We start from the raw sequence: 235,346 nt of genomic DNA on the forward strand, positions 1-235,346 counted from the left end.
ACTATGTACAACCGGAGAGCTTATCACTGATTATATACCCTGGAAGGGTCCAGAGCTCACTCCCATCTCTACAGCAATAAGAAATATACTAGTGCTAGGTACTCCAGTTTCTTTAGGAAGCTTGGTGGTGCCTGTTCTCTGCTGGCCATGACTGTATACGTGGTGTAAAAGTTAGGCTGCGTGATATTAATAAGGCTGGTAGGGTTTCAGAATGACAGAGACCAGTGGCAGGACTTAATTCTCAGAGTCACAATGGACACAATTACAGCCATGGGCATCAAAGTCAGAGTAGAAATCGGACTGACTTAGGCCTACATGGATTTATGGTGATTTTAGGGGTAAGATAGATGGAGAACTGACCTGGGCATTGTTTGATTTGTGTAATAGAAAACTGAGAGCTGGAAAGCTGACATCAGTGCTATAGTGAAAAAATCACCCAGTTTCTAGAACTAAATGGGATTATAGACCTAGAGTTCATTTACTGATAGGGAGACCTGTCCCCATGAGGAAGAGTCTGTCAGTGCCACCATAGATATATATGATAAATGTCTTTTCTGATTCTTCCCTAAGGGGACCTTCGGTCATTTACCAGAGTAACTGTTCCAGAGGAAAGGGCAACTACTCAGGCTTTTCAAATCTGTTAGATATGAGGTTTGAGCTGGCACTGACACTGATATTGTGCTGTGCTGTGCTTAGTCATTCAGTTGTGTCCGACTCTTTGCAATCCCATGTACTGTAGCCCTCCAGGCTCCTCTGTCCATCGGGATTCTCCAGGCAAGAATACTGGAATGGGTTGCCATGCCCTCCTCCAGGGGATCTTTCCAACCCAGGGATCAAACCCAGGTCTCTCACATTTGCAGGTGGATTCTTACCATCTGAGCCACTAGGGAAGCCCGACACCGATATTAGGAGAACCAAAATGCTATCCTGGTCTTCTAGTTAGAGCATAAGTTACAGTAGCCAGATGATAAGCGGGGTATTAGCCCAAGTCCAATTCACAGTAGGACAATGAGTCAGCAGACTTGCCCTGTAATCTGTAGTTACTTTCCTAGTCCTTGAATATATAAATGGAGTAGGTGTCAATTGGAATAGATATCAGAACTCTTATATATGTTCCTTCCACTATGTAGATTAAGGACCATTATTTTTAGAACAGCCAAGTGGAAGTTCCAGAAACTGACCATTCCCACCCTCCCATTCAAGAATGTAAATTAGAAACAATGTCTCACCTGAGGAAAGATTGCAGTAATTAGTGCTACTATTGGACTGGAAGGATGTGGGGATGGTGGTACCCATCATATTCCCTTTCAGTGTTCACTTCTATATTCTCTCAAAACCATATGGATCATGGTTCTGGATGATGGTGAGTCCCCATTCATCCAGTCTGGTGACAGTCCCAGTAATGGCTAGTGGGCAGGATATGGTTATCTTTACAAAATCATATCAATTTATCCTCTGGCATTTGCCATGCAAGTATCGGTTAATAAAAGCTTTTCTTCCAGTCCACAGTAGGAAGTATCAAAATCTCTTTGTCTTTACATGACAGGAACAGCACTGAGTTGATGCCATATGGGAAACCAGACACGGAAAAAAAGCTGAAAGATGAATTTCTTGCCCTTCAAAGATTCCAAAATGCAGTAATTCCAAGAATGCCTTTCTGGAGATATCCTACATTACCAAACAACTTGTGAAGTCTCTTTTAAAGGTCTAGTGAGCTCAGTAAATACAAGAAAGTGTCTATTTACCTTTTTCTTCTTTGCCGTATTTGCTTTTTCCCTTCCTTCTTGCCTCCCTGGGACTGAATCCTCAATGAAGAATTAGCGGAAAGTTTTGCTTCATGTTGTTTTCTAGTAAATCTGAGTTAAGAAAATGGACCTCCACACACTCCAAGCGGTTGAACTTAGAAAGAGAAACATAAATATGTAGATAAGCAGAGGTAAGTTTTGAAAGACAGCTGCACTTCTCTGAATAGCCATATAGCATCTGAATAGCCATATAGCATCTGGTCATTTTAATTTACATTTGTCATTTAGTTTGTATCAGCAAGCCAGTGTCCATGAGCAATTATTTTAAGATTGCAAGTGCTAAATATTCTAATCTCTGCACCACAGTCCGAATATGATTGACATTCTGACTTGGAAAATATTTTTAAAAGACAGTCTTTACTGTCAATGATAAAGTTTGTGTTGTAGCATTAATTTGGCAATGGACTTGTGAAATGCTGGGTTTAATCCTCAAACCTTGAAGCACTGCATATATTGAAAGACTAGGAGCAAGTTCCTGGATTTTCATCAAAAGAGACAAGAACTAAAGTTGTCTTGGGAGTAACTTGAGCTCTGAGTTTCCCTGACTCTGGTTTAATGAAATTTTAGTGAGTTGACGTTCAGGCAGGGCACAGCTGAAGGCACTGCTTTTAATTTAACTCTTCATATTTCTAACCAAATATGTTGAATAATTTGATTTTTTGTTCAGTAACTACATTGTGTCACTATATTCCACGATATGCTACATAACACAGAATCTAGATGTGGGGGGGATGGTTCTCTCAGGAGGATGAAGGAAAACCTCCTTGCAGGTTCTAGGGGCAGGTTCGAGGCTGTTTGGTCAGAGCCTTCTGTGGTCCTAGGAATCCCAAGTGTGATCTAAAAGGGTGGGAGGTACTGGGTCTCAGTGGCATGGCCCTTGTCTTTTGACCTCACCCTACAGGGAAGGACATGAATGAAGGAAAGGTAGATGGAACCCTATAAAGTACAGGACTTGAGGCAGGGCCTGGGTCTAGGAGTGGAAGGGGAGCTTGGAATGATCAGGGAACAAAAAGATTGGTGAAGCTAGAAGGAGGTAAGCACGGGAAGCTATAATAAGTTGAGACTGATGATCTAAGCTTTGAAGACCATGAAAAGGCTTTCAGATTTTTGTTTTATCATATCTTGTTTGCCAGTCGACCTGCAATTAGGTCTGCAAAGCTTTAAGTGAGAGTTGATTGGGACCTTGAGACTTATCTGCAAAGCTTTTAGACAGAATATCTGAAAGAGGGGACTTGAGAGTTCAGCTGGTCTGTGATCAAATATAGGTAAAAGTAGACAAAAATATTCAGATGGAGCCAAGGTAATATCACAGCTCTGAGGAAGGAGCTTTTCTATAGTGTAACTCACTGCTGCATACCCCTGGGCCTGAAACTGTTCCAACTCATTTGGGCAGGAGCAAGAAGTATGCACACTTTGCTGTAAACCTGACAAACCTGCCTGTATATCCTTTGGCTCAGATGGTAAAGCATCTGCCTACAATGAGGGAGACCCGGGTTCAATCCCTGGGTCGGGAAGATCTCCTGGAGAAGGAAATGGCAACCCACTCCAGCATTCTTGCCTGGAGAATCCCATGGACGGAGGAGCCTGGTGGGCTACAGTCCATGGGGTCTCAAAGAGTCGGACACGACTGAGTGACTTCACTTTCACTTTCTTTTTCACTTACGAACACTCTAAGGTTCTTTACAAGAGTGCCCTTAGACACCTTTCTTTGCTCTCTACCTTCCTTTGTAACAAACTGAACTACAGTTTGTCTGATTCTCAAGTCTGTTTTGAAATACTAATTTCTGGCCTTTGGGTTATATATTAGCTATTTGTCTTGCCAGCTTTCAAATGTAAGATTTCCCTACTGAATTGTGACTTAACTGGCTCAATTGACCTCCTGACATCACATGGCAAACACCGTTCCAGTTCTGATCACTTGGAATCTAACTTCTATCCTAGCTAGATCAACTTCTGCTGCCAAGCAAGGAGAAATCGAGCATTTTGTTATGAACCACTGGATTCAGAGCACCTGTTTGTTCGCCCTGGCAAGAAGGCAATGTCTCTGCTTTTCTTTACTCCCTTGTTGTTTAGTCACTAAGTCATGTCCAGCTCTTTTGTGATCCTATGGACTGCAGCCCACCAGGCTCCTCTGTCCTTAGGCATGGGGACTATGACTACAGAAGGACAATTCAAAATCCTGAGGACAGATTTCTGCTGGGTCCATCCAGTCAGTGGAGGTTGAGATGCAGATTCAGACCCTGCTTTCATGGGTACTGAGTCTAACAACTGTTCTGAGCAGCTAAGCCTTTCCCTATTCACACATCCAGAGAAATTTAGAGGCAATTCAGTAGAACTTGCTGGGATTAAGTAGTCATAATGATTCATAAATATCCGGAGCTTTGGTTGAGAATTGGTGGGGAGTTGGGGTTGGTAATACTGTTGGGTGCACACTGATTGCAATTCTGACATACTACATTTTAGGAGATGTGGAGGGTGATAGCTTTAGAAGCCCAGCAGTCATTTCCCAGGAGGGAAGAGGAAGCAATGAAGGTCTACCCACAAGAACTGATAGACATTGATCAGCTGCCAGGAGAAAGAATTGACAGCTCTTAAGCTTTATGGGCTCTCTTGGGGGAAAGGATCCAAACTTCCACCACAGTTTAACCAGAGCCTCAAGAGTGGGTTATGCAATGAACTAGTTCGGGTTACTAGACTTGAACCTCCCAATATGAACAAGCTCTGTATAAGGCTAGAGATAGAACAGACCATGACTCCCTTTTTCTCTTGGATGATAACAGAACCATGCCTCAAGGTGCACACACATGTAAACACACTTGAGCCCCTGTGTTTGCCTGTCCACCTCTGTTTGCCAGCTCCCCCAAGCAGGGCATCTATATCCCTCCAAGACATTATGCTTATTTTTATGCAGATTGCATTATTCATGGTTTATTTCTAAAAATGGTACTTGTTTAGATTGTTTATTGCCCAAAAAGTATAGATTAAGTTTAAGGATTTTTTACTGGTAATGATATTCAGAAACACCTTCCTCTGGCAAGTGTACTCTTTTCTAAAGAGAAACCCTATGGGAGTGTTTTGCATATGATACTTGAACTATAAAGATCCCAGTGGGGCAATTCTTGGTAATAATGGCTAATGTTTAATAGTGGCACTTGGACTTCTGCCATTCGTGAAGCAGCAGAGTAGCTGAGAGCCTGGCTGTGAGTTATCTGCACCTGGATTCAAGTGTTCACTCTGTTATTTGCAGACTTTGAAGACTTGGGCAAGTTCTTTAGTCTCTCTGCCTTAAGTTTCTCATTGATGAAATGTGAGAGTTAATTTCTTCCTTTAGTGAGGATTAAAGAACATAATAGAAGTAAAGCCCTTAGCACATAGGAAGTGCTCAAATGCATGATATCAAGGTTTACTGGACTTTTTTTTTTTTCATCTCTGTCCTGACACTTATGAATGCTCTTTAAATATTTGCAGGACATTTCTTTTATGCAAAAATGTTAATTACTGAAGAATCATTTTTAAAAGCCTGTTTCATCTCTTGCATGGGGTTTCTTTTACCAGAAAAAACGCTTGCAAATGTAAAAATATTTCCATGTACTAGAAGTTAAATGTCTTGTTTTGCTAAGGGCCCCCAGAAAGGATACATGTGGTCTGGTGGCTAACTTGCACATAAACAATGAGCTATAGCTCACTTAATAATGGCATCTTTTCAGGGTTAACTAAACTTTCAGTTTCACTAAGAAGAACTGCATGAATCATTTTCTCCACTTCTCCCTAATCTGTGTGTATGTGCATGCACACATACAATTATACTACAGTGGTTAAAGTACAGTTTAATAATCTGAATTTAGATAAACTTAATTTACTGATCTCACTTTTATTTGGTATGCTTTAGTAGTTTTCATTATCAAAATACCCAAAGAAGCTAAAATTAGATTTCCTTCTGATTTTTACTCATTCTCTTATATTTCACTTGTTCTCTTATATTTCTTTATCTCTAGAATGATCAGGAGGCAATATAAGAAAGCTCTCAAGCAAAAAGGACACAAAGTCTTTCCTTGTCCGATGAAGTCAACAGTCCCAAAACACATTAATTTATCTTCCTCTCTCATTTGAGAGTTGCACAGGCAGTCCTCCTGTTGGAGTGCCAGAATTCCAGTGGTTTGTTTGTAGAAGTGAGTTATGTGGAACTCACAACGCATTCTCCATAGAAACCATATTATACATGGTGGTTAATTATATTTAACCCATAATACTTAGAAGTAAAATTCCAACAGAACTATATGATGTGGCCATTCAATGAGCAGTATTTTTACAGGGAAATATGTTCAGGGATCTAACTATGGATGCCAGGAATGGAGCCTCTTCAGTCCTTCCCATCCTCCATTTCTGAGCCTCTGTTGCCTAGGGAAAAGAATTTCCCTAGGAGATGATTGAAAGCAGGGTAATGAGGTGTGGAGCTGGAGGCTCTCGGAGTCTGGGGACCAGAGGATGATATGTTGTGAGAATTCTCCCTTGCTTAGCTTTGGAGTAGCTCCTGATGTACTTCCTTTCTTTTAAAAAACATTTTTATTTTATACTGAACTATAATTTATTAACAATGCTGTGTTAGTTCCAAGTGTACAGCAAAGTGATTCAGTTATACATACATATGTGTCTGTTCTTTTTCAAATTATTTTCCCATTTATGTTATTACAGAATATTTAGCAGAGTTCCCTATGCTGTACAATATGTCATTGCTGGTTATCTATTTTAAATAGAGTAGTGTGTATATGTCAGTCTCAGACTCCTAATTTATCCCCCTCCCCTTTCTTTCCCCTTCGGTAACCATGAGTTTGTTTTCTAAGTGTGTGAGTCTATGTTTTGTAAATAAGTTCATTTGTATCATTTTTTTAGATTCTGTCTATGTGTGTGCATGCTAAGTCACTTCAGTCATGTCCGACTCTTTGCAACGCTATGGACTATAGCCCGCCAGGCTACTCTATCCATGGGATTCTTCAGGCAAGAATACTGGAGTGGGTTGCCATGCCCTTTCCAGGGGATTGGCAGGTTCTTTACCACTAGTGCCATCTGGGAAGTGTTTTTTTTTTTTTTTTTTTTTAGATTCTACATGTAAGCAATATTATATGGTATTTGACTTTCTCTGTCTGACTTAGTATGATAATCTCTAGACTCATTCATTTTGCTGCAAATGAAATTATTTCATTCTTTTTAATGGCTGAGTGGTATTACATTGATATATACATACTACATCTTTTCTATCCCTTCCTCTGACAATGAACGTTTAGGTTGCTTCTCCCCACTCATTCCCATAACTGTCACCAGCTCAAAATAGCACGTGATACTCCTGGCCCACAGCACCCCGGCCAGCTGGAAATACATGTCCAAGGCTCCTAGGCACAGGTGGCCCTCAGATCCCACTGTGCCTGCACTCCATCCACCCCCAGTCCTCAGCCTGCGTGCCCCTCCTCTTTTCCTTGCTTTTGATCCACCAACCCCAATAATTGATCCTGTTCCTTCTCCCTCCACTGCCACAAACAACCTCTTTCTTCAAAGAAGGATTTCTCTCTTCTCATTTTGCATCAGAACAACGAGTCCCCTCTGCTTGCGTAGTCCTGAAACGAATACACAGAACACACGGAATCAGATACTCTATGGAGTTAGCAAAGAAACTCCCCCCTGACCTTATTCTCAGTATTTCAAGTAGGTTCTACAGGTTAAGGTCAAAACCCTAGTTAATGGTAAGTCCTCTTCTATCATATAAGGAATAGGTGCAAGATTTATCCATATTTCAAGAGGGGCCATGGATTTGGTATTTAGTGATAAACATATCATCAAGAAATGTAACTGATGGTTGGAAGTTTAACAGGGTAAAATGACAGTGTGACTAGCACCCCCTAGTGTTGAGGAGAAGCTGTGCGTAGATGGGAGGTGGCTGAGAGATGGGAGTGTTACAGAATTTCTCTTTGTTGGTGCTAAGGCTCTCAGTCATGTCTGACTCTTTATGGCCCAATGGACTATAGCCCACCAGGTTCCTCTGTCCATGGAATTTTCCAGGCAAGGATACTGGAGTGGGTTGTCATTTCCTACTCCAGGGGATCTTTGTGACCCTGGGATTGAACCCACGTCTCTTGTGTCTCCTGCATTGCAGGTGGGTTCTTCACCACTAGTACCACCCGGGAAGCTCCTCCTCTCTATTGTTTTGCTTTAAATCCACTTCTTCAGGAGCAGAATTCCAGGATGCTGGGTTCATCTGCCAAGAGACTTCTGGGTAAAGTGCTTAAGGCAATTCAAGAGAAGCATCCAGGGATGAAACCAAAACTAAGATGCCATCCCGGAGGTGAAAATCAAGTGGCCAGGAATGAGCTATAGACAGTAGCGAAGTTAGGCAGAAGCAAGAGATTCCTGGTGGAGCCTGGAGAGATTCCTGGCTGCTACCTGAGCAAACACTATAAGCATTTGTTTTTCTAGGACTCTCGAGCTTTTAAGGGAAGGAAATTTTTGAAGACCCTGGGTAAACTTGCATATCATTCCTCAAATCACCACCAATCTTGCCTTAGCTAAGGACGAGAGTGCTAAAGTAAGAGTGAGAAGGCTTCTGGAGGCAGAAGCATTCTGAAGACAGATATCTGAGTAGGTAAAATAAGCAGAAGTAAAAGTCACAAGCCTTAACAAGCAGGTATAGGGTAGAGTTAGTCATTGGTCGCCTAGATGCCCTTAAGTTTTTAGCAATTTTATTTTTTTATTTTTATTTTTTTTTGAGTTGAAAGGTTGAAGAATTTACTATTTACACGTATAAAGACTATAAAAAGACTATGAGACGAGCCACGGGCGGAGGCCCAGTCCAGAGGTTGACTCCGGCTCAGTCGGTGATGATGAGCTCGTCGACGCCCCAGTCTTCGTAGCTCCCGTCGGGTAGGTAGCGGCGAATGATGATGGGGATCTTCCGGGCCTTGAGCTCCTTCATGGCGATCAGTAAGGGATCTGTCTCCCCCTCCAGCTCCACCATCACAGGGGCGCACATCGCAATCTGAAGGGCTCGGGTGCCCAGCACACGGGCTCGCTCATACTTGGTCATATATGGTGTGGTGATTCGTTTCTGGTTGGCCTGCGGTCGCTCTCCAGAAGGGAGAATCTCAACGTTCTCCTGGCCCTCCTCCTCGGCATTCTCCAAGTCATCGAGCCCTTCATCCTCCTCCACGTCATCAAAGTCGTCTCCATCAAAATTGTCCTCGTTGTCTGACATGACGCCCGCACAGCAGCCACCGGGTTCCGCGACCCAGACCCGCGCGGAGACCGGCTAACAGCGTACCTCCGCCTTGCGCCAGTTTTTAGCAATTTTAGATGTCTCTTTGGCTTGCTTTTCTGACTCTAGCTCCTCTGTTTGTAGAAGTTGGTATTTGTCATCATGCTGAAACCATTCTACATACAGACAAGGTTTCATTTATTGTCCCAGCCCTGCCTCCTTTCTGTCCTGTGGAGTTTGGTGATATGAGGAGAATGGAGCCAGTCAGCTCCTGGACTCTCTTTCCTCCTGTCATTCATTTGAACACTTAATTTATGCCAGACACTTCATTATACACAGGGAATATACTAGTGAACACTAGTGAACTAGTGAACTGACACAAATCTTGCCCTTATGAAGTTCACGTTCTAGTGGAAGAGGCAGACAACAAACAGATTGCAAAAATATAATGTGACATATGATGCTAAACCCAGGAACAAGGATACAGTGGTTAAAACTGTACATAGGGTGGCCAAAGGGGTTGTTTTTGAGTAAAAATTTGAAGGAGATTAGTCTGGTAGGGCTATAATAAAAGGATACCACAGACTGGGTGGCTCAAATTGAGGACATTTGTTTTCACACAGGTCTGGAGGCTGGAAGTCTAACAGCAGGGTGTTGTTAGGGTTGGTTTCTGAGGAGACTCCTCTTTCCTGGCATGCATGTGACTCTGCCATTTACTAGCTGTATTTTTTGGAAAGTTGCTTTACTTCTTTGCGTTTTGGTTTCCTAATCAGTAAAATTGGAATAATAATCTACCTTGCAGAGGTATCGTGAGGACTAAATTAATAAAATGAAATGAAATTGGGAAAATTTATGGTCCATAGTAAACAGTATATAAATGTTTGCTCTTATTGTTATAAATGTTTGTCTTCCTGGCAACTATATACATTACAAACTAGCTAATCTCATTCCTCCAAATGTGTGCCTATCTCCTCTCCTATAAGGTTCAGGTGGGCTTATCAGGCTTTCATAGGCAGCAACACAAAGTCACAGATTGAAAGGTAAACTAAGTCCACTGGGAAAAGATAAGGGCCATTTGATGAGAACACTTGATTTGAATAACAAATCCATATAACCAAAGGTAGGCTTAAAGTTGGGGGTATAGAGTCAAAAGTTGGGAGTCAGAGGTGGGGAAGAGCATAGAGGAAGGAGAGTTCAGTATGACAGCATGCTAGAAACAAATGAGATGGTGTTCAGGATGGCTGCTGCAAAGCTTCATCCCACTCCCCTAGACTCCCCACCCAACCCCATCAGGAAAGCCTCATGAAAGGCCCTGGCCAGGGTCTAGGATAATTTTGCAGTGGGAGACTGATTTCCATTACAATTTTTTTCTGTCTCCATAAAACCCCCATCGTATTAAGTACTGTAGAAGAGGGAGCCAAGGTACCAATCAACAGGTGTCTAATATTTCTATGTGCCCTGGCTTCTCAGCCCAAGTTTTTAGGACTAGGAGATAATATTTAAGAGTAGGTAAAGATTTAGATTGACTCGGCTCAGCAAGGATTGATGGAAGGCAGGATGAATATGCAGAGATGGGAATAATTAGCTATCTTCTTCCATAGGATAGATAAAGATAGATAAATATGCTAAGGAAGACATATTTAAATTTTATGCAGGAATGAGTGGAGTAGATGTCTCATCTCTAGTATAGCCTCAATCCAATGGTCACTGGTGCCTTTGAAGGTATTTTATACATGTCCACTGTAGTCTGTGTCTTTTCTAGGTGCTGATCATTGGGGTGTTTCTAATAATCAGGAATTTGGGGTAAATAATAGTCTGGAAGCTATAAGAGTTATGGAATGGTATATGTTGGGTGGTGAAGCAATGCTGTGAATTACATGAGATTTTTGTGGCAATTAGAAACATTGACCAGCTAAATTATTTCTAAGAAGTGTTTACAGGCTAGCACAGAGGCACAATGACTTTTGCTTGTGTTTGTGGAGATTGAGGGACCATTTTGTAGAGCAGCTTCCTATTGCTTGTTTTTCTGTATAATAAAAAATATTGGCTGGTCTTTGTCTCTGATTCCTTGTAAGGAGCCTTTAAATCCTTGGAATTTCCCAAGTGAAAGGACTGTTGTCGTTATTCATGATAGGTCCCTCAGTAGTTTCAAGACCGGGGCTAGCAGTGCTGGAAAGACCCAACCATGTGATTAAGGTTTGGAGAGTTGAGTCACATTATATCAGCCTGTCCTCCCAATCTCTGTAGAGAGAAGAGGATTGAAGATTGAGTTCTATCATGTGGCCAATAATTCAATCAATCATACCCATGTAATGAAACCCCAATAAAAACTCTGGTCACCTGAAACTGTACAACTGAGCCTGCCAGATTGGTAATCATATATTTATGTGCTGTCAGGATGATGCATCCTGAAGACATGGAAGCGTCAGGTTTCCTCTAAGGACTCATTCTGGTGCTTATTCACTTCGTCAATCCCAATTTATACCCTTTATAGTAAAACTTTAATCACAAGTACAGGGCTTTCCTGAGTTCTGTGAGTCATTCCAATTAATTATGGTATTTCAAGGAGTACTAAGAAATTCCTGAAGGTTTGTAGCCAATTGGTCAGAAGTGTGGGTGGCCTGGGTTACAATACAAGTTTCTAGGTCAATACTAGGATATTTAAAGCCATACTATGAAGTTAAATATGAAAAATCTATATGACTGTATAGACCATTTTCAATGTAATTGAATCTTTTAATTTCTTAGTTCTAATGTTCTAGAATGAAAGTTTGGCTCAGCTAAGTCTATGAATTGTTCCTCTAACTTAGATAAGCATTTTTTATCCAATTAGCTGAAAGTTTTAGTGCCATGGGCCTGAGGTAAGGTAGCCAGGATTGGGGTAGAGGTGATGGAAATCTTCAATTTCCAGAAGAACCCACTCCTTTTCTTGAGGTGATCATTTATTTGGGTTGTTGTATAGTTAAACAGGGAAGGAACTTTTAAATTACCTGGTGAATTCTCAGGAATTTCCAGATATTTTTGACTGTTCTAGGGATCTGCTTAGTAATTTCTGAAAGACGACCAAGTGCCATGATAATGTGTCACAGTAGCTGGCCAAGCTGCATCATTTTGAGGGCATTCTTCCACTTTTCACTTGCCTTATGTGAATCAGGCTCTAGGCACTGGAAGGCATGGCATCATTGAGCCTCCCAGCAATAGATCTGGTCAGAAGGAGTGGGACATGGTCAGCCCCAGTAATTTTGATAGCGTGGCACTCATCATTTTTCTTATGTTGGAATTCATGGATAAGAACTGAAATTCCATGGCCCAGAGGCAACTGATCTCATTCCTTAGCAGAATTAACAAATGGCATCATTGTCCGCTTAATGGGGAGGGCCATCAAGCACATTGGCTAGCACTGTAAGAAGACCTACACAGTTCTAGATTACTGCTGACTCCTCTGCAGTTCATGCAATTCATGAGAGTAGGTATGTGATATATTTTCTCTCAAATATGAAGATAAGAATAAAGTAGATTCCATAAGTGCAAGTGAATTTCTCTGGGAGTGATGCTTGCAATATGCTGGTGTATGTATGATGCTAATGAACAAGGGTTTGGTACTATACTCCCATCCTTGCTAACTGCATGGAGAGTGCCATCTGTGGGAGTTAGAACTTTCAACCTTGTCTCTATCTTCTACTCCAGCTCTTCACTCATATGAGCAGTGGAAGACCAAGAAAACCAAGAAACTCAGGGAATTTTGTTCCAATATCACTCCCAATCGAAGGTTCTCAGAAATTGAGTCAGATGGGGCATCTTTGAGGGTTCACATATTCTGAGCACTATTGCAAACTGCATCCTGAAGTTGCCTAAACTGAAATAGACTGATGCTGGGCTACAAAATCCAGATGTGGCTAGATGAACAGAAGTGATCCAATTATAAAGGTTAACAGGCTAGAAAATGAAGGTCAGCAATGTATGGGAAGGGTAGAGGCAAGTGGAAGAAAGAAAATCTGGAGGAAACTTTTGATGCAGAGTCCACATGCTCATGGAGGCATTTTGTTTGGTGTCTGTGGCTGTTGATGCAGGTATGCTGGAATCAAAAGAGTCAGAGCAAAATGAATGTTCAGCTCCAGCATTATCAGTATCAAGTCTTTTCAATTCTACATCTTTATCAACTTGCGAATCTATCTGTCCCTCTCTCCTATGCAGTTTCTTCCTAAATTTTAGAGATTATATCTCTTAAATACTTAATCTATTTCTATGGTGACCAGAGTGATACATCTAAAATATGAATTTGACTTAAGCACCTTCAACTCATTTCCTACAGAATTAAATACTAATGTCAGATAGTATATAAGACTATTTATGATCTTGCCCTTTGCTTATTTCTCCATCCTCATCTCTCACCACTTCCCCCCTCTCTCTAGCCACAACGACCTATTGGTATTTCCTGGAACATACTATTCTATTACATTCCTTCATGACTTAGTTCCTCTGGATATTGTCTGGAATGTTCTACTCTTTTATACCTTATAAATTCCTACTAGTCCTCTAAGACTTTGACTCTGAATTCTTTTCTGATCTACCAAGGCAGAGTTGAACATTCTTTCTTTATAGGTATCTTCTATTTTAGCATCTACTGCACTGAGTTGCAATGATTTGAAAATGTTTCTAGAGAGCAGGGGCCATGACTAATAAATTTCTATGCCTTCAGAGCTTGGCACAGTGCCTGACACATAGTAGGATCTCAAATTATCTCTGGATAGGGAAGTGAAATGTTTTAAAAGCAGGAGGAACTTGTCAACGAGTTCATGTTGTTGATAATCTCTTGGATTCAAGATTTGATGTCTGAAGTATGTGATGTTGATTCCTTCATTTATGCAACAAGTATTTATTAAACATCTACCCTAAGCCTGGCATGGGAATACAATGATAAACAAAAATAGTTGTGTTCTTCACTGCTTTCAGGAGTTGAGGATTTATTGGGGGAAACTATTTTTCCTGTGGTCATGTATGGATGTGAGAGTTGGACTGTGAAGAAGGCTGAGCGCCGAAGAATTGATGCTTTTGAACTGTGGTGTTGGAGAAGACTCTTGAGAGTCCCTTGGACTGCAAGGAGATCCAGCCAGTCCATTCTGAAGGAGATCAGCCCTGGAATTTCTTTGGAGGGAATGATGCTAAAGCTGAAACTCCAATACTTTGGCCACCTCATGCGAAGAGTTGACTCATTGGAAAAGACTCTGATGCTGGGAGGGATTGGGGGCAGGAGGAGAAAGGGGACGACGGAGGATGAGATGGCTAGATGGCATCACTGACTCGATGGACGTGAGTTTGAGTGAACTCCGGGAGTTGGTGATGGACAGGGAGGCCTGGAGTGCTGCGATTCATGGGGTCGCAAAGAGTCGGACACGACTGAGCGACTGATCTGATCTGATCTGATCTGATTATAGCATTTGTATAAATTACTAAATAAAATAGAACATATCCTGGGTTTGGCCCATCATGTTAGCTGGAGATTTTTCTCTAACACAAGGTTTTCTGTAATATGGGATCAAAGACTTTGCCTGTTGGGCTACTTTGGCTTCATGAATTCTGCAAGTTTCTCTCTAGTTCTTCAACTTATAAAACTACAACAAATTGCACTTCTCCAGTGGTCTGGTGGTAAAGAATTTGCCTGTCAATGAAGGGGACACAGGTTCAATCCCTGGTCCAGGAAGATTTCACATGCTGCAGGGTAATGTACCACAACTACTTAGCCTGCACTCCAGAGCCCGTGAGTTGCAACTACTGAAGCCCAGGTGCTCTAGAGCTCATAATCCACAAAAAGAGAAGCCATCGTGATGAGAAGCCCATGCACAACAACAGAGTAGTCCCTACTCACTTCAACTAGAGAAAGCCTGCAGATAGCAACAAAGACTGAGCACGGCCAAAAATAAATAAATAAGCCCCAAATTTAAAAAACTAAAACAAATTAAAACACAACTTGTAAGACAAGGTGAACATCTTGTTTTAATCCAAGCAAAACTTTGTTTTCAGGAATATGTGGGCTTTATATCAGTGACTTTATAGTTTACCAAATGCTTTTGTATTTATAGTGGTAGTTGGTTTTGCTTATAGTCAAATCAAAGGAATATAGAGGAAGCAGTCAAAAATCAACAAAACAGGATCACTTTATTACATTGTAGGGACTACCTTTAGGCAATGAGATGTTATCAATATATATATCCAAGAAAATAAAGACTCTAGACCCCTGCTAAAAGCCAATATAAAACTCAAGCTTTTAATCCAGGCAGTGTTACTGGAGGAATGAAAGAAGCTGCCAGATCCTGACAGTTGAAAATAGAAAAAAAAAAAAAAAAAAGAAGTAGCTCCTATGAAAATCAGATATGAGAAAGTTCTAATAAACCCAAACCAGGTCCTACAGGGTCCTGTTATCTTGATATCCCCTGAGGGCTGGGTTTTGTCTCCTTCTCATTTCGGATTAGTACAAACAAGTGCTTATAAACAAGTACAAACTTGGGGTCAAAGTGACCAGTGATGTACAATTGGTTAGGTCCATTCAAAGGTATAAATGGCCAGAATTTCAGGGGTAAGAGTCTGTCTTAAATGTCACTTAAGACAGGGGTTTACCTTTCTTGAATTTGGCAATGCTCTTTTCCCTTCAGTCCCTCAACTGAAAATGATAACTAGGAATTGCTGCAGAACAAAGAAACTATTCTTTTTTTATAGGTAGCATGCTGCTGTGGCAGAGACACATGGCCACAAGGATTAAATTATAAGGCCCTCATTTTCATATATAAAAAGATTATAAACAAAGCACAAAGCAGAATAAAGTTGCAATTTCAGCTTGAATCCAAAGTAGTTGACAATCCCTAAATTGAAGCTACTTTGCTTAATTAGCAGTTTAAAAAAAATCATTTTATAAAAGTCATAGTATCCTGTACCAATTAGTCTATTAATACTTTCCCCCTTTCTGAGGGCCTCAGAGAAAAATAACAGTTTTCTTTATCACCTTTAAAAAATAAAAATCATAGGCCAGGCAGAGCTTTCAAGGTTCTTTCTAATATTAGGGAAAGAAGGAAGGAAACTTATAGTTCTTTCATACTTTGTTCCTGGATCTAAACAGAAACCTATTTTGCCCTTTTTGTACACTAGTTTTTCCAAAAAAGAAGTTTTGGCTTTGGCCTAAAACCCCTCTGGAACCAAACTCCTGTCCATTTAAATCCAACCCCAGGAAGGCTAGTATAGTGATACATTTCATCTACAAACTTCAGTGTAAAATAACTGGGTACAAAACGTTGGATATTTTTATCTCAACAGTAGCAAATATCTATGTACAAACGGGGATTGCTTTTCTCAAAACCGGACTCTCTCCATTTCCTAAATTCACTTTACCATTGTGGTTTGGTTATTTGTTTTTGATGGGCAGAGTTGCAGTTGGGATCATGGAAGGGAGTTCTTGCACTGGTTAGGTGGCCAGGCAAGTTAACCAAGGAGCTCATTCTGGCTCCAGAAAGGGAAGTAGGTCATCCCTACTTGCCAGAACTGGATCATTCCCACTCCCTGACACCGGGAGCGGATCATCCCTACTCCCAGAAACTGGGAGTGGATCATCCCCACTCCCCGCTGAAGAAGGAAGACAGTCACGGCCAAGCTCTCTGCCACCTGTGACTCTGGACTTGATTGTCCCCATAAGACCTTCAAAGGATCTGAATGTGACTGATTTCTTCATATCTCCAAGCTTCCTGCAGATGGCAGAGCCCATCGTGGACAGGGCAGCTGACGTCTTTTGTTTCACGTAGGCGTTGGAGACCTGAACGTCGTGCCAGCTCTTGGACAGATTCTGCCTCAGCCCCCCGAAGGCCGTAAGGGCCAACTTCTTCTTGAGCTCCACACAGCGTCTCTCTTTGGCTGCCAGCGCTTGGCGTAGCATTACAATTTCTGCCTCCAGTTTAGCGAGCTCACATTTGAGCTCCTTTTGCTCTGCCTCAGTGAGATCCTCTGGTTCGGCAGTCAAGTGGGATTCACAAAGGCCTGTAGAGGTCTCTGTCAAGGCGTCTGGCATAGACTGAGAAAGAAGATCTTCATTAAGAGAGTCCAGGTCCAGTTCTTGGTAGAGAGAGTCGAACTCGTGACCAGAAGAGAAACAGTCTTGGCCAGCAGAGTTGAAGTCTAGGCCCTCGGGGTCAGACTCTAGGGTGGGGTGGGACTCTAGGCAGGAAGGATCCATGTCTTGTCTGGTAGAACGGACACGTTGGCCAGTGAGTGAATGTCCTGGCTGCGGAGTAGATTTAGGGTCCACTTCCGGCTAGGGTTGGCGGGGTGGCTGGAGGGTAGGGTGGCTGGAGGGTAGGGTAGGTTGGGTTGGGGTTGTGGAGGTCGGACTTCCGGCCTAAAGGTGGTGGAGGGCGGAACTTCGACATCACAACGTCACTGTGAGGTAGGTACTGCAGCAGTTGTCAGGGAGAGGTATTTTCCCTCCTACCTCAGTAGGTGACTGGTTCTGGCCTTCAAACCAAATCTGACTCCGTGTACGGACCTCTTTCCATCAGAGCAGCCATTTTAAAAACTCTGAAAATCAGTTGAACTTTTTTCTACTAACAGATTTATAAGCCTCATACATGAAATAAATAAAAACCGTCGCAAAGTGGGACAGGGAGTCTAGAACTCCAATTGGTACCCTCCCAATTTTCCCTTCCCAAGTTCCCAAAGGGGCCTGAGAAACTTCTGGCACCACTTGTAAAGTGTATTTGAAGGGCCCTCAAAGCTCTTAAATTTAACATTGCCCCCATGGTATGAAGTATCAACAGTGCCAGAGGCTTGGGGTGGTGGAGCTTAGAAAATGAGCCTGACCAGTCACAACTGTCTGTTATTTTGAGGAAGGAAAGGGAGGGAGAATTAGTAAATTTATAATAGTTGTGTCAAGTTTAAGCTTAAGAAAAGCAAAGGTTACTGTATTATGAGAATTTAAGAGAGAAGAAATATGATATATGCAGATATATTCATGGGTTTTCAATTTCTTTTTTTTTTCTTTTCCAAGCATCCACTTACATTTCTGAGGGCACGTCTGTCCACATACACCGTTACCAGTTGTGGGAGGTGGTCCGCACAGAAAAGTAGTAGTAGTAGTAGTAGTAGTAGTAGTAGTAGTAGTTGAACAGGCTCTATCAGGGTGCCGATCTACTACTTCAATCAGAGCTGGTAACTTATAGAGTAGAAAAATCAGGACTTCAGTCCAGTGAGGGCAGGTGGTTAGGCATCACTTAGCTCATTACCTGGCTGCCCATTCCCAGGGAATAGCCTTGAGCAGGTCTTAGTTTCTAGTGAGTGGTTTTGTTGGATATTCTGGTAATTCTTACAAGCATGATCTTGTGGAAGGTGATACAATCCTCAGCAGGTTTCAGCAATTTGCCATACTCATGTCTATATAGCTACAGTGAAGCATCTAGCTGGGCATCCAAACCAACTACAAACCTTTGGCTTTATATTTAATAATCCTTTCATATAGCTCAGTAGTGTTTATTATTGGCTTACCTTGAAGCATGTGTCTCCCTAGATTGAAAAAAAATGAGGATTGCCCTTGTGGAAACATGAAGGCTGATAAGAGATTTTCCTATATGTATAAAGGCCTGAAAAGGGCAGTAAGGACTGTTTAAAAACTGTTATGTTCCAGAGGGTAGACTCTTCCTCCATTGCCTGCAGAGACACTAGTGGTTTCAGGAATGTTCTGACTCTGAATCAGTATTCTCCTTTCAAAACTGAAGGTGAAGGGCAAAGAAACCTCTGAATTAAGCTAAATAATGTGGAGCACACATTTGTCTATTCCAAGCTGAGATTCCAAATCACTGGATTTGAGCTTGCACTTGATTATCCTCTGAATTGTTGCAGCCACCAACCTCATTGCCTATTTTCTTATTTTTCTATTTCCTCACCCTTTAGTTTAGTGTATGAAATCTTTTGTTAAGTTTGATTCTTTTTGTAGAGTAATGATTTCTCTCATACAAAATTGACCTGACCTCTCTGAGCAACTTTGTTTCCAGATTCCAAATCAAAATATAGCCTCTGGAAGGGGGCCTCCTAACTAGTAGTAATGTTCTGACCTGAGTAGACCTGGAAAAATAGGTAACACAGTGAAATAATCCATTTTATTAGGCTTATGCATAACTACATACAAAAAACTCATGTATTTTGGAAACAGATCTTTCAAATGAAATTTCACTTGATTTATAGTGATTCTAAGAAACTATTTGAATAAGCTGTTTTTTTAAGATGTAAAATACTGAGCTACTGCCTCATGACTTTAGAAGCTGACATCTCTATATTAGATGATGAAATAATCTGTATTATACAGCAAGGCATACAAAACTGTTCATCTGAAACTGAAAGCTTTCTGATGCTATTATGCGCTAAAAGGGGCTTCCCTGATGGCTAAAATGATAAAGAACCTGCCTGCAATGTGGGAGAGCTGGGTTCAATCCTTGGGTCGGGAGGATCCCCTGAAGAGGGGAATGGCTACCCACTTCACTATTCTTGCCACTGCAGTATTCCTGCTTGGAGAATCCCATGGACAGAGGAGCCTGGCAGGCTACAGTCCATAGGGTTGCAAAGAGTCAGACACAACTAAAGTGACTCGGTATGCACACACATGTACTAAAACCAGCCAAAATATTTGATTCAGTAATTTCTGAAAAGAGATCTTGAAAGTTATTTTTATTTCTACAGTGGTTTGCTATCTTTTGTTGCCAAGGAACACATTATTGACCCATTTTTAGTTAAGAATAAAATTTGAATTATTTTTCTAGTAAGAGTGGTGGATTTATACTAATCCTTTGTAAAGGTAAGTGATACAACAAAATGATTGTTTTTCTTTTACTGTTTAGAAGCCTATATGTTATCTTTTAGAAATGAATTAGTAAAACTTGAATGTAAAAGCAGAGTGATACCACTCACCAGGTCTGGGTTTTTGGGGATGAAAGGAGCGAGATTGTATTAATTGATACTTGAGTCTAGAAATGGTTCGGGACTTGCACCAGTGTCAGCGATTTTCACTACTTCTTTTGTGGCACTGTGTTATAGGCTAAGTCACTTCAGTCGTGCCTGAATCTTTGTGACCCTGTGGACTATAGCCTTCCAGGCTCCCCTGTTCATGGGGTTCTCCAGGCAAGAATACTGGGGTGGGTTACTATTTCCTCCTCCAGGGGATCTTCCCCACCCAGGAACTGAACCCACATCTCTTAAATCTCCTGCATTGGCAGATGGGAAGTGCCACCTGGGAAACCCCTTTCATAACTACTTTTGTTATGAAAGGTCAATATAGAGCTTCCTGATTACATCAACTCTTGTAAAATAATCCACATTGGTGGTTAAGATTGCTTCTAAAGAAGTGATAATTCACCCTGTAGTCTGATTGTTTGCACTGCTAGATTTAACCATAGTGATTTCCCTAGGGCTTTATTTCTATGATGACAGAACTATAATACTATCATGAATATTTTGTTCATTTTAGCTGAATACCAAGAAAAATGTTCAAATATTTAATTGGGCCTTAAAATAAGACATATAGTTTAAAACCTAATCTAGTCAGAATGTTTCAAGAGTAGGAGGAGAAAATTGGTAGTTAGGCTTTTCTTGTGGAAAGCCATAATATTATATTTGATTTCAGTTTATAAGTTATTTTCATAACTATCTCAAATCACAGCCCAGCTTCATCAGTAATGTATGTAGTGAGTCACCCTCCCCATAGATATTCTCCAGCATGAACTGATTTATTTGCTGTGGTTTACAGCTGCTTGAGTTATTGGTAATAATCCTCACAGTTCAGCAGTTGAGTTGGTATTCATTTAGAACCAGGATGGCATTTCCTTTCAGTAGCCCCTCTACATGGACTAATTAACTAAAAAAATAATGAGGTATATTACAGAGTAGGATTTTCCTCTCTGAAGCCCAAACATACTCTCAGGAATTAAATAAGAGCTTATTTTACTTGGAGAGTTATTCACTCTCTTTGGTGGTATATATAATTGTAGCAAGAATCCCTGGAGGAATCAAATTAAAATTCAGAATCTGGTTGTATCTGAAGAACTAGTGTTCTCCCTCCTGCATTTTGCAATAGATGATATGTATGAGATGAAGTGGCTTATTAGGAGGACCTCAGAAGGAGAAGAAGAGGAATTGACAGGGAGATGGAAGGGTGAAAAGAAGGGAAGGGAAAATGATCAAGAGATATAGGAACTTCTCCAGTTAAAATAAATTAATTAATTAAAAAAAAAGATATAGGAACTTCCCTAGATTAAAAATGAATATTTTTCTTTTTGGAAATGTGAAGGCTATGTAAAGACCTACAAAGGGTAGTTGGACTTCCCTGGTGACTCAATAGTAAAGAATTCGCCTGTCAATGTAGGAGACTCAGATTCAGTCCTTGGGTTTGGAAGATCCCTTGGAGAAGGAAATGGCAACCCGTACCAGTATTCTTGCCTGGGAAATCCCATGGACAGAGGAGCCTGGCGGGTACAGTCCATGGGGTCACAATCAGATATGACTTAGTGACTAAACAACAACAAAGAGTAGTAAGGGCTCTTTAACCACTATTTTGTCCCAGAGAATGGACTTTTCTTTTGATGCTTGCAGAAACATTAGTGTTTTCAGGCATTTTCCCGGATTCTGAATGAGAAACTCTCCTCTTAATGCTGAAGATAAAAGGCAAAGAAACCCCAAAACTAAGCTAAATAAAGGGCAGTATGTGTCAGACTTTATTTTTGGGGGCTCCAAAATCACTGCAGATGCTGGTCGCAGCCATGAAATTCAAAGACGCTTACTCCTTGGAAGGAAAGTTATGACCAACCTAGAAGCATATTCAAAAGCAGAGACATTACTTTACCAACAAAGGTCCATCTAGTCAAGGCTATGGTTTTTCCTGTGGTCATGTATGGATTTGAGAGTTGGACTGTGAAGAAGGCTGAGCACTGAAGAATTGATGCTTTTGAACTGTGGTGTTGGAGAAGACTCTTGAGAGTCCCTTGGACTGCAGGGAGATCCAACCAGTCCATTCTAAAGGATATCAGTCCTGGGTGTTCTTTGGAAGGAATGATGCTAAAGCTGAAACTCCATTACTTTGGCCACCTCATGCGAAGAGTTGACTCATTGGAAAAGACTGCTGCTGGGAGGGATTGGGGGCAGGAGGAGAAGGGAACAACAGAGGATGAGATGGCTGGATGGCATCACTGACTCGATGGATGTGAGTTTGAGTGAACTCCGGGAGTTGGTGATGGACAGGGAGGCCTGGAGTGCTGCAATTCATGGGGTCGCAAAGAGTCGGACACGACTGAGTGACTGAACTGAACTGAACTGAACTGATGAGCAGACTTAAGGGGAATTTTCACAACAGAATATGTTCTCATTTGTTTTTTTTTTTCCCAGTTGGATGAAGAAAGTGTAGGGAACAAATTCTCCCTTTGCAGAATTTTTTATTTTATTTCTTCTTACATGAAGAAAGACAGTATGTTGATGATAAGTCCTGGGAGCGACAATAGGGAGTCATCCAAGAGAAGAATGTATGTGAAGCTGGTACATGAGCCAGAAAACACTTGGTTAGTTATGGGTTGAGAGAAATAGGTTGTCTGTGCTCTGCCAAAGAACCCAGGGTTTTTTTGTGTTTCTCTAGTCAGGATATAAAAACTAGGAGGATTCCTTAAAAAGGAAGCAGGGGATTATTGAAAGACATTTTGACACACTTGCTTCTCACTATCACCCTCTTCCCCAAGTAACACACTTCCTGAAGTACCTGCAGTTTCAACAAAGGCACAGACTGCTGTTAAAATGTGTATAAGGGACCCAGATTACTTGACACTTTAACTAAGCAGGAAAATTTGTCTGGAGGATGTTGAGATTTTGAGTACACCTTCCCTCAAGTGACTGGGCGCAGATTGGACATCTACAGAGAGAACAGATTAGAATCTCATGTAAAGGCTGGCCCTGAGCATAGAAGACTCCAAAAAGTAACTGGAAAGACTTGGCAGTGGAAGGTGTGCTTAAGTCCTGAAGCTTGGCCCTGAGGATTTAGAACTAGTGAAACATGGGGGCCAAAGCAGTTTGACTCACTTGTATCCATAGGCTGCAGGGGCCTGGGAACAATCAGGCTACTACCAATAGAAAATTCACAGTCTTTTAAAGGTTATGGCCATTGTGGTGAATTTGTCATAACACAAAAAGCCTAAGGCCTGGACTCTACTGCATAGTTGCCTAGCTATTGTCTTAAAACTGTCATGCCTTCTGTAGCAACAGCATAACTACTTTATTTCCTTGATTCTGAGACACAATCAATTGTGAGACACATCTTCATTTTAATGAGGTTTCTAGGAGGAAAAACCTGTATTAAATCCTGCTGATTAAATCATTCAATCCCAATTTTAGAAACATTAAAATGTCACAAAGTGTGAATATTAGAAGTGAAGAAATACAGTAGTAACAAAGCAAAGTATAAACATTAATGGCTGTGCTTGATTCTTCTATTGGAATTCCAAATGGACCTTCATTTGCACTGGTTCCTCTTCTCTTTTTGAAAGAAGGACAGAGGGAAATTAGCATTTATTAAATACCTGCTACAGTAGTAAAAATAATGGTGATATCTAATATTTATTGATTACTTACTATGTGCCAGGAATTGTTCTAAGTGCTTTCATATATGTTATTTCATTTAATCCTCATAATTTGAGAGAGAGAGATTAGAAATACTGTTAAACTCTGTGAAACTAGTTTCTCCATTTCTGCAGATCAAGAAACTGATAGACACAGAAAATAACTTGTAACATAGTTATTAAGTAGCAAATTTGAGGTATTAATCTGTAAACTGAAGGCTGCTTCACTTTTTAAACTCACATTTAATCTTTTCATTATCTTCTCAATTCTGAAAAATATTATGCACACAAAAGTATATATAATGTACATACTTCTAAAAATTATAAATATAACTATGTACTCACCACTCAACTAACAGTGTTTCCCGTGTTTTTGAAGCTTGATACATCATGTCCAACTCATTCTGTTTCCTCCCCCAGTTAACCTCTACTCCAAATTTTGGGGTGATCATTCCTTTTTTTCTTCATAAGTTCTTACCAACTTTGTGTCTATAAATAATGTATTATTTAGTTTTGCCAACTTTTGAACTTTATTTTTATTGAGGTATAATTGACATAACAGTTTAGGTGTACAACATAATGATTTGATATTTGTGTATTTGTTGATCCTTGAACAACATAGATTTGTACTGCACATGTCCACTTATACATGGATTTTTTTTCCCCAGTAAATACATACTGTAGTACTGCATGATCCACAGTTGGTTAAATTCATAGTTGTAGAACCATAGATACATAGGGCCAACTGTAAATTATATGTAGATTTTCAACTGTGTGGGGATTGGCATCCCTAACCTCCATGTTGTTCACAGATCAACTTTATTGTGAAATAATCACTATAATAAGTCTAGTTAACATCTGTCACCATTTTTGAATGTTATATAAATGGAATCATACCTTATGTATTCTTCTGTGACTTGTCCACGACTTTTAAGATTCATTCATTTTGGTGTTATTGCTATAATTTATCCATTTTCAGTGCTGTATAGCTGGATGGCATCACTGACTCGATGGACGTCTCAGTGAACTCCGGGAGTTGGTGATGGACAGGGAGGCCTGGTGTGCTGCGATTCATGGGGTCGCAAAGAGTCAGGCACGACTGAGCAACTGATCTGATCTGATGCCTATAACACAATGTATTTGAACATTCTATCTATGAAAGTTCTTTACCAAGATGCTGAGTGACTAGAAGGCGAGTTTTTCTGGTATACCACCCCAGATTAGAGGCCTGTCCTAAGTCTATTCCTGCATATACATTTAATATTTTCTTGCACACGTGACTGCATTTGTTCACAGTAGACTCTTCTTTCCTGAAATGCATCCTGAAACATATTTGAGGTGTTATCTTTCCATCCACATTTCTTTCACTTCCCATCATACACTTTATACTCCAGGGCTACATTATTGCAGTTCTGAAAACTTCAAGTTTACTGTATCCTTTTGCCTATAGGCCTTGGCACATGTCACTCTTTCTGCCTGGAATGATTATTTCCTGGCCAACTCTTGCCCACCTATCAGGAGTTGTCTGATTAGAGAAACCGTCTTCCACTACCTTCTGGTTTGGAGTTTCTCCTTGAATTAACAGAGGGGACTTCTGCTGTCATCTCAGGGTTTAGTCAGAATTGGTTTTCTGGAGTATCCAAAGTACTATTGAATAAAACTGTATAATTATACTTGGTGCCTATAAAGATTGTATGAAAGGTCTGTTTTGTATACTAGTAACTCTAATAAACAGGAAATATGGAAATTCCATTGTTAAAAAATGTCCTTAGGTTGGGGGTAGGGCACGAATCATATCCTTGTTGGTAAAAGAGAGATGGAAAAATACAGATTATTTTCATTTGCTTTCAGGTCTTTTGGCTAGATTCCAGAGAACTTTCTCCAAGAGCAACAAGATAAAACCCACTTTCTTTTCCAGGAGTTTTTTCCTGGCATGGAAAGAAAATCTCTCATTTGTTTCCCTCTTTGTGTTTTTCTGACACTAGCTGCTTATCTGTTGGACATCTCACCAAGAAGTACCTCAAAGGATGAGTGGAGATGGCAAGTAAAAAATCATACATTTGGTTATATATTTTAAAAGAAATAGCCTTTTGATTTTTGAATGGTTTTAGATTTACATTTTTTAAAAAAGGAGTTTATGCAGACCATTTTTATTTATAACATACATTTTAAAAATGTTTTTGTAATTAAAAGTTTTATTGGAGTATGGTTGATTCACAATGTTGTGTTAGTTTCAGGTGTATAGCAGAGTGAATCAGTTATACATTTACCCACTCTTTCTTAGATTTTTTTCCCCATGTAAACCATTACAGAGTAATGAGTAGAGTTCTCTGTGCTATACAATAGGTTCTTACTAGTTATCTATTTTATATATAGTATTTGGAGAAGGAAATGGCAGCCCACTCTAGTGTTCTTGCCTGGAGAATCCCAGGGACGGGGGAGCCTGGTGGCTGTTGTCTCTGGGGTCGCACAGAGTCAGACACGACTGAAGTGACTTAGCAGCAGCAGCAGCAGTATGTATGTGTCAACCCCAATCTCCCAAATTTATCCCTCTTCACCTTACCCCCTTGGTAACCATCAAGCTTGTTTTCTATCTATAACTCTATTTCTGGTTTGTAGATAAATTTATTTGTATCTTTTTTTTTTTTTTTTTAAATAGACTCCATGTATAAGCAATAGCATATGGTATTTGTCTTTCTCTGTCTGACTTCACTCAGTATGACAATATCTGGGTCTATCCATATTGTTGAAAATGGCATTATTTTGTTCTGTTTTATGTCTGAGTATTATTTAATTGTATATATGTACTATGTCTTCCTCTTCTTTTGTTTTTTTTTGCCGTTTTGTGCAGCATGCAAGATCTTAGTTCCCTGATCAGGGATCAAACCTGTTCCCCCTGCAGTGGAAGCACAGAGTCTTAATCACAGAACTGCCAGGGAAGTCCCTGTACCACATCTTCTTTATTCATTCCTCTGTTGATGGACATTTAGGTTGCTTCCATGTCCTGGCTATTCTTTTTGAACCATGATTTTCTCCAGATACATGCTCAAGAGTGGGATTATTGTGTCATATGATAGGTCTATTTTTGGTTTTTAAAGGACTCTCCATGCTGTTCTCCAGAGTGGCTGCACCAATTTACATTCCCACCAACAGTGCTAGAAGAGTTCCCCTTTCTTCACACCCTCTTCAGAATTTATTGTTTGTATATTTTTGATGATGATAATTCTGACTGGGGTGAGATGATACCTCATTATAGTTTTGACTAATTATTAGAGTTTCTCTAATAATTAGTGGTATTGACTATCTTTTCATGTGCTTTTTAGCCATCTATATGTCTTCTTTGAAGAAAGAAGATCTTCTATGCACTTTTAAATTGGGTTATTTGTTTTTTTAATATTGAGCTGCATAAGTTGTTTGTATATATATATTTTAGATTTACATTAAAGTTGCAGAAATAGTTCAGAGCATTCCTATATTCACTCACTCAGTTTTCTCTTATTAGTGTCTTACATTACTGTGCTATATTTGCCACATCCAAGGAACCAACATTGGCATATTTCTGTTAAGTAAATTCCACAATTTGAATCCTCTAATGAATCCCTGATGTCCATTTTCTATTCCAGAATTTCATCCACCATTTGTACCGCATTACATTTAGTCCTAGTGCCGTTTTAGCTTCCTTTGGCCTGTGACAGTTTCTTGGACTTAACTTGTTTTTGAAGAGATTGACAGTTTTGAGTAGTGTTAGTCGAGTATTTTGTAGAAGTCTATCAATTTAAGGTTGTCTGATGTTTGGGAGAGGATAACCACAAAGGAGAGTGTCATTCTCATCACATTATATCAAGGATACTATCAACATGACATCACTGAGTTTACATACTTTTTAATATTGAGTTAAATGACTGAGTGGTGAGAGCATCAGTATCAGAGTCTGAAGACTGAATTAGGATCATGATTCTGTCATTTATTAGTTCGTGACCTGGTAAAGTTGCTTAATCCCTCTGTTCCTTGTTTCCTTGTCTGTTAAGTGATAATAATGATAATATTTACTGTATTAAATTAGTAGATAATTTTTTACTGTATTAAATTGGATAATATTTACCATATTAAATTAGTAGATACATGAACAACACTTAGAGTAGTGTTTGGCACAGAGGAAGTAGGGTATTGAGAGGGTAACAGGCAGGAAGGCCGGGGGTCTCCAAATGGAGGAAATAGGCTGCAAGTGTCAGACATTTATTATCTCTCCCTTAAGCAGCAGGAGGAAACAAACAAGTGTCAGATTTTTTTCCTTCTCCATACAAAATTAAAAGGAAGTTTCTCTTAAAATTCTGTGTTGCCATGGCGACACCTGGTTCCACCTGAACTTAACTTTTCTTAAACCTTGAACTAACCAATGCATTTTTCTTACGGAAATGTTTTTATTAAGCTATGTTAATGAAACTGCGTATTTGCTTTGGAATTTGCCTTTCTTCAAAATGATTCCACCTAAGACTAACTTTTTTTCTTTTCTCAAACCTTGGGCTGATAATAGCTCAACAAACCAGTGTTCATATCAATTGTTTTATGGCTGGGGGATGACACACCTCATGCCATCCTATCTCAAAAATGCATATTGTGGGAGAGGGGTTTGGTGAAACTCCCTCAGCCTTGAGGTGTCTCTCTTATCTGATTAACAGCTTTCTAACAGACATAAAACATCCGGCTAAAGACTAGAAGGGGGACACTCTGCCCTCTTCTGACGTCTATGTCAGAAGCTTTGTCTGTCTCTTTTATACTTTAATAAAACTTTATTACACAAAAGCTCTGAGCAATCAAGCCTAGTCACTGGCCCCGGATTGAATCCTCCTCTGGAGGCCAAGAATCCTGGCATTTTTCATGGCTCAGCAACAACCTTTCAGTATCAGTTTTAACTATTTTTTGATATTATTGACTAACGTGAGATTTGTGTATTTCCATTAATGTGTCCTCTGGTCTCTCTCACTCTCAGAAATTAAATTATTGGTGCTCAGTGGTAAAACAAAAATCACAAATAACCTGGTTTTTAAACTTTGAACATGGGAAGATCTTTGTCTTTTTATTTCTTAGAGTTTTGAATTATCCCTAAAATATTGTACATTGCTTTAAAATTTGCATTGTCTGCCAACAAAAATACTTCACAGGGCACTCCTTTGAAAGATTTTTATTCTCATTTTGTTTGTATAATTTAGTTACTAAACTTGTGCTATGTTCATTCACAATTTGAAATTTTTCTTCAGAATACTGGTTCTTTTAGTCATTGATCCACTGATATATTTCTGTTTCCCAGGCCAGGAGTGCAGTTCTGATTAAAAATCTATGAAAAAGAGTTATTACTCTTTTCTTCCCTTTGGCCCAAGCAAAAGAATTACAGGGTTTATTTCAGCTTTTATTAGTATACAAATGAAGATTTATTTACCTTTTCACCACATAGTTAATGGTTGATCTGAATATCTCCAATAAGGGAAGTCAATTGCATTTACAAACTTGCATGTCCATTTTCTGATGCATTTTCCAATTTCCTATTTGAAATTCTCAGTGAGAATTAAACATATTTTTGAATTGAAATAATCCATGGGGTTGCAATCCATGGGGACATGACTTAGCGACTAAACAAGAATAGTTGATTTACAGTATTGTGTTAATTTCTGCTGTACAGCAAAGTGATTCAATCATACATTCTTTTTAAAATATTCTTTTCCATTATGGTTTATCACAGGAGACTGAATATAGTCCTCTGTGCTATACAGTAAGACGTTGTTGTTTATTCCCAAGTGATAATTTTGAAAACTGATGATGAATATTGAATATGTTCTTTTGATGTTAGAATTTTTGAAAATCCCATTGGAAACTTCACAGAATGTTTTATGCAAATTGAAATATGCATACTTTAAAATATTTTTGTCTAATACTTTATATTTTCCCTGGAAATGGTGTAATTCTGGCTGTTAGTCTCTTTTCTTTTTGCTTTATTTCTTGGTAATTTTGGCCAATAGAATAGAGGCATTTGTAGAGAATCTGTGTGTATGTGTCTGTGTGCGTATGTGTATGCATGCATGTGTGTGTGCAAGTGGGTGCTCAGGCATGGGCATGCTCCTGTGTTGGATCAAAAAAAAAGAATTTCTGTGTTTACTTATAGCAGCAGAGAAATTTTTCCTGAATACAATACCTACTAACTATTACTCACTTACTCTTTTAAGCACTTCACCTACTTTATCTTGTTTGATACTTACAATAATCCTGTGATATCAGTACTCTTATTTTTCCCATTTTTACAGATGAGAAATCTGAGACAGAGCGAGGTTGGATAACTTGCCCAAATTCACAGAGCTGATAAGTGGCAGAGCTGGAATTCAAACCTAGGTCTATCTGACTCCAAAGTTCAACCTCTTTACCATTTCATGTTACCTGGAACATCCGTATTATTTTTCTCTTGAGATATGGTATATATAACTCTCATAATTGGAGAGGGAAATGGCAACTTGCTCCAGTATTTTTGCCTGAGAAATCCTATGGACAGAGGAGCCTGGCAGGCTTTATAGTCTATGGGGTTGCAAAGACTCGGACATGATTGAAGCGACCGAGCATGCACACATGCACACACATATCCTTCCAGGCTTAATTTTAAAAATTGAGACATAACATATATAAAGTGGTCAAGTCTTGAGTGTATATCTCAAGATAATTGTACATATGGACACAACTATGTAACATCCCCCCAGATCAAGACATGGAGTATTTCTGACACTCTAGAAGACTATCTCATGCCCCTTTCCAGTCACAGCCATTCTTCCCACAGAGATAGTCACCAATCTGGCCTCTGTTAACATGAATTCTGCCTCTTCTTGAACAGTCTATAAATGGAATCATGTAATAAACACTTTTGTGTGTGTGTGACTTCTTTTATTTAAATTTACGTCAGATTTATTTATGTTGTTATGTGTTTATTTTGTTATGTCTTTTTTATAGCTATATATAATATCCATTTAAAGCTAACAATTCTTTCTAGCTGCAAAAGAAAAGTTTTCATTATACCCTGCCAGGCTTCTTTCCCTCTGTGCATATATGATTACTAGATTTGGATTATATATACATTTGTTTTATAACCTGTTATCTTCTCTTATCAGTTTATCATGAACGTTTTCCATGTCATTAAATATACATTCTTTTATTATGATTTTAAAATACTTTAAAAACATTTTTATTTTAAAAATTGTTTTTTTGTGTGTATGTGTGGTGATGGGAGAATATGTAAATCACTCACAAGACACAGAATTCAAAAGATACTAAAAGATATGCAATGGGAAATCTCCTATCCTTACCCTACCCTACCCTACCTGCTTCCCACCCCTACCCCAGGATCCTATGTGGCTATTTTCTTTCTTTTTTTAAAAACTTTTTACTTTATATTGTAGTATAGTTAATTAATAGTGTTATGCTAGTTTCAGGGGTACAGCAAAGTGATTCAGTTATACATACAGATGTATCTATTCTTTTTCAAATATGCCACAGAAGTTTTTCCCCTGGAGTGAAAGTTCTGAGCCACACATCAGGCTTCCCAGCCTGCGGGTCTGACAATAGGAGAAGAAGCCCCCAGAGAAGCTGGCTTTGAAGACCAGTGGAGTTTATTTACAGGAATTACACAGGACTGGGGGAAATAGAAACTTTGCCCTTGGAGGGCATGCACAAGGACCTGTGAGCACCAGGCCCCAGGGGAAAAAGCAGACTGGGCTAGACCTACCTGCTTGTATTGGAGAGTCTCCTGATAAGGCAGGGTCAGCTGTGGTTCACTGTAGGGACAAAGACACTGGCAGCAGTGGTTCTGCGATGTACTCTTTAGTGTGAGCCCTCCCAACAGCCTGTAGTCTCCAGTGCTGGAAAGCCTCAGACCAAGCAAGCAACTTGGAGGAATCACAGCTCCACTCATCAGAAGACAAGCAGACTAAAGTCTTATTGAGCATGGCCCTGCCCACCAGAGGGACAAGATCCAACTCTACCCACCACCAGTCCCTCCCATCAGGATGCCTGCACAAGTCTCTTAGCCTCATCCACCAGAGGGCACAGAGCACAAACATGAAGAATTACAATTCTTGTGGAACCAAAACCCCAATCACAGAAAGTTAGACAAAATGGAACAGCAGTGGAATGTATTCCAGATTAAGTGACAAGGTAAAACCCCAGAAGAACAACTATGTGAAGTGGAGATAGGCAACCTTCCAGAAAAAGAATTCAGAATAATGATAGTGAAGATGATCCAGGATCTCAGAAAAAGAATGGAGGCAAGGATCAAAAAGGTGAAAGAAATGTTTAACAGAGACCTAGAAGAACTAAAGAACAAACAGAGATGGACAATACAATGTATGAAATGAAAAATATTCTTGAAGGAATCAATAGCAGAATAATTGAGGTAAAAGAATGAATAAGTGACCTGATATATATAAAAATATATATATATAAATCAGAAAAACTTATAACAATTAACACTCCATCAGCAGAATGTAGGAGAGTTTATTTTCCTGTGTTCTCATTAACACTAGGTCATATCATTAGTCTGCAAATTTAATAGGGAAAAATTACATTTTACTGTTTAATTTATATTACTTTAATTACTAGTTGAACTTAAGAAAGATCTTCATTGGCCATCTGTGGCTTTGTTGTTTTGCAAAATTATCTCCCAGTTTGAGTACAAAATCTTTGCTCTCATTTGTGCCTTCAATACAAAAACCCTATTTTACCCTTTCCAGACAGTAAACTTTCAGTATTTTGTGATGATTTTGACATAGTTGCTTGACCACAGTTGGGGGAGGGGTTGTAGGAAGTCTAACTCCTTAACTGAATTTTCAACCTGTCTTCATGTTTTTAGTCCCATTTTCATTCCACCACCCTCCTTGTTCTACTTCCAGAGACAGCTGGTACTGCCACTTCTTAAACCTTTGGTAGTCATGCAATGTAACTTGCTTTGATTCTTAACTTTCTCCACTACCAGCTTAGGATTTGTCTTCCAAGCAAGTTACTACTCTTCCCTCTGCTTTCTTCATGTTTGTGGTGATTGTCTCCTCTCTCTCTTTGTCCTTATGGCTTGTGCCTTAAAAGTATGTAATTCCTTCTATTCTTATTTTGGTGAAATCATCGGAGGATGTGGAGTTTTAACAGAAGTCCAGAGTTGAATTTGTATCTTAAAGTTGAAAGTGTTTTACTGGACCTTGTTATATTGGTAAGTACTACAGATGTCTCATAGACTCAAAAGGGTTATAAAAGACAGCTGTATAGACCAGAAAACCTTGAAGTTTCCCATATCATTGTGAGGAAGACTCCTCTATTGATGAAAATTCTTTCCATAACCTCTTAGAATATCTTTGCATTGACATGCATAAAGGTACTAAACAGTTGGGTTGCTCATACAAAAACATTTATGAACTTGTTCATTTGCATACAATTTGATACATCAGACAGATACACATTTTTACATTCATAATTCAGGTTAAGCCTCCCAGGAATATAGCAAATTATTTAATAACTGATGATGCATGAGCATGGATAAACAGAATGGAAAGTGGCTGGAATAGGGTCCAGAAGACCTTCTGCTGTGCTGTTTATATGCTGAGTCATGAGATGATCTGCCACTGGGGATGTCAGTGAGGGAGAGGGGTGAGGAGAGGGGGACACTTTGAAGGCTCATTGCAACTGCTGTTTGCAAACTAGCATGGAAGTATTTTCATATTTTACAGTAGGTATTGTTATAATGGTATACATAACTAATTGTCAAACCTGAGCCTTTCTCTTTTACTTTAACCATGTTGTCCTTATGTGAATCATTCACTCTCTTTAGGATCCTTTAGATATTACTTTAGCCTATGTTGTCTATTACTGCCTTATTTTGTCACTCAGTGTTTTATCCAGCTCTGCAGATGATGTATCTTATCTGTTAGGCTCAAACTCTCACCAGTTCCTGAGTCAGCCCTGAAAATGGCAATCTAATCAACAATATCAGTAACCTAGTGTTTGCTTTCCAACAAGAGCCCAGCTTGTCTAGACAATCCCCTGTTGTAGTTTTCCCTCCATCCCCTAATTTTGGCTTTATTTGTAGGGTAAGTTTTGCTTCAGTTTTGCTCCCCAGTGTGCTTGGTACCTGATTTCTTTTTTTTGCATTACACAGGACTGGAAAAGGTCAGTTTTTATTCCAATCCCAAAGAAAGGCAATGCCAAAGAATGCTCAAACTACTGCACAATTGCACTCATCCCACATGCTAGTAAAGTAATGCTCAAAATTCTCCAAGCTAGGCTTCAACAATACGTGAACCATGAACTTCCAGATGTTCAAGCTGGCTTTAGAAAAGGAAGAGGAAGCAGGGATGAAATTGCCAACATCTGCTGGATCATAGAAAAAGCAAGAGAGTTCCAGAAAAACATCTACTTCTGCTTTATTGACTATGTCAAAGCCTCTGATTGTGGATCACAATAAACTGTGGACAATTCTTCAAGAGATGGGAATACCAGACCACCTAACCTGCCTCTTAAGAAACCTGTATACAAGTCAAGAAGCAAAAGTTAGAACTGGACATGGAACAACAGACTGGTTCCCAATAGGAAAAGGAGTATGTCAAGGCTGTATATTGTCTCCCTGCTTATTTAACGTACATGCAGAGTGCATCATGAGAAACACTGAGCTGGATGAAACACAAGCTGAAATCAAGATTGCTGGGAAAAATATCAATAACCCCAGATATGCAGATGACACCATCCTTATGACAGAAAGTGAAGAACTAAAGAGCCTCTTGATGAAAGTAAAAGAGGAGAGTGAAAAAGTTGGCTTAAAGCTCAACATTCAGAAAACTAAGATCATGGCATCCAGTCCCATCACTTCATGGCAAATAGATAGGGAAACAGTGGAAACAGTGACAGACTTTATTTTCTTGGGCTCCAAAATCACTGCAGATGGTGACTGCAGCCATGAAATTAAAAGACGCTTACTCCTTGGAAGGAAAGTTGTGACCAACCTAGACAGCATATTAAAAAGCAGAGATATTACTTTGTCAACAAAGGGCCATCTAGTCAAGGCTATGGTTTTTCCAGTAGTCATGTATGGATGTGAGAGTTGGACTATAAAGAAAGCTGAGCGCCGAAGAATTGGTGCTTTTGATCTGTGGTGTTGTAGATGACTCTTGAGAGTCCCTTGGACTGCAAGGAGATCCAACCAGTCCATCCTAAAGGAGGTTAGTCCTTGGTGTTCATTGGAAGGACTGAAGCTGAAGCTGAAACTCCAATACTTTGGCCACCTGATGTGAAGAGCAGACTCATTTGAAAAGACCCTGATGCTGGGAAAGACTGAGGGCAGGAGGAGAAGGAGATGACAACAGATGAGATGGTTGCATGGCATCACCGACTCCATGGACATGAGTTTGAGTGAACTCTGGGAGTTGGTGATTGACAGGGAGGCCTGGCGTCCTGTGGTTCATGGGGTCGCAAAGAGTCAGACACGACTGAGTAACTGAACTGAACTTCCTTTGACTCTCCCCCTCCCCTGTCACTTTCCTTAGTCTTGTTACAAATGAGTAGATATAGTCTGGGATCATGATGTAGTAACCTTTGTGGCTTTGAGAATACCTTCCATTTCCACTCTGCTCTGTACTCCTAGATTGTACTCCTTTGGTACTGACATTTGCCTAACTCATGGCCAAGAATTGCTGTGCCTTTTGGAAGCTGTGTTATAGGCTATGCAGCTGCTCCCACAGGACTATGTTTCATACCTTGGATTGAGGAAATTTACCATTCCAAAGAAAAACAAAATGGTGTTCTATTAGCAGCTGTGTAGGGAAGAATGGTCAACAGGTTAGCTATCAAACAACTTTTGGCATACTTTATCACATACTGGCATTGGAGATTCCCAGTTAAACAGACTCTCTGAAATATCTAATGATGAAACTCACAGTGAGCGTATGGCACCCAGGTACTCTGGACATCCAATTAGCTTTTTAGTTCTGCTCTCTTAACTGTGAGAAGACAACTAAAGAATATCAGAAATTTGAGGAAAGCTGTGTACACAAAAGGAAGCTATTAATACCAAAGCATGCAAACTAAGTAATAACTTAGAAAACAGAGACAATGTAGGAAGAAGGAAAATAGTTTAAAAATGATCATTAATATTTTCATAGAGATAAGATACTGTAATCTTGAAATAAGAGAACACTATAAAAGGAATATTTAAGGAATAAAAAAGAACTCTTGAAAACTAAAAATATGATTACCAAAATGATAAACTCAGTATAAAAATTAGGCAATGAAACGGAAAACATCTCTGAATGTAGAGCAGAAAACAAGGGAAATGAAAAATAAGAAAAGAAAACATTAATGTGTCATTCTAGCAGATTTAACAGCTGAACGTTAGGTTCCAAAAAAGAGAACTGCAAAAATGGAGGGCAGAAATTTGTCAGTAACTCAAGAAAATCCCCCAGAACTAAAGAAATCAGTTTCAATCTAATTTCATAAGGGACTTCATTGTGAATTTTCAGAACTCAAAGCAAATATTGGTGCAGAGAGAGAGAGAGAGAGGGAGGTGTGAAATACAAGAGGCTAGAAATCAGAATGACTTCAGATTTTTCACAAGCAACACTGGAATCTGGAAGGCAATGGAACAGTGCCTTCAAGATTTAACCCATAATTCTGTACCGAGCCAAATTATCAATCACCTGTGAAGATAGAATAAAGACATTTTAATACATGCAAGGTGTCATATTTTATTTATCATGCACCCTTTCCCAGAAAGTTACTGGAGGATATGCTCCACCAAAACAAGGAAGGGTAAAACATAGGGTACATGAAACAGGTGATACAAATGAGGTCAAGGAATTCCCAGGATTGATAATGACAGATGATCCCAGAATGAGAGTTATGTACCGAGGCATTGAAGTTAACTACCCCAGATTGGAACATCTCAGAAGGCTCTGGAAGATATAATTGATTACCTGATACATATGGATTTCTCAAGTCAGATTCACACTACTAGCAAAGTGCTAGAGATTAATTCAAACTTGGGAGACAAAATTAGGCCAGAGAGAAAGCCAACAGCGGATTCAGACATGGGAGATCGTGCAGAGTAGGAAGTATCAGCATAGTAGAGATACCACCTAATAATAGGAAAGTGAAGTCGCTCAGTTGTGTCCGACTGTTTGCGACCCCATGAACTGTAGCCTCCGTCCATGGGAGGACTGGCTTCTCCGTCCATGGGATTCTCCAGGCAGGAGATCTGGCGTGGGTTGCCATTTCCTTCTCCAGGGGAATCTTCCCAACCCAGGGATTGAACCCGGGTCTCCCGCCTTCCAGGAAGACGCTTTAACCACTGAGCCACCAGGGAAGCCCCATAATAATAGGAAAGGGATGCTTTTTCTCCAAGAGCCATGTATTCCACCTGGATCTTGGAAAAAGAACATCCCTTTCCTGACTGTGCAATTATTGGTATTTTATTCCTGTATAGCTTATTTCATCCTCACTTCTTCAGAAAGAAGTGGCCTTGAGAAATAAGTGACCACGAATATAACAATTATGGTTTTATTATTGCTTTCCATTAGGACCAAAACCTTCAAGCCCCTGGGCCTTAAGTCTTAGAATTGTGTCCCTTCTGTCTAGGTAGTTCCCCCCCAAAGACTCAGCTTTTCTAAAATATTGTGATAACAACTAGGGGCTTCCCAGGTGGCACAGTGGTAAAGAATCCATCTGCCAATGCAGGAGATGTAAGAGACCTGGGTTCCATCCCTGGGTTGGGAAGATCCCTGGAGTAGGAAATGGAAACCCACTCCAGTATTGTTGCCTGGAGAATCCCATAGACAGAGGAGCCTGACTGGCTATAGTCCATGGGATTGCAAAAGAGTCAGACATGACTGAACACACACATATTAGCAACTATGGGATTTATGTAACATGTGAACATCCAGATAGCAATATCTGCTTTGGTGACTCTAGGTAATGGAATCTCTACTGTAACTATCATTTAAAGAAGTAACAACTTACTAGTTTAGGTTGGCCTTGATCTTTTTCTGTGTCTGGTTCTCCAGGAGGTGATTTGCTCATTTTCTTGTATCACGAACTTCATACTAATACCACTATTTTTCAGTCCTTCCACCTGAACAACTACTACATTTAATACAGTGCCTTCAATAACTACATGAAAATTTATAGCCCTTTCTAAAAAAAGTTCTCTCTCAACCTCTCTCTGTCTCACTCTCTTGTGTGTTGCTCTGAGCTTTCCTACACAGGCAGGAGGGGTATTTGGATCCCCACTTTTTGAAAATAGAACAGATTCCAGGTTTTGAAAAAAGACTGTTTAGAGCATTGTCTTAGCCCAATTGAAACATATTAAAGGGTACAAATGTCATTTCCTCAAATGAACCGCTAGATGGTAGTGTGGACTCTTCTCATGATGGCCTCTTCAGCTATTCCAAGGTGAATTCAGATTTGTGTATTTGCACCCTTGTAATGTTTTATCTATTGATATTTCCCTGTCGATTCACAGAGCTTTATTCCTATCCTGAAGGAACTATTTCACATGATTTTGCAAGCAGGATACATTTTTTTATTTGATACCTCTTTTTCAATCTGTGTGGAAGAGAGATTTAGAAAAATAAATACTTATTGCTTCTGATATCCCCAAAAGGACCTCATTTTACATTCAGTATGTCTTTCTTTCCTATATTATTTTTATATGACTTTAAAGAGTTATTTTCTGTTATTTAATTATTTAACATTTAAAACTAAATTTCTTTCAGAACGGGGAGTCTATGTGGGCCATTTTTGTGAATATAAACCCCAAATCTGAAACATTTTTATATTTATTTTCTCCTGAGAAAGAAAATAACTACTCTATAAGATTTTTTTTCCTCCAGCTGTAGGAGCGTTTGCCAGATAATTTATGCATGTACTTGGAGCTTCTGAGGGAGATGAGCATGAAGACAAATGCTGTTTGTTGGGGTTTCAGGGTTAAACAGACTGAAAAATTGAGCCCTTCTTCAACCACACCTTCCTCATAGCTTAAGCTTGCAGAAAAAGAGAAAAAAACAGATGTCTATTCTTGAAACTTTCTTTCTATCCCCCTCTCCCTTCTCCTATTCAAGTTCTCCTTAAAAAAAATTAATTCAAGAGTGTAGAAAAGAGAGGAAAGGATAAGTGTGATGGTTAATTTTATATGTCAGATTGGTTGGGCCATGGTGCCCAGGTATTTGGTCAAACATTATTCTTGATGTTTTTGTTAGGGTATATTTTGGATGAGGTTAACATAGTAAAGTAGATTGTCCTCTACTTTAATGGGTGGGTGAGCCTTATCCAATCAGTTGAAAGTTTCAATAGACTTGACACCTTTCCTTCATCCTCCCCAAAGTAAAAAGGAATTCTGCCAGCAAACTGCCTTTGGGCTCAAACTGTAGCTCTTTCCTGAATCTTCAGCATGCTGGCCTACCCATCATATTTCAGACTTCCGAAGCCCCCTCGATCGTATGAGTCAATTCCTTAAAATCTCTCTCTTTCTCTGTATGTGTTATACATACATTCACAGCTACACATTCATCCATTTGGTTTGTTTCTCTGGAGAACTCTGACTAATACAAGAAGTAAAAGGATAAGTAAGAAAGATAGGGGACTTCAGAATGGTTAACGCAGCTTACAAATCAAAGATTCAATTAAAGCAAACAGAAATACAATTAGAACACTGCTATTCTGTCTTCTGTTCTTTTCTCACTATTTCCTATTTTCTAAAGCCTTGACAAATCCAGGGACTTTTCTGTTTCCTGTACCATTATATCCTCAGTGTTTACCACAACTTTTTCCATATTCAAGGCTCTTGGTAAGTATTTGTTGGTTGAATGAATGAATTAATTAATGGTTAAGATTCTTAATTGTAGAACAGGTAGGACTGAGTGCTCAAAGTCACAGGAGATGAAAATGTATGACAGGTTTAGAGAATAGTGGATCGTGCCATGTTGAAGGTGTTTGGGGATAAGGTAGCTAGAAGTGAATCTGGAAGGGTATTCTGCTAAGAATTGGGACTTTATCCTTGTGAGAAGCAAGGAACTATCAGGACATTTTAAGGATTATGTCCATGTTTGAACCTCAGAATGATTACCAGAATTTTCTGAAGTTTTAGCAAAGCTCTAAGGCTTTTATTTTTAATTTTTACTTTGGGTTAGATTGTCTTAAATACAAATGTATCCCCTTGCTTCTGCCTAATTTAAGTCTCCCTGGTTAAATTTTTGGCCACTGACACAAATTGATTAAAAAAAAAAACAAAAAACATGGGTCTTGGATTAATGTTGAATCCTGGAGTTATCACTTAAAGGCTTTATGATCTCGAGCAACTGGTTTACTGCTGAGCAGTATGATTTATTCAGCTTTAGATATAGGCATAATTCAGTGTTGAAATGTTGAAAGAATTTGCTTTTAGATTAGGAACAAGAAGAGTGTCTATCATCTGCTTTCTTTTAATATGGTACTGAAGGTTCTAGCCAGTGTGATATAGCAAGAAAAAAGAATAAAATGTATAAAGATTGGAAAATCAACAGATAAATTACTAGAATTAATAAGAAAGTTTAGCAAGCCTATTAGGCACAATATAAATATGCCAAAAAAAAATTACATTTCTATACAATAGCAACAAAAAGTATGCTTTAATAAAATTTACAATAAAATTAAGAAATGTTAAGTTCTGGAGCAAACCTAACAAGGTGTGTCCAAATAAGTTTTGGCATAAATTATAAAACATTACCAAAAGACATTAGAAAATACCTAAATGGAGAAATAAATCACATTCATGGATTAGAAGATGTGTTATTGTAAATATTTACCTTGTTCCAAGTGATCAGCAGATTCAGTGCAATTTCAATCAAAAGTCTCAACTGTTTATTCATTTATTTATAATTTAAAAAGACTTTATTTTACTTTTTATTTTGGCTAAATGGGTCTTGGTCGTGGTACACAATCTTTCTGTAGTTGCAGTGCCCAGGCTTCTCTTATTGTGGAGCACAGGCTCAAGAGTGCACAGACTCAGTAGTTGCAGTGCGTGGGCTTAGTTGCCCTGTAGAATGTGGGCTCTTAGTTCCCAACCAGGGATCGAACCTGTGTCTCCTGCATTCAAAGGCAGATTCTTAACTGGTGAACCATCAGGGAAGTCCCCCAATTGTGTATTTAAACCTGATGAATCAATTCTAAAATTCATGTGGAAATGCAAAGAACTATAAAAATACATGTCATTCTTGAAGAAGTATTAGATTGGGGGACCTGCTGTACCAAAATGCTATTAGATATCAAGACAGACAAATAGAGTAATGGGACAGAATAGAGGCATAAGAAACTGGTCCATGTAAATATGAAAACTTACAGTGTATATGAAACCTTACAGCAAATAAGTGAAGGAAAGAATGAATGTTTAAAGAAATGATACTGGGAAAATCGATTATCCACATGGCAAAAATAGGCTGTAGATGCATTCAGATTTCAACATGAAGAGCAAAATTATGAAATTGTTAGAAACAGTATAGAAAAATGTCTTAATGATGTGGATGACATGGAGTAGGGAAGGATTTCTTTAAAAAATACAGAAAGCATAAATCAAAAAAGGTGCATAAACTCAGCTATGTTAAAATTAAGAATTTCCCTTTACCAAAGACAGCACAAAGAGAAATTACTAATATAGGGCACTAATTGGAAGAAGACGTTGGCAACTGGTAAAACCGATAAAAAGTCAGTATCCAGGATATATACATAAGTTCTACATTTAAGTTAGAAAAAAGTTCATAAAGAAACAGGAAAAAGCTCAAAAAGCATTTCACAGAAACAGAAAGCTGCATAACAAATTAACCTATTAAAGAATGTTCTACCTCAGTAGTTAAGGAAATACAAATTAAAATCATAACATAGTACCGTGTCATTTTACCCATGAGACTTGCAAAAATAAAAAGGTAACAATAAGTAGTTTTGGTTAGAATGTGAAATAAGAGGAATACTTAGACTGTGGATGGGGATGTAAATTGGTATAACCCCTTTGAAATTAAAGAAAAGTAATATAATACCCCATGATTCATCAGTCCCACTCTTAAAGAGAAATTTTTGCACATTTGCCCTGGAAGACGTATAAAGAAAGTATAGGAATATTAACAGCAGTGCAGCTTGTAACAGTGAAAAGCAGAAAACACTTCAGATGTCTTTTGAAAATGATAAGCCTCATTATTCATGAACTAAGAGGAGGGATGGTCTTGACTATCCCACATGTTATGTAGATCATGAGCAGTGTCTGCTATACCATACAACAGGAAGATTCACAATAGCTCAAATTACTTCTTAAATCCAGGAAGTGTTAACATAGTCCATTATGTTCTTTTTTCCTTTCATTTAAAAAATAATTCATAGGTCTTTAGGGATAAAGAGTATGGTGTCAACAATTGGCTATGTGAGAGGAATAATTTGCCAAATTGAACATTGGTATTCTGGAAAGTCTAGAGGGAGAATATACAAGAAAATACTTTAAAAGACAATTTCAAGACCAACATTGAAATCAATTTTGGCTGTCTCTAATTTGTATACTTCAGTTCAGTTCAGTTCAGTGGCTCAGTCGTGTCCAACTCTTTGTGACCCCATGAATCGCCGCACGCCAGGCCTCCCTGTCCATCACCAACTCCCGGAGTTCACCCAGACTCACATCCATCGAGTCAGTGATGCCATTTGTATACTTACTTTGTATTAACTTTGAGACTGACTTACACACAGTAAAATGAAACCATATGAAGGGTGTGGTAAGTTGTTTCACAAAAGCAGAATGTCCTTTCCTCATAGTCTACTTGAGTAACTAATGAATATAACAGCTGTTGTAACAATAGTTCATACCCCATCCATCAACTCATAATGGTTTTATAATGAAGGCAAATGAGTTTTATTCCAGTACCAGACCAGAGTGACTATTTTCTCTCTGTAGCTCTCAGTTAGTAGCATATTTAACAGTGCCTCGAGAAAGCCAAAATTAACCAGTATCATTGGAATATTTGATTCTTACCCAAGGCAATGGCACCCCACTCCAGTACTCTTGCCTGGAAAATCCCATGGACAGAGGAGCCTGGTAGGCTGCAGTCCATAGGGTCTCGAAGAGTCGGATACGACTGAGCGCCTTCACTTTCACTTTTCACTTTCATGCATTGGAGAAGGAAATGGCAACCCACTCCAGTGTTCTTGCCTGGAGAATCCCAGGGACGGGGGAGCCTGGTGGGCTGCTGTCTATGGGGTCGCCAGAGTCAGACACAACTGAAGTGACTTACCAGTAGCAGCAGCATCCTTCCTCATCCATCACTCAGATAGGAATTGTTTGGTTTTTTTCCCAAATGAAAGTAAGAGGAGAGAGAAGGAAAAGGGTTGGGGAGGAAATCTAGTAGAGAAAAAGGAGACTTGGGACTGGGGAGGGAAGTAGTATTTCATATTCTAGGAAAAGAAAATGCTGCTGCTGACATTTTGGGTGGTCATGTTGCATAAAATGACCTCCAAGAAAACAATGAAAGATCGAAGAGTTCAGATAAACTTGACTTCTAGTCCTAGCTTTATTAGTCACTAAGCTGTGATGCCAAATATCATTGAGAAAATGCCTTAATCTTTCTAAGCCTTGGTTTCTTCATTTGTAAACTAGGCAGAGTAACAGAACCACTTTGCAGAATATGATAATGTATGTAAAGCATGTAGCCTAGCACATCGGTGGGTGCATAATCAACCTTAATTTGAAGGCCCTTGGGTTCATGAGCTCAGTGATCCATTTCATTTGTTGAAGTTTTCTTTATAAGTGTTTTTATAACAAGTCTTTAAAAAGAGTTTCCATACTGCCAACCTTATGCTAGGATTTAAGCTGCAATTTTGTGGCGACTAAATCTAGAAGATACAGTGATGAAATTGCTCTCTTACTGAAAACAGAATTAGGTAACAGTAAATCAAGCCCCTTATGATTATACAGTGGAAGTGAGAAATAGATTTAAGGGACTAGATCTGATAGACAGAATACCTGATGAACTATGGACGAAGGTTCGTGCTATTGTACAGGAGACAGGGATCAAGACCATCCCCATGGAAAAGAAATCCAAAAAAGCAAAATGGTTGTCTGGGGAGGCCTTACAAATAGCTGTGAAAAGAAGAGAAGCAAAAAGCAAAGGAGAAAAGGAAAGATATAAGCATCTGAATGCAGAGTTCCAAAGAACAGCAAGGAGAGATAAGAAAGCCTTCCTCAGAGATCAATGCAAAGAAATAGAGGAAAACAACAGAATGGGAAAGACTAGAGATATCTTCAAGAAAATCAGAGATACCAAGGGAACATTTCATGCAAAGATGGGCTCGATAAAGGACAGAAATGGTATGGACCTAACTGAAGCAGAAGATATTAAGAAGAGGTGGCAAGAATACACAGAAGAACTGTACAAAAAAGAGCTTCACGACCAAGATAATCACGATGGTGTGATTACTCACCTAGAGCCAGACATCCTGGAATGTGAAGTCAAGTGGGCCTTAGAAAGCATCACTACGAACAAAGCTAGTGGAGGTGATGGAATCCCAGTTGAGCTATTTCAAATCCTGAAAGATGATGCTGTGAAAGTGCTGCACTCAATATGCCAGCAAATTTGGAAAACTCAGCAGTGGCCACAGGACTGGCAGAGGTCAGTTTTCATTCCAATCCCAAAGAAAGTCAATGCCAAAGAATGCTCAAACTACCACACAATTGCACTCATCTCACACGCTAGTAAAGTAATGCTCAAAATTCTCCAAGCCAGGCTTCAGCAATTTGTGAAACGTGAACTTCCAGATGTTCAAGCTGGTTTTAGAAAAGGCAGAGGAACCAGAGATCAAATTGCCAACATCCGCTGGATCATGGAAAAAGCAAGAGAGTTCCAGAAAAACATCTATTTCTTCTTTATTGACTATGCCAAAGCCTTTCACGGTGTGGATCACAATAAACTGTGAAAAATTCTGAAAGAGATGGGAATACCAGACCACCTGACCTGCCTCTTGAGAAACCTGTATGCAGGTCAGGAAGCAACAGTTAGAGCTGAACTTGGAACAACAGACTGGTTCCAAATAGGAAAAGGAGTACGTCAAGGCTGTATATTGTCACCCTGCTTATTTAACTTCTATGCAGAGTACATCATGAGAAACGCTGGGCTGGAAGAAACACAAGCTGGAATCAAGATTGCCAGGAGAAATATCAAAATCCTCAGATATGCAGATGACACCACCCTTATGGCAGAAAGTGAAGAGGAACTAAAAAGCCTCTTGATGAAAGTGAAAGAGGAGAGTAAAAAAGTTGGCTTAAAGCTCAACATTCAGAAAACAAAGATCATGGCATCTGGTCCCATCACTTCATGGCAAATAGATGGGAAACAGTGGAAACAGTGGCTGACTTTATTTTTCTAGGCTCCAAAATCACTGCAGATGGTGACTGCAGCCATGAAATTAAAAGACGCTTACTCCTTGGAAGGAAAGTTATGACCAACCTAGATAGCATATTGAAAAGCAGAGATATTACTTTGCCAACAAAGGTCTGTCTAGTCAAGGCTATGGTTTTTCCAGTGGTCATGTATGGATGTGAGAGTTGGACTGTGAAGAAAGCTGAGTGCTGAAGAATTGATGCTTTTGAACTGTGGTGTTGGAGAAGACTCTTGAGAGTCCCTTGGACTGCAAGGAGATCCAACCAGTCCATTTTGAAGGAGATCAGCCCTGGGTGTTCTTTGGAAGGAATGATGCTAAAGCTGAAACTCCAATACTTTGGCCACCTCATGCGAAGAGTTGACTCATTGGAAAAGACCCTGATCTGGGAGGGATTGGGGGCAGGAGGAGAAGGGGACGACAGAGGATGAGATGGCTAGATGGCATCACTGACTCGATGGACGTGAGTTTGAGTGAACTCCGGGAGTTGGTGATGGACAGGGAGGCCTGGCGTGCTGCGATTCATGGGGTTGCAAAGAGTAGGACACGACTGAGCAACTGGAATGAACTGAACTGAACTGACTGAAAACAACTATGATGCAGATTATCTCTGTGAATAGTGCCTCTGAGCTGCAGAATTGAAACTTGTTTTGGTATCTACATGTGGGTACATCAACCATCTCAAACTATTCAAAATGAAGCACTTGTTCATTCATCTGTGAATCTGTTTCTCTTCAGGTTTTGCCATCTCAGTGCCTTTGTGCATCTCTGCTCAAGTCAGAAAACTGAATCATTTCCAAATCACTTCATCCTTCAGTTCTCAATCCAGTTCATCTCCAAGTGCTGTTTAAAATCTTTCAAATGTATCTTCAATCTGTGCACTAATTCCATTGTCTACTGCTGCTGCTGCTAAGTCGCTTCAGTCGTGTTTGACTTTGTGCCACCCCATAGACGGCAGCCCACCAGGCTCCGCCGTCCCTGGGATTCTCCAGGCAAGAATACTGGAGTGGGTTGACATTTCCTTCTCCAATGCATGAAAGTGAAAAGTGAAAGTGAAGTCGCTCAGTCGTGTCCGACTCTTAGCGACCCCACGGACTGCAGCCTACCATGCTCCTCCGTCCATGGGATTTTCCAGGCAAGAGTACTGGAGTGGGGTGCCATTGCCTTCTCTGCCATTGTCTACTGCCATCACCTTAAACCAAACATCATTTTAAAAACTTGGATTATTGTAATAGCTCTCCAAATAATCTCTCCACTTCTTTTCTTCCTTCCTTCCTTCCAATCCACTGAATCTCGTCATCTTGCTCGAAAGTTTGATGGATTCCCTTTGCACATAGAGTAAAAACCAAATTTTTAACATGACTTATAAAACCCTGAATGATATGTTCCATGCCTAACTTTTTAGCTTTATCCATCAATATTCACTCCCTTACCCCGTTAATGTGGGAACTGTTTTCCCAGTGTGAGTATTTTGCATCAGTAATATGGTACACTTGAGAAGACTTTACCAAGATCTAAAGAATTAATTTGTTGTTCCATCATGCAGTCCTGTCCAACTCTTTGTGACCCCATGGACTATAGCACACCAGACTTCCCTGTCCTTCACTATCTCCTGCAGTTAGATCAGACTCATATCCATTGAGTTGATGATGCCATCCAACCATCTCATCCTCTGTCACCCACTTCTCTTTTTGCCCTCAATCTTTCCTAGCATCACGGTCTTTTCCACTGAGTTGGCTCTTCAAGTCAGGTGGCCAAAGTATTGGAGCTTCAGCTTCAGCATCAGTCCTTCCAATGATTACTTGGGGTTGATTTCCTTTAGGATTGACTGGTTTGATCTCCTTGCAGTCCAAGGGACTCTCAAGAGTCTTCTCCAGCACCACAGTTAGAAAGCATCAATTCTTTGGCACTCAGCCTTCTTCATGGTCCAACTCTCACTTCCATACATGACTACTGGAAAAACAATAGGTTTGACTATATGGATCTTTGTTGGCAAAGTGATTAACAGATGTTTGAGAAGAGAATGACATAGGACAAAGAAGTTTGGCATATTCTCTGAAAGATGTGTTCTGACAAAAGTTTGCTATAATCCTGAAATGAAGATACAAATAAGAACAGAATAAAATTAACTTGTCCTAGTTATAGATCACTGTGTGTCCTAGAAGGAAGATTAAAAGAAAAAAGAACATGTCCTCATGGTATTACACCCCTTTATGGAAGATAAATTATGCATACATACAGTGCTAGGCAGAATACAGTCAACTTTGTCACTACAGTCAGAGTCATCCATAAGTCTTGAAAAGATAATAAGATGATGGAGACAACTGGATTTTGAAGGAAGCATGGGAAAGACATTGATAGAAAAGAATCAAGAAGATATATCAGATGTGAAAAAATAGACTGGTAGGAATGAATGTTTCAGGTAGAGGAGCAATAAGGAGTCTGCAGGAGAGAGGCATCCTTAGAAAACTAGCAGGTTTGGCCAAAGTGAGCCAACACCTGTTAAAGTTTAATATGAAAAAACAAAGGTGACTAATGCTAAATGTTAAATGTGTATGAGTTCCAAACTTTAATCTGAAAAGATAAATTGCTGAGCATCAGTCAAGTGGTTCTGAACTGGTGATGGAGTTGTGTTAAATCATCAATATCATGTAACTTAATCCTTTCTAGGAACAAAGGCACTTATATGACAGATGGTTACTGTTGCAAAGAGTTTAATCTACTGGAATCTTTTTAAAATGAGATATAATTGACATAAAATTATATTCGTTCTAAGTGTGCTTTATAATGATTTGATATTTGTTTATATTGTAAAATATAACAAATATATAATTATAAAATATTCTTCCAATCCAAGAAATTGGTATATCTTTCCATCTGTTTGTGTCTTCTTTGATTTATTTCATCAGCATCTTACAGTTTTTGGAGCACAGTTCTTTTGCCTTCTTCAGTTCAGTACAGTTTAGTTGCTCAGTCATGTCCAACTCTTTGCGACCCCATGGACTACAGCACACCAGGCATCCCTGTCCGTCACCAACTCCTGGAATCTACTCAAACTCATGTCCACTGAGTCAGTGATGCCATCCAACCATCTCATCCTCTGTCATCCCCTTATCCTCCTGCCTTCAATCTTTCCTAGCATCAGGGTCTTTTCAAATGAGTCAGTTCTTCACATCAAGTGGCCAAAGTATTGGAGTTTCAGCTTCAGCATCAGTCCTTCCAATGAACACCCAGGACTGATTTTCTTTAGGATGGACTGGTTGGATGTCCTTGCAGTCCAAGGAACTCTCAAGAGTCTTCTCCAATACCACAGTTCAAAAGCATCAATTCTTCAGCACTCAGCTTTCTTTATAGTCTAACTCTCACATCCATACAAGACTACTGGAAAAACCAAAGCTTTGACTAGACGGACCTTTGTTGATAAAGTAATGCCTGTGCTTTTTAACATGCTGTCTAGGTTGATCATGGCTTTTCTTTCAAGGAGCAAGCATCTTTAATTTCATGGCTGCATCTGCAGTAATTTTGGAGCCCAAGAAAATAAATTCTGTCACTGTTTCCCCATCTATTTGCCATGAAGTGATGGGACCAGATTCCATGATCTTAGTTTTTTGAATGTTGAGTTTTAAGCCAACTTTTTCCACTCTCCTCTTTCACTTTTATCAAGAGGTTCATTAGTTCTTCTTCACTTTCTGCCATAAGGGTGGTGTCATCTGCATATCTGAGATTATTGATAGTTCTCCTGGCAATCATGATTCCAGCTTGTGTTTCATCCAGCCCAGCGTTTCTCATGATGTATTCTGCATAGAAGTTAAATAAGCAGGGTGACAATATACAGCCTTGACGTACTCCTTTTCCTATTTGGAACCAGTCTGTTGTTCCATGTCCAGTTCTAACTGTTGCTTCCTGACCTGCATACAAGTTTCTCAAGAGGCAGGTTAGGTGGTCTGGTATTCCCATCTCTTTCAGAATTTTCCAGTTTCTTGTGATCCACACAGTCAAAGGCTTTGGCATAGTCAATAAAGCAGAAATAGATGTTTTTCTGGAGCTCTCTTGCTTTTTCCATGATCCAACAGATGTTGGCAATTGATGTCTGCCTTTTCTAAAACCAGCTTGAACATCTGAAAGTTCACAGTTCACGTACTGTTGAAGCCTGGCTTGGAGAATTTTGAGCATTACTTTGCTAGCATGTGAGATGAGTGCAAGTGTGCGGTAGTTTGAGCATTCTTTGGCATTGCTTTTATCCACCATCAAAACACAGGCATCTAAGTGACAAAAACCACCATACATTTGAATATTTTAATCAAATAACACTGACTATAGTGATGACAGAAAGTGTTTTTTAAAGGAAAATTAATCATGTAAAATAAGAAAACCAGGTTGGAAGTCTTAGGTTAAAATTATAATGCAAGTATGTGTTGGCTGTTTGATCTTGGGTTTAAGTCACTGAATACCTACTTTGTGCTGGCCACCATGATGGGCACTGGGAGTGCAAAAATGAAAAAGACACAATCTCTTCTCTGGAAAATTTTACTTAATTTTGAATCACCAAAAATATTAGAGAAATAACTTCCTCCACTTACTAGCATTGATGGATTAGGGTATGTGTACTTTCACTTAAGAATTTCACAATATTGAGTCATTTTATGACAAAATCACTCTGGTCTCATATGCTTTTGAAAAACACAGTTTATTTAAGAATATGAACAATGTAATGGATATATTTGGTTACTTAATAGTAATCATTTTAAGTATATTATACAGATACACATCATCAACATTTAGTGTTTTTCAGAGGAATGATATAGATTCTGTTTTTATTGTTGTTTTTATAGTTAAATTATTGACAAAGTAATGAAACAAAGATATATTGTTCTATAAGTTTTTGCCCTCATATAGTAATTCACAGCCTCTTTTATGTTGCACCAGCAGTTATAGTCAATATATCTCAACAACTTAAAAAGCCTACACTTTCAGAAAAAGTCTTATTTTGTAAGTATTTTGTCATTATGTTTATCATTTATTGTCAGTATTACACCTATGAAATATTACAGTAGAAATTGCAAAGGTTTTAAAATAAGCAAAAACTAGTAGTTGAGAAATGTTATTATATGATTGACTATAAACTTTAGTACCTTAGTAACAATAAAACACAAAGATGTTTAATGAAAAATATTGCCACCAGTAGGTTTATGTAAAATTCTACAGCATCAGGTAGAAAAAGCAGAGTAAATATATTGGCATGAGAGATCAGGTGATGTAGAAGTGAGGTCAGGGAGTACAAAAGGACACAGTTGGTCAAAAGAAAAGAGGAAGGAACAAGTCACACATTCCATAGTAAGCAGGGTCATTGGAAAATCAGACAATAAAAGGAATTGTGCATGTGAGAAGAAAGGATTAGAAAAAATTTTGTTTAAGGTGATGAATATATCAAAAGTCATGGGTTCCTGAAAGTCAGGGTCAGAAGGACATATGAGGGATAGCCAGTTATTGAAATTGTAATATTAATCCTGTGTCCCATGTAAGCTCTAGTAGGCTGAGGACTCCTGGCCCTTCCATAGCACTTGCAGTCCATGGTACTTGGATGCCTGAACATATGTTGTGGCTCAATGCTTTGAAAAAAAATTCTAGTTTGTTAGATATTCCTAATAATTTCAGTTTTATGTCTGAAATAAAATTTATTTTACTTTCTAATGTAAGAATGCCTTACTTAAAGTTAATGCAATCTATAAAAATTGGAATTTTAAAAATGAGAGATGAAATTATTCACTTTTAAATACTAGATTTAATTTTCTTAATTTTAAAATTATTCTTGCCTTTTCACATATTCATATTACCTGCTTAGCCATTTAGGCATATGAAATTTTGAGTATTTATAAACAATCTTGATGTTTTATTCTGGTTGTGAAATGGTCAATCTGTAGAGCTTCGAGTTGTCTTTTTATTAGTGCCTCTGTCTCTTTATATCTCATCTTTTTTGCAGTGGTAGCTATTTGGGCTACTCAACCCAAGATCTGCAGCTTTCCATCACATTAAGTTTGAGAGCTTAAATGTGATATTCTGTGAATTTGAATCCTCAGGGTGTTCCCCTCTTTTAATTAGAGCTAGTTGGTTATCCTTTACTCCTAGAAACACTCCAGGATTGCTCTTACATTCAAATGAAACACACTGGGAGGACGTCTCATGAAGGACAAAGAAGGTTTGTTCTGGCAACTGGTTTTCACATTTTTGTAGCTGAGGAAAACAAGAGAGAAAGTAACCAATATGTGAGTGGAAGTTCAGAGTCAACTTTACATCCCTGTGTTGAAAACTAAAACAGAATAATTATTCATAACTTGATATTTCTAGCAAGCCTGCTTACTGGATAGGGGATAGGAAGTGGGGAGGAAGTGAGCAGAGGGCCCAAGTAGGGGAATTTGATTTGATTCACTGATAGTATATTTTGAGAGACATAATGGCTTAGAATAAGTGGATCTTCATGCAGTAGTTCTGGATTCATACTTCTCTTTTTGCCATGTGATATCTCTGAGAACTAGACACTTTGCTTTATGTTTCAAGTCTCAAGTTTTTATTGCAGCCAGTTTTCTAGTTCAACCCCTAACTTACCCATAGATATGTGAGTGATATAAATGAGTATTATTTTAAGTTATCAAGTGGTTCGTTACACAGTGTATCTGACCAATACAATGACTTCATAAGAGAGAATTACTGTGAGAATTAAATAAGACAGTACTTAACCTTTAGCACACAACTTGGTATATATAATAAAGCTCATTAGGAGTCAGCTTGTATTGTTGAGTAATTATATATGCCAAACACTGTTATATAAACTTAGAAATGTTTTGTTAAGGGAGATGCATCCAGAGTTTACATTAGTACCTTGCATGGCTATACTGCTGTTGTTGTTCAGTCACCAAGTCGTGTCCAACTCTCTGTGATTTAATGAACTGCAGCACGCCAGGCTTCCCTGTCCTTCACTCTCTCCCTGAGTTTGCTCAGACTCATGTCCATTGAGTCAGTGATGCCATCCATTTTACCCTCTGTTGTCCCCTTCTTCTCCTGCCCTCTATCTTTTCTGGCATCAAGGTCTTTCCCAGGGTATTGGCTCTTCAAATCAGATGACCAAAGTATTAGAGCTTCAGCTTCAGCATCAATTCTTCTAATGAATATTCAGAGTTGATATCCTTTAGGATTGACTGATTTGATCACCTTGTCATCCAAGGAACTCTCAAGAGTCTTCTCCAGCACCACAGTTCGAAAGCATCAATTCTTTTGTGTTCAGCCTTCTTTATGGTCCAACTCTCCCATCTGTACATGACTAATGGAAAGGCCTTAGCTTTGGCTATATGGACCTTTGTAGGCAAAGTGATGTTTCTTTTTTTTAACAGACTATCTGGGTTTGTCATAGCTTTTCTTCCAAGGTACAAGTGTCGTTTAATTTCATAGCTGCAATCACCATCTACAGTGATTTTGGAGCCCAAGAAGATAAGTCTGTCACTGTTTTCATTTTATCCCCATCAATTTGCCATGAAGTCATGGGACCAATACCATGATCTTAGTTTTTTGAATGTTGAGTTTTAAGCCAGCTTTTTCACTCTTCTCTTTAACCTTCCTCAAGAGGCTGTTTAGTTCCTCTTTGCTTTCTGCCATTAGGGTGGTTGTCATCTGCATGTCTGAGGTTATTGATATTTCTCCTGGCAATCTTGATTCCATCCTGTGCTTCATTCAGCCCAGCATTTCACATGATGTACTCTGCATATAAGTTAAATAAGCAGGGTGACAATATAGAGCCTTGATGTACTTCTTTCCTTAGTTTGAACCAGTCCATTGTTCCATGGCTGGTTCTAACTGTTGCTTCTTGACCTGCATACAGGTTTCTCAGGAGGCAGGTCAGGTGGTCTGGTATTCCCATCTCTTTAAGAATACTCCACAGTTTGTTATGATCCACAGAGTCAAAGGCTTTAGCCTAGTCAATAAAGGCAAAAGATGATGTTTTCCTGGCATCCCCTTGCTTTTTATATGATCCAACAGATGTTGGCAATTTGATCTCTGGTTCCTCTGCCTTTTCTAAATCCAGCTTATACATCTTCAAGTTCTCAGTTCACATATTGTTGAGCATACCTTGCTGGCATGTGAAATAAGCACAATTGTGCAATAGTTTGAACATTCTTTGGCAGGGCCCTTCTTTGGGATTGGAATGAAAACTGACCTTTTCCAGTCCTATGGCCACTGTTGAGTTTTCCAAATTTGCTGGCATATTGAGTGCAGCACTTTCACAGCATCATCTTTTAGGATTTTAAATAGCTCTGCTGGAATCCTATCACCTCCACTGGCTTTGTTTGTAGTGATGCTTCCTAAGGCCTGCTTGACTTCATACTCCAGGATGTCTGGCTGTAGGTGAGTAATCACGCCATTGTGGTTATCTGGGTCATTAAGATCTTTTTTTTGTACAATTCTTCTATGTATTCTTGCCGCCTCTTCTTAGTATCTTCTGCTTCTGTTAGGCCCATACCTTTTCTGTCTTTTATTGTGTCCATCTTTGCATGAAATGTTCCCTTGGTATCTCTAATTTTCTTGAAGAGATCTCTAGTCTTTTCCATTCTATTGTTTTCCTCTATTTCTTTTCATTGTTCACTTATCATGACCAACATAACAGTTCTATTTACTAACTGAGGAAGACAGGGAAGTGAATCCTGTGATTAGAATGTAGGTTGTTATGCTATCTCTATATCTTGGCATATGGAAATGTTTATGAACCCACCTCTTTAGCAGTTTCAGACTATAAAATGACTTTTCAGTTGCCCAAGATAATGATATTTTACAAGGAAATACTGCCTGGAAGAAAACAGCAGTTCCTACAGCCAAATAGAAAGGATTTTATATCATTCTATTCAGCAGTGCTTCTCAAACTTTAATGAGTCTATGTACCTATGAGTACCTATGTACCCAGGAGTACTTATGAGTCTCCTGGAGATTTGTTAAAATGCTTATTTTGATTCAGTTGTGAGGGAGTCTGAAAGTCTACATTTCTAACAAGCTCCCAGGTAATGCTGCACTGCTGGCAGAGACCAGACTTTCAGTAGGAAGGCTACACATGCCAATTTTACTCCCTTCCCTATTTCAGAAGCAAGGTATTAATTGTAACTGATTTTGTTTTATTTACAATATTACAAACAAAACTTCTTCGAAGTACCGCCAACCCCCAAATCTGCACAGATGAGTAGAGTCAATCATGACAATTAGGTGCATGTTTCTGTTACCTCCACAGAGTGCTCCTTACTGTTGGCATGCAGCAAGAAGTCTTTGTCTTTTGTGGGGCTCAGGTTTACCATTAACTTCCGATGACTGCCACCACCATCTTGCAATTAAAACACACAAATTATAAAGTTAAGAATTGTAACTCATTTTAATTTAAATGAATTTAACACCCAGGAAAAGAGACCAAGATGTAAAATGACTATTTCATTCACCAACACATCTATTAGAAATATTTGTACCCAGATAAAACTAAAGAGTCATTGGACAGTAAGGTGTAATTCTAAGGCCCTTTAGGAGAGAAGTTAGTTTTCTTATATGCTTTCTAATAGTAGAATTGAGACTCTAATGGGTATTGCTCTCAGTGTCAGCTTCCGTGTCTGCATAGAAAGCCACTGATAGTTGTCTCCCAATATCTAACTCCTCTAGAATATTTCCAAGCCTGCCTTATGTAGCAATATGTCTTAGTTCTGACCAACATGAGGTGAATGGTACAACTTCCAGGTTGTGTTCTTAAAGGAAATAAAACTCATAGTTTGTCTTCCTCTGTCCTTCTGATAAGATATTTCATGGTGGCAAGGAATCTTGAATCATGTAGATGCTACAGAGCCACAAAGATGAAAGGAGCTTGGTCCCTGGGCAACATGTTGAACTGCCATTATGCCCTAGCTAAAACAGAAATAAAATTTGTGTAACTTAAGACACTGTTATTCTGAATCTCTGTTAAATGCAGCCAGTTTGTCCTAATTATTAAACTGCAAAATGGATGAGATGGAATAAGTCCTTTTAAAATCTAAAATCCAATATTTTTTACCATGAACTGGGTAGGAGAGAACCTTCTGAGACACCTTCCTTTCCCATGGAACATGTTTGGATTTGTCTTTACCCCTAAATTTAAGAATTCTAGCCCCAGAGCTACCCAGCTCCCCAAATTACCTGTTTCACTTGAGGGGAATTGGGAATCATAGTAACGGAGTAACACCTTGTCTGAAAGAGAATGCATAAAATCCCTTTAGTGAGATATAATTTTATCAAATGATTTCGGTTTCAACATATATAACATCAGAAAACATCCTCTTATTATGTGTCAATAAAAGCAAAACTTTTGTGGCTTTGAGAAAGGTCTTAAAAATGTATAAATATGCTCTGAGGATTTCTCCAACAATGTTGGTATTAAAATATTTAAAATGTTGTTCATAGCATTGGTATACTCTTTTGCTAAAATTACACTCTATTCTATGCTATGCTATGCTAAGTCACTTCAGTCGTGTCCGACTCTGTGTGACCCCATAGACGGCAGCCCACCAGGCTCCCCCATCCCTGGGATTCTCCAGGCAAGAATACTGGAGTGGGTTGACATTTCCTTCTTCAGTGCATGAAAGTGAAAAGTGAAAGTGAAATCGCTCAGTCGTGTCCGACTCTTCGCGACCCCATGGACTGCAGCCCACCAGGCTCCTCCTTCCATGGGATTTTCCTGGCAAGAGTACTGGAATGGGGTGCCATTGCCTTCTCTGGAATTACACTCTAGTGGTATTGATAAAACTGGAAAGACCTAGTAGATATTAATAATTTAATGACAGTAAATATGTGTGGTACTTCCTTCCATATTTCACAACAGATGCGACTTCTCAATATCATCATTCTTCCTTGATGAACCCTGAATAAGCTTCTGAATCCTCCCCAATACAGTGATATTCAAGCATCTATTGCCAGTGCATTGGAGTAAGCACATAGCATGAAATCTATTAGCCATATCTGAGTTAATCTATTGTTTACAGTTTGCTAAGTTTATTAACTTTTACTTTACTAGTCATCATTATATTATTATAGACAAAAGGAAATAGTCTACCTTTCTCTTGGTTGTCTATCAAGTCCTCCACATAGATCTCATAGCTTCCATCCTCCAAAACAAAAGTAATGAACTGATCGTTGTATGTACTCAGGGAAGCAGAATGTTCTGTAACAAGTAAAAATCTTGTCATTAAGAATTTAAAAATTTGTTTCCATGAAAAATCTTTTGGAAATTAAGAAACCTTCTAAATGTGTTGTGGTTTTTTTTTGTTTGTTTGTCTTTGCAATTTGAGTTGTACTTTGTCTATCACCGTTGAATAGATGAAAGTCTCAGGCACAAACTTAACATAGCTCAAAGGTTGAGCTACGTTATGGGATCGTAAGATGCTAACCATCTGCATGAAGGAGATCAAAGATGCTAGCCTCCTGTGTGAAGGCCATGGGAGGCCATATTAGTGTGCTTAAGGGGAGGGTTTGATGGGGAGAAAGAAACCGGAAAAGTGATAGATGTTGCCTGAAGAAAACTCTGCTTCTTAATTTATATGATCTAGGGAACTGTGGACAACAGGGGACTGTATTTTGATAGACATGGATAAGTGAATACCCATCTATAAAGATGGAGTTACTTGGAGACTTTCAACAATCCTGGAGGATGCAAGTGTGAGCCTCATTTTGTCTTCTGGCTAAAAAAACTGCAACACTTAAATCAGTACTCTCAATTTTTTTAATATATCAGCACATGCAAAAAATGATATTTCTGCAGCATGCTGGGGTAAACTGGGTCAGATTTAGAGACTACATATATAGGCCCTAGAGGAAAAAAAATTATATTTTATTTATAGTGTAAAATTATGCTAAAGAAAATAATATATAAAACATTAAGAACTTTAAATATTGAATTTATTCACATGTGTGTGATATAATTTAAAACAATCAACAATTATTTAAAATTTTTGAGTTGAAATTGTATTTGAAAATATAATAGCTCTTCCTTTTCTTTCATTGTCAAAATGTTGAAATTTGGAGAGATAATGTGTTTTTTTCCCCCCCAAAAAGGATAATATATTTTTCTCAGGAATTATGTAGATGAAATTCCAATCCATAGCAAGCATTTCAAAACAATAGTATAGTTCTGACTATAGAGTGCACAAGTACTGTTACAGCAGATACCCTGTACTACTTTGGATACCACTTAAAAAGGACAGAAGTTTCTGATATACATGAAATTGTAGAGTTGGGGCTGCTTCTTGCACCAGCACTTGCGAGGGTCCCATGTCCTGCCTCTCTTCTCACCCTCACATACCCCTGTGACCAATCTTACCTTTGATACTTGGAAGGCTAGTTGCTGCAGTGTATGGGACCATCGTTTTACCCAAGGTGAAGCCCTGCTCCACAGACTGTTGAAGGTGGTTCAGCTGCTCACAGGCAACTAATGCCAGATGCTCTTTGTACTTCTCAGCTGCAGGACGGGGGTGGGGATAGGAGTGGACTGTCAGTCCTCACTCAGTGCAGACCCCTTCCCATCACCCCTTTGAGGACTTCCAGTCAAGGCTGCTTGCTCACAGTGATGACTGACCCCAGGGCTTTGGTCATGCTATGGTCTGAAGGGATCAATACTTTCTACATACTTTTATCCCAATAGGACGCACTCATTGGAGTCCAGGCATTAAATGAAAGAAAAAACATTTAAAAATATTATAAAATATATTTATAATTTTGTATCCTCTATTTTTACTTAACATGATACAACCATTTCTTCCACACTATTAAAAACTTTATATGCCCTTCTGAAAATGACTAAAAAATAGTTTCTCATCCTTACTCTTTTCCAGAAGGAATTTGGGTGAGGAAGGAAATTACGTATCTTGATGTGATAAGTGAAGGCAAATCAACGCCCATCATTATGTTGAAAAATTATCAGGAAATGCATAGTTTCTCCTTACCTGTTGATGAATGCCTTTTGGTGGTTTCTTTCCTAAAGTAACAGACCTTTTTTTCTATTTTAAGGCCAGAGCGTAGCTGCATATAGTATATCTGACAAACTTCTTCAGCCTTCTGTTGGGATTCTAAGTAATTGAAAAAATCGTGATACCATTTCATTCCATCCTTCTTTATCCTTTTACAAACCCTGAGTGTAGCAGATCAAGAAAGCAACCACAGTCCACAGTATCTTATCACAAACCTTCAGGCCAGTTGTTTTTCAAAATTCAGAGTTTTTTTAGATTTTAAGATTGTCATGTAGAATACATATTGTCTATAACTAGCACACCCAGCAGGGACTAGGGGAGCACACCCAGCAGGGACTAGGGGAGCACCTCATAATAAAAAATTAATAACTTTATAGTGAGCACAGGAAAATATACATTAAGTGAAATAAAGACATCATGTTGGTTTAGGTCAGGATTTAACTGTTAATGCTGCTGCTGCTGCTAAGTCGCTTCAGTCGTGTCCGACTCTGTGCGACCCCGTGGTCGGCAGCCCACAAGGCTCCCCCATCCCTGGGATTCTCCAGGCAAGAACTGGAAATGAATTCAGGCCATATTTTGCTATCAAATGAGTTATGAAAAGTTTTAGGTCTTTAGAAAAAATTTTGGTTTAAAAACTGACATAAGAGTGTGTGGCTCTACATCCAACATATATATCAATCTTTGCCTAGCTGGCAGGGAGCTCTTTGGTTATATGAAATCTATAATCCTTTCTACTTATCTAGAATCTATTTTTAATAATTTTAGAGAGATGACTATAGTCTGTAAAGGTTATTAAGAATAGCTGACCCATCTAGTCAAGGCTATGGTTTTTCCAGTGGTCATGTATGGATGTGAGAGTTGGACTGTGAAGAAAGCTGAGCACTGACGAATTGATGCTTTTGAACTGTGGTGTTGGAGAAAACTCTCAAGAGTCCTTTGGACTGCAAGGAGATCCAACTAGTCCATTCTAAAGGACATCAGTCCTGGGTGTTCTTTGGAAGGAATGATGCTAAAGCTGAAACTCCAATACTTTGGCCACTTCATGTGAAGAGTTGACTCATTGGAAAAGACTCTGGTGCTGGGAGGGATTGGGGGCAGGAGGAGAAGGGGATGACAGAGGATGAGATGGCTGGATGGCATCACCGACTGGACGGACACGAGTTTGAGTGAACTCCGGGAGTTGGTGATGGACAGGGAGGCCTGGCATGCTGCAATTCATGGGGTCACAAAGAGTCGGACACAACTGAGTGACTGAACTGAACTGAACTGAACTGACCCAGGTCAGGGAGCTTTTTGACTATGTTTTCTTCTAGGAGTTTCATGGTTTCAGGTCTTACATTTAAGTCTTTAATTCACTGTGAGTTAATTTTTGTGAGTGGTGTAGATAGGGATTGTTTCATGCTTTTACATGTTATAATCCAGTTTTCCCAGCACCATTTATTGAAGAGACTGTTTTTATTCCATTGAGTATTCTTGGCTTCCTTGTCAAATATTAGTGTGTCTACAGTGGGCCAAGCACTGTGCATAATTTTCATTTAAACCTTCACAAATAATATTACAAGGTAGGTATTATTCATTTCATTTTACAAATGATGATTTGAAGTTCTTAGCAGTCATGATATTTGCCAAAGTTCTGATGAGAAGTTGTGACTCAAGTGTGTCTAATATCAAAGCTATACCTCCATCTACTCCATCTAAGAAAATGCTATATTGCAATTTTAGAGACTAACAAAACACAAACTGAAATTAAATCAGTTGAAGTAAAAAAAATCAGTTATTCATTAATTCTTATTTAATTTATCCAAATAAAAATTAAAATTTCAAATAAAAATTAAACTTGCCACTTGAAAATCATTTTAAAAAAAGCCTTTAAAAGTCAAATAGAAAAGAAAGTGATAACACCTAGGTGATAAGATGTCGATTTTCAAAATTATAGCCAATGGGTGGTTCCGGTTCCACCGCGGAGACACGTGAAGGTCGGTGAGTTGGTGTGGAGTTCGTCTCCACACGTGTGACCGCGTGGGATGGATTCCTCCTCGTCTTGCTCCGCGGCAGGTTTGGGCTCGGTAGACCCGCAGCTGCTTTCGACCTTTCATTGAGGTGGAGACACAGAAGCAGCGCTTCCAGCAGCTGGTGCACCAGATGACGGAACTTTGTTGGGAAAAGTGCATGGACAAGCCTGGGCCAAAGTTGGACAGTCGGGCTGAGGCCTGTTTTTGAACTGCGTTGAGCGCTTCATTGACACAAGCCAATTCATCTTGAATCGACTGGAACAGACGCAGAAATCCAAGCCAGTCTTCTCAGAAAGCCTTTCTGACTGACCTCAGCATTACCTCTTTGGAAAAGGAAGGTAGTTCAAGAGATGAAGAGCAGTTGATGGGGTAGTTGAAGAAAAGGCTATGGGGGAGTTGGCCCCCACCTTTGTCACTCTTGGGACATCCTGTCATCTGAGAATGAACAAAGACCAATTTTTGATGTGGGGGATTTGAGGGTCAGATGTATTTGGGGTTGTGTTTTTATAATGCTAATCTTGTGAAACAATTGACAGATGAATGAAAAACTCTACTAGATGCATATTACTGTTTGTGGGATGATGGTTTTCTTGTAGTCCCATTAACTGCTTCCTATAATTTTAATGGTGGAATTGCTCTATAATTTGATACTGGGACCGGATAGGTAATAATCTGTTATTTGTGTGGATTCATTTCAGATTTTGGGGGAGATCAGTATACATCTTTGTGTCTCTCAGAAATGGCAGCAGTAGGGGAAGAGTAATTTGGTACTCAACTGTAGGCCTCCTTATCCAGTGTTTAATTATCAGTGCTGGAAAAAAATATATTTCAACTTTCTAGATTCTCTGTCTCCCTTATACCATGATTCACTTAAATATCTATATGACATATGATCTCGAGCTAGTACAGGTTGCCTGAGAGTCTAGAGGCCTTTAGTTAAAGGAATCTAGCCAGTGAACGTAATTTTCATACTAAACTGCAACAAGGAAGAAGTTAACTTACCCTGTGTATCAGGGTTCAAAAAATTTTAATGATGTGCCTCAATGAAAAAAATTAAGATTTGGGCCAGTCAGAAACTAACAGCAGTATCAGGTCGAGGTGCATGCCTAATGTAAATCAGTGTAGTTTCCACTTATTGCATCTTTTAATGACTGAAATAAATGCTACAAGATTCAAAAAAAAATTATAGCCAATGAATTATCAAGAAATTTATACAATATAGCCAAATTCAATAATTGACAGTAATTCAGAAAATGAAAATAATTACTTGTGATTTTCAGATATATCCTATGATCTTTTTTTAAATTCTGTAGATTTGCCTTCCTAATATGATTATCAAAATTAAGTGGAATAAACTTTTGTTAGTTACTGGTTTGACTTTTCTATATCTTGCCTCCAATTCGGATGAACATCTACCTTTAGGTGTCTTCAACTGTTTGAACAGGGTAAGGCCATTTAATCGTACTCATTTGCCCTGGAAATTCCTAATATTCCTTTATAACTTTAGATATGTCAACTGTGGTATTTTACCTGTATTTAAGGCAAAGATAATTTACAAAGCTGTGCCAGAGTCAACCCTGAACTTGGCCTTCTGACAATAATTTAATACAATATGTTATAAATTGTATGTTTTGTGCTGATCTTAGCCTGTTAATAATAACCAATGTTGGATTTGGACTGGCCCTTAATGTTCTTATTATGATTGCAAAATGCCCTTCAGCAATAACCATCAGGAAATTGAAGAAATAAAGGTTAATTATTTGTTGTTGTTGTTTAGTCACTCAGTTGTGTCCGACTCTTTGTAACCCCATGGACTGCAGCACACCAGGCTTCCCTGTCCTTCACCATCTCCCAGAGTTTGTTCAAACTCAAGTCCATTGAGTCAGTGATGCCATTCAACCATCTCATCCTCTGTCATCCCCTTTTCTTCCTGCCTACAATCTTCCCCAGCATCAGGACCTTTTTCAGTGAGTCAGTTCTTCACATCAGGTGGCCAAAATCTTGGAGTTTCAGCTTCAGCATCAGTTCTTCCAATGAATATTCAGGGTTGATTTCCTTTAGGATTGACTGGTTTGATCTTCTTGCAGTCCAAGGGACTCTTAAGAGTCTCCTCCAACGTCACAGTTTAAAAGCATCAATTCTTTGGCACTCAGCCTTCCTTATGGTCTAATTCTCACATCCATACATGACTATTGGAAAACCCATAGCTCTGACTATAATTATAGGATTTGGAAATTACACTGCATATCTGGGACCACACAGAGAGGTCACAGGTAGAGAGAGTGCATGGGCCTGAGGTTCTGCTTTTTATTGGGATTGAGTGTGTGATCCTAGGATAGTGAGAGCTCACTGTTTATTGGTGAATTTAAAATATACAAGCAGGAATTTAAAGCATGGGAAGAGTAGGAAAAAAAAAAAAAAGCAAGTAGTCCAAACTGTCAGTTATGGAAATCAACCAAGATCTTCTGATCTTTATCTAGTTTTGTGACTGGCTGTGTATATTTGGGCTTCTCTGGTAGCTCAGTTGGTAAAGAATCTGACTGCAATGCAGGAGACCCCGGTTTGATTCCTGGGTCAGAAAGATCCACTGGGGAAGGAATAGGCTACCCACACCAGTATTCTTGGGCTTCCCTTATGGCTCAGCTGATAAAGAATCTGCCTGCAATGTGGGAGACCTGGGTTCGATCACTGGGTTGGGAAGATCCAACAGAGAAGGGAAAGGCTACCCACTCCAGTATTCTGGCCTGGAAAATTCCATGGACTATATGTGTGTTTATTTGAGATGATCATTTTTGAAGTAGGTGCCTCAGCAATCAAAGCTTAAGTCAGGCACTTGCATTACAAAATAGAAAAGCAAAATCCAACTGTCATGGCTTACACTATATTGTATCACATTGTCTTTTCTGAGTTAAAAGGCATAAGATGATACTCTAAACATGTTCATTCCTTATAAGCTTATCTTAATGAGTAGTGTCCCATAGGGCCATGCCAGGTATGTCCAATATTGGAAGTGGACTCTGTGGGGAGTAGGATATGGGTCTTGGGCAGTTAGAAGTGAAGGTCATAGTACTGAGGAAATATTGTGGATGTGAAAGAGGATTAGGGGCTGAAGATAGTAGTGTAGCAAGTAGCATCTAGTAAGACAAAATCTGGATATAATTCCTTGGGAGCTGACTGTGTTTGAAGTAATACTTTCAGTTCAGTTCAGTCACTCAGTCATGTCTGACTCTTTGCGACCCCATGAATCACAGCACGCCAGGCCTCCCTGTCCATCACCAACTCCTGGAGTTCACTCAAACTCATGTCCGTCCAGTCGGTGATGCCATCCAGCCATCTCATCCTCTGTCATCCCCTTCTCCTCCTGCCCCCAATCCCTCCCAGCATCAAGGTCTTTTCCAATGAGTCAACTCTTCCCATGAGGTGGCCAAAGTATTGGAGTTTCAACTTCAGCATCATTCCTTCCAAAGAACACCCAGGGCTGATCTCCTTTAGGATGGACTGGTTGGATCTCTTTGCAGTCCAAGGGACTCTCAAGAGTCTTCTCCAACACCACAGTTCAAAACCATCAATTCTTCGGCGCTTAGCTTTCTTCACAGTCCAACTTTCACATCCATACATGACCACTGGAAAAACTGTAGCCTTGACTAGACGGACCTTTGTTGGCAAAGTAATATCTCTGCTTTTCAATATGCTATCTAGGTTGGTCATAACTTTCCTTCCAAGGAGTAAGCGTCTTTTAATTTCATGGCTGCAATTGCCATCACCATCAGTGATTTTGGAGCCCAAAACAATAAAGTCTGCCACTGTTTCCACTGTTTCCCCATCTATTTGCCATGAAGTGATGGGACCAGATGCCATGATCTTTGTTTTCTGAATGTTGAGCTTTAAGTCAACTTTTTCACTCTCCTCTTTCATTTTCATCAAGAGGCTTTTTAGTTCCTCTTCACTTTCTGCCATAAGGGTGGTGTCATCTGCATATCTGAGGATTTTGATATTTCTCCCAGCAATCTTGATTCCAGCTTGTGCTTCTTCCAGCCCAGCGTTTCTCATGATGTACTCTGCATAGAAGTTAAATAAGCAGAGTGACAATATACAGCCTTGATGTACTCCTTTTCCTATTTGGAACCAGTCTGTTGTTCCATGTCCAGTTCTAACTGTTGCTTCCTGACCTGCATATAGGTTTCTCAAGAGGCAGGTCAGGTGGTCTGGTATTCCCATCTCTTTCAGAATTGTCCACAGTTTATTGTGATCCACACAGTCAAAGGCTTTGGCATAGTCAATAAAGCAGAAATAGATGTTTTTCTGGAGCTCTCTTGCTTTTTCCACGATCCAGCAGATGTTGGCAATTTGATCTCTGGTTCCTCTGCCTTTTCTAAAACCAGCTTGAACATCTGGAAGTTTGCGTTTCACATATTGCTGAAGCCTGGCTTGGAGAATTTTGAGCATTACTTTACTAGCATGTGAGATGAGTGCAATTGTGCAGTAGTTTGAACATTCTTTGACATTGCCTTTCTTTGGGACTGGAATGAAAACTGACCTTTGCCAGTCCTGTGGCCACTGCTGAGTTTTCCAAATTTGCTGGCATATTGAGTGCAGCACTTTCACAGCATCATCTTTCAGGATTTGAAACAGCTCAACTGGAATTCCATCACCTCCACTAGCTTTGTTCGTAGTGATGCTTTCTAAGGCCCACTTGACTTCACATTCCAGGATGGGAGAATTTGGAAGAAGGTATACTCTGATGTTTGAAGTAGCTGAAACTGGTATGAGGGTTGTGTTCTTGAGAGGAAAGCATAAAGCTGGCATGGCTATGAGAACTCTGTTGAAGAGAGTGTTCCATTAGGGTCAAAGCCTTTCAGACTTACTGTTGCCATTTCCTATGTCTCCATCCTGCTTGATATCCGAGGGCACTGTCTTTAAAGGCTTTTAAGTAAATTCTCATAACCTATAATTTTATCATAGCAACAGCATGATGAAATCCCTCAGGCATGTCATGGGAATGGGCCCAGAAATTTTTTTTTAATTCTGCTACAGAGAGAGCCAGACCATGGCTGACAGGAACTGCCGAAGTGAGTGACTTCATCTTTCTTTTTTCCCCCAAGCACTAATTTCACCAAAGGTCTCCCCTCACTGTTTACTATCTTTGACCTGTCTGTGATATTTGATCTGGGGACCACATCCTTTCTGAATCCTTCTTCCCTTACTGTTGTATCATCACTCCTCTTGGATTCTTTTTGTTTCCCTCTGATCACTCCATCTCTGTCTCTTTGTTGTTCTTCCTTCTCTGCTTCCTCCTAAAATGTTGGTCTTCCTAAAGGTTTTGTCCTTTGTCTTTCTTCTCAGTTTAGACTTTCAGGGCAATCTTGCTTGCTCCAATGACTTCAATCATCTTTTTATATGTTGATGATTCCCCAAACTGTAAGTAGACCTTTGGTCTCTCTCCCAAGCTTTGTATCTTTTGTTTTTTCTGCACAGAAATTTTGATGCCATGGGGCATTTTGACTTAAGTTCCCAAGAAAGGCAATGCCAAAGAATGCTCAAACTACCACACAATTGCACTCATCTCACACGCTAGTAAAGTAATGCTCAAAATTCTCCAAGCCAGGCTTCAGCAATACATGAACCGTGAACTTCCAGATGTTCAAGCTGGTTTTAGAAAAGGCAGAGGAACCAGAGACCAAATTGCCAACATCTGCTGGATCATGGAAAAAGCAAGAGAGTTCCAGAAAAACATTTATTTCTGCTTTATTGACTATGCCAAAGCCTTTGACTGTGTGGATCACAATAAACTGTGGAAAATTCTGAAAGAGATGGGAATACCAGACCACCTGACCTGCCTCTTGAGAAACCTATATGCAGGTCAGGAAGCAACAGTTAGAACTGGACATGGAACAACAGACTGGTTCCAAATAGGAAAAGGAGTACGTCAAGGCTGTATATTGTCACCCTGCTTATTTAACTTCTATGCAGAGTACATCATGAGAAACGCTAGGCTGGAAGAAGCACAAGCTGGAATCAAGATTGCTGGGAGAAATATCAAAATCCTCAGATATGCAGATGACACCACCCTTATGGCAGAAAGTGAAGAGGAACTAAAAAGCCTCTTGATGAAAGTGAAAGAGGAGAGTGAAAAAGTTGACTTAAAGCTCAACATTCAGAAAACAAAGATCATGGCATCTGGTCTCATCACTTCATGGCAAATAGATGGGGAAACGGTGGAAACAGTGTCAGACTTTGTTTTTTGGCACACCAAAATCACTGCAGATGGTGACTGCAGCCATGAAATTAAAAGACGCTTACTCCTTGGAAGAAAAGTTATGACCAACCTAGATAGCATATTGAAAAGCAGAGATATTACTTTGCCAACAAAGGTCTGTCTAGTCAAGGCTATGGTTTTTCCAGTGGTCATGTATGGATGTGAGAGTTGGACTGTGAAGAAAGCTGAGCACTGAAGAATTGATGGTTTTGAACTGTGGTGTTGGAGAAGACTCTTGAGAGTCCCTTGGACTGCACGGAGATCCAACCAGTCCATTCTGAAGGAGATCAGCCCTGGGATTTCTTTGGAAGGACTGATGCTGAAGCTTAAACTCCAATACTTTGGCTACCTCATGTGAAGAGTTGACTCATTGGAAAAGACTCTGCTGCTGGGAGGGATTGGGGGCAGGAGGAGAAGGGGACGACAGAGGATGAGATGGCTGGATGGCATCACTGACTCAATGGACATGAGTTTGAGTGAACTCCGGGAGTTGGTGATGGACAGGGAGGCCTGGCGTGTTGTGATTCATGGGGTCGCAAAGAGTTGGACACGACTGAGCAACTGAACTGAAAGCATCCCTATTTCTATCTATGTAGAACCTCCTGAATTCTGGATATCTTGACCCAGATGACCTACACCTACCCCAAATGCAAATACATTTACAATTAAAAAAAATAAACTTTTTCTTTCTCTACCCCCAATATATTCCTGAAGAATTCCCCATCTTTAAAAATAGTACTGCTCTCTGCCATTATCTGCCCAACTTTAAAATCAGAAAGCTGAGAATTATCCATTTCCCCGCCTATCTCCATTCTTCAATTTATTCAGTTTGTTATTAAGCCTTATTGATTTCATTTTCTGAATGTATCTGAATTTTAGTTTTTCCTTTGCATTCTGTCATCTTAGGTCAGGCCCTCATCATCAGTCCCCTAAGATGAATGCAGTAGACCTCTGACCAGTCTCTGTTTCTTCTCTTTCCTCTTTACTCTATCTTCACTACCACCAACATGATCTATCCAAAGTAAAAATGTCTTATTATTTCCCAATTAAACATTTTCAGTCGTTCCCTGCTATCCACAGGATAAAGTTAAAGCTCCTTCACTGTAACAGAAGATTATCTTATAGACAACTCCAAACTAAAGGGGGTGGTCCCTACTCTGTTCTGCCTCCAGCTATTGCCATGTAGGGATATGTGGGCCCAGTTGTTGCTAGATCTTCAAATTTCTCCTGAGAAGCCGTAATTCAGATTTTTATGCAAAATCTCCCAATTTTTATATGTTACCTCAATTGAAAAACAACAGTAACACTGTTCAGGCCAACTAAAATACTTCTGTTAGATGGATATGGGCCAAGGCTTCCTTATTGTGACTTCTGAATAGATCCATAACGACACTGGATTGTCAGGGCAGGGAAAGGATTAATGGGTATGAGGGAGAGGAGATAGTAGGGGAGAATGGGCTAACTCTAAGGAGTAGCTTCCTGGAAAGGAGATACATTTGGGGAGAGGCTTTCCTCTAGTTTCCTTCAGAACTCCTGAAGTTCTGTACTGTGTTGGCACTAGAGGTGAAATGCTCTGGTGCTGACCAGAACTCATGTGGGATCTGACTGTATGGATACTGGTAGAGGTTAAGTACTGAGTTTTGTGGCTTTTCCACTGTGTAAGATCCTGCTAGCCCAGGGAAGGAGAAGGTATTAAAATGGACTTTGTTGCTTGGGTACTCAGGGCAGTTTATTTACAAAAATAAGGTGTGACATTTCTTGCACCTTCAGTTTTGAGAAGCAGTTCATATCTGTCAGATACCACACATTTATCTGTTGAAATTTTAGCCAAGAGTGTTTAAATAATGACAATTTTAGTATTAAACTGAACCAGTTATTATTGGAAGGGAAAAATCTGCTAAGGAATGATAAAAATAATGTAATGTGACTTGGGGATAATCTTAATCATTGTTTCTCTAAATGGCATAAATAAGCTGTTGGGTCCATTGCACCCTTAAAGGATGGGTTACGTTTTCATTTTCCATTAATGCCAGTGACTCTGGTGTATATTCCCAGCCTGCTGCCTCATATCAGCATCTATAGAGAGCCCACATCTTCTAGGGTACAAAGAAAATGCATTCTTTATTAAGAGGGAATTTGGGGGCACAGAGTCACTTCTAATGAGTCACTGTTCCTGAAAGGAGCATTTTGACTCAGACATAAATAAAACAACTAACTTAGCTGTGATTTCCTGGCGATTCAGAAACCACAGCAGATTGGTCTTCCTACTTATAAGAGAGGAGCATTAATGGGCCAGAGCCTCAGGGAAGACAGAAATGATATTCTGTCTGACATTGTTTTCTCTTCTAGCCTTACATGTTCAGGGAAATGAAGAGGAGCACAAAAGACAAAGATATGGAGTCCCACTACCATTTTTCATTCTCTTTTTTCTCTCAGTACACCAGAGCTCTGTTAATTCTCTTGTGTTACTGCTCTCAAATGAAAAACATGAGTGTAAATTTGCATAATTCTTTCCTAGGATAGATAATTTTAAGAATCAAAGATGTTAATAATTCTTTCATCTTGAAGATATGGCTACTTTTTGATTTTATCTGCCCTTCGACTTATTTCAGACACTTTGAGTTTGCCACTAGATAAACTTGAGCATCATTTGGTCAGTTCTGCTTTATTTGGTGCCTGGATTATTCAAATACCTTCATTTGTTATTCTCTCCCTTATCTGAAGTCAAGAACAAAAACTTGATATACCAAAGGTCTTAAAAAATGTTTGTTGAATAAAAGTCAGTCAGTTTAAATTTTTGTTCGGTGATCTGGGAAAAGTTTTGGGATTCAGTGGCAGTAGGTTTGGGTAGAGAAGGAATTGATATGACAGGCTGTAATTATATTTATCACTATTAGCAAGTTTAAATCACCTAAGCCACTCCTGTTCTGTGATATATCAAATAAACAAAAGTTGGCCCTTTATAGTCTGATTTTACAACCAAAGCCTTCTCTATTATACACTTATGAGCCATCTTAGTAGTTTTTAATAAGTTTGCATGTATAAACATTGGAATAATAAAGATTTGGTAACAGATAAACAATAGTGTGTAAAACAATCAGAAAGACTTAAGTCCTTACTTCTCAACTTGGGAGATTTTACCAAGGCTTTGCCTGCTGAGCATTTCATCTTTGCTGGAGAAATTTTGGTGGTTGAATACTTCATTTTAGGCTTCATTTTTCAGGCTTCTGTTGAATTAAAGTATAATGTTAGTTCAATTGTCTCAACTTGAAAACAAACAGAAACAACTGTGGCTAACTCAATGTAAAATTGATAACAAAGCTACATAGAAAAATAATTCAGTAAAATTTGAATATAGTATTCTGTATACACACACACACACACACACACACACATACTAGAACTATTGTCAGAGGGTGAAAAGAATTCCAATCTTAAACTTTACTTTGTGGGCTTGTTGTTAGTGGAAATATTGGTTTTGAAATTCTGAGACTTTTTTGCTATACTATGGAATAGAACAATGTATTGGTGTTATAGGATTTTCACTGCAGGGAAAAGGAGATATAAATATAAAATAAAAATAGAAAAGAAAATCCCTCTAGTGCTAAATTTGAATTATCAATATCAATGTGCCTGTATCTTAGTTTCTAACTACCTTTTCCACTGAAGGGAACCAGGATTCTAGATCTGGGTTGGGAAATAATAGAAGTGAATACTGAGTATGTCATTGTGCCAGAAAGCAGTGAATCATTCAAAAACTAGTGAGATTGTGTCAAAAGGACATAGGAGTCCCCTTGAAGGGTCTCCTGCTGCACAAATTTGGCATAGTTTGAGCATCAGAAAAAATGATGGTAATTGACCATAAAGCATTTTATTAAAAAAAAAAAGCTGCAAGTCCATAACATTTCTTAAGAATGAATAAGATTTATTCATTATGGAAGGAATGATAGAATTAGAAAAATCACCATTTGCAGCCCCCAATTTAATATTTGATTCAGGCAAGGATCATCAATGATGCTGTTCCTTAATTATCAAGCTGGGTCATAGTACCATTTTGAAGGAACATGGAGTTGTCTTATAATTTGCCTAGGTCAGGAAGATTCCCTGGAGAAGGGAATGGCTACTCACTCCAGTATTCTTTCATAGAGAATTCCGTGGACAAAGGAGCCTAGTGGGCTACAGTCCGTGGGATCACAGAGTCAGACATGACTGTGTAACTAACGTTTTCACTTTCACTTTCATGTGTTCTTTCAGTAGGGTACTGCAACCAGGCTTCATGGTCAAGGTAAGGCACTGTTGCTGTGGTTTGTGGAGGGAGCAAGATTGCTCCTCCAGTCTTAAACTTTCTCTAATATTACCTGAAGTTCTATAATAGTTAATACTTCTTTTAGTAAGCATTGCTTTCTTTGTGCTAGATTTTAAAGAAATTGAGTCCAAATTATCCCAAGAGTGGTTATTATTTAAATCTCTTATAAACTTCATTAGGACCAGTTCTTCTAGCAGAGTAAAGGAGGAACATTGAGTTCCTGGGTTAGAGGACTCATTGGAAAATAAACTTCCTGCACCTTTACTTTTGTCCCTTGCCAAGTCCCCAGTAGGCTGAAATTCCAAATTTTCTTGTTTAAATGGAACTAGAATCTTACATAAAGCCATTCTATTTACAGCCTGTCTGATGAGCAAAATCCTTCAATGATAGCATAATTGAGATTCCCTATTCTGCCCCTAGAAATGAATGTATCATCCATGGGAGTAAATATTATCCTCAAAGAGCATGAGGGACTCGCATCAATCCTTACCTTCTTCTTCTGATTCTGCCACCTTTATTGATCAAGAACAGTTGAAGATAAGAAGCAGAGAAACTTAGACATCATTTACTGAGCACCCCACCCTCCCAACTCTAGTTGAGTAGGCTAGGACTGAAAGGTTAAGTGCCTCGCCCAGGTTCACAGAAGCAGAACCAGGACTAGAATCTAGTCTCGTGATTTCCATCTTTATGCCAGAGCTTCCTGACCCTGGCTATTCTCTTCTCCCTCCAAATGTAGAAAGAAAGTAAGCAGAAATGAGAATTCAGCTTCAAATGCTCAAGCAATTGTCCAAATTCTTTTAAATAATAAATTTCAGAATATGATATTTAATTTCTAACCATAATGTGGGATAGTGCATTTTGGTAGCTTTATTGTGTTAAATTTTAAATTGTACAGAAAATAGTTCAAATAGTACCCTGCACACAGTAGGTGTTCAGGTAATATTTTACTGATAACATGAAGATTACATTGCAGGATTTGTTTTTCTCTTTTATCCAAGAATCCTTATGTCCTAGAAAAAAGATCTCTTGGATAGACATTTTTAAAAGTTGTATTTTCAAATAAATCTGGGAAATATTTCAGTCTATATTCCACTTCTTGGAAAGTCAGAATTCATGTTAGCATAGTAAAGGTGCTAACATTCCCTCACTGTAGAATTTGGATACTTTTGTTTAACTAATTATTTTCAGTGATTATTTGATCTCAAATAATCTCCTCAACTCACTCTGTTAACATTCCCATGGTTAGTTTGAGAGAACACACTTGGAGGAACTCTGTTCTAAACCAGTATTAGCCTGCGGATTCATGTAAGATAGATAAGAAAATGAAATATAACATTTAAAATGGAGTCACGGACACAGAAAAGGTCAACTGCTTTTTAAGGAGCATGCAATAAGTCAAAAACAGGAAATATTTTCTAATCTTTGTCTGAAAGACAAAACATTTTCTTTAAACAACCTACAAATCTTTTACCTTAAAAAATACAATCACTTAAAAAAAATTTTACACTTAAAAATTTACTGTTTATTCTCTTATTTTAAAATCAGAAATATTAGAGTATGGCATTGTAAATGCTACTGGTTCTTTTGAGCTGCTCTTTCCAATAATATATGGCACATATTCTCGCATACTGGTTATGATACCCACCTAAGTTATAAATGTGAAGGGCTGGTCTCAAATGATGAGGCTTCCTGTTGTCCACACTTGGTAGTAGTTGATGCAGTTATATTCCAACTCCAGTTATATATACACACTCTTGGATTAGGCAACGTTGGGTGACAGCATTAGATGAATGAGGCAATCCTAACAGAGCCAGTTGAATGGGTTAGAATGGGTGGGAATGCATTCTCATTCCCACAACTAAATCCTAAACAAAGCTTTTTTTAGATTATTTTAGCCATAGCACTTTCAATGAGTTATACTCAGTTAATCATTAACTTTGATAAAACCTCTATCATTTGGACTCTACATACTGTTTGTTACTCACTGTAGAGCATATAAGGACCCAGATTATTTAATTGCCTTTCTCTTTCCTACAGAAAGTTGAGAACTTTTCAAGTAATCTTTTTCTGGTTATAAAAATGATATATGTACACTTAGAAAATGTGTAAATGACAGGAAAGCATGTATACTGTGGATCCTAACATTCTTTTTTTCAGTGAATAAGTACTATATATATATTTTAATAAAAAGTAGAATCATACTGCTAATGTTATTTTGTAAGCTTTTTCATTATACAGTTAACACGCATCATAAGCATAAACATGACATTTCTACATGTCAGAATAATTCTTTTTACAGGAAGCATTACAAATTGTCATTTAACAGACCGATTCCTGCATGCTGTTTTCTATTTCTCAAGGATTTTCTGTTCCTTATTGGTTCCTATTTGGAGAACGAGTAGAGCTGCACACAGTTCTCAGGACTGAAGTCATAGGATGAGACATGCAGTGACTCTTTGCAGCGTCAGCGACCTTGTATGTATTAGACTATCCATATTGTGGCTATTGATAAAATTTCATCCTGTGTAAGAGCTGAGTAATCATCTTCAGTTCAGTTCAGTTCAGTCGCTCAGTTGTGTCCAGCTCTCTGCGACCCCATTAATCACAGCACGCCAGGCCTCCTTGTCCATCACCAACTCCTGGAGTTCACTGAGACTCACGTCCATCGAGTCAGTGATGCCATCCAGCCATCTCATCCTTTGTTGTCCCCTTTTCCTCCTGTCCCCAATCCCTCCCAGGATCAGAGTCTTATCCAGTGAGTCAACTCTTCGCATGAGGTGGCCAAAGTACTAGAGTTTCAGCTTTAGCATCATTCCTTCCAAAGAACACCCAGGACTGATCTCCTTCAGAATGGACTGGTTGGATCTCCTTGCAGTCCAAGGGACTCTCAAGAGTCTTCTCCAACACCATACTTCAAAACCATCAATTCTTCGGCGCTCAGCTTTCTTCACAGTCCAACTCTCACATCCATACTAGAAAAACCATAGCCTTGACTAGATGGACCTTTGTTGGCAAAGTAATGTCTCTGCTTTTGAATATGCTATCTAGGTTGGTCATAACTTTCCTTCCAAGGAGTAAGCATCTTTTAATTTCATGGCTGCAGTCACCATCTGCAGTGATTTTGGAGCCCCCCAAAATAAAGCCTGATACTGTTTCCACTGTTTCCCCATCTATTTGCCATGAAGTGATGGGACCAGATGCCATGATCTTCGTTTTCTGAATGTTGAGCTTTAAGTCAACTTTTTCACTCTCCTCTTTCACTTTCATCAAGAGGCTTTTTAGTTCCTCTTTACTTTCTGCCATAAGGGTGGTGTCATCTGCATATCTGAGGTTATTGATATTTCTCCCAGCAATCTTGATTCCAGCTTGTGCTTCTTCCAGCCCAGCATTTCTCATGATGTACTCTGCATATAAGTTAAATAAGCAGGGTGACAATATAAAGCCTTGATGTACTCCTTTTCCTATTTGGAACCAGTCTGTTGTAAAGATATATAAGCCTGCATTTCTGCTAATAAAGCACCCTTGCTCCATCAGAGCTTGGGTCCCCGTGTCTGTCTTTCTTTCTCTCTCTCTCTCTCTCTTTCACTTTCTTATCGTCGACTCCGGACCACCAGGTTCCGGTCCATTAAAGGACCACAAGAACAAATATACATAATCATATAAATATACTATAAGCAATCTTGTATTGATTAATTCTTTGGCTGTTTCCAGTTTTTCCCTTTTCTTCTTTTCTGCTATAACCAGTGTTGTAACTGACAGGTCTATGTGTGTGTGTGTTTGTGTGTTGTGATTCTGGTAAGCCTTTGTAAGTTCATTGGTAGCATACATTCCTTGTAGCAAGATTTCTGGATCAAACTGTATAAGCATCTTATATTTTGATAGATATTATCCAACTGACTTCAAAAAGTTTGTACTGATTTATAATTTCAGCAATTCAAGTGTGTGCCCTTTCTCCATTGCCTTAGCATCAGGGGTCCAGTGGGGGTAGGGGAAGTCCTCACCTTTAAAATGTTTGCTTTCTAAAGAGTGGGAAATAGCTCATGTTTTGAATTTTGTTTCTTTAATTATTTAGTGAGATTTAACATTTTTTTTAAAAAATATATTTGTTGTCAGTGTCTATAAATTAATGACTTACGTGGACTCTTTGTAAATTAAGAGGTGAAATTGTTGTCTGTGAAAAAATTTCCCCAGTACCAATTATTACTTTATTAATTGCATTTAAATTTTTTTGACAAAAATTTTCAAGTATTATGTGGTAAATTTTTTAAAGATATTTAAAAACTTTATTTTTAATTGAAGGATAATTGCTTTACAGTGTTGCACTGGTTTTTAGCAAACATCAAGATAATCAACCGTAGGTTTACTCATGTTTGATTGATTTTTTGCCAATTTATTTATTTTTTAATTGAAGGATACTTGCTTTACAGAATTTTGTGGTTTTCTGTTAAACATCAACAAGAATCAGGCATAGGTACACCCATGTTACATGGTAAATTTTAATCAACTTTTCCTCCTATAACTTATGGATTTTGTGTCCTGCTTTGAAGATGCCCCCTCCTCAAAGATTATAAATTAATTTATCATGCCACTTTCTAAAAGTTTTATTCTTTACTACTTAATATTTCAATCTTTAATCACTTATTACGTCTAGTATAAAGAGTAATTTAGGGATTTTTTTTTTCCCCAAATGTTTATCCCAAACACCTTTGTAATCCAATTTAGATAAAGTGAGGCTTCATATGTTATGTGGGGAGTAGAATGCAGGGAGCTGCGAATATAATGGTAAGGAGTTTGAGTTTTACTCTGTAGCTAACAAGAATCTTTTTTAAGTTTTTTAAGCAAGTGAGAAATATCAAAGATGTGTTTTATGAATGTAATTTTATGGCTGTATGAAGGACTAGAAGAAAGGAAAGAACGGCAGTTAGGAGGCCAATTAAATAACCCAGGCAAAAAGCAGTGAGAATAGAGCTAGGGCAGTGTCAGTGAGACTAGTCAGGCAGGGATGAAGGTGATTAGTGCTTCAGGCATATTTCATAAGTCCTTGAATGTTGAATGAGAAAGGGCTCCAGAGATCCCTGGTCCTACTTCCATTGTCACATAGCTCTTCAGTGGCTGAGTCAGGATTAGAACCAAAGTTCATTCGCAGTTCAGTGTTGTATCTGCCACAGAGCCTCCATAGCTCTTTTTGGATGTGGGTATATCAGCTCTGGACAGGGGAAGGGAAGGCAAAGGGAAGTGAAATTGGTGCCAGTGGTCTGGTTAGGAAACTCATGTGAAGAGTTTCATTGACAGGAACAAGTAATGAGTAATATAGGGCAAATGGTATCTCAAATTTAAGGAACAATTATATGGAAATTTCAGCAGGGAGCTGGAGCTGGGTTGTGGGTTGAGAAGGCCAGACTTAGCCATGTGGATTTGTTCATTTGTGAAAGCATAACTGTTAATTATGTGGGAGCAAAGTGAGATTGGCTCAGCTGAGTGTGGAGCAGGAAGAGAAAGCTGTGTCTAGATGGAACTGTGGAGACTCTTACATTTAAGGGGTAAGAGAAGAAAAGGAGTTAGCAAAGAACATCAGAAAGAGAAGGAGAAAAAAAAAAAAAAAAAAACAGGTCATATTATGAAGGCTAAGAAAGCAGATCCTCTCAAAAAGGAACATTTGATGAGCAGTGCAGAGAACTAGCAGATTAGAGGCCTTGGAGAGAGTCCTTTAAACATGGTAGGAAACTGTAGTTTACTGCACAGTGTGAAGAAGAAAGGAGAAAGACTTTTAAAAAAGTATAGTAATGAAAGGGAAATGCAGAGAGAATGGTATCTTGACAGCAGCATGGAGAAGGGAGGATGCTGCTAACTAGTCAGGTGAAAAGTCTAGGGCAAGTTACGTGATGTCTCTAAAGCCTCAGTTTCCTCATAATAACACTTTTTCTTATAATATTTTGAACTCATGGGATTTTTATGAGAATTATATAAGGAGGTACATTTTAAGCACTTAGCATAATAGCTAGAACATAGTAAAACTTAACACATTATTATTATTTTTTATTAGAATATTAAACTCCTAGGTGTATTTCAATGTAGAGAGAAAGTAGTGAATGAGAAAGAGAAAACTGATATAGTTTTCTATATCAAAACTATATAAATAGTTTTCTATATCAAAGTCCCAGAGGAGACAGAAGAGAGAGGGGGAAAGAATACTAGTGGAAGGTCAGCTTTGAAAAGGAGGAGGCATATTTCTTTGTGTAGGAGAGGAGGAAAAGTGAGAGAATGGGGGAGATGTGAAATGTCAGGTCTAGGAACATGAACTTGAGGATCTTGTAAAATGGCTTGATTCTTGTTCATAAAGTAGGTTGTGAGAAGCTTTACAGCGATTAAGGGGAATATAAATATGCTTAAAAGACTTAACTAGGGAATGAGATAATGCTGTTCATGGATATCAAGCTTCATTTTTGGAAGATGAAAAAAATTTTGGAGCTGGATTATGATGGTTGCTCACTAATGTCAGTGTATTTCATGTACACTTAAAATGATTAAAATGAAGATCAGATGTATTATATTTATTGTTACATTTTAGCACAATTTCTAAAGGTTTTAAAAATGGGAGTGGGAGAAGTAAAAATACAGACGCTTGTTTTATATTATAAACAGGTGAATTCCAGTGTTCTTATCTTGGAGGTGGATATGTTCTGATGATAATGGTGGTCAGGATGAGGCTTTGTGAGTGATCTGTGCATTGCAAGCGGGTTCTTTACCACTTGAGCCACCAGCAAAGCCCTGTAGAGGACTGCTGCTGCTAAGTCGCTTCAGTCATGTCCGACTCTGTGCGACCCCATAGACGGCATCCCACTGGAAGGTTTGCCATTTCCTTCTCCAATGCATGAAAGTGAAAAGTGAAAGTGAAGTCACTCAGTCGTGCCCGACTCTTAGCGACCCCATGGACTGGAGCCTACCAGGCTCCTCCGTCCATGGGATTTTCTAGGCAAGAATACTGGAGTGGGGTGCCATTGCCTTCTCCGTGTAGAGGACTAAAGAATCATTAAAACAGGCAATGAAGTCAACTGAGGGTGATGATAGAGGAGGCAGCTCAAACAGAAAAGGATGTTGGGATCCCTGGTAAAAAGAATGGAAAGACATTAACATAAGTAGTTGGGCCCAGGGTTGAGGTTACCAAGGGCAGTGGAAAGTGAGAAATGTGCCGCTTCCTGTATTGGTGCTGGGAAATGGGCACACAATGAAAGAGAGTGGGTTTAAGAATAGTGGTGTCACCAGGGGAAAGCCTTGTGTTTTAGACAACACAAGGAAAGAGAAGGAACTTTTTAAGAAAGAAGGAGAAAGAAGAGGGTAAGAGTGTACGTGTAGTGGAGAGGAACATTCCAGAGGAAATGACATACATTTAAATCACTAAACCCTGGAGAAGGAAATCGCCACCCATTCCAGTATTCTTGCCTGGAGAATTCCATGGACAGAGGAGCCTGGCTGGCCTCAGTCAATAGGGTCACTGAGAGTCGGATACGACTGAGTGACTAACACTAAATCACAAAAAAGTAAAATAAAAACCTGAAATGAGATTTTAATCAAGGAATAGTATCTTAAATAGAAATTCATTACTTGGTAATTCATTTCTGAGCAACAACAACAAAAATGTATGCAATGTCATTTCCAAAGTTGCCATGCGTATGATTGCTTCTTTGGCTGGCTGAAGGCTCCAGATTGGATTGAAATCCAATCCAGAGTTGGATTTCATTCAAAGTGCAATGGTAAGCCAAAGAAGGGTTTTAAGTAATGTGGAATATGACTTAGTTTTTTAAAGAGTGCTCTGGCTGCCATGTGAGGAACAGATGGAGGGCAGGAAGAGAGAAGGAATGAAACCAGCAGGGAGTCTGCTTTAGTCTACATTCCACAAATACTGAGTGCCCATTAGTTGCCAGGGACTATGTATTCCATCAGCATTAACCCGTGGGACACTGCACAACAGTTTTCACTTTACTTTGTCATATAATCTACATTTGATCACATGGAAAATTGTTTATTGAATCAGTAAATGTCTCTTATATGTCAGGCGATGCTCTTTGATTAGCAATTTCTCTCTTCCAAAATACTGATACCCTTAAGAGTGTTAAGTTGGCTGCTGGTCTTTCTTTCCTCTTTGTGAATTTTACTTTTAAAATAAATGAATTTAATCAAATTGGAGTGAGGAGTCTTGTTAAAATGCAGAGTTTAAGAGAAATTTTTATTAAAAATATATGTTCATTATGGAAAATTTGGATGATACAGAAAATAGAAAGTTTAATCTTTGATGTCCTAGAAAGTAGTTAAATGCTTTGAAAAGAAATATAGCTAGTAATCATTATAGAGAAATCCCAACCTCTCTGAGGTCCCGAGTTCACAAGTAGTATGGATTTGTATCTGCACAGAGTGCTAGGAATAACGATAATAAATCAAACACTTTTTTAGTGCCCAGCTAGGTGCTAGGGATACAGTAGTGAATAAAGCAAACTTCTTCCTGCCCTCCTGGAGTTTATTCTTTTGGGGGGAGATATATTTTGAGAAAATAACCATACAAATAAATCATTTATGAATATGATAAATAAGAATTAGATTGATGAGGAAGTTTAAGGACTAGAATGGTACTAAGATAGTGTGGTCAGAGAAGGTGGCATTTAAGCCGTGCCCAAAGGGTGTGAAGAACATATGGCCGAGAGGGGACAGAGGATGACTTCTGGATAGAGAAAACTCCAGGGGCAAAGGCCCTGACAGAACTTGCAGTTTTTAGGGAACTAAGAGCGCCAGTGTGGCTGGAGCAGGTTGGGCAATTGGGAGAGTATAATGTAATGGGGTTGGAGAAGGAAGGAGGAAGAAACCAAGTAGGGCTGGGCCCTGGAGGCCAGGGGAAGGAGTTGTATTTCATTCAAACTGCAATGGGAAGCCAAAGAAGGGTTTTAAGTAATGTGGAATATGACTTAGTTTTTTAAAGAGTACTCTGGCTGCCATGTGAGGAACAGATGGAGGGAAGGAAGAGAGAAGGAATGAGACCAGCAGGGAGTCTGCATTAGTTCAGACTCTTAATAATGATGGTGGTGGCAATGACACTAATGGTGATAACAGTTACAGTATCTTGGGCATCTTCTGTGGATCACATGTTTTACATACATTGTTTATAATAGTCACCATATCACCAGTATTTGATATTATTTCCTCCATTTTAGAAGTGAGGAAATAGAGACTCAGAGTGATTAACTGTCTTGCAAAAGGCCACATAGTCAGTAAGTAGCAAAGGCAGAATTTGAAATCAAGTCCATTTGGTTCTTTCTCTTATTCCATGGGAGCCATTGGTAGAATAAGGTGAAACTGAATTCCCTGGCCTTCGATTCTATTCACTGTGTTGTCAGGCTTGCATGTACTTGTTTGTGCAGAGGAACTCTGAGGGTATGGTGGAATTATACTAACCCATTGTTGGGTACCAGAAAATTATTGAAAGAAGTCAGCACCCCAAAATTGATCTTGGCTGGTAGGAGAGAGGGGAAATGGAAAATATGACTAAGCTTGGCAACACTGAATGCCTTAATTCTGAGAGATTTTACAGGGAAGCAGAAGGGAAAAGATAGGAGGGAAGTGTGCTCACACTGACCCTCTCCTCCATTGGTTGTGGTGGCTTTAATTTTTTCTTGGGGGAGAACTGATACAGAAGAAGGGGGCAAGGCAACAATGAGATAGCACTCAAACTGAATCATTTCCTGTTCTCCTTTCCCCACCACTCTGAAAATTTCTACGTGCCGCCTAGGGAGAGGAAACACTCTATTAAGAAATCTGGCAAATCAGTCTATGACTCAAGCCAAATCTTTTATGAGTTTTCAGGGAAGGGATGATGTGAGTTTTCAGGGAAACTTTCTTTTATGTATTCAAGGTAAATAACAGCATTTGTAAAACACTCTATGCTTTCTTACAGTTCCTCTAGATGCATCTTATCCAATCATTTTTATACCCTGGTGTGACCCACCCTTTCAAACTTTCTGGTCTCACACACCCTCTTCCTCATTACCCTGTACATTTTAGACCCACTGGATGATTTACTGTTCCTCAAGTTACCATGCGCTTTCACACCTGCATGCCTTGTTCAAGTTATTCCTCTTGCTAAATTTGTCTCTTCCCCTTTACATGGGAAACTTCTACTTAACCTTTAGAGCTCAATTGAAATGATTCTGTCTACCAATCCAATGGAATTTATTGCTTCCTTCCTTACTTGCTTATCATATCCAACGTTGTTTCTCTTTGTTTCCTCCATTGGCTGTTAGCTCCTTGGGAACGAACATTATACCTTAGTCATCTTTTGTTTTCCAAGCAACTACTCATGAGCAGACACTCAATAAAATGTTGTATAATTTGTATAGGTCCTTGCAGAAACCCTACAAACTAGGCAAGGCAGGCATCACCAGCTGGACAGATGTGGAAGCCCTATCCAAATCCCAAAGATCACCACAGAGTGGTGTAGCAGGAACTGTGGGTTGAGCATTATGAAACTGGCACTACTGAATTTTGACCTATAAAAATAACACTTTTATATGACTCAACCTGATAGAACCCAGGTCTTCTTGTTCTTGGGTCAGTGCTTGTTCTAAAGCATTTAAAGAAGCTGACTTTGTTTAGTCTCTGGCTCTGTGGTTTTAGTGTGATCAACATTTTGAATTATTCAGTTCAATGTATTGTTTTATTCCCTTTGGTTTCCCCACCTCATGTCTCACATATGTGACAAATAGATTCAAGGAATTAGATCTGGTAGACAGAATGTCTGAAGAACTATGGACAGAGGTTCCTAACATCGTACAGAAGGTGGTGACTGAAACCATCCCAAAGAAAAAGAAATGGAAGAAGGGAAAGTGGTTGTCTGAGGAGGCCTTACATATAGCTGAGAAAAGAAGTGAAAAGCAAAGGAGAAAAGGAAAGATATACCCAATTGAATGCAGAGATCCATAGAATAGCAAGAAGAGATAAGAAAGCCTTCTTAAGTGAACAATGCAAATAAATAGAGGAAAACAATAGAATGAAAGAGACTAGAGATCTCTTTAATTAGAGATACTAAAGGAACATTTCATGCAAAGATGGGCACAATAAAGGACAGAAATGGTGAGGACCTAACAGAAGCAGAAGAGATTAAGAAGAGGTGCCAAGAATACACAGAAAAACTATACAGAAAAAATCTTAATGACCAGATAACCACAGTGGTTTGGTCACTCACCTAGAGCCAGACATCCTGGAGTATGAGGTCAAGTGGGCCACAGGAAGTTTTACTGTGAAAAAAAAAAAACTAGTGGAAGTGATGGGATTCCAGCTGAGCTGTTTAAAATCCTAAAAGATGATTCTTTTAAAGTGCTGCACTTGGGGGGCAGTCCTAAGATGGCAGAGGAATAGGACGAGGAGACCACTTTCTCCCCCACAAATTCATCAAAAGAACATTTGAACGCTGAGTAAATTCCACAAAACAACTTCTGAATGCCAGCAGAGGACATCAGGGACCTAGAAAAGCAGCCCATTGTCTTCGAAAGGAGGTAGGAAAAAATATAAAAGATAAAAAGAGAGACAAAAGAGGTAGGGATGGAGCTCTGTCCCGGGAAGAGAGTCTTAAAAAAGAGAGGAAACACTCTCACTACTGAGTCTGTGGCGAGCCTTGGAACCACAGAGGGCAACATAAACAGGAGGAAAAATAAATAAATACTTAAAATCCACAGATTACATGCCCAATGGTAACTCCCCCAGTGGAGAAGCAGTGCAGACGCCTGCACCTGCCACTAGCAAGCAGGGGCTGGGCAGGGAGAAGCGGGCTACATTGCTTAGAGTAAGGACCAGGCCTGAATGCCCCAAGGGCAATCTGAGGAAACTAACTTGGGAAAGCAAACCAGACTGTGGGATAGCTATCGTGCGAAAAGCCCTAACCTAAGACACCACCAGGCCCGCTCACAGAACAAAGGACTGATTAGAGCTATGTGAAAAGCCCTAACCTAAGACACTGTCAGGCCTGCTCACAGAACAAAGGACAGGCAGGCGAGGGCAGCCAGAGCCGGAAAGGGGCAATCATGGCCCCAGAGAGGCATTATCTACCAAACTGCAAACAGGCTTTGTTGCTAACCAAGACTTCTTGCACGGTCAACATCCGTCTGAGAAGGTGTGCCTGTTGTACACCCAGAAAGCCAAGCGGCAGGGATGAGGGAGGCAATAAGTCACAGCGACCGCGCTCGCCAAACACCTGGTCACCTGAGCTGCTCAGACCTGGGAAGGGCACAAAATGCAGGCCCAACCAAGTCTGCACCTCTGAGGACTACCCAAGTACCTGAACCTGAGTGGCTTAGACCTGGGAAGTACATACAACCCAGGGCTGGCCTCAGACGGTTCCCGGCAGAACAACCTAGAGCCTAAGCAGTGTAGACTGGAAAACCACACATGCTGTGAGTGGGGATAAACCCAGTGTGGCTGAGACACTGTGAGCACACACCAGTGTTATTTGTTTGCAGCGTCCCTCCCTCCCCACAGCATGACTGAACAAGCGAACCTAAAAAAGTGTCTACCACCACCCCCTTGTGTCAGGGAGGAAATTAGACACTGAAGAGACCAGCAAACAGAAGAAGCTAAAACAGAGGGAACCTCCTTGAAAGTGACAGGTGCAATGATTAAAACCCTAGTTAGTACTGACTACATAGGAAGGGGCCTATAGATCTTGAAAATTTATGCTGGGTTAAGGAATTATCGGAAAATGAATTGACCCCACACTGCCCATAACAACACCAGAGAAAGTCCTAGATATATTTTTGCTATTTTTACTATCATTCTTTAATCTTTAAAAAAGTTTTTTTAATTTTTAAGTCCTCTATTACTCCTTTAATTTTCATTTTTGTAATCTACTATTACTTTGCAAAAAAAAAAAGAGAGAGAGAGACCCTATTTTTTAAAACAAACTTCATATATATATATATATTTTATAATTTTTGTGACTTTTTTTCTTTAATATTGTATTTTTGAAAATCTAAACTCTACTCTAGATTTTTAATCTTTGACTTTTGGTATTTGTTATCAATTTTGTACCTTTAAAAACCCAATCTTCAGTACCCATTTTCACTTGGGAGTGAGATTACTGGCTTGACTGCTCTCTCCCCCTTTGGACTCTCCTTTTTCTCCACCAGGTCACCTCTATCTCCTCCCTCCCCCTTCTCTTCTCTACCCAACTCTGTGAATCTCTTTGTGTGTTCCAGATGGTGGAGAACACTTAGGGAACTGATTACTGGCTGGATCTGTCTCTCTCCTTTTGATCCCCACCCCCTTTATCCTCCTGGCCATCTCTGTCTCCTTCCTCCCTCTTCTCTTCTCTATATAACTCCATGAACATCTCTAAGCGGTCCAGACTGTGGAGCACACATAAGGAAGTGATTACTGGGTAGCTTCCTCTCTCCTCTTTTGATTCCACCTCAAATGGCAACCCACTCCAGTGTTCTTGCCTGGAGAATCCCAGGGATGGGGAAGCCCAGTGGGCTGCCATCTATGGGGTTGCACAGAGTCAGACACGACAAGCAACTTAGCAGCATCTCATCCTGGTCACCTCTATCTCCCTCCTCCCTTTTCTCTTCTCCATGTAACTCTGTGAACCTCTCTGGGTATTCCTCACTGTGGAGAAACTTTTCATCTTTAACCTACATGTTTTATCAGCAGTGCTGTATACATGGAGAAGTCTTGAGGCTACTGTAAAAATAAGACTGAAAACCAGAAGCAGGAGGCTTAAGTCCAAATCTTGAGAACACCAGAGAACTCCTGACTCCAGGGAACATTAATTGACAGAAGCTCATCAAATACCTCCATACCTACACTGAAACCAAGCATCACCCAAGGGCCAACAAGTTGCAGAGCAAGACATGCCACGCAAATTCTCCAGCAACACAGGAACATAGCCCTGAGCTTCAATATACAGGCTGCCCAAACATTTCATAACTCATTACTGGACAATTCACTGCACTCCAGAGAAAAGAAATCCAGCTCCACCCACCAGAACACTGACACAAGCTTCCCTAACCAGGAAACCTTGACAAACAACCCATACAATCCCACCCACAGCAAGGAAACTCCACAATAAAGAGAACTCCACAAACTGACAGAATACAGAAAGGCCACCCCAAACACAGCAATATAAACAAGATGAAGAGGCAGAGGAATACCCAGCAGGTAAAGGAACAGGATAAATGCCCACCAAACCAAACAAAAGAGGAAGAGATAGGGAATCTACCTGATAAAGAATTCCAAGTAATGATAGTGAAAATGATCCAAAATCTTGAAAACAAAATGGAATCACAGATAAATAGCCTGGAGACAAGGATTGAGAAGATGCAAGAAAGGTTTAACAAGGACCTAGAAGAAATAAAAAAGAGTCAATATATAATGAATAATGCAGTAAATGATATAAAAAACACTCTTGAGAGAACAAATAGTAGAATAATGGAGGCAGAAGATAGGATTAGTGAGGTAGAAGATAGAATGGTAGAAATAAATGAATCAGAGAGCATAAAAGAAAAACTAATTATAAGAAATGAGGACAATCTCAGAGACCTCTGGGACAATGTTAAACTCCCCAACATTCGAATCATAGGAGTCCCAGAAGAAGAAGACAAAAAGAAAGACCATGAGAAAATACTTGAAGAGATAATAGTTGAAAACTTCCCTAAAATGGGGAAGGAAATAATCACCCAAGTCCAAGAAACCCAGAGAGTCCCAAACAGATAAACCCAAGGCAAAACACCCCAAGACACATATTAATCAAATTAACAAAGATCAAACACAAAGAACAAATATTAAAAGCAGCAAGGGAAAAACAACAAATAATACACAAGGGGATTCCCATAAGGATAACAGCTGATCTTTCAATAGAAACTCTTCAGGCCAGGAGGGAATGGCTGGACATACTTAAAGTGATGAAAGAAAAACAACCTACAGCCCAAATTATTGTACCCAGCAAGGATCTCATTCAAATATGAAGGAGAAATCAAAAGCTTTACAAACAAGCAAGCAAAAGCTGAGAGAATTCAGTACCACCAAACCAGCTCTCCAGCAAATGCTAAAGGATCTTCTCTAGACAGAAAACACAAAAAAGGGTGTATAAACTCGAACCCAAAACAATAAAGTCAATGGAAACCTTTTTCTCAAGCACACATGGAACCTTCTCCAGGATAGATCACATCCTGGGCCATAAATCTAGCCTTGGTAAATTCAAAAAAACTGAAATCATTCCAAGCATCTTTTCTGACCACGATGCAGTAAGATTAGATCTCAATTATAGGAGAAAAACTATTAAAAATTCCAACATATGGAGGCTGAACAACACGCTGCTGAATAACCAACAAATCACAGAAGAAATAAAAAAAAAAATCAAAATATGCATGGAAACGAATGAAAATGAAAACACAACAACCCAAAACCTGTGGGACACTGTAAAACCAGTGCTAAGGGGAAGGTTCATAGCAATACAGGCATATCTCAAGAAACAAGAAAAAAGTCAAATAAATAACCTAACTCTACACCTAAAGCAACTAGAAAAGGAAGAAATGAAGAACCCCAGGGTTAGTAGAAGGAAAGAAATCTTAAAAATTAGGGCAGAAATAAATGCAAAAGAAACAAAAAGAGACCATAGCAAAAATCAACAAAGCCAAAAGCTGGTTCTTTGAGAGGATAAATAAAAGTGACAAACCATTAGCCAGACTCATCAAGAAACAAAGGAAAAAATCAAATCAATAAAATTAGAACTGGAAATGGAGAGATCACAACAGACAACACAGAAATACAAAGGATCATAAGAGACTACTATCAGCAATTATATGCCAATAAAATGGACAACGTGGAAGAAATGGACAAATTCTTAGAAAAGTACAACTTTCCAAAACTGGACCAGGAAGAAATAAAAAATCTTAACAGATCCATCACAGGCATGAAAATTGAAACTGTAATCAGAAATCTTCCAGCAAACAAAAGCCCAGGTCCAGATGGCCTCACAGCTGAATTCTACCAAAAATTTAGAGAAGAGCTAACACCTATCTACTCAAACTCTTCCAGAAAATTGCAGAGGAAGGTAAACTTTCAAACTCATTCTATGAGGCCACCATCACCCTAATACCAAAACGTGACAAAGACGCCACAAAAAAAGAAAACTACAGGCCAATATCACTGATGAACATAGATGCAAAAATCCTTAACAAGATTCTAGCAATCAGAATCCAACAAAACATTAAAAAGATAATACATCCTGACCAAGTGGGCTTTATCCCACAAATCAATCATTCTTCAATACCCACAAATCAATCAATGTAATACACCACATTAACAAATTGAAAAATAAAAGCCATATGATTATCTCAATAGATGCAGAGAAAGCCTTTGACAAAATTCAACATCCATTTATGATAAAAACTCTCCAGAAAGCAGGAATAGAAGGAACATACCTCAACATAATAAAAGCTATATATGACAAACCCACAGCAAACATTATCCTCAATGGTGAAAAATTGAAAGCATTTCCCCTGAAGTCAGAAACAAGACAAGGGTGCCCACTTTCACCACTACTATTCAACATAGTTTTGGAAGTTTTGGCCACAGCAATCAGAGCAGAAAAAGAAATAAAAGGAATCCAAATTGGAAAAGAAGAAGTAAAACTCTCACTGTTTGCAGATGACATGATCCTGTACATAGAAAACCCTAAAGACTCCACCAGAAAATTACTAGAGCTAATCAATGAATATAGTAAAGTTGCAGGATATAAAATCAACACACAGAAATCCCTTGCATTCCTATACACTAATAATGAGAAAATAGAAAGAGAAGTTAAGGAAACAATTCCATTCACCATTGCAAAGAAAAGAATAAAGTACTTAGGAGTATATCTACCTAAAGAAACAAAAGACATATATATATATATATAAAACTATAAAATGTTGGTGAAAGAAATCAAAGAGGACACTAATAGATGGAGAAATATACCGTGATCATGGATCAGAAGAATCAATATAGTGAAAATGAATATACTACTCAAAGCAATCTATAGATTCAATGCAATCCCTATCAACCTACCAACAGTATTTTTCACAGAGCTAGAACAAATGATTTCACAATTTGTATGGAAATACAAAAAACCTCAAATAGCCAGAGCTATCTTGAGAAAGAAGAATGGAACTGCAGGAATCAACCTACCTGAATTCAGGCTCTCCTACAAAGCCACAGTCATCAAGACAGTATGGTACTGGCACAAAGACAGAAATATAGATCAATGGAACAAAATAGAAAGCCCAGAGTAAACCCATGCACCTATGGACACCTTATCTTTGACAAAGGAGACAAGAATATACAATGGAGAAAAGAAAATCTCTTTAACAAGTGGTGCTGGGAAAACTGGTCAACCACTTATAAAAGAATGGAACTAGAACACTTTCTAACACCATACACAAAAATAAACTCAAAATGGATTAAAGATCTAAACATAAGACCAAAAACTATAAAACTCCTAGAGGAGAACATAGGCAAAACACTCTCCGACATAAATCACAGCAGGATCCTCTATGACCCACCTCCCAGAATATTGGAAATAAAAGCAAAGGTTCTGCACAACAAAAGAAACTATAAGAAGGGTGAAAAGATAGCCTTCAGAATGGGAGAAAATAATAGCAAATGAAGCAACTGACAAAGAATTAATCTCAAAAATATACAAGCAATTCCTGCAGCTCAATTCCAGAAAAATAAACGACCCAATCAAAAAATGGGCCAAAGAACTAAACGGACATTTCTCCAAAGAAGACATACAGATGGCTAACAAACACATGAAAAGATGCTCAACATCACTCATTATCAGAGAAATGCAAATCAAAACCACAGTGAGGTACTATTTCACACCTAGATATCCATCAGCAGATGAATGGATAAGAAAGCTGTGGTACATATACACAATGGAGTATTACTCAGCCATTAAAAAGAATACATTTGAATCAGTTCTAATGAGGTGGATGAAACTGGAGCCTATTATACAGAGTGAAGTAAGCCAGAAAGAAAAACACTAATACAGTATCAGATCAGATCAGATCAGTCACTGTATGATTCTGTATGATTAAGCCATTTTGGAAGAGGTTGCTGTATCATTTCAGTTCAGTTCAGTCGCTCAGTCGTGTCTGACTCTTTGCGACCCCATGAATTGCAGCACGCCAGGCCTCCCTGTCCATCACCAACTCCTGGAGTTCACTCAGACTCACGTCCATCGAGTCAGTGATGCCATCCAGCCATCTCATCCTCTGTCATCCCCTTCTCCTCCTGCCCCCAATACTAATGCATATATATGGAATTTAGAAATATGGTAACGATAACCCTGTATGCAAGACAGCAAAAGAGACACAGATGTATAGAACAGTCTTTTGGTCTCTATAGGAGAGGGCGAGGGTGAGATGATTTGGGAGAATGGCATTGAAACATGTATAATATCATATGTGAAACGAATCGTCAGTCCAGGTTCAATGCATGATACAGGATGCTTGGGGCTGGTGCACTGGGATGACCCAAAGGGATGGTATGGGGATGGAGGTGGGAGGGGGTTTCAGGATGGGGAACACGTGTACACCCATGGTGGATTCATTTTGATATATGGCAAAACCAATACAATATTGTAAAGTAATTTGCCTCCAATTAAATAAATTTATATTAAAAAAAAAAAGTGCTGGATTCAATATATGCCAACAATTTGGAAAACTCAGCAGTGGCCACAGGACTAGAAAAGGTCAGTTTTCATTCCAGTCCCAAAGAAAGTCAATGAGAAAGAATATTCAAACTACCATATTCATTTCACATGCTAACAAGGTAATACTCATTTCACATTCTAGCAAGGTAATACTCAAAATCTTTCAAGCTAAGTTTCAACTGTACCTGAACTGAGAGCTTTCAGATGTACAAGCTGGATTTAGAGAAGGCAGAGGAACCAGAGATCAAATTGCCAATTGCCAATCTGTTGAATCATAGAAAAAAACAAGGGAATTCTAGAAAAACATCTCCTCTGCTTCATTGACTGTGCTAATGACTTTGTCTGTGTAGATCACAACAAACTGTGGAAAATTCTTAAAGAGATGGGAATACTAGATCTTACCTACTTCCTGAAAAACCTGTATGCAGGTCAAGAAGCAACAGCTAGAACTGTACATAGAACAACAGACTGGTTCAAAATTGGGAAAGGAGTAGTACATCAAGGCAGTATATTGTCACCCTGCTTATTTAACTTATATGCAGAGTACTTCATGCGAAATAAATGCCAGGCTGGGTGACTCACAAGCTGGAATCAAGATTGCCAGGAGAAATATCAACAACCTTAGATTTGCAAATGTTACCACTCTAATGGCAGGAAGCAAAGAGGAACTAAAGAGCCTCCTAATGAGGGTGAAAGAAGAGAGTGGAAAAGCTGGCTTAAAGCTCAACATTCAAGAAACTAAGATCCTGGCATCTGGTCCCATCACTTCATGACAAATGGGGAAACAATGGAAACAGTGACAGACTTTATTTTTGGGGGCTCCAAACTCACTGTGGTTGGTACTGCAGGTATGAAGTTTAAGAGACACTTATTTCTGGGAAGGAAAGCTATGATAAACCTAGACAGTGTATTAAAAAGCAGAGACATTACTGACAAAGGTTCTTACAGTCAGACCTTATGTTTTTCCAGTAGTCATGAACAGATGTGAGATTTGGACCATAAACAAGGCTGAGTGCTTAAGGATTGATGCTTTTGAATTATGGTGCTGTAGAAGACTCTTGAGAGTCCCTTGGACAGCAGGGAGATCAAAGCATTCAATCCTAAAGAAAATCAACCCTGAATATTCTTTGGAAGGACTGATGCTGAAGCTGAAGCTCCACTACTTGGCCATCTGATGCGAAGAGCCAACTCATTGGAAAAGACCCTGATGCTGGGAAAGATTGAGGGCAGGAAGAGAAGCAGGTGACAGAGGATGAGCTGGCTAGATAGCATTACTGACTCAGTGGACAATGAGTTTGAGCAAACTCAGGGAGATTGTGAAGGACAGGAAAGCCTGGCATGCTACAGACTATAGAGTTGCAAAGAGTTGGACATGACCCACCAACTGAACAACAACAACATGAAAAATCAGCCCCCACAAATCTTTGCAGCTTGAAATCATACTCAGTACCTGTGTGCTTCCAAAAGCCTGAAATATAGAATTAAATATAAAATGGTTGTAGGTTGCTAGTATCCCAAGTCATATTGGAAAGACAAACTCAAATCTTATCTTGATGAATCTTATGAACTGCATCCCAAGCTGCAAAACATTTAAACAAAAAAAATTTCCCAGATGAATTAGTTATTTGCAGCCAAGATTTGTTAAGCAAACAAGAATAGTAGGCACCATGTTGAGAGAGACAAAAGGGAACAGACAGCAGAAACCACCTTGCCAAGACTTTATGTATTAGGACAATCACAAATGACATATACAACAGCTGATTTTAATATGTTTAGGTAGTGTTCTAAAAAGATTGAAGACATGAACAAAGAACAAATGGATATGAAAAAGATCCAAATAGAATATCTAGCAATGAAAAACATATTGTTGAAATTATAGCTCCGTGTATTGATTAAACAGATTAGACACAAATGAAGAGTCAATAAACTAGAAAATATACCTGAAAATATTCCTTGGAATATAGTCAAGGAATACTTAAAAGGGGCTAAGAAACTGAAAGAACAGGATGAAACAGTCTAATGTGTATCTAGTTGGAATTTTAAAAGGCGGTAGAATAAGAAAGAAGTGATATTTAAAGAAATAAAGGCTGAGAACTTTCCAGAATTATTGAGAGACTCAAATCCTGAGATCTAAAAATCCCAATGTGGGTTTAAAAAACAAAAGAAATAAATATACATCTTGACATATTAATTATGAAACTGCAGGACATTTTTAAAAAGAGAGAAGATTGTAATGTCAGCCACTAAAAACAATGAAACAATTTGGATTAGAAGAAAGGAATTTTTTATTGGATTTATGGACGAGTATGTAGTCTTAGAACTATGTAGTCCAGAATCCATGAAATTAGCGTCAGATATTTCTAGAACCACTAAAGCACATTTTTTAGTCCACTGAGTACCATTAAAAACTGCAGGACTGGTCTAAAACTCCTTGTTTTACAGATGAAGGAAGTGACACTCAAAGCCAGTCTTCTTCAAGGTCACACAGCTAGGAAGTGAGTACATGGTGGAGCCAGGACCAGAACTTAAGTCCCCAACTCACAGAGCCATAGCTATGACTGCTCTTTCCTCTATAACCTGATGCTGTTTCTTTAAAAATTTAAGCAACAGCAGCAAAGAAAAACAAAATGAAGAAAGTACAGGGAAGACTTCCATTTTATCAGGTAACTTTTTGATGCTGTTGTTTTGTCTCACTTACATAATTTAATAAATATTTGAATAACTTCTTCCACAGTACAATGTCCCATCTCTAGGAACCAAGGAAACTGCTCACTTTTTTTGGATGGGGATAAAGGCATGCAGCCTTGCTTTGTTTTCTTCTAGCTTGTAGGACAATGTGAGGGAAGAGTGAGAAAAGTTTTAGAAGATGTGATTAAAACTGAGTCACAGAAAATGTTACTGGCATAACATTACATTAGTGACAGGGGAACAAGGAGTGGGAGCAAAATTCCAGCCTGGACAAAGGTTTTGCTGAGAAATACACAAGGTAAAAGCAGGTGTTAAACCACAGTCTGTGGATATACCTGAGTCACTAGGTCATAAAATCAGCTTTCAAAACTGAAGATAAAATCCTATCTGTTTTGCTTCAGTTCACTGTTTAGACTTGCCTTGCTTTGCTTTCTAAAAGGTTTATATCTAAGAACTATGAAGTAGCTTGTATATGATTCCTGCTGGTTATTGCCACATCGAAATAACTGTCCAGTGTTGTTGAATCTCCTTATTTCTTGAGGAAAGCCAGAAATCCAGATTTATGAGAAGTTTACTTAATTTAAATCCTGACAACAAATTCCGTATTTTGCAGAAGCCTGGTAGACCATCAGTTTAGAGATATCTAAATATTTTCTGTTTCCACTCTCCTAATTCATTTATTTCAGCCACTGAAGTCTGGTTGCTGCCTACCCTCCCTTTTTAAGAGTTCTCCTTACCTCTTAAAGGGAGAATCCCCAAGATTCTATCAACCTGATTTACTCTTTTCTGTCATTTGTGGCTGACCTTACCCACTCCATGATTTCAGTACTACTCACCCCTGCATTCATCATGCCCAAATCTAGACCTTTATTAAACTTTCAGCATCCACATACCTAACCACCTATTGCACATCACCCCCAGGACTGTGGCTGTGCAAACTCAACTTGTCTACACCTGCACCTTTCCTGTATTCCCGCCACCATCCAGCCAGCTGCCCAGATTAAAAATCTCTGCTCTTCCCTCTCCTTTACCACCAGAGTCTAAAATCTTCCACCTTAGAAAAATCCCCACAATCCAGCCAAGCCTGTCTCTCCACTTCTCATGCCACAGCTTAGTGTTGTTCCACATCTCTCACCTTGACTATGAGGGTAGCCTGAACCATTTCTGGGGGATTTCAGAGCTAAGCAGTAAAAAGAGCAGATTTAGATATGTTGTGGGGAGGGGTGAAAAAATGAGAAGAAAAACTAGGATGGGAAGTAGCCACATAGCCACAGGTCAAGCTAGTTGAGATCATGAGGTATGACACTCTTCCTGGTAATGCATGCCAGAACTTCCACTCCCCTTAACATAAGTTCATTTTACCAAAGTAATGTTTTTTATAAGAAATTTAGGAAATAATGAATAAAATTTATAATTCCATTACTCAAGTGGAATTACTTTACATTCTGTTATCTTAGAGTTTTTATATATGTATATTTTTAAATAGCCACCGTCTGTTACTATTTTATAATTGTTTTCATTTAGCAATATACTATGATAAGCTTTTTCTGATTATAAAATTAATCTATGTATCAGAAAACTTGTGAACATAAATATTACCAGAAATTACACTGCCAAAAAAAAGTTTATACCTAGATCCACAAAGGAAGACAACTTGCAAGGTTAGACAATGAAGATATATCAAACTCTATTATTCTTGTTTATTTATAAAATGATAGTAATTTTATCTGTTCGTATGTATGCTTGGAAGTGTTATTTCTGGATCTTGCCTAGTCTCTGCAAATACATGCTAACAAGTGTGAATGCCAGTATGGATGGCAACAATTCAACCAAAACAATTGCTTAATCAAAGATAAGAATTTGCCCATTAATATCACCATTGACTCTGGGAATAGTGCCCAGATTCCAGAGCCTAACACGACTTATTATTTGTGAATTATTATAATTCCAAATCCTAACAAGGATAGGGTTCTTTGGGCAGCATCTGAAATTCTATCAGATGACTTGATGTTTGTTTTTTTTTAAGAGAGACATCAGATTTTAGACAAGAAAAGCATTAGATTTTGAAGTCTAACCTCAAAGAATGCAATAGTTATCTTTCAATTCCTAAAGTAGTAGCCTTTGGGTGTGGTGCATTTATTAACTACATAAAACATTGATAAGAAGAGTTTCCTCCAGATACCACAAATATATATATATCTTTAAAGCCAGTGAAAGTGTACCTAACTTCCATTCCCAGTGCAAAGGGATGCCACTAGATACTTCTGGAATCGATCCTGGAGGTAGTAGACTTCATTTGAAGGCAGATTTGGAAAACTGAGGAATAACAAGAGGAGCTTCTGAAAGGGTGAGCCAGATATTTATAGTAGTGGGGAAATAAGGAATCTAATCTCTAAAATTTAAGACCAAAGGGGACTTCCACAGCAACAGTGTAGGCAAAAAAATAAAATTAAGGGCCAAGAAAAGGCAACCCAAAGCAGTAGTTGATATAGCAAATCTTTGCATTGGTGGAAGATAAATGTACCAGACCTGCTTTAAAAATAAAAACAGTTAAGGAAAAAGCTTCTTTAAGGATGGAAGTCAACTGCTACATAGTACGCTCTAGCAATATTATGAAGATTAAATGTAAGTTCTAAAAATATGTTTTCCTTTGTCTGAACTTTCTACTTTAAAGCTTCTGACACTCAGCAAAAAATATGAATTGCTGCTGAGCATCCAGGAAGACAGTGAACTCTGAGAGATGGTGTTTTCAGTGTCATTTCAAGCTGGTTTTAGAAAAGGCAGAGGAACCAGAGATCAAATTGCCAACATCTGCTGGATCATCGAAAAAGCAAGCGAGTTGCAGAAAAACATCTATTTCTGCTTTATTGACTATGTCAAAGCCTTTGACTGTGTGGATCACAATAAACTGTGGAAAATTCTGAAAGAGATGGGAATACCAGACCACCTGACCTATAGAGAACCTATACACAGGTCAGGAAGCAACAGTTAGAACTGGACATGGAACAACAGACTGGTTCCAAATAGGAAAAGGAGTACATCAAAGCTGTATATTGTCACCCTGCTTATTTAACTTATATACAGAGTACATCATGAGAAACACTGGGCTGGAAGAATCACAAGCTGGAATCAAGATTGCCAGGAGAAATATCAATACCTCAGATATGCAGATAACACCACCCTTATGGCAGAAAGTGAAGAGGAACTCAAAAGCCTCTTGATGAAGGTGAAAATGGAGAGTGAAAAAGTTGACTTAAAGCTCAACATTCAGAAAACGAAGATCATGGCATCTGGTCCCATCACTTCATGGCAAATAGATGGGGAAACAGTGGAAACAGTGTCAGACTTTATTTTTTTGGGCTCCAAAATCACTGCAGATGGTAATTGTAGCCATGAAATTAAAAGACGCTTACTCCTTGAAAGGAAATTTATGACCAACCTAGATAGCATATTAAAAAGCAGAGACATTACTTTGCCAACAAAGGTCCATCTAGTCAAGGCTATGGTTTTTCCAGTGGTCATGTATGGATGTGAAAGTTGGACTGTGAAGAAAGCTGAGCACCGAAGAATTGATGCTTTTTTTTTTTTTTTTTTAGGTTGCCTGTTAAATTATTTTTTAATTTTATTTTATTTTTAAACTTTACAAATTGTATTAGTTTTGCCAAATATCAAAATGAATCCGCCACAGGTATACATGTGTTCGCCATCCTGAACCCTCCTCCCTCCTCCCTCCCCATACCATCCCTCTGGGTCGTCCCAGTGCACTAGCCCCAAGCATCCAGTATCTTGCATCGAACCTGGACTGGCAACTCGTTTCATACATGATATTTTACATGTTTCAATGCCATTCTTCCGAATCTTCCCACCCTCTCCCTCTGCAACAGAGTCCATAAGACTGTTCTATACATCAGTGTCTCTTTTGCTGTCTCATACAAGTTCATAGCAAAACAGGCATACCTCAAGAAACAAGAAAAAAGTCAAATAAATAACCTAACTCTACACCTAAAGCAACTAGAAAAGGAAGAAATGAAGAACTCCAGGATTAGTAGAAGGAAAGAAATCTTAAAAATTAGGGCAGAAATAAATGCAAAAGAAACAAAAGAGACCATAGCAAAAATCAACAAAGCCAAAAGCTGGTTCTTTGAAAGGATAAATAAAATTGACAAACCATTAGCCAGACTCATCAAGAAACAAAGGGAGAAAAATCAAATCAATAAAATTAGAAATGAAAATGGAGAGATCACAACAGACAACACAGAAACACAAAGGATCATAAGAGACTACTATCAACAATTATATGCCAATAAAATGGACAACGTGGAAGAAATGGACAAATTCTTAGAAAAGTACAACTTTCCAAAACTGAACCAGGAAGAAATAGAAAATTTTAACAGACCCATCACAAGCACGGAAATTGAAACTGTAATCAGAAATCTTCCAGCAAACAAAAGCCCAGGTCCAGACGGCTTCACAGCTGAATTCCACCAAAAATTTAGAGAAGAGCTAACACCTATCCTACTCAAACTCTTCCAGAAAATTGCAGAGGAAGGTAAACTTCCAAACTCATTCTATGAGGCCACCATCACCCTAATACCAAAACCTGACAAAGATCCCACAAAAAAAGAAAACTACAGGCCAATATCACTGATGAACATAGATGCAAAAATCCTTAACAAATTCTAGCAATCAGAATCCAACAACACATTAAAGAGATCATACACCATGACCAAGAATTGATGCTTTTGAACTGTGGTGTTGGAGAAGACTCTTAGGCATCCCTTGGACTGCAAGGATATCCAACCAGTCCATTCTAAAGGCGATCAGTCCTGGATGTTCATTGGAAGGACTGATGCTGAAGCTGAAACTCCAGTACTTTGGCCACCTCATGTGAAAGTTGACTCATTGGAAAAGACCCTGATGCTGGGAGGGATTGAGGGCAGGAGGAGAAGGGGACGACAGAGGATGAGATGGCTGGATGGCATCACTGACTCGATGGACATGAGTTTGAGTGAACTCCAGGAGTTGGTGACGGACAGGGAGGCCTGGTGTGCTGTGATTCATGAGGTCGCGAAGAGTTGGACACGACTGAGTGACTAAACTGAACTGAACTGAACCTAAGAAAAATTTGCCTTCCCCAGTGCCAATGAAGAGGTCTGGAAGAAAACTAAACCCCTAAGAGATGTGATTGCTGTCCCACTTCACAGCACAAGATACATCAGGAATACACATTCACACACAGAAGTGCATGCAGAACACCAGCTGAGAGCGAATAGGAGTAACTGACCAGCAGAAAAGAATATATAGACTCATTCAAAACTAGAGATCAAGCCCTGAGCCTTTGGAGTGGGAGCACTGAAGCCAAGACCCTAGACTACCAGAGAACTAACTCTGCTGCTGCTGTTAAGTCACTTCAGTCGTGTCCGACTCTGTGTGACCCCATAGACGGCAGCCCACCAGGCTCCCTTGTCCCTGGGATTCGCCAGGCAAAAACACTGGAGTGGGTTGCCATTTCCTTCTCCAATGCATGAAAGTGAAAAATGAAGTGAAGTCGCTCAGTCATGTCCGACTCTTAGCGACCCCATGGACTGCAGCCTACCAGACTCCTCTGTCCATAGGGTTTTCTAGGCAAGAGTACTGGAGTGGGGTGCCATTGCCTTCTCCAAGAACTAACTCTAGGGGGTATCAAATAATGAGAACTCACACAAAGGAAACCACTTGAATACAAGACCCGGCATCACCCAACCACCAATAGCACCCTGTGTAGGACACCTCATCTAAACAGCAGTTCAGTTCGGTTCAGTCGTTCAGTCATGTCTGACTCTTTGCAACCCCATGAATCGCAGCATGCCTGTCGCAGCTCCCTGTCCATCACCAACTCCCGGAGTTCACTCAGACTCACGTCCATCGAGTCAGTGATGCCATCCAGCCATCTCATCCTCTGTCTTCCCCTTCTCCTCCTGCCCCCAATCCCTCCCAGCAGCAGAGTCTTTTCCAATGAGTCAACTCTTCGCATGAGGTGGCCAAAGTACTGGAGTTTCAGCTTTAGCATCATTCCTTCCAAAGAACACCCAGGACTGATCTCCTTTAGGATGGACTGGTTGGATCTCCTTGCAGTCCAAGGGACTCTCAAGAGTCTTCTTCAACACCACAGTTCAAAAGCATCAATTCTTTGGTGCTCAGCTTTCTTCACAGTCCAACTCTCACATCCATACACTACCACTGGAAAAACTATAGCCTTGACTAGATGGATCTTTGTTGGCAAAATAATGTCTCTGCTTTTCAATATGCTATCTAGGTTGGTCATAACTTTCCTTCCAAGAAGTAAGCATCTTTTAATCATTGCAGTCACCATCTGCAGTGATTTTGGAGCCCCAAAAAATAAAGTCTGACACTGTTTCCCCATATATTTCCCATGGAGTGATGGGACCAGATGAGACGAGCAACCCCATGTCCAAGGAATGGTGGCTGCAGGAGGGCCTAGAGGAGTTATTCCACGTTCAAGGTCAGGAGGGGTGGCAGTGAGGAGATACCCCTCATCCAAGGTAAGGAGCAGTGGCTGCACTTTGCTGGAGCAGCCGTGAAGAGATACCCCACGTTCAAGGTAAGAGAAACCCAAGTAAGATGGTAGGTGTTGCAAGAGGGCATCAGAGGGCAGACACACTGAAACCATAATCACAGAAAACTAGTCAATCTAATCACACTAGGACCACAGCCTTGTCTAACGCAATGAAACTAAGCCATGCCTGTGGGGCCATCCAACACAGGTGGGTCATGGTGGAGAGGTCTGACAGAATGTGGTCCACTGGAGAAGGGAATGGCAAACCACTTCAGTATTCTTGCCTTGAGAACCCCATGAACAGTATGAAAAGGCAAAATGATAGGATACTGAAAGAGGAACTCCCCGGGTCAGTAGGGGCCCAATATGCTACTGGAGATCAGTGGAGAAATAACTCCAGAAAGAATGAAGGGATGGAGCCAAAGCAAAAACAATACCCAGTTGTGGATGTGACTAGTGATAGAAGCAAGGTCCGATGCTGTAAAGAGCAATATTGCATAGGAACCTGGAATGTCAGGTCCATGAATCAAGGCAAATTGGAAGTGGTCAAACAGGAGATGGCAAGAGTGAATGTCGACATTCTAGGAATCAGTGAACTAAAATGGACTGGAATGGGTGAATTTAACTCAGATGACCATTATGTCTACTACTGAGGGCAGGAATCCCTCAGAAGAAATGGAGTAGCCATCATGGTCAACAAAAGAGTCTGAAATGCAGTACTTGGATGCAGTCTCAAAAAAGACAGAATGATCTCTGTTCATTTTCAAGGAAAACCATTCAATATCACAGTAATCCAAGTCTATGCCCCAACCAGTAATGATGAAGAAGCTGAAGTTGAATGGTTCTATGAAGACTTACAAGACCTTTTAGAACTAACACCCCAAAAAGATGTCCTTTTCATTATAAGGGACTGGAATGCAAAAGTAGGAAGTCAAGAAACACCTGTTGTAACAGGCAAATTTGGCCTTGCAATACGGAATGAAGCAGGGCAAAGACTAATAGAGTTTTACCAAGAAAATGCACTGGTCATAGCAAACACCCTCTTCCAACAACACAAGAGAAGACTCTACACATGGACATCACCAGATGGTCAACACCGAAATCAGATTGATCTAAACAGCAAACAAAACAAAAATACAAACAAAATCATCAGCAGACAGGATTACCACCTCACTCAGCCTTGCCCATCAGAGGAAAAACAAACAAACAAACAAAAACTCAGCACAAATCTCACCCTATAAGAAGCTTACAGAAATCACTGGACCAAAGTTATAAGGCAGAAACCAAAAGGAAGAAGAATTCAACCTTGAAGCCTGGGAAAAGGAGACTTCAAACACAAGAAGTTAAAATAATAATAATAATGAAAAGGCAGAGAAATACTACACGAATGAAGCAACAAACTAGAAACACAGAAGTCCAAATAAATGGAGAGGAAATAGGCAAACTACCTGAAAAAGAATTCAGAATAATGATAGTAATGATAAAAAACTTTGAAAGCAAAATGGAGAAAATACAAGGATCAATTAACAAAGACCTAGAAGAGTTAAAGAATATACATAGAGAGACAAACAACATGATTACTGAAATCAAAAATACTCTAGAAGGAATCAATACCAGAATATCTGAAGCAGAATGAATCAGTGAGCTGGAAGATAAAATGGTGGAAATAACTTCTGAAGAGCAGAAAAAGTAAAAAGAATGAAAAGAACTGAAGATAGTCTCGGGGACCTCTGGAACAATATCAAAAACACCAACATTCAAATAATAGGGGTCCCAGAAGAAGAAGAGAAAAAGAAAGGGAATGAGAAAATTTTTGAAGAGATTATAGTTGAAAATTTCACCAACATGGGAAAGGAAATAGCCAATCAAGTCCAAGAGGCACAAAGGGTCCCATACAGGATAAAACTATGGAGAAACACATCAACACATATGCTAATTAAGCTAACAAAGACTAAACACAAAGAAAGAATATTGAAAGCAGCAAGGGTTAAAAGCAATAAGTAATGTACAAGGGAAACCCCCTATGCTTAACAGCTGATCTTTCAGCAGAAACCCTGCAGGCCAGAAGGGAATGGCAGGATATATTTAAAGTACTGAAATGGAAAAATTTACAACCAAGATTACTGTACCTGGAAAGGGTCTCATTCAAAATTGATGGAGAAATCAAAAGTTTTTCATACAAGCAAAAGTTAAGAGAATTCAGTACCACCAAACCAGCTTTACAACAAATGTTAAACAGACTTATATACTCAAGAAATACAAAAGAAGAAAAAAGATTTACAAAATCAACCCCAAACAATTAAGAAAATGGCAATAGGAACACATATATCAATAATTACTTTAAATGTAAATGGATTAAATGCTCCAACCAAAAGACACAGACTGGCTGAATGGATACAAAAACAAGACCCATACATATGCTGTCTACAAGAAACCCACTTCAGACCTAAAGACACATATAGACTGAAAGTGAGAGGATGGGAAAATAGATTCCATGCAAATGAGAAGTAAAAGAAAGCTGGAGTAGCAACCCTCATTTCAGACAAAATAAACCTTTAAATAAAGAATATTACAAGAGATAAGGAAGGACACTATGTAATGATCAAGAGATCGATCCAAGAGGAAGACATAACAATTGTAAATATCTATGCACCGTACGTAGGAGCACCTCAATACATAAGACAAACACTAACAGACATAAAAGGAGAAATTGACAATAACACAGTAATACTAGGAGATTTTAACACCCCACTCACACCAATGGACAGATCATCAAAACAGAAAATTAATAAGGAAACACAAGTCTAATGATACATTATGATTCATTAGATAAGATGGATCTCATTGATCTTCAGGACATTCCATCCGAATGCAGAAGAATACACTTTCTTCTCAAGTGCACATAGAACATTCTACAAGATAGACCACATCTTGGGTCACAAATCAAACCTCAGTAAATTTGAGAAAATTGAAATCATATCAAGCATCTTCTCTGACCACAATGCTATGAGACTAGATATCAATTACAAGAAAAAAAAATGCAAGAAACACAAACACATGGAGATTAAACAATATGCCATAAATAACCAACAGGTTACTGAAGAAATCAAAAGGTAAATCAAACAATTTCTAGAAACAAATGACAATGAAAACATGACAACTTAAAACTTATGGGATGCAGCAAAAGCAGTTCTAAGAGGAAGTGTATAACAATACAATTCTATCTCAAGAAATAAGAAAAACATTGAACAGACAACCTAACTTTACACCCAAAACAACTGGAAAAAGAACCAAAAAAGCCCCAAAATTAGTAGAAGGAAAGAAATCATAAAGATCTGAGCAGAAATAAATGAAAAAGAAATAAAAAAATAATAGTAAAGAATAATAAAACTAAAAGCTGGTTCTTTGAGAAGATAAACAAAATTGACAAACCTTTAGCCAGATCATCAAGGAAAAAAGAGAGAAGAATCAAATCAACAAAATTAGAAATGAAACAGGAGAGATTACAAAAGACAATGTAGAAATACAAAGGATTGTAAGAGACTATTATGAACAACTATACAGCGATAAAATGGATAACCTGGAAGAAATGGACAGATTCTTAGAAAAGTTCAATCTTTGAAGACTGAACCAAGGAGAAATAGAAATTGTGAACAACCCAATTACAAGCACTGAAATTGAATCTGTGCTCAAAAATCGCCCCAAAACCAAAAGCCCAGGAACAGATGGCCTCACAGAGGAATTCTGTCCGACATTTAGAGAGGAGCTAATGCCTGTCCTTGTAAAACTTTCAAAAAATTGCAGAGGAAGGAACACTTCCAAACTCATTCTACGAGGCCACCGTCACCCTTATACTAAAACCAGAAAAAGACAACACACAAAAAGAAAACTACAGGCCAATATCACTGATGAACATGGGTGCAAAAATCCTCAACAAAATTTTAGCAAACAGAATTCAGCAACACATCAAAAAGCTCATACACCACGATCAAGTTGGGTTTATTCCAGGGACGCAAGGATTTGTCAATATATGCAAATCAATCAATGTGATACACCATATCAACAAATTGAAAGATAAAACCATATGGTAATCTCAATAGATGCAGAAAAAGCCTTTGACAAAGCTCAGCACCCATTTATGATTAAAACTCTTCAAAAAATGGGCATAGAAGGAATCTACCTCAACATAGTAAAGGCCATATATGATAAGCCTACAGCAAACATTACTCTCAATGGTGAGAAACTGAAAGCATTCCCCCTAAGAACAGGAACAAGACAAGCGTGTCCACTCTCACCACTACTATTTAACATAGTTCTGGAAGTCCTAGCTATAGCAATCAGAGAAGAAAAAGAAAGAAAAGGAATCCAGATCAGAAAAGAAGTAAAGCTCTCACTCTTTGCAGATGACATGATACTGTATGTAGAAAACCCTAAAGATAGTATCAGAAAATTACTAGAGTTAAGCAGTGAATTTAGCAAAGTTGCAAGATACAAAATCAATACACAGAAATCACTTGCATTTCTGTATACTAACAATGGAAAATCAGAAAGAGAAATTAAGGAATCAATCCCATTCACCATTGCAACAAAGGAATTAAATATCTAGGAATCAACTTACCTAAGGAGACAAAAGAACTGTATACAGAAAATTATAAGACACTGATGAAAGAAGTCAAAGATGATATAAACAGATGGAGAGATATTCCATGTTCCTGGGTAGGAAGAATCAATATTGTGAAAATGACTCTACTACCAAATGCAATCTACAGATTCAGTGTGACCCCTATCAAATTACCAATGGAATTTTTCACAGAACTAGAACAAAACATTTCACAATTCATATGGAAACACAGAAGACCCTGACTAGCCAAAGCAGTCTTGAGAAAGAAGAATGGAGCTGGAGGAATCAACCTTCCTGACTTCAGATTATACTACAAAGCTTCAGTCATGGAGACAGTATGGTACTGGCACAAAAACAGAAATATAGACCAATGCAACAAGATAGAAAGCCCAGAAATAAACCCATGCCCCTACGGGTACCTTATTTTTGACAAAGGAAGGGCGAATTTACAATGGGGCAAAGATAGCCTCTTCAAAAAATGGTGCTGGGAAAACCGGACAGCTACATGTCCAGAATGTAACTAAGAATGAAATTAGAACACTTCCTAACAACACTCACAAAGATAAACTCAAAATGGATTAAAGACCTAAATGTGAGACCAGAAACTATAAAAACTCTTAGAGGAAAACATAGGCAGAGCACTTGATGACATAAATCAAAGCAAGGTCCTCTATGACCCACCTCCTAGAGTAATGGAAATAAAAGCAAAAGTAAACAAGTGGGACCTAATTAAACCTAAAAGCTTTTGCACAGCAAAGGAAACTATAAGCAAGGTAAAAAGACAACACTCAGAATGGGAGAAAATAATAGCAAATGAAGCAATTGACAAAGGATTAATTGCCAAAATAAGCAAGCAACTCATACAACTCAATACCAGAAAAACAAACAACCTAATCAAAAAGTGGGAAAAAGACCTAAACAGACATTTCTCCAAAGAAGACATACAGATGGCTAACAAACACATGAAAAGATGCTCAACATTGCTCATTATTAGAGAAATGCAAATCAAAACCACAATGAGATATCACCTCACACCAGTCAGAATGGCCATCATCAAAAAATCTACAAACAATAAATGCTGGAGAGTGTGTGGAGAAAAGGGAACTCTCTTACACTGTTTTTGGGAATGTAAATTGATACAGCCACTATGGAAGACAGTATGGAGATTCCTTAAAAAACTAGGAATAAATCTACCATATGACCCAGCAATCTCTGAGGAATATACCCTGAGGAATATACCTTGAGGAAACCAAAATTGAAAAAGACACATGTATCCCATTGTTCATTGCAGTACTATTTACAGTAGCTAGATCATGGATGCAACCTAGATGTCCATCGGCAGATGAATGAATAAAGAGGTTGTGGTACATATACACAATGGAATATTACTCAGCCATAAAAAGGAATACATTTGAGTCAGTTCTGATGAAGTGGATGAACCTAGAACCTATTATACAGAGTAAGTTGAGTCAGAAAGAGAAAGATAAATATATTCTAACACACATATACGGAGTCTAGAAAAATGGTACTGAAGAATTTATTTGCTGCTGCTGCTGCTGCTAAGTTGCTTCAGTCGTGTCTGACTCTGTGCGACCCCAGAGATGGCAGCCCACCAGGCTCTCCCGTCCTTGGGACTCTCCAGGCAAGAACACTGGAGTGGGTTGCCATTTCCTTCTCCAATGCATGAAAGTGAAAAGTGAAAGAGAAGTCTCTCAGTCGTGTCTGACTCTGAGCGACCCCACAGACTGCAGCCTACCAGGCTCCTCTATCCATGGGATTTTCCAGGCAAGAGTACTGGAGTGGGTTGCCATTGCCTTCTCCATTGACCTGACAAGTTTGCTTAAAGGTAATATATCTAACAGAAAGACATAAAAGTATTTGCCAAAATATATGTAAGGGAATGTTCCTAGCAGTCCTAGTCATGTAACTCCAAGCTGGAAACAATGCAAATGTCCATCTACATCATAATGGATAAATTATGGCATGTTCATTTAGAAGAATTCTAACTAGTAATGAGAGTAAACAAGCTACTTCTATATGCAACACAGAGGCATCTCACAAGCATAATCTTGAGTGAATGAGGCCAGACAAAAAAAGGTAAATAATGTGTGAATTTATTTATAAATAGGTCAAAACCCCCACAGGCAAATTGAATGTATGTTAGAAAACCTAATAATGGCTTTTCTTGAGGTAGAGAGAAATGACTAGAAAAGGGAAAGAGGAGGCTTCTGGAATCCTTTACTCTTCTGTTTTTATGGTTGCATACATTTGTGCAAGCTGGAATCAAGACTGCCAGGGGAAATATCAATAATCTCAGATATGCCGATGACACCACCCTTATGGCAGAAAGCAACTGAACTGAAGAGCCTCTTGATGAAAGTGAAAGAGCAGAGTGAAATAGTTGGCCTAAAACTCAACATTCAGAAAACTAAGATCATGGCATCCAGTCCCATCACTTCATGGGAAATAGATGGGGAAACAGTAATAGACTTTATTTTCTTGGGCTCCAAAATCACTGCAGATGGTGACTGCAGCCATGAAATTAAAACATGCTTGTTCCTTGGAAACAAAGCTATGATTGATCTAGACAGCATATTGAAAAGCAGAAACATTACCTTGCTGACAAAGGTCTGTCTAGACAAAGCTATAGTTTTTCCAGTAGTCATGTATGGATGTGAGAGTTTGATATAAAGAAAGCTGAGCTTCAAAGAATTGATGCTTCTGAACTGTGGTGTTGGAGAAGACTCTTGAGAGTCCCTTGCATTGCAAGGAGATCAAACCAATCAGTCCTAAAGGAAATCAGTCCTGAATATTCACTGAAAAGACTGATGCTGAAGCTGAAACTCCAAAACCTTGGCCACCTGACGTGAAGAACTGAGTCACTGGAAAAGACCCAGATGCTGGGAAATATTGAAGGCAGGAGGATAAGGGGACAACAGAGGGTGTGATGGTTGGATGGCATCACTGATTCAATGGACATAAATTTGAGCAAGCTCCAGGAGTTGGTTATGGACAGGGAAGCCTGGCATGCTGCAGTCCATGAGGTTGCAAAGAGTCAGACATGACTGAGCGACTGAACTGGACTGAAGTTTTTTCACTTTGTGATAACTCATTAAGCTGTATAGCCATGACTTGTACAATTTTCTGTGTGTATGTTATATGTTAATGAACTTTTTAAGTTAAAGGAAACAGACTGTCAGTGAATTCTAAAATATATGGATTCAAGTGTGGTGGTCAAAGAGATTGATAGAACTAAGTAAGCAATCTGTTTCATGGCTAAAAAAGAATTAAATGAACACCATTGTCTGTATTTAAGAATGAATTGAGCTGACTAGAAAATGGTTAGATGGGAAATGAACACATTCCTCTCTTTCCTTAATATGGTAGAAGTGCTTCTGATATACCTGATTAAAGACTTAGTTTTTGTTCTGAAAGAACTGAAAAATCACATTAAAGATGACTTTTGAGGTATTTTTCAGACTGAGGCAGAATCCTCGGGATGACTTTGAAAAAATTTGGCTGCCATTCTCAGCAATGGGCAAGAAGTTCTTAAAAACCAAAAATGCTTGGAATTCTGCAAAAATGAAATGATGCTGAGACTTGCCTAGTATAAATGTTGTTTCTTATCTGACAAGTATCTTTTCTTCCACCAAAGAAGAAATTTAGATATGCAGAAACCTAAGCCATTCATGGCAATACTGTTTCCATCTGCCAATAACAGGTCTAAGTATGGGCATGTGACACAGATCTTGCTAATGAGACAAGGGTGAGGCATGTCTGAGACTTCTGAGAAAACTTTTCTCCTTAGAAGTAAGTGCTGTTTAACTTTCACTCACTTGGCTTCTGTGAGGATGTGATGCTCAGAGCTAGGCCAGCCATCCTCTCCCTTGAAGGGAGAGATCATGGACAGTCTAAGAATGGCAGAGCAGAAGGATAAGATGAGCTTGGGTCTTTTGGTGATGTCCTTGATTCTTTGTACTGACTCTGGGGCTGCCAACTTTGGAACCTCTTGTTAAGTGAGCACTAAGTGTCCTTATATAGTAAATTTATCTTTTATTCTAGTTAAAGCTTATCAAGTGATACAAATTATCTTTATATATTTTTGGCCTAAATGTGATCTGCATTGGCTTTTTCTAAATCCTAAAAAGAAGTAGCTAACAACTAATGTATTCTGGACACTGAATTAATAATATCTCTAAATAAAGTTGGGTTGTTTAAACATTCTTCCTTATCCCCTGCTCAAAGCTCTTCTTAAAAATTTTTTTTAATTGTAAAAATGGATAATGTAAAATTTACCATCTTGCCCATTTTAAGTATATTTCACTAGTGTTAACTGCATTCAAATTTTGTGCAGCAGACCTCTAGAACTTTTTCATCTTGCAAAACTAAAACTATAGTTTAGTTTTAAACTTAAAAAACTCATTTCACCTTCCCAAAGGCCATGGCAACATCGTTTTACCCTCTGTTTCTTGTGTTTGACTACTTTAGTACATCATATAAGTGGGATCATATAGTACACAGTATTTGTGTTTGGCTTATTTCACTTAACATAATGTTCTCAAGATTCATCCCTGTTAAGAATGTGACAGAATTTCTTTCTTTTTTAAAGCTGAATGATATTTCATTGTATGTGTATACTATATTTTCTTTATCCATTCATTAGTGGACATTTGGGTTGATTCCACCTCTTGGCTATTTTGAATAATATTATAATGAACATAGGTGTGCAGCTCTCTCTTCAACATCCCATTTTTGATTTTTCTGGATATGTACCCAAAAGTGGGAATGCTAGATCATATGGTGATTCTATTTTTAATTTTTTTGAGGAATCTTCATACCGTGTCCTATTGCAGCTAGTTTAAAATTTTAATATTCAAGTAATGTTATATTTTAAGCAAAATTTTAATAAAATAATATGAATATATAAAATGATATTTTAAAATCAATAAAAATATTATTTATCAGAAAACAGCATGATACACCAGAAACAGAATGGGTAAACTGAATTTTTTGTGTGTATCAGGAAAAAATTTTGAAATTTATAAGTAACCATTTCATGTCTGTTCTTTTTCTTTTTTCAAATTCAGATTGCCAATAATGGTACTGTTATTACTGTTTTTACTACTAATTTTACAGATTGCCAATATAGTACTTTTATTGATATTTTACTCTTGTAAAACACCAGTTGAGCTTGTTTGCCATAATTTTTATGTATATTAATTTGTGTATGAAATTGATTATGAAAATCATATCTTATAATGATGCATTATCTCATTATGAGTGGACAAATAATGACAAAATGAAATGACTTATAAAGACACTGAAGATCAAACTTCAGTTAGCATCCTACTTATACAGTGAACTGTTTAGCAGGTAGAACCATGCAGAGACTAGTAACCTTGAGGACTGTGGTTCACTGGTAGATCCAGATAACTTCTGTACATATCATATGCAATACCTCTATTTGGTAAAGTAATGGACACCAGTTACACCATATCCTCCAATAATGTGTTCACTTCTTTGCAACCCCATGGACTGTAGCCTGCCAGGCTCCTCTGTCCATGGAATTTCCCAGGCAAGAATACTGGAGTGGGTTGCCATTTCCTACTCCAAACTAATATAGGAACCAAACAAAAGCTGTCAATTAATAAGAAATCAATATTTTCAAAGTTAAAAGAATTTAAACAATTGGACCACAGTGTAAATCAAACAAATGATTATATACTCATAACAAAATAAGATATTAAAAATAATTGTAAGAAGTATTTTGACATATATCATAGAATTCCAATGACAATACAAATATGAACTAATGATTTCATTTAATATATAATTTTCTTCCCTATATCTGATAACTGAACTGCTTTAATTTCAGTATTAAGATGAAATAATCCAATGTGTATCCCAGGGCCCAGATTTTCGGTAGCCTGATAATGTTCTCCACTAAAGAAATTGAGATTCTTTGGAGAATGGCTGATTTATTATTTCAAGTAAAAGAAATGCAGGATAAGCCTGAATAACTTTTGCCTGAAAGCAGTGGTGCATATTTTAAAATTCTGAGAAAATTTTAAAAAGAGCCACCATGAAGGGGCTTCTGTGTGATAAATTGTGACCATGTGGCTCAGCACAACAAAAAATTGTAGCTAATCAAACCAAGTCTGAAAATGAGTTAATTATAATATCACCAAAATCATGAGTCCATAATGATGGACTAAAAGGCTGTTTTTAGATCAAATATTATCTCACATTACCTCCATTCAGAAGTTAATTATAAATATAGTCTCATAGTATGTGAAAGTGTTTCCTTGTACAAAGACTAAAGTTATTGCTAGCATAACTTTTATAGAATTTTTCTCTTCTGTTTGGGATTTGAATATTGAACGGTAACAGAAACACTGGCCAACTTATTAAAAGCTCTGTAAACCTTTAGCTTTTCCACTGCTCTGTCATTCCCGTTATCCTAGATTGGCTGATACAGGTCAAAGCCACAGTGAAGTTCCCTCCCAGTGCTGGCATTCAGCTGGCATGCTCCAAATGGCTAGTACCTTTCTCACTATTATATCTGCTTATGTCATGCCAGCTGTTAAATGCTTTGTACCTCACCCTGTACAGACTATGAGATTTTCTTTCTCAAGCCAGTGGCCACCCAGTGATATACTGCATTGTGTATTAGATATTAAATTTTATTGTTAGAAGACATTTAAAAATCAAGAGTATAAACTCTTTCTACTCACAGATGTTAGAGTCCCTGCACATTGACCTGAACAGGCTAAGTTGCAGTCCACATCCTGTATATTTAATTCCCATAAGAGTTTCAATAGAGTTACCTTGTTCAATGATCAGAAAATACAATTCAGAGGTCTGGAAACTTGTCCACCATGGGATGATAAACCTTGTCTCCCACCCTGCCTAATTCGTGTGTTGCAACCATTTCCCAAATTACTGACTTCATCATCCTTACATGGGAATCTAAGTAGGCTTACCTGGTAGCTGGGCTTAAAGTGAAAAGATTGTGCTAGATACTTCTCTTATTCTTCAAGATAGACCTAATCATTTTCCTTCTTTGGACAGAGTTGACCTCTTTCTGAGTATATCTAATCATACAGGGCAGAAGAATGTAACTGGGCTCTCTTACTTTGCCAAGAAGGGGTGTTACATGGGATAGGTAAAGAAGTTATACAGATCTAACAGTGAACCACAATCCTTGAGGCTACTAGTCCCTGCTTGGGTCTACCTAGATAGTAGGGAGAACCAATAAGTCTAAAAACAGATGCTCTTTTAGGAGGATTTGTCACAAATAACCAGAAAAAAAAATGGATGCTCTGAAAATTGGATTTGTACCCAATTTTTATACTTTTATGAATTAAAAAAATACAAGGATTTACAGATAGTATTTTTTTTTCCAACTGACATATCACAATGCAAATGACTTTAATGCTTCTAAATGCTGAGTCTACTCTCATGGACCTTTAGTACTGAGTAGAAATCTTTCCACATGACATTTGAAAGGTAATGGTAATTAGACAGCCAGATGTCACATCCTAGGCATGGCACTCTCCAAACTTGTTTATTAAAACAGCTTATACTGTTTTATACCACATAGTGACAATTATGATTATGATTATGATTTCACAAGCCATATGGCACTTGAGTAAGTAAGTGAAGAAAAAACTGTGCCTGCTCTTTGATAAATAATGCTACGTATACATTGATATAATATGAATCTTATAAAAGTCACATTGAAGAAAAAAAAAGAAGCTAAAAATAGCCACCAAATTATATTAAAATGAATGTTGGCACCTAGGTCTGTGGCTCAAACTTTTAAAAAAGACTAGAAGAAAAGAAATATTTACTCAAGAAAACAATCCTACTAATATTCATTGATTAGTATGAAGTAGCCATGCTGACTACTGATAAGCTATTTAAACACCTTTGCTAAAGAATGTAGACAATTGCTATATGATATATGTATAAATGGAGAAGGAAATGGCAACCCACTCTAGTGTTCTTGCCTGGAGAATCCCAGGGACGGGGGAGCCTGGTGGGCTGCCGTCTATGGGGTCGCACAGAGTTGGACACAACTGAAGCGACTTAGCAGCAGCATGTGTATAAAAGATAATGGATAAGTAAAACCTCAGAAAGGAAAAATTTTGGACCTAGTAAATTCAGGTTAGAGGAAAGTTCGTGATTGGGTTTAATAAGCTCCCAAATGAAAGAACATGGGAGAAAGGCATATGATTTTCTTTTTAAAAAGAAAATATAAACTACTTAAAGTCTTCCCAGGTGGTGCCAGTGGTAAAGAATCCTCCTGACAATGAAAGAGACTCAAGAGACACAGGATCAATTCTTAGGTCAGGAAGATCTCCTGGAGGAGGACATGGCAACCCATTCCAGTATTCTTGCCTGGAGAATTACATGGACAGAGGAGCCTGGTGGGCTACAGTCCATGGGGCCACAAAGAGTCAGACACAACTGAGTGACTGAACACACAACACACACATAAACTACTTACATAGCATTTCTTAAACAGCAGCCAATGACAGAGCCAGCAGGCTAAGGAGTTAGAGTGGCTGGGATTTGAACACAGCAGATATGCAAAACTATGAAGTTCTTCAAGAAAATATCTAATCTTTGCTAGGAAATCCAAGAGAAGTAATGAGCAAAACATTCTTACACTTGCAAAAGGTCTCAGGTGTATTAGCACTTCTGGGGAAAATTGTAATGATGACCCAATTCATGATCTGTGCAAAGTGAGAGGGAACTAGATGTAGACTGCTATGCTGGTTAAAAGTGAAGCCAAGTTTATGGGTGGATGCTGTACTGGCTTTACTAATGGCAGTGACAATAGAAAATTACTTAAGAGAATAGTGGCTGACAGGAACCTTTTCCTTTAGATGGCAATAAATGTAGTCCTAAAGAAAATAGCTGAAAGATTTTAATGTTATTTCATTAAAATTTTTGTTTGAAAATGACTGAAACCTTAAATAGAAGAAAATGGCTTCACAAAGATGATTAGAGATGCATTAAATGAAGTCATTTGGAATCTGTCTTCCCTGTTGGTTCTTTCTCCTTCCTGGAACTTGACTCTGGGTTTTAATTGCTGGTTTGAAATTTTCTGGTTGTGTCATCTTGGGTTAGTACAATCTTTCTAAATCTCACCTGTTTAGTTTTATAAATGGAGAAGATAATATTTATTTTATAGAGATTCTATGAAGATTCAATGAGAGAATGTGGAATTAATGTCTCACATTTAATGAAATTTCAGTGATTATTAACAGTTACCTTTCATGACTGCTTCTTAATTGCTTTACCTTCAAAAGCATCTCAACACCTCTCTAAGGTAGAGTATCTTATTATTCTTTTGTTTTTGTTTTACATTTTACACAAGAGAAAATAATTCAGGCTTAGGAATGTTAAGATACAAAATCACACAGCTAGTCAATGACAGATGATGGAGTTGAGGCCTATCTTCTTCTAAAATTTTGTGGTTTTTTACTATTATGCTACACTGTAGTCTACACTTAAAGCAAAAAATGAACAGAAACAAAAATCTTCACAGTTATAGGATGATTTACCAATAATAGAAAGGACAGCATGTGAGCATGTCATGCCAGGAGTCTGCTACAGTGAGGAAGTGCCCCAAACTCCTTATACCACCTTTAACACCCCCAACAATGAACTTTGCCTGTCCTCTAAGACTGTGTACCCTTAAAGATTCCTTCTGTGTACAGATATCAACACCAGGGAAACCAGACAGAAAATGAAAAGAGATTAGAGGCTCTACTATGTCCCAAAGTCCTTGAACCAAATATTATTATATTTGGTTTGTTTGTTTGTTTTTAATGGAATTAAAATTATTTTCTGCTGTTCAAGATTATTTTTGGCCTTTATGTTTCTAAATGTCCCTGCTGCAAATTGAGATATAAAAGAAGAATTCTATCACTTGATTACCACCGTGTTTTCCAAAATTTCACGTTGTCGAATGAAAGATACAATGATTTTGGCACAGTCACACTCTCATCTCAAAAACAGACCTCCTGCTGTCAGATTTAGTGGCATAAATTTCTCTGATGTAATATTTTTCTTCCCCAGTGCTATCCCCTCTGCAGTACTTCCATGTAATGATTTAACTTTGCACTCATATTCTCCAAAAAAGACCTCATGTTATCAGATTTATTGGTGTGAACAATTCTTGGTGCTTTTTTTTTTTTTTTTCTTCCCTCATTGCTGCACTGCTATCCTCCTTCTCACCTCCCACAGTATTTGCTGAAATGATTTAATTCCTTCATGGAGCAGAAGCTTTTACAGTGACTCAGTACATTCCCTGAAGTTGGTTGAAAGCTGTTTCTTTAATCCTTTACAGACTGTGTCCAGGAGAGGTGGCTCCCATTTCTCAGTCTCTTCCTTTACTTTTTAGCACTGTTTCAATGTTTCAGTGAAAATTCCCCTCAGAATTCTTCCCTCTCTATAAATGGGAAAGGAAAAGAGGTATCTTTTGGCTTTAGATATTGTAAGTTAAACAGTGATGGGAAAGAGTAAAACATCTAGGTCAATACATTGCTGAGAAAATGAATTAGGCAGCCACCAGTTAAAGATTAGTAGGAAATCTAGGATCCTTTCAGAGAAGCATGTAGAAGAACATGTGAAATTTGAGTTGCAGAAAGTGATGCCTGTGAGAGTTCTTTACAATTTAAGGATACTACCCAGTAGTGTGATTCAGCTCAAGCACCCCAAACTCTAAGAAATAGAGAATTCTGAAGTTTTCTGAACACAGAGCTGTGCCTTTTCAGGGTCAAAATTAAAAGAAGAGCATTAAGTATTCAAAAGAGAAATATGAGAAGCAGTAGATAGGAATATAGAGAATAGCATAGGATGACATATAGCAATGACTCAAACAGAATAAATGCGGTGCTGAGGAGGGAGTGAGAGTCAAGTCCAGCCACACCTAGCCCTAGTTACTTCACTCTCAAGTCTCCAAAAACCCTCTAGAATCAACTTGTGTGCAGCCACAGTACTTAGGACTTTGTGCCATTTTTTATTTTAATTAAAATAGCCAGGAGGCATGTATTTATGCAAGGAAATATAAGGCAGAGAAGAGTGCAAGACAGCAAGAATTAAAGAGGAAAAAAAAGCGATTTTCACTCTAAATGAATAGTATCAAAACTAATAAGCTTTTGAATTTACTCATTTAGAATGTCAATTCCTTATTTTTTCCACAAATTGTTTTTGAGAGGATGGCATCTTTAGTTCTTATATTTGTCCTTCTTTCTTAAAAACCAGTTGTAAACAATTGTGAGTAGGTTTGCCTTGGATAAGCATTTCAGGAGTAAGAAGTAGAATATCAACTTGCTTTATGAAGTTTTGTGGTGAGAAAGGGGAACATGTACTATAAAGACAACTTATTTTAGCAATTTATTAATAATTTTATAAATCACTCAAAAGAGAACAAAGTGGAATTCTAAGTTAGCAACAACTGTTATCAACTTTTAATTCTATTGGCAATAATAATAAATCAACCTAATTCTTTATTTTATAGAAATACAAAGCATTTCTCTGTGGTTCTCAAGATTTTACTTTGTAAGACCTTATTAAAATGTACCAGAATATTGGTTTCGTTCTTACCTTGTGATCTTGTTTTGATTTCTCCTCTGAAAAGCTGCAGCTCTGTGTTCAGAGTGCTTGCAGGCTCTATTTGTTATGGAAAGTTTGGCAGAGAACCAAATTGCTGTGGAAGGAAGAGCTGATTGGGTGACATTTTAACAGATTTTTAATAGCATGTAAACAACCAATAGTTAACAATCCTGTCAGCTAAAATTCATTGTCTTCTCCCCATTTCCATCTTAAGTTAATCCTGCAATTATGAATTTGATGTTCTGTGTTTTTATGCTTCCAATTTCCATCAAAATCAACTCATATGCAACCCTTTCATCATCCCCAAACTTGAGCAATGATCTTGAGCAAGCCAAGTGTTGCATTTCTGAGGAATGAAAGAAGACTATATCCACTCTTGAGATGAAGCAGTGAAGGAAGAACACAAACAGACAGGAAGCTAGACAATCTGTGCTGATTAGGAATTGAGCTGTGTACAGTAAATGGGAGGGAGAGATGACAGGTATTAATAGCAACCAAGGGACTGTATTATGTTCTGCCTTGGAAATTCTTGCAAATACTAAGAATACAAAGAATGAAAAGTGCTATTCTTTGACTTTGTTCCTACAAAATGCCCCTCTTTATCTACTGAAAGTGAAACTCGCTCAGTCATGTCCAACTCTTTGCGACCCCAGGGACTATACAGTTTATGGAATTCTCCAGGCCAGAATACTGGAGTGGATAGCTGTTCCCTTCTCTAGGAGATCTTCCCAACCCAGGGATCAAACAGAGGTCTCCTGCACTGCAGGTTGATTCTTTACCAGCTGAGCCACAAGGGAAGTCCCTCTTTATCTATTATCTATTGATGTTTATTTAAGAAGTGTCTCATAAGCAGGGTATAGTTGACTTTTGTTTTGTTCTGGCTTTAACCAGTTTGTCTTTGTACTAGACTGTAATTGCTGGTATGCTGCTGCTGCTGCTACTGCAGCAAAGTTGCTTCAGTGATGTCTGACTCCGTGCGACCCCATAGACGGCAGCCCACCAGGCTCCTCCGTCCCTGGGATTCTCCAGGCAAGAACACTGGAGTGGGTTGCCATTTCCTTCTCCAATGCATGAAAGTGAAAAGTGAAAGTGAAGTCGCTCAGTCGTGTCCGACTCTTCGCTACCCCATGGACTGCAGCCCACCTGGCTCCTCCGTCCATGGGATTTTCCAGGCAAGAGTACTGGAGTGGGTTGCCATTGACTTCTCCCAGTTGCTGGTATATTTGCATTTATTTCTGAAATTTTGCTTTATTCTTTCTATATTTTGTCAATCATTTTTATGCCTCATTTTCTTTCTATGTTTGCTTCTTTCAGATTAACAAAATTTTTAAATAATTAAAATTTCCCCTAGCATTCATGCTCTATAACTCTTGTCTCCTCAGTGGAGTAAGATTGCAAAATAAAAGCCGCCAAAACTTCAGCTCTGCTTTTAAGTGGCTTTCTTTCTTTCTTTCTTTTTAAGCCTCTACCTAATGCAGCTGTGTAATTTGGCAAATGTTTTGAGGTGAAAATTCCTTGAATGTCAGGCTCAGTTCTTGCCAGCCCTTTTTTTCTCTGAATTCTTGACCCTTCAAACCTCCAATTTTGTCACTTCATCCCCACAAGACAACCAAAGACTTTGTTGATTTTCCTATTTCCCAGCAGTGGCCTTCTGCCCAGAAATCCAGATTGCTGCTTCCTGGTACACAATGGAATTGTCAAATGTCCCTGGAAAAAAAGCAGCTGTAGCTTCAATTTCTGTCTTCCTGGAATCTTGATTCCTCATCCTCAATGCTTCTTTTCTTTCTCTTATGTTTATATGGATTTTTAATTTGTTTTTTGTTTGTGGGGCTTTTTCAGCTCTTCTGGTTAATCTTAATGACTATACTGGACTGCCACAAGGTACGCCTTCCATTCAAATTGAAATTTGAGTTCAGTGTAGATGAAAGCATGTCTTCAGAAGCCAGGAGGACTGCAGGTCTTTTGGGCTTTATTCAAGTGACAGTAGAATAATTTATTATCAAAACTAAAACTTTTGAGAATGAAAAGAGTGTTATTAATAATTAGTCCAGAGTAACAGGTGAACATTGAGATATGGTCACCCCAGTTTTATGACTTATATAGTTGTTTCTCCTCTCCTGCTGCTGCTGCTGCTGCTAAGTCGCTTCAGTCGTGTCCGACTCTGCGCGACCCCATAGAAGGCAGCCCACCAGGCTCCCCCGTCCCTGGGATTCTCCAGGCAAGAACACTGGAGTGGGATGCCATTTCCTTCTCCAATGCATGAAAGTGAAAAGTGAAAGTGAAGTCGCTCAGTCGTGTCCGACTCTTCACGACCCCATGGATTGCAGGCTACCAGGCTCCTCCATCCATGGGATTTTCCAGGCAAGAGTACTGGAGTGGGGTGCCATTGCCTTCTCCTCTCCTATTCCTTCTCAAATACCAGCTGCCTTCTTTCAGGGTAGATGCAAGGTGACTGTCTGAAATTTTGCTGACCCACAGACACATGTAAATATGATGATGATGATGATGATGTTGTTCAGTTGCTAAATGGTGTCCAACTCTTTGCGACCCCATGAACAGCAACACACCAGGCTTTCCTATCCCTCATATCTCCCTGAGTTTTCTCAAACTCATGTCCATTGAGTCAGTGACGCCATTCAACCATGTCATCCTCTGTCACCCTCTTCTCCTCTGCCCTCAATCTTTCATAGCATCAGGGTCTTTTCCAACAAGCCAGATCTTCACATCAGGTGGCCAACGTATTGGAGCTTCAGCACTAGTCCTTCCAATGAATATTTAGAATTGATTTCCCTTAGGATTGGCTGGTTTGATCTCTTGCTGTCCAAGGGACTCTCAAGAATCTTCTCCAGCACCACAGTTTGAAAGCATCAATTCTTTGGCACTCAGCCTTCTTTATGGCCCAACTCTCACACCCATACATGACTACTGGAAAAATCATGCAGATGACATGATACTATACATTAAAAAATAAATAAATAAAGATGCCACAAGAAAACTACTAGAGCTAATCAATGAAATGGTAAAATTGCAGTATACAAAATTAATGTGCAGAAATTTCATGCATTTTTGTACACTAACAACAAAAGATCAGAAAGAGAAATTAAAAAAACAATTTAATTTACCACTGTAAGAAAAAAATAAAATACTTAGGAGCAAACTTATATAAGGAGACAAAAGACCTGTACTCAGAAAACTATTTCTCAGGGAGAGAAATCAAAGATGACACAAACAGGTGGAGAGATATACCATGTTCTTAGATTTGAAGAATCAGTATTTTGAAAATGACTATGCTACCCAATGGAGAAGGCAATGGCACCCCATTCCAGTACTCTTGCTTGGAAAATCCCATGGACAGAGGAGCCTGGTGGGCTGAAGTCCATGGGATGGCTAACAGTCTGACATGACTGAATGACTTCACTTTCTCTTTTCACTTTCATGCATTGGAGAAGGAAATGGCAACCCACTCCAGTGTTCTTGCCTGGAGAATCCCAGGGACAGTGGAGCCTGGTGGGCTGCCATCTATGGAGTCGCACAGAGTTGGACACGACTGAAGTGACTTAGCAGCAGCAGCAGCAGTGCTACCCAAAGCAATCTACAGATTCAGTGCAATCCCTATCAAATTACAATGGTATTTTCCACAGAATTAGAACAAAAAAATTTTTAATTTGTGCCGGGAGCCAGCACGGGAGTCCCCACCCATGACAAGGTCATGTGGGACAGTTCTGGGGGGCAAGGCGAGCCAGAACTCGAGGGGTGCCCCTCTGGGCCTGCCTGAGCATCTACCCCAAAATGACTTTCACCAACTCCTCTGACAGTCACGGGGGACTATCCCTCACCACCTTTTCTCTGAAGGAAATCAATTTAGAGCTCTAGTTAATTAGCCTCCTGGGCGTAATAGGAGTGTTTCAATCCAAACCCCTCAGATGGCTCTCTAACTTGCCTGACAGGTTTACCCGGACTCCTACAGCTATGCATACGGTTGTTTACAGTCTCCCAACCTTGAGAGGCACGGGAAGCTTAAAATATTCAAATAGTATAGAGCCTCTCGGAGAGTTAGAATTTGTTAGAACTAGTAGAAAATTTCATTGTTGAGCCAATGCTTGCTGCCAAGTTTCCACATCCCCTGTATTGTATCCTTGTAAGTGTATTAATTAATATAGTTGGTATGTAGAAAAAAATAAGTAGTGGCCTTGGTGTTAACAGCTTTAGACCCTCAAAGTAATAAATTCTTTCCTTTGTTGTAAACCCACTGCACTTTTGCCCTATAGGAATGCAACTTTATCTAACACCTTCGGAGGATGGCGCCAAACTTTAAAATAATTATTCTTAGAGAAAATAAGTCTTATGGTTGACAAACCTTTATCAGAGTCATAAAATGTTAACAGGCCTTCTGGCCAGAAGATGATGTAAATCACCTAAACCATTTGTATACGATAAGTTTGCAGAAAAGAAAGCCTGGTCTCAATAAGGATCAAAGACTACTGACTTTGCATGATTTCACACCCCCTATTATCCCAGCTTGGTGGCACAATTAATTATAAAAGGAGGAAAAAAGAAGTGTGGAACTTTTTAGAAAAGAAGTAACAAATATAATAATTTCACTCAATAAGGATCAACTGCAAGTCTTTTACAAAATAGTGATAATTGGCAAGTTGCCCTGATAGATTTCAGGGGTCAAATTTTGTTTCATTTGCCCTCAAGCCCCCACAGTCGTTAAAAGTTCAAAAATGTTAGATTGGCAGTTTGAGGATACCTGTGGAACTTTCCAACCCTATGTAGTTCCTACGCTCCCCTTTACCCTATGGGGGAGGGACGTGCTGTCTCAAATAGGAGATACTCAGAGAAGGGTTTTCTCAATTTCTTAGTTATCAACAGGTGGTACAATTAACAATACTTTATATATTGTTATAAATACATAATATATTTGCCTAATTACAGTTTGCCTAATTAGGTATGGGTATAAATGAAATATAATAAAGGTATACCTAATTCTATTTATGGATCTATACTTAATTAATTTGTATATAAGTTAATATGTATACCATATATGCATACTATATATATACTGTATAATTAAATATATATTGCAGTAGTATAATGTGTGTGTGGCTGATATTAATTGGTATAGATTGATGTGCTGTGATGATATATGTTCTATATACTGTATAATCATATATGTGTGACATGTATTATTGCAGTACCTTGGTTTGTGTTGGTTGGTATTAGCTGTGTACGTGTTGTATTGCTGTAATATATATTAATATATTAATTATAAAGATTAATTCAAGTATATTGATTTATATATATTATATGTCAATAAGTTTATACTTGTTGCCAAATATAAATACATATATAAATACATTTTGCATTTAGATATATCTGTATACCAAAATGAAATAAGGAGGTTATACATTTATTATTTAAATTTATAGAGACCTAAACTAAACATTAGACCTAAATTAACATGTCCCTAAATTAATGTTGCTAAAATGTAAATTTTAAAAATTTTAAAAATTAAATTGACAACTGTTTGACAATTCCTTTGCCATAAAACCCCCATAGGTGTAATTGGCGTAACCAGACAAAAAATTGGTTTTATAGAAAAACGGCCCCCTAGAGTGGGTCCATCTTCCCGCTCAAACTAAAAATGTAGTGGCTTCTTATCCAGGATTGATAGCTACTTTGATATTAAAGGAAAAAAGCAGAACATTAAATTATTTGGTAAAGAGCCATCAGAAATTGTAATTCCATATAATAAAGAACAACTTGATGCACTTCTAATGTTTGATGAAAATTGGCAGATTGCTATAGGAAACTATTTTGGTCAAAATTTTTGCATCATTTACCTTCACATGTTTTGCTGAATTTTATATCCAGACATCTAGTTATTTTTCCTGTCAGATGTAAACAATCTCCTATTCCAAAGGCTCAGATAGTTTTTACTGATGGGTCAGCAAACGGTAAAGCCTCCATAGTTACTAAAAATCACCAAAAGGTTTTAGAAACACAGGAAACTTCAGATCAAAGAACTGAAATAACAGCAGTCATAAAGGCTTTTGCTATGTTTGCAGATGAGGAATTTAACCTTTATTCTGATTCTCAGTATATTGTCAGGTTGTTTCCACACATTGAAACTGCGGTTTTTGCCTGAAAATAAACCTACCATATTTCATTTGTTAACTAAATTACAGCAACAAATTTGGAAAAGAAATAAAATGTTTTTCACTGGGCACATTCGGGCTCATTCCGGATTGCCCGGCTCTTTAAATGCCTTTAATGATTTGGCTAACTTGTTAACAGTACAAGAGCATTCCCTTTTTTCCACAATCTCTTCAGCATTAATTGTGTGTAGACTTTTTGATAATGGCCATTCTGACCAGTGTGAGGTGATATCTCATTGTGGTTTTGATTTGCATTTCTCTAATAATGAGCGATGTTGAGCATCTTTTCATGTGTTTGTTAGCCATCTGTATGTCTTCTTTGGAGAAATGTCTGTTTAGGTCTTTTTCCCACTTTTTGATTAGGTTGTTTGTTTTTCTGGTATTGAGTTGTATGAGTTGCTTGCTTATTTTGGCAATTAATCCTTTGTCAATTGCTTCATTTGCTATTATTTTCTTCCATTCTGAGAGTTGTCTTTTCACCTTGCTTATAGTTTCCTTTGCTGTGCAAAAGCTTTTAAGTTTAATTAGGTCCCACTTGTTTACTTTTGCTTTTATTTCCACTACTCTAGGAGGTGGGTCGATGTTGGGGGCCAGAGTGAGGTACTCCGCCCATGGCAAAGGTCATGAGGAAGGAGGCTCGACATACGCAAAGCGGGATCGAGCCTCAGGAGTCCCCCTGGAAATCCTCGAGCGTCTACCACCATAACCAGAGCCTGCCTACTTTACTACTTTGTGCTCTTACCTACACCTCTGACTTTACGGGGGGCTGTCCCCCACCACCTCTTTCGGAGAAGGAGTTAACCTAGAGCTCCAGTCAATAAAAACTCTTGGGTGTGACAAGAGTGTTTTAACCTACAAACTCCTCTGAAGGTTCTCTAGCCTGCCTGACAGGCTCGTCCGGCCACATGTGATTGCTCACAGCCTCCCAACCGTGAGAGGCACAAGATGCTTTAAACCTTCTAAAAACAGGTTCCTTAGAAAAGTTAGAAAACTATTAGTATAAGTATAATGGGCTGATTAGAAATTGTGTTGGTGAAGGGTTTTTCATTTGTTGAGCCAATGTTTGTTGCTAAGTCTCCACATCCCCTGCCCTTACACACATTAATGAATATATAGAAGAAATAAGTATTAACCTTTGATATTAATCACGTTAGACCTTAGGCTAAGTAAATTCTTTCCTTAACTAAAACCCACTACACCCTCACCCTGTAGGAATGTAACTTTATTTGGGTGGCGTCTGTTTTGAGAATAATCAGCCCTGGAGAAATACGTGTCCTGATTGACTGACCGCTGTCACAAGGAGAGGGTCGTAAATTGTCAGCAGGCCCCCCTGGCCAGAAGATGATGTAACACCCCTAAGACCTCTGTATACATTTGTGTGAAGCACCTGACTTTAATAAAAGTCAGGACTGCTGTCCCCACGTGACTTTTGTATAACATCTCAGTGTATAAAAACAGACTCTGGAAAATAAAGAATTGGGATCAGTTTCTCGAAATACTGGTCTCCCCATGTCGCTCTCTCTCTCACTCTGACTGAGTCTCCATCTGGAGCGCGGAACCCACCATGCTTACTAATTATGCCTGGGCTTCTAAGATCCGACCGGGGAGGCCTCAGTGTCTCCTCTCCTTTGGGAGAACGGAAGGACGCCTGCGGCCTACGTAAGTGGTGCAAACTTCTTGTCTTGAAGTTTTATTGGTCTCCCGCGTAAACCAAGCTACTCAACCTCTTTTCTCCACTGAATTTTCCTACTGAGCTATCCTTATTCTATTACTCTTTATATCTTTAATTAATATCTAATTGAAGCTATTGTATCCTGATCCTCGCCTATGCCGTCTCTCCTTCGAATACCCTGGATCAGCCGGGGCTGGTCCCCGGCAGGTCATAGAGGACCTTGCTTTGATTTATGTCATCAAGTGCTCTGCCTATGTTTTCCTCTAAGAGTTTTATAGTTTCTGGTCTCACATTTAGGTCTTTAATCCATTTTGAGTTTATCTTTGTGAGTGTTGTTAGGAAGTGTTCTAATTTCATTCTTAGCTACATTCTGGACATGTAGCTGTCCAGTTTTCCCAGCACCATTTTTTGAAGAGGCTATCTTTGCCCCATTGTAAATTTGCCCTTCCTTTGTCAAAAATAAGGTACCCGTAGGGGCATGGGTTTATTTCTGGGCTTTCTATCTTGTTGCATTGGTCTATATTTCTGTTTTTGTGCCAGTACCATACTGTCTCCATGACTGAAGCTTTGTAGTATAATCTGAAGTCAGGAAGGTTGATTCCTCCAGCTCCATTCTTCTTTCTCAAGACTGCTTTGGCTAGTCAGGGTCTTCTGTGTTTCCATATGAATTGTGAAATGTTTTGTTCTAGTTCTGTGAAAAATTCCATTGGTAATTTGATAGGGGTCACACTGAATCTGTAGATTGCATTTGGTAGTAGAGTCATTTTCACAATATTGATTCTTCCTACCCAGGAACATGGAATATCTCTCCATCTGTTTATATCATCTTTGACTTCTTTCATCAGTGTCTTATAATTTTCTGTATACAGTTCTTTTGTCTCCTTAGGTAAGTTGATTCCTAGATATTTAATTCCTTTTGTTGCAATGGTGAATGGGATTGATTCCTTAATTTCTCTTTCTGATTTTCCATTGTTAGTATACAGAAATGCAAGTGATTTCTGTGTATTGATTTTGTATCTTGCAACTTTGCTAAATTCACTGCTTAGCTCTAGTAATTTTCTGATACTATCTTTAGGGTTTTCTACGTACAGTATCATGTCATCTGCAAAGAGTGAGAGCTTTACTTCTTTTCTGATCTGGATTCCTTTTCTTTCTTTTTCTTCTCTGATTGCTATAGCTAGGACTTCCAGAACTATGTTGAATAGTAGTGGTGAGAGTGGACACACTTGTCTTGTTCCTGTTCTTAGGGGGAATGCTTTCAGTTTCTCACCATTGAGAGTAATGTTTGCTGTAGGCTTATCATATATGGCCTTTACTATGTTGAGGTAGATTCCTTCTATGCCCATTTTTTGAAGAGTTTTAATCATAAATGGGTGCTGAGCTTTGTCAAAGGCTTTTTCTGCATCTATTGAGATTACCATATGGTTTTATCTTTCAATTTGTTGATATGGTGTATCACATTGATTGATTTGCATATATTGACAAATCCTTGCGTCCCTGGAATAAACCCAACTTGATCGTGGTGTATGAGCTTTTTGATGTGTTGCTGAATTCTGTTTGCTAAAATTTTGTTGAGGATTTTTGCACCCATGTTCATCAGTGATATTGGCCTGTAGTTTTCTTTTTGTGTGTTGTCTTTGTCTGGTTTTAGTATAAGGGTGACGGTGGCCTCGTAGAATGAGTTTGGAAGTGTTCCTTCCTCTGCAATTTTTTGAAAGTTTTACAAGGACAGGCATTAGCTCCTCTCTAAATGTCGGACAGAATTCCTCTGTGAGGCCATCTGTTCCTGGGCTTTTGGTTTTGGGGCGATTTTTGAGCACAGATTCAATTTCAGTGCTTGTAATTGGGTTGTTCATAATTTCTATTTCTCCTTGGTTCAGTCTTCAAAGATTGAACTTTTCTAAGAATCTGTCCATTTCTTCCAGGTTATCCATTTTATCGCTGTATAGTTGTTCATAATAGTCTCTTACAATCCTTTGTATTTCTACATTGTCTGTTGTAACCTACTCTTTCATTTCTAATTTTGTTGATTTTGATTTTTCTCTCTTTTTTCCTTGATGAGTCTGGCTAAAGGTTTGTCAATTTTGTTTATCTTCTCACAGAACCAACTTTTAGTTTGATTACATCATGAGAAATGCTGGACTGGATGAAGCACAATTTGGAATCAAGATTGCTGGGAGAAATACCAATAAACTCAGATATGCAGATGACACCACCCTTATGGCAGAAAGTGAAGAAGAACTAAAGAGCCTCTTGATGAAAGTGAAAGAGTAAAAGTGAAAAAGTTGGCTTAAAACTCAACATTCAGAAAACTAAGATCATGGCATCTGGTCTCATCACTTTATGTCAAATAGATGTGGAAATGGTGGAAACAGTGACAGACTTTATTTTTTGGGGGGTTGGGGGCGGGGCTCCAAAATCACTGCAGATAGTAACTGCAGCCATGAAATTAAAAGACGTTTGCCCCTTGGAAGAAATGTTATGACCAACTTAGACAGCAAATTAAAAAACAGAGATGTTACTTTGCCAACAAATGTCCATCTAGTCAAAGCTATGGTTTTTTCCAATAGTCTTGTATGGATGTGAGAGTTGGACTATAAAGAAAGCTGAGCACAGAAGAATCGATGCTTTTGAACTGCAGTGTTGGGGAAGACTCTTGAGAGTCCCTTGAACAGCAAGGAGATCCAACCAGTCCATCCTAAAGGAAATCAGTCCTGAATATTCATTGGCAGGACTGAAGCTGAAGCTGAAACTCCAATACTTTTGCTACATGGTGCGAAGAACTGACTCATTTGAAAAGACTCTGATGCTGGGAAAGACTGAAGGCAGGAGGAGAAGGGGACGACAGAGGATGAGATGGTTAGATGGCATCACCAACTCAATGGACATGACTTTGAGTAAACTCTGGGAGTTGGTTATTCAGAGAGGCCTGGCATGCTACAGTCCATGGGTTTGCAAAAAGTCGAACACAACTGAGTGACTGAACGGAACTGATTTTTTCTTTCATTTCTTTTTCATTTATTTCTGCTCGGATCTTTATGATTTCTTTCTTCCACTAATTTTGGGGCCTTTTTGTTCTTTTTATAGTTGTTTTAGGTGTAAAATTAGATTGTCTATTCAATGTTTTCCTTATTTCTTGAGGTAGGATTGTATTGCTATAAACTTCCCCCTTAGAACTGCTTTTGCTGCATCCCATAGGTTTTGAGTTGTCATGTTTTCATTGTCATGTGTTTCTAGAAATTGTTTGATTTCCCTTTTGATTTCTTCAGTAACTTGTTGGTGATTTAGAAGCATATTGTTTAATCTCCATGTGTTTGTGTTTCTTGCAGTTTTTTTCTTGTAATTGATATCTAGTTTCATAGTGTTGTGGTTGGAGAAGATGCTTGATATGATTTTAATTTTCTTAAATTTACTGAGGTTTGATTTGTGACCGATGATGTGGTGTACCCTGGAGAATATTTCATGTGCACTTGAGAAGAAGGTGTATTTTCCTGCATTTGGATGGAATGTCCTGAAGATATCAATGAGATCCATCTCATGTAATGTATCATTTAAGACTTGTATTTCCTTATAATTTTCTGTTTAATGTAAAATCTCCTACTATTATTGTATTATTGTCAATTTCTCCTTTTATGTCTGTTAATGTTTGTCTTATGCATTGAGGTGCTTCTATGTTGGGTGCATAGATATTTACAATTGTTATGTCTTCCTCTTGGATTTATACCTTGATCATTGTGTAGTGTCCTTCCTTATCTCTTGTAATCTTCTTTATTTTAAGGTTTATTTTGTCTGATAGGAGGATTGCTATTCCAGCTTTCTTTTGCTTCCCATTTGCATGGAATCTACTTTTTCATCCTCTCACTTTCAGTCTATATGTGTCTTTACATCTGAAGTGGTTTTCTTGTAGACAGCGTATATATGGGTCTTCTTTTTGTATCTGTTCAACCAGTTTGTATCTTCTGGTTGGAACATTTAATCCATTTACATTTAAAGTAATTATTGATATGTATGTTCCTATTGCCATTTTCTTAATTGTTTGGGGTTGATTTTGTAAATTTTTTTCTTCTTTTGTATTTCTTGAGTATATAAGTCCGTTTAAGATTTGTTGTAAAGCTGGTTTGGTGGTACTGAATTCTGTTAACTCTTGCTTGTCTGAAAAGCTTTTGATTTTTCCATCAATGTTGAATGAGATCCTTGCTGAGTACAGTAATCTTGGTTGTAGATTTTTCCCTCTCAATATGTTAAATATATCCTGCCCTTCCCTTCTGGCCTGCAGAGTTTCTGCTGAAAGATCACCTGTTAAACCTATGGGGTTTCCCTTGTATATTACTTGTTGCTTTTCCCTTTGAGAGAGTAACAGGCAGGAAGACCAGGAGTCTCCAAATGGAGGAAATAGGCTGCAAGTGTCAGACATTTTTAAATCTCTCTCTCTTAAGCAGCAGGAGGAAACAAACTACATGTCAGATTTTTTTCCCTTCTCTATACAATTTTTAAAAGAAGTTTCCTTTAATATTCTCTGTTGCCATAATGACACCTGATTCCACCTGAACTTAACTTTTCTCAAACCTTGAGCTAACCAATGCATGTTTCTTATGGAAATGTTTTTCTTAAGCTATGTTAATAAACTATGTATTTACCCCAAACTCTGTCTTCAAGTGGGTTTGACTAAGACTCAGAAACAACTTGACAAACCAATGTTTTACTTATGCAAATGTTCTCAAGCTATGTTAATGAGACTGTGTCTTTGTTTGGAAACTTGCCTTACTTCAAGATTCATGTCAATCATTTTATGGTCTGGGACAACTCACCTTGTGCCAATGTTATCTCAAAATGCATGTTGTGGGTGAGGGGCCTGATGCCAGTCTCTGAGTTTTGAGACATCTCCTTACTCTAATTAGCAGCCTGCTAGTAGCTATATAAAATCAAGCTAAAGACTAGCAGGGGGCACTCTTTCTGCCCACTGCTGATGTCTATGTCAGAAGCTTTCTCCATCTCTTTTATATTTTAATAAAACTTTATTACATAAAAGCTCTGAGTGATCAAGCCTCATCACTGGCCCCAGATTGAATTCCTCTCCTCCAGAGGCCAAGAATCCTGGTGTCTTTCACTGCTCAGCCACAACTTTTCCCTTGGTGCTTTTAATATTCTTTCCTTGTGTTTAGTCTTTGTTAGTTTGATTAATATGTGTCTTGGTGTGTTTCTCCTTGGTTTTATCCTGTATGGGACTCTTTGTGCCTCTTGGACTTGACTGACTATTTCCTTTTCCATGTTGGTGAAATTTTCAACTATAATCTCTTCAAAAATCTTCTCATACTCTTTCTTTTTCTTTTCTTCTTCTGAGACCCCTAATGTTTGAATGTTGGTGTGTTTGATATTGTCCCAGAGGTCTCCAAGACTATCCTCAGTTCTTTTCATTCTTTTTACTTTATTCTGCTCTTCAGAAGTTATTTCCACCATTTTATTTTCCAGCTCACTGATTCGTTCTTCTGCTTCAGATATTCTGCTATTGATTCCTTCCAGAGTATTTTTATTTTCAGTAATTGTGTTGTTTGTCTCTTTATGTTTATTTTTTCATTCTTCTAGGTCTTTGTTAATTGATTCTTGCATTTTATCCATTTTGTTTTCAAGGTGTTTGATGATATTTACTATCATTATTCTGAATTTTTTTTTAGGTAGTTTTCCTATTTCTTTTCACTTATTTGTACTTCTGTGTTTCTAGTTTGTTGCTTTATTTGTGTAGTATTTCTCTGCCTTTTCATTATTATTTTTTTTTACTTATTGTGTTTGAGGTCTCCTTTTCTCAGGCTTCAAGGTTGAATTCTTTCTTCCTTTTGGTTTCTGCCCTCCTAAAGTTGGCCCAGTGGTTTGTGTAAGGTTCGTATAGGGTAAGATTTGTGCTGAGTTTATTTGTTTGTTTGTTTGATTTTCCTCTGATGGGCAAGACTTAGGGGTGGTAATCCTGTCTGCTGATGATTTTGTTTGTATTTTTGTTTTGTTTGTTGTTTAGATGAGGTGTCCTGCACAGGGTGCTATTGGTGGTTGGGTGATGCCAGGTCTTGTATTCAGGTGGTTTCCTTTGTGTGAGGTCTCACTATTTGATACCCCCTAGGGTTACTTCTCTGGTAGTCCAGGTTCTTGGAGTCAGTGCTCCCACTCCAAAGACTCAGGGCTTGATCTCTGGGGCTGGGTGATCAACTTCCAAAATGTCACACTCACAGAACTAGTGGCAGAAGGTCTCAGCTCCTTGCTGACTGTTGGCAGGATGCTCAGTTTCTCTCAGCACATGGATTTCTCCTCAAGGCTCCCTAAAGCCAGTGCTGTGGTTTCTTCTTAACCATGTTCAATAGTTGAGGAAGCAGCATAAACTGGCCAGCAATCCAGATGGAAGGGACTGGCAGCCTGACTCCTTCACTCAGTCAGAATCCCAAAGCAACTCTTAGAACCACACAGATTATGCAACACCTAAAAGGGAAAAGAAATTAACTGGAGATCTTCTGAATTCTGAGAGTGAGCCACGTGAGCTTTCTGTCGAGTTTGTGTTTGCTGTCCCATTTTCCAGGGTGCTTGCTGTCCCAGTTTCCAGAGTGCTGGGTTTCTTGTCACTTCCACTGTGCTGGGTTTTCTTTGCACTCAGCTTCCACCATGGCAGCTTTCACCAAGTTGGGCTACTGCTGTGTTTGGCCTCTGCCTTGAAGGGGCCAAACCAAGGTTGTTTCAACCAGGTTACATCCGGGAAACGGCACCAGATATGTCAGGGGAGTTTGTAATTTCCTTGGTTCTGTCTCTCCACAGCAAAGATTTGAAATGGCATATCAGGCAAATTGGAAGTGGTCAAACAAGAGATGGCAGGAGTGAATGTCGACATTCTAGGAATCAGCGAACTGAAATGGACTGGAATGGGTGAATTTAACTCAGATGACCATTATATCTACTACTGCAGGCAGGAATCCCTCAGAAGAAATGGAGTGGCCATCATGGTCAACAAAAGAGTCCGAAATGCAGTACTTGGATGCAATCTCAAAAACGACAGAATGATCTCTGTTCGTTTCCAAGGCAAACCATTCAATATCACAGTAATCCAAGTCTATGCCCCAACCAGTAATGCTGAAGAAGCTCAAGTTGAATGGTTCTGTGAAGACCTACAAGACCTTTTAGAACTAACACCCAAAAAGGATGTCCTTTTCATTATAGGGGACTGGAATGCAAAAGTAGGAAGTCAAGAAACACCTGGAGTAGCAGGCAAATTTGGCCTTGGAATACGGAATGAAGCAGGGCAAAGACTAATAGAGTTTTGCCAAGAAAATGCACTGGTCATAACAAACACCCTCTTCCAACAACACAAGAGAAGACTCTACACATGGACATCACCAGATGGTCAACACTGAAATCAGATTGATTATATTCTTTGCAGCCAAAGATGGAGAAGCTCTATACAGTCAGCAAAAACAAGACCAGGAGCTGACTGTGGCTCAGACCATGAACTCCTTATTGCCAAATTCAGACTTAAACTGAAGAAAGTAGGGAAAACCACTAGACCATTCAGGTATGACCTAAATCAAATCCCTTATGATTATACAGTGGAAGTGAGAAATAGATTTAAGGGCCTAGATCTGATAGATAGAGTACCTGATGAACTATGGAATGAGGTTCATGACATTGTACAGGAGACAGGGATCAAGACCATTCCCATAGAAAAGAAATGCAAAAAAGCAAAATGGCTGTCTGGGGAGGCCTTACAAATAGCTGTGAAAAGAAGAGAAGCAAAAAGCAAAGGAGAAAAGGAAAGATATAAACATCTGAATACAGAGTTCCAAAGAATAGCAAGAAGAGATAACAAAGCCTTCTTCAGTGATCAATGCAAAGAAATCGAGGAAAACAACAGAATGGGAAAGACTAGGAATCTCTTCAAGAAAATCAGAGATACCAAAGGAACATTTCATGCAAAGATGAGCTCGATAAAGGACAGAAATGGTATGGACCTAACAGAAGCAGAAGATATTAAGAAGAGATGGCAAGAATACACAGAAGAACTGTACAAAAAAGATCTTCATGACCCAGATAATCACGATGGTGTGATCACTGACCTAGAGCCAGACATCCTGGAATGTGAAGTCAAGTGGACCTTAGAAAGCATCACTACGAACAAAGCTAGTGGAGGTGATGGAATTCCAGTTGAGCTATTTCAAATCCTGAAAGATGATGCTGTGAAAGTGCTACACTCAATATGCCAGCAAATTTGGAAAACTCAGCAGTGGCCACAGGACTGGAAAAGGTCAGTTTTCATTCCAGTCCCAAAGAAAGGCAATGCCAAAGAATGCTCAAACTACTGCACATTTGCACTCATCTCACACGCTAGTAAAGTAATGCTCAAAATTCTCCAAGCCAGGCTTCAGCAATATATGAACCGTGAACTTCCTGATGTTCAAGCTGGTTTTAGAAAAGGCAGAGGAACCAGAGATCAAATTGCCAACATCCGCTGGATCATGGAAAAAGCAAAAGAGTTCCAGAAAAACATCTATTTCTGCTTTATTGACTATGCCAAAGCCTTGGACTGTGTGGATCACAATAAACTGTGGAAAATTCTGAAAGAGATGGGAATACCAGACCACCTGATTTGCCTCTTGAGAAATTTGTATGCAGTTCTTGAAGCAACAGTTAGAACTGGACATGGAACAACAGACTGGTTCCAAATAGGAAAAGGAGTTCGTCAAGGCTGTATATTGTCACCCTGTTTATTTAACTTATATGCAGAGTACATCATGAGAAACGCTGGACTGGAAGAAACACAAACTGGAATCAAGATTGCCGGGAGAAATATCAATAACCTCAGATGTGCAGATGACACCACCCTTATGGCAGAAAATGAAGAGGAACTCAAAAGCCTCTTGATGAAAGTGAAAGTGGAGAGTGAAAAAGTGAAGAGGAACTCAAAAGCCTCTTGATAAAAGTGAAAGTGGAAAGTGAAAAGTTGGCTTAAAGCTCAACATTCAGAAAACTAAGATCATGGCATCCGGTTCCACCACTTTATGGGAAATAGATGGGGAAACAGTGGAAACAGTGGCAGACTTTATTTTTCTGGGCTCCAAAATCACTCCAGGTGGTGACTGCAGCCATGAAATTAAAAGACGCTTACTCCTTGGAAGAAAAGTTATGACCAACCTAGATAGCATATTCAAAAGCAGAGACATTACTTTGCCAACAAAGGTTCATCTAGTCAAGGCTATGGTTTTTCCTGTGGTCATGTATGGATGTGAGAGTTGGACTGTGAAGAAGGCTGAGCGCTGAAGACTTGATGCTTTTGAACTGTGGTGTTGGAGAAGACTCTTGAGAATCCCTTGGACTGCAAGGAGATTCAACCAGTCCATTCTGAAGGAGATCAGCCCTGGGATTTCTTTGGAAGGAATGATGCTAAAGCTGAAACTCCAGTACTTTGGCCACCTCATGTGAAGAGTTGACTCATTGGGAAAGACTCTGATGCTGCGAGGGATTGGGGGCAAGAGGAGAAGGGGACGACAGAGGATGAGATGGCTGGATGGCATCACTGACTCGATGGACGTGAGTCTGAGTGAACTCCAGGAGTTGGTGATGGACAGGGAGGCCTGGCGTGCTGCGATACACGGGGTCGCAAAGAGTCGGACACGACTGAGCGACTGATCTGATCTGATCTGATCAGTGTTACAGCTCAGTTACAGCAAAGTTTTATTCAGCAAGCAAAGGAAAGTACACCCTTGAGGCATGATGGTGGGCCGATCCCAAAGGAGAGTAAATATCTCTCTTTTAAAAAGCTTTGCTGAAAAGAAGATGACATCTGGAGGGTGGTAATCTGGACATAAAGAGGAATATTGTGGGAGATAATTACAACAATTTGTATGCTGATGTGAATTAGAGAGTAGAGATGGGGGAACGTAATGATGTAAGTGAAAGAAGGGACAATCACAGTGTCGTAGTCTCTGAGCTGGCTCAAGGATATGGGATTTAATGCCCATATGGAGGAGTTACACTTATATCCCTTACTTTTAAAGGTATTCAGAATATATGGCACAGGTGAAAGTAGGCTGGCATATTTAAGGTCTATCAGGTAGGTATGTGTTTTTCCTGGGCTATGTGCAGATGCATTGCAAGTGCTGAGTAGGTGGAAAACTGGATTTAACCCGTGTTGGAATATATTTGGTAAGAATGAGGAAAGGAGATAGGATCTAAGGAGCTGAGGATGTATACAAAGAGGTCATGACAGTGACTGTTCATGGAGTGTCAACTAAGATCTCCCAGGGGCTCACAGGTGTATGGAGGGTCCTCTTCTGTTTTCTTCCATGACTTGACTCATGAGTTGTGAATCCAGGAGTCATGTCCTGGTACTTTGACTGCTCTGGGAATAGAAAGTATTACAGGGTAGGAGCCCTTCCATGTGGGCTGGAGTTGAGCCTTTGGGGACCTGTCTTTCCAGACTTTAATTAGGACTTGAGTCCCTGGAGCATATAGTGGTGAACCCAGTATGGTGGTGAACCCAGCATATACCCCACAAGTGTATATCCTGTTGGAATTGCCCAATGGCCATGGTATAAGACCAGAAGGTCCTAGCCTCTGGATCTAGGAAGAGGTCATTGACACAAACAAAAGGTCTCCCATATAACATTTCAAGAGGACTAAGACCAACCTATTCCTTAAGGGCAATACGGGTGTGGAGGAGAGCCATTGGTAAAGCCTCATTCCATCCCAGGGAGGTCTCCTAGGTTATCTTTTTTATCACTGATTTTAAGTATTGGTTGGCTCTTTCTACTTTTCCTGAAGACTGAGGCCTCCAGGCACAATGGAGATAATAAGTAATGCCCAATGGTTTAGAGACCCCTTGGGTGACCTTAGAAGTAAATGATGTCCCATTGTCACTTTGTAATGACCTGGGCAGACCAAAGCTTGGAATGATTTCACGGAGCAATTTTTTTTACCACCTCCTCAGCCTTCTCAGCCTGGTGGGAAAGCCTTCAATCCATCCTGTGAATATATCTATCATGACTAATAGGTACTTATACCCTTGAGAAACTGGCATCTGAGTGAAATCCATCTGCCAGTCCTGTCCTGGGTAGGTCCCAAGTCGTTGGACAGGCTGGGCCAGCTGTGCTCTTTGAGCTTCTTGGGAGTTGTTTAATTGGCAAGTGGGACAAGAGGAGACCACTTGCCTTATAGTCGTTTGGAGGCCTGTTCCTCTGAAGGAAGATCTTTCAAGTAATCCTTGGAGGGCCTTTTCCCCTAAATGAGTGGTAGCATGTACGGAGTTAAACAATTTCCATTGGAGGTTCCCAGGCAGAAAAAGGAGTCCCTCCTTTTGGAACCATCCCATACGATCTTCTTGAAAGCCCTTACTCTTAGCTTTAAGAATCTCACCTTCAGTATATGAAGGAATTTCTGGCAAATTAGTCTGTGGAACTAGGGTGGCAACCCCTATTAGGTCATTGTTCTGTAATGCTGCTCTCTTAGCTACCTGATCGGCTGCTTGGTTCCCTTGTGCCACTTCCATGCTCCCTTTTAGGTGTCCTTTACAGTGGGAGACTGAAACCTCAGCAGGCAGATGAACTGCTTCCAAGAGTCTAAGGATTTAATCACCATCCTTGATTGGCAACCCTCGGGTGGTCAAGTGGCTTCTTTGTTTCCAAATAGCAGCATGTGCATGTAGAACCAGAAAAGGCATACTTGGAGTCAATGTAAATGACTACTCTTTTTCCTTTTCCCAGCTCTAAAGCTCTAGTCAGGGCCTTGAGCTCAGATAACTGGGCTGAAGTACCTGGTGGCAAAGGTTTAGCCTCTATGGTCTCAAAATTAGAGACTACTGCATATTTGGCTTTTCTTTTCCTGTCCAAAACAAAGCTGCTTCCATCAGTGTACCAGATTTCTGCAGGATTGGTCAGAGGATCTTCCAACAATCTCTCTCTGGGTTTTGTCCAGTGGCCCAAGGTTTCTAGGCAAGAATGAAAGGGAAGAGAGCCCTTGGGGGTAGGCAGGAGGTTGGCTGGGTTAAAAACCTCACAAGGGGATGTAGTGAAGCCTGGATTTTCCATCAGCACTACTTTATATCTGAGGATCCTTTGATCAGACATTCATAAATGGCCTCTCCCATTCAGGAGTTGTTTCACTTGGTGGCTGATAAAAATGGTTTGCCCCCAAGAGAGTTTTAAAGCATCTTCTATCAGGACTGCAATAGCTGTAAGGTTTAAAAAGCAGGAAAGATCTCTTCCCAGTAAGGGAGTAGGACACTCAGGGACCACCAGAAACTGGTGGGAAAATATTTGTCCATCCCAGCAATGATGAAGTACTTGGGTGAATCTTTTGTAATTGTTTTTCCAGTAGCACCCAAAATAGTACAAGTTTGGGAGGAGAAGGCTCTGGAGTAGGAGGTCAGGACAGAGTAAGTAGCCCCTGTGTCAACAAAGAGATTTTTGAACCTACCTGCCACATCCAACTGTACCCTTGGCTCCAGCCCCATGATGGTTATCTGTGACAGGAAGGCTGGCTGGAGTGGGCCACTTTAGTCCTATTGAACCAACGTGAGGGAAAGCTTGGCGCTTGACCTTGAGGCTCTTGGGTCCCGAAGGCAGGGTGCCGCCCAGTGTCCCAATTGATGGCATTTGTAGCAAGCCATTTTGGGAGACTTGTCACTGTTTGGACACTCTTTGGCCCAATACCCCGCCTGTCTTCAGATTAGGCATTTGCCTGGTGCCTTGTCCTTCAAGGACCCAGGGTTTGCCATAGGGCTTCCCTGGAGGGCGGCCACCTTCTGATCATGGCTTGTCTCTTTCCTTTTCTCTCTTTCCTGGGCCTTGGCCTCCCTCTCCTGTTCTCTGTTATAAAAGGTATGGGTGGCTGTCTGGAGCATCTCATCTAAAGAGACAGCAGGGTCCTACTGCTGTAGCTCTTGTAACTTTATCCTGATGTCTGCTGCACATTGGGACAGGAATTTGTCCCTTAAAATCACCTGTCCCTCATAAGAGTCTAAGTCCAAATTGGTAAACTTTTGGAGGGCCTCTTTTAGCCTTTCCAGAAAGGCAATGGGGTTCTTGTTGGGCTCCTGAGTTGTTGCTGAAACTGGGCATAGTCCCACAAGTAATAGTCTTCCTTCTGTTTCCATGGGTTGACTTCCTTAGGGATGAGTCTTTCTGAAGCTTATCCTACCCAATACTGTTGCAACCTGAAAGCCAGATGGCCCTGGGTCAGTGTGCAGATCCCCAGGCAAGCTGAGGTGTGACAGCCACCTGGAGATTGAATCCCCAGGCAGGTCGATTCATGTCGGCCTCTTGAGAATTGGGTCCCTGGCCAAGTCGAGGTATGTCGACCTCCTGGGACCCCTGAACTGGCAGATCCCCAGGCAGGTTGAGGTGTGAAAACCTTTCAAGGACCAGATCCCTAGGCAGGTCAAGGCAGGTTGACCTCCTAGGACCCCTGAACTGGAGTTGGGCATCCCCAAGGTCTCCAGCATGACCAGTGCTGGATTAAGAGGTTGTAATCTTTAACTCATTGCCAGTTTGTTCACCACATATAGGAATAGATATCATGATGTAAAACAATCCAAGCCTGTGCCCTGAGACTGGAAACCTGGTGGAACAGCCATAAGCCTTATCCTCTTACTGCTTTAAGGGAATGTAAGTCAGTGATTTCCTCCCCTAGTCCTTCATAAGAGCAGGTTAGGGTGTCTCCAATGGTAAATATTTCATTATCATAGACCCACTTTAGGTAATAACAGAAATAATGACAAAGGAGTGGGTTATGTGGCCCTGTTAGGGGCATTAAGAATATTTTAATAATAAGTAGGGTGGAGCAATGCTGCCTATAAGGGGTCAGGGTTCTGGTCATAAGAGTTAGTAATTGGCTTAAGAACAAATTGATAAGAGGCAACAGACCAGATGTTCCATAAAAGTGGAGTGGAGATTGATCCGGGGGTATGTTTGTAACTTTAGGAGAAGGGTGGTAAGGGTTTGGGCCTAACGGCCTGCAGGGCTAACTCCCAAAGTGGCCAACATTATCCCTGGAAGCCCAATTGCCTTTGAAGGGATGCCAACAGATGGACTTCTAGCAGGCATTGTGTGCCTGTCTCCCACCCTAGTGGGTTCACTGAGAGATGCTGATGTTGCACATGTTGTAGGAAACAGGGACGATGAAGGCCTGAATATCTAGAGGGATTGGATATTATACAGTATTTCCCTCCCAAGGGCCAGCTCGTCTCTGGTTGTCCCTCTAGAAGATTGTAGAGGCAACATTGTGGGCCTGGACAGGGCTCAGAAAAAGAGCATGAAACAGGAGGGAAGGGAGCAGGGCACAATTTTTGAAAGAATTACATAGCCCAAAGGCATAACATAAACCAATTAAAATCAAGTGTATCCAAGATGACAAGCCAAATTCAACTAAACCCTGATCCCCAATCTGCAAGCTAAATGACACATCCAGAGGTGGCAGGACAGTTCCAAGGCACTGTCAAAAGATGGAAGAGTGAGTGGTTCCCCAATGGTTGGGATGATCCTCCCGCTCATTAGCATATGAATTCATCCAGCTCACAAAAACTAGCCACACCATATTCCATGGCCTCAGCACTTGCCCTCTGCAATGACCCACACCCTGCAGAGTGTGCTTCTCTCTGAATCCCAACAAATCCACCTCTTAACTATTGCTGTGTCTCTAGCTGAATTTTTGCAATGAGACCTCAGAGCCTGAGCTTCATTAGGTCCTGAACCCAGGCATCATGGGTTTTGGCCGGGCTTAAGTCCTGGGAGAGAAGAGCTGAAAGATAGGAGGAAAAAACAGTGTGGGAAAATGTGCTGAGGAATCCCCTTCATAACCTGCTGGAAAATCTGCTAAATACCTGACCTGTGCTCACAATTTTCATTGGCCTGATCCATGGCACAAAGAAGATTAAGGACAGAAGAACCCCCACCAGCTTGGGCAATAGTTACTAGAATGCAGAGGATAGTCTTCAGGACACACTGAGGAGTAACCTCTCCAGAGTACCTCAATTGCACCTACTGCTGCTCACCTGTTCACAGGGGGTTCAAGAAAACAAGAAATGAGAGACTGTAAAGGAATTAAGATTTTGTTAGGCATATGTCCTTCCAGCCATAGGACCAAGGACCTCCTACCTTAACTGGAGGTCTTCTGGAATCTGAGTCTGAGCTACGTGAGCTTTCTGCTGATTTCTTTTTTCGCTGTCCCATTTCTAGCATGCTGGGCTTATTGTCACTTCCCCTGTGCTGGGTTTTCTTTGTGTTCAGCTTCTACCATGGGAGCTTTCGCCAAGTTGGGCTTCTGCTGTGCTTGGCCTCCTCCTTGCAAAGGCCATGCCAAGGTTGTTTCAGCCAGGTTAAATCCGAGTTATGGCACCATATATATCGGGGGAGTGTGTAATTTCCTCGGTTCTGTCTTGTCACAACAAAAATTTGAAGCAACATACCTGTGTTACAGCCCTCGCATGGACCAGTGTTACAGCTCCGTGTTACAGCTCAGTTTTATTTAGAAAGTAAAGGAAAATACATCCTTGAGGCATGAGGGCATGCTGACCCAAAAGACACAAAGGAAAGAGAGAGATCCCTGGCCCTTTGGCTCCTGTTTTTATATGTCTTTTCTCCTCCCCCGGGCCTGCCCTATGTAAATTGGTCTAGCAAGGAGTGCTGGTTGTTTTACCTGAGGTCCTCACTCCAGTCCTTGGACCTTCCTTTGTTCTACTTTTGTGGGCTTTTCCCGTCCTTATCTTTTGGCCACCGCCATTTCGGACTCCTTGTTCCTATTCTAACTATCTAACACAAAGAAACAGGAAGGTGTGATATATAGGAAAAATAGCAGGCAATAGAGACTTCCTGTGAGAATACCCAAATGGACTCAGCAGAAAAAGACTGCAAGAAAGCTATTAAATATATGTTCAGAGAACTAAAAGGAATCATGCTTTAAAGCCTAAAAAGGCAAGATTATGGTGTCTTACCAAATACAGAGTATCAATAAAGAGATAGAAATTACAAACTCATGGAAGTTCTGGAGGTGAAAAATACAGTAACTGAAAGAAAAATTGACTAGAAGAACTCAGTAGTAGATTTCAACAAACATTAAACAACAACAACAACAACAAAAAACAGTGAACTTAAAGATAAACTGAACAGATTATGCCATCTGAAGAACAAAAAGAAAAATAAATGGAAATGAACAGTCTTAGAGAAATGTGGCACACCATTAAGTATGTGTATATCTGTTTAATGGAAGTACCTTAAAGAGAGAAGAGAAAGGAGCAGAAAAAAATAATCAAAGAATTAATGATTGAGAGCTTCCCTGGTGGCCCAGTGGTAAAGAAGCCACCTTGAAATGCAAGGGACACCAGGAAGATCCCACATGCCACAGAGCAACCAAGCCAGTGAGCCATAACTACTGAGCCAATGCTCTAAGCCTGCAAGCCGCAACTACGGAAGCCCGTGTGCCTAAAGCCCTGGCTCCACAACAAGAGAAGCCACCTCAGTGAGAATACTGTGCATGGCAACTAGAGAGTTGCCCCTGCTCACTGCAACTACAGAAAAACACATGCAGCAACAAAGACCCAGCACAGCCAAAAAATAAATATAAATTAAAAATTAAAGAAGATTCAGTGTTTGAAAACTTCCCAAATTCATGAAAAGTTTGAATTTACACATCCAAAAAACTCAATAAATTCTAAGTGGGGTAAATATAGAGATACACAATGTATCATAAATGTAAAAATCCAAAAATAGAAATTCTGAAAGCATAAGAGAAAAATGAGTGATTATATGAAGTGGAATTCCAATTAGTTTGATCACTGAATTCGCATAAGAAACAAGATACCAGAAGGCAGTGGGATCACATTTTGAGAATACTGAAAGAAAGTGACTATCAGGATGTATGTACAGCAAAACTTTCTTCCATAAAAGGATAGCTTTTTAAAGAAAATAAACAAGTGGCTAAAAAAATACATGAAAAGACTCAACATTATTATCTATTAGGAAGTGCAAATCAAAACCATCAGGTACAACACCTTATAAACTAGAATGGCTAAAATAAAAAAAGAGACAAAATAACAGATTTTTGAAGGGATGTAGAAAGTTGGAACCCTCTGATACTGCTGGTAGGAATATAAAATGGTGCAACCACTTTGGAAAACAGTCTAGAAATTTCTCAAAAGGTTAATCATAGAGTTACCATATGACCTAGGAAATCCACTCCCAGGTAGATAGTCAAGAGATGTGAAAGCATTATGTCCATGCAAAAACCTGTACCTGAATATTCATACTGAATTTTGTAATAGCAAAAATGAGAAACAACCTAAATGTCCATCAACTAGTGAATGAATTTTAAAAATGTAGAATATTTATATAATGGAATATTATTTAGCAATATAAAGGAATGAAATACTGGTACATACTATAACATGGACAAACCTTGAAAACATTCTGTTAAGTAAAAGAAATGACACAAAAGGCCATGTATGAGTGACATAGATATTTCATCTATATGAAAGCTCCAGCATAGGCAACTCCATTGAGACAAAAAGCAGATTAGCGGTGGCCAGGGTCTGAGATGGGATGAAGGATGAAATGGGGAGTGACTGCTGATGGGTACAGGGTTTCATTTAGAAAGTCTTCTAAAACTGAGTGTAGTGATAGTACCACAACCCTATGAATATATTAAAACCATTGATTTGTATACTTTCAGTGAGTGAATTGTATATATGTGAATTGTATTTCAATAAAACTGTTTTTTAAAACATAGTGGTTAAAAATAACAACAGCAACACTCAAAATGTCTGGTTTCTTAACTGCCAATACCGTTTCTCTTTCTTTCCCCTTTGACTGGATCCTGTGGGGATGACTCCTCAGCATCATCACTTGTCAACACATTTAAAGAACAGTGTGAACTAAAACTAACTTCTGGCTATCTTTTCATCCCTCACATTGTCAAACATGTTCTTCAAGCTTTCTAGAAATAGTAGTAATACTATGATGATCCTTAGTAACCATTAGTGTAATATTAAAATATTTACTTTAAATTCTTTGATTGTGCCTCCTAGAAATTTAGACCAGCTATTACAAGTCTCTTTTTTAAGGGAAAATAAAGTCTTCTTATAAAACACATGAAGGGCACTGTATTTTAATACTTTTGTAAGCTATTGTTAGGTATTTTGGAGAAACTAGAAAAACATAAGACTGAATATCAAAAGGCATGCTCTCCAAGCCAGTTTCTGTTCCTTGCTAGAACAGAGTGGAGCAGTCACTCTTCATTTTATATGCATTTGTCAAAATTGAGGCCTTTTTGATCATTTGTAATTATAAAAGTTGCAAAGCTTATGATGAAAGTATATGGAAGGATATATGTGAAAGCAAATGTCTGTCTATTCAATACTAGATCGAAACATATGTGGTAGAGAGTGGCATATTTTTACGTGTGACCTTACTAACCAAGAATGGGAGATCACTGTTGGAGCTCCCCAAAGTCAAAGATCTGGACAGAGTTTGCCCAGAGGGCACTGTATGGTGCTGCCCTTCCCCCGGAACCAATGTACCTGGTATGGTTGCACTGCAAGGAGTGAACAGCTGGTGCTCTCCCTGAGAGAGAGGCTGAGCTTTTCTGATAGATGGTTTTTTTTAAATGTCTAATGCTTGTTAGCCCTAAGAAGGTGAATAGCAATGATTATCCTCCAGCCCCACCATCAGAAGCTAAAGACTGTGGCCAAAGCCATTCCAGAAAACATCAAAAGATAGCACATTTGGGGACCTCCCTCCCAATATAGGAAACCTCATTACATTTCTGCCTTCAAATATATGTGTGACTTAGGAGTGGGTCCCTTCTCCTCTGACCTTAGATTTCCTCATACAAAAATAAGAATGAAGGTAAGGATCTCCTCATCCAATACTAGTATCCTATAATTTTATTTAGGCTTAAACATCTTTAATCCCTAATATTTCCTCATGAAGTCCTTGTAATAATCCTTTAGTCATTTAGTCATTTTTATTTATCTCTTTTGGATTTACTTCAAATAATTCGTTCTAAAGAGCCAGTGCTCCACAGGGCTAAAGGGGCCCTATATGAAAAGGCATTTTTGTCTCTGTTAACATCCGTGATGACTCATACTAAATGACACAAAATATGACCTATACAGATAGGTCAAAAATAACTCATTCCATCTTCCAAGTAAGATTACGAAAATTAGCCACAGTGGGATTAGTAGTAAATTTTTTGCCAAATTAATATGTAATTCCCACACTTACTAAGAACATAATTTTTCTGAGTAGAGCCCTATATTTATGCTTTGAGCTAGGTTGTTATGAAGTGAGGATTTAAATTTTGTGTGTGTATGTCATATTTATCTTCTGGAAGGCACTCTTTCTGCAAACTCAGCTTAAATTTCCTATCACCAACTGACAGGAAATGTTTCCTCTCCGTTTCTGACTTCTTATAGTCCGATTCTGTTGTACCTTAGTTCTTGAGATAAGCTTGTCTGAAGTAAAAATTTCTGAACTGTGTCTGTACTGACGTACCCAAACCATGTGTTGTTTAGTTGCTAAGTCATATCTGACTCTTTCGTGACCCTATGGACTGTAGCCATCCAGGCTTCTCTGTTCTTGGATTTCCCAGGCAAGAATACTGGAATGGGTTGCCATTTCCTCCTCCAAGGGATCTTCCTCACCCAAGGATCAAATTCACGTCTCCTGCATTGGCAGGCAGATTCTTTACTACTGAGCCACCAGGGAAGCCCCAAACCATGTGTAGGCAAGTGCTGAAAAAGAGATATACAGGAAACTAAAATTTGTTAAGTGCCTACTAAGTGTTAAGTACATAAATATTATCATTTAATCTATATAATATCTCTTTGAGGAATCTTGTCATCTCTATTTTACAGATACGGAAACTGAGGCATGTTTAAGTTAGGTTACTTGCCCAAGACACTGGCTCGGTGAAAGAGCCAGGTTTAAACACAGGTCTGTCTGACTGCAGTACACCTTGCTGATTCTAAGTCCAACTCTTTGCAACCCCATGAACTGTGCCATGCCAGGCTTCCCTATCCTTTGCTATCTCCCTGAGTTTGCTCAAGCTCATGTCCATTGAGTGAATGATGCCATCCAACCATCTCATCCTCTGTAGACCCCTTCTCCTCTTGCCCTCAATCTTTCCCAGCATCAAGGTCTTTTCTAATGAGTTAGCTTTTCGCATCAGGTGGCCAAAGTATTGGAGCTTCGGCTTCAGCATCAGTCCTGCCAATGAATACTCAGGGTTGATTTTCTTTAGGATTGATTGGTTTGATCTCCTTGCAGTCTAAAGGACTCTCAAGAGTCTTCTCCAACACCACAGTTCAAAAACATCAGTTTTTTGGCCCTCAGCCTTCTTTATGGTCCCACTCTCACATCCATACATGACTACTGGAAAATCCATAGCTTTGACTAGATGGACCTTTGTCAGCAAAGTGATGTCTCTGCTTTTTAATACACTGCCTGGGTTTGTCATAGCTGTTCTTCCAAGGAGCAAGCATCTTTTAATTTCATGGCTGAAGTTACCATCTGCAGTGATTTTGGAGACCAAGAAATGAAATTTGTCACTGTTTCCACTTTCCCCCCCATCTATCTGCCATGAATAATGGGACCAGATGTCATGATCTTAGTTTTCTGAATGTTGAGTTTTAAGCTAGCTTTTTCATATACTATTGTCTTTCACCCTCATCAAGAGGCTCTTTAGTTCCTCCTCACTTTCTGCCATTAGTGTGGTATCAATTGCATATCTGAGGTTGTTGATATTTCTCCCAGCAACCTTGATTCCAGCTTGTGCTTCATTCAGCCCAGCATTTCGCATGATGTACTCTGCATACAGGGGCTTCCCTGGTAACTTGGTTGGTAAAGAATCCACTTGCAATGCAGAAGACCCTGGTTAGACTCCTGGGTTGGGAAGATCTGCTGGAGAAGGAATAGGCTGCTGCTGCTGCTAAGCCACTTCAGTCGTGTACCACTCCAGTATTCTTAGGCTTCCCTTGTGGCTCAGCTGGTAAAGAATCCACTTGCAATGTGGGAGACCTGGGTTCGATCCCTGGGTTGTGAGGATCCCCTGGAGAAGGGAAAGGCTACCCACTCCAGCCCAGCATTTTGAATGATGTACTCTGCATTTAAGTTAAATAAACAAGGTGACAATATACAGCCTTGACAACTCCTTTCTCAATTTGGAACCAGTCCATTGTTCCATGTCTGCTTCTAACTGTTGCTTCTTGACCTGTATACAGATTTCTCAGGAGGCAAGTAAGGTGGTCTGGTATTCTCATCTCTTTTAGAATTTTCCACAGTTTGTTGCAATTCACACAGTCAAAGGCTTTAGCATAGTCAATATAAGAGATGTTTGGAATTCCCTTGCTTTTTCTGTAATCCAGTGGGTGTTGGAAGTTTGATCTCTGGTTCCTCTGCCTTTTCTAAATCCAGCTTCTACACTTAGAAGTTCTCAGTTCATGTATCATTGAAACCTAGCTTGAAGGATTTTGAGCATTACCTTGCTAGTATATGAAATGAGGGCAGTTGTGTGGTAGTTGGAACCTTCTTCAGCATTGCCCTTCTTTGGGATTGGAATGAAAACTGACCTTTTCCAGTCCTGTGGCCAACTGCTGAGTTTTCCAGATTTGCTGGCATATTGAGTGCAGCACTTTCACAGAATCATCTTTTAGGATTTGAAATAGTTCAGCTGGAATTCCATTACCTGCACTAGCTTTGTTCATAGTAATACTTCCTAAGGCCCATTTGACTTCACATTCCAGGATATATGACTCTAGGTGAGTGACCACACCATCATGGTTATCTGGGTCGTTAAGAACTATATTGTATAGTTCTGTGTGTTTTTGCCACCTCTTCTTAATCTATTCTGCTTGCCATTTCTGTCCTTTATCGTGCCCATCTTTGCATGAAAAGTTCCCTTGTATCTCTAATTTTCTTAAAGAGATTTCTAGTCTTTCCCATTCTACTGTTTTCCTCTATTTCTTTGCATTGTTCACTTAAGAAGGCTTTCTTATCTCTCCTTGCTATTCTCTTGAACTCTGCATTCAGTTGAGTATATATTTTCCTTTGTCCTTTGCCTTTCACTTCTCTTCTTTTCTCAGCTATTTGTAAGACCTCCTTAGACAATCACTTTGCCTTCTTCCATTTCTTTTTCTTGGGGATGGTTTTAGTCACCACTTCCTGTACAATTTTACAAATCTACGTCCATAGTTCTTCAGGCATTCTGCCTACCAGACTTAGTTCCTTGAATCTATCTGTCACCTCTACTGTATGACATAAGGGATTTTTAGGTCATACCTTAGTGACCTCATGGTTTTCCCTACTTTCTTCAATATAAGTCTGAATTTTGCAGTAAGGAGCTCATGATCTGAGCCACAGTCAGCTCCTGGTCTTGTTTTTGCTGACCGTATACAGCTTCTCCATCGTTAGCTACAAAGAATAGAATCAATCTGATTTTGGTATTGACCATCTGGTGGTGTCCATGTGTAGGGTCATCTCTTCTGTTGTTGGAAGAGTGTGTTTGCTATAACCAGTGTGTTCTCTTGGCAAAACTCTATTAGCTTTTGACCTGCTTCATTTTGTACTCCAAGGCCAAACTTGCCTATTACTCCAGGTATCTCTTGACTTCCTAATTTTGCATTCCAGTCCCCTGTGATGAAAAGGACATATTTCTTTGGTGTTAGTTCTAGGAGGTCTTGTGATTCTTTGTAGAATCGTTCTACTTCAGCTTCGACATTAGTGGTTGGGATATAGATTTGGATTCGGCAGATGTCAACGGCCATGGGATCCAGGAGTGGCTCTGGGAGCTTGTCCAGTGCGTCCGGCGGCGGCTGGATGGCTCACAGGATTGACACCAGCTGCCTTCTCACCCCTGCTCCTGGCTGAGTCGTGCGTTCTGGGCCTCCGTGTATTTGGCTCCGGTGTCAGCATCCCTAGATGCTCCAGGCACCGGCAGTGCTGTGCATGGGTGTGGCTGCTTGGTGCGGGTAGGCTCAGGGGGCTGCAGGCCAGCTGGATGACGGCAAGTTTCTGGAAGACAAACAGTAGTTCAGCAAGGTGTCCCAGTACAACCAAGAGGCCGGACAGTGGAACGGCTTCAGAGACTATGATTATTTCTGCACTGGGAGTCCAGGAAAGACTTCTGTCAGGCTAAAGGATGAAATGTAGTCGCCACAAAGTGTGCATTGTTCAAGGTTCTCAGACTGCGGTCTGCAGTTGATCATCAGAGGCTCATGCACAGTATGAAAGATTTGGGACTTGGGCATAAGCCCTGAAAGGGGCCCCCTCCATCCACCCGCAGGCAGTGCCGTGGGCCATCTGTGGTTCAGATGGACAAACATACCCTTCTTAGTGCAAACTAGAATACCAAGCATGTGTCTTAGGAAAACAGATCTCAGTAAGTGTGAATGAATGTCGTTGCCCATGTCCCTCAGATACACCCATGAGCTCAAGCAGGAATATGCAGAGAGAGTCCACTTATAAGGGCGGCCAGTGTAGAGGAGAGGCCTGTGTGCCCTCCGCTCCTGGGTGCCATCAAACATCTCCTCCAGCCTTTCTCAGATCCCCTTCCGGGGGGACTCCAGCAGGGCCTCTGCCTTGGCTCCCTGGCAGCACGTTGACCAAAATTCAATGGCCAGTGAAGGTTTATACACTCAAGGAGGACCAGCAGTGGGACAACCAGGGCACCAGGCATGTCATCCAGCTATGTGGAGCTACTGAAGGGCCTGTCCTCCTATGCAGGGTTTGACAAAATGTGGTCTACTAGAGAAGGGAATGGCAAACCACTCCAGTATTCTTGCCTGGAGAACACCAGAAATAGTATGAAAAGGCAAAAAAAAATTGATACCAGAAGATGAGCCACCCAGGGAGGAAGGTGTCCAATATGCTACTGGAGAAGAGCTGAGAAATAGCTCCAGAAGGAATGTAGAAGCTGAGCCAAAGCGGAAATGACGTGAAGTTATGGTTGTGTCTGGTGGTGAAAGTAAAGTCTGATGCTGTAAAGAACAATATTACATAGAAACCTGTAATGTTAGGTCCAAGAATCAGGGTAAACTGGATGTGGTCAAACAGGAGACAGCAAGAGTGAACATCGACATTTTAGGAATCAGTGAACTAAAATGGACAGGAATGGGTGAATTTAATTCAGATGACCATTATATTTACTACTGTGGACAAGAATCTCTTAGAAGGAATGGAGTCAACAAAAGAGTCCAAAATGCAGTACTTGGGTGCTTGATTCTACTTGTGTGTTAACAGTCCCATAAAAACTGTACTATTAAATCACCCAGTTATTAGTCATTGCCTAGTCAGAAAAGCAGACGTGCTCTAGGCAGTTCAGATAAAGGGAATAAAATCCAAAGAGGCCAAAATGGGCATATGATGGTACCCAGAGCTCACAAGAGTTGTAGTACTAAGGCTATGCTATTGAGACCCTTCTGTATTTGTTACTTCTGGGAGCTGAGAATTTGCACTCTTACTGAAGCTGAAAGAACATGGAAGCCCACGGTTCCACTGGTGTTACTGGAATAACCAGGACTTCTGGGGCTTATGGTTGCCTGTTGCCACTGATCCAGATGCAAAAAATGGTAAAGACACCTTCTCTCTTCTCTTGCCTAGTCTTTCTCTAGGCCTGCGTTTGGTGGAATCTCACTGGAAACTACCTGGCAAGGGAACCTAGAAAATCTAATTTGCAGATTTCCAGCACCCTGTAATATAAAGAATGTTAAAAGGCATGAATGAAAACTAAAAATCAGCTTTCCCAAGGAGTGATATCATATTATTGACTTGATCATCTTCTTACTTTTAGAGGCGTATTTTCTTGTAAATTGTGTTGTAATTCAATGCCATCACTGAGCAACTGGATTTCTATCTCTCATGTACTTAAGAAGAAAAGAGATTCATTGGAAAGATAATTGGGTGCTAACAGAAGTGGAGGGAAAGCTGGAACTGGAAAACAGAAACCGATGGGGTAGGGTAAGGGTAGGAACTCTGCTAAGCACTCCCGTTTAGAGGAATTCATTGTATCCATTTTTCATTTTTAAATCTCTACTGAAGATTCAAAGTTCAAGAAAAGATAATTAAGTTGATCAGTCTTCGAAAGGATGGCAACTTCATTGTCATTGTTGTTCAGTCACCCAGTCACGTCTGCCTCTTTGTGACCCCATGGACTGTAGCACACCAGGCCTCCCTGTCCCTCACCATCTCCCAAAGTTTGCCCAAGTTCATGTCCATTGCATCGGTGATGCCATCCAGCCATCTTATCCTCTGACGCCCTCTTCTCCTGCCCTCAATCTTTCTAAGCATCAGGGACTTTTCCAATGAGTCAGCTCTTTGCATCAGATGACCAAAATACTGGAGTTTAAGCTTCAACATCAGTCCTTCCAACAAGTATTCAGGGTTGATTTTCCTTAAGATTGATTGGTTTGATCTTGCTCTTCAAGGGAATTTCAGGAATCTTCTCCAGCACCACAACTCAAAAAAATCAATTCTTTGGCGCTCTGTCTTCTTTATGGTCCAGCTCTCACAACTGTACCTCACCACTGGGAAGACCACAGCCTTCACTATATAGACCTTTGTCGGCAGAGTAATGTCTCTGCTTTTCAGCGTACTGTCTGGGTTTGTCATAGCTTTCCTGCCAAGAAGCAGTCATCTTCTGGTTTCATGGCTGCAGTTACCATTTGCAGTGATTTCAGAGCCCAAGAAGAGGAAATCTGTCACTACTTCCACCTTTTCCGCTTCTATTTGCCATGAAGTAATGGGGTCACTTTCACTCTTCTCTTTCACCCTCATCAAGAGGCTCTTTAGTTCATCTTTGCTTTAGTTCCTCCTTTGCAACTTCATTAGGAAAAGTAATCTTCCCAAAGTAAAATAGGGAGCTCTCACTCAGATACAGAAATGGCTCTTGGACAGAAAATATAAACCAGACAAACATGGAGACAAATAATACCAGCTATGCTTGCAGGTCCCATTCCCAGGTATTTTCTCTAGTGTTTTCCCTACAGCCTGATTCTATTGTTGAGTCCTCTGGGATGATGATTCCATTTCACCTCCCTGAAAATCGCAACCCCATCTCTAATTGGAATTTTTTTCTTAGAAATTTTTGTTTGAACACAAAAAGAAGTATTAATGAACTTTTGCTTCTCTTTTTTGACCTGGTGAACCTTTATTCATATGCTTTTCACCCAGGACAGCTTCCCAAGTGACCCTCCCACCCTTATATTGTCTCTTCCAGTTTCCCTGAGAAGTGAATAAAAGGCCATGAGATTCTCTTCCTTTTCTGTCTACTCCTTTCCTTTCTTTCTTCCTCTCAAGAAATGTTTTCTGGGCCCGCTCCATTCTTCTGTCTGGTTTAACCCTCCATAGTAAATATCATCATGACTTCCATTTGTTGGGTACCTACTGTGTTCCTGAAGCTTTATACATATTATTTCATTTAATTAACACAGGACCCCAGTGAAATTATCATTACACAGATAGAAAAATTAAGGCTCATAGAGTTTAAGTGGCTGATCCAAGGTCACAAATCTGCTTAGTAGTGAAGCTCAAAGTTGAGCCCAAGATTGCCTAATTCCAAAACTTATGTTTTTTTTTCATAGAACTGTGGGGCCTGTGCTGCCTATTAGAAGAGAGGTAAGAAAGAGATTAGATACTCAGGCATCTTGCCAAGTATTTGTTTTGAAAGAATGCTTTAAAACATAACAAAAGAATAGTTCATTATAAACAGAATGAAAATCAGGAAATCCCCATCATTATCAGATTGATTTAATTTCAACCTTTCAAGATGAAATATACACAGTGACCCTTATATTTCCTGATATTTAGGAATTTAGCCTTAGGCTTGCCAATAGGAAATGGAAAAAAAAAAAAAAGGTTTCAAGAAATTATTCTGCAGTTTTATTCAGAGGCATGGTGCCTGTTCCCTGAGAAAAGCATTTAGTCAGGTTTGGTTTAGAGGTAGTACTCTATACTGATTAGGAGAAATTATTTGTGAACCAAATAGTGTAAATAATCATTTACACTATTGATGTAAAGGTACAGAACACATTATTCCAAGAACTATATTACCTGCAGTTGTGAAGGCAGCTGCTTTCATTTGGGAACAGCTTGCCATTAACCATGTGTTTTAATCAGCTCTTTGGATTTCTATCAACTCTGAGGGACATGGAGTTCAGAGAAAGGGCTCACATTTACTGAATATCTACCGTGTTCCAAGCTCAGTCATAAATGCTTTAATTTATCTCATATCATTTGATATAGAATGTTATGAAGTAAGTGCTATTATTATCCCTGCCTTCAAAGAAAGAAAAATTCAAGAGTTGAACTCTAAATTCTGGCTATTCCTTTGCTCTTTGGAGAGACTCAAAATATAGGGAGGTCAGGATTGTGTGATTTCACGGAAAGATAACAAAAGATAGCTTGACTGGGTCCATCATCCTCCAGCTCCCCAAGAAGAGTGAGCCAGGGCATAGTTTAGAGTTATGGGGGCAGGGAGGGCAATGTGGAGGCCAGAGGAGAGTAGGAATGATGGGACTGACTCTAAATTTTGGTGCTCCGTTGTAATCTGCTATATCTACTTTATTCAGTAAGTTTAAGAAGGGTATTGCTAGATTCATAGACAAATATATTGTTAGGGAAATTCTCTAAAGAATCCCAAAAGGTCAGCTTTAAGAAAGGACCATTGTAGGCTTTAGTCTCAGACCATCTCTTCTTCCTGTATTCTCCCAGGACCATTTTATCCATGTCCATAACTACAAATACTTTTTATAAACCAGTGACTCTCAAATCTATACAGCAATCCAGACCTCTCCCCTAAATTTCTTTTCACATATCCAACTCCCTTGTGCAGATCTAACTTGGATGACCCACAGACCTCAAATGGAAATATCTCCCTGCTGCTCTTCTCTTGCTCCTTGTTTCACATTCACATAGTGAATGACAGCACTATCCACTCAGTTATCCAAATGAGAAAACTAAGCAACTTCCTTGGCTTTATGTTTTCCCTTAATGCTCTTCATCCACTTCACTCTGAATCTAGTCAATAACTGAACCTGTCAACTCTGTCTTCCAATTATTTCTGGAATCCACATGCTTCTGTCTGTTGGGAGCTCAAGTGAGCCAGAGAACGTTTAGCTGTCAGGTGTTGGAGTAGCTGATTAACAATGAGCTAAAAGTAACAGTCAAGTCTTTAATCACTTAACTACAATAGTACAAGGAAGAGGATAAAAGCAAACTAAGTGTTGACACCCTCCATTTCGTTTTCTGCTGTGGAATTATGAACAGATTAAGCTGACCCACTGTTGAGTGAACTCCAAACAATTTTACGAACCGTGGAGCCAAAGGAGAGGAAGATGGAGAAGGGCTAGAAGTGGAAAAATACTGAGTACTGTGTTGGAATGGGAAAAGCATTTTCCAGGGTCCCTGATAAGGAGACCTCCTAGTGGAGATACCTGGACAAGGAATACAGAGTATGTAAGAGTATGGCTGCAACTCTCTTTAGAGACTGCAGTGCATTGGCTAGTGTGGGAGAGAGGCTTTTCCCTATGCTGCCTGCCTGGTAAAGCCTTTGTAATTGCCTATTGTAGGACCTGAAAAGTCACAAATAGGATTTTGGCAAGAAGCTGGACTCCTCATTCCCTATCTCTTGTTCTGCAACCTTAGCCCAAGCCACTGTCCTCTCTTACCTCTGAAACAGCCTCCTTACTCATCTCCTTGAAGACAGGCTTTCCATCCTCTGGGTTGTTTTCCATAAAGCTGCCTAAAGGATCTTTGTAAAATAGAAATATGATCTAATCATTTCTTTATCAGTCAGATTCTCTAAAGGAAATAGACTTTAACTGAGATGGTTCAGATGAAAACTTTCCATAGAAAAGTTTCTTACAGAGATGTGAGCAAAATTAAGAAGACTAGGAACAGGGAAGTCATATCCATCTTTAAGGCCTGTAGGGTCAAGAAATAGTTACTCCGTGAGAGCTGGAGACCCAGGAGAGATAAATAGTCACTGACAGAGATACAGCACTGAAGCAAGAGGGCATGAGGCATAGACAACTCATTGGCCAAACCGAACCAAAAGCCAGCAGGCAAAAGAAACTGGGTGGTGGACCCTGTGGGGATCAGCTTTCCATGGCAAGATCAAGGCAAAGAGTGGGTTTTCATGTAAGGGAAACAGAGAAGAACCAACACAATACCCCTGCTTAAACCTTACCAATGTTTTCACTGTGCTTATAGGATAAAGCCCAAGATCCTTGATATGGTTCTAGCTGTTTCCTGACCTAGACTGGGTCTTCTTCGCCAATTTTATCACATATTTCCCTCTCTTCCTGCTCTATACTTCACTCACATAAACTTTGGGTCTTTCATATCCAGGCCTTTGTAAGGACTATTCTCTCTTTCAGAAATGTTTTCTCCAAACACTCTACCTTTTTCTTCAGTTTTATTGAAATATAATTGACATAAAACACTGTGTAAGTTAAAGTTGTACGGCATAATGATTTGACTTACATGCATTATGAAATGATTATCACAGTAAGTTTAGAACCTATATCATTTCATAGAGATGCCAAACTTAAAGAAAAAATTCCTTATAATTAGAATTCTTAGCATTTACTCCCTTAGCAACTTTCGTATATAAAATGCAATTACATTTATCATGTTGTATACTACAATCAGTCACTCTCACTTTAATCTAGATGCAGTGAACTCACTTTTTCAATTTCATTAAATGTCACTTCCTGCAATAATTCTATTCTTACGCGACCCTGATTGGGTTTAGTGCTTTCTCATGGGTTCCCATATCCTACTTTCACATCAAAACCTTAAGTGAACTTCCTGTCACTCCCACTATACTGTAAGCTTTAGGGAGCACAGATTGTATCTATCATGTTCACTATTGTATCCTTGGTGTGCCTGGTACTGGTAAGTACTTACTGAATGAATAAGCATTTAATAGATTTCATGTACTTGTCATTCACTACCTTTTCCATTGATTTCTTTTTGTATCTATTTTACGTAGAGAGTTTATTAGGAGAGGCTGCTAGATTTTATCAGTGTCTTTTCAGCAAGTGTTCATATGGTCATAAGGTTTTTCTCTTTAATTTTCTGTTGTAATAAATAATTGATTTTAGACCATACACTTGGATTCCTAAAATTTTTACCATCTAGTAATAATACATGTAATTCATTTTATTAGATGTTAAATTTTGTTTGCTGATAACTTACTTAGAATATTTATATCTAGATTCATTAGTGAAAGTGGCCTGAAAGTTTTGCTTTTTCATGCTCTATTTGGTTTCAGCAAAAGGATTATCCTGGCTTATAAAATAAATAGAGGAGCTTAAATGCATCAGAATTACCTGTTATTTAAGAGTTAGAGCACAGTTATGAAGCATCGATCCTTGTTTTAGTGGCTTTAATAATCACCTGCATTAGTTTCCTATTGCTACTGTAACAAAGTAGCACAAAATTAATAAAACAACACAAATTGATTCTCTCAGAGTTCTGGAGGTCAAATAAGCAAAATCAGCTTACTGGCTAAAGTCATCAGGGCTGCACCTCCTCTGAGGGCTCTAGAGGAGAATCTAGTTCCTTGTCTTTTCCAGCCTCTGGAGGCCACCTACATTTTTTGGCTCCTGGTCTTTTCCTGCATCTTCAAACTAGTAGTGTAGCATCTTCAAATTTCTGCTTCCCAGTCACACTGTCTTCATTTATGGTCAGATCACCCTCTACCTCCATCTTATAAAGATACTTGTTATTACATCTGGGGCAACCCAGATAAAAAAATAAAATGCTGAAGTTACACCTGCAAAAATCTCTTTGCTACAAAGGGTAATGTTCACAAATTCCGGGTAATAGAACCTGAGTATACTTGAGGGTCATTACTTATCCTACTACTCTTCTTATTATATACAAACCCTTGAGATTGCAGGAGGAGAAGGGGATGACAGAGCATGAAATGGTTGGATGACATCACCGACTCAATGGACATGAGTTTGAGTAAACTCCAGGAGTTGGCAATGGCCAGAGAGGCCTGGCATGCTGCAATACAGGGGGTCACAAAGAGTTGGACACGACTGAGTGACTGAACTGAACAGAGATTGCATCATTTGGACCAACCAGATAATGCAGGATAATTTCTTTATCTTCCAAACATAATCCTTTGACCATATAAAACAACTCATTCACAGATTCAGGGACTAGCACACAGACCTCTTTGGGGGATCATTATTCAGTCTACCATATTACCTTTCAAATCTTTCCTATGGAAATTTGTCTTTTTATGTTTTATACTTCTTTAGGTCAGGTCTAGCCATTTCCATTGTGGAAGGAAATAATCAGTTTCTCTCTACTCCTAAAATGTGGTCCTGTAGATTTGTATAAAATATTATCATATATTTATTTATTTTTAATTAATTAATTTATTTTAATTTGGGAATGATTACTTTATAATATTGTGATGGCCACAGGTAAATCCCTTTTCATTGTTTTTTTTACAATATTTTGCTAGAATTAGGTTTGTGAAGGATGTTTTTACTGATCTTTTCAAAGGAGTAGCTTTTAAATCAACATTTTCTTTCTGCATTTTTTTTTTCTGTTTAATCCATCAATTTTAGGTTATATTTTATTTTCCTAGTTTGAGTACTCATTTGTTCTAAATTTTTGTCAAGTTTTTAATTTTTCTTCACAATTTGGAAATGCTGTAAAATATTTATACATTTCCTGTCTTACTATACAAATAAGCCTAACAACCATTCTCATAGTTAAAATTCATTATTAAAAGCAGCAGTTCTAATTCAGCAATGAAAAAATACCCTTGAGGTAGGCAAAATCATTACTCCTAAACTAAGTGGGTCAAGATTGACTTCTGTTCTTCCTAATTTTTAAGATCCTCTCTATATTATATATTTCTGATTTTATTGGATTATAATGTGTCTGGTTTTAAAAGCCTTTGTTGTTTTATTTTTAAATTTTTTCCACCAAATATTAATTTTTATAAATGAATAATACTCAGGTAAAATACATGTTATCAATTCTAAATATATAGGTTCTATATGTATCTATTAAGTCAAGTTTTATTGATACATTAAATTTTCTGTATTATTAGTTATTCATTGTTTAGAAAATTCTGGAAGAAGTATATTAATATACATGATAGTTATATTGCTATTAGTGTTTTCTTTGTTTATAACAGTTTTTGCTGCATGCAGATTTATTTATTTATTTTTGAATCCACCACGGGTGTACATGTGTTCCCCATCCTGAATCCCCCTCCCAGTTCCCTCCCAATCCCACCCTAGTGCACCAGCCCCTAGAACCCTGTCTCATGCATCGAACCTGGTGATTCATTCCACGTATGATAATTTACATGTTTCAATGCCATTCTCCCAAATCATCCCACTCTCGCCCTCTCCCACAGAGTCCAAAAGGCTGTTCTATACATCTGTGTCTCTTTTGCTATCTTGCATACAAGGTTATCGTTACATCTTTCTAAATTCCATATATATGCGTTAGTATACTGTGTTGGTGTTTTTCTTTCTGGCTTACTTCACTCTGTATAATAGGCTCCAGTTTCATCCACCTCATTAGAACTGATTCAAATGTATTCTTTTTGATGGCTGAGTAATATTCCATCGTGTATATGTACCACAGCTTTCTTATCCATTCATCTGCTGATGGACATCTAGGTTGCTTCCATGTCCTGGCTATTATAAACGGTGCTGTGATGAACATTGGGGTACATGTGTCTCTTTCAATTCTGGTTTCCTTGGTGTGCATGCCCACCAGTGGGATTGCTGGGTCATATGGCAGTTCTATTTCCAATTTTTTAAGGAATCTCCATGCTGTTCTCCATAGTGCCTGTACTAGTTTGCATTCCCACCAACAGTGTAAGAGGGTTCCCTTTTCTCCACACCCTCTCCAGCATTTATTGCTTGTAGACTTTTGGATCGCAGCCATTCTGACTGGCGTGAAATGGTACCTCATTGTGGTTTTGATTTGCATTTCTCTGATAATGAGTGATGTTGAGCATCTTTTCATGTGTTTGTTAGCCATCTGTATGTCTTCTTTGGAGAAATGTCTGTTTAGTTCTTTGGCCCATTTTTTGATTGGGTTGCTTAATTTTCTGGAATTGAGCTGCAAGAGTTGCTTGTATATTTTTGAGATTAATTCTTTGTCAGTTGCTTTGTTTGTTATTTTCTCCCATTCTGAAAGCTGTCTTTTCATCTTGTTTATAGTTTCCTTTGTTGTGCAAAAGCTTTTAAGTTTAATTAGGTTCCATTTGTTTATTTTTGCTTTTATTTCCAATACTCTGGGAGGTGCATGCAGATTTATGAGAGTTGTATTTACTTTGTAAATTATACCTTTTAAAATAACTTAGTGCTCTTTTTCATGTGCAATTCTTTTCATCTTAAATTCAATTTTAACTAATATTGATATTCCCGCTTTCTTTTTTGCTTAAAATTACCTATTGTCTTGCTATTTATTCATTTTCAAGCTTGATCATTTTGTTTTAAATGTTAATTGTAAGCACAGTATATCTCGTTCCTTTAAACAGATCTTTTATTTTTGATGTACAATATTATATCAGTTTCAGGTATGTAAGGTATTCAGTATTTTTATACATTACAAAATGATAATCATGAAAAATCTAGTTACCATCTATCACCATATGAAGCTACCAACAATATTATTGACTATGTTTCCAATTCTGTACATTATATCTTCATGATTTTCAATTTTATAACTAGAAGTATGCACCTCTTAATCTCCCTCAACTATTTCACTCATTCCACTACCTCTCTCCCCTCAGGAAATCACCAGTTTGTTTTCTGTATTTTTGAGTATATTTTATTTTGTTATGTTTGTTCATTTGTTTTGTTTTTTTAGCTTCCACTATACTTAAGTAAGTAAGTTACACAGCCTTGTCTAACTCAGTGAAACTATAGGCCAAGGTGTGTAGGGCCACCCAAGACAGATGGGTCATGGTGGGGAGTTCTGACAAAACGTGATCCACTAGAGAAGGGAATGGCAAACCACTTTAGTATTCTTGCCTTGAGAACCACATGAACAGCATGAAAAGACAAAAAGATAGGACACTGAAAGATGGACACCCCAGGTTGGTAGGTGCCCAATATGCTATGGGAGATCAGTGGAGAAATAACTGCATAAAGAATGAAGAGATGGAGCGAAAGCAAAAACACCCAGTTATGGATGTGACAAGTGGTGGAAGTAAAGCTTGATGACATAAAGAGCAATATTGCATAAGAATCTGAAATGTTAGGTCCACAAATCAAGGCAAATTGGAAGTGGTCAAACAGGAGATGGCGAGTGAACATTGACATTTTAGGAATCAGCGAACTAAAATGAACTGAAATGGGTGAATTTAACTCAGATGACCATTATATCTACTACTGTGGGCAAGAATCCCTTAGAAGAAATGAAGTAGCCATTGGAGTCAACAAGAGTCCAAAATGCGGTACTTGGAGGCAATCTCAAAAATGACAGAATGATCTCTGTTTGTTTCCAAGGCAAATCATTCAATATCACAGTAATCTCGGTCTATTTTCCGAGAGAAACTGAAGTTGAATGGTTCTATGAAGACCTACAAGACCTTCTAGAACTAACACCCAAAAAAGATGTCCTTTTCATTATAGGGGACAGGAGTGCAAAAGTAGGAAGCCAAGAAATACCTGGAGTAACAGGCATACTTGGCCTTGGAGTACAAATGCTTCATCCAGGTCAAAGACTATTAGAGTTTTTCCAAGAGAACACACTGATCATAGCAAACAACTTCTTCCAACAACACGAGTAGACTCTACCCATGGACATCACCGGGTGGTCAGTACTGAAATCAGATTGATTATATGCTTTGCAGCCAAAGATGGAGAAGCTCTATACAGCCAGCAAAAGGACTGGGAGCTGACTGTGGCTCAGATCATGACCACCTTATGTCAAATTCAGACTTAAATTGAAGAAAGTAGGGAAAACCACTAGACCATTTAGGTATGACCTAAATCAAATCCCTTACAATTATACAGTGGAAGTGACAAATAGATTCAAGGGATTAGATCCGATAGACAGAGTGCCTGAAGAACTATGGACAGAGGTTTGTGATATTGTACAAGAGGCAGTGATCAAGGCCATCCACAAGAAAAAGAAATGCAAAAGGCAAAATTTTTGTCTGAGGAGGCCTTATGAATAGCTGAGAAAAGAAGAGAAGCTAAAGGCTAAGGAGAAAAGGAAAGATATACCCATTTGAATGCAGAGTCCAAAGAATAGCAAGGAGAGATAAAAAAGCCTTCCTCGGTGACCAATGCAAAGAAATAGAAGAAAACAATAGAATGGGAAAGACTAGAGATCTCTTCAAGAAAACTAGAGATACCAAGGGAACATTTCATGCAACGATGGGCACTATAAAGGACAGAATTGGTATGGACCTAACAGAAGCACACGCTATTAAGAGGAGGTGGCAAGAATACACAGAAGAACTATATACAAAAAGGATCTTCATGAGCAAGATAATCATGATGGTGTGATTGCTCAACTAGAGCCAGATATCCTGGAATGAGATGTCAAGTGGACCTTAGGAAGCATCACTATGAACAAAGCTAGTGGAGGTGATAGTATTCCAGTTGAGCTATTTCAAATCCTAAAAGAGGGTACTGTGAAAATGCTGCTCTCAATATACCAGCAAATTTGGAAAACTCAGGAGTGGCCACAGGACTGGAAAAGGTCAGTTTTCATTCCAATCCCAAAGAAAGGCAATGCCAAAGAATGTTCAAACTACCTCACAATTGCACTCATCTCACACACTAGCAAAGTAATGTTCAAAATTCTCCAAGCCAGGCTTCAACAGTACATGAAATGTGAACTTCCAGATGTCCAAGCTGGACTTAGAAAAGGCAGAGGAACCAGAGATCAAATTGCCAACATCCGTTGGATCATCAAAAAAGCAAGAGAGTTCCAGAAAAACACCTACCTCTGCTCTATTGACTATGCCAAAGTCTTTGACTGTGTGGCTCACAACAAACTGTGGAAAATTCTTTAAGAGATGGGAATACCAGACCACCTGACCTGCCTTTTGAGAAATTTATATGCAGGTCAAGAAGCAACAGTTAGAACTGGACATGGAACAACAGACTGGTTCCAAATTGGGAAAGGAATACATCAAGGCTGTATTTAACTTATATGCAGAGTACATCATGTGAAATGCTGGGCTGGATGAAACACAAGGTGGAATAAGATTGCCGGGAGAAATATCAATAACCTCAGATATGCAGATGACACCACCTTAATGGCAGAAAGCAAAGAAGATCTAAAGAGCTTCTTGATGAAAGTGAAAAAGGAGAGTGAAAAAGTTGGCTTAAAACTCAACATTCAGAAAACTAAGATCATGACATCCAGTCCCATCATTTGATGGCAAATAGATGGGGAAACAATAGAAACAGTGACAAACTTTATTTTGGGGGGCTCCAAAGTCACTGCAGATGGTGACCGCAACCATGAAATTAAAAGACGTTTGCTCCTTGGAAGAAAAGCTATGACCAACCTAGATAGCATATTAGAAAGCAGAGACATTACTTTACCAGCAAAGGCCCATATAGTCAAAGCTATGGTTTTTCCAGTAGTCATGTATGGATGTGAGAGTTGGACTGTGAAGAAAGCTGAGCAATGGAGAATTGATGCTTTTGAACTGTGGTGTTGGAGAAGACTCTTGAGAGTCCCTTGGACTGCAAGGAGATACAACCAGCCCATTGTAAAGGAAATATGTCCTGAAAATTCATTGGAAGGACTGGTGATGTAGCTGAAATGCCAATACTTTGGCCACCTGATGCGAAGAACTGACTCACTGGAAAAGACCCTGATGCTGGGAAAGATTGAAGGCGGGAGGATAAGGGGATGACAGAGAATGAGATGATTGGATGGCATCACTGAATCACTGGACATTTGTTTGAATAAGCTCCAGGAGACAGTGATGGACAAGGAAGCCTGGCGTGCAGTGGTCCATAGGGTTGCAAAGAGTCGGACATGAATGAGCAACTGAACTGAACTATGAACACTTTTATGGAATATGAGATTTAAACCTTAACAAGGACTCTTGAGTACAGGACAAACTGGGTGACTCTAAGTCACCTTCTAAGGTGACTCTTGAAAGGTTGGAAAGAATCATGACTAATGCCAAGTTTCCCAGAAGATAACAGAGTAGGGAATAAAGAGGCTGAAGGAAATAGCCATGGTGAAACGAATATGTTACATGAAACCAAAGACTCTCAGATGATGATGTGCCAAATAAGGGCTCAGAGTACATGTCGTTTCTCCAGATATTAGGAATGCACTGGTTAAAAGGATATCAGGATCATTAAGAAGGTCAGTGGCAGGTCTTTTCTGCTTACTCAGGCTGTTGGTAGGAGATGCAGTCACTGAGCCAGGTTCATTAATGTCATGTGGATAATGGAGCCCTTGAAGTAGTAGAAGCCAGGTGGTAGTACTTGACTACTTAAAGCAAAAATGTCACAGTTTTCACAATGACCAGAAAAATCAGAGAGGCAGCCAAGAAAGCTTGATCTTCAGGAGGTTATTGAGATATTAATGGAGTTTGAGACCCCTATAGGCAAAATACACAGGCAGCTATTTTGGCAGGCACTCAAGAGTATTGTGCAACCAAAAAAAGAAAGGGAGGTGGCAATCATGGAAGACATTGAAGTTGAGCACAGAAGTCTCAATAGAGTTATGGTACCTTGCTCAGTTCTTAGATCTAAACCAATTTTTATACAGAGAACCCATTGACTGAAAACGAAGCTAGGTCATGAGTAGGAGGGACCCTGAAACATGATATACTATATCATGCATATACTATAATGATTTTTTCAGTTCTTCCTTATGACCATTTACTCAAATGACTGTATACTGGAGAAAAAGCAGTGCCCAGTTCCTTTGACCTAAGGGAAAGAGATATAGTAGTAGGAAAAGCCAAGTAGAAACTTTGGAACCTGACTTCCCTTAGCTGGCCAACATATGAAGTGAAACACAGTATCACATCCTTGTGGCAGAAGGGAGGGCAGTGCTGGTGGAAATTAGTGCCATTTTTAAAGACTTAACGGTCATAGCAGTGATGGTCCTTATAGTATCTCCATTTTAAGTCTGTTCCCTGCATAAACTGACTAGATTCGGAAGGATGACTGTAGCTACTGCAAGCTCAACCAAGTAATAGCCTAATAGCATCTTCTGTGCCAGACATGGTATACTTACTAGAATAGATGGATAAGGCCTTCAGTAAATAGTATGCAAAAAACAATTTGGTAAATGTATTCTTTTCTATCTGATCAGGAATGGTATGATCTTGCATAAAAAACAGACTCATAGAATAATGGAACAGAATAGACAGCATGGAAATAAACCTAAACATATATTGTCAACTAATTTTCAACAGGGCCACCAAGAACACACACTGGAAAAAAGGATAATCTCCTCAGTAAATGGTATTGGAAAACTGGACAGGCACATGCAAAATAATGAAATTGGAACTATACCTTACACCATGTACAAAAGTCAACTCAAAATGTATTAAAGACTTAAGCATAAGACCTAAAATCACTATCCTCCCAGAAGAAAAAACAAGTAACCCAACAATCAGCACCCACTTGTAAAAATGGGTAAATGACACAAATAGACATTTTTCTGAAGGAGGTGTACAAGTGATCAACAGATATATGAAAGAGGTGCCAGAAAACATACATGAAAATACAAATCAAAACTATAGTAAGATATCACCTCACACCTGTTAGGATGACTATTAATTAAAAGTTAAAAAATAACAAATGTTGATAAGGATGTGGACAAAAGGAAATCCTTTGTACAATGTTGGTGGGGTTGTGAATTAGTTCAGCCATTATGGGAAACAGTACAGCAACTTCTCAAAAAATTAAAAATAGAACTACCATATGATTCAGCAGTCCCACTATTGGGTATATATTCAAAGAAAATGAAATCATTGTCTTGAAAAGGCATTTGTACTCTCATGTTTGTTGCAACATTATTCACAGTAGAAAAGACACAGAACAACCTAATTGGCAGTGGATGAATGGGTGTAGAAAATATGGATGTGTACTCACATGTAAATACAAACATACACAAACACAGAGAGTTTGAGGCTGGGGGGGTGGGCACAGCCACCCATCCTCCTTTCATGGCCTTGCAATAAGCTTTTCTCTGCTCCAAACTGACATTTCATTTTGTTTAACCTCACAGTGCAGCAGGCACAAGATCTTGGACTAACACAGAGAGAAACATTATTCAGCCATTAAAAAGAAGAGATCCTATCATTTATGGCAACATAGATGAACCTAGAGGACGTTATGCTAAGTGTAATAAACCAGACACAGAAATAAAAACATTGCATGATCTTGCTTACATGTGAAATGTGAAAAAAAATAATTGAGCTTGCAGAAACAGAGAGTCAATTGGTAGTTATCAGGAGGGAGGATGGGGGAAATGGAAAGGTGTTGCTCAAGGGTATGAACTTTCAGTTATAAAATGAATAAGTCCTGGAATTCTAATGTGGCATGGTTACTGTCGTTAAAGTAAGGAAAACTTGAAATTTGTTTTTCAAAGATTCTTTCAAAGAAAGAGTTTGATGGTTGTTATTTTTGTAACAGTATCACATTGTTTTAATTATTATAGCTTTATTTTTTCAATGTATGTAATTGAATATTCATTCTATATCATATCTAAGAATATCTATCTATGATTTTAAAAACATCTTTTTCATTTGTAATTTCTCTCTTGTGTATTTGTCTTGCTTAATAGTAAGAAACCTGAGAAGTTAAATTATCTGCATGATTGCTTAAAGCAGGGTTTGTCAAACTTTTTGACCTAGGACACATAGAAAACAATTGCATTTGCACAACCACCTGGAGTAAGCAAAAAAGGCATCTCAAATTCAGACTGATCTGGAGGATATGGGCTCTCAAAGAAAGGAATGCAAAGGGATAAAGCAGATGGGTTTCAATTTAACATAGGAAGGTGAGGGAGGGTAGGCTTCATTGAGAAGGTGTCATTTAAGCAAATTCATCAAGAATATTAAGAAGTAGTCAAACAGGTATCTGGTGGAAGACTGTTCTAGTGTGAGGAAACAGCAGAGACAAAGGCCACAAGGCTAGGGTAGCACATTTGGCCCTGAGAAATAGCAAGAATTCCTTTGAGGAAGGAAGAGAGTAAAGGGAGATGCTGTGGGTTTGTTTAAAGAGGTAACTGTGGCATGTTAGATAGGACCTTAAGGCTCAAAGAAAGGACTTGACTTTTTATTCAGAGACAAATGGGGAGCCACTACAGGCATTTAGCAGAAGAGTGGCTTAATCTGAATAGACTGTAGGGTGACTAGGGTCAAAACAGGGAGACTTGAAAAGAGGCTATAACCATAATCCCATTAAGAGGTGATGGTGATGTAGACCAGGTAAGAGCAATAGAAGTGGTAACAAATGATTGAATTCTGGATCTTATGAAGGTTGACTTGGGTCAGTCACTTAACATCTCTGAACGTTAGTCGTAAATCAGTAACATGAGGATAAATAGTGTTGGAGTCCTTTAATGGACCGGGACCTGGCAGTCGAGAGTTGACGATAAGAAAGTGAAAGAGAGAGCCGGAGAGAGAGAGAGAGAGAGAGAGAGAGAGAGAGAAAGAAAGATACTGGGACCCAAGCTCTGATGGAGCAAAGGTGCTTTAATGATTTTTCTGTGTGTATATATAGGCTGCAGTACAAGAAATTTCTTTTGACAATGATAAAGATCAGAAAACCAAACATACAGTAACTGTTACCAAGGGAACAAGAGATAATAATGGTCACAAGGTCAGGAGACAATCCATATCTCAAGAAAAAGGGGTTAGAGAATATGCAGTCTTGTCGTAAAGACAATGTTTACTAAAGGAGACCCAAGCCTGTCTCACACAATGGCCTCAGTCCTGAGAGCTGCGTGCAGTTCTACTCGCCTCCAGCAGAGGCTGATAAGGAACAGAGGATTTATGAGAAACAGCATGTAGGAATCCTCCCGTTAAACATTCCCTGAAAATTCCCCCTTATTTATTTATAATATTTGTAAAAAGAGTTTTGATCATTAGAACTCTTAATCATTAGAACATTGTTTAGTTTTAATAACCTTGGCATGAAGGCAACGGTAGATGACAAATATAATTGTTAAGACCATCACTAAAATTACAGTTCCAGACCTGATGCTATGAGTAATGATTTGAAACCATCCTCGTGGGTCTAGCCCAGATAATTGATGAGCTAGTTGTTCAGCTAAAGTTTCCAAATTAGTGGAAGAGTGCAGATTATTAGAAAAGGTTTCAAATATTTCTTTTTATAATAATTGTACATTCAGAGAGACATTATTATGTATGTTTTGTAAATGAAATTTGATTTGTTCCTAGTTGTAGGCACTATTATTGAAATGAACAGAAGTAACACAAAATTGAGTAGAATTCCAATCACATTTTAACATTATCTGTTTTTGTACATCTGTTAATTGATCTCTAACCCATTTGATGGCTGTTTTTAGTTCCTGTATTTCCTCTTGAATATCCTCATCTATCTGAGCCTGAATGGCTCACGTAGTGTGGGCATCTTTAGTCCAATTTTGAATAAAATTATGTGTTTGAATTGAGGTTTGTAAAGCAACACCAGTGACAGCAGCAGTGGTGCAAATAGCTATTAATCTCAAAATGCCAAAAATCAGCCATCCAATGAATCATTTAGATTGCTGGAGCAATTTAGAAAGTAACTGGGAAGCAAGTCCAGACATGGGGCCTTCTTCCTAGGGCCGCTGGAGATTTATTGGTAACCACAGATTATGTTGAGATCTAAGAATCAAAAGGGAGTCATTTCTCAAGGAAATAGAGGAGTTAAGACAAGTATATAATTTACAATTTATGCAAGTTACAGAACATAAAGTCTTATTGAATTGTAAATTTCCTATAGTTAACAACAAAAGGAAGTGGAACATAGGCTTGTATAAAATATGACTGATTATAGAAAAATAAATAATTGCTATGGCTATGATTGGTCCCTGTGAAATGTCTAGTCCAAAAAAAAAAAAGAAATGTCTAGTCCAAGTCCCAAGTTCCTCGGTGCTTGCAGCAAGTTTCCAGATGTCTCATTGTTTAAGCCCAATCTGTTTATCATGGACGATTTGAGGACGAGGGGGTGCCATTCCACAGCCAAGTCACCCAAGAAGTCTTCTGTCATGGTAATGTTCCATTGTAGTATTAGTAACCTTGTATGTTATTTGAGTAACATAATCATACACAGTGTTCTTAATATCATTTGAGCAGTTAGATAACCATATACCATGAGGTCCCCAATCGACAATTGTATGATTAGCCATAAACATTAATTTTCCTGATTTGGCCTGACAACATGAACAGGAATATATTTAAAGTTCTTATTAGTAAACCCTTTGCATAGTGTTGATGATTTAAGACATGTCTTAATTAGATTAGCAAACAATTATATTTAAATTATATATCTTTTATTTTTATTTATTTTATTTTTTTAGTTCCACCAATTCGTTTATGGCTGGAGTCCTAGATAGAGTGGGCTGTGTATCCCAAGGACATGATAAGAGTTAACTTTAGGTTTTTTCTTAGGTCTGTTTTTATTTCCCAGGCAGAATTGGAGCTCCAAAGAAGTATTTAAACAAGTTAACCTTTTCCTAACTGCATGTGTAGGAAGAATTGGTTTTGCAATTTCAAAAAATATTTTACTTTAATCAGTTTTCTCTGGAGTCTAAAGAATATCATGGCCATTCAGTGTCAAAAACATCATTTCTCCTTTTTGTAGTTGCAGTATATTATTAAAGATATATGCATGAGGGAATTGCTGTCACATTGGATGTAAAGTCTTGGCTACAAAATTTTGACAAATAGTAGGACTGTTAAGCATACCTTGAGGTAACACAGTCTATTGAAATCTTTTATGAGGCCTGATATGATTAGGATAAGGGAGAGAGAAAGTGAATCTCTCCCGATCTAAATGGTGTAAAGGTATATTAAAAAAAACAATCTTGTAAATCAGTAATAATAACATGCCAATTTTGAGGAATAGTAGTAGGTGATGGGATCCCTGGTTGTAATGTATCCATAGGTTTCATAAATGCATTAACTTTTCTGAGGTCTGTTAAGAGATGCCATTTATTAGATTTCTTTTATAAGAAAAATAGGAGAGTTCTAAACTGTGAACTTCCTGATGTTCAAGCTGGTTTTAGATAAGGCAGAGGAACCAGAGATCAAATTGCCAACATCTGCTGGATCATGGAAAAAGCAAGAGAGTTCCAGAAAAACATCTATTTCTGCTTTATTGACTATGCCAAAGCCTTTGACTGTGTGACTGTGTGGATCACAATAAACCGTGGGAAAATCTGAAAGAAATGGGAATACCAGGCCACCTGATCTGCCTCTTGAGAAACCTGTATTCAGGTCAGGAAGCAACAGTTAGAACTGGACATGGAACAACAGACTGGTTCCAAATAGGAAAAGGAGTACATCAAGGCTGTATATTGTCATCCTGCTTATTTAACTTCTATGCAGAGTACATCACGAGAAACTCTGGGCTGGAAGAAACACAAGGGAGGAGCCAAGATGGCGGAGGAGTAGGACTGGGAGAACACTTTCTCCCCCACAAATTCATCAAAAGAGCATTTAAACGTCGAGTAAATTCCACAAAACAACTTCTGAATTCTGGCAGAGGACATCAGGCACCCAGAAAAGCAACCCAAGTCTTCGAAAGGAAGTAGGAAAAAATATAAAAGACAAAAAAAGAGACAAAAGAGGGAGGGACAGAGTTCCGTTCCGGGAAGGGAGTCTTAAAAAGAGAGAAGTTTCCAATCATCAGGAAACCTTCTCACTGCCGAATCTGTGCCGAGCTTTGGAAGCACAGAGGGCAACATAACAGGGAGAAAAAATAAATAAACAATTAAAACTCGCAGATTGCGAGCCCTACAGTAACTCCCCCAGCGGAGAAGCAGCACAGTCACCTGCACACGCCATTAGCAAGCGGGGGCTGGGCAGGGAGGCACGGAGCGGGCTGCATCATTGGTATCTAAATATGCCCAACCAAATATAAATATCAAAATTAATGGTAAAAGATTGTCCCTTTATGATGTCCATAAAGATTGTTTTTGATTTGTACTGCTGAACCCATTTGTCTGTACATTATTAGAGGAGTTAATAGAAATGTAAGGCAAAAGAAGTAATTGAGCAATTTTGTCCCCCTTTTTGAATTGCCATAGAATCTGAGATGACATCATAATTTGAATCTCTCCTTTATAATTTAAATCAATTATTCCAGGGTGAACAGTAATTCCTTTAGAAACCAAACTAGATTGGCCAAATAAAAGACTGAAGGTTTGTAGGGGTAGGGGTCCAAAAAGTCTGGTAGGTACTCTAGAAGGGACTGCTTGAGGGCTAAGGAAAATATCATTTAGGGCTGGTATATTGATGGCAGCATTGCCGGATGTTGAGGGTTTGAGGGAAAAGATAGAATTTGCCCTGGTTTTTGTTGTAGGGGACCTGGAGGGTCCCCTGTTTGGAGTTTCTTGGAATAGGTTTTCCTTCAATATCAAATTTAGATTTACAGTCTTTGGCTCAATACATTCTTCTATGGCAGCGAGGGCAAATTCTTGGAGATTTTTTATTAGCCTTCTTAAGGTAGTCCCTTTTTAAATGGTTTTTATCTCTATAGGCTTCAGCAATACATGAACCATGAACTTCCAGATGTTCAAGCTGGTTTTAGATAAGGCAGAGGAACCAGAGATCAAATTGCCAACATCCACTGGATCATTGAAAAAACAAGAGAGTTCCAGAAAAACATCTATTTCTGCTTTATTGACTATGACAAAGCATTTGACTGTGTAGATCACGATAAACTGGAAAATTCTGAAATAGATGGGAATACCAGATCACCTGACCTGCCTCTTGAGAAACCTGTATTCAGGTCAGGAAGCAACAGTTAGAACTGGACATGGAACAACAGACTGGTTCCAAATAGGAAAAGGAGTACATCAAGGCTGTATTTTGTCACCCTGCTTATTTAACTTCTATGCAGAGTACATCATGAGAAACACTGGGCGGAAGAAGCACAAGCTGGAATCAAGATTGCCAGGAGAAATATCAATAACCTCAGATATACAGATGACACCACCCTTATGGCAGAAAATGAACAGGAACTAAAAAGCCTCTTGATGAAACTGAGAGAGGAGAGTGAAAAGGTTGGCTTAAAGCTCAACATTCAGAAAACTAAGATCATGGCATCTAGTCCCATCACTTCATGGGAAATAGATAGGGAAACAGTGGAAACAGTGTCAGACTTTATTTTTGGGGGGCTCCAGAATCACTGCAGATAGTGACTGCAGCCATGAAATTAAAAGACTCTTATTCCTTGGAAGGAAAGTTATGACCAACCTAGATAGCATATTCAAAAGCAGAGACATTATTTTGCCAACAAAGGTCCATCTAGTCAAGGCTATGGTTTTTCCAGTAGTCATGTATGGATGTGAGAGTTGGACTGTGAAGAAAGCTGAGGGCCAAAGAATTGATGCTTTTGAACTGTGGTGTTGGAGAAGACTCTTGAGAGTCCCTTGGACTGCAAGGAGATCCAACCAGTCCATTCTGAAGGAGATCAGCCCTGGGATTTCTTTGGAAGGAATGATGCTAAAGCTGAAACTCCAGTACTTTGGCCACCTCATGCGACGAGTTGACTCATTGGAAAAGACTCTGCTGCTGGGAGGGATTGGGGGCAGGAGGAGAAGGGCACGAGAGAGGATGAGATGGCTGGATGGCATCACTGACTCGATGGACATGAGTTTGAATGAACTCTAGGAGTTGGTGATAGACAGGGAGGCCTGGCGTGCTGCAATTCATGGGGTCGCGAAGAGTCGTACACGACTGAGCGACTGAACTGAACTGAACTACATGTAAAGCATCATTCATTTCCCTTTCTAAAGATAGTAGCCATTGTCTTAGTTAGCATTTGCATCTTTTGAGTTTTTGATCCTAGATTGTGATAAGCCTTCAAATAATCAATAATAGTCCCAGTCTCACGAATTGCAGCGATAGCTCTTTGACATTCCTGATTTGCATTCTCATAAGCAAGTAATTTCTCTAGCTGTTTCTTGATTTCTTCTCCGATTACAGTATGGGAAATAGCAGTTTCCAATCTAGCCCAAAAAATTAGCATAATTTTCATTAGGTTCCAACAAAGGACAGACTTTTGGAGTTGTCCCTGTTGGCAGGGGAGGAGCATATGGAGCAGCCGGGACAGGGCTAGTAAGAAAAGTTTGAAATATTTTATGCTGTTCTAATTGGGCCTTTTGTAAAGTTTCATCATCTAATTCATATTCATGCAATAAGTATTCTGTCTGTTGTCGAATATTAGGAGGGCTAGCATTTACCTTGAAATGGCCAGAAATCAATTGGAATATTTTTTCCTTGCTTGGCAGCTCATTCAACATTTTCTTTGACCTGGTGCCAAATTTCTAAATCAAAACTGCCTTTATCAGGGAACCAAAGATTACATTTAACCACGTTTGAAAGCAAGCCTCTATTCATTGGCATGAAACCATAAGTCCTTGAGCTTTAAACAAATGGTGAAGTAAAGTAGAGAAATGATGGGGCTTTCCAGCTGTATAACCCATGTCTTAGTACTTACCGACCTCAATAGGTCCTGAGTCCCTCCATCTGAAATGCCACGTATACCAGAGTCCCTGTTCTGGGGAGCCACTTTTTGGGGTCCTTTAATGGACTGGGACCCGGTGGTCCAGAGTCAATGATAAGAAAATGAAAGAGAGAGCCGGAGAGAGAGAGAGAGAAAGAAAGAAAGACACGCGGGCCCAAGCTCTGATGGAGCAAAGGTGCTTTAATGATTTTTCTGTGTGTATATATAGACTGCAGTACAAGAAATTTCTTTCGACAGTGATAAAGATCAGAAAACCAAACTGTTACAGTAACTGTTACCAAGGGAACAAGAGATAATAATGGTCACAAGGTCAGGAGACAATCCATATCTCAAGAAAAAGGGGGGAGAGACTAAGCAGTCTTGTTGTAAAGAGAATGTTTACTAAAGGAGACCCAAGCCTGTCTCACACAATGACCTCAGTCCTGAGAGCTGTGTGCAGTTCTACTCGCATCCGGCAGAGGCTGATAAGGAACAGAGGATTTATGAGAAACAGCACGTAGGAATCCTCCCATTAAACATTCCCTGACAAAATAGTATCTACCTTGTATAGGTATTATGGGACTAAACGAGATAGTACACGTAAGGTGTTTAATATGGTGCATGGCTCAAAGTAAGCAACAGGGCATGGAAGCAAAAAGTCTTATTAAAAGAATTCAGAAAATCATCTACTCATTCACTTATGCCCTCCAAAAGTACTAATTGAAATAAATATTTGTATTTTGAATACAAGTTCAGATTTGAAGGGGTTATGGTTAAAATTCCTTAGGGAAGCCACTCAGATAAAACTGAGACTATAGAAACATTTTTGAAGTATAAAGTACTTTGATTTTGGCCTGAAACGCCCAATCACAATGACTGTAGGAGACTCCAACCATAAATCTTATTTACTAATGTTAGGTAGGTAGAATAGGGAAAAGGAGTCCAAAGTGGAGGTAGCTAAAAGACAAGGAAGGTCAAAGGAAGGTCCGAGGACCAGAGTGAAGACTTCAGGCAGAACAAACAGCACTCCTGGCTAAGCCCAATTTGCATAGGGCAGGCCCAGGTGGAGGAAAAAACATATAAAAGGAGGAGCCAAAGCGCTTTCTCACAGACTCTCTCGCGTGCGTGCGCTCTCTCTCTCTCTCTCTCTCTCTCTCTCTCTCTCACTCTCACTCTCTCTCACTCTGTCTCCTGCTATCTTCTAAATAAAATAGAACTGTGACACTGATTTGTCTAAGAGCTATAACATGGTCCATTTGAGACCTGAGAGCTATAACACGGTCTATCCAAGACCTGAGAGCTGTAACACACCAAGGGGGCTTTAATGTCCGTCACTCCAAATCTTTGTTGTGACGAGACAAAGAACCGAGGAACATACACTCGCGTGACACTAAAATGTCTCTTCAGGAGGACACACTTGTGAGTCTCTTTATTTTGCCACTCTCACAAATTCATCTTCCTGCATCGGTGAAGAATCAGATTACCCAATAAGAGCTTTTAAGTCAAGAGAAAACTGGAGGGGAGAATTAGTTATAGCTGAGTCAGCATTTCAGGGTTAAACTTTCAGCCTTTCAAAATATCCTGACCTCAATATTTTGGATTCTATTGTTTAACTTCAGTAGACCAACCTTTCAATAATCCTGGTTTGTATGTAATTGAAGAAGAATAGGAACTAAGAGCAACAGACTTATAATGAAGCATTTACTACTTGAGCAAGCACATTGTTTTACTCACACCGTATTCTGCTCAACAGACATTAAGACAATGGGGGAGAAAACCATTCAGATTAATTATTAAGAGACTATCCAGTTGGTCTTGAGTAATATGATTCTCTGAAATTCGTGTGGCAGAAATAAATGGCTTTATGTGCACTCAGCACCTATGTGTTTATTATGTCTCTATTATGTCTCCATGAACAGGTATTGGGCACAGAGGATACAAAGAAGAATGAGACATTAGGAACTGCATCTAGGAGGGGCTGTCAATCTGAGAAGATACCCAGGGACCATACTGCCAGTTCTGCCCCAGACTAGACCCCTGGTCCTCTGACAGAAATGTCTGCCCCAGGAAGATGCCTAGAGATGGGGATCTCAGGCCTTTGAGCTGGATGCCTTTGGTGGGCCTCTAGAGCTCCAGTCTCCACTCCCCACAACCTTTCTGGTGATTATAGAGGCTGACATTATGGGCTGCTCCCCTCGGTAACTTTGCCCAGATTAGTACCAAACAAACACCTGTTTCTCTCTCACGTGACACAAGGATTGAGAGTTAGCACTCTGTGGCTCTACTGTGGATATGGGGCACTACAAGTCTGTTCCACATGTCTGTCTTCAAATCCAGGGCCTCTAGCTAAAGGATCAGTCGCTCTTGGGACATACAGGAAGAGAGTGACATCAGGGATTTTTGATCCTGGGCTCCCTCCTTAACCAAGTTTCTTTGTGTGTGTGTGGATTCCTTGTACTGAACCTTCAGCTGCCACCTGACAATCCCTTCCTAGAGCTACACTTCCTGGGCCCAGCCCTTCTCCTCCTCCATGACCCTTCCAGCACAAAAAGCAGCACCATGCTTGGTTCCCCATCACACTGCCCAGCCTTTTGAAACTGATTCTTTTGTTAACCCTCTTGGGTTCCCTGTTTTTAGTGCCATGGTTTTCCTGCTAGGACCTATCTGACAGAGCCTTGTTACAGAGTTAGAGACTGCACTGATGCAGTTATTCTCAGCAGGTAGATTAGGGCACAGGAGAGATCTGGGTGCCCTGAGACAGAAGAAATTATATTCCAAGCCAGGAAAGAGTCCATCTAGCCAGCAGCTTTACTGAAGCCTCTGGGGTCTATTTTTCCCTTCTCTCTGGTTCCACTTGGGGAATGTAAAAAAGAAAGAAAGAAAGCTTGGTATTTGAGAGAAGTAGTTCACAACGCATTGGTGTCTGGACAATGGTAAAGTTCAGAAGCACCTAGATGGGTCCAATGTTCAGCTAGGTGTTCTAGATAATGACCCTGGCAGGTAATTTTTTGGGAGATGTTGGGATGAAAGGGGTGTAGGCACATTGTCCAAGGTAGTCTCTCTGTGGAACATCAGAACCCTCAACCACTTCAGAGCCCTCAAACCATGTGTGAAGGGTTTGTGGTGATTGGGACCTGGCATCTCTGAAGCACATGAGGCTGGAGTCTCACGCCAGTGCTCTTTGCTCCACGGCGGCCCTTTCCTGCAGTTCTCTTTCTTTCTGCTATTCTGCGATAGGTTAGTCTGACAACCTAGGCTGCTGGCTTTGCATTCACTCCCTTATACTATACCACACAGTATACAACTGGCTATATTCCTTGTGTTCTGTGCTCAGTCACTCAGTCCTGTCTGACTCTTTGCAGCCCCATGGACTGTAAACCCACCAGGCTCTTCTGTCCATGGAATTTTCCAGGCAAGAATATGTTGTAGCTAATTTATTTTGTACATAATAGTTTGTATCTCTTAATCCCCTACCTATACCTTGCCCCTGCCCACTTTCCTCTCTCCAATGGTAATTATTAGTTTGTTCTCTGCACCTGTGAGTCTGTTTCTCTTTTTTTTTTTTTCAGTATAATTAATTTACTATGTTGTTCATTTCTGCTATTCAACAAAGTTATTGGATTGTATATATGTGTGTATATATACTATTTTTCATATTATTTTCCATTAGCTTATCACAGGATATTGACTATACTTCCTGGTGCTGTACAGTAGTAGTTGGTTGTTTATCCATTCTATATCTAAGTTTGTATCTACTAATCCAAACTCCCAGTACTTCTTGCCCTGTCACTCTCGCCCTTGGCAACCACAACTCTGTTCTCTATTATCTATGAGTCTGTTTCTGTTTCATAGGTATGTTCATTTGTGTCATATTTTAGACTCCATTACAAGTAATATTATATGATATCTATCTTTCTCTTTCTGACTTATTTCACTTAAGTAATCTTACTTACTTACTTCACTTAATGATAATCTCTGGGTCCATCCATGTTGCTGCAAATGACATTATTTTGTTCTTTTTTATAGCTAATATTCCATTATATATATAGACACACACACACAAATATATACATTATTTACAATTGTATATATAGATACACTACATCTTCTTTATCCCTGCATCTGTTGATAGACGTTTTGGTTGTTTCCATGTCTTGGTTATTGTAAATAGTGCTGCTATGAACATAGGGGTGCATGCATCTTTTTGAAGTATACTTTTGTCTGAGTGTATGTTCAGGAGTGGGAATCCTGGATCATATGACAGCTGTATTTTAGTTTTTTGAGGAACCTCCATACTATTTTCCATAGTGGCTGCACCCGTTTACATTCCTACCAACAGTGTAAGAGGTTTCCCATTTTATGGTGTCTTGTCTTATATTTAAGGCTTTAAGTCATTTTGAGTTTATTTTTGTGTATGGTGTGAGGGTGTGTTCCAACTTCATTGATTTGCCTGTGGCTGTCCAACTTTTCCAAAACCACTTTTTGAAGAGACTGGGATTAGGGTGTTAAAGTCTCTTACCATTATTGTATTCCTGTCAGTTTCTCCCTTTTTGGCTGTTAGTATTTGTTTATGTATTTGGATACTCCTATGTGGGGTGTATATATGTTAACAATATCCTCTTCTTGTGTTGATCCTTTTATTTTTTTTTTTTTCATGTTTACAGATATTTTATTTATTTTTTTTCCTTTTTTTTTGTTATTTTATTTTATTTTTAAACTTTACATAATTGTATTAGTTTTGCCAAATATCAAAATCAATCTGCCACAGGTATACACGTGTTCCCCATCCTGAACCCTCCTCCCTCCTCCCTCCCCATACCATCCCTCTGGGTCGTCCCAGTGCACTAGCCCCAAGCATCCAGTATCGTGTATCGAACCTGGACTGGCAACTCGTTTCTTACATGATATTTTACATGTTTCAATATCATTCTCCCAAATCTTCCCACCCTCTCCATCTCCCACAGAGTCCATAAGACTGTTCTATACATCAGTGTCTCTTTTGTTGTCTCATACATTGGGTTATTGTTACCATCTTTCTAAATTCCATATATATGTGTTAGTATACTGTATTTATGTTTTTCCTTCTGGCTTACTTCACTCTGTATAATAGGCTCCAGTTTCATCCACCTCATTAGAACTGATTCAAATGTATTCTTTTTAATGACTGAGTAATACTCCATTGTGTATATGTACCATGGCTTTCTTATCCATTCATCTGCTGAGGGACATCTAGGTTGCTTCCATGTCCTGGCTATTATAAACAGTGCTGTGATGAACATTGGGGTACACGTGTCTCTTTCCCTTCTGGTTTCCTCAGTGTGTATGCCCAGCAGTGGGATTGCTGGATCATAAGGCAGTTCTATTTCCAGTTTTTTAAGGAATCTCCACACTGTTCTCCATAGTGGCTGTACTAGTTTGCATTCCCACCAACAGTGTAAGAGGGTTCCCTTTTCTCCACACCCTCTCCAGCATTTATTATTTGTAGACTTTTGGATGGCAGCCATTCTGACTGATGGAAAAGATAACAAACCAGGGGTCACAATACTCACCTCAGACAAAACAGACTTTAAAACAAAGGCTATAAAGAAAGATACAGAAGTACACTATATATATGATGATAAAAGGATCAACACCCTGCCCACACTCAGGCAGGGTGTTGATCCTTTTATCATCATATATATAGTGTACTTCTGTATCTTTCTTTATAGCCTTTGTTTTAAAGTCTGTTTTGTCTGAGGTGAGTATTGTGACCCCTGGTTTGTTATCTTTTCCATTTGCATGAAATGTATGTTTTCTATTCCCTCACTTTCAATCTATGTGTGTCCTTTGCCCTTAAGTGGGTGTCTTGTAAGCAGCATATTATAGGCTCTTGTTCTTTTATCCAATCTGCCACTCTATGTCATTTGATTAGAGCAATTAGATCTCTGGCATTTAAGGTAGTTACTGAGAGATATGTATTTATTGCCATTTTAAACCTTGTTTGCCCATTAATTTTGTATTTCTTTTTTTGTCCCTTTCTTTTTCTTTTTTCTCTTGTGGTTTTACAATTTTATTTTGTATTATGCTTCTGTTCTCTTCTTTTAGTTTTTGTGAACCTATTGTGTATTTTTGATTCATGGTTACCCCATTTTTCATGTATGTTAGCCTCCTCCTATATCTATTTGCTTTTAACTGGTAGTTACATAGGCTCAAACACATTCAGGACAGGGTGTGGGGCAGTGTGGAATCTTCATTTTCTTACTCTCTTCCCCTGCATTTTATGATGTTCTCTTTTAGACATTCATATTTACCCTTTTGCTGTTTATTGTGGTTATCATTGCTTTCATAGAATTTTTTTTTACTTAAAAAAATTGTATACTGGTTTATACAAGTGATTTACTTTGGGGATTTTCTCTTTCCTAGATTCTTGCTGCTTTTTAATTTACAGAAGGTTTTTCAATATTTTTTAAGGATAGGTTTAGTATTATTGTATTCTTTTAGTTTTTAATTTCTGAGAAATTCTTGTCTCTTCTTTTATTCTAAATGGTAATCTTGCTGGATAGAGTATCCTAGGTTGCATATTTTTCCCTTTCCGAACTTTGAATATATCTTATCGCACCCTTCTGGCCTGCAATCTTTCTGTAGAGAAATCAGCAAATAGCCTTATGGAGGTTCCATTGTAACTAACTCTGTTTTTCTCTTGTTGCCTTTAGAATTCTCTTTTTATCTTTAAATTTTGCCATTTTAATTATTATATGTCTTGGTGTAGTTCTGTTTCAGTTTAACTTACTTGGGACCCCTCTGCTTCTTGTAACTGGATATCTGTTTTCTTCTTTAAGTATGGGAATTTTTCAGCATAAATACATTTTTAATCTCCTCTACATCTGGAATTTGAAGTCAACTGGGCCTTAGAAAGCATCACTATGAACAAAGCTAGTGGAGGTGATGGAATTCCTGTTGAGCTATTTCAAATCCTGAAAGATGATGCTGTGAAAGTGCTACACTCAATATGCCAGCAAATTTGGAAAACAGCAGTGGCCACAGGACTGGAAAAGGTCAGTTTTCATTCCAATCGCAAAGAAAGGCAACGCCAAAGAATGGTCAAGTACAGTTCAGTTCAGTCGCTCAGTCCTGTCTGACTCTTTGCAACCCCATGAATCCCAGCACGTCAGGCCTCCCTGTCCATCACCAACTCCCGGAGTTCACCCAGACTCACGTCCATTGACTCAGTGATGCCATCCAGCCATGTCATCCTCTCTCGTGCCCTTCTCCTCCTGCCCCCAATCCCTCCCAGCAGCAGAGTCTTTTCCAATGAGTCAACTCTTCGCATGAGGTGGCCAAAGTGCTGGAGTTTCAGCTTTAGCATCATTTCTTCCAAAGATATCCCAGGGCTGATCTCCTTCAGAATGGACTGGTTGGATCTCCTTGCAGTCCAAGGGACTCTCAAGAGTCTTCTCCAACACCACAGTTCAAAAGCATCAATTCTTTGGTGCTCAGCCTTCTTCACAGTCCAACTCTCACATCCATACATGACCACAGGAAAAACCATAGCCTTGACTAGATGAACCTTTGTTGGCAAAGTAATGTCTCTGCTTTTGAATATGCTATCTAGGTTGGTCATAACTTTCCTTCCAAGGAGTAAGTGTCTTTTAATTTCATGGCTGCAGTCACCATCTGCAGTGATTTTGGAGCCCCAAAAAATAAAGTCTGACACTGTTTCCACTGTTTCCCCATCTATTTGCCATGAAGTGATGGGACCAGATGCCATGATCTTCATTTTCTGAATGTTGAGTTTTAATCCAACTTTTTCACTCTCCACTTTCACTTTCCTCAAGAGGCTTTTTAGTTCCTCTTCACTTTCTGCCATCGGAGAAGGCAATGGCACCCTACTCCAGTACTTTTGCCTAGAAAATCCCATGGACAGAGGAGCCTGATAGGCTGCAGTCCATGGGGTCGCTAGAGTCGGACACGACTCAGCGACTTCACTTTCACTTTTCAATTTCATGCACTGGAGAAGGAAATGGCCACCCATTCCAGTGTTCTTGCCTGGAGAATCCCAAGGATGGGAATCCTGGTAGGCTGCCGTCTATGGGGTTGCACAGAGTCGGGCACAACTAAAGCGACACAGCAGCAGCAGCAGCACTTTCTGCCATAAGGGTGGTGTCATTTGCATATCTGAGGTTATTGATATTTCTCCCGGCAATCTTGATTCCAGCTTGTGCTTCTTCCACCCAGTGTTTCTCATGATGTACTCTGCATAGAAGTTAAATAAGCAGGGTGACAATATACAGCCTTGATGTACTCCTTTTCCTATTTGGAACCAGTCTGTTGTTCGATGTCCAGTTCTAACTGTTACTTCCTGACCTGAATACAGGTTTCTCAAGAGGCAGGTCAGGTGGTCTGGTATTCCCATCTCTTTCAGAATTTTACACAGTTTATTGTGATCCACACAAGAATGCTCAAACTACCGCACAATTTCACTCATCTCACAGGCTAGTAAAGTGATGCTCAAAATTCTCCAAGCCAGGCTTCAGCAATATGTGAACCGTGAACTTCCAGATGTTCAAGCTGGTTTTAGAAAAGGCAGAGGAACCAGAGACCAAATTGCCAACATCCGCTGGATCATGGAAAAAGCAAGAGAGTTCCAGAAAAACATCTATTTCTGCTTTATTGACTATGCCAAAGCCTTTGACTGTGTGGATCACAATAAACTGTGGAAAATTCTGAAAGAGATGGGAATACCAGACCACCTGACCTGCCTCTTGAGAAACCTGTATTCAAGTCAGGAAGCAACAGTTAGAACTGGACATGGAACAACAGACTGGTTCCAAATAGGAAAAGGAGTACGTCAAGGCTCTATTTTGTCACCCTGCTTATTTAACTTCTATGCAGAGTACATCATGAGAAACACTGGGTGGAAGAAGCACAAGCTGGAATCAAGATTGCCGGGAGAAATATCAATAACCTCAGATATGCAGATGACACCACCCTTATGGCAGAAAGTGAAGAGGAACTAAAAAGCCTCTTGATGAAGGTGAAAGAGGAGAGTGAAAAAGTTGGCTTAAAGCTCAACATTCAGAAAACGAAGATCATGGCATCTGGTCCCAACACTTTATGGGAAATAGATGGGGAAACAGTGGAAACAATGTCAGACTTTATTTTGGGGGGGCTCCAAAATCACTGCAGATGGTGATTGCAGCCATGAAATTAAAAGGTGCTTACTCCTTGGAAGGAAAGTTATGACCAACCTAGATAGCATATTGAAAAGCAGAGACATTACTTTGCCAACAAAGGTCCGTCTAGTCAAGGCTATTGTTTTTCCAGTGGTCATGTATGGATGTAAGAGTTTGACTGTGAAGAAAGCTAAGTGCTGAAGAATTGATGCTTTTGAACTAGGTCTTGGAGAAGACTCTTGAGAGTCCCTTGGGCTGCAAGGAGGTCCAACCAGTCCATCCTAAAGGACACCAGTCCTGGGTGTTCATTGGAAGGACTGATGCTAAAGCTGAAACTCCAAAACTTTGGCTACCTCATGTGAAGAGTTGACTCATCGGAAAAGACCCTGATGCTGGAAGGGATTGGGGCAGGAGGAGAAGGGGATGACAGAGGATGAGACGGCTGGATGGCATCACTGACTCAATGGACATGAGTTTGAGTGAACTCCGGGAGTTGGTGATGGACAGGGAGGCCTGGCATGCTGCGATTCTTGGGGTCACAGAGTCAGACACAACTGAGCGACTGAACTGAATTGAACTCTTTCTTCTCCTTCTGAGATACCTATTATGCGTAGATGGGCAAACTTTATATTATTCCATTGGTCTTGTGTATTGCTTTTATTTTTTTTTAATTTGACTTTCTATCTGCTGTTCTTAACAGCATCATCTTTTAGGATTTGAAATAGCTCATCTGGAATGCCAACACTTCCACTAGCTTTGTTCGTAGTAATGCTTCCTAAGGCCCTCTTGACTTCACACTTCAGGATTTCTGGCTCTAGGTGAGTGATCACACCATCTGGTTATCCAGGTCATTAAGAGTTTTTTTGTACAGTTCTTCTGTGTATTTTGCCACTTCTTAATATCTTCTGCTTCTGTTAGGTCCATAAAATTTCTGTTCTTTATTGTGCCTGTTGTTATTCCATTGAAAAGGGGGCATGCACACACCCGCAAAGTCCACAGCTTGCTAAGGCTGGACCCATCCTAGCCACAGAAGCCCCAAGGTACCACTTCAAACTCATAGAGGCAGAGCTAAGAAAGAGGCTGCCGCAGCAGGCCCTACCCCTCCCTTTGCACATTGCTTAACAATGATACTTTGTTTCAAAGGCAGGCCTGAGCTTCTTTTGTGTATACCTCCTCTTCCCTAATTTTTGGCCGGTACTACACCCACTTCTGGCTGTCTTCCAGCCACCAATCTCAGTCATCTCCCTGGGTCTATCTTCTGAAACTGCCAATTCAGCATCCTTCCCACATACAGGCACACATCTTGGGCTGGGGATTGCAGCAAGGTGGCATGGATTCTCTGTGCCAGTCTCTCTCTGTACTGCCTGCTGACAGCTGGCTGTTGCACTCTCTTCTGAGCCTCTGAAGCTCCCTTTCTGTCCTGGCTGATCTTCCCACTGGTGAAAGGTCTTCCCAGAGTGTGGGAATCTTTCCTGTTTCACAGCTCCCTTCCCAGGGTGCAGGTCCAGTCCTAATTCCCTTCTTTTTTTCTCTCACCCTACCATTACATGAAGATCTTTCTTGCACTTCTGGGCGTCTGGTATCTTTTGCCAGCATTCAGTAAGATATTCTGTGGAAATTTTTCCACATGTAGATGAATTTTTTATATATTTGTGGGGGGAGGTGAGTTCCACATCCTTCTATTACATCTTGATTCCTCCTTGTTTCTTTTTCGTTATGTTCATTAGTTTGTTTTATTTCTTAGATTCCACATTTAAGTGATATCAAACAGTGTTTGTCTTTTTCTGTCTTATTTCACTTAGCATAATATCCTCCAAGTCCACTCCACTCATGTTGTTGCAAATGGCAAAATGTCGTTCTTTTTTCTGGGTAAGTAATATTCTGTTGTGTGTGTGTATACTGCATCTTTATCCATTCTTCATCGATGGAAGTTTAGGTTGCTTCCATATCTTGGCAATTGTAGATAATGTGCTATGAACATTGGGGTGCATGTATCTTTTCAGATTAATGTTTTCTTTTCTTTTTTTGTATATATACCCAGGAGTACAATTGCTGGCTCATGTGGTAGTTCTATTTTTAGCTTTTTGAGAAACCTCTATAGCATTTTTCACAGTGGTTGCACTGATTTATGTTTCCACCAACAATATATGAGGATTCCCTTTTCTTCACATTCTCACCAACATTTATTACTTGTGTTCTTTTTGATGATAATCATTCTGACAGATGTGATGTGATTATCTCTTTGTAGTTTTAATTTGCATTCCTCTGAAGATTAACAGTGGTTAGCATCTTTTCACTTGCCTGTTGACCATCGATATGTCTTCTTTGGAAAAATGTCTATTCAGGTCTTCTGCCCATTTTAAAAATCAAATTGTTTGCTTTTTGTTTTTGATATTGAGTTGTATGAGCTGTTTATATATTTTGTGTTTAACCTTTATTGGTCACCTCACTTGTGTATATTTTCTTCCATTCTATAGATTGTCTTTTTATTTTGTCAATGGTTTCCTTTGCTGTACAAAAACTTTTAAACTTAATTAGGTCCCATGTGTTATTTTTGCTTTTATGTCCTTTGCTTTACTAGACAGACCCAAAAGAGTATTTTTACAATTTATGTTATACAGTATTCTGCCTATGTTTTTCTTCTAGGAATTTTGTGATTTCTAGTTTTACGCATCTTTTTGTTACACAGTAACTGGCCCCTTTGGCTGGCCTCAAAAACTGACTGTTACTGATGGTCAGGTTATATCCAATGAGTCATGTCTAGTATCTTGGCTTCCCTCCACTCCCTCCTCCCTAAGTCTGGTTTTCGGGTACTGGACCCCTGCTTGAAAGTGAAAGTGAAGTAGCTCAGTCGTGTCCGACTCTTTGCTACCCCATGACTGTAGCCTATCAGGCTCCTTCATCCATGGGATTTTCCAGGCAAGAGTGCTAGAGTGGATTTCCATTTCCTTCTCCAGGGGACCTTCCCAACCCAGGAATCGAACCTGGGTCTCCCGCATTGCCTGCAGGCAAACACTTTACCGTCTGAGCCAACTTAGTGCAATTTTCTAGTCAAAAAATCCAAAGTGATTTGGCCAGTGTTATTCTGAAAGAGATGGGAATACCAGACCACCTGACCTGCCTCTTGAGAAATTTGTATGCAGGTCAGGAAGCAACAGTTAGAACTGGACATGGAACAACAGACTGGTTCCAAATAGGAAAAGGAGTACGTCAAGGCTGCATATTGTCACCCTGCTTATTTAACTTCTATGCAGAGTACATCATGAGAAACGCTGGGCTGGAAGAAGCACAAGCTGTAATCAAGATTGCTGGGAGAAATATCAATAACCTCAGATATGCAGATGACACCACCCTTATGGCAGAAAGTGAAGAGGAACTAAAAAGCCTCTTGATGAAGGTGAAAGAGGAGAGTGAAAAAGTTGGCTTAAAACTCAACATTCAGAAAATGAAGATCATGGCATCTGGTCCCATCACTTCATGGCAAATAGATGGGGAAACAGTGGAAACAGTGTCAGACTTTATTTTTTGGGCTCCAAAATCACTGCAGATGGTGACTGCAGCCATGAAATTAAAAGAAGCTTACTCCTTGGAAGGAAAGTTATGACTGACCTAGATAGCATATTCAAAAGCAGAGACATTACTTTGCCAACAAAGGTTCGTCTAGTCAAGGCTATGGTTTTTCCAGTGGTCATGTATGGATGTGAGAGTTGGACTGTGAAGAAGGCTGAGCACCGAAGAATTGATGCTTTTGAACTGTGGTGTTGGAGAAGACTCTTGAGAGTCCCTTGGACTGCAAGGACATCCAACCAGTCCATTCTGAAGGAGATCAGCCCTGGGATTTCTTTGGAAGAAATGATGCTAAAGCTGAAACTCCAGCACTTTGGCCACCTCATGCGAAGAGTTGACTCATTGGAAAAGACTCTGCTTCTGGGAGGGATTGGGGGCAGGAGGAGAGGGGGACGACAGAGGATGAGATGGCTGGATGGCATCACTGACTCGATGGATGTGAGTCTGAGTGAACTCCAGGATTTGGTGATGGACAGGGAGGCCTGACGTGCTGTGATTCATGGGGTTGCAAAGAGTCAGACACAACTGAGCGACTGAACTGAACTGATAGGTTAGGAAATGGTGAAAGGGTCAGGACTGAGTGGTTGATTCTAAGAGGATAACCAGGGTCCCCTGTACCCTTAACACAAGGATTCTATGTAGCTAACCTACATAAAATAGCAGTAACATTTTTCTGTAAATCTAAAACTTTTAAAAATAAAGTTAAAAAAAAAAAAACAGCAACAACACAACTGATAGTAATGAGTCCTCACTTTGTTGACCTCATCAGGTGCTTACTACAGCCAAGTTTGCAGCTGATGAGTATATGTTAAAATTAAAATTGAGAAAAGTTACAGGTATGTATTAACATAAAGCACTAATAAATATTAAGAAAGTTAAGCCTTTGAGATTCATATCTATAGAATTCCTCTCCAGCCATTTTTTAGCAAAGAATCTTGAGCCCTGAGTGGCACATTCCAGGGATACGTCTAAAAGAAAGAAACCATAGATTCTACCAGGTAGCTTAGCACTTACTAAAATAGAAATTCCCCAAAAAAGGACTCTTGCATACATGATAAGCTGTTCTAAACCTGGTCAAGAAAAAACTAACTATCCAGTTCTTGGAAATAAGGAAATTTGCAGACCTTTTGTAAGATATGACCTACTTTGGTGTGAGACTCATTAGTGAATCAGGTTTTAATCACCAGTGAATAAAGCTTTCTGTACCAGAAAAATTGGAATGTGGTCATGAATGGGGACAGCCTCCGTGAGAAATGCTCTGTGTGGGTGCATAGTATGAGCAAACAATCATAATGGGCAAGAGCCTGTGAAGTGGTAACTAGTCCATTTTGTGGTCTTTTGACACACTGTTTTTATAATTCACATCATTGGCTAATTAGGTGATATTTAAAATTCTTTGATGATTTCTCTGTGGTTTCATGCTTGATTTCTTTCCGAATATTTGTAATAGAGCAGTTCTGTATGTTTTCCTTGCTGTTGGAGTTCTCTGACGGTGTGTCTGCTTTCATCATTGGTTTTGATTTCCTATCTCATCCTGTTGTCTGCTTAGTCATCGTCAATCCAGTCCCCCTGCCCCAGCCCCCGAGGCTGTAGTTTACCCATCCATCTCCCCTCCCCCGTCCCCCTACTTGCTCTGGTCATAGCAGTGCTGTGGTCCACAGCGTGTGTCCCCTTAGTCGGGTTTGTGCTTTGTCTTCATGTCTCATTAAATGGTGTTTTTCCCCCATAGCAGTAAGTTGAACTGGTGTATCACTATGCAGTTACAGGAGAAGGCAATGGCAACCCACTCCAGTACTCTTGCCTGGAAAATCCCATGGACAGAGGAGCCTGGTAGGCTGCAGTCCATGGGGTCAAAAAGAGTCGGACACGACTGAAGCGACTTAGCAACTTAGCAGCAGAGTGGATTCCACAGAGGTGATGAAGTTGTGCAAAGTAATGTCACCAACAATAGGAGATCTGAAACAAAAGGACCACTGGCTATCACAGAAGCTGTATCCAAAGCCTGACTCTGGATTCTTGATTTTGTCTTCTCTCCTCTCATTTCTCACTACGCTCGGTCCAGCAACACTTTTAGGATGAGCCCTATATAATAGTGTGTAAGTTTAAAATGTACAATATGATTATTTGATACATATATATTATGAAAAGATTACCAAAATAAAGTTAGTTAACACATCCATCACCTCACATAATTACCTTTTTTTTTTTTTTTTTTGAAGGTGGTGGTGGTGAGAGCCATTAAGGTCGACTCTCCTGGCAATTTTAAGTATATAATAAAGCATTGTTAACTATAGTCACTACGCTATACCTTGGATCCCCAGAACTTACTCATCTTGTAACTGGAAGTTTATACCCTTTGTCCAATATCTCCGCATTCCCCTCACTCCCACTCCTCAGCCCCTGGCAACCACCATTCTCCTCTGTTTCCACAAGTTCAAATTTTTTAGGGTCCACATATAAGTGATCTCATTCTGTATTTGTCTTTCTCTGACTCTTTTTTAAAACATGAAAACACAATGCACATCTAAAAAACAACATTAATTCTTTAATATTATTAAGTTATAATATTAATGTTATAGTTTATAGTGCAGATGCCCTTGTCTGTCTCAGACTTTTTTAACCTTTTGTTTACTTACATGAAGATCCAAACATTTCTCATATGTCTCTTAAGTCCCTCTGGTTTTCTGCAGTTCACCTTCTCCTACTTTTTCCCCTTGTTATCTATTTGTTAAAGAAACAAACATTAGAATTTTTTTTTAATTTTAAAGTTTTGAACACAGCAAAAGAGCATTCTGCCTGCTTGACTCATTGTCTTCTGTAAGAAATAACAAAAAATTTGCTAGTGGTTGTGGACCTCATGTTAAAACTATATCAGTTCGATTAAACTCTTCTTGTATGCCAAGCACAAGCAATCTGAAGTAAATCATGTTTGATCAGAATTATTTTAATTGAAACAATATACACAGAAGTGTCTAGTAATAAATATGTTCAGATATAGCTCCAGTTTTCCACATTCTGCACACAGAATCTTTTTTAAATGTTTTTTAACATTATTGAAGTATAGTTGATTTACAGATTTGCATTAATTTCTGCTGTACAACAAATTTATAGTTATACACATATATGTATATATTCTTTTTCACATTATTTTCAATTAGTTTATCACAGAATATTACGTGTAGTTCCCGGCAATGTATGGTAGGATCTTGTTTATCCACCCTATATATAATAATTTGTGTCTGCTAATCTCAAACTCTTAATCCTTCCCTCCCCCAACCTGCCTCCCCCTTGACAACCACAAGTCTGTTCTCTGTTTGAGTCTGTTTCTGTTTCATAGATATGTTCATTTGTGTTGTATTTTATACTCCAGATATAAGTGATATCATATGGTATTTCTCTTTCCCTTTCTGACTTCCTTCACTTAGTATGATAAGCTCATGTTGCTGTAAATGGCATTATTTCATTCTTTTTATGGCTGAGTAATATATATACACACACACACACACACACACACACACGCAGAGCGTATCTTTTTTATCCATTCATCTGTTAATGAATATTTAGGCTGTTTCCATATCTTCGCTGTTGTAAATAGTGCAGCTATGAACATAGGAGTGCATACATCTTTTCAAATTATAGTTTTGTCTGGACACATGCCCAAAAGTGGGATTGCTGAGTCATATGGCAACTCTGTTCTTAGCTTTTTTGAGGAAACTCCATGCTGTTTTCCATCATGGATACACCAACTTACATTCCTACCAACAGCATAAGAGTGTTCCCTTTTCTCCACATTCCCCTCAAACATTTATTAGACTTTTTTAATGATGGCCATTCTGACTGATGTGAATGGTACTTCATTGTAGTTTTTATTTGTATTTCTCTAGTAATTAGCAATGATGAGCATCTTTTCACGTGCCTATTGGCCATCTGCATATAGAAAAATCTTTGATAACTCTGACTCCACTTATTCAGTAATTCCTTCAACTACTTGACAATATTTAGACATGGATTCGATTCTCTATTTATTGCAGTGTTCATATGTGCATAAGAAAATATTTGATCAGAAAAGGACAGTGTCAAGTGGACATCCAGGTGTGCAATTTGGGTAACAAGGTGGATGGTGGGGCCTGCCTGAAATTGGGGAATCCAGGAGGAAGTTTGAAGTCAGGCAGAGTTGGAAAAGAGATGATACATTGGCTGAAGAAGATAACAAGAAGATAACTGTCACTGGTTCTGTTCCTGCCCCATTTCTACCAGTGCTATTAAATCGAAGTTTTCTGAGAACCATGGTGCTTCTTCCCTAAAGAAAGAGTTTGCAGATGAACCAGTTATTCTACCCCTTAGAAAGAATGACCTCTAAATGGTTTAACCCTCAAGCAGCCACCCAGTCACTCCAAGTTAAAGGCTACTTCTTGGAAGGAATCACCAGGAAGAAAGTGGGTAGCAGAAGAGAGATGATCTTATCTAGCGCTTTCCTCTGATGCAGCCCCAGGATCTGATAAGGGACTCAAACATTTCAACTGCGACATTAGATAGATGTCTTGACCTTCCCCTGTATCTCCTGCCCTACTACATCTAGGTCCTAAACCCAGGGTAGTCTTAGTTCCCCTTTTTTGGTGGAGAATCTCAAACTCAGTGTACAGGGCCTGACCATGGTCAAAGACTGCTTCATTTCTTCTACTAGGTAGTTTCAACATGGCCATTACTCATATCATACTTTTGAAAAATTTGAAACAACTATATTAGCCCAAAATTGAAAAATTTGTGTGTAAAATATAGAAAAATCTGTTATTAAGCTTTGAAAGTAATAGTGTTATACATGGGATAAGTTAAAATAACTGGATAAAGTGGAAAAATAAAGACACAAAAAGTTATGCAACCTAAGTTATAAGTATGAGAAAGTATATCTGTAAAAAAGGAAAAAGGGAGCATGTTCTCCTGTTGGCATTCTTTCTTATCCTCTTGTTTGTACTTTCTGATAAAGCCAGGTGATATGCTGTGAGATGCTTTATAGAAAGGCCCATGTGTAAATTTTGTTATAGTAATCCTGTGAAATAGAATTTATTCATGTCAGGGAATGTTTAACAGGAGGATTCCTACGTGCTGCTTCTCATAAATCCTCTGTTCCTTATCAGTTTCTCTTGTCAGAAACTAGTGGAACGGCACACCGCTCCCAGGACTGAGGTCATAGAATGAGACAGGCTTGAATCTCCTTCAGTAAACATTCTCCTTACGACAAAACTGCTTAGTCTCGATCCTCTTTCTTGAGATATGGATTGTCTCCTGACCTTATGACCATTATTAATCCCTTGTTCCCTTGGTAACGGTTGCTGTATGTTTGGTTTTCTGATCTTTATCATTGTTGAAAGAAATTTCTTGTACAACAGCCTATATATAGTCACAGAAAGATCATTAAAGCACCTTTGCTCCATCAGAGCTTGGGTCCCCATGTCTTTCTTTCTCTCTCTCTCTCTCTCGCCCTCCCTCCAGCTCTCTCTTTCACTTTCTTATCATCAACTCTGGACCACCAGGTTCCAGTCCATTGAAGGACCCCAACATATTAGATTCCTGAATTTGTAGGTATAAACCTACAAAAGACCTAAAAGGAACCTGAAAGAAACTTGATGGGGGTTTCTTAAAATTGTCCTACAAAAATATAGGGGGAAATGTATTATGGAGTTATTTCAGGCAATTAGTAAAAAATATATATATGTTTTCTGGAAAAAGAGTTAAAAAATGAATAGAAAAAAATAGCAATATTTTTAATAGATGTGTGGAGGATTATGGATGGCTATTTCCCCTTTAAAAGTTGCTTTTATACCATCAAAGTTGAAAAATAGAAACAAAATAAAAACTAGTATGTTGGATTAAAAAAGAGAAAGCATGATCCTTAAATAATACTTGATGCAGGGGAAGAAGAGGATAATACAAAAAGTAGGAAATAAAAGAATCATCCTTATTTCTGAAGGAGGGAATGGTTAATTACAAAGCAACTGGATAGATGATTTGCAACTTATTTTCATATTTACTTTATTTACTCTTTAACTTCATCAGTTGTCTGACATTTTTTAATAAGCTATGTGAAGTATTTTAATCATTTGGCAAAGCAAAGATATGTGTATTACTGTTATACCAATCAAACTATAAACATTGTTTGGAAAACATTTCCAAGCTAATGAAATCTCAAAGAGCTTTCATTGGCAATTTAAATTCCAAATACATTTTTACATATCTATTGCATTTCTTGAAAAACCACAGGGAGTAGCAGATTAACTCATTCCCATGGAGTTTCTGCACATACCTAGGAGGGCATGACATCCGAGATTTTTCTCTGTAGTGTCAGATAGGTAGAGTTGGGCCCCAGCTGGACACAGCCAGAAGAATGGCCAGTAGGTAGGGGCTAGGAAGACTTGAAGTTGACAGGAATTATTTAAGCACATGTCATAGAAGTTTACACATAAATGGAGAGCACACAGGGTCCAGGGTCAAGGCAGAAACATCTTGTAAAACTGCCCAGCAGATAGATCAATGCCAGAGAGAAATGGTTCCTTGAAAGCATCACACTAGGTTAGAGAAACCCAGTCCAAAGGCTGCATGTTATATGATTCCATGTATATAAAATGTCCAGAATATGCAAATTCAGAGATACAGAAAATATGTTCATAGTTGCCAGGCTCTGCAGGCATAGGGTTGGGTGAGAATGGGGAATCAAATGAGTATGAAGTTTCTTTTTAAGATGATTAAAATGTTTTGAAATAAGAAAGTGAAGGTTGTATAATTTTGTGAATATTTAAAAAAAAAAGCACTGCATTGTATAGTTTAAAAGGGTAGATCAGTTTTAGGATATATGTACTATACCTCAATAAAGCTGTTATTTAGAGCAAGAGAGAGAAATGATTATTTGGATGCCAAGTTTGGATAAAACATCCCTTTTAAATTGAGGCAGCATCCTCAAAAGGACTCTATTGATTTTAAAAAGTTATACACAGTATCATCCACCCAATGCCCAAACTTTTACTCTACAAGACATCCCCACCACCACCCCCCATATCACAGTTAATGGGTAATCCACGACTTCTAAGCTAATTTGTATCTCCCAATAGAGAACCAGCTTGTGTCAGTTAGGTGAGCACAGCACTACATTTCTCTGGAGCGGAGATGATGAGATACCAAGAAATTAGTTCAAATTTAAGAAGGGATATTAACATACAAATACAATTATAATTCATACCACACACTGCTGGGAGCCAGCATGGGAGTTCCCACCCACGAAAAAAGTCATGCGGAGAGGCCTGATATGCAAAGGCGAGTCAGGACTCGAGGGCCCCCCTGAATCTGCCTGAGAGTCTACCCCAAAACCAGAATCTGTCTGTTTTACTACTCTACGACTTTCACCAACTCCTCTGACATTAATGGGGGGCTATCCCCGACCACCTTTCTCTGAAGAAAATCAACTTAAAGCTCTAGTTAATTAGCCTCCTGGGCATAATAGGAGTGTTTCAATCCAAACCCCTCAGATGGCTCTCTAATTTGCCTGACAGGTTTATTCAAACTCCTACAGCTACGCATACGATTGTTTACAGCCTCCCAAGCTCGAGAGGCATGGGAAGCTTAAGATATTCAAATAGTATAGAGCCTCTCGTGGAGTTAGAAATTGTTAGAATAGAACTAGTAGAAGATTTTGTTGTTGAGCTAATGCTTGCTGCCAAGTTTCCACATCCCCTGTATTGTATCCTTGGGAGTATATTAATTAATATAGTTGGTATATAGAAAAAACAAGTAGTGGCCTTGGTGTTAACAACTTTAGACCCTTAAGGTAATAAATTCTTTCCTTGTTGTGAGCCCACTGCACCTTTGCCCTATAGGAATGCAACTTTATCTAACACTTTCGAAGGACGGCGCCAAACTTTAAAATAATTACTCTTAGAAAAAACAAGTTTTCTGGTTAACTAACCTTTATTGGAACAAAGAGTCATAAAATGTTAATAGGCCTTCTGCCCAGAAGATGATGTAAATCACCTAAAGCATTTGTATATAATAAGTTTGCAGAAAAGAAAGCCTGGTCTCGATAAGGATCAAAGACTGCTGACTTTGCATGACTTTACACCCGCTATTATCCTCTATGTACAACTTAGGGTCTAAAAGCTCCTTTTGAAAATGAAGCTATGGGCCTTGCTCATCTGGCTTGGTCTCCCCGTGTCATTCTTGCTTCCATTTCTCTCCTTTTCTTCTCTGTTCTTCCTTCAGAATGACTGATTTGGAGCATGGGGGCTCTCTGAGACCACTTACCTGCCTGGGCTTCTAAGACCCACTCAAGAAAGTGCTTAAGGTAGGGCACCTTCAGCTATTCGAGAGGGCGCCTGCAGCCTTCGTGGTCAGAGCAAGTTCGGTGTCACGAACTTTATTGGTTTCCCACGTAAACCAGTCAGATCAAACCTCTGTCTCTTTCTCCTTTTAACTATCCTTTCGCCAACGCTGTCCTCCTGAGGATATCCCTGGATCCAACTGGGGCTGGACCTCAGTAACACACCAAGTTAAATATTTCTTGGCTCTAATAAATACATCAATTTATCTAGATTTTATGCTTGATAATGTGTTTCAGCAGCTCTTTGGAGTTTTGTGGTCACATGGAGTTGCCATTTAGTCATCTTTGTGTTGGAGGAGGCATGGCCTATTTGGATACATTTTGGATGCACTTCTGTCTTTCAGTGATACATGCAGGTTTCAGTGTTACTAGATTAATTTTCATATTATTTTGATAATCACAGTCAACTATGACCACTGATGTTTCCTTATCTCCAGGAAAGTTTCCTTACTCACTGCCTTCCTCTAATTAAAGAGAAGGCTGCTGACTACACTATTAGGAAGCTAGTGACTATTTCTTAGGAGATAATAGTTTTTCGTGCTTAATTTTTTTAAGACATTGTTTGAATAAAGTTTCAGTCATTTTTAGTAGTTCTGACTCATGCTCCCAGTGGTCACAGTGATTGACTTCTTATGCATGTGTGCTCAGTCGCTTCAGTCATGTCCAACTCTTGGCTCCTTAGCCCCTGGAATTCTATAGGCAAGAGTACTGGAGTGGATTGCCATGCCCTCCTCCAGGGGATGTTCCCTACTTAGGGATCAAACCTGCCTCTCTTATGTCCCCTGCATTGGCAGGCAGATTCTTTACCACTAGTGTCACCTGGGAAGCCCAGAGAGACAGTATAACCAGAGAGAAAAAGATGAGATATACTTACCTTAAGGAGACTTACGTGAACAATGCAAAGAAATAGAAGAAAACAATAGAATGGGAAAGACTAGAGATCTCTTCAAGAAAATTGGAGATACCAAAGGAACATTTCATACAAAGATGGGCATGATAAAGGACCGAAACAGTGGGCCTTAGGAAGCATTACTACAAACAAAGCTAGTGGAAGTGATGGAGTTCCAGCTGAGCTATTTCAAATCCTAAAAGATGATGCTGTTAAAGTGCTGCACTCAATATGCCAGCAAATTTGGAAAACTCAGCAGTAGTCACAGGACTAGAAAAAGTCAGTTTTCATTTCAATCCTAAATAAAGTCAATGCCAAAGAATGTTCAAACTACCATACAATTGTTCTCATTTCACATGCTAGCAAGGTAACACTCAAAATCCTTCAAGCTATGCTTCAGCAGTACGTGAAATGAGAACTTCCAGATGAAGAAGCTGGAATTAGAAAAGGCAGAGGAACCGGAGATCAAAGTGCCAACATCCTCTGGATCATAGAAAAAACAAGGGAATTCCAGAAAAACGTCTACTTCTGCTTCATTGACTATGCTAAAGCCTTTGACTGTGTAGATCACAATAAACTGTGAAAACTTCTTAAAGAGATGGAAATACAAGACCACCTTACGTGTATCCTGAGAAACCTGTGTACAGATCAAAAAGCGACAGTTAGAACCAGCCATGGAACAATGGACTGGTTCAAAATTGGGAAAGGAATACATCAAGGCTGTACATTGTCACTCTTGCTTATTTAATTCACATGCACAGTATATCATGAGACATGCCAGGCTGGATGAATCACACACTGGAATCAAGATTGCCAAGAGAAATATCAACAAACTCACATGTGCAAGGGATACCACTCTAATGGCAGAAAACAAAGAGGAACTAAAGAGCCTCTTGATAAAGGTGAAAGAGGAGAGTGAAAAAGTTGACTTGAAACTCAACATTCAAAAAACCAAGATCATGGCATCCAGTCCCATCATGTCATGGCAAATAGAGTGGAAATAATGGAAACAGTGACAGACTTTATTTTCTTGGGCTCCAAAATCACTGCAGGTGGTGACTGCAGCCATGAAATTAAAAGATGTTTGCTCCTTGGAAGAAAAGCTATGACAAACCTAGACAGAGTATTAAAATGCAGACATTTTGCCAAGAAAGGTAGGTCCTTATAGTCAAAGCTATGGTTTTTCCTGTAGCCATATATGGATATGAGAGTTGGACCATAAAGAAGGTTGAGTACTGAAGAGTTGATGCTTTTGAACTGTGGTGCTGGAGAAGACTCCTGAGAGTTCCTTGGACAGAAAAGAAATCAAACCAGTAAATCCTAAAGGAAATCAATCCTGAATGTTCACTGGAAGCCCTGATTCTGAAACTGAAGCTGCAATACTTTGGCCACTTGATGGAAAGAGTTGACTCATTGGGAAAGTCCCTGATGCTGGGAAAAATTTAAGGCAAAAATAAAAGGGGGAGGCAGAGGATAAATTGATTAGATAGCATCACTGACTTGATGGATATGAATTTGAGCAAACTCCAGGAGATAGATGGAGGACTGAGGAGCCTGGTGTGCTATAGTCCATGGGTCACAAATAGTCAGACACGACTTAGTGACTAAACAACAACAACAATGCTTATCTGAGGCAGAAACTGCTGGAGTCAGAAAATGGTAAAAACAAATAACTGGTCATTTTGATGAATTTCTAGAGGCTATGTGGACTAATGGACTGGTGTGTAACAAGAAACTGGAGAAGAGAATGACTACACACTCCAGTATTCTTGTCTGGAGAATCCCATGGATGGAGGAGCTTGACAGGCTACAGTCCATGGGGTCACAAATAGTTGGACACGACTGAGTCACTGAGCACACACATTTGTAATGAGAAACTACTGAAGGCCAGTACACTTTTGTGGCTTTTGCTTTCAGGAACACCATCAGATTCTCAAAAGATTCTTTGTGGCTCTGACAAGGTAAGGTAAAGAGTGATCATTGTAAAATATGCCTGGTATCTTCTCCATGGCAAAGACCCACTCTCCAGGTGAAAGTATATTGTCAGAGCCTTATAACAGCTGGGAAAGGCATTCCTTCTATAATACTTCAGTCTCCTTTAGCTTTCCTGTCTCACTTAATTTGAGGAAAAAAGCATAATCAACAGGCATGAGGTCTTCAATAAAATAGACTCGGAAAGCAGAAACCAAGAAAAGAAGTGGAAAATAGGATGGGAAAGCCATATCACTGAAGAAACACTTGTACAGCCTTCAGAATGGGAGAAAATAATAACAAATGAAGCAACTGACAAACAATTAATCTCAAAAATATACAAGCAACTCCTGCAGCTCAATTCCAGAAAAATAAATGACCCAATCAAAAAATGGGCCAAAGAACTAAATAGACATTTCTCCAAAGAAGACATACAAATGGCTAACAAACACATGAAAAGATGCTCAACATCACTCATTATCAGAGAAATGCAAATCAAAACCACCATGAGGTACCATTTCACACCAGCCAGAATGGCTGTGATCCAAAAGTCTACAAGCAATAAATGCTGGAGAGGATGTGGAGAAAAGGGAACTCTCTTACACTGTTGGTGGGAATGCAAACTAGTACAGGCACTATGGAGAACAGCATGGAGATTCCTTAAAAAACTGGAAGTAGAACTGCCATATGACCCAGCAATCCCACTGCTGGGCATGCACACCAAGGAAACCAGAATTGAAAGAGACACGTGTACCCCAGTGTTCATCGCAGCACTGTTTATAATAGCCAGGACATGGAAGCAACCTAGATGTCCATCAGCAGATGAATGGATAAGAAAGCTGTGGTATATATACACAATGGAGTATTACTCAGCCATTAAAAAGAATACATTTGAATCAGTTCTAATGAGGTGGATGAAACTGGAGCCTATTATACAGAGTGAAGTAAGCCAGAAAGAAAAGCACCAATACAGTATGCTAACGCATATATATGGAATTTAGAAAGATGGTAACGACAACCCTGTATGTGAGACAGCAAAAGAGACACAGATATATAGAACAGTTTTTTGGACTCTGTGGTGGGGGGGGATGATTTGGGAGAATGGCATTAAAACATGTATAATATCATATAAGAAACGAATCGCCAGTCCAGGTTCAATGTAGGATACAGGAAGCTTGGGGCTGGTGCACTGGGATGACCCAGAGGGATGGTATGGGGAGGGAGGTGGGAGGAGGGTTCAGGATTAGGAACACGTGTACACCCATGGCAGATGCATGTTGATGCAAAACCAATACAATATTGTAAAGCAAAAAAAAATAATAAAAAAAAAATTTTTTTTAAGGAAAAAAAAATGAAGAAACACTTGTAAAGATCACAGCCTGAAGACATAGACCTACTGAAAGACTGAGATGCAATCAGATGATGGTAACATGCTCCCCCTCCCCTAGGCCACACTGATGGGACTGAACTGCACTGTAACAACTATGGGACCACAGCTGAAAGAGAGGAAAGATACAATTTTCTGAAGAGAACTACTGAGGGAAGCCCAAAGTCAACAGGTGAGACAAAATAGACACTGCAGGCAAAGTCTCTGGCACCAGTGTCTACAGGAAATGTTTAAAACATCTGACTTTCTAACCAGTTTAAAATTAATCCTCTAAAGGCAAGAAAAGACAGAGTCTAAAGAGACAAATCAGCAGAATCGGATTCAGCTGTGAAATACATATTGGAATTATCAGACAGGGAATTTAAATAACTATGATTATTATTCAGTGCTATAATGGAAAAGGTAGACTACACGCAAAAACAGGTGGAGGATACCACAAAGTGATAGAAATTCTAATAAAGAATCAAACAGAAGTTGTAAAAATTAAAAGAAAAAAAAAACAGTAACAGAAATGAAGAATACCTTTGATGGACTCATCAGTAGACTCAGCATGACTAAAAAAAAAGAATCAGTGATCTTGAATATATGTCAGTAGAAAATTCTCAACCTGAAATGCAAACAGAAAAAAAGGAAGACAAGCAAATCGGAATATAACATTTAAGAGCTGTAGAACAATCCCCAAAGGGGTAATAGGCATGTAATTAGAATATCAGAGGGAGAAGAAAGTGAGAACAAACAAAAGAATATGTACAGCAGTAATGATTAAGACTTTTTCAAAATTAATGCCAGACAAACTACAGATCCAGGAAGCTCAGAGAACATCAAGAAGGAGAAATAATAAAACTAAACAACAACCCCAAATTCCCAAATATATAACTGTGAATCATATTAAAACTTCAGAAACCAAAACCAAAAAGGATAATCTTAAAATAATCTTTGGAAAAAAATAATACATTATCTAATAGGACAACAGGGATAAGAATTAGAATAGACTTCTTGTCAGAAACCATGCAAAGAAGAAGAAAGTGGAGTGAAATATTTAAAGTGTTGGGGGGAAAAAAAATAAAAAACACCAACCCAGAATTCTATACCCACTGAACTTACTCTCCAAAACTAAGGGATAAATAAAGACTTTCTCAGACAAAATCAAAACAAAACACAAAACCCATACCAACAAGAGAATTCATCACCAGAAGAAATGTTTTAAAAATTCTGTAACTATCCCTTCCCTCCACCCTTCCTTCCTGGTAACAAGAAATTTGTTCTTTAAGTCTCTGAGTCTGTTTCTGTTTTATAAATAAGTTCATTTGTATAATTTTTCTACATTTCTGCATAAAGCACTATCATGCAATATTTCCCTTTCTCTATCTGACATTACTCAGTATGACAATTTCTAGGTTCATCCAGTGAATAATACCAAATGGTATTATTTCATTCTTTTGAATGGCTGAGTCATATTCCATTGTTTATATGTACCACAACTTTTTCCATTCTTCTGTTGGTGGATAGTTAGGAAATTTGGGATTTATATGTGCACACTGCTATATTTAAAATAAATAACCAATAAAGACCTACTGTATTCCGAAAAAAGGAGAGGGGACAATAGCATGCTGTAGATGTGATGAGGTTGGTCATGTGTTGATAATTCTTGAAGCTGATAGATTCCTGAGGATTTATTACACTAATCTTTCCACTTTTGCGTGTGTTTGAAATTTTTAATAGTAAAAAAGCTTTTAAATAAAATAGACTGTAGGCATGTCAAACTCAAAGGAGCCCATACCACAAGCAATCAGTACTATATATTCTTACTAATGGTGATTTTAGTGAAATAAAATCTAGCATATTGAATTAATATTGCTAATTTTTAAATTCTATTTTATACTGTGTTTTGATTTCAAAATTGGTTTGGATTTTATAATGGTAACAATATCATGAGATTAAGAAATTTTTATATAGTGTTAATTTTGTATTGGTAAGCAATATTATAAGAAAATTATTTTAACCAAAAAGAATGTTCTGTAGGCAGAAGAAAAATAAGGCAGCTCAGAAACCTGCTTTGTTTTTAAAAAAAAAAAGGAATAGAATTAGGGAATAAATAAAAGTAAAATAAAAATTTGTTAATCTTAGTTGATTTACAGTATAACTTTTTAAAGCAATAATAGTAACAAGGTAATAGATCATTCCGAGGAGGCAATGGCAACCCACTCCAGTACTCTTGCCTGGAGAATCCCATGGATGGGGAGCCTCGTAGGCTGCAGTCCATGGGATTATAAAGAGTCGGACACGACTGAAGCAACTTAGCAGCAGCAGCAGCAGCAGATCATTATAGCATGTGGATAAATGAATGACAGCAGTGTCACAAAGGATGAGAGGGAGGAATTAGAAGTACTCTGTTTTATAGCATCTGCCCATGTGAAGTGGCATAGTGTTATCTGAAAGGGGCTTAGACTAGTTAAAAATGTATATTGTAAATTTCATTACAGTTTTTACACAGAATAATTGTTAACAGAGGAGATGTTAAATGGATCCATATAAAATGTTCTTTCAATTAAAACAAGAGAGGGCAAAAAAGAAAGGAGCAAAGAAAAAACAAAAAATAAATGCAATGAATAGAAAACAGTTAAAAACATGGTAGATATTAATATAACTATATCAATAATCACTTGAAATGTGAATCCTCTAAACATGCCAATTAAAAGAAAGACTATCAGAGTGAAAAAAGACCTAACTGTATGCTGTTTACAAGAAACCAACTTGGAAAATTCCAGAAAGCATCATTCTAACACTAGACATGCTCACTATGAAGACAGATGAACCTAAAGGCTATCTCCCTGAAGACATCTTTAGTCTGGCAATCATGCGCATCCTGGTCACTGTTGAAGAAGATTGTACCGTCTTGGAGGAATCAGTGGTGAATCATGGCAAAAAAAAAATCATCTTAAAATATCATTCCCTGAAAAAAGTGAATCCCACTTTAAAGATGAAGCCTTTATTAAGTTAATAGTAAAGGAACAGAGCAGCTCAAAATAAAGCTAAAGTATCTGTACTAATACCTGATAAAACAGACTTTGAAACAAGAAAGGTTATCAGGGTTAAAGAGGAGCATTGCATAATAATAAAGGCAGTACACAATGATAAATTTTCAGATAAAACATAACAATATTAAATGTGTATACAACTAACAAGAAGATGTCAAAATATGTGACAAAACCTGATAGACAAATTCACTTTATTTAAACATGGCCTTCAATAACCTTCTGTTAGTAATAAAAGCAGAAAAACAATAAGGATATAGAGCAACACTATCAATTACATCTAATTGATATTTATAGTACATTCCTCCAAATGACAGCAGAATACACATTCTTCTCAACTTCACGTGTACACTCATCATGATAGACCACATTCTGGCCTACAAAAAAAACTTTAAGAGATGTAGAAAGATAGAAATCATACAAAGGATGTTCTTGTACCACAATGAAATAGAACTAGAAATAAGTAATAGAAAGATAGCTGGAAAATTCACAAATATCTGGAAATTAAACAATGCATTTCTAAATAATCCATTGGTCAAATAACAGGACTCAAGAGAAAATAAAAAATACTTTGAACTAAGTGAAAATGAAAATATAACTTTCAAAATTTGTGAGAAGCATCAACAGCAGAGACAGAGATGACCAACAGACACATGAAAAAAATGATCAGTGTCACTAATTATTAGGAAACTGCAAATCAAAACCACAATGAGGTATCACTTCACTACTGCCAGAATGGCTGTTATCAAAAGTGCAACGAATCATAGGTGTTGGCAAGGATTTGGAGGAAAAGGAACCCTTGTGCACTGTTGGTAGAAATGTAAATTGGTGCATACTTTATGGAAAACAATATAGAGGTTTCTCAAAAAAATTAAAAATAGAAGTACCATATGATACATCAATTCCACTTCTGGGTAAATATCAAAGAAAATGAAAACACTAATTCAAAAACTATATGAACCCCTACTATGTTCACTGCATTATTTACACAAGTCAAGATTTGAAAGCAACCTACATGTCTGTCAATAGATGACTGGTTTATATATACACAATGGAATCTTACTCTGCCATTAAAAAAGAATAAAATCTTGCCATTTGCAACAGCATGAATGGACCTACAGGGTATTATGCTTAGTGAAATAAGTCAAACAGAGGAAGACAAGTATTATATGACTTCATTTACATTTGGAATTCCCAAAATCCCAAATGAATAAACATAACAAAGCAGAACATACTCATGGAGAATAAACATGTGATTGCAAGAAAGGAGTTTCGTTCAGTTCAGTCTCTCAGTTGTGTCCGACTCTTTGCAACCCCATGGACTGCAGCACCCCAGGCTTCCTGTCCATCACCAACTCCCAGAGTCCACCCAAACTCATGTCCATTGAGTTGGTGATGCCATCCTACCATCTCATCCTCTGTCATCCCCTTCTCCTCCTGCTCTCAATCTTTCCCAGCATCAGGGGCTTTTCAAATGAGTCAGCTCTTCTCATCAGGTGGCCAAAGTATTGGAGTTTCAGCTTCAGCATCAGTCCTTCCAATGAACACCCAGGACTGATCTTCATTAGGATGGACTGGTTTGATCTCCTTGCAGTCCCAGGGACTCTCAAGAGTCTTCTCCAACACCACAGTTCAAAAGCATCAATTTTTCTGTGCTCAGTTTTCTTTACATTCCAACTCTCACATCCATACATGACTACTGGAAAAACCATAGCCTTGACTAGATGGGGCTTTGTTGGCAAAGACCTTACTTTGCTGTCTAGATTGGTCATAACTTACCTTCCAAGGAGTAAGTGTCTTTTAATTTCATGGCTTCAGTCACCATCTGCAGTGATTTTGGAGCCCCAAAAATAAAGTCTGACACTGTTTCCCCATCTATTTGTCATGAAGTGATGGGACCGGATGCCATGATCTTAGTTTTCTGAATGTTGAGCTTTAAGCCAACTTTTTCACTCTCCTCTTTCACTTTCATCAATAGGCTTTTTAGTTGTTCTTCACTTTCTGCCCTAAGGGTGGTGTCATCTGCATATCTGAGGTTACTGATATTTCTCCCAGCAATCCTGATTCCAGCTTGTGCTTCATCCAGCCCAGCATTTCTCATGATGTGCTCTGCTTATAAATTAAATAAGCAGGGTGACAATATACAGCCTTGATGTATTTGAAACCAGTCTGTTGTTCCATGTCCAGTTCTACTGTTGCTTCCTGACCTGCATACACATTTCTCAAGAGGTAGGTCAGGTGGTCTGGTATTCTTATCTCTTTCAGAATTTTCTACAGTTTCTGGTGATCCACACAGTCAAAGGTTTGGGCATAGTCAATAAGCAGAAAAGGAGAGGGTGGGGGCAAAGACTGAAATAGATAAGAGTTTAGGAAATACAAGCTTTCAGTTACAAAAGAAATGGGTCACAGGGATGAAATGCACAGCATGAGAAATATAGTGATATCATAATATCTTTGTATGGTGACAGTAACTGGACTTATTGTGATGATCATTTTACAGTGTATAAAAATGTTGAATCACTATGGTGTACATCTGAAGCTAATGTAATATTGTAAGTTAATTATAAAAAGTAAAATATGGTTTAACACTAAAACTTGAAAATGAAAAACATAGTTGGAGGACCACAAATTCCAATCTTAAAGCTTACTACAAATTTTCAGTAATCAAGACAGTGTGGTACTTACACAAGGATATACATATAGATAAATGAAATAGATTACAGAGCCCAGAAATAAACCCATGTATCTATAGTCAACTGATTTTCTACAAGAATGCCAAGCACCTGTTGGTTATTTGTAAGTCTTCTTTGGAAAAATGTCTGTCCATCATTAATTGGATTGTGCGGATTTTTCCTATTGAATTATATGAATTCTTTATATGTTTCGGACATTAACCCCTTATCAGACCTATTATTTGCCAATGTATTTAATTCATCTCAAGTTAATTTTTGTGAGTGGTGAAAGATAGCAGTCCAAATTAAGATCTTTCTTTTTTCTTAATATAAGCATTGGTTTCTATAACTTACTTCTTAGTGCTGTGATAAAGGACAGAAATGGTATGGACCTAACAGAAGCAGAAGATATTAAGAAGAGATGGCAAGAATATACAGAAGAACTGTACAAAAAAGATCTTCACGACCCAGATAATCACAATGGTATGATCACTGACCTAGAGCCAGACATTCTGGAATGTGAAGTCAAGTGGGCCTTAGAAAGCATCATTACAAACAAAGTTAGTGGAGGTGATGGAATTCCAGTTGAACTATTCCAAATCCTGAAAGATGATGCTGTGAAAGTGCTGCACTCAATATGCCAGCAAATTTGGAAAACTCAGCAGTAGCCACAGGACTGGAAAAGGTCAGTTTTCATTCCAATCCCAAAGAAAGGCAATGCCAAAGAATGCTCAAACTACCGCACAATTGCACTCATCTCACACGCTAGTAAAGTAATGCTCAAAATTCTCCAAGCCAGGCTTCAGCAATATGTGAACCGTGAACTTCCTGATGTTCAAGCTGGTTTTAGAAAAGGCAGAGGAACCAGAGATCAAATTGCCAACATCCGCTGGATCATAGAAAAAGCAAGAGAGTTCCAGAAAAACATCTATTTCTGCTTTACTGACTATGCCAAAGCCTTTGACTGTGTGGATCACAATAAACTGTGGAAAATTCTGAGAGAGATGGGAATACCAGACCACCTGACCTGCCTCTTGAGAAATTTGTATGCAGGTCAGGAAGCAACAGTTAGAACTGGACATGGAACAACAGACTGGTTCCAAATAGGAAAAAGAGTTCATCAAGGCTGTACATTGTCACCCTGTTTATTTAACTTATATGCAGAGTACATCATGAGAAACGCTGGACTGGAAGAAACACAAACTGGAATCAAGATTGCCAGGAGAAATATCAATAACCTCAGATACGCAGATGACACCACCTTTATGGCAGAAAGTGAAGAGGAACTCAAAAGCCTCTTGATCAAAGTGAAAGAGGAGAGTGAAAAGTTGGCTTAAAGCTCAACATTCAGAAAACGAAGATCATGGCATCCGGTCCCACCATTTCATGGGAAATAGATGGGGAAACAGTGGAAACAGTGTCAGACTTTATTTTTGGGGGCTCGAAAATCACTCCAGATGGTGACTGCAGCCATGAAATTAAAAGATGCTTACTCCTTGGAAGGAAAGTTATGACCAACCTAGATAGCATATTGAAAAGCAGAGACATTACTTTGCCAACAAAGGTCCGTCTAGTCAAGGCTATGGTTTTTGCAGTGGTCATGTATGGATATGAGAGTTGGACTGTGAAGAAGGCTGAGCACCAAAGAATTGATGCTTTTGAACTGTGGTGTTGGAGAAGGCGCTTGAGAGTCCCTTGGACTGCAAGGACATCCAACCAGTCCATTCTGAAGGAGATCAGCCCTGGGATTTCTTTGGAAGAAATGATGCTAAAGCTGAAATTCCAGTACTTTGGCCACCTCATGCAAAGACTGACTCATTGGAAAAGACTCTGCTGCTGGGAGGGATTGGGGGCAGAAGGAGAAGGGGACAACAGAGGATGAGATGGCTGGATGGCATCACTGAGTCGATGGACGTGAGTCTGAGTGAACTCCGGGAGTTGGTGATGGACAGGGAGGCCTGGAGTGCTGTGATTCATGGGGTTGCAAAGAGTCGGACACAACTGAGCGACTGATCTGATCTGATCTGATATATTCTAGTATGTTGTATTTGCATTTCATTTGGTTCAAGGTATTTTTTATTTCCCTTTTGATATTTCCTTAACTCTTGGCTGTTCAGGAGTGTATCATTTATTTAATTTCCACATTTTTTGAATTTTCCAGTCTTCTTAAATTTGCTTAGACATGTTTTATGACCTAACATTTGATCTATCCTAGAAAATATTCTGTGTGTACCTTAGAAGAATGTATATTCTGTTCTGTTGAATGTAATGCTTTCTATATGTCTGTTAGACATTTGGGCTAAAGTATAATTTAAATCCAAAGTTTCATTTTTGATTTTTGGTGTGGAATATTTATCCGTTCTTGAAAGTGGTATATTGGAATTTCCCACCATTACTGTGGTTTTGTCTATATTGCCCTTCAGATCTGTTATTATTTGTGCTATATATTTAGATACTCTAGTAATGGTTGCATAATACATATATTTATTATTGTCACATCTTTTTTATAATTTTTAAATTTATTTATTTTTGGCTGTGCTGAGTCTTTGTTGCTGTATGCTGGCTTTCTCTAGTTATGGCAAGTGGGGGATACTCTCGAATTGCAGGGCTGGTTTCTCGTGGCAGTGGCATCTCTTATTGCAGAGCATGGGCTCTAGGGCATACTAGCTTCAGTAGACGCAACACACAGGCTCAGTAGTTGCATTCTGCAACTTCATGCTGAAGGCTCTAGAGCAAGAGCTCAACAGTTGTGGTGCACAGGTTTAGGTGCCCTGCAGCACATGGGATCTTCGCAGACCAGGGATTTAACGCATGTCTTCTGCATTTGCAGGTAGATTCTTAACCACTGGACCACCATGGAAGTCCTGGTGCATCTTCTTACTGAATTAATCCTTTTATCATTATATATGACCTCCTTGGTCTCTTGTTACTGTTTTTGGTCTAAAATCTATTTTGTCTGATATAAATAAAGCTATTCCTGCTCACGTTTGGTTTTGCTTTCTAAGAATATCTCTTGCCTTGCCTTCATTTTAAGCTTTGATGTGTCCTTAAAGCTGGAATGAGTCCGTTGTAGGCAGCATATGACTAACTCTAAGTCCTTCACCCACTTTATACATTTTGATTGGAGAACTCAATCCACTTACTTTTAGAGTAATTGTTGATAGGTTAGAACTTACTAATGTCATCTTATTAATTTTTTTTGGATGTGTTATAGTTTCCTTGTTCTTTTCTTCATATATTGCTACCTTCCTTTGTAAATTACTGATTTCTCGTAGTGTTTGCCTATGCCTTGAATACCTTCTTTTTATCTGTTTGTGAATTCACTATAGGTTTGTTTTATTGTTTATGGTTACCATGAAACTTACATAAAACATAACATTCATAATGCTCGATTTTAAGATGTTAACAACTTAACTTAGATCACATACGTTTTTGATGTCACAACTTATCTCTTTTTATATTGTGTTCATTATCAGATTATTGTGGTTTTAGTTATTTTTAATACTCTTTTAAGCTTTATATTAAGTGGTTAGCGCTCCACCGTATTATAGAATTCAGTTCAATTCAGTCACTCAGTCGTGTCCCACTCTTTGCGACCCCATGAATCACAGCACGCCAGGCATCCCTGTACATCACCAACTCCCGGAGTCTACCCAAACTCATGTCCATCGAGTTGGTGATGCCATCCAGCCACCTCATCCTCTGTCATCCCCTTCTCCTCCTGCCCCCAATCCCTCCCAACATCAGGGTCTTTTCAAATGAGTCAGCTCTTCACATCAGGTGGCCAAAGTATTGGAGCTTCAGCTTCAGCATCAGTCCTTCCAGTGAATACCCAGGACTGATCTCCTTCAGGATGGACTGGTTGGATCTCCTTGCAGTCCAAGGGACTCTCAAGAGTCTTCTCCAACACCACAGTTCAAAAGCATCAATTCTTCGGCACTCAGTTAGGGTATTCTAAATTTGTCTCTACTTACCTTTACTATTGTGCTTTATATTTTCATAGCATTTATGTTACTAACTGGTGACCTGTCACTTCTGCTTGAAGATCTCCTTTCAGCATTTCTTGTAAGATAGATCTAGTAGTAATGAATTCCCTTAACTTTTGTTTGTCTGAGAAAGTCTTTATTGCTCTTTCATTTCTGATGGGCAGCTTTATAGGTAAAGCATTTTTGGTTGGCAGCCTTTTTACTTTCAGCATTTTGAATATATGATTCCACTTCCTCTGATTGCAAGATCTGTGCTGAAAAATCTGCTGATAGCTTAGGAAGTTCCCTTGTAAGTCTCAAGCTCTTTTTCTTTTGCTGCTTTTAAGTTTCTCTCTTTGTTTTTGATATTTGAAAGTTTTATTATGCTGCATCTTGGAAGGGATCTCTTTAAGTTAATTTTGTTTGATGACCTGTGAGGTTCATGAATTTAGATATCCAAATCTCTCCCCAGTTTGGGACGTTCTCAGCCATTATTTCCTTACAAAATCTTTCTGCCATCTTCCCCCTCTCTGTTTCTTCTGGAACTCCAATAATCCACAAATTAGTTCTTTAAATGGTATCCCATAAATCTTCACTCTTTTTTATTCTTTTTTCTTTATTCTCTTCTGTCTTCTGTCTCACATATTCTTTTTTTTTTTTTTTTTTGCTTGATCTCTGCTGCTACTGATGCTTTCTATTGAATTTCATTCACTGTATTCTTCAGCTCCAGAATTTATGCTTGATTGTTGTTAATTATTTTTATCTCTGTTGAACTCATTTTGTTTATACATTGTTTTCCTAATTTTTCGTTGAATTTTCTTTTGGTGTTTTCTTGTAACCCATTGAGTTTCCTCAAAACAGCTATTTTAAATTATTTAAATTATAAATCTCCATGTCTTTTGGGTCAGTGACTAGAAGATTATTGTGATTCTTGATGGGATCATGTTTCCTTGATTTTTCATGTTCCTTAAAGTTGTGCATAGCTATCTTTGCATATGAACTAGTAGCCGCTTCCTCCAGTCTTTACCCTCTGCCTTCAGCAAGATACTTTTTTTAACTCTGGTAAGGATTCCGAGGCTTTCTCAGGACTTCTGTGGATACACCTGCTCCAATCTTCTTGCTTCCTCTTGTAGCAGAATTCTTAAGCTTATATGCTTTCTCTCAACCCTATAACATACTAGGCCAAGTGCCGACATCCTCCTTTTTGTTTTTCCAAAGGTGAAACTAAGTCTTAAATTTGTTATCTCCTGCTGACCCTCAGATCCAAACTGGCTTTCTGTGCATGCTCATCAGCTGTCTGCCAAAGGTCACTTTCACTACTGCCCTTAGGAGTATACAGAGGGTTGAGGTAGAAGTGGGTATGGTTGACGTTCATGGAATTCTGGGAATGCCTGTGGGCCAGTTAAAGGTATCCATGGGTGTGACATTTCCAGTGGCTCATGCGTGTGCTTTTTGATGGAGTTCACACTGCAATTAGTAGGATCTTTGCCCCTTAAGCTCTCCAGTAGTCCTATATGCTATCCTCCCAGACTCTTCCCATCTCCCCAGCTTGCAGCTCATGATTAAGTACTCTGGATGAGGTGAGAGAGAAATGAGCCCCTTTGGCAATGTCCCACACAACTGGGGAAGGTGAGTGCTCACTCACAGACTCTCCCTTTCACCTACAGGATAAACCCAGGCTAAGGAAGATCATTCCTGGCCCTGAGCTGTGCAACCTTGAGGGAGGGATGATGTGCGTAAAGTCAAGTTGTTCCTTTTACCCAGTCCAATGTTTCAAACTCACATTTTTTTTTTTTCTCCAACAATTTCCTAAGACTTCTCTGGAACCTGGGCTTCCAAAAAATCTTTTGCATCTGTGGGTAATTGTCTAAGACAGTCTTCCAGGGGTTCCCAGACTGAGGCAGAGAAGGACTGCAGCTGGTTTGTGAACACTGCAAGGTCTAAAGCCAAGACTTAGGTTTGTATGCCTATTACCTGGTATGACTCCTCCTGGGTCTCCTGGTATATAGTACTGGATCCATAGCTCTCACAAAGAACTTGTGTCTGTGGATAAATGCCAGATTACTGTTGGCAGTAGAAGGAGGGGACAAAAATAAGGGATGTCTTATTCCACTGTGATGCTGACATTGCTCACCTTGTGCCATCTTTTATTTTGGTTTTCTTAATACTTTTGTGATGCTGCTTAGCATACAGCAAAGCCTTCTCTAAAGACAGCTCTGCTGAGGAAAAAAAATAAAAATTTGGACACAGATATGGATATAATAAAAAATTCTAAAAACAACTTTTTCTCTGACAACATTTGGAGAACGGGAGAAAAAAAAAAAGGTTAATGAAAAGTTTCCATGCTGGAAACCTTGTGAATGAAGATGAAGGAGATATGGAGACACCTGGGCTAAGTGAATAAGCATTTGTCAGTTCCTCATTCCCAGAACTGCTTAAGAAAAACTGGTCTTGCCTAAAGGAAGAAAAGGAATTGCAAAAGAAATGTAATTTCTTAATCTATAATTTATTTCACATGTTGAGTTTGCCTAGGTCAGTGATTCTCGGTAAACCTGATCTGATGACTGATTCTGCACTAATATAGAGGGGATGAAGTAGATGTAATAGCATATTCAAAAGCAGAGACATTACTTTGCCAACAAAGGGACGTCTAATCAAGGCTATGGTTTTTCCAGTCGTCATGTATGGCTGTGAGAGTTGGACTGTGAAGAAAGCTGAGCGCCGAAGAATTGATGGTTTTGAAGTATGGTGTTGGAGAAGACTCTTGAGAGTCCCTTGGACTGAAAAGAGATCCAACCAGTCCATTCTGAAGGAGATCAGTCCTGGGTGTTCTTTGGAAGGAATGATGCTAAAGCTGAAACTCCAGTACTTGGGCCATCTCATGCAAAGAGTTGACTCATTGGAAAAGACTCTGCTGCTGGGAGGGATTGGGGGCAGGAGGAGAAGGGGACGACAGAGGATGAGATGGCTGGATGACATCACTGACTCGATGGACGTGAGTCTGAGTGAACTCCGGGAGTTAGTGATGGACAGGGAGGCCTGGGGTGCTGCAATTCATGGGGTCGCAAAGAGTCAGACACAACTGAGCAACTGAACTGAACTGAACTGAACTGAAGTAGATGTAGAGGGGAATCTATACCCTGATGCAAGAAATAATCTCTTACCAGGTTCCCAGGAAAGATAGTTTGTTGCCAATTCAATTTTATCTCAAGCACGATCTTTACCTCGGGAGGCCAGCCTAAGAGGAGACTTCTGAAATAAGCAACACTCTTTCTTGCTATTTCTCTGCCCCTCTCTTTTCAGGTAGCCATTGTCCTCAGGTTGCCTTCTGACTATGAGACCACCACACTCAAACATTGCCTCTTGTCCCACAGTAAGTCTTCCCTACCTCAACTGTCATGCGCGCTTGACACATACTCATTGAAAGCATAATGTGCACGTCAGTAAGAAGTTCCTGGGGATATAGGAGAACATTCAGGAAATGGGCTCATATGCTACTTATGGATGCTTACAATGTCCCATGTTCCAATATAACTTACTAACCTATAAATGATACCATGTTGTACCCTCCAAGGAGTATCTGCAGAGATCTGCAGAGATGAGTTTTAAGAGGATCTCTGCAGATCATCTGCAGAGATGAGTTTTAAGAGGATCTGATCCTCTTAAAACTCATACTAAAAAGGATGATTTTCATAATACTGGGAATTTTAGTAGGCAACAGGCTCCTATGGGAGATATTCTGGGGCCATAAAGTATATTTCAAACCACACCAGGAAGAGAATTCTGTACACCAAGTCAGACTGTCAAGTGATCTCCACAAAATATGTAAAATTCTTGATAAAAATGTACTGACTAGCTAAATAGAAAGATAATAAGATAAACAGAGAGAGATAATAAATAAATGCACAGTCTGGGAAGTTTGCTGAAGGTAACCTAGATGACATCTTGTCACACATTGATATAGAGAATTATATTGTTAACAGATATTAGAGAACTGGCAAGGTAAACAGGGAACACTGAAGGTATGATGGAAATGGATATTGAAGAAAGCGGCTATCACAGCTGGGACTGGGAGAATTAAGAAAAAAGTTAGGAAAGTAAATCTTAGAAGCCTGAAGGAGGAGCCTTTTGGGGCTAGGACTCAGACTTCTGAGGAGGGATGCTGCTGTGCAGTGATTGGGGCTCCAGGTGTTTGAATGAGGGACTGCAGAGCTGGACTGAGACCTCTGAGGAAGGAACATGAGCTAGTTGGGGCTGGTGTCTCTGGAGAGGTGCAATGGAGCTGGTTCTAGAAGTGCTGGGAAAATTGCAAACTAGAATCAGCTCTGGCTAACAGAAGGCATGACACTCAAGGTGAAGTGAAGAGTCTTTGCTGGGGTGATGGGAGAGGGATGAGAAGCAGACAGGAAGGAGTCGGATTCTTCCATTCACTCCAGCCTCCCTCCAGCATCTGTATTAAGGGAGCCTAACAGGGTCCAAATGGTAAAGAAGGACATAATGGGGTTTGCAGAATTCTGTCCCCACCTTTATAGAGGCAAACAGAGGATGGATTTGAAGCTGAGGGACAGTAGCTTAATAACAAACACATATCTTAATTTTAGTGTTTTTCACAAAGCTTTAGTTTTTCAGAAATCTTCTTTGTTTTCAAACATATGATTTAAAATTTAAAATTATATTTTAAGAAGTTGCTTCTGACTGATATAACATTCAGTCTATCAGTCATTATCTTTCCATATGAAAATTAAACCTTCATGTATTGAAAAATATATCCAGTTATTAGAAGATGTTATTCCCTCTTAAGCAAAGTAAATATCATGTCCAGGGAGTTGTAACTCCATCATAAGGTTTGAAAGAGAACTTTTTTCCCATAGGGACATGATCAAGGATTTGAATTGCATAATAATAATATGGAGATTTCTCAAAAATAGACAAATCAAAGCACTAGACTATATCAAAGTAAAATTTGCAAAGAAAATGACTGTGCCAAAGACTTTTGAGGGCTCCTGTATACATCCTTAATGATCTTCTGATTTATGTGACAGTGGGCAAAACACTGCTTCAACAATGTAAATAACAGCATCAGTAGAAACTTACTGAGAGGTTACCACTTGCCAAGTATTATTCTAAATACTTAGCACAACTTAACATATTCAATTCTTACAATGACTTAGAAAACATCTCTATTTTATAGACTAATTGACTTGCCCAGGATCGCACAGCTAGTTAGTGGCACAGCCAAGATGCAAACCCTGCAATCTGGTTCTAGGAATCATATGTTTAACTTCTATTCCATCACTCCTCCTATGAAGGAGCAACACTAAATTAACTAATTTAGTGAAAGAAACATATTCAACGTCTCTTTCAGTCATACATCACCTAATTAATGGACACAGAGACATGGGCTTGGACTCAGAATTCTGTAGTGGGTTCTGTGCAGTAGTCTGGTGCCACCATCTGGTTCCTATAGTAACACCAAGCACAGAAACATCCAGCACAAGCCTAAAGTGTGGGTAGAGATACTCACAAGTCACAACATTACATAGAGATAACAAAACTTGCACAAAAAAAGAAACTACAAGTCATTATTTCTAAAACAATGTGCAGAGTAAAAGAAGTCAAATTCAAGACAGTACCTGTTGTGTGATCCCTATATGAAACATTAGGAGAGGCTGATCTAATCTATACAGACAGCACATCAGTGATTGCCCAGGCTTGGAATTATTGATTGAGAAAGGATACAAGGGAATATTTTGAGGTGACGGAATTGTTCTATATCTTGATCATCATGGTGGTTACATGAGTACAATCATTTGTCAAAACTCATGGAATTATATAATTAAATAGATATAATTTACTGTATGTAAATTATACATCAGTAAACTTGATAAGAAAACATTATTGCACATTATTTCCAGAGAAGGGATTTTTCCATCCAAAAAATATTTATTGAGTGCCTACTGTGTTCCAGCTCTCTTCTGTAAGTTTTATATCATCAGTGAACAAAACAGATAAAGATCCTTGCCCCCATGGAGCTTATATTCTAGCAAGTGGAAAGAAAGATAAACAACAAATAGGGAAAAATAAGAACATTATAAGACTAAATGGTTCAAAGTAGCATTTGACAATATGCTAATATGCTAAGTCACTTCACAGTCTTGTGGGGCACTGCTGCTCCTGCTGATAAGTCGCTTCAGTCATGTCCGACTCTGTGCGACCCCATAGATGGCAGCCCACCAGGCTCCCTCGTCCCTGGTCCCAGGGATTCTCCAAGCAAGAACACTGGAGTGGGTTGCCATTTCCTTCTCCAATGCATGAAAGTGAAAAGTGAAAGGGAAGTCGCTCAGTCATGTCCGACTCATAGCAACCACATGGACTGCAGCCTACCAGGTTCCTCCATCCATGGGATTTTCCAGGTAAGAGTACTGGAGTGGGTTGCTATTGCCTTCTCTGATTTGACAATACTAGCTCCAAAGAAAATTGTTGATTTTTGACCTTGAGTAAAATACCTAATTCATTGATTCAATAAATATTTAATAAAAGATCTATCATGTGTTAGGCATTTCTAATAGCAACCACAGTTACAAAAATATGTTTGACATAATCCTTACTCAAAAAGAGTCTCCACAGAATTAAATATGGAAAGGCAGTTTTGAACCTCAGTGTAGTAAAGACTGTGACAGCTGTAAGCACAGGGTTCTTTAAGACCTGTAACCAAGTCTTAGGTGAGAGAAGACTTCATAGAGGAAATAACTCTTAATCTAGAGCTACAGTGAATAGAAGTTATGGGCAAAACAGAAGGAAGAAACATCAAGGAGTGGAACAGTGTATGCAGAGAGTCACTAGAGAAGAAGATCATGGCTTATTATGGAAACTGAAAGGGAATCAGTATGATTGCAGTGAGAGGGTTGGAAAAGAGGAAGGCAGAAAGAGGTAAGAGAGGCACCAAAACCTTCTTGAAAACCTTCCAAGAATTTTGGAAGACCTGGAGAATAGGTTCAATGTTTTCCCAGAAGCTGAGAGAAAAACTGAAGCATTTTAAGCAGAGAAAGGATATAAAAAGATTTATACTTTTTTAAAAAGTAAGCTTTTTTTTAATGCACACAAGTATTGGCATATAGTCCCACCACCTCAGACAAGCCCTAATGATATACTGATACTAATCCTTAAAAGTGATACAGCCATGGTTTAAGGCCTTTTTAAACACTCAAACTATATAGGTTGATATACAGTGAAAAATCATAGATCATCAACAGAGTTCAGTTCAGTCCAGTCACTCAGTCGTGTCCGATTCTTTGAGACCCCATGGACTGCAGCACGCCAGTCTTTCCTGTCCATTACCAACTCCTGGAACTTACTCAACTTCACGTCCATGGAGTCAGTGATGCCATCCAACCATCTCATCCTCTGTCATCGCCTTATCCTCCCACCTTCAATCTTTCCCAGCATCAGGGTCTTTTCCAATGAGTCAGTTCTTCGCATCAAGTGGCCAAAGGATTTGAATTTCAGCTTCAGCATTAGTCCTTCCAATGAATATTCAGGACTGATTTCCTTTAGGATTGACTGGTTCAATATTCTTGCAGTTCAATATCCTTGCATTTCAAGGGGCTCTCAAGAATCCTCTACAATACCACAGTTAAAAAGCATCAATTCTTCAGCACTCAGCTTTCTTTATAGTCCAACTCTCACATCCATAGAAGACTACTGGAAAACCATAGCTTTGACTAGACGGACCTTTGTCGGCAAAGTAATGTCTCTGCTTTTTAATATGCTGTCGAGGTTGGTCATAGCTTTTCTTCCAAGGAGCAAGCATCTTTTAATTTCATGGCTGCATCTGTAGTGATTTTAGAGCCGAAGAAAATAAAGTCTGTCACTGTTTCCATTGTTTCCCTATCTATTTGCCACCAAATGATGGGACCAGATACCATGATCTTAATTTTCTGAGTGTTGTTTTAAGCCAACTTTTTCACTCTCCTCTTTCACTTTCATCAAAAGTCTCTTAGTTCTTCTTCACTTTCTGCCATAAGGGTGGGGTCATCTGCATATCTGAGGTTATTGACATTTCTCCCAGCAATCTTGTTTCTAGCCTGTGCTTCCTCCAGCCCAGTATTTCGTGTGATGTACTCTGCATATAAGTTAAATAAGCAGGGTGACAATATACAGCCTTGACATACGCCTTTCCAGATTTGGAACCAGTCTGTTGTTCTATGTCCAGTTCTAATTGTTGCTTCCTGACCTACATACAGATTTCTCAGCAGGCAGGTCAGGTGGTCTGGTATTCCCATCTCTTTCAGAATCTTCAACAGTTTATTGTGATCCACAGAAAGACTTTAGTGTCGTCAATAAAGCAGAAGTAGATGTTTTTCTGGAACTCTCTTGCTTTTTTGATGATCAAATGGACGTTGGCAATTTGATCTCTGGTTCCTCTGCCTTTTCTAAATCCATCTTGAACGTCTGGAAGTTCTCAGTTCACGTAATGTTGAAGTCTGGCTTGGAGAATTTTGAGCATTACTTTGTTAGTGTTGAAGTCTGGCTTGGAGAATTTTGAGCATTACTTTGTTAGCTTGTGAGATGAATGCGATTGTGTGGTAGTTTGAACATTCTACGGCATTGCCTTTCTTTGGAATTGGAAGGAAAACTGACCTTTTCCAGTCCTGTGGCCACTGCTGAGTTTTTCAAATCTGCTGGCATATTGAGTGCAGCACTTTACAGAATCATCCTTTTGGATTTGAAATAACTCAGCTGGAATTCCATCACCTCCACTAGCTTTGTTTGTAGGGATGCTTCTTAAGGCCCACTTGACTTTGCATTCCAGGATGTCTGGTTCCAGGTTAATGCTCACACCATCGTGGTTATCTGGGTCATGAAAATATTTTTTGTATAGTTCTGTGTATTCTTGCCACCTCTTCTTAATATCTTCTGCTTCTGTTAGGTCCATATCATTTCTGTCTCTTATTGTACTCATTTTTGCATGAAATATTCCCTTGGTATCTCTAATTTTCTTGAAGAGATCTCTAGTTTTCCCCATTCTGTTGTTTTCCTCTATTTCTTTGCACTGATCACTGAGAAATGCTTTCTTATCTCTCCTTGCTATTCTTTGGAACTCTGCATTCAGATAGATATATGTTTTCTTTTCTCCTTTGCCTTTAGCTTCTCTTCTTTTCTCAGCTATTCATAAGGCATCCTCAGACAACCATATTGCCTTTCTGCATTTCTTTTTCTTGGGGATGGTCTTGATCCCTGCCTTTTGTACAATGTCATGAACCTCCATCCATAGTTCTTCAGGCAGTCTGTCTATCAGATCTAATCCCTTGAATCTATGTGCATTTCCACTGTATAATCATAAGGGATTTGATATAGATCATACCTGAATGGTTTAGTGGTTTTCCCTACTTTCTTCAATTTAGATTAAGAGAACTTGAGATATATCAACCCAGCTATAAAGTGTTTGGGTTTAGATTCAAACAAATTAACTGTAAAAGAACAATTATAATGTATCTGGGGAAATTTGAGCCCTGGCATTTCAAATTTGATGATGTTACTGCTACTGCTAAGTCACTTCAGTCATGTCTGACTCTATGCGACCCCACAGATGGCAGCCCACCAGGCTCCCCCGTCCCTGGGATTCTCCAGGCAAGACACTGGAGTGGATTGCCATTTCCTTCTCCAATGCATGAAAGTGAAAAGTAAAAGTGAAGTCGCTCAGTTGTGTCCGACCCTCAGCGACCCAATGGACTGCAGCCTTCCAGGCTCCTCTATCCATAGGATTTTCTAGTCAGGAGTACTGGAGTGGGGTGCCATTGCCTTCTCCGTTGATGATGTTAAAGAAGTAGTAATTTTTAATGTGATATATAGCAATTATGTTTTTTTTAAAAAGAGCTTTTATATCTAAGAGCTGTACTATTCAAGATGGTACCACCAGCTACATGTAGCTATTTATTTATAATTTTATTTTATTTTTAAACTTTACAAATTGTATTAGTTTTGCCAAATATCAACATGAATCCACCACAGGTATACATGTGTTCCCCATCCTGAACCCTCCTCCCTCCTCCCTCCCCATACCATCCCTCTGGGTCGTCCCAGTGCACTAGCCCCAAGCATCCAGTATCGTGCATCAAACCTGGACTGGCAACTCGTTTCATACATGATATTATACATGTTTCAATGCCATTCTCCCAAATCTTCCCACCTTCTCCCTCTGCAACAGAGTCCATAAGACTGTTCTATACATCAGTGTCTCTTTTGCTGTCTCGTACACAGGGTTATTGTTACCATCTTTCTAAATTCCATATATATGCGTTAGTATACTGTATTGGTGTTTTTCTTTCTGGCTTACTTCACTCTGTATAATAGGCTCCAGTTTCATCCACCTCATTAGAACTGATTCAGATGTATTCTTTTTAATGGCTGAGTAATACTCCATTGTGTATATGTACCACTGCTTTCTTATCCATTCATCTGCTGATGGACATCTAGGTTGCTTCCATGTCCTGGCTATTATAAACAGTGCTGCGATGAACATTGGGGTACACGTGTCTCTTTCCCTTCTGGTTTCCTCAGTGTGTATGCCGAGCAGTGGGATTGCTGGATCATAAGGCAGTTGTATTTCCAGTTTTTTAAGGAATCTCCACACTCTTCTCCATAGTGCCTGTACTAGTTTGCATTCCCACCAACAGTGTAAGAGGGTTCCCTTTAATCCACACCCTCTCCAGCATTTATTGCTTGTAGACTTTTGGATCACAGCCATTCTGACTGGTGTGAAATGGTACCTCATAGTGGTCTTGATTTGCATTTCTCTGATAATGAGTGATGTTGAGCATCTTTTCATGTGTTTGTTAGCCATCTGTATGTCTTCTTTGGAGAAATGTCTATTTAGTTCTTTGGCCCATTTTTTGATTGGGTCATTTATTTCTCTGGAGTTGAGCTGTAGGAGTTGCTTGTATATTTTTGAGATTAGTTGTTTGTCAGTTGCTTCATTTGCTATTATTTTCTCCCATTCTGAAGGCTGCCTTTTCACCTTGCTAATAGTTTCCTTTGATGTGCAGAAGCTTTTAAGTTTAATTAGGTCCCATTTGTCTATTTTTGCTTTTATTTCCAATATTCTGGGAGGTGGGTCATAGAGGATCCTGCTGTGATGTATGTCAGAGAGTGTTTTTCCTATGTTCTCCTCTAGGAGTTTTATAGTTTCTGGTCTTACGTTTAGATCTTTAATCCATTTTGAGTTTATTTTGGTGTATGGTGTTAGAAAGTGTTCTAGTTTCATTCTTTTACGTGTGGTTGACCAGATTTCCCAGCACCACTTGTTAAAGAGATTGTCTTTAATCCATTGTATATTCTTCCCTCCTTTGTCAAAGATAAGGTGTCCATATGTCCGTGGATTTATCTCTGGGCTTTCTATTTTGTTCCATTGATCTATATTTCTGTCTTTGTGCCAGTACCATACTGTCTTGATAACTGTGGCTTTGTAGTAGAGCCTGAAGTCAGGTAGGTTGATTCCTCCAGTTCCATTCTTCTTTCTCAAGATAGCTTTGGCTATTCGAGGTTTTTTGTATTTCCATACAAATTGTGAAATTATTTGTTCTAGCTCTGTGAAGAATACCATTGGTAGCTTGATAGGGATTGCATTGAATCTATAAATTGCTTTGGGTAGTATACTCATTTTCACTATATTGATTCTTCCAATCCATGAACATGGTATATTTCTCCATCTATTAGTGTCCTCTTTAATTTCTTTCACCAGTGTTTTATAGTTTTCTATGTATAGGTCTTTAGTTTCTCTAGGTAGATATATTCCTAAGTATTTTATTCTTTCCATTGCAATGGTGAATGGAATTGTTTCCTTAATTTCTCTTTCAGTTTTCTCATTATTAGTGTATAGGAATGCAAGGGATTTCTGTGTGTTGATTTTATATCCTGCAACTTTACTATAATCATTGATTAGTTCTAGTAATTTTCTGGTGGAGTCTTTAGGGTTTTCTATGTAGAGGATCGTGTCATCTGCAAATAGTGAGAGTTTTACTTCTTCTTTTCCAATTTGGATTCCTTTTATTTCTTTTTCTGCTCTGATTGCTGTGGCCAAAACTTCCAAAACTATGTTGAATAGTAATGGTGAAAGTGGGCACCCTTGTCTTGTTCCTGACTTTAGAGGGAATGCTTTCAATTTTTCACCATTGAGGATAATGTTTGCCATGAGTTTGTCATATATAGCTTTTATTATGTTGAGGTATGTTCCTTCTATTCCTGCTTTCTGGAGAGTTTTTATCATAAATGGATGTTGAATTTTGTCAAAGGCTTTCTCTGCATCTATTGAGATAATCATATGGTTTTTATTTTTCAATTTGTTAATGTGGTATATTACATTGATTGATTTGTGGATACTGAAGAATCCTTGCATCCCTGGGATAAAGCCCACTTGGTCATGGTGTATGATCTTTTTAATGTGTTGTTGGATTCTGATTGCTAGAATTTTGTTAAGGATTTTTGCATCTATGTTCATCAGTGATATTGGCCTGTAGTTTTCTTTTTTTGTGGCATCTTTGTCACGTTTTGGTATTAGGGTGATGGTGGCCTCATAGAATGAGTTTGGGAGTTTACCTTCCTCTGCAATTTTCTGGAAGAGTTTGAGCAGGATAGGTGTTAGCTCTTCTCTAAATTTTTGGTAGAATTCAGCCGTGAAGCCGTCTGGACCTGGGCTTTTGTTTGCTGGAAGATTTTTGATTACAGTTTCAATTTCCGTGCTTGTGATGGGTCTGTTAAGATTTTCTATTTCTTCCTGGTCCAGTTTTGGAAAGTTGTACTTTTCTAAGAATTTGTCCATTTCTTCCACGTTGTCCATTTTATTGTCATATAATTGTTGATAGTAGTCTCTTATGATCCTTTGTATTTCTGTGTTGTCTGTTGTGATCTCTCCAGTTTCATTTCCAATTTTATTGATTTGATTTTTCTCCCTTTGTTTCTTGATGAGTCTGGCTAATGGTTTGTCAATTTTATTTATCCTTTCAAAGAACCAGCTTTTGGCTTTGTTGATTTTTGCTATGGTCTCTTTTGTTTCTTTTGCATTTATTTCTGCTCTAATTTTTAAGATTTCTTTCCTTCTACTAACCCTGGGGTTCTTCATTTCTTCCTTTTCTAGTCGCTTTAGGTGTAGGGTTAGGTTATTTATTTGACTTTTTTCTTGTTTCTTGAGGTATGCCTGTATTGCTATGAACTTTCCCCTTAGGACTGCTTTTACAGTGTCCCACAGGTTTTGGGTTGTTGTGTTTTCATTTTCTTTCATTTCTATGCAAATTTTGATTTCTTTTTTGATTTCTTCTGTGATTTGTTGGTTATTCAGCAGCGTGTTGTTCAGCCTCCATATGTTGGACTTTTTAATAGTTTTTCTCCTATAATTGAGATCTAATCTTACTGCATTGTGGTCAGAAAAGATGCTTGGAATGATTTCTATTTTTTTTAATTTACCAAGGCTAGATTTATGGCCCAGGATGTGATCTATCCTGGAGAAGGTTCCATGTGCGCCTGAGAAAAAATGTGAAATTCATTGTTTTGGGATGAAATGTCCTATAGATATCAATTAGGTCTAACTGGTCTATTGTATCATTTAAAGTTTGTGTTTCCTTGTTAATTTTCTGTTTAGTTGATCTATCCATAGGTGTGAGTGGGGTATTAAAGTCTCCCACTATTATTGTGTTATTGTTAATTTCTCCTTTCATACTTGTTAACATTTGTCTTACATACTGTGGTGCTCCCGTGTTGGGTGCATATATAATTGTTATATCTTCTTCTTGGATTGATCCTTTGATCCTTATGTAGTGACCATCTTTGTCTCTTTTCACAGCCTTTGTTTTAAAGTCTATTTTATCTGATACAAGTATTGCTACTCCTGCTTTCTTTTGGTTCCTATTTGCATGGAAAATCTTTTTCCAGCCCTTCACTTTCAGTCTGTATGTGTCCCCTGTTTTGAGGTGGGTCTCTTGTAGACAACATATGTAGGGGTCTTGTTTTTGTATCCATTCAGCCAGTCTTTGTCTTTTGGTTGGGGCATTCAACCCATTTATGTTTAAGGTAATTACTGATAAGTATGATCCCATTGCCATTTACTTTATTGTTTTGGGTTCGAATTTATACACTGTTTTTGTGTTTCCTGTCTAGAGAATATCCTTTAGTATTTGTTGGAGAGCTGGTTTGGTGGTGCTGAATTCTCTCAGCTTTTGCTTGTCTGAAAAGCTTTTGATTTCTCCTTCATACTTGAATGAGATCCTTGCTGCATACAGTAATCTGGGCTGTAGGTTATTTTCTTTCATCATTTTAAGTATGTTTGCCATTCCCTCCTGGCTTGAAGAGTTTCTATTGAAAGATCAGCTGTTATCCTTATGGGAATTCCCTTGTGTGTTATTTGTTGTTTTTCCCTTGCTGCTTTTAATATTTGTTCTTTGTGTTTGATCTTTGTTAATTTGATTAATATGTGTCTTGGGGTGTTTCGCCTTGGGTTTATCCTGTTTGGGACTCTCTGGGTTTCTTGGACTTGGGTGATTATTTCCTTCCCCATTTTAGGGAAGTTTTCAACTATTATCTCCTCAAGTATTTTCTCATGGTCTTTTTTTTTGTCTTCTTCTTCTGGGACCCCTATGATTCAAATGTTGTAGCATTTAATATTGTCCTGGAGGTCTCTGAGATTGTCCTCATTTATTTTAATTCATTTTTCTTTTATCCTCTCTGATTCATTTATTTCTACCATTATATCTTCTAATTCACTAATCCTATCTTCTGCCTCTGTTATTCTACTATTTGTTGCCTCCAGAGTGTTTCTAATTGCATTTATTGCATTATTCATTATATATTGACTTTTTTATTTCTTCTAGGTCCTTGTTAAACCTTTCTTGCATCTTCTCAGTCCTTGTCTCCAGGCTATTTATCTGTGATTCCATTTTGATTTCAAGATTTTGGATCAATTTCACTATCATTATTTGGAATTCTTTATCAGGTAGATTCCCTATCTCTTCCTCTTTTGTTTGGTTTGGTGGGCATTTATCCTGTTCCTTTATCTGCTGGGTATTCCTCTGTCTCTTCATCTTGTTTAAATTGCTGATTTGGGGGTGTCCTTTCTGTATTCTGGCAGTTTTTGGAGTTCTCTTTATTGTGGCGTTTCCTCGCTGTGTGTGGGTTTGTACAGGTGGCTTGTGAAGGTTTCCTGGTTAGGGAAGCTTGTGTTGGTGTTCTGGTGGGTGGAGCTGTATTTCTTCTCTCTGGAGTGCAATGAAGTGTCCAGTAATGAGTTATGAGATGTCTATGGTTTGGGGGTGACTTTGGGCAGCCTGTATCTTGAAGCTCAGGGCTGTGTTCCTTTGTTGCTGGAGAATTTGCTTGGTATGTCTTGCCCTGGAACTTGTTGGCCCTTGTGTGGTGCTTGGTTTCAGTGTCAGTATGGAGGCGTTTGATGAGCTCCTGTCAATTAATGTTCCTTGGAGTCAGGAGTTCCCTGGAGTCAGGGTTTGGATTTAAGCCTCCTGCTTCCAGTTATTGGTCTTATTTTTACAGTAGTTTCAAAACTTCTCCTTCTATACAGCACATTGATAAAACATCTACATTAAAGATGAAAAGTTTCTCTACCGTGAGGGTCACCCAGAGAGGTTCACAGCATTACATGGAGAAGAGAAGAGGGAGGAGGGAGTTAGAGATGACCCGAATGAGATGAGGTGGAATCAATAGTGGAGAGAGTGGGCTAGCCAATAATCACTTCCTTATGTGCACTCCACAGTTGGACCGCTCAGAAATGTTCACAGAGTTATACAGAGAAGAGAAGACAGAGGAAGGAGACAGAGGTGGCCAGAAGGATAAAAGGGGGGAATGAAAAGGAGGTAATAATAAGTAATCAGTAACCAGCCAGTAATCAGTTCCCTAAGTGTTCTCCACCGTCTGGAACACAGAAATTCACAGAGTTGGGTAGAGTAGAGAGGGGCTAGGGAGGAGACACAGGCGACCTGGTGGAGAAAAAAGAGAGTCCAAAGGGAGAGAGAGCAGTTAAGCCAGTAATCTCGCTCCCTAGTGAAAAATGGGTCCTGAAGATTGGGTTCTTAAAGGTACAAAATTGGTAACAAATACATAAAAGCAAAAATTAAAAATCTAGAGTTTGGAATTTTAAAAATACGATGTTAAAGAAAAGAAGAAGGAAAAGAAAGAGAGAAAAAACGAACAAACAAAAACAAACAAGGTCGTGAAAATTATAAAGAAAATATAGGTACAAAATTGATAACTGATACCAAAAAGCAAAAATTAAAAATCTAGAGTAGAGTTTGGAATTTCAAAAATACAATGTTAAAAAAAAAAGAAGAAAAAGAAAAAGAGAAAAAACAAACAAACAAAAACAAACAATGTCGCAAAAATTATAAAGAAAATACAGGTACAAAATTGATATCAAATACCAAAAAGCATAAATTAAAAATCTAGAGCAGAGTTTGGAATTTCAGATATACAATGTTATATAAAAGAACAAGAGAAAGAAACAGAGAAAAAGAAAAAAAAAAAGTCACAGAAATTATAAAAAAACTATAGGTACAAAATTGATAACAAATACCAAAAAGCTAGAATTAAAAATCTAGAGTAGAGTTTGGAATTTCAAAAATATAATGTTAAAGAAAAGAAGAAGAAAAAAAAAACAAGGTCAGAAAATTATAAAAAATATATATATATGAAGTTTGCTGAAGAAAAAAAAATAGGGTCTTTTTTTTTTGCAAAGTAATAGGTTATAAAAGTGAAAATTAAAGGAATAATAGAGGACTTAAAAAAATTTTTTTAATTAAAAAAAAGAAAGAAAGAATGATCGTAAAAATAGTAAAAATATATCAAGGACTTTCTCTGGTTTTGTTGTGAGTATTGTGGGTTCAGCTCATTTTTGGCTAGTTCCTTGGTCCAACTTTTATTTCTCAAGATCTATAGGCCCCTTCCTATGTAGTCGGTAGTAACCACAGGGTTTTAATCTATTGCCTGTAGCTTCCAAGGTGGTTCCCTCTGTTATAGCTTCTTCTGTTTGCTGGACTCTTCAGTGTCTGGTTTCCGCCCTGACACAAAGCGGACAGTGCAGGACACTTTTTTTTTTTTTCTTTTTAGGCTCACTTGTTCAGTCGCGCTGTGGGGAGGGAGGGAGGGATGCTGCAAACAAGTAACACTGGCGTGTGCTCGCAGTGCCTCAGCCACACTGGGTCTGCCCCCGCTCACGGCACGTGTAGCCTCCCTGCCCACACTGCTCAGGCTCTAGGTTGTTCTGCCGGGAACCATCCGTGGCTGGCCCTGGGCTGCCTGCACCTCCCAGGTCCAAGCCGCTCAGGTTCAGGCACTCGGGTCGTCCTTAGAGGCGCGGACTCGGTTAGGCCTGGGTTTTGTGCCCTTCCCAGGTCCCAGCAGCTCAGGTGATGAGGTGTTTAGCGAGCGCAATCGCTGCGACTTATCGCCTCCCCGCCACTAGGTTATCTAGGTGTACAACTGGCGCACCTTCTCAGGGAGATGTTGACCGTCCAGACCCCCAAGAAGTTTTAGTTAGCAAAGAAGCCTGCTTACAGTTTTATAGATAATGTCTCTCTGGGGCTGCGATTGCCCCCTTCCAGCTCTGGCTGCATGTCACCGGAGGGGAAAGGTCTGCAGCCGGCTATCTCTGTTCAGTCCTTTGTTCCGTGCGCGGGCTTGGCGGTGTCTTAGGTTAGGGCTGGCTTTTCGAGTGATAGATATCCCACAGTCTGGTTTGCTAGCCCAGATTATCTCGCTCAGATAGCGCTCAGGGTATTCAGGCCAGGTCCTTACTCTAAGCAATGCAGCCCGCTCCGCGCCTCCCTGCCCAGCCCCCGCTTGCTAATGGCGTGTGCAGGCATCTGCGCTGCTTCTCCGCTGGGGGAGTTACCGTAGGGCTCACAATCTGCGAGTTTTAATTGTTTATTTATTTTTTTCTCCCTGTTATGTTGCCTTCTGTGCTTCCAAAGCTCGGCACAGATTTGGCAGTGAGAAGGTTTCCTGATGTTTGGAAACTTCTCTCTCTTTAAGACTCCCTTCCCAGGACAGAACTCTGTCCCTCCCTCTTTTGTCTCTTTTTTTGTCTTTTATATTTTTTCCTACCTCCTTTCGAAGACTTGGGTTGCTTTTCTGGGTGCCTGATGTCCTCTGCCAGCATTCAGAAGTTGTTTTGTGGAATGTACTCGGCTTTTAAATGCTCTTTTGATGAATTTGTGGGGGAGAAAGTGTTCTCCCCGTCCTACTCCTCCGCCATCTTCGCTCCTCCCCTTCCACATGTAGGTATTTAAATTTAGATTTAAGTCAATTAAAAATTTAAAGTTAAAATGTTTAGTTTCTCAGGCACATCAGCCACATTTCAATGCTTGGTAGCCATGTATGATTAGCTATGTATTGGACAGTACATGTGTAGAATATTTCTATCATTGCAGACAGTTCTATTGGACAGCTCTGTCTTAGCCATAAATACTGAATTATTTACTAATTAAATAATATAATGTCTGGAACTTGCTTTAAAATAATCCATTGTAGATAAAAGTAGCTGCTGCTGCTAAGTCGCTTCAGTCATGTCCGACTCTGTGAGACCCCATAGACAGCAGCCCACCAGGCTCCCCCATCCCTGGGATTCTCCAGGCAAGGACAATGGGGTGGGTTGCCATTTCCTTCTCCAGTGAGTGGGTAGGAATATAAACAAATTGAACTGATCATTATTGAAGCTGGATCATGGGAAAGGAAGAAACGATCTATTCTCCCTACATATATGTGTGTTTGAAAATTTCCATAGTAGAAAATTAATAAAGTCTTCATACTTCTGCTTTTACCACTCCAGGCCCTTAGTACGTAAGTAGCCATTTTATTTGGAATAGTTATAAAAATAATAAAAATAATCTGTACACACATATGACAACATTTTTTATACTTTATAATTAGTTTGCCTAAAAGGATGATATGATAGATACTGTTCAGTAGTTTGCATTTTTATTAAGCAAAATATTCTAGAAAACTTTCTATTTAGCACATGCAAATCTGCTTTATTCTTTCTAAAGTCTATTCAATAATACACTGTATACATATATCATAATCTATTACAATTTATTTAAGTAGTCATCCATGGACAAATGGGCTTCCCAGGTGGTGCTATTAGGAAAGAACTCATCTGCCAATGCAGGAGACATAAGAGACATGGGTTTGATCCCTTGGTTGGGAAGAGCCCTTGGAGGATGGCATGGCAACTCACTCCAGTATTCTTGATTGGAGAATTCCATGGACAGAGGAGCCTAGCAGGCTACAGTCCATAGGGTTTCAACGAGTCAGACACAACTGAAGTGACTTAGCACACATGCACACACTTCATGGACAAATACAGACTACAGAATGGATTTGCTTGGTGGAGGTGAGGGTTGGAGCACTAGAGTAGGTGAAGAGGACTTGTAAGTGACTTACCTGAGAGAAATGGATAAGAATAAGGTAATTCGGTGGGATAGGAAGAAGAGTTTAGATTAAAAATATTTAAGAAGCAGAATTAAGAGAACTTGGTGATTTCTTGAATATGAATGAGGAAGTGGGAGAGGTCAGGGAAGAACCCAAGCTTTTTGACCTGGACAAGTGGTAATAACAGTCTTTAAAGAAAGAAATTAAATCACTCTCATAGGAAGGAAAAGCTAATGAGCTTTGCTTTAGACATGTTCAGATTCAGCTGTCTGTAAGTCTTCACAGTTGCCTATATGCATCCTAAGGTCAGGAGAAGGTGGAGTGAAGCAGAGGTCTTCAGCATATACTTGGTGATGCAAGTCCAAAGAGTGAATTAAATCACCCAGCCTTTCTGAGATACAGTTCCCTTCTTAAAGGGTATGATAATGCTCCTCTCTCAACCTCCAGCACATGTACACAGAGAGAGTAGAACCATTCTGGAGCCAACACTATGATTTACTGTTGTATGATGTGCATTATTTATGAACAGAGTGACAAGATTTGTGTTTTAAAAAGGTTACATGAAAAAAAAATAAAAATAAAAAGGTTACATGAAGGATGACTGAAACCTTGGAAGGTATAAATTATTATTCTAGTCATCTATGTGAGTAAGAATGAAAGCTTGATCTAAGCGTGGCAGTAGACTTAGAAATGCTGCTGCTGCTGCTGCTGCTAAGTTGCGTCAGTCGTGTCTGACTCTGTGCAACCCCATAGACAGCAGCCCACCAGGCTCCGCCGTCCCTGGGATTCTCCAGGCAAGAACACTGGCATGGGTTGCCATTTCCTTCTCCAATGCATGAAAGTAAGAAGTGAAAGTGAAGAAGTGAGGAAACAGATTTGGGAAATAGTTATGCTAATTTCTCTTCCAAGTTGCAAGGCACATCGGCTCACTCAGATGATCTCAGATAATAGATTGGAAAGATGGATAAGGAAATAAGAAATATGAAGCTAAGTATTCTCAGCAGGTTTTATAGAGAAATAAATCATTATCAGGACATGATACAACTCATGCAATTTGATATTATTTCAATTGACTCATAATTTCTATTCACTTATGATTTCCCTACCTCCTGGTTTTGGCTTTTACAGTTTTCTCCATGTTACTGTTTCTGTGTTTCTCAACCACTTGTGTCCTTCTGTATGTGTCTTACTTGAAAAACTAAGACTATCGTGATTTTCTGTGACCATGTCACACCTTTGTTTCTCAAGTTTCTCTGAAGGAAGTTGTAAGCCTGTTCAAGGAGCTTGCCTTAGGCTCCCTGTTCTTAAAGCAATAGCACCACCCTGTGGTAAGAGTAAAATGTTCAGTTACTAGGTCCCATCCAACTCTTTGTGACCCCCATGAACTGCAGCACTCCAGGCTCCTCTGTCCTTCACTATCTCCCGGTGTTTGCTCAAATTCATGTCAACTGACTTGGTAATGCTATCTAACCATCTCAACCTCTGCCGCCCCTTCTCCTTTTGCTTTCAATCTTTCCCAGCATGAGGATCTTTTCCAATGACCTCACATAAGGTGGCCAGTGTATTGGAATTTCAGCTTCAGCATTAGTCCTTCCAGTGAATATTCAGGATTGATTTCCTTTAGGGTTGAGTGGTTTGATCTTGCCATCAAAGGAACTCTCAAGAGTCTTCTCCAGCACAATTCAAAAGCATCAATTCTTTGGTGCTCAACCTTCTTTATGGTCCAACTCTCACATCCATACATGGCTACTGGAAAAACCAGTTTTGATTAGACGGATCTTTGTTGGCAAAGTGATGTATCTGCTTGGTAAAACACTGTCTAGGTTTGTCATAATTTTCCTCCCAAGGAGCAAGTATCTTTTAATTTCATGGTTGCAGTCACTGTCCACAGTGATTTTGGAGTCCAAGAAAACAAAATCTATCACTACTTCCACTTTTTCCCCTTCCATTTGCCATGAAGTGATGGGACCAGATGCCATGATCTTCGTTTTTTGAATGTTGAGTTTCATTGCCAGCTTTTTCACTCTCCTCTTTCACCCTCATCAAGGAGCTCTTTAGTTCCTTGTCACTTTCTGCCATTAGAGTGGTTTTGTTTGCATATCTGAGATTGTTGAAACTTCTCCTGGCAATCTTGATTCCAGCTTGTGATTCATCCAGCTTGGCATTTCGAGTGATGTACTCTGCATGTAAGTTAAATAAGCAGATTATTCTATTATACTAAACAATAAGATTATTCTGTCATTTTTGAGATTGCACCAAGTACTGCATCTTGGACTCTTTTGTTGACCATTTCTTCTAGGGAATACTTATTCACGGTAGTAGATATAATGGTCATCTGAATTAAATTCTCCCATTCTCATCCATTTTAGTTCACTTATTCCTAAGATGTCGATGTTCACTCTTGGCATCTCCTGCTTGACCACATCCAATTTACCCTGATTCATGGACCTAACATACCAGGTTGCTATGCAGTATTGTTCTTTATAGCATTGGACTTTACTTTCACCACCAGACACATTCACTGAGCAGTTGTTCCCACTTTGACCCAACTGCTTCATCCTTACTGAAGCTATTAGTAATTGCTCTCTGCTCTTCTGCAGTAGCATATTGAACACTTTCCAAACTGGAGAGCTCATCTTCTGATGTCATATCTTTTTTGGCTTTCATGCCGTCCATGGGGTTCTCCAGGCAAGAATACTGTAGTAGGTTGCCATTTCCTTCACCAGTAGACTATGTTTTGTCAGAACTGTTTACTATGACCTGACTGTCTTGAGTTACCCTGGACGGCATGGCTCATAGCTTTATTGAGTCTTGCAAGCCTTCCTCACAGAAGCACATACAACTTTTTACAGCTGTTCTTTGTGTGTTTGTGTTTGTCAATTTATTTTTTAAATTTATTTATTTGTGTGTGTGTGAAGTGTGAAAGTCTCTCAGTCGTGTCTGACTCTTTGTGACCCCATGGACTGTAGCCTTCTCGGTTCCTCTGTCCATGGAACTCTCCAGGCAAGAATACTGGAGTGGATTACCTTTTCCTTCTCCAGGGGAACTTCCCAACCCAGGGATCAAACCCGGGTCTCCTGCATTACTGGCAGATTCTTTACCATCGGAGCCACCAGGGAGTTGTTTTACAATGTAGGGTCGGATTCTGCAATACATCAACATGAATCAGCATAGGTATACTTATGTCCCCTCCTTATTGAACCGCCTTCCCACCTCCAACCCCATTTCACTCTAGATTGTCACAGAGCACTAGTTTGAACTCCCTGCCTCATACAGCAAATTCCCACTGGCTATCTATTTTACATATGGTAATGTATATGTTTCAATGCTACTCTCTCAATTCGTCTTACACTCTCCTTCCACCTCTATGTCCACAAGTCTCTTCTCTATGTCTGTGCCTCTATTGGTGCCCTGCAGATAGGTTCATCAGACCATTTTTCTAGATTCCATGTATGTGCATTAATATTTGTTAATGATATTTGTTTTTCTCTTTCTGACCTGCTTCATTCTGTACAACAGGCTCTAAGTTCATCCACTTCACTAAAACTGACTTAAATTCATTCCTTTGTATGGCTGAGTAATATTCAATTGAACGTATGCACCACAACTTCTTTAGCCATTCATCTGTTGGTGGACATCTACATTGCTTCCATGTGCTAGCTATTGTAAATAGTGCTGCAATGACCACTGCGATACATGTGTCTTTTAGAATTGTGGTTTTCTCAGGTGGGATTGCTGGGTCATATGGTAGTTTTATTCCTGGTTTTTTTTTTTTTTTTTTTTTTTTAGGAATCTCTGTATTGTTCTCCACAGTGGCGAACATTTACATTCCCACCAACAGTACAAGAGGGCTCCCTTTTCTCCACATTCTCTCCAGCATTTATTGTTTGTAGATTTTTTGATGATGGCCTTTCTGACTAGAGTGAGGTGAGACCTCATTGTACTTTTGATTTGCATTTCTCTAATAAGTAGTGATGTTGAGCATCTTTTCATGTACCTATTGGTCATCTGTATGTCTTCTTTGAGGAAATGTCTGTTTAGGTCTTCTGCTCAGTTTTTGATTAGGTGGTTTGTTTTTCTGATGTTAACTGTATAAGCTGCTTGTATATTTTGGAGATTAATCCTTTGTCAGTTGTTTCATTTGCAATTATTTTCTCCTATTCTGAGTGTTGTCTTTTCATCCTGTTTGTGGTTTGCTTTACTGTGCAAAAGCATTTATGTTTAATTACTTCCCATTTGTTTACTTTTGCTTTTATTTCCATTACTGTAGGCGATGGGTCATAGAAGATCTTGCTATGATTTATGTTGAAGGGTGTGCTGCTCATGTTTTCTTCTAAGAGTTTTATAGTTTCTGGTCTTACATTTAGGTCTTTAATCCATTTTGAGTTTATCTTTGTGAATGGTGTTAAGAAGTATTCTAATTTCATTTTTTTACACATATTTACAGCTGTTCTTAACATGCCAAATAACTCTTTAGCACTCTGATGAAGCTTTGGATGCCTTCTCAGATTAATATTTGTAAATACACAAAATACAGTACCTAGAATTACGAACAGAACTACTCATGTAAAAATACTGTATTTTTATACAAGAAGCCAGAATAGGGGACTAGGAAAATGTAATTATGTTTCCTTCAGAAGTATCTCTTCTTTATTATTCTTGTAATTGTGGATTGTAATTTTAGTTGTGTTTTTGCAGGTAGGTCTTTAGGAATCATATAATGGTTTTTCCTTAATCTTTATGAATATTTATATGCTTTATAAGAATGAGCAGGATTGTAGTCTGAACAGTGAAAAAATGTTGGGTTTTATATCCAGGTCCTATAAATAATTGAAATTTAGTTACACTTGCCAAGAAGAAAGGATGGATTTCACAGGGTGCTTTTGAAGGGGTGGCCTTGGAGAATAGGGCTCACCCTGTGTGCCTTCATGAGACCCATGAAGTGAGGCAGACTGAGCAGTTGATGCTCTGATACAGCTCTGCTGGGTGATTCTGCTCAGAATTAACTTGTTGCTCACAGGGCTATTGAAGTTACTCTAGGTACCATTAGAGAGCATTGTGAGGACTCAGATGCCAGTCAGAGGGGAGGCCATTGGTCAGTTTCTTGGAGGTTCAGAGCCAGATGCTAATGTCACACAGGTGCAACCTCATAATGGAATCACAGCACTTATTAATATCTTTTCCTCTTATTTTAGAAAAAGCTGTGTATATATATGTTGTATGTGTGTGCCTATGTATATTCATGTGTGATTAGATGATGGTAATTAATCTTTTTTTGTTTGTGTCATTGAGTGTATTTTTTTTTTTAACTTTACAATATTGTATTGGTTTGGCCATATATCAAAACGAATCCACCACAGGTACACATGTGTTCCCCATCCTGAACCCTCCTCCCTCCTCCCTCCCCATACCATCCCCCTGGGTCGTCCCAGTGCGCCAGCCCCAAGCATCCAGTATCATGCATCGAACCTGGACTGGCGACTCGTTTCATATATGATATTATACATGTTTCAATGCAATTCTCCCAAATCATCCCACCCTCTCCTTCTCCCACAGAGACCAAAAGACTCATGCCTGTTTTGTTAGGCATTGTGCTACTATGGCAGGTTTAAATTTTAGACCCCGACTAAGGATATATCAGAAAGATGATAATTGTATTTAATCTAATTAAGTTAGAGTCTACTCCAAAAATACACATTACTTTTTAATCAAGAGGAAAATAAATTTTAAAAATCTCTATGCCCATATTGCTCAGTCACTATTGAGCCTCTCTCTATATCAGACATCTGGAGCCCCACTTCACATTCTGAAACCTTCAGCTCCAATGGCTGTGATAAACAGGTTCCTGCAGGCTTCCTCACTCTTAGCATGAAAGCACCTCCCCTCAAGCTGTGCCTACTTTTCCTCACTTCCTGCCCCAGGGCTTCTCTGATTCCTTGTTGTAAGTGCCCATAGGTGCCTGTTCAACTCTTTTATATACATGAAAACAAGAGAGTTTTATGTTCCAACTGATTACAGGCAGGAGTAGAAGAATAAATGCTTCTTCCTCTTTCTCCTAGTCCTCACTGGGCGAACAATTCTGATTTGAACCCATGCCAGTAACCAACTCAATAATACAACCTGATATTGATTTCCCCTCACTCTCTGTGCTGAACTCCTGCTCCATGGGATTACGTCTCAGATTACCTATGCCCCAGCTTTTGTCTCAAGCTGTCATCTCAAGGAAATACAGGCAAAGACCCACTCCCATTCAACTGTGTTATACAGAAGGTTCAATGGGTCTTATGAAAAACAAAGTAAATGGAGAAACCACTCTAGGCTTTGGTCCACACTTTGCACCACCAACTGAGATGTTAATTGCTGCTGCTGCTGCTAAGTCACTTCAGTTGTGTCCGACTCTGTGCGACCCCATAGATGGCAGCCCACCAGGCTCCCCCGTCCCTGGGATTCTCCAGGCAAGAACACTGGAGTGAGTTGCCATTCCCTTCTCCAATGCATGAAAGTGAAAAGTGAAGGTGAACTCGCTCAGTCATGTCTGACTCTTAGCAACCCCATGGACTGCAGCCTACCAGGCTCCTCCGTCCATGGGATTTTCCAGGCAAGAGTACTGGAATGAGGTTCATTACTTGAGCTCAAATAGTCCTTTGGAAGTTTGCGAGTATAGAAGCATACCCCTTTTGGGCACAGTATATTTACAGATCTGGGAATCAGGTACTAGCATGTAGTCTCACCTGTTCACTACACACCTGTGGCAATCCAACCTCCAGAAGAACAGTAGTTCCCCCATCCTAATGCAATATCCTCCATCCTTTCCTTGAGCAGAAATGTCCACTTCCTCTTCTATTTCATTCTGCTCCTATTTCATTCCCTATAAGAATACCCACCCCCCTCCCATACCACTCATACCTAAAACAATCTCCTTGATGAGTTTAAGCTTTCACAAAACACAAGAAAAGCAACTTTGTTTTCAAACAACAGCTTTCTTCCTTATAATAAATCCCAAGGAAGGGATGACCAAATGACCTTCTTGGAAAATGAAGAAGGCAAAAAAATGGGGGGAAAAAACCCACATGAATTAATATTGCAAAACAAATTTCTACATTTATATTTTGTCTCATTTGGATGTTAGAATTACCCAGTGAACTACGTCTTATTATTCCCCATTGAAGATGAGCAGATAGCTTGAAGTTCAGTAATTCTCCCCAGAGTCTCAAAGCGGTGAAGCACAAATTTGAATCTAGCTCTATCTACCTTCCAAGTCTTTTCCAGTATTAGCTCTGTGTTATCGGGATGAACAGTTTTGTTTTGATTTTTGGCCTTCAATCATCAATTTCTGTTTTCTTTATCACAAAAAGAAACTTGCTTAATTGAATGTTCTTCTATTTGTCACTGCTATCTCTCATTTGTCTTATTTTATAGAATTAATCTTCACAGGAAGACTGCATTGACTAGACATATTTCAAAAATTAACTTGTGTTGCTCTAGATGTATCTTGACATACAAATATAAATAGAAAAGTGCTTACAATCTGGACCAGCCATGGAATTTCTGCAGTTGTCACTCATCACAAGTGCCAAAACAGAATGTGGAAACCTCTCCCACAAGCTGGAGGGAGATTCCCTATAGGCATAGATTTCAGCAGCTGGAAAATATAATTTTATGAACCTTTCCAGATCTTCCCTGAGTCTGAATGCTTTTAATGGACAGATGCAAGCTGTTTGGGAAGCTGGAGTCTTCTACCACAGCAGTAGTGGGACTGGATACCACTAATCCTAGAGTACTGGCTCTGGTTTAAGCATTGTGGTTTATGCAGCAGCTGTGAACTGTGCTACGAGGTTTCAGGTAGGACTTTTCCTGGCTCTGAAGCTTCAATCACTATACAATTGGCTCTAGGTGATCTCTGTGGAGAAGCAGACATGCTCAGGAGCCTAAAGCCTTTACCAGGCCATCACCTTCCCCATTTTTTATACAAGTAATACAGAAATATATTGCTATAAAAATTCAAACCACACTGAAATGTATGAGTAAAAAGTAACCACTGTAACAAATCGGTATATATACTAAACATTTTCCTACACATGTTTTATACACACATGCAGGTGTTTTACAAAGTAGAATTGAATTGAACCAATGGCATTGAACTCTGCCTTTTTTACTTTAGAGTATAATTAATGGATTGTTGCCACTGTGGGTTCCTGGTTTCTGATGTCAACTGAAGAAAAGTTTGCAATTCTTTTTTTTCCCCATTTCAATTCCTAAAATTATTTTTGTTCAACGAGGGATACCTCACTCCTCACTCCCATGGCTTCTCCAAAACCTTTGACTTTTTCCTCAAACCCTCACTGCTGTACTTAAGACCAATGGTCTCACCAAAAAATAGAGACCATGATGATCTTTATTCATCTTTATTCATCATTCATTCATCTTTAGGAAAAAAAAAGTCCTTCAACCACTGCCTACCTACCATCACAACTGCAAGCTTACCTCAGGTGCATTCTCTTTCAGGCTCTCCTTCTTTGCAATAGAAGCATCATTCTTTTCCTTGAAATCTATCCCTCTACTTGTACATTCCCACACCAGGGATGGTGTGAGAGCTAAAAAGTCTAAGTTCCAGTCTTGTTCTGCACTTCCTAGCTGTATGACATCAGACAAGTTACCTAAGTTCTCTGATACTAGGAAAAGGTCTGTGCTCATTGTCAGTGAATGATTTATAATGACACTAATCTAAAAGGTTTTTCTCTATTGTCCTCTAAGAACACTCAGTTGGTGATGGACAGGAAAGCCTGGCATGCTGCAGTCCATGGGGGTTGCAAAGAGTCGGACATGACTGAGCAACCGAACTGAAAAACTGAAAGAACATTCACTGGTCCAGTCATTATTCTGTCTCTTCATATAACATTTTCATCAATTTTGTTAATATATCATTTTCTTCATTTTAAAAAAATGCCTCAGTTCAGTTCAGTCGCTCAGTCGTGTCCGACTCTTTGCAACCCCATAAATCGCAGCACGCCAGGCCTCTCTGTCCATCATCAACTCCCGGAGTTCACCCAGACTCACGTCCATTGAGTCAGTGATGCCATCCAGCCATCTCATTTTCTGTCGTCCCCTTCTCCTCCTGCCCCCAATCCCTCCCAGCAGCAGAGTCTTTTCCAATGAGTCAACTCTTCGCATGAGGTGGCCAAAGTGCTGGAGTTTCAGCTTTAGCATCATTTCTTCCAAAGAAATCCCAGGGCTGATCTCCTTCAGAATGGACTGGTTGGATCTCCTTGGAGAGTCTCCAAGGGACTCTCAAGAGTCTTCTCCAACACCACAGTTCAAAAGCATCAATTATTCGGTGCTCAGCCTTCTTCACAGTCCAACTCTCACATCCATACATGACCACAGGAAAAACCATGGCCTTGTCTAAACGGACCTTTGTTGGCAAAGTAATGTCTCTGCTTTTGAATATGCTATCTAGGTTGGACATAATTTTCCTTCCAAGGAGTAAGCATCTTTTAATTTCATGGCTGCAGTCACCATCTGCAGTGATTTTGGAGCCCCCCAAAATAAAGTCTGACACTGTTTCCACTGTTTCCCCATCTATTTCCCATGAAGTAATGGGACAGGATGCCATGGTCTTCATTTTCTGAATGTTGAGCTTTAAGCCAACTTTTTCACTCTCCTCTTTCACTTTCCTCAAGAGGCTTTTTAGTTCCTCTTCACTTTCTGCCATAAGGGTGGTGTCATCTGCATATCTGAGGTTATTGATATTTCTCCTGGCAATCAAAAAATGCCTAGGTAAAAGACCAAGTAAATGCCACAAACATGGAATGTTGTACTAAATTGCTATGTAAGTCAACATCTTTAAAATAAATTAAATAAATTAGAAATCTTAGAAACTTTACAGGAAAACAGAAAATAACCCAAAGAACCTAGACCTATATTTTCTTATCAGCCTGTCACTTTATTGTTATTAAAACAATAACCAGGATGGAGGAATAATAGGAAATCTACTGTCAGGCAGTTGACTACTATTTCTGTAAAAATTTTCCATTAAATGAATCCCAAAACTATAGCCTGGGAATTTGAAAAGGACTCTTAGGAAGGTTCACCTAGTCAAAGCACAGAGTAGCTCTTTCTAATATTGTTGCCATAGTTATGATGGTAGGGAGAAAACTCCACATGCAATTCTATCTAGATGATTCTTTTCTTAAAATAAGATTTAAATTCCCTGAGGAAATCTGTTGCCTTGGGTGCTTCATTTTCAAAGAAAGAAACTTATGCTTGAGAAGTCTCCAGGAGAATAAACTTAAAAAAAAAGAAAAAAGAAAAAACTTTATCTTAATATTTCAGTTTGTTGTGTTGGCTAATCTCGTGGTAGGTTTCTGCTGTCCATAACTTGTGATAGCTTAATCAGCACTCTAAGAAGTCTCATCTAAGGTGCTGCTGCTGCTGCTAAGTCTCTTCAGTCATGTCCGACTCTGTGCGACCCCATAGATGGCAGCCCACCAGGCTCCCCCATCCCTGGGATTCTCCAGGCAAAAACACTGGAGTGGGTTGCCATTTCCTTCTCCAATGCATGAAAGTGAAAAGTGAAAGTGAAGTCGCTCAGTTGTGCCCAACTCTTTGCGACCCCATGGACTGCAGCCTACCAGGCTCCTCCATCCATGGGATTTTCCAGGCAAGAGTACTGGAGTGGGTTGCCATTGCCTTCTCCATCTGCTGCTGCTGCTGCTGCTAAGTCACTTCAGTTGTGTCCGACTCTGTGCGACCCCATGGACTGCAGCCCACCAGGCTCCCCCATCCTTGGGATTCTCCAGGCAAGAACACTGGAGTGGGTTGCCATTTCCTTCTCCAATGCATGAAAGTGAAAAGTGAAAGTGAAGTCGCTCAGTTGTGCCCAACTCTTTGCGACCCCATGGACTGCAGCCTACCAGGCTCCTCGGTCCATGGGATTTTCCAGGCAAGAGTACTGGAGTGGGGTGCCATTGCCTTCTCTGGCCTTCTCCATCTAAGGTGTTAGAATCGTTCATAGTAGAGTTTACTGTTTAATGATTGGGTTATCCAGAGGTTCACCTGCTATGGGATCTCATGCAAAACTTGCCACATGCATTTATGCATAACATTCCTCTCACCATGATGTTTCACCACTTTTCTGAGAACTGAGATTATTGCTATGTGCCTTTAAGCTTAAGGTGCTTTCTTTCATGTCACATCTCCCCATAGATTCTGGTAGGAAGTTGTGGTGCGTGAGTCTGGATGTCCTTAATGGAAGTAAAGTCTGGGAGCAGTTCCCTCACTCCGGTCCAGGATATGTGCTGTTGCCGTCTAACCCCACCTGTGTCACCCTGCGCCAAGATACAGACTTCAGATGCTTTGTTTTCATAGCCACAGCCTAAGGGGAAAGCCTGCAATTAAACACACATCTAAAGGCTGACTGTTATCCTCTCCAGAGACCCCAGAGGACAGATACTATCTTCCTGCTGATACTGTATTCCT

At 39.2% G+C, this 235,346-nt stretch overlaps 3 protein-coding genes and 1 pseudogene across 4 annotated transcripts; 1 reads left to right on the forward strand and 3 right to left on the reverse strand.

Moving 5' to 3' along the window:
- Positions 1-8,628: 8,628 nt before the first annotated feature.
- On the reverse strand, positions 8,629-9,121 carry LOC109562680 (DNA-directed RNA polymerases I, II, and III subunit RPABC2). Its single transcript, XM_070794576.1, has one exon. It carries the CDS (start codon positions 9,043-9,045, stop codon positions 8,662-8,664), a length of 384 nt encoding a protein of 127 aa, XP_070650677.1. The 5' UTR covers positions 9,046-9,121; the 3' UTR covers positions 8,629-8,661.
- Positions 9,122-15,084: 5,963 nt separating this feature from the next.
- Positions 15,085-17,441, reverse strand: TPD52L3 (TPD52 like 3). Its single transcript, XM_070794574.1, has one exon. The coding sequence runs from the start codon at positions 17,258-17,260 to the stop codon at positions 16,529-16,531; it is 732 nt and encodes a 243-aa protein (XP_070650675.1). The 5' UTR covers positions 17,261-17,441; the 3' UTR covers positions 15,085-16,528.
- A 32,334-nt stretch (positions 17,442-49,775) lies between these two features.
- IL33 (interleukin 33) lies at positions 49,776-115,023 on the reverse strand. Of its 2 annotated transcripts, XM_019965971.2 has the most exons (10): positions 114,909-114,981; positions 81,919-81,970; positions 72,337-72,492; positions 69,505-69,612; positions 58,094-58,216; positions 57,472-57,609; positions 56,209-56,316; positions 55,296-55,346; positions 54,365-54,462; positions 49,776-51,338 (listed from the first exon to the last, which is right to left on the reverse strand). In XM_019965971.2, exons 4-10 carry the CDS (start codon positions 69,599-69,601, stop codon positions 51,132-51,134), a joined length of 822 nt encoding a protein of 273 aa, XP_019821530.2. In that variant the 5' UTR covers positions 69,602-69,612; positions 72,337-72,492; positions 81,919-81,970; positions 114,909-114,981; the 3' UTR covers positions 49,776-51,131. The 2 variants fall into 2 exon arrangements, with proteins under 2 accessions (XP_019821530.2, XP_070650674.1); XM_070794573.1 differs by lacking the exon at positions 81,919-81,970 and having other exon boundaries at positions 114,909-115,023.
- Positions 60,127-61,312, forward strand: LOC109562894 (mitochondrial import inner membrane translocase subunit Tim8 A pseudogene; annotated as a pseudogene).
- Positions 115,024-235,346: the final 120,323 nt, after the last annotated feature.

This window comes from Bos indicus, chromosome 8 (genome assembly GCF_029378745.1).
Source record: "Bos indicus isolate NIAB-ARS_2022 breed Sahiwal x Tharparkar chromosome 8, NIAB-ARS_B.indTharparkar_mat_pri_1.0, whole genome shotgun sequence".
NCBI lineage: Eukaryota > Metazoa > Chordata > Mammalia > Artiodactyla > Bovidae > Bos > Bos indicus.

Bases quoted from the DNA above. Each gene is read 5' to 3' on its own strand.
- LOC109562680 (XM_070794576.1), bottom strand. From the start codon at position 9,045: ATGTCAGACAACGAGGACAATTTTGATGGAGACGACTTTGATGACGTG.
- IL33 (XM_070794573.1), bottom strand. From the start codon at position 69,601: ATGAAGCCTAAAATGAAGTATTCAACCACCAAAATTTCTCCAGCAAAG. The intron at 55,347-56,208 runs GTAGACTATTTC...ATTCTCTTTCAG, and splicing joins GATAGACAACCAAGAGAAAG to ACAAGGTGTTACTCCGTTAC. The intron at 51,339-54,364 runs GTAACAGAAACA...TGTTTTCCTCAG, and splicing joins GTAAGGAGCACTCTGTGGAG to CTACAAAAATGTGAAAACCA.
- TPD52L3 (XM_070794574.1), bottom strand. From the start codon at position 17,260: ATGGATCCTTCCTGCCTAGAGTCCCACCCCACCCTAGAGTCTGACCCC.